General features: G+C 39.4%; 7 protein-coding genes and 1 long non-coding RNA gene across 19 annotated transcripts; 3 read left to right on the top strand and 5 right to left on the bottom strand.

Moving 5' to 3' along the window:
* Window positions 1-122896: 122896 nt before the first annotated feature.
* On the bottom strand, window positions 122897-129450 carry LOC137587834 (suppressor of cytokine signaling 6). The gene is made up of 3 exons (XM_068304489.1): window positions 129285-129450; window positions 128643-128702; window positions 122897-127857 (listed from the first exon to the last, which is right to left on the bottom strand). Exon 3 carries the CDS (start codon window positions 127729-127731, stop codon window positions 126121-126123), a length of 1611 nt encoding a protein of 536 aa, XP_068160590.1. The 5' UTR covers window positions 127732-127857; window positions 128643-128702; window positions 129285-129450; the 3' UTR covers window positions 122897-126120.
* Window positions 129451-132400: 2950 nt separating this feature from the next.
* Window positions 132401-169235, top strand: rttn (rotatin). Of its 4 annotated transcripts, none has more exons than XM_068304321.1 (49): window positions 132401-132537; window positions 132795-132982; window positions 133208-133397; window positions 133601-133702; window positions 133789-133879; window positions 134046-134160; window positions 135598-135748; window positions 136256-136421; window positions 136705-136895; window positions 137056-137171; window positions 138032-138199; window positions 138301-138513; window positions 138724-138836; window positions 138929-139055; window positions 139329-139454; window positions 139771-139887; window positions 140335-140474; window positions 141155-141326; window positions 141413-141512; window positions 142063-142148; window positions 142708-142825; window positions 143425-143521; window positions 143623-143688; window positions 146713-146901; window positions 149660-149902; window positions 151916-152072; window positions 154182-154345; window positions 155066-155285; window positions 155886-156014; window positions 156128-156238; window positions 156689-156847; window positions 157073-157150; window positions 157771-157969; window positions 158074-158171; window positions 158280-158367; window positions 158694-158895; window positions 159284-159374; window positions 159686-159830; window positions 160139-160276; window positions 162438-162640; window positions 162812-162917; window positions 163339-163436; window positions 163690-163767; window positions 164174-164300; window positions 166769-166962; window positions 167206-167479; window positions 168513-168616; window positions 168889-168958; window positions 169072-169235. In XM_068304321.1, the coding sequence occupies exons 1-49, from the start codon at window positions 132507-132509 to the stop codon at window positions 169149-169151; spliced, it is 6729 nt and encodes a 2242-aa protein (XP_068160422.1). In that variant the 5' UTR covers window positions 132401-132506; the 3' UTR covers window positions 169152-169235. The 4 variants fall into 4 exon arrangements, 3 of the variants coding, with proteins under 3 accessions (XP_068160422.1, XP_068160421.1, XP_068160423.1); XM_068304320.1 differs by having other exon boundaries at window positions 168492-168616; XR_011033963.1 differs by lacking the exons at window positions 168889-168958; window positions 169072-169235 and having other exon boundaries at window positions 167339-167479.
* A 1172-nt stretch (window positions 169236-170407) lies between these two features.
* cd226 (CD226 molecule) lies at window positions 170408-176963 on the top strand. Of its 7 annotated transcripts, none has more exons than XR_011033981.1 (7): window positions 170408-170556; window positions 171260-171583; window positions 171758-172138; window positions 172358-172460; window positions 172758-172794; window positions 173106-173467; window positions 174020-174301. XR_011033981.1 is itself a non-coding variant. In XM_068304498.1 (6 exons), the coding sequence occupies exons 1-6, from the start codon at window positions 170493-170495 to the stop codon at window positions 175464-175466; spliced, it is 921 nt and encodes a 306-aa protein (XP_068160599.1). In that variant the 5' UTR covers window positions 170408-170492; the 3' UTR covers window positions 175467-176963. The 7 variants fall into 7 exon arrangements, 5 of the variants coding, with proteins under 5 accessions (XP_068160599.1, XP_068160596.1, XP_068160597.1 ...); XR_011033982.1 differs by having other exon boundaries at window positions 173386-173467; window positions 174020-174297; XM_068304498.1 differs by lacking the exons at window positions 173106-173467; window positions 174020-174301 and adding an exon at window positions 175455-176963.
* A 9-nt stretch (window positions 176964-176972) lies between these two features.
* On the bottom strand, window positions 176973-214285 carry dok6 (docking protein 6). 2 transcript variants are annotated; one of them, XM_068304500.1, is made up of 9 exons: window positions 214043-214285; window positions 194498-194605; window positions 190764-190878; window positions 187575-187694; window positions 184924-185113; window positions 184365-184503; window positions 183183-183288; window positions 178317-178349; window positions 176973-177127 (listed from the first exon to the last, which is right to left on the bottom strand). In XM_068304500.1, exons 1-9 carry the CDS (start codon window positions 214106-214108, stop codon window positions 176973-176975), a joined length of 1032 nt encoding a protein of 343 aa, XP_068160601.1. In that variant the 5' UTR covers window positions 214109-214285. The 2 variants fall into 2 exon arrangements, with proteins under 2 accessions (XP_068160601.1, XP_068160602.1); XM_068304501.1 differs by lacking the exon at window positions 178317-178349.
* On the top strand, window positions 206562-209205 carry LOC137587837 (uncharacterized). The gene is made up of 3 exons (XR_011033980.1): window positions 206562-206654; window positions 207321-207528; window positions 207840-209205. It is a non-coding gene; the product is annotated as an uncharacterized lncRNA (long non-coding RNA).
* Window positions 214286-225651: 11366 nt separating the features above from the next.
* Window positions 225652-240858, bottom strand: LOC137587819 (cysteine-rich secretory protein LCCL domain-containing 1-like). The gene is made up of 15 exons (XM_068304469.1): window positions 240489-240858; window positions 239643-240006; window positions 233950-234068; window positions 232328-232460; window positions 232106-232221; window positions 231823-231923; window positions 231540-231731; window positions 230778-230838; window positions 230628-230694; window positions 230334-230464; window positions 230163-230206; window positions 229990-230062; window positions 229838-229913; window positions 229606-229739; window positions 225652-226594 (listed from the first exon to the last, which is right to left on the bottom strand). Exons 2-15 carry the CDS (start codon window positions 239901-239903, stop codon window positions 226543-226545), a joined length of 1560 nt encoding a protein of 519 aa, XP_068160570.1. The 5' UTR covers window positions 239904-240006; window positions 240489-240858; the 3' UTR covers window positions 225652-226542.
* Window positions 240859-248191: 7333 nt separating this feature from the next.
* On the bottom strand, window positions 248192-253899 carry pi15a (peptidase inhibitor 15a). 2 transcript variants are annotated; one of them, XM_068304117.1, is made up of 6 exons: window positions 253588-253899; window positions 253182-253493; window positions 252079-252197; window positions 250734-250866; window positions 250535-250650; window positions 248192-250001 (listed from the first exon to the last, which is right to left on the bottom strand). In XM_068304117.1, the coding sequence occupies exons 2-6, from the start codon at window positions 253443-253445 to the stop codon at window positions 249866-249868; spliced, it is 768 nt and encodes a 255-aa protein (XP_068160218.1). In that variant the 5' UTR covers window positions 253446-253493; window positions 253588-253899; the 3' UTR covers window positions 248192-249865. The 2 variants fall into 2 exon arrangements, with proteins under 2 accessions (XP_068160218.1, XP_068160216.1); XM_068304115.1 differs by having other exon boundaries at window positions 253638-253897.
* Window positions 253900-283769: 29870 nt separating this feature from the next.
* gdap1 (ganglioside induced differentiation associated protein 1) lies at window positions 283770-287083 on the bottom strand. The gene is made up of 6 exons (XM_068343715.1): window positions 286919-287083; window positions 286184-286376; window positions 285557-285730; window positions 285321-285415; window positions 284999-285113; window positions 283770-284849 (listed from the first exon to the last, which is right to left on the bottom strand). Exons 1-6 carry the CDS (start codon window positions 287081-287083, stop codon window positions 284497-284499), a joined length of 1095 nt encoding a protein of 364 aa, XP_068199816.1. The 3' UTR covers window positions 283770-284496.
* Window positions 287084-287295: the final 212 nt, after the last annotated feature.

Below are 287295 nucleotides of genomic sequence, written 5' to 3'. Positions count from 1 at the left end.
TTCCTTAATTGGGTTGTTTAAAGTGTGTGAACAGGATCACAGGATCAAACATTTTGACACTTTTTAACCATTATTTACTTGCAAAAAAATCACAGAGTGTAATGTGGTTTATTTAGCTGCATCTGTCACAGAAAAAAAAACATTGATAAGACATTGAAACCATTGTAGCAGTTAGAATTGAAGTTGTCTGGTGTCAAGTTGAAAGCTGTCGTCTGAAGATGGCATCAATTCAAGCTCCTCTTGTAAGCATTTAAACATTTAATTATATTTCATGTGTGCGTCTTTAGAGGGCAATTTGTTCAGTTTCAAGAAGGATAATAGTTGGCAGGTAACTTTATTTCTTCAACTTTCCTCCTGCTTGATGTTGAAGTCATTAGTAACATTTATTAAAAAATGTACGTGTGAAAAAATCCCCCACACACATTAGGTACCATAATCACTTACATCAAATTTGTCTTCACACATATAATGTTTTTTTTTCACACGTCAAAAATGCTATTTTGCCACAGACGCAACACTCGAACATACCTAAAAACAAGAGAGAAAGTCAACAATATTTGTTAGATATACTTTCACATTGAAACACCATAGCATGTTTGAAGAATTTTCTTTCCACTGATTGTGTTACACACTGAGGATACCCAGAGAAAAGACTACCCTGCTAAACAAGAGACCACATGCTTACTTTTCCATTGTGAAACCACATGCCAAGAAAACATATCGATACTGTTTGACACACTGTGAGATCATTAAGAAAAAGCGTGTATTTTTTTTGCCATCCTGTACTTGAAGAACAAAGGAACTAGATGCTTTGATAACTTGACTCCACTATGAGCAACAGCAGACATACTGTACATACAGGTATATAAAATAATATGCAGCACGGAGGCATCGAACCTTAAAAATCATCAGGAAATTACCTCTAAATGTGCATTTCACTCACTGCTCAGTCTGACTAATGAAACAGACTTTGATGAAACATACACCTCTTTCGTCTTTTCTCTCCCATTGGAAGTTAGAGTGAGGCAGTTCATTGTATCTTTCTCAAAGACATGCCAAAGAAGAGAGCCCCTAACAAGATTTTCGACCTTTCCTTTTGATTTTTGATGAGCTAAATGCATTGGTATGCATGGAGGGAAACCCCTCAGAAAAGGTGTCTTTTGTCATGGACTCATTTCTTCCAATTCCTAGTCCCTGTTATGGCTGAAATTGCCTTATTTGTGATTGTGAGTGAATAAGCTTTTCACAAAATTATTTTTATTCAAGCTGTTCCCAGGCAAACCTACAGGCGGGTTCTTTTTGGGTCTGAAATGACGCGTAAGAGCCAAATCAATTTAATATCAAATGTGGCTGTGTGTAAAGAAGGAGAATCCATCTTCAATGTCAGGATTTATCCTGTCTTTTAATGGTCTAGATGTTTTTATATCATTTTAAGAACCTCTCTCCATCGGTTTCATTTCAAATGAGCTGTGCTCATTTCACAGGTCAAGTAACGACAGAATTTGGTCAGCACATCGTTGACAGATCGCCGCAAAAGACATAAAACCACCTTTACCCGACTGTCACTTTTGCATATTTGAATTTTTTTCTTCAATTTTTTTTATTCTTAAATACCTGACTGTACCTGATCACATATGTAAGGCATATATCCTTTGAGTCAAACTGCACCTTAGGGACTTCGGTATTACAGTTACGACTCTATGGTGACCTAGCTAATTTGCACTTGAATAGAAAGACACTGATGTAAACGGAGAATACACTGACAGGAAAACATTTGGCAGTGGCTCGTTAATAATGCATTTGTTTGCCAAACAAATAAATAACACAGACAAACATCAGTCACAGAGCCGCCTCTGTGAACAGGCCCATCCCTGAAGAAAAGGAGAGAGAGGAGGAACACACAGAAAGTCTGTTTATTCCTTCTGCCACACACAGCCTGCAATATCTATACTGCTGAAACACGCAATTCTCCACAGAAAAGACTTCGTCCAAGCCCACCGCTCAGCAACCCCCCCCCCTCAAACCCCAACATCCTCAGCACCATCACCACATACATGGTTCCCAGCACATCATCTGTCTACATATTAGATTCAGGCACAGCAAGCCAGAGAGAAGGCATCCTGGATCCCAGCATCCAACCAGTTTAACTACATAAATTAGAATCAGGGAAAACTGTGTCTCAGCACAACTAGTGAGGCGGATGAGAAAACAACCTCAGAGTGTTGTAGATCCTTTGAGACATGCACAGGCTTTATGTCATTCAAAATGACAGGTGTATTCACCGCAGCAGCAATTCATTGTTTTTACAGGTGTGGGAGTCAAGTCTAGTAATGCTAATTTTGCTGATTCTTTCTAAGGGGTGTAACAAGAGGTTTAATTAGGTTACATAGATAGATAGATAGATACTTCATTAATCCGGGAGGAAATTGTATATATCCACTGCTCAGGCATTACATACCGAATAAATACTGGATGAACACCAGGAGAAAAAGAAAGAAACACTGACATCACATAAACACCAGGAGAAAAAGAAACACTGACATCACATGACCTTGTAATTGGAAACATATACCAATCACATCCAAGTATATGTTTTAAGGTTGTGTTTATTTCCTGAACAGGTGCGACCAGTCAGACTGCTGAACCCGTGTCACACGTAGGTAAATGTTTTTTTCATCCCATGCAATGCCTCTTAGTAATAATTAAATTGGCTGATTGTGTTTTCGCAAGCTATTCAGTGAAAAGAATGTAATAACGTAGTACATCAAAATACGATCATCCATGGATGCAAAAAATTAATCCATCCAAAACAAACATCACTATGAATGTGATAACAATAATAAAGTCATTTAGGATATTAAAGGTAAAGATTAATATGTGGACAGTATTTATTCATCCTCATTTGTCTAATGTAGGACAAGTGCTGCATGACAAATGGCTTGGTTGAATTTTTCACAGTATTGTTAAGCAACGATAATACCAGAGGATCAGTCATTATGAGTTATAATTCCTATGAGAAACAATGTGTTCATTAGGAGCTGAATTTAACCTCATTGATTGGAGACTCCTCATCCTACAGAGAAGGATTATTTTTTTTCCAGAATTTGTTTTTTAGGCAACAACATACTCAGCTTTTGTGTTGCCATCAAGAACCTATGAAACTTTTTTGTAGAATTATAGTATTTTTATGCATTTCTAATTAACCTGTAAAAATGGTCTGATATTTCTGATATTTTCTGGTGCATGTTTTATTTATTAATTTATTAATTAATTTATCAAATTAAGTTAGCCTAAAAGATATGGGAATTCTTCAGAGAGGCAGTACTACACACTGACTAGCCAAGCATGCACAAGAAGAAAAAATATTATACTGTTCATTGCAGGAACACGGGAAGTTTAACAAGAGCTACAGATTCTGCTACAACGCTGAGCTTAACTATGTTTCAGCTATAAGACTCCACTGACTTTATGTTTTGATGATGTTGGCATGTCTGCCTGCAAGCAAGATTATTCAAAAAGTTATGAATAGACTTTGCTTACGTCTTTGAAGCGGTAAAGAATGGCCCAAAGAATAATTCATTAAAAGTTGATTGTGATCTGAATCATTGCAGGTGCACAATGAACCATTCACAATTTGCTGTCTGCTCGAGGTGTTCATTGGGGAGATGAATGAAGAGGAACTGCAAATGCAGTTCTCCTGCCGGGGAAAGGCACCAGTCTCCTGTAAAGGTGAGCTTCATCACAGATCTGCTCAGAAAAGGAAGGTGTGATTGAAGTGTGACCGTAAATTGAATTAAGAAGTGATCGCCACAGGAGAAACTGTTATGTGCTTGTGGGTTTGCACTCTCTGTGTTGTTTGACTTAACAATGAGTTAATCATCTGAAAAACTGTGTTCTTCACCCACATACTGTTTATATTAATATTAATAACCACATCAATAATAAGGAAATGAGATTAAGGTAACATTTTACACATGAGCTTAAACCTGTGATTTCATGTATGTATTAAACATTTGAAAGAAAGTAAAGCACAATAATATAATCATTATCAGACAACCCAATGCTGCATAAATATTTAAATATCCGACAATAAATTGTAAAGAGAAACAAGCTTGAAATGACAAAATAGAAGACACATATAAACTAGGTCCAGAATGAAGACTTATAAGGAAACAATTAAGTGATTATTAAGTGAGAATCAATGAAACATTGAAGTTCTAACACTGTTATATATGGACACCCAAGCAACAGAAGATGAAAAGCTGCACAATAAGACAGGATCACAGTTCTGTAACCTACAAGATGGCCAGTGACAAATTGCACATAGTGCTCTGAGACTTCCCATAGTCTCATCACATTTTGTTTTACTGACATGTTCTCATGCTAAGCAAGACTGCAGTATAGTGACCTCTTCACATGTGGACAACCTCATACATTATTATCTGCTTCTTTAGCAAGCTGTTATTTGGACTCCTGTATCATGAGACCAAAATAATATGGCATGATGCTTTCTGTACACGCTAACCATTTACCTGGTCTTGCAAAATTGTTTTTAGACATCCAGACGTTACTGACTCATTATTGATACAAAATTGATGAAATATTACAGCCAGACCTGGAAATTCACTAATTTCCCAGAGCTCTTTAAAGTATTAAAGTGCTTTTGTCTTTTTATTCATATATTTTAAACCTTATTCTATAGCAACACCCTTACATTACAGTAGACGATACTCAGTGGGGTTGTAAGTGGTAGAAGAGATGGAGAAAAGTTAAGGGACCCTTGTATTTCTATATAAAATATTTTATAGGGAAACTTCAGTGTCATATCTTTTCATTGGACTTGGAATTCATGTCATTATACTTCTTTGACACCTTTTACAGAATTCAAATATTGACAAATTGAACGGTGCTGCAGGTCAGACAAATGTCTCCATGGAAAAGGAAATAAAAGCCTGACCATGTCAAGCTCATCATAAATATATGGGCCTTGGTGGAGGGATTGAATTGAGCCTGTCTTCATCTGAGTTTCTCCACAGCCTCAGGCATCACGGGGAACCTGGAGGAATGCTACAGGCACGTTGAAGGCCGAAAAGAGAGAGATATCTTTCAGTCTGCTGGAGGAGTGAGGTTGGTTGAAAATTCTCAATATTCATTGTCACCCCTACCCCTTTCAAAAAACTTCATCTTAATTATTAGGGATATATGCTTTCTAAATCATATTGTTATTATTTCTAATAATATAGCTATCATGTAAGAAAAGAAAATGAATTTAGATACTTTTAAATGATTTCTGTGACAGTAATAAGAGAAAATCAATGTCACTTTAATGTTCACAAAAAGAACAATGTCAAAACGCAGTTTTATTTAATGTTGGCTGCCAGACAAACAACGGAAATTTCAGAATATTGCCGGGACATAGTCTTCAGTGAGATGGTGAATAGATTAAAACCATCTTAACAGAGAGAGTAGGGGAACCAGAGACCCAAAGGCGAAGGCTGATTGAATGAATAGAAGGTGAACCAGCCACCAAGAATCCTCAGTGCAGGACAGAGATGGAACTGGTGAATATAGGTGGGTGGATTTGGGCCGAGTAGGATAATTGGTGCTGGTTTGTGGTCTTGGCAGTTGACCCATAGAATAAGTTGACTGGTGGAATTGAGTTTGATGCTGATCAACTGGAATCCAGGTCCAGGGATGAGGGGCTGAAGATTTAGGTAGCTCCAGAGCAGATGAATAGCATAGGTTCAGGGATATCTGGATGAACACTGGAAGGGATGACGAGCTGCGACCAGAAGGATTGCAGCAGAGAAGGTAATGGTGAGTAGGAACAAATGTTGACAGAGCAATCGGTTTTTCACTAGGAGAATGCGGAGGCCAGGTTACCAAAGGCAAACCGGCTATGTGTAGGCAGGGAAAATTAGGAAACATGTCGGGATTGATGCAGCCCTATGTGCCATCCTCACAGCAGTGTCCTAGTACTCACCATCAAAACACCTTTTATCACTCGCTGTATATGCACATGAGGCTACAGCAAAAATAAATAGGCAGATTTATCCTCAAATACAAGCTACAGTAGCTTGTACTGTCTCTGTGCAAGCAGAGGATGAGAAAAGATGTGCAGACAATAAAGCACAAAACTGGTGTAGTTAAAATTAATTTAATGTACAAGAGGTTGCTTTAAAATAGAGTGAAGCCACAAAGACTAAGAAGGAGGCAAAAACTGCAACAAATGCAAGGAACATGGGGCTAAGCTGGAACACTTCACACAAGGACCTAATGCAAAAGAAATGTTAAAAAATAGTAAAGACTAAAAACTGGAGGAAAAACTATCAATGAACAGGTGAAACTGATAAAGGTGATCACAAAGCTGGGGATGAACTATACAGTCACATATGACAATCAATCAATCTATCAATCAATCAATCATTCATTCAATCAATCAATCAATCAATCAATCAATCAATCAATCAATCAATCAATCAATCAATGTCAGTTTCAGCTATCTTCACACTGGAACGATCTCCTGTGTGTCTGCCGCCTCAGTTCGGGCGGCAGACACACTTAGCTTATTCAAGAGTAGACTAAAAACCCTCCTCTTTGATAGAGCCTACAATTAGAAATAACATACAGATAAGCTACTACAGGCCTTGGGTGCTGAGGGTATTTTTTTCGATCTCTCCCGTTAAAGGGAGTTACACCTGACACGATGTGTCGGGTGTTTTGTCTTGATCTCCGTCTCCACCGAACCCCTGAGACAGACTCACCGAACCCCTAGGGTTCGATCGAACCCAGGTTAAGAACCACTGACTTAATCACATCGTCAGACATTTCAAAGCGCTTTAACAGACAGAAAACCAACAGAACCCTCCAGAGCAAGCATAAGTGACGGTGGTGGAGAAAAACTTCCTCATTGAGGAAGAAACTCCGGGCAGGACACAGTCTCTGGAGGGTGGTCATCCGCCTTAACCGATTGGGTGAAAAAGAAATAAAGGGGGATAGAGACAGGGCAAAGAAAAGAGAGACAGAGAGAGAGAGAGTGTCAGATAGGCCAGATTAAATTTCCAGTCCATATTGTGCTGTTGTTGCTGAAGTGGGGCGGGATTTCTAGTCCTTTGGATTTCCTGACTTCCATGCTTATTCACCACCTGTCGAGCAGAAGCACAAAGACAGCAGCAGTATCTTGCGAACGAAAGGTATGATTTAATGTTAGTAGCAAATTGGAAAAGCAAAGAAAGAGAAATGACAGAAGCTCCAAAGTAACTCCCTTTAACGGGAGAGACCGAGAAAAATATCCTCAGCAGCCAAGGCCTGTAGCAGCTTATCTGTATGTTATTTCTAACTGTAGGCTCTATCAAAGAGGAGGGTTTTTAGTCTACTCTTGAATAAGCTAATGGTGTCTGCCGCCCGAACCGACGCTGGGAGATCGTTCCAGAGTGAAGATAGCTGAAACTTCTGCCTTCTGTTCTACTCTTAAAGACCTGACGAGTTACCAGAAATCCCACATCCTCAGATCGAAGAGACCTGGGAGGGTGATACACTTCAATGAGATCTTAAATGTAAGACAGAGCCTTACAGTCAAGAGTTTTATATGTGATCATGAGGATTTTGAACGTTATTCTAGAATTAATCGGGAGCCAAGAAAAGAAAAGTACAAAATAAAACAGAGAGCAACTGAAAAAATAATATGTGTGTTCTTCATGTCTGCATGTCTCTCTATCAAACTAACCAGTTACCCACAACATCTAATGAGCTCCTCCTTTAGCCTGCAGAAGCGCCTGTGTGTTTTCTCTGTGTGTTCTACGTCTGATGTGAAGAGTCTCATTTGAGGGCCAGAGCGTATGTTGGCTAGGCTATCATGTTTAAAGGATACGTTAGAGCCTGTCCACTTTGGGAAGAGTCTTGTGAAGGATCAATAGCAGCATACTGATGAGCATGCTCAGGTGTTGCCAGGGGCGCTATGATAATGGTCAAAGCATGCAGAATCGTTTCAGGACTGCAGATGGTTTAGGAGAAATTAATGGCATACAAACCCAACCGCAGGCTCTCATGCTTTACACAGAAAGCGAAAGGTCAGAAAAACTTTCGCTATCCAGGAAATTAAACACAACCATCACAAGTGACCCTTAGACCGCAGCATCAGAAGACTGAATTATCCACTCCAAGCATTGCACTACAATCTACAATTCCATATTGAATTTCACCATTTTGAATGTTGAAATATTCAATAAAATTTTAATTCAGAATTATTTAAGACCATTTAGAATTACATGACAGCAGAGCAGCAGAGTGCTTAGGAAACCCATTTTATTCTGATGCCAGTGTCTGGTCTGTGTTTAGATTTGCCCAATCAAAGTGTGTCCCTATCCACTCTGCCCCAGTTCTTGAATAGTCCCCATCTGGTTTGACAATCTGTCTTGATGGAAATCAGTTGTTTTTTCACTCCTCTCTCATCCCCACTCTCTGCTCCTGCAGTTTTTACTTGAAGTTTCCCCACGATCACTGCTCAGATGCTTCAGATGAAACTTGGGCATGATCACAGCCTCTCCTGCGTTGCCTCACAGTGCTTGTCTGCTCCACTAGGAAAAAAGCCTGAAACAATTGAGACCTTTAAATTTCACCTAAAATAGGGGCTGGGAGATTGTGTGATAGGTCTCTAAGCCACTACTAAACATTCCCCCCCCCCCATCTGTTAATTTCTACATACTTGATGGTAGTTTTTACAAGCTGTTTAAATGTATTCATCTTACTGCATCATTAGTCAGGCAAATGCTGCTGCAGATCTTTAAAGGAGTTGAATTTTGCTTTATTTCCTACTATCTCAATTTCTCTGATCTGCAGATGGTTTTTATTGTTCTCTTGAAAAATTAAGTGAAAGACAATTTAGCAGTGAAAAATGGATAATTCAAGTATTCTATCATTCAGAAAGTGAAGTATAAAACTGGAATTACGCGGCTAAAAATAAATGCTAACTTTAACAATTACTTATTGTTACACTAAAGGTTTTAAAACCTGTTCATGGTTTACTGGATTTAAAGCTAAAGAAATTCTAAAGCAATAATAAAAGGGCTTAAAAATACTAGCCCATGTACCACAAACAATATTATAGCTCAGCGAGCAGGAAATTTTGTAACAGCCCTACATACCTTTGTGTTGAAAGAGTAAACACTGTTAAGAGAGTCAGCAAGAAAACAAGAGAGGGGAGTCGACTCCCCCTCATTGCCCCTCCCTTATCTATCTCTATGGAATAACTGAGAGTACCATGACAAACTCTGTCTCTGTCAACAACTGCCAATGCATCTTCAGACAGTAAATCGTGATCAACGTAGAGAGACTCTACCCAGGTAGAGAGCAAGGAAGCAAAAAAAAAAAAAAAGTCTTCTTTATGCCAAGGCATTGTGAATATTCTTTTGTGTCCTGCTTTCCCACTCCTGTCTTTTATTTTGCAAAGTTTTGAGTTTTTTTTAAATGTAAAGGTGGTGTGCTTTTTTCTACTCCCCAAGTGAATTCCCATCCCAAAACACTTTCAGTGTCTTTCTGTTCCTCCCCCTGTGTCTCCCTCTCCTTTTCACCCTACGCTTCTTGATTCTCCATCTCCCACAGGTTCACCAGATGATACCACTGCCTCATCCTTCTTTTCTCCCCTCTTTCCCATCTCTGCAAGTATAATTTTTTTAGATTCTGACTGTACTCCAAGAAGTTTTAAGGCAAGTGGTTCTACCTTTCCAGTCTTTCATCAATACACTCCTGAGCAGGATACAGCCTGCTGCGCAGGATGAGCTTCTGTACATTGAGACACCAAAGGAGTCTCACAATTTACAGCTGTCAAACCCACGCGTATACACAACATTTACACAGTTCTGTAATGACAATCAAAACCTCACTGTCAGAATATGTCTAGCACTTTTGCCATTGTTTTTATATCAAGACAGAGGAGACCAAGCTTTTTTTCAGTCACCTATGCCTTTGTATGCTCAGGAGCAGAGAGACGAGGCTGATAACACACCACATATGAACCTTGAAATATGTCTTACATAAAATAAATAAATAAAATGCATATTCCCTTCCACATTGAATTCCTTAGTTTCTTAGAACACAGTAAAACTGTTTAAGTTAGTAGTGGGCAGGAAGGAATAAAGAGAGTGCTTGATCCATGTTCAGCAGTGTGGGTTGTATTTAATCCTTGCCACAAAATATATACTGTAAAAAACCCATTCTTCAAAATAGCAGAATTTTTAGGGTGATGCTTCAACCCACCCTTATTTCTCCTGTGCTGCATATCCTCCTCATACTTTTCCCAGGTGTGTTTACAATTACGTGATTTAATAATTAAAAAACAGCACTGGGTAAGAAAGGGAGTCCTGGTGGCTACTCCTCGCACCCTCTGGCTCCTCTTCTTTTATCTTGGAATGTACTTCCTTTGCTCCACAATGTGTGTGATGCTTTTCTTTACTTCTCTGCTGTATAGGCTGTTTCTGCTCAACTAACAAAGGTCCCATGTTGAATCAAATTAGGAGATTATAAGAACGTTCAAACAGACCAAATTGGCTTCCAGGAGAGCTTAAATCAATCTAAACTTAAAATTGAAGAGGAAGAAGCCTTTGGGATATTTGTGGAAAGTTTTCTGATCTAGACATGGAGAGATGGTGGTGGAGAGAAGGAGGAGAAGGAGCGGGTTGTAGTGGAGGATGTGGGGGGGGGGGGTCTGTTTTGGGTAATATGAGCGTGAAATGGCATAGCATCAATTACTGAATGATTGAGGACAATCTGACTGCATGTGCTGCCATTCAGCAGGAGAGAGCAGGAAATAATGGAAAAACAGTGATTATGCCAAGTCCAGAATGAGGATGTTCATATTTACAGTGTGACACTTGAACAACAACAGCTGTATTACTGCCTGTCATTTGGGTAATATGTATTTCATAACAGCATGTCTCCAATTACCCCATTCTTACACACAGTACAATGCAGTGAATCCTGAATGCTGGGGCAAATATATTGTGGACTTATTCAGAATGGCCATTGCCATTCACCTCATTGTATTCAGTTGAACAAGTTCCTTTGATTCCACTGAATGAATAAGTAATTGACCTGTATGCATCATTGCTACAGCAAGTCATGGCGTAATATTGTATCTGTGACAGGAATAAGCCTCTATAAGCGTTGCTTTTCTGGCTGGGAACCTGAAAGGACAGCTTTAATCTGCCAAAAGCCAAACCTACACCACCCCACCTCTTGTCTCCCTCTGTTTCTGTCTTCTGTCTAACCCACCACTCCCTGGTTAGTTAAGCATGCTAAGTGATAGGCAATGGCAGGGCTTCTTCGTTCAAAAGATAGGCACATCATTAGGAAGCTGAAGAGTGCAGTTCCTGCCCCCGGGGGAGGGATGACAGTCCATCACCGCCCTAGGGCTTACCTTACTTTGGACTGTGGAAATCAAAGATGATGCTGTGAAATGTGAATAAAACAGGATGAAATAGTCACACACTTTTTTCCAGTCCAATATTAATTCCAATGTGGGTGGAGAGGAGTGAAAACCCCAAAAAGAGCATTTTGAAGTGATAATGATTAATCACTGAGTGAGGGCCAGCCCGCTTCACAGTGAAAGCATGTTTTGATGTGACAAATAAATTGCGTCTGAGTAAATGATGAAGTGCTCATGCCATCGTTGGCCAAATGTGCCCACAGAGGTGTAAAGATGTATCTAATTCACTGTTTTATTACTTGTGTCACAGAGGAAGACTTCTTTTGGAAATAGCATCCTGTCTTCTGATGATCGCCTTGAGTTTGCATCATTCAGCACCTTTCATCATCTCTGTGGCAACCTTATTCTGCCACTGCCATAGTTTTGCTCGAGCATCTGTGAGGAACCTGGCTGATCTGCCACTATTCATGCAAAACAAAGACTCTCAACTGCACCACCACAGAAAGCATATGTTTGGATGACAGAGCTTGAATCACTTTCCTATTATATAGCTTCTTTCTCTCCAATTACTCAAAGCACTTAGTTGAGTGGCCCATTCATATGCAAATATATGTGAATGTAAATGCATTTATTTGTAACACGTTACAACAAAGGTATATACATTTATGAGTAGTAATCTTTGCAAATAATACAACGTATGGGTCTTAATAATAGTATAGATGTAATTAGAATTTGACATTTTTTTCTTAATTTACTTAGTCAAAGAAGCGTTCACAGCTGAAGCAGTTAGTTAGAGCTGATGCTGCTTAACTGTTTGATAAGATCATATAATTTTCAACATACATACACACATATGGCTAATGGTAAGTAATGGTGGGGAAATCTCAATTTAATTTCTCCAGTCTCTGGCTTGTGCTATTTATAATTTAATGGCGCATTCACAGCTACAATTGATGCTGCTCGACAATTTGATGAAATGATGCACTTTAACTTGACTCAACACTTAATGGATAATGTTAACTGATGATAAGGAAATCATGATACAATCACATATTAAAATAAATGTTCATTCTTGTTGATGCTATTCAACAAGAAAACAACAACAACATCCGCAACAACAATAATCATAATAATCACAATAATCTTAATAATCATAATGATATATCATTTTTATATTTTTTTATTATTAAAGAAGACATACTAATATATTTATATAAAATAAGTTGTTGATTGAGTTCAGATTTCCAGAGGCTTTTTCAAAATTTCCATTGGTCTGACTGGCTCTAATGCTGCTCACAGGTCTGTAGCATCTGCACAAACAGCATTACTGCTGTGACACTACTGTGTGAACTGCTGTCACCTGTTAAGGTGGTGCTAGAACTACATGCAACACATACCCATTGCTCATGCAAGTAGTATGTCCCAGATATTATACAGTGGTTCATTAACATAATATATTATACCTAGACCAGCAGATCATATGGTCCCTTCTGGCATTTGGAGTTCACTGTCGATGCATGCATAAAATGCACAAGCCTGCGTTCATCTCCCCGCCCTCAGGAGCATTTCCTTTAAGTTTCTTTTTTATATGGAGAATCTTTATCTTGGACCTTCCAAGGTTCTTCAATCATATGTTCCACAATACTCCTATGTTCTGTAGCTTACTGTGCTGCTGCACTTGTTCTCCATTTCAGCCCTAACAAACCAGGCTTTGCTTGTTGACATAAAAAGCATCAGTTCCAGTGCAGTGACTCTGGAATGTTGCCACAGACATGAGACTTGCAACCTCTGTGAAATACAGGACGGTCATTGACTGGTTGATTGAACAGTGATAGGCTTAATCAGCATTATTTGAACTCATTTGGCAACAACTTTAATATAACGGATGCACATGTAGCTAAAAGTCCCACACTGAATGATTGATTTGGAGTTATTCAGAACTGTCTTCCTGGTTTTTCATATTAGCATAACATAATTAATCATATATTATCAAATGACATCAGGCTCACAGGCATACCCATGCTTAAATACATGCATACTGTTAGTCCACATAATTTTGCAAGATGTGCAATACAGTACCACACAGAGAGAATGCAGGTTTATGAACGTGGCGGTCCTGCAGCACCGCTCCTTGATTTAAAATATTGTTCTGTGGGAACATGGTGGAATTAAAGGACCCCCAACAGTGCTATCCATTTTGGCTCCTGAACAGAAATGTGATATCTGGGCGGTGTTTTGCCTGCCTACACACACGGGACTCTTTGTCAATGCTAATTGGCCAGCCTACTGAGCTGTGAGGTGGAATTCAGCTTTCCAAACACTTCATGTCTTGCACAGTATTGGGCAAATCTAAATAGTAGCGTACCTGAGAAACTGTAGAAGCCACCAACAGCCCTGGGATCTAATGAGGTGCTTTAACCTGTAATTTCATATCTGCATGCGGCCCACTGTGTAGGGGGGAACCAGGTCATTGATTGCAGGCTGTAGAGACCAACCAACACATCCTCTCCGGCACTAATAGCAAAATCTCAATTCCTTGACACTTAATTCATCTCAATTTATTGTATGTTGTTTCCATGGAGAATCTATTAGCACATTAGCTGAGTGCTGCGAAGCACGGTGAGAAATAGATTCCATTCAACCACCTTGTGGTACCAAGTGTAACTGTCAGAAGCTGCTAGATGGTGTTAAGATAGCAAATACCCCCATTAAATGTGTGGTGATTCTTTCTGTGGCATTTTGCTTCCTCCTGTTGTCTCAGCTCTCTTATTAACATGCACTTAAATTCTCTTTGTTCTCTCAAGTGCTCATTAAAGAATTCAGTGCCTTCTGATGTCTATAGTTTTACATAATTAGAACCCAAGAGAGTTCCACATGTGCACTAAAGTTCTCCATTTGTTTTACTCTGCATTAGAGGAGCAATTTGTTTAATTTCTCTGGAGTTTAACCTTGCTGACTGTGATGGAAAAGCACCTGCAAATCTTGCATTCGGTCAGATCACTGGTGAGAAAACATTGCTTGTGAGCGTTGTCTTCCTGTCTTGTCTGCAAGACAGAGGTTTTCTATGGTACAGTTTATGACATTAAAATGTTTTGTCATCGAAAGCAATTAATAATGATTTAAACTGCTGGGATTCCCCATAAATATTTAATAATGATAAAGAACTATTATATTATGTATTACACACCAGCACACACACACACACACACACACACACACACACACACACACACACACACACACACACACACACACACACACACACACACACACACACACACACACACACACACACACACACACACACACACACACACACGTACACACTTATGAAATGTGCTGACCTGTATTATCTTTTGCTACTTGATTGTTTTACATTTTGAAATTAACATTGTATAAAACGATGGAGGACTACAAGACATTTCAATAACATGCAGTAATATTTATGTTGAGGCACTGCGACCAGGTAGCTTTGTGAAACAGATAAAAAGAAACAGAGGCCACTGCTAACTTAGCTTCATACAAAGATAACAAAGACCGCTCTGAACTTGTAAGCCGACACCTTATACTTTATTTAATTTCAAGCAAAAAAATTACTATAAAAACAACAATTTATTGTTTTTAGAAGGTCGTGTACAACACATTTTTGACTAGGAGCTTCCCTGAGTAACCCGCCGCTCCAATAAATAGTCCAGCAAAGCAGAAGAACAGCTGTTTTCATCCTGTTACCAGAGCTACCTCCTACATAGTTTACTTTGCAGAGGTGCATGTCTTCCATCATGTCCAGTACATAGATTATAGAATGGCTTCAGTCATGTGCCCACTCTTTGATTCACCCCTGTGCAGTACCACCACAGGATGTCACCACAGACCCTGAGTCATACCATGTCCAGCTGCCAGGCCTTTTGTACTATGAAGGGAACTACAAACTGCTGATATGTCCCCAAGGAGCCTCTCATTTCATAAGCCAATATTGCAGACTTTCTCCTTGATAAACCAGAGGTCGAAAAGGTAGCATTGTTTCTCTTCTCTTCTCTTCTCTTCTCTTCTCTTCTCTTCTCTTCTCTTCTCTTCTCTTCTCTTCTCTTCTCTTCTCTTCTCTTCTCTTCTCTTCTCTTCTCTTCTCCTCTCCTCTCCTCTCCTCTCCTCTCCTCTCCTCTCCTCTCCTCTCCTCTCCTCTTCGCAAGTCTGCAACAAAAATAGAGGGAGAAAATTGGCAGTGTTTGCTACACGACCATCAGCACCAACATGAAAGACAAGGACAAAGAATTTATTCAAAGCCATGCATCATCACCATCTTGTCTTTTCTCACCATAAATTTTCTACAAAACATTAGACAGGCTTTTTGAGCCATGTCTTGTCTTGAAGCTGTACAAGGCTAAGTGTGAGAGCAAAACACGTGTGCCTGTGTGTGTTTATGTGCAACGGAGCTTATGTACACACAGTTTCTTCATGTTGGGGGCCACAGAAAATGTGAGGTGGGTAGGGTTTGATGTGGTGTTCTAAAGTGAGTGGCCCGCTGAGGAAAACAATAAAGCATAAATGACAGGAACAGATGGCCTTCTTTATTGTCTCCTGAAATGCAAACAGTGAATATCGTTGCTTAGTGAGTGGCATTATTATATATTTATTTTCTCCCTCCTGTCCCTATCCTTGCTAATAGCACTGGTTGGCTGGCATTCACCCATGTGTAAGACGAAAAGGCCTGATTCACATGGTGGCAGATGCTTATCATTGGTTTCCTAAGATCTAATGGGCAGATACTAGGAACAAAGAGGACAAGAGGAGTCCAAACAGTCAACAAAAATTACAGCAAGAGCAAGCAATGTGGTAAAAGTAATATTAATTCATCATATACAGTTATTTTTTCCCATCTTCCGCACTATAATTACTCTCTGAAAAAGGATGGTCATGCTGTCCAAAATTGTACAATTGATTGTAGAGAATCCTGTTTACAAATTTTAAATGAAATAAATATTTTGTACACAACATTCCAGCAAAATAACTGGTTCTATTTTACATCTAGCTCAGAAATACCGTGCATGAAAATATCCTCTACCTTCACTTAATTTTACCTCCTGGTGTGCTGTTCAGGAAGTTACTGTATAATGTAATCAATAGGTATCTCATATACCATACACTAAAATATTCTATGTAGAGACTTCCACCCATGGATAAATGAATGAATGAAAAGACTAGACTAGAAGTTTCTTTAACCTTAACTACTTACTGCCACAATATTACTATTAAAAAGTTCGGTAAAGTGTGAGGATATTGTTTTTGTAAGAAAATAATATTGTCTTACCAAACTACACAAGTGATACATTTGTCTTTAAACTCTGGATTAGATGTCACTACAATTAAGTATTTTTGTGACTATTGAGGTAAGCGTTTGTTTGGAGTGCTTTATTCATTACCTTTGGTTGGGTGATTGATCTTTTAGCCATCTGTGCCATGGGTTCCAAGGTTTCACCATTTGGTTGCTCACCATCAGAAGTGCCAACATTGGCACATTTTTAGCAAAATGATTAGAGCAAAGAAGACAAGAATGAGTTAATCTCTTTCTATAATGGGTACTGGGTATGGTGTAGCCACCTCTAAATTATGTTGTAATGAAGCCAATTACTGACAGCTTTAATTTGGATTAAGGAGCTACAAGTCTAAGCTCTTCATTACTCAGTCTCTTGCAAATATACCCCCCATTTTACATTGGTAGTATGGATGATTCTCAAAATGATATTTAGTAAAGCAGAGTTCAAAATACCACAAAGACTTTGTGAAACTTTGCCCTCATGCCACCCTTAGTTAAACCATTACCTCATTTGTCACTCTCACTCTTCCTTACCTCTTAATCATTTTATATATTGCTCGTTTGTTTTGTACAAAAACCTGGCTCCCTCTCATGTGGAATTTTCTCTCCCCTGCTTTCTCCCATTTTCTGCCAACTCTTCCTGTTTCATCTAACACGGTCTCTCATCCCCGGTCCCTATTTCCTACTTCTTTTTTGTCCCTACCTACCTACCCCTCTTTTTACACTATTCCCTGCTCCCTTACTCCATTCCACAACTATAATACAGTGGTATCCACCCCAGTTGGTGCTGGGTTCATTGCTCCTCTCCCTGATAATTCCCCTGTATTAACTGGCTGGAGTTATTACCCGTTATATGAGATGTCTATGTTGAGAGGGCTTTATGAGATCCTGGTCCCTGTGGATAAGATGATGGAGTTGGTGAGTGCTGTTATCCCCCAGCCATATAATGGCATCAGTTGGGAAATACACAATGCCATGGATTATTGATAGAGCCATATCTGCACTTCTGCTGACAAATTCTTGGCCTGGGTTGAAGGGGCACATAATCCTGAAGAATATCTCTGTTAATATGGCCGCCTCCATGCAGTAACACCTCTGCTCTCTTTGGGGTACTTTGGTTTCTTTCCTCCCCTGTGACAAACCATGAAACATTCCCAGTGATTCAAATGAGAGGGTGAAGATTTATTCCAACAATAGACTCTCCCACACTGTCTCACAATGAAATAAGCATCGCCCCATTGAGGAGACTGTCTTGCTGCTGCAACTCCCAAACATCAAAAATATGAGTGTATTTTATGAGAGGAAGCAAGCAAGAGTGCAACTGAATGGGGAGGACATGCAGAGACCAAATGTATATGATAGAAAATTGGGCATGTGGTTTCAAATTCTAACAAGTACCATAAGACAATACAATATGGCAATAGAAAAATATTTCCTCTCATTATCAGTTCACCAGTCAAAACAAGTAGCTAAGAAAGAATGTAAACAATCCTGCACCCCTATAAATAGAGTGCAGTAATTCCCCTGGCACTCATTACGTGCCTCCTCCTCTTCCTATTCCTCAGTCTGTCTGATGCGCCGTGGTGGGATTCAGGCTCCAACAGCATTTAGCCAGCGTGAAGACCACAGGCTGTAATTCTCTCTTATAGCCTTGATTTTTGATTTTTTTCCCCCCAGATGCAAGACTTGTGCAGAATGCGAGAGACAATGACTGATCAAATGCAAGCAGTTAACAAGGGTACCAATAGACACTACAGGTCTCTGAGATGGTCTGAAGTTGTATCAGAGGCTGCCATGGCAAAGTCTTCCAATAGCTCCAGACCAAACTAGTCAATTAATATTTGCTTGTTTGTTTGAAACTCTATGTAAATGGCCAAACAAGACTGTTATTGTGGACTGCTCATCATTGCTCAACTTGAGACTCAAACCCGGGTAGCCATGTTGTTTTTCAGAGAAATATGAAATTACTATCACATTGAGGGAAATCAAAGTCTTGTTCTGCTGCAGTCCTCTGGGCAGCATTGTGCAGTATTGCTTTGGAAGCAGGCCTAATTGGTATGTGTGGGCCAAACTCACCCCACTGCCTGAAACTAGCTGGCTTCATGTTCACTACAATTGGATTTGGAATAGCTGCACTAGATTGTTTGTGTTTTGCAGTTAGGGTGTGTATGCGCAACATCAAGAGTGCAATGCTAATCCCAGTCCCGCCTCTGTCTGTCACATTAGAATGCCTGGCTCTTGTAATTACTTGAAGTCTACTGTAGCCAGTGGAGTCAAACATGTATATGAATTTCTTTAAGCAGTGGGTGGCTGTGGTCCCCTACAGAAAATGGAAGGATTTAAGCCGAACAATTAGTGGCAGCTTCCATCTGACAGACCATATTTCTGCCATTCAGCTCAGTTTATGGACTGGCAGTGCACCAGTGTGCAGAAAAAAAACAAGAAAATTAAGTCACCTATAATTTTCTTTCCATATTCAGAATGTGCAACAGACACATGACGGCTTAGTGATTCATCTAGTGCATGCACCATGTCTTCATTCTGAATGATGATTGGCTCTGGCAAAGGGATCCTCTCCACCATGCAAGCCAAGTGTGGTATTTCCTATGTCAAAATCTGTAATGTTGTCCTCTTTACTATGCACTGAAGCATCTATTGACCTAATATCTCATGTTGAAATATAGAGGCTGGGAGTTTCTTCTTTGCATGTGTCTACATTTGGTACTCTCAACACAGCCGTACCATGAGGGGGACATGTCGAGTGAAAGCTCCCTCGCTTGCCTCACAGCTCTCATTGGAGGCTATAAATGCACAATGTGTTAATAATTCCAGCAGCATATTAAGTCTCATTCTGTTGTTCAGCAAAACCCTAAGCACCGCTGGTAATGTGCACAGTGCTCACCTCCAACATGGAGGTTTACCGAATTAGCTTGCGCTAGTAAGTTTTTTCCTCCCAAACGCACCGTGGTGCAATATAGTGAGGGAGAGAATGTGATTACAAACAGTAAGTTATTGCCTTGGGCACAATTAAAACTTTGCAGACGCGCATTCCTAATTCCAAACTGAATCAGGTATGGTGTTGGTGGGGCATGGTGCTTGTTAATTGGTTAATTACAGAGCAGGAAGGCTTGCTATACAAGTATTAACTGGGAAATCTGCTCTAAATTTTCTGTCAGTCCCACATGTACAGCAGACAGTGGGGCAGCCCCTCGACTAAAAATAAGCTCATCAGCAAGTTGGTGCTGTGTGGGCTGTCTCTCATCATGATGGAAGAGCTTTCACCAATGGGCGCTCCATGTGCTTAAACCACAATGCTCTCCTTCAAAACCTGCTATCTCAGTTGATGCATTTGTTGCCATAGAAGCAGTGATGCAGTTATATTTTTGGAGTTGGAGAAAAAATATCTACGTAATTAGGCAGGAATGTTGGTGCTTGCAGACAAGTCTCATTGGGCCATTACTGCAGTAATTTTGAATAAAGTAAGACATTTGAAAAAACATTTGGAGATGTTTTTGCTGTGAAACTGTTCTCTGCAAATAACAACTGAATCTGGTAAACCATGAATTGACCTAGGAACTGTAAAATGCACAGTACCAGTGACTTAACGCTATGACTTGCAGGTGTCTTGCTTCATGCCACATGTTTCTGACAAAGTCATGAAAAAACAGCCCAGGGCATGGACTGGCCACAGGGACAGCCTGTACACACACGCATGCACGCACGCACACACGCACGCACGCACGCACGCACGCACACACACACACACACACACACACACACACACACACACCTTTGGAGGAAATGTTACAATTTCTTAGTCAATGCCCTCAACGTTGCAAATCCTACAGGTCTTACTCAGAGGCAGTGTTCACTGTTGCTTGAATAAATCCGAAGTGTTTTCTGACTGCAACTGCATTTGGCCTTGATTAAAGCAAAGCCACAGGCTAAAAGCTGTCCACATCCCTTTATGAGCATGCTTTTCTGACCTTTCTGTTCAGCGAGTCTTCTTAGGACTGAGGACTTGACACAACATGACAGGTTGCCAGGTCAGTAAACATGGTGTTGCTGGAGATAAAACAGCAGCAAAGAAAAGCAAATTGAAGAGTTGATGTATGCTTTTATTTCTTCTCATCATTTACTGTATATACAGCCCATGTTATTGGTCTTGTGATTAGTGGAGTATATTTAATACAGGCTATTACTGTGATCTACCTGGGAAGTTAAGCCAACACCTGTGTTGTCATTCCTAGAAGAATTGAAGCTTGGCTGTCTTCTTCAAAAAATAAAAAAAACAAAAAAAATTTTTTTTTTGTGGGCCCTGAACAAATTAATGTCTGACCCTGCAAATACAAATGTAGTTTTCTTTTTACATTTCCAATTTAGATGCATATGGATATATTATTATGAATAGTTACCAATTGATGACAGTTATCTGAAAAAGAATGGTAATTACATTGTAGTGTATTGGACATTGGTGACAGTTATTTCTAATTTTACGTTAAATGTAAAACTGGTCTAGTATAAATTATATGGGAATACTTGGTGATACTTAGATGACTTCAAGTCTGATTTAAATACAATAATTCCTGTGTTGCCTCCTATAAATGTCATGCCCTGTGTTGGTGACTGCTCCAGCCTCTCCTCCTAGTCCTGTGTTCACAGGTGTGGGTGTGTGGGCGGAGTCGTCCTGGGAGCAGCTTCACCTGGTTCCCATCTGCAATCAGCCGGCTTCTTAGACCCAGCTCTCCACGCAGACAGTGCCAGATTGTTGCTCCATTTTGATGTTGGTGATTCTGGTCTCCCTGCTGCTGCTCCCTTTTACCACACACGTGCTGTGGTCGTCCGCCTGCTTTTGTTTGAATAAACGCAGCTTTTTGGATTTTTGGACTCTGGTGTCACTAATTGGGTTCCCCTCCATAGTGTGCCGTAACAGAACAATCTGGCCATGACTAACCCAAGTGACCTAGACGCTTTTAAACAAGCTTTGTCCTCACAAGGGATTCTTGTGGGCCAACATGAACAGACGTTACGGGGAGTAGTGGAGAAGCTTCACGACCTGTCTTCAACTATCTCCGAGCTCACTAACCAGATGAACCAGCTCCCTGCTCTTCTCGCCTCCTCTGCTGCTGCTGCTGCTGCTTCTCCTGGACCAAGTAATTCTTCTGACCCTGCTGTACCACCATCGGGCCCACCGCTTCAGCCTTCCTCCTCCCGGGAACCCCTCATGCCCATTCCTGAGAGATACTCTGGTGATTTGGGCGCTTGTGGTCGCTTCCTCCTCCAGTGCTCTCTGGTGTTCCAGCAACAACCCTCCACATACAACTCAGATAAGTCCCGCATTGCATTCATTTTAAGTTTACTTACTGGCAAGGCTGCTCAATGGGCTACGGCCTTGTGGGACAGTAATTCACCTACATGTCAATCATATGTGGTATTTTCCCGAGAAATGAGGAGAGTGTTTGATCATCCTGTCAAAGGAAAGGAGGCTTCTAAGCGTTTGCTAGCTCTTAGCCAAGGTTCCTCCTCAGTAGCCCAATATGCCATAGACTTCCGTATTTTGGCTGCTGAGAGTGGATGGGACAATGAGGCTCTCCAAGGTGTATTTTTACGGGGATTAGCTGAGAATATTAAAGATGAATTGGCAGCCCGGGATGAAACCAATAATCTTGAAGAGCTCATAACTCTGACTATCCGTCTTGATAACCGGCTTAGGGAGAGGCGCAGAGAGAAGGCCAATCGTCCACCTACTCCTCGGGGCCACATCTTTTCTCAAATGCCTGTGTTTAATGTTCCAACCAGTTCTCCTGTGCCGTCTAACCCTTTGGAAGTACTGCCTACGGAGGAACCTATGCAATTGGGTCGAGCCCACCTTTCTCCTGATGAACGACTACGACGCCGGAGATCGGGCCTGTGCATTTACTGCGGTGAGGCCAGCCACTACATTAGCACCTGCCCGAAACGGCCAAAAGAGAGGGCTCACCAGTGAGGGGAGAGGTCATGGTGAGCCAAATCTCCTCTCCCCAGTCCAACTGCCCTGATCGCCTCCAAATCCCGTCATCTCTCTTCTGGCTGAGTGAGTCTGTTCCCGTCTTCTCGTTCATTGACTCTGGTGCAGACGATAATTTCATTGACGCAGCCCTAGTTCAGCAAGCCAATATTCCCACTGTGTTAATTGAGGCACCTCGCAATGTTAATGCATTAAATGGAGACACCCTAGCCAAAATTACTCACCGCACTGTGCCCTTAACCCTCCTACTGTCTGGGAATCATAGTGAAACTATACAACTTTTGGTTATCAGCTCCCCCCATGCCCCAGTTGTCCTTGGTCTTCCCTGGCTTAAGATCCATAACCCTCACATTGATTGGGCAGTTAACAAGATAACCAGTTGGAGTATTTTTTGCCATTCCCACTGCCTCAACTCGGCTGTAACTTCTAATGTCCGACCCCCTACTCCACCACTCAGTCCTCCAGATTTGTCTTTAGTTCCTGAGGATTATCACGATTTAGGAGAGGTTTTTAGTAAGCAAGGGGCTCTGTCTTTACCCCCACACAGACCATATGACTGTGCTATTGACTTGTTGCCTGGCGCCCCCTTGCCTTCAAGCCGTCTGTACAAGTTATCACGCCCCGAAAGGGAAGCAATGGAGATGTATATCAAAGACTCATTAACAGCTGGGTTAATTCGTCCATCATCGTCTCCATTGGCTGCAGGATTCTTTTTTGTTGACAAGAAAGACAAGTCATTGCGCCCATGTATTGATTATCGTGGATTAAATGAAATTACAGTGAAAAACAAGTATCCCCTGCCTCTCATAGACTCGGCTTTCCAGCCACTCAACCAGGCTACCGTTTTCACCAAATTAGACCTCAGGAATGCATACCATCTTGTTCGCATCAGAACTGGAGATGAATGGAAAACTGCCTTTAACACACCTATTGGACATTTTGAATATCAGGTTATGCCATTTGGGTTAACCAATGCCCCTGCGGTTTTTCAGACATTAGTCAATGACGTTCTCAGGGACATGATCAACAAGTTTGTTTTTGTCTATTTAGATGACATCCTGATTTTTTCCAAAGACCTTCCGCAACATAGACAACATGTCCGCACTGTTCTTCAGCGTCTGCTCGAAAACAAACTCTTTGTTAAGGCCGAGAAATGTCAGTTTCATGCAACTTCAGTTAATTTTCTTGGTTTTGTTATTGAGCAGGGTCAAGTCAAAGCAGACCCCGAAAAAGTAAAAGCAGTGGCCGAGTGGCCGAGACCTGAGACCCGCAAACAACTCCAACGTTTTCTTGGTTTCGCGAACTTTTATCGCAGATTCATTAAAGACTACAGCAGGAAAGCAGCCCCTCTTACCCAACTCACCTCCACATCTATCCCATATAAGTGGTCCTCTGAAGCAGATGCTGCATTCAATATGCTTAAGACTCTTTTTGTTTCAGCTCCAGTTCTCTCTCACCCAGATCCCACCAGGCAATTTATTGTGGAGGTTGATGCTTCTGACTCTGGAGTAGGTGCCGTCCTTTCTCAACGCTCTGCTATGGACCAAAAACTTCACCCGTGTGCTTTCTTTTCCCGCCGACTATCTCCAGCAGAAAGGAATTACGATATTGGTAACAGAGAACTGTTGGCTGTGGTTTTGGCTCTCCAAGAATGGCGTCATTGGTTAGAGGGAGCTGAGCATCCCTTCATTATCTGGACGGACCATAAAAATCTTTCCTACCTGCGGGCAGCTAAAAGGTTAAACTCTCGGCAAGCTAGATGGGCTCTTTTCATGGGGAGATTTAACTTTACCCTTACCTACCGGCCTGGCTCTCGGAATATTAAACCAGACGCTCTATCCCGTCAGTCAGTTGTTGATGAATCCGATTCTCGGCCTGAGACCATTCTCCTTCCAGCACAATTTGCGGATTACCCGGTGACCATGCCTGCCTGCATGATTGGGTCCTTGCACTGGGAGATTGAGAAGGCAGTTCAGGAAGCTCAGCGCTCTCAGCCAGACCCAGGTAATGGCCCACCAAATTGTTTATTTGTCCCAGACTCTGTCCGGTCCAAAGTTCTTCAATGGGGCCATTCATCTAAACTTACCTGTCACCCTGGTTATAACCGCACACTTTCATTTCTGCAACAAAGGTTTTGGTGGCCCACCATGAAGCAGGATACTCGATCCTTTGTTTCATCGTGTACTGTTTGTGCTCGCAGCAAGTCCTCTCATCAGCAGCCAGCTGGTCTCCTTCACCCACTCCCAATTCCCAGCAGGCCATGGTCTCACATCGCCATAGACTTTGTCACGGGTCTTCCTCCTTCAGAGAGTAATACCTGTATACTTACAATAGTAGATCGATTCTCCAAGTCCGTGCATTTTGTCCCCCTCACTAAATTACCTTCTGCTACAGAAACTGCTAACCTTCTCGTCAATAATGTATATAGGTTGCATGGAATTCCCCTTGACATAGTCTCTGATAGAGGACCTCAATTTACATCTCAAGTGTGGAAAGCTTTTTGCCTTGCTCTGGGGACATCTGTTAGTCTCTCTTCAGGTTACCATCCACAATCGAATGGACAAGCGGAGCGGGTGAATCAGGACTTGGGGTCTGCCTTGCGTTGCGTGACCTCACGCCATCCATCCTCCTGGAGTATATACCTGCCATGGATTGAATACGCACACAACTCCCTTGTCTCTTCTGCTACTGGGATGTCTCCCTTTATGTCCTGTCTGGGCTACCAACCGCCTCTGTTCCCTGACCAGGAGAGGGATGTCTCTGTACCCTCTGTCCAAGCTCACCTCAGACGTTGCCGCCTCGTGTGGAAGACCACTCAAGCTGCTCTACGCCGCACGGCAACTCGGAATCAGGAGCTTGCGGATAAGCGTCGTAAGCCAGCCCCTGCTTATAAACCTGGTCAGAAGGTGTGGCTTTCCTCTCGGGATCTCCCTCTCCAGGTGGAGTCACGTAAGCTGGCACCCAAATTCGTTGGCCCGTATGTCATTGAAAAAGTGATTAACCCTTCTGTGGTCCGCCTTAAGTTGCCGTCCTCTCTAAATGTCCACCCTTCGTTCCATGTATCCCTCCTCAAGCCTGTCTCTTGCAGCCCTCTGTGCCCTCCGTCCGTTCCCCCTCCTCCCCCCCGGTTGGTGGATGGGCATCCGGCCTTTACTGTCCGTCGCGTCCTGGACGTCCGGCGGAGGGGTAGGGGGTTCCAGTATCTGGTGGACTGGGAGGGGTATGGTCCGGAGGAGCGTTCCTGGATTCCACGGGGCCACATCCTTGATGTTTCACTCCTCCGTGACTTCTACAGGGCTTTTCCTGATAAGCCTGGTAGGGCGCCTGGAGTCGCCCTCTGGAGGGGGAGGTACTGTCATGCCCTGTGTTGGTGACTGCTCCAGCCTCTCCTCCTAGTCCTGTGTTCACAGGTGTGGGTGTGTGGGCGGAGTCGTCCTGGGAGCAGCTTCACCTGGTTCCCATCTGCAATCAGCCGGCTTCTTAGACCCAGCTCTCCACGCAGACAGTGCCAGATTGTTGCTCCATTTTGATGTTGGTGATTCTGGTCTCCCTGCTGCTGCTCCCTTTTACCACACACGTGCTGTGGTCGTCCGCCTGCTTTTGTTTGAATAAACGCAGCTTTTTGGATTTTTGGACTCTGGTGTCACTAATTGGGTTCCCCTCCATAGTGTGCCGTAACAATAAATTTACTTAAGTAGCTTTAGTGTTTAATCACCTTTGATTAATATCCAATTTTGTTTACTTTAAAGAAAAAAACATTGAAATTAAATTAAAGTTTATTATGATACATTTTATTTTATCTTATTTAGAATTAGTCAGCATGGCTGGCTGGACAGAGTCATATGTCTGGATGCAGCACATTTACCTGAGCGTATTTAATTTAAATTATCTACTGATTTGACCTGCGAATATTTTTTGGTCAGTCATTCTAATAAAATAATGCCAGATGATTGACAATTAATTTTCCAGCATGGATTCAGTGAAATATCCAAGAAATGGCATAAATACCACATATCTGCATATTTGTCCTTGTATCATTTAGGTTACGTTACAGAATAGTAATTGCAAGTAAATTATCAAATGTTGTTGAGTTCATGCTTGCAATGTTTGTTTTCACAATAATATCCCTATAATGCGAGACTTGTGAAGAACTTAAAATTAATGAGGCTTAAAAACATAAACTTAGATGCCCATAAGTACACAGGTGAGCAGTATTGTTGGACGTTCGGTGAGGGCTGCTTTGCAGATTCACGTGGGCAAAGATGGATGCACTGCTTCATATTCACGTGTTTCTGTATGTTGGCAGTTAAACAGTCATGAGCAAGCAGATTAATACTGTAAGCCATCCAATGCTCCAACCACTCACTGTCCTTTTTCTGCCCCTGTAGTTGGATACTGATTTGTATTTCTTCATAAATCAAATAAAATCTTCCAACATTTCAGTTTGTTTTCTTGCATAATTTAAAAATATTCTTTCTCCACCTCAGAGAACAATGCTCAGCTGACCCTGAACATGATGATGTCTTTGTCAGCCACTTTTAAGTCTGCTAATGTCACTCACTGACCCACTGTGGCCAAGGTTGTTAAAGAATTCAAAGGTGGCCACCACCCACAGAATCCTCTTATCTATCGCCAACTTGGCTTAGACATATCTGAACTGTTGGTATTGTATTTCACCGAAACAAGCTTGGAAGTTATCAATTAGAATGCAAAAAAAAAAAAGGATAACAATAATTTGGTGTTTTCTTTCTTAGCAGTGTCCACACTGCATGAATTCATAGTGGAAATGTGAGGTAAAGACAACAACAGATCCCATAATGTTGATTAAATATACTGAAGTTTTGTGAGTGCTAATGATTACACACATTTGAATATTTTTTTTCTTTTGCAAAAAAAAGGGCCATCCTCACCTTGTTTTACATTAACAAACTGCTAATAAATAACACATGATTTCCCACAAGGCTAAACACAGCCAATTGGGTCTAAAAGGGTGTGAGATGAATAAATGCACTGTTTTAACAATAATGTGTGACTGCAGCTGGGGGTGTATTGGCTGGGGTCTCCATGTTTTTGGATTCAAACATTATCCTTAATTATAAACCCTGCACAGTCACAGACTTGTACACACTTTTGTTTTTTGTTCTCTCAACTGCTCACACACTCTTAATCACCACACAACCACCACCACAACGGCAAAGTCTTAAGTTTGAAATCACACAACCCACACGGAGTGCTACCATCAGATAAAAGCATCGGATGATGGGAAGTCATTTATTATGGCATTTGTTCATACTGGCACAGGCAGTTACTTCATTGGCAGTATGAAACGCTTCCTTGCAGCTAATATCCTGTAGATTGATATTTTCTCCATGTCTGTCTCTGCCTTAGCTGCCTTCCTTAAACAATGCCAAAAGGGTATAGACTGTTGAGATTTGTGCACAGAACAAATCATGCTGTTGTTCTATTGTGGTTTGACATACATCCAAGAAATCGGGGTGGAGTGACTCAGATTTGCATATCACTTTGTGATTTTGGGGAAAAAATGGAAAGAGCCACGGGTGAAGTTGAGGCAGAGGGAGCCATGAATGGGCAAACTGATTTAACAAGCTCAAGACAGACAGACAGATGGTGTAGTTGAACACAAACAGGAAAAAAACAAAACAACAAAAAGGTAATAAAGGCAAGAAGGCCTACATGAGAGATAGAGAGAGTATAGCAAAGAATCTCCCTAGTGAAAAGCTGTTGTGCTCTGCAGTTCTCAGATCTCTCATCAAGAAAACATCTTCAAATGCAGCAGGAATAGTAATACACTATGGCCGCCAAATGTTGGAGATCATCATTATCCTGATCTGTCACTGTATTAGTTGGTTTGAATCAAAGTCAGCACCCTTGACTAAGGTTTAAAAGTTGTGATTCAAAACAGAAAAGGAGGAGAAATACTCATCGTGATAAACAGCTTATTTGAGAAATCCTGGAAAGCAAGATCTTGTGGCAACCCGGGAGATTTCCAATGCTTCATAGTAAGTAAGAGTTATGAAATAAAGCATTTGGGGAAACGCAAAGTGGTTTTCAAAAAAGAATGAGGAAATAAACTATAACTACTATAGGCGCTCTTAAGTGGGAGTCATGGAGTATATACTGGCTCCAGGACAACTTGGCAGGCTAGAGGAATGCAAGCTATCTGAATCAACACCTCAAGGATGCTACTTTAACTTGATAAAAACAGAATACAGTGTGTGACACATTATATCATGTGGCTTGCAAAATAGCAACCTTTTAAGATTGACTTGTCTTTAGTCCCATTTTTGAGCAAGAAAATGATTTAAATGCAAGTTTGTGCAGCAAATTTGTATTAATGGTCAACGTTATGGTGGAAAACACTATTGAAAGAAAATTGATAAATGCCTTGTCTGAAAACCAGGATATTTTATGCATAAATATAAATATCAGAATGGTTTAGGCCCAGTATCAACCGTGGGTGCATGTGTTTTAGCATCATGGTTGATATTTATGTAGCATTTCAAATGAGTCACACTGTGGTGTATGCTTCTCCTCTTGCTTTGCTGGCAATGAAGTAATTTATTTCAGACACCTTTTTGTTCACAGTCACTTGTGAAACGCCCACCTCCATGTGCTAAACAGGTATGGGCAGGTTTTGGAAGGCATTTGGGGGTTGATCATCAGAAGCTCATGTACAATGCATCCCAGTACATGGAGGTACCGCAGAGACAGCTGTGCAACCAGAAAACTCAGCTTTACATATCAAAACAGAACATGCTGATGAATTTAGTTCTTTGATTGGCTGCATTTTCCACCAACACAACCTTTAAAAATATTTGTTCAAATATGTGAAACAACTAAATGGAAACATAGATAATGACAGTAAATAACTGAGGTTAGCTTCGTGGCACTCGATAATTGCACCATTGTATTTTTAACAAAACAGATGCTTTCAGGATTTATTTGGATATGAACACATTTGTAGGTGACAGGTACTTCGTGGCTTCATTGTTGGCAACATCACAGTCTTATTCCTCCTTCCAGCCTGATTGAAGTGGTTCATCCCTTTTGCTGTCTGCTCAGCCCTCTTTGGGAAAAAATGTCAGAAGATTTCTTATTTATTCATGCAGATCAGACATGATTAAAATGTTGTGAAGGAGTGAATAGGCACCAACACATGTACAAGGTTCTATCTATAGATCAGTGTACTGCAAATACTAATGGCTGTGTTTGTATACTGCTCTGATACATGCCCCAAAAGATACTCCACCAGAGGCATGTGTGTTTGGTGTTGGGTCTACTGAGAACCATTAGGCTAATTTAGATGCCTGTTTGCGCATGTGAGAGCATGCATGCGCATGCGCTCATATGCACATGCAAGCTAATTTTGATTTTAAACAATGCACTACCAAGACACTTCAAAAGGATTGCCGTGGCGCAGCCTACATGTTTTCTGAATGTGGAATGTTCATAGCCACACGGTATCAATATTTGCATACTTGAAATATGAAATAGCTCTCAACATAATTACGTCTGTGGAGAAGTAGTATGTATGAGAGTGAGTGAAGAGGAAAGCAAATACCATTGGGCAAACTCAATTGATTCTAATATTTTGACACCTAAAATTGATTATTTTTACATATTCATCATTTGCCTACATGACTAATTCTGGTATTACAGGTCTCAGCACTTCATAGAGGAACTTGTGACCTTAGGCTTTTTCTTCTATAAGTAAAATCTGAGCAGTGACAGACCTTGACACACACACACACACACACACACACACACACACACACACACACACACACACACACACACACACACACACACACACACACACACACACACACACACACACACACACACACAAACACACAGCTCATTGCTGACTGTTGTGATAAATAAATGAACATCCGTGGTCCCTCTCCACCCATAAAATATAACCCACACCCCTTCTCCAGGTTGTTGTGATTTGGAAGCAGCTGTTGTTGTGGCTGATTCGCCCCTCTCTTCCAGATCACGTTTCCTCTCTGCTGCTCCCCAGGGATGCTCTGGTAATATTTTTGCATTTGGGAGGGGCATTGAAGAGAGGGGGAGTGTGTAGGGAGAAACCTTGTCTAGTTCTCTGTCAGAGCTTTAAAGCCCGAGGAGATACTTTGAATAATGGAGCACCTGTACCCACTCTAGCGCATATACAGCACATGCACAAATCCACTCATATATGTACCTGTGTGCAGTGACTGCAGTTTTAGCGAACTGATATAAACCTGGGAGAAAACAAAATGATGCAAAGAAGTGTAACGGTTGTGACTATTCGAGCTTCATATTATATTAAGAGCCAAAATGTTCATTGCCAATCCTTTACACTTACATCTACCACAGTTTACAGATGTATGCACCCATTGTTTCCGGAGATGTCAGCATAAGCATTCTATTTTGCAAAACATAATCTGATCACATGCTCTGTCTCCAAAAAATATTTCTTTTAGAGGTTTTATTAATTTTTCCATAACCCTATTTTCATTTCAATCTTGCAAGGTGCATGTCAAAAAGACAGAAAAATTATATTCGTGGGAAAGAGATCAACATGTTGAGAATTGCATGGGATAATATAATTGATTATTGATGAGAGTTAGATAAAAGTATGAAGCTACAGCTAACATCTGGACTGGATGTGTACATAGCTAATGTAATCCACCTCTACCAGTGTGTCTCAACTCACTAATTAACCATTTATATAACATTATAAATATGACAGAGGAGTTCAAGGTAGAGGTGGGACTGCATCAGGGATCAGCTCTGAGCCCCTTCTTGTTCGCTATGGTGATGGACAGGCTGACAGACGAGGTTAGACAGGAATCTCCATGGTCTATGATGTTTGCAGATGATATTGTGATCTGCAGTGAGAGCAGGGAACAGGTGGAGGAGAAGCTAGAGAGATGGAGGTTTGTCCTGGAAAGGAGAGGAATGAAGGTTAGCCGCAGTAAGACAGAGTACATGTGTGTGAATGAGAGGGACCAAGTGGAAGAGTGAGGTTACAGGGAGAAGAGATCAAGAAGGTGGAGGAGCAATGGAGAGTGTGGAAAAGAGGTGAAGAAGTGTGAACAGGCAGGATGGAACGGGTGGAGAAAAGTGTCAGGTGTGATGTGTGATAGAAGAGTTTCAGCTAAAATGAAAGGAAAGGTGTACAAAACTGGAGTGAGACCAGCGATGTTGTTTGGTCTAGAGACAGTGTCACTGAGGAAAAGACAGGAGACAGAGCTGGAGGTAGCAGAGATGAAGATGCTGAGGTTCTCTTTGGGAGTGACCAGGATGGATAGGATCAGGAATGAGTACATCAGAGGGACAGCACATGTTAGAGGTTTTGGAGATAAAGTCAGAGAGGCCAGACTGAGATGGGTTGGACATGTCCAGAGGAGAGATAGTGAATATATCGGTAGAAGGATGCTGAGTTTTGAACTACCAGGCAGGAGGTCTAGACGAAGACCAAAGAGGAGGTTTATGGATGTAATGAAAGAGGACATGAAGGTAGTTGTTGTGAGGGAAGAGGATGCAGAAGACGGTTAGATGGAGGGAACAGATTCGCTGTGGCGACCCCTGAAGGGAAAAGCCAAAAGGAGAAGATGAAGGTATAACATTATAAATATGTCAGTACTTTATTACATTTCATAATATCACAGCAATTTTCCCTAGTAATTTGAATATGCTGTAATAACAGTTTCTGGATATTATAAATTCCGACAATACATGAAAATATGTTGAACAAGTGAATATGTAATCACAATATTGTATACACTGAGTATGCAATACTGTTAAAAATACATTCCCTGTCCTCATTCTACAAAGTTCTTACACTTAACTGAGGTGAAGGCTAGTTCAATGATAGTGGAAGAGAGACAATGATGGGGATGTGAAGAGTCAGGGCCCACTGCAGGAACGGTACCTATTTGGGATCCATAGTGAAATCAATGCAAAAACAAGAATACAGTGAAACTGGCCTTCTGTGTTCTCAGAAACTACATTCAGTTCAAGCTTTTAGTCTGGGCAAATTGAGGTTATAGGGCTGTTAACTGACTGTTAACTAACAAGAAAATAGATAGATTGATGGATTCATGGTATTAGTTTTAATATGCTATATTGCTGTCATGATCTTGAAAATATTTATTCAATGGTAACTCACACTGTTTCATGTCATTCATGTTTGTACATTACCACATGATACTTGAGTGTTCCTTTAGTAGTATACAGTACATTACTGCAGAATTCACTACGTAAGTCTGGTTGTTTTTACTACTTTTCTTTTGGGTTTGTTGAAAAAGATGTAACGTAGCAGTTAATTAGCTTTGGTAATTTTGTTGCCTTTGGACAGAGGCTTTGTGCAAAGCTAAGCTAAGCTAATTATCTTGCTAATTACAAAGAAGAGCCATAGTTTGAATTTACAAGGTAGAAAGAGCAAGTGTGTATTCACTCACTGTGGTGTATGTGTGTCAAAGGGTTTTGTTTGTGTAGCAGCATATTCAAATGTGCATGCAGAATTCCCCATTAATCCTAGGTTTATGGTTATGGTCGTTGCAAAAAAAGGCATTTTCTTTTCCTAAATAAGTCATTTTGAATTCAGCACCCTGAATATGTTTATTGCTGTTGTCTGTGGAATACGCTGCAGCTTTTTTAATAGCCTGCCCAGTGTGCGCTCATCAATCACAGAGCAAGAGCAGCCCTCTCGCTCTCTCCACAGTCACACCCTAACTGAGTTACAGGGCTCCAAAACTAACTCCAAGTTTTGAAATGTGATAAAAGTAATCACATTCCTCCCAGTCTGTATCCTTACAGATGTGAATCGATGACATTAATTACTGGATCTTATTATACAGAAAAAATGTGTTTTCGTTCATTTTATTTATGAAAGAGGCTCTGGTAATTTACCAGGATTGTTGGGAAGTTGGGGAATTGGTAGTGGGGTTGACAGCATATCCGAGACCCCTCATTCAGCCCACATCAATATGCAACATGAAGCACAGGGAAAGAAAAGCAATATATAACTTTGTGGAGTACTAATTAATTTCTATTTTAGATAATGTGATAGTTTATTTTGTCGCTCAATGGAGGCTTCAGCTTTATGTGCTTTGACAAGGCATTTTTTTCTAAAGACTTAACACATATTTCAAGAGTCAATGACTATAGAAGAATAAAGTAATGTATGCCTCTAAGAATATACCACCACACTTAGCAGTGCAGGACTCCAAAAACCCAGGGTAACGGAGCTTTTAACTAAGACGGAACACTTCCCCTCACAGACAATCCATATTAGTGAGTCCAGCGATGCACGGCTAAAGCCTCATAATTGTTTGATTTCCTTTATTATTCAGTGTTTGTCCCCCTTAAACGCCAGTATAGAAAATTAATCACACTCAATCTGAGAGTTTGGAATCATGAAAAAAACAGAGAATAACTGAAAGTACAGCACCGTTTAGTTACGCATTGTGACAGAAGACATCCTTGTAAAAGTAGTCTTGTGCAGGAGGACAATTCCTCAGAGGGTACCACAGTGTCTGTGACATTTATCCTCGTTAAAATTTCAATAACACAAGCCTCTTGCACATGACACTTTTTCAGAAGACCCATCAATACAAATGGGATTCATGTGTTTAACAGCCGATCTTTTGTTTCATCAGGGAATGTAAGTGCATCCTATTATTCATTTTATAGACTTATTTGTGTTTCAACCTTTATTAGCACACTATCACAACAGTGTTTTTACAAAAATCATCTGTATACATTTGCTGAGCAAGATAAAGGCATTATTAGATCACATGATGACAGTGTCATCAGAGGTTAATTGGACAGGTCCATACTATATTCTCAAAATTGAAATTATAAAACAAACATGTTTTTGCAATAATTCATCTTGATGCTTCAAATAGTATCGTTACAGTAATGACACTGTCTCCCTTGTCATTTCTTTGATCCTAATATATTCATAAAAAGATTAATACCATGTAACTTAATGTTAAGTTTGCATAACTGGTTATTCTTTACTGAATGCAGCCCTCATTTTCATATCAGTTGTAAAAAAAAAATTGCAGTAATGAGTTTCTTTCCAAAGGGATACATTTTAATTGATATTCTTTGCACAAAATAAAAATGGATTTTAAATTGGCATTACTTGGCAGGGTGTGTATGAAAAGAAATGTGCAGGCTCTGAATTCATATCCAGCAGAGTCACGAGCGTGAGCAGCCTGGTGAGGTGAGGAGTGGACAGGTTAAGAGGTTCCAAACCACTGAAGGAGAGATATGCAGGCTGATGCATACTGTGTTAGAGTCAAGCTGGCACTTGCCACAACTGGTGGTATTAATAAGACTGCGCTAAGATGAGCTCTGGGACACGAGTGACTCAACATGTGCGGGTGCCGCTGATGGGCAAGTGCAAATGAAATTAATGGGTAAGGGAAATCAAGTGAGTGAGCCGAAAATCAAATTACCAATCCAGCCCTCGAACAAATTAGTTGTGTGCCAAAGTTGTAATTGATAGCAACACATGAGCATGCTATTGGATTGGACAATATGATCCAGTGTGCATTGCCTCTGATGTGATTTACTGCTATATTAGCATGATTAAATATTAAAGATGTGTGGATGACCGTGTCCCACCCCCTTGGTTAGCATGGCCTCACAGGACATGATCATGTTAGGGAGCATTGCAGCATTCTGATTGGCCCCTCAGTAAGCAACATCTTTTTTATCTATATTTTTTTAAAAACTTTCTTACCTGGTAAAAGAACATAATTCAAATTGAAGACAATTAATTCAGTGTGAAAGGAAGAGCCATCTATGTGGGAGCAGAAAACAGTGTGCAATATCATTTAGTCTGACAGCTACAGCAGCTTGTGCACTAGCGTTTATTTGTTTGGTTCATAAATGTGTAAATTCAGATTCCTATTAAAGGTTTGCTCTTCTTGGTTCTCTATGTGGCTTTTGATGCAAAGCTTTCTCTTTTCCTCCACAGCATTTTTGAGAAGACTTTTATATAATGAGCCAGCCGAGATGCTTTTAATAAAATATAATGATCAGCTAAAAATTGGTTTGAAATCAAACGCCCCACCATGGCTCAGCAAAACGCATATCTCAAGGCACATCCAGTCTGCCTGCATAAGAAATGAGAAATTTTTTTTTTTGTAAGATTTGCAAACCTTCCAAACCCCTAAAACATCAAACCTTTACTGCTCTACCAAATTTCCTTGGCTTTGTCTTCAGAGCTGCTGTGAATATGTGAGCAGATTTGTTATGATGAGGAAAATATTTCACTAGTAGCTATCGGCCTCATAATTCATAAAACATTACATACAATTGGAATGCCAAGTGGCCTATAGCACACAAAGGCAAAGCAGAATTGTAAGTCATTTGAGTTTATTAATAATTTAAATACTGTTGAAATGCCTTGTAATCTTGTCTTATTTGCCTTCTTACCTATTTAGGAGAGGAGCTTCACAGTGTAAGCAATAATGAAGAAGAATCTAAATTTAAAAGACGAAACATACTCAGGAAGGAGGAAAGTAATAAAACTTATTCTTGTCTTTGTTTTCCCTTTATGATCCACTCTCGCTAATAATGGATTATTTGAAAAGTTCATCCTAATTAAATAGTGCATGGAGCACAGTATACAATCCCTACCATCCATTTGGGGAAACCTCACAAACAAATACTTTATTCCGTGGGTACAATCACGCATATTGTTTGCCTTGTTTAAATGCACAAATCCAATACAGTTTTGAAGGAGAAAACACACAAATCAATTCATCTAACCTGTTCTGCTGCAGTCCATTTAAGCCCACTGTGATACTTCAAGTGATGATTTCATCAGAAATTAGCAGTTTTTATGTCAGAGTGCCTCATTATAAATATATTCTGATGGTTGTCAACAGTTAATTGTGGAATTTACTGAAATATTTTGCTTTGGGCACATTCAAAGTAATTCTACCTTACTTTTTTGCATTTTCAGCTATTAAACAAAACATTTCAAACAAGTTATGACAGCAACAACACAATACAAGGAAAGTTCCTGATAGGATCATTCCACATTCGACTCACTACATTTTAAATTTGTTCAATGAAAAAAACAGTGTGTGCATCTTACTTTTGGTTGTAGGTTATATTTGTGACTATTCTCTCAATGACTAAATAATAATTAAATAATCATAGATGATAGAAAAAAAAAAGATTTATTTATAGATTCTTTAAAGAGAAATAATTCATTAAAATCAAACACCTACAATAATTATAATAATGTACCACTCATGTATTTTGTGGGTACTTTTACTTCTGATATTCTACGTACTTTATCCTGACTATGTACATTACGCATATTCATTGTATGACTTTAACCTGTAGAGTGTTTTCTACATGCTCCTCAATGTGTTTTTTTGTATATCGATTCATGTGCTTGTGCATGTGGGCATATGACCGGGTATCAGCGCCGATCCGTGTCTTTTGAAGTCTATTTGCCGTGCCGAATCCTTGCTGAGAACACTGGGATGGCAATCTGTGACACTATTGACACCTGGCATGCAAACAATAACATGAAGCCTCCTGCAGGTTTGCCCTTTCTTAGCTTCATGGGCTTTGGCTGCAGACACAGTGCCCCCTCTGTTCACAGCAACCTCCTTTTCTCTGAACTTCGACTGCCTTTATTTTTGCTTTAACTGTAACCTACTTTACCAACTTCTCATTAGTTTAGAGGGGAGCTGCTCAACCAATATCCACTGTTTTATCCATTGTTATTCATCAGTAAACAGTAGATGAGTCAAAGTGCATTCAAAATCCAGTGTGGCCTGCTCATTCTGCTCAAAATCTTTTTTGTGTATACATATATAAATGTAAAAAAAAGCCTTCTACTGTTGTCGCATTAGGCTTAGATCCAAGAAACATGCTACACTAATTTTAAATAATTTTTCAACTTGTGTAATCTTTATTTTTTACCTGTTTTAACCTAAATCATGTATGTTCAGAGGTGAAATCTTTGGTTGTAAAAACCACATTTAAATCTTAGACATTGCCAGGTGTACATTATTTTACTATATGACTGGAATTAGCTCTATTAAATGAGCTCATAATTTTAAGCATGTTAAAGGTGACGAGTCAATGTATAGCAAAATGTACAACAATGCCCTACAAAAATAAAGTTGAACAATGGTAAAAAGTATCTCATAGTTCAGCTCCCCTGGAAACATTCTATACTTCTCACCACATTCTGTAATATATACTGTAAATAACAGCCAGTATTCAGCCTAATATTCCACCTAGACCTGGACATAGAACATACCATAATACTTCATGCTGAAGTCATCTTATAAAAAATTTGAGGGGTTGAAGAGCACAACACCATACATTTTTCAAGATATTTTTTATTTTATGAACGTATTCTTTCTTCTACTGGAACAACTTCTCCAAAAATCAAGGATTTATTGTTACCATTTCAGTGAGAACTTCACTGACCACTTGTGTCATGTCACTTCCTGGACCAATAATCTTATATTCACCGCTGTCCTTGCTCACATTGGGGACTCTCCTGACAAACAATTTACCTTTTGAACATAATTTGTCACCAGAGCAATGCTGCTTCATTATCATATCATCCTGCTAACTCTTGTCTTGTTTTGACAGATAGCTTTCATAAGTCACTGGTAAAAACCTTCAGTGGACGTTTGGGGTTTTACTGTCACATAGGCTCCATCTGCTCAGTTTGGAGGGGTTTTTATGCTGCACCATCATTCACCTCCCACAAGCAATAAACACTATCTCGCTACATTCTCACTTTCCCTCTTGCACTTATTTTTTCTCTCTCTCTCTCTCTCCTGCAGTCTGGAGGTCTTTTTTTTATATAATACTCTTTCATAGAAAGAAAAGACAACAGTGCAAGAAAATAGTAGACAGTGAATTGTTACCATAGGGAGGTTTGATGTATCCTCAGTGTTAGAGCTTGTGCCCTTTTTCTCTTCTTTTTTTTCTATAACGCATGCAGTGAGTGACACTTCGTTTGCCTCCTTAAAGAAAAAAGGGAAACTTCAAAGATCTTCTGTGATTAGAAAGTGTTTTTTCTGTAAAAGAAAGATCAGCTTTTGATTCCTTCTACAGAAGAGATATCAAAAAGGGGGTTGGCAAGTGACTATCAGCATGTGCGACGGCTTGCTTTTCAATATTTGTCTAATGAATACATGACATAATCTATGGTAATTTATCTCTTTAAATATTATGGGATTTACGGCACCTAACATATACTATCACGCAGTTGAGAGAGTGATGTATGAACCTTAGCTGTGACAAACACTACGAATGAGATAGAATTGTTTGCCCAAATCAAAATAAATGGTTCACACAAAGTTCTCATATTGTCAAATATTTTGCAGTAGAAAGCTGGGCCTGCAATATTGACTGTATAATTGAATCATGTGAAAGTTCAGTTGATTTAAAACAATAGATGTGAAGGATGAGGGAACTGTCAAGTCACAATGTAATATTTATCATAGAAATTCCAACAAAAACTGAAGTACTGATGGCAATAAGAAAATGTTTTAACAATCAAAGAATAAAACATAACTCCCAGGGTAAAGATATTCACTCCTGATATGGTATTGGATTAAAGGCTTCAATTGAATATAGTTATTTTAGTGTTTGTGTCAAACTAACTCAACCGTGAGGCTCACCAATTAAAAGATCTTTTTCATTTCTTTTCCCTGCCATCAATCTCACCCTTTTCTAATTTCAGCTTTGTCACGTTCACTTTCCTCGATTAGAACCCACATTTTGTGTGACTGCATCAATTTCCTCCTCCTGAATCAATGAAATTACTTTCTCCAACAATTTTGGCATTCCGTGATTTTACTTGAGAACCATAACGCTTTCTGGAATGAACAGAGAAAAATACAGCTGTATTGCCAATTCACCTGTTATCAATCACAGAACTTGGGTGCCTTCCTGCCGTAAATGTGCTTGGTTGTTTTGATAAGAGTTTTCTTCTGTGATAAGAGCACAGCTGTTTGGAACAGTTCTTTTTGGGCAGCATAGGGTAAATTTAAGTGTTTTTCTCCAGTTTATGAGCTGTATGTGAACACACCTCAGACAGATTTAATTTGTAAACATGGTTGGTGAGCCTCATTTTAAATGCCAACACACAAGGTTATGTATGCCACACTGGCTGAGGAAACACTGACTAAATATCACTGTCATAAAGATAAAAGAATACACCATGCTGTCCTGTCCTTTGAGCCCTCCAAAGTTTAAGCTTCACTTTAAGACCCAAAATTTAATATTTCCTTGTAGATATTAATAAAAACAAACTATTAAAAATTATATGGTTTGGCTTTTATTCTTCAAACATTGTTAAACCCTTACTCTTTGATGCGTATATGTAGGAATATTTACTCCCAGAATAAAACAAGTATTTTAATTTGAGGCATAAAATTTTACATGTCTAGACAAAGCAGTTTACTCCTCCAACACACTGAGTGCTCCTCAAGGGCTCATTACATCCTAAAATGCAAAAACAAAAAATTGGGAATTTATTGAAAACTTTTCATTTAAATCAAGGATGTTGTGTTTCTTTGGGGTTTACCTTTAGCGTCATCAGCCACCATATAGATGGATTTCCTAGTCTCACCACAACGCTATTGATTCCTTTATGATGAAAGACAGCACTGAACAATGGAATCCCAATTGCAGTCTCAACACCTGCACACAGCACAGCCGTTTGTTTTTGATTATTGTGCTAAGAGCATTATAAGTTATTTGTCATTTATGAGCCATCATCAGACCTTCATGATTGTGATATCATATTTAGCTGCACAGGGATCAGTTGTTTTGTCAGATAAAGCATCATAAAAGGACTGCTTTAAAGCAAAGCTAGTACTATTATAATGCAGCGAGTGAGCAAAAGCCGCTTTATATTTTCATGTGAAAACACAAAGCCATGATCAATTAGTACATTGTTTGTGTTCATTAACAGAATTGCCAGATGGCAATAAATGCAAATTTACCAATTTAAGTAGATTAATTAGCTGGTAGTTGATGGTATCCCGGGGTTAATGTCTTGCAAATAGATAGATGGCTGGGGGCGGATAGTGTGTCCAAGCTTTAAGATAACTGAGACACTTGTTAAGGAGACAAGAGACACGCATCCCTGATAAAGAACTTTGTATTGCCTCTGGTTATCTGCCAGACAGTGACACTAACAGCCACATTTGACAACGGAACAACATTGTTCATTCCGTGCATGGCTGCAATGATTTTCCTTTACAGCAAACGTGTAATGTTGTAAAGGAACCAGCCTTACATACAGAGTCAACATTTGGGAGGAAGCGAGTGAGAAACTGGTGAATAATTAAAGAAAATCAGGTGAAAAGTGAGACATGTATTTCGTCTTTTTTGTGGCCATTTTCAATGGCAGATTTTAGATTTATCAAGTTTTGTGACGGCATGAAACAGTGGCTTATAAAAGATCAAAGCACATAAATATAAGATAAAATATATTGAATAAATGCACAAACTCATGTTTCTATCCTCAGTGTTCTATCCTCAAAAGTTGCTTGATGGCACTAGCGAAGAGTGGATCCTGATCCGCTGTTAGTCTACACCTGCATTGGTGTGTTATGACGCTTAAAACATCTGGAGTGCCAGTTATGTTTTGAAGCATCCGTTTTTCCATGGCAGGAAATTACAATTCAAAATAGAGGGCAACTGTGGCTCGAAGGCTTTTTGAGGAGAGTTTCTGATTGCAAGTTTTCCTGTTTGACTCCCCAAACCATCTGGAAACGTGCGAGAGGGGGGAGGCGAATGACCTCCTTCAATAACTGCTGCTGGAGCACCCACAGTAAGGTAGTGACCTTCCAGTTGATCCAGTGGCAACTATCTGGTGATACTTGACAGCTTCCACTGAATGAGACTGAAACATGCTCTTTCCATAAGGGTCTATATTATTTAATAAAAAATAAATGAATGAAGCTATCATGTTGTTGACATAGTAACCCTTATTCAGATGAACATTAAAATCAACTATCTGAGCCATTATCCTATTCTCTTTCTTCTCCACCAGTAGTGAAAACATCTGAGTTAAAAAATATATCAAATTTAGTTTTCCAAAAAGCATTTTTATTGCTGAACAGGAGAAACTCTTCTTTCTCATAAATTATCAATATTTTCGTATAAACTGAGCTAAACTCTACTTATAGGTCAGTCTGCAGAACCTGCAGATTGTGGGTCTGTGGTGGTCACGCTGACTCCAAACCTTGCTTGATTTCCACATGAAAATGTATACATTTACCCTATTTTATAAATAGACCATTTTTGAGGTTAAGCAATGAATCAGAAGCAGATGTAAAGACAGTCCAAAGTAAAGAACATGTTTAGAGAATGTAGAAATAATAGGTCTAATGTGAGAATGTGTTTTTCAGTTAATTCAGCAAACAAAACCTTTTAGTTTGAGCAATGACTACATTTTCTATTTTTCGCAGTCACGCAGAACAAAATGTTGACACTTTCTTGCACATAAGGTTGTTTTGTAATTAAATCAAGTGTAGTGTGAAAGTATTGTTTTCAACAGTTTTGTTAGTGTAATGTGTGAGCAAAAGACACCATGCACCTGGTGTATTGGTGTAATATGAATCATTTTTCTATTTATTGATTTAATTGCAGCAATGGACTTGACAGTCCCTGATATGAAGTGAAAGGAGTTTATTTTTTATATCACCCATTGTGATAAATTTAATTAGTTGTTGGAATTGCTATTAGTTGGAAGCAGAACTACGTTATGGAGCATGAAATGTTACTAAGAATATGCTCATGTGTTAACACTTCATGGATATAAAGAAAAAGTTGTTCTAAGTGTCATCTGACACTTAAACCTCCAATTCCTATAAAATTAGATCATTTGTGTTACAGTGTGAGTGTGTAGATCTATGTGTAACTATCACTGCTTGGAGACAAGCATGTGTACATGTACTTGCTCTCTGATGTGTGAAGTAATTTATAATATTTGCTCCAAAGTTGACTTTAACACTAAAGTAGTTGTCAAATTCTGTATCTAAATAACTAATGACTAAATCACTATTTGGTTTTGGAGGGTTGCAGTAATGATGACAAACACAACACACGTTTATATCTCAGGATGCAAATAACGTAATTCAAATATCTTTGTTCATGATGTTCATGATTGTTGTTTACGATTCACTTTTTTAATTTAAATATTGAGAGAAGAGCCATGAAGTACAGAAATGTAGGTGAAGTGGTCACTTTTAATGTTTCCTCTCTTCCCAGGGCACCACCCTGATGTGGTACCAAACAGAATATGTGAAAAGTATTTGAGTTGAAAATACAGATTATTTTTCCTATGTAAGTCTAATCAACCTGGTCATTCAGTTTTTGATTAATCGGTTAACAAGAGAAGAGAAGAGAAGAGAAGAGAAGAGAAGAGAAGAGAAGAGAAGAGAAGAGAAGAGAAGAGAAGAGAAGAGAAGAGAAGAGAAGAGAAGAGAAGAGAAGCGGAAAACATATAAAACCTTGTAGTAATAGCAATATTGACATATATAAACAACAATTCAATCGGTGACCATAATGTTAAAAATAGCTGCATTAGCTGACCTAAATGCATTTATTCTCTGACACATGAACTTTTTAACTTAATTACCGGTAGCTGCAGCCAGAGACCGAAAAAGGATAGCACCACTTGTTGTCAGACCTAAAATGCAAAATTGACTTTTAACAATTCACAAGTGCTAGTATATTTCACTAATGAGTTGTAAGTGATAAAGTTGCTACTAATAATATTCAACAACATATGCACAACAAGCCTGCCAATACAATGACGGAGGGCCAAATATAATTAATTTGAGAATTTTATTCTGTTGTTTTTGGGTGGTACAGTCAATAGGGCTATTGCCTCACAAGAAGAACGTCCCGGGTTCAGTTCCCCCTGGGGTTTTTCCTGTGTTGTTTGTTCACATCTGTGTGGATTCCCTTCCTTTTCCTGATTTCCTCACACCTGCAAAAACATGCAGCTCAGGTGAAATGTTCAAACCAAATAATCTGTAGGTGTGAGCTTGAGTGGGAGTCAATTTTTCTGTGTGGCTCTGCGATGAACTGATGACTTGTCCAGGGTGTGCCCTGCCTCTTGCTTATAGTCAGTTGGAATAGACTCCAGTATAAGCAGTGAACTGGATTCGGATAAGCAGCTGAAGATGAAAAAATTACAATTATCTCATTTTCAAGATAAATGAATGAATGTTGCTTAATGTTCCCCTATGCATTTATAACTATCTACTGTCCTTTATAATGTCTCCCCTGAATGTAAAAGACTCACACACACATGAAAACACACACAAACAACTTTAAAGCACGGGCCATGTTTTCCCTGCAGCAGCTTGTGGACTAGCAAGCGCTCCCTGTCATGCAAATCGCCACCCCAGCTGTCACTTCCCAGGGACAATCCCTGTTGAGTACATAACTGGTTGTGTCCTGTGACTTCAGCCTGCGTCTCCCTTCATTTCCCATTAAAGCAGGCTAGAAAATATTGGTGGAGGCAAAATAATGGGTCTGCTTAGATATGACGAGGAGTAATCTAGGACAGGAATTAAACTTTCATCTCCTTCAAACAGCATTTCAGCGACTCGACTGATTCGTCTCTGTGCAACAGTGCCATTTGTAAACTCAGGCATGAATTATTAACATGGGAGCTTTGCATTTTGTTAAGACTCATTGGACAGCTTTTACATCTTGGCACTCAACGGGCCACGGTCTCTCAGATTACGATTGAGATACAGTAACAATGGGGCTTTTGAAGACCCACAAAAGAGTCACATCACTTTAAAATTAGAGACCTAAGAGCATGATGCAGCATGCTAAATACAGATTATAGTTATCTACAAAGCCTGCACTCATTGTGAAATATTTTTCTTTCTGTTTTTCTAGTCAGAAACACATGAGGAAAAAAAATCCCAAACTCAAACTTCATTTTGCCATTACAGGGGGACAGCATAAGGCTTCAGTTAACGTTCTGCTGCCTCTGCAGTTCCACCTATATATATTGCCTTTGTGTATAGGAATTGCCAACAAAGAGTCGACTGGAACCATATGCCACTCATTTATTGCAGTGTTGTTGCTTTTTTCACAATCAGACACTTAGATGCAGCCTCGTCATTTACATATTTGCATGCAAGACAAATTGTTGAGTACATCCTTTTTCTGGAATGAGCATCTTTTATAGGCAGGCAGACAACAGTGTGTTTATGTATTTATTTTTATATATACTGTATGTACACACTTGCAGACACAAACAGACACATACATACACATACATATACACATACATATATGAATTGTCTACAGCTATTAGGGTCACTTTGAAGAGGTGGTATATCTCACACAATTAATTTCGTTTACACAGAGAGGGTTCAACCTCATTCAGGCTCTGCTCTATTAAGCACCCAAACTTTCTGTGCTTGTGAACTTCAGAATAAAGAGACACACAAAAAAAAACTGTTACTACAAATAGGGATAAATTGTATTTCATAAAACACTCCCCAATCTATTAAGCTCTTGTGAAAAAGCTCCAAATAGGTCTTTTAATTTCACTTTATTGCCGCAGCATATATCAAATGGTAATTCACAAATGCATGCTCCAAATTGCTCCTCGGTGTGAGTATTTGTGTGCATGTTTCCCGGTCTACATGTGGCTCCGCTGTGCACTGTTGTTGCACCTGAGTGTCCCCTGCCTCATACTCCCAGCCAGCTTGGATAGGCTCCAGCACCCCATGACCCGCAACAGCAGAACAAGAGGGTCATGAAGATGAATGGATGAATGAATGTTTAAATAGTTCACATGAGGTGGTCATTAAATGTGTCACCCCACCCCCCCACCCCCTGACATGTGTCGATGCCAGGAAGTAAAATAGCAGACTGGAGATAAGCTTTCTGGGATATGCAGATAAGCATTTGCCAAATTCAGTTAAAGCAATGCATCAGATCTTAAATTTATTTTCCATTTTTCAATATATGTTATCATTTATTCAACTATAAGTTGCCAGCCTCTGATTAAAAATTGATTGTCAACTACTTTAGGTGCCAGGGCGAGAAACTCCCTGTGCATCACGACTGTTTTGTACCTTGGAGCATTAAGTGCAATAAAAGTAGATGACTCTGGAGACATACATGCGATGAGTAGGGCAAAAGGTCTAGTTCACAGAGGAAGGAGAAGAAAAAATAAGCAATTTATCTGAGAGAAAAGAAGCTCACCTCTAACACCTCCCTTGGCAGCAACTCAGAAAGAGCTGGATACTGCAGCAATATAGATACGTTGCTGTCAAATGGACTATGTCCAGTGGTATACTTGACGATATTGAAGTGATAGTTCACACTAAATGCAGCCTGATCTGACTGTGCTACCACATCATGTCCTGGAATTTGTCATCCTGTATTTTGGCACAGCTTAAATTCCTAGATACACATACCCATCTATATATTTACTAATGTCCACAAATATTATGTACATACAGTGTGAGTGTTTGTATGTGTTTATTAGTGTGTGTGTCACTATGTCTTTGCCTCCATCTGTTTCTGCAGTATGGTCGTCGCTTGAGGCAAAGGGTCAAACTGTGTGTCACATGGAGGTGTCAGGTTATGACGAAGCATCGTAGCTTGGGGAGGTCAGATGAGCTTGCAGAGATGGAATTGGTTGCAGTTGTCGTTGTGATGGCGCATCACTGAAGGTCAACTTGGCAATGGATGTTCGTGATACAAATAACTTAACTATTAATGAAGTTGACTCATTCAAGGTCACCCACAAAATTACGAACAATATGATCTCATATAGTGACTATTACAGTTTAGCCCCTCGTACATATTGTATTATTCTTTGTATTTTGATGTAAATTCTGCCTCTCTTACATTTTAAACCATAACAAAATTAAATCCTCAAAAGAAAAAAAAAGGTAGGATTTCTTTGCCATTTGCAACCTGTCTTCTATGTTAAAATTTACAAATACAACATTTACAGTAAAAGAAAATTTGTAAATTTATAAAACTAGGTGTTTATTTTACTTCATATCATAAGAATAAGTAAAAGCTCATGCAGTTTTGTCTTTCTGTGATGCTATACTTAAAACACATGTTAATTAATAAATGCTTTACTGTTGTTCCATGAATCAGTGAGTATATGCCTTATGCCTAAATGGAGCCAGAGGTGTGGATGAGCATGAACAGAATCGTGTGCCCAGCAGCTCCCTGTCGCAATTTCAGACAGACATAGCACCGCTCTAATTAGCTGACCTGTCACAATCGACACCCACAGCTGTGCAGGCTGAAGCCGGCTGAGTGCAGGCAGAGGCTGCAAGGTGGGGTGAAAAGACAGACACTGATGAACATGTGCAAGACTTCTGTCATCACCTTGAGGACAAAGAACGCCACCTCATACTTTTGCCCAGAAGGTCATGCTGCCGCTTTGCGCATTCGTTGTGATTACGATGCAGCTTCCTGCTCTGTCCCATCGGGAATTTTTAAATAGAATGTGGCAGTACATCTTCATTACTGCAAAAAAGTGCTTGTAGGTTAAATACACTTAATAGCTACTCCGGCAAGTGCAGGATTTCCAGAAGGTTTGACCATCTATGCATTGATGTATTTATACTAAAATCAATTATTATGCTGCACCAGTGAAATGAACATGATGCACAAAGTATTTTGAATTTTATATTTAATTTTTACACCTTTGACAATAAAGGGCATCCTTCCAGTTGGTCAGTGTCATTAAATCACTTGTAACTTTAACAATCTGATAAAACAAGACATAGAACTTGGGGCAATGATAGCTTTTTACAGGGTCTGTTTCCCATATTTAGGGGAATAGAAGTCTCATCACATAATAGTTTAATGGCAAAAGACCTATAACAGAAATTCAAACAGAGATTTCTTTTTAGACTATCAGCAAGATTAATGCTAAATTTTCTTGTTGGAGACTTTGTTAACACATTTAATATTAGGTTCATAACTGATATCTGAAGCATTTGGACAATCTATTAAATAAAATTGTTACTCTGGTCTAATTTCAACTGTTGCACAGTCAGGAACCAGATAAGATAAAAAGATGAGGGAAAAGGCCAGTGTGAGTAAGACCATAGATCACAGCTAGTGCTTTGATCTATGAAAGTAGGTCAGAGCACAAATTTAATTTACTTTTTTTTTTTACCTATGCAAGCAGGTCAAGGTAAAATTTTGAATTCAGGGGTGTTGCAGGATGTTGCAGTCTGTGACTGCCTTGTTACATCCCGCTTCAAAACGGTGATGTATTGTAATTGTCAGTGTTCATGTGTTCCTCCGTTCGTCCGTTCGTTAGTCCACACAGAACATTAGAAATTAGAAAGTTGTGTTGAGTATGACAATTCTTGTTCATGCATACTTTGTAGTTTATTATTTCCTATTTTATGTGTTGTATTCATTAATGCACTTAATGTAGCCGCAAGAGGACACAAGCCAGTGTCTTATTGTGCCGGTCCCAAGCCCGGATAAATACAGAGGGTTGCGTCAGGAAGGGCATCCGACGTAAAACTTTTGCCAAATCAAAGATGCGAATCAAACCTATGAAGATTCATTAATGCACTTCATGTCTTGAGTTCATAAAAAACTTGTTCTGTAAATAGTTCCTTTACTATTGTGATAAAAAGTATTGAATCTCAATTCTGAGGCTGTTCTGTAAATATTCATTCATAGACTTAAGAATATTCATGTTCTGAGTTCTGAGTGTGTGTCTCTGTAGGAAAGGGTGGGCGCTGTGCTGAGTGGCTGTGAAGACGTCAGTTCTGGGGATTTTCCCTCAGTGATGCCAGCTGGGATAGGTTCCAGCTCCCCCTGACCCACGCAAGTGGTTGAAGTGGTCAGGAAAATGAATGAATGAATGAATGAATGAATGAATGAATGAATGAATGAATGAATGAATGAATGAATGAATGAATGAATGAATGAATGAATGAACGAGCACAAGTTTTGACGGGTTTTATTCATAACCTGCTCGTAATCATCAAAAATGAGTTATCCGTACCGGATATTCATCTGAAACGAGTACCCGGCTCAACCCTAATTTTCATAGTGGTATAATCTGTGATTTGTGCTGCTGGACAAAAATCCTAAACACCAAACATCACAGTTAAGTGACTTTCCTGCCAATAGTGCAGAACATAGTTTGTTGCAGAAATAGCTAAAACTTTGGCAAATATGAAATAAAAATCAGGAACAGTGTTGCCAATGAAGCATAACAAACATGTTTCCATCCACATTGTTCTGTACCTACCAGCTGCTTTCAGCCATCTATTGCTTCAGCCAGGCTGAATGTGTGAACACGAGGAGAGATGACACGAGGGTGGAGATTTAAGACACGGTGCAATGGCTATCTCCGCTCTCCTGGTGGTTCCCAGAAATAGCACTCTGTGCTTGCCTTTCTCAGCTCAGACCCACCCTGGCTGTTCCTCACACACTTACACAGGGCAGAGAAATCCCTCATCTTGTAGATGGTTCAAGGTCTGCTGGTGTTGATGACAGCTGATGACAATCCAGCTGGGAACGAGGGAATTTCACCTGTGACTTGAAATGGAAATCCGTGAGAGAAGAAAAATGTGAGATTAATGCACTTCAACTACATAAAATAAAACCAAGCATTTCAATCTTTAATGCGACAATGACAAAGTTGTCTTGCTAGTTGATAAAATCATTGCTTTTTTATTAAAATAATCATTAGCATTCTATTCAACACAGAATGATACAGAATACCATTAATTTCATTGCATTTTTTCCTCACTATCGTACGCTGATTAGAGATGGATCATCACTTGATTCTAATTGGAGAAACGGCCTACTCATCATTCAAACATGTAGTGATAATAAATTTTCTCATTTTCAAACATCAGGCATCCGTTCCCAATCAATTCCAGATATTTTATCATGGCAGAAACTAAATCACAGACAAACAAAACTATTGATCTTTATCTGAAATATGCATTATAAATCCACATCTGCTGAAAGCCGTATACTCCTGAATTAGGCTTGATTGATGTAATTTATATAATTTATAACGGAGAAGAAATATTTACAATATTTTATAGGCCACATGGTATGATAAAGAATGCTCAAGGTTTTGGAGAAATATTTTATAATTAACGAAGAAGAATGCAAGCGCTACAGCATGAGGTTTCACTTTGAGCTCACTAGCCAACCTGTGAACACCACAGCAATAATTGAACCCCAGAAAATCAATAAAGATTTCTTATAGGAATGATTTCTCTCCATACTCTCTATGCCTTATGTCAGTTTCCCTTATAAACTTGGGAGAAGACAAGAGATTTTTCGAACACTGAGTTTTGGTTTTGTTGCACATGTATAAACATACCTATACGGGCTGGAACATAATCTTCTAGATACACTATGGTTTCTGTTTGTGATTAAAAGAATGACATAAAACACTTGGATGGTTTCTAGCCCCTCTAACTGGCGTATTCAGAAGAACTGCTATTAGTGAACACTGATTAAATTATGCCATATTTTTGGCCTCCCAGCAAAGTAAACAGTTAAAATGAAAGAGAAAAAACAACTACTGATGTTTTCAGAAATATTTTTCTTGGATAAATATTAAAAGTCACTTGAAACTTTAATCTATGTGCTTTTGAGCCTTCTCGACATCAAGGAAACTACCCACTTTTCATTCCACCTGTCAACTGCCACAATCTGTTTTTATCTCTATCTGGGCTGGAAATCTGCTTCGCAGACTTGGTTATCATCTACTCAGCTATTGTCAAGTATGTTTGGGAAATGAAAAGCGCTGTGAAGTAACTTTTGGTTGTGAGTCTTTTTAGTGCTGTATTATTCACTTAATGCAAATAAAAATAACATCAAGAGGTGGTGAAGTATCTCTGTTGCAATAAAATGACTGCAAAGGAGTTTCAAACCTTCATTCTTGTGTATGACACCTTGTGCTGATTGGCATTAAACTGAGGTGCATGCATTGTGTCTTGCAAGCTCAATAATGATCACTACGTCCTTCATCAAAAAATAACCAGCCAAGGACCAGATGCTGCCGTGGATTGATGGAAATATGTACCAGAATATCCCAGAAGACAATTTCATGGCCCATTTTTGTACAGCCTTTGTGTATATTTGTGTTAATGTATGAGCTGTGGGTGGTGAAAGTGTGAGGGTCAGGGCTGAATGATGGGGGGGGGGGTATATATGCACCAGGGATCTCAAGTCTACAGATGGTAGAAAGGGATGGAGGGGGATGATAGTGAGGATGGGGGTGGGGGGTAGGCATGTGGAGGTTGCATGGTTGCATCTTCCTCTGCATGATGCAGAGGAAGAGGTGAAGGAGTGGGTAGCAGGATGAACCCCTACTTAATCTGATAAGAATTCATCCAGGCGAAGGAGCTGAGGAGCAACGTAGAGAGGCAGCAGTGATGTATGAGAGGTGAAAACAGCCGGGATGCAGTTAAATGGATGAGAACGGCAGTGTTTATGCCTCTGATATTAAAAGAGAATTTTGGCTCCAGATTCACTCACACTGTATATCATCAGCTTGTGTGCATGTTTATGATGAAGTGCCATCATTTAGTTTACTATTGTACACACTTGCATCAATTTGCCTGCAACTTTCCCAGATTACTTTTCTTTAAATAAAAAAAGAGAGAAAGAAAAAGTTGCCGGATCCACTTGCATCCAGCTCAGGTCTATATATGAGGTAATAACCGACTGAGAAAGAGGAAGATGCTCTTTGCCTGCAATGAATTCGCATCTGTTGAGTCAGAGAGGTGCATCTTTGCTTTTTAAACCTCAGACCGGAGCTGTTGAACTAAAATTGTAAAAGGTCCAGTAAGTCACGCCTCCTCCACTGCCTCAGTTCGAACAGTTAGATACATACAAATACAAGCTTGTGCTTTTTGCCTTAAAGAAATAAGTGTATTACTTTTTCTTCTGCCTGCCTGGTTGTTTTGGAAAAAAATTAAAATATTAATAAATTCAAAATATAAAATACATTTCCTAAAAATATAGAGTAAATGTATTACTTCTACTCATAAACATGCAACACCTCCAAAGGATGATGGACTACTGCATGCTGAGCAGACCTAATTAAGGATGAAGAAACAAAGCTCAATGTAAAAATTTAGAATCAAAAGTCACAAAAATACACATGTATGCTAAAATCCAAGTAAAATATTTGTTTCAAATTGCTTTATGGCCTAAATGGTAGCTTTGTTTGGTCAGCCTTGCCAGTTGATGACCCTTGTTTTAAACTACTGTCAAATCTGTTATCTCAAAATTATTTGGAATAGTTTGGAAAGCTATCCACATTCTTACATTTCATAGAACTTACTCTCTAAACCATTGCAGATTCACAGAGGTTACTAGATCAAATTCCAGTGATATTTGGACGCAACCTGAACAGATCACCATCATATTTCTGGGTCCACATTAAAAGGGAGAAAAAGCACCATTAATACTTACAATCACACCTACGGATCATTTTTAATTACTAGTGTATGTTGCTTGAAATTATACAGTGGGAGAAAGCAGTAGTAGCCCCAATTCTGTGTTTGAACCCAAAGCCTTCCTACTGTTAGGGAACAGGGATAACCATTGCTGCATACTGTCATCCCCGTAATCTACAGATAAATAGCAATATTTGAAATCATGAAACGGGCTGTAATAAATGTTACACTGTACAAGCTGTTCCTTTATTAACATCCCACTGTGAGCTGGCATCTTTGAGGTTTCCAGTGAAGGTTCCAAAACAAACTTATTGAATATCTGTGATCTTCTCCTCATTTAAACATTGTTTTAATTCATTCCTGTCCAATTGTTTTTAAGTGTCCCTAAACTCTCTACTAACATATCTCCATGGAGGTCTGTAAAAACACCAAAGGGAAGGCATGATGAAGAGAGAAATTATTTCATGAAAAAAGAAATGCTGTTGCAGATAGGAAGCAGCAATTAAATGTCGTGATGTATGCGGGTTACCGGTGCTTGATTAATTGTCACATTTTTAATATATTTGCATAAAGGTGGTTAATGGCCCAGTGTCTTCTTAAAATGTGTAATATTTCAGTGGGAACAAAACTAGTAATTTATCGCCTCTACAAAACAGCATACAGATGGTTATGGACTGCAGATTATTTTACTTGAAAACTATAAACATGTCTTTACAGTAAAAGCAATAAAATTGATGTCTGTGTCTGAAAGGCGACAGTCACAAACCCACAGAGGTCTATCTCTTGATTATGATGCCTGTTAATGTTGTTTTAGCCACACAAGAGTAGCTTGCTGTTAAAGAGCCAAAAGTCCCTCGGGAACTGAAGAATACCAAAACAAAGATAAAAAAAGATTATTGGCTTCACATTCAACAAATAAACAGAATCACAACTCTGAATTAATACAAATGCTGCCATATAACTGCTGGATAACAACACTGTCATACAGCTGACACTGTGTCTTTTCACACATATAGCCAAAGACGAGTGTAGGTATATAGTGTTAACTTGATGAAAGGATGATGCCTTTCCAAGCTACCTTTAATCTATGAAAGAACTATAGAGATGAAATAATAAGATGACAATCATGAACGTGAATTCAATTTCTTGTAATAGATCTATATGCACACACAGGAAATTTGATCGGACAAAAGCTTATGAGAATCCTGATTGTTCATAGTTTTATGACTCATTCAGTATCAGGAGGATTCTCACCTCCACTGATTCAGTTGTCCAAACCCTTCCAACAAATGTATATTGATGCTTTGGCTACAATAATAGCGCACTCTATCAATATGCTATTAAAAAACTCTGAGGACCATGTTGGCTTGCTTGCAGCACACATCTCTTGTGTGAACTGTTGCATACACAGGATGTGGAATGTTTTCATCTTCTTGATGATGAGACTCAAGCAACACACGGAAAAGGCAGCAGGCAGGGAAGGAAATGTTGCTTTGGGCCTTACAAATGACCTAGATACCGCAGTATGAATTTCATTTACCTCTATCGCAGCATCTAAGTGTACCTCACTTTTCTTACACATCCATATGGTAACCATGGAGCTGGAGCGGATACACAAACAACCCACAGGTAAGCTCTTTTTGATCAGCATGTACTCTCTCAGTCCTTCACTCACTCAGTTGTTCACTCACTCATTCAAAATAAATGAGAGAGATGAAAAATATAGAGAGAGGATTCCATGTCTGTAATTCGAGTAAATGTATCCATGCGGTATGGTAAAATGTTTTGCAAGAAGCAGGATTTGGTTGAAGCCTGAATAAGTTAGATACATTTGCTATTCTGCACCAAGACTGAAAATTGCCCTCCATGTAATGCAGAGGTTACAGGTGTTAACCGCAGCCAATGGAGCTATTGATTCATCGGAAAGGCAGTTTGGCAAGCCTTCTTAGAACACAAAGTGGCTAATCAGAATTCTAGAGCTGCTAGTTTCAACAGTTTCTCACTAGGAAAAGATGGGGAGGTGCACGGTGGAGGGGGGGGGGGGAGTAGAATAGCTAGAGATGAGGCAGTGGGTAGGGGTGCAAAGAGATATGACACATGGGGTAAAGAACAGATGGGTGATGATAGAGTGAGAGTGAAAGTGTGTAGAAAGGGGAGAGGGATGAATTATGAGGCAAAAAGAGATGTGAATTGAAGGCCAAGTAGCACGGGTTATCATACCTGAATTGTGGGACATGAATCTCGATCCATCAATAAGTGCTGCATTTTAATAAAATACCCCTGCTATGCCTGCTCCTAATGGATGGTGTGCAACTGAACACTCCACTTTTACTCTTTCTCTGAAATATCAGAGAGAGAATGGGTACCACTCCTCAAAGAGATCTGGATCAAGGTCAGCATTCATATCAAAACTAATAGTCCCCTTCTCTTTCCATATGTGCTCTGTCTGAGTGCTCAGTGAATCAAAAAAGGTTCCCTTTTCTAAGTAATTTTCACAGATTTCCCACAGGTATAGTGCATCCTCCATAATTTAAAAATCCTTAGGTGAAACAGCAGCTTCACTGAAACATTGCAAATTGATTTTAACATGAGTTTTTGGAAAGGAACAACTAATTGCATCAATATTCAGTAAAAACTGGCCACTCTCACTTCACTATACAGCTATACATTAACACTAACTTCATGAATTGTTCACTAATTGTTGTTCTCTATCATATTGACGTGTTTTTCACGCAACTACATAGACCTCATGTGAATGTAAAAAATGCCCAGGCAAACAATTGTGCATCGCTCTGAATCACAGCTCATCACTTGCAGTCACAACATGTTGACTAGAAGAGACACAGACAGAAAGCAGTCTGCTTATGAGGCAGCAGTCATATGTTCACTGCCATGTGGAGAGGAGAGCTGGTATCTGGGTCCTCTCAGGGACATAACCTGCAGTATTAACCGCATGTAAAAGTAAACACACGACTTCACCCTTCACAGAGTTGTGTTTCCATTATTCTCCCACTCTGATCTCTTCCTTCCTTCTAAGGGCAGAGGATGTTGCTCTGCAGAGAAAAATTGCCATTTTTGAACTAAAATAAAAATTGATTTGATTAAATTTGATTCCCTCTCACCTTGGGCCAAGTATAGAAAGTTCTGGAGTATAACATGCATTAATAAGGCATGCCCACAGAAGACAGACAAGAAAGATGAAAGCACTGATTGGTACAACGAAGGTGAGCCTAAATCCAAATGCAGTTACCTCGGATGCCCAAGTCAAGTTAGTCATTGGGCTTTTTGCTGTTTCTCCCTGAGGGACAGTCCCCACTTTGTCCTGTCAGTGCACTCATGTTGTACAATGCAGGAAGCACAGAAACTGATTGGCTCCTTGTGTGAGTGCAAAAGATGTCTGTGTAGACCACCGTCTGTGACTAATTTGCCTAATTATGGTTGCTTAACTATAATGACAAGTGTTGATGTCTGAAAGAATTACTTTAAATTGACTATGCTGCTGTTACCACTCTCTTTTATTATGCTTTATTAAAGTTACTAATCTGCATCACAAGCTATTTCTGCTCCAAGTCCTTTCACTCACTGGGGCTGCAAATGTTCAACTGGCTATAAAGTGCATCAGCGCTATCCTCTTTTTCACTTTAAATCCCCTCTATTAGGCCTCTTTCTGTAACAGATGCTCAGGACACATTCAGTTAACTCTCTTTCACACACACACACACACACACACACACACACACACACACACACACACACACACACACACACACACACACACACACACACACACACACACACACACACACGCACACACAATCAGCTGGTGCTTTGTTGCTCAAAATCTCCCGGTACATAAAACTAACATGCAAATACAAATTGTGTTGTAGCAACTAAAACATTGTGTCACATCAATGAAAGAGAAGAGGCAAACCAGCCACCTAGGAGCAGAGATGGGATTTCATGCGAGCTTAGATTTAGGCATGCTGTTTGGGGTCTTTATTGTTCCTTAGAGACTAAACTTAAAGCGAATTTCTCCACCAGGGGGGCTGTTCCACGAATGGAGCTTACAACGCACATACTGGAGCGAACGGAGGAAGACATCTGCAATCTGCCAAGGCCCCAGGTAAAACTCTGTCCTTTCCTGCGCTGATCTGAAAATGAGCTTTCCCATCCTGTGCCGTAACACTTTTGCTGTCAGTGAAAATAATTCAAAACCGCTCTGTCATCCTGTATTGAGAGACAGCTGCATAATGCTTTGTTTAAAGGCTCTATTAAAGTAGCGGCAAGAGTGAAGGCTCAGAGATATGATTTTGTCTTCTTCATAACTTTTCATCTCAGATATCGATTTGAATGATATTTTTCCATTTGCTTAGAAAAACTCTTTGAACAACAGCTTACCATGCATTCTTACCTCGCCCGCCCATAAATATTAAATTTTGCAGTCGCTGAAAAAAGCAGAAAAACACAATCAAAGCTCTATGATGTGCTGTGATTCGGACACTGTTTTCTTATGACTTCTGCCTTGTTTCAAGGAGTAATGAGCATGTCTGTTTTAGTGAAGCATGCACTGAGGCAAAAGTAATCAGCACTGCAGGAGTCTTTGGAGAATACTTCCAAACAGGCTTGCAGGCAGAGATTTTAGGAGGATATGATATCGAGATAAGATGTATAGATGATGGCAAGAGATCCCTGTAGGAATAGCAGGTAGCTGACCTGGTCGCTTACAAGCCCAAGCTCACATTCCCATTTCACGCTTTGTTTTCCAGAAAGTATCACAAGACAGTGAATATTATTCCCTCTACTCCAGACCCCACTGAGCACAGATCATAGATCAGAGCCTTTGATAGTTTAACCCATACTTGTTGGAGAGGGGGAAAAAAATGCCCCTCCTTGAACCAGATGGTGCCTGTTGCATGCTGGGAGCATCCAGGCAGTGTTGTTGGTCCCACCTGGGGTTTTAATTACAGCGCATGACGAAGGGATGCAGTGGAGTGGAAGGAGAGAGGAAAGTAGCAGTGACCCTTGCTGTTCAGTAAGGGTGGAGAACATAGGGTGGAGGAACTGCATGATTACCTGCATTGATGACAAATGATGCACTGCTTTGTCAAAATACTTCATCTCCCTCCTCTGTTTCCATCCAGTAACAAGCAATTCATTTTATGAGTAGATTTTTAAACAACTTAGATATAGGTAAACATTTATCTGCGCATAACTGCGGCTGTCCTGTTTTTATAGCATGATGCCTCCTTTCTCTGTCTACTGTTTTCTGTCATCTATATTCCACTCACACTTCTGAATATTCCCCGCCTCTCTGTCTCCTCCTCTCACCGGTGTATAATTTGTGCATATCAGTGGTGCTTCTCTGCGTGATTCTCCAGCTACTCTGCATGGATGAACTCCTATCAGATTAAACCGGCACTCACTGATTTTGACCTCCTCGCCCCTCCTCTTGATATAGCACCCCACACTGGGATCCCAAGGGTCTTTCCACCCCCTCCCATCTCTTCCCCCAGCACCACTCCCTCTATCCTTTTGACATTTCAGTTCCTTCTATCATCTGAAAGGTCCTGCTGAGCACTGAGGTGCTTCAGTGGAGAGGAGAGAACCCAAAAATCTCCGCAGGGCCTCATGTATACATTCACAAAGGTCCTGAATACTTTCTGATAAAGACAGATGCATTCTTGTGTTGTCACGTAGAAGTAGATTCCACCGCAGCATAGGAGTTTGCAGATGCTAAATTATAGGTTCACTTTGCTTATGAACTGGTTGTTAAATACTGTACATTTAAAATATAGAAGTTTTCAATGTGCGCTGATAAAAACATTGACCATTTGGCATGTAATTGATTATATTGCATGTTTCTTTATTACATGACCCAAGGTTTTTTTGTTGTTGTTTTTTTTTAAACTTGTTGAAGTTACTTTTTTTATTTTCTGTAATATATTCAGCCAGGATTCTTTGTTATTTTCTTTTTTCCCTTCCTCTCTCCTCCTCAGCTAGCATGCCGAGCTGTGTGTCAGATCTGTGGAATGCCTGTAGGCTGCTCCCCAGAGAGCCACGGTGCACTCATCCAACACAAACAGGGTCACAAAACAACGACTCAGCCACTTGTATGGAGTTTACTTCAAATTAGCCTAATGCTTGTGTAAGTACACCGCAGCTAGTGAAGCTGATCTCATTTCAGACAATGAGCTGACGACAAGAGACAGAAATGGAGTTGATGTCAAAAGGAGAAACAGAAACAGATTGCTTCAAAGAGATGTGACAAAGACGTTTGTTCTGTTATTTTAAGATAATTTCCATCCACAGACGAGCCAACTGAGATTTAAACTGTTAAACACTTCTGTAAATAACACGCTGATCTTTTTTGTTGGTGCTCGTCACAGTGTCTGGTCCAATAAAATGCTCTGATTCTGAAGATAAAGTTTTAATTTTCAGATATAATATAATCTAGGGGCGTGTGACACAGTCGTCATGACTAACAAAAAAATGTATCGGGGATCGTTGGACCTTACAAGTGTCATGAAAAGCTGTTACAAGCAAAATAAGCTGTGCAATTAATATTCTTGCCATATTTTCCAGGGAGGAATTAGGAGGCACAGCAGCTGCTCCCATATGCAGACCTTGCTGTTATGACCGTGGGGGCGATGTCAGACACCCTACCCCCACCACACACCACACCTCACCCTCTTCTTCATCTTACCCCAGCAGCCAAACCCTCTTCTCCCTCCTAACCTGACCAGTTTCACCTCAACTCCTGCGATCTCTGCCCCCTAATTTCCATTTTAGCCTTGTCTTATTGTTTTTCTTTTCTCACACTCTCACTATTTCTGTATGTCTCTCATATTTTATGATTTGGGGCATCCTTACAGTGTAGTGAGTGAGAGCGACCACCCATTACTTCTGCTTGTGTCAACAAGTATCCACCCTGCCGAGGAGCTCTTTAGCAAGTCAGTGAACGCCCACCTGCTCCTGCTGAAGGGAGAAATTCCAGTCTAGCTGATGAAGATACTGAACATCATCCACAAAGAGGTCTTTCTGTCATCCAATCCAGCGATGAACAAATACATTCTCTACCTCAATGAAGTCTAACATTTCCTACACTGTCCTTCTCTTAAGGGTCAAAAATGACCCACCCTTTCTAGATAAGAATCATTTTGAAACCCAATACAGAAAAACTGTATTTAATCCAGGGACTGTCACAATTTTTTTTTCAACACACCTGTCAGACTAAATTAAAGGCTCATTACTTCTGGCGCCTTTGTCAATAAGGTAATGATTTTAACTGTTCAGTGATTTCCAATTTTTTTTTATACTGTGGATCCCAACAGACTAATCACATCATAAATTTGCCACATTGATGAGAACCCATCCCCACCCCCCACCCTACATCTCATAAGAATCCTGCTTTTAAATGTTTTGTGACAGGAAATGACCAAAATACCCCAGAAATTCTATTTCTGACCCACATTTGAATGATTTAAAAAGCAGCCAGTCGCAGTTAACAGCTAAGTGGAAAAATTAGAAAATTAACAGAAAACTTCTGGAGGGGCTTCAGTTTGAGATACATTGCAATATCCAGTAGCTAAAAATAGCTGCTGTTGACATGTTATTCCCATGTTTATGAACCACTGCTTGACACACATGTAACTGTCACACCAGACTTAAATGCTCCCTTGCTATCCATTGTATCTTGTGTGCTTTTGGAGTGCTGGTGTGTGCTAGAGTGGCCTTAGACTGCTGTTGTTTTCCACTGAGTCAAAGAAAATGGATATAGATTTGTTTAAGTACAGAAAAATATATTTTTGTTCAAGTGAAAAAAACAAGTTATCTCCATCACAATCTCTATAAAGCCAAAGTTGTTGTTTTTTTTCCTGTATGCTTCTGTTGTAACTTAAAGGAGTGTTTTCATGTCATTGCTTCCATTACATCACACTCTGCTTATCGTTGATCAACTGATGCTCCCTTGAAGAATGACGATGTTAATGTCAGCAAGGAATTTTATAATGGATCTGACACTGCAGTTCTGTATTAAAATTATTCAAGGAAGAGCAATGCTGAAACAATATAATTACATATTGCAAATACTGAACCATGTAGGCTTAAAGGGGCTATAACTGAAAATTACACCGATGTTCAGATTGGAAGTTGTTCTTTTCTGTCTATTAAATCTGTCCTCACCTTCACACCCACACCTAATCATATTGGGTGTCACTACAGCTGAAATTATCTGACTCCTGCTCTTCATACAACCCTACCTCTTCTGTCTTCACAGCCAGAAATGGCAAACGATGAGTGCATGCATATATATGCCACTGCACCTGTTAGTGCAAGCCCATGCATGCTTAATGTATGACAGCAAATGTATAACCGTGTAAAACAGCAGCTTCATTAGGTCATTAGTTAATAAGGGGGGCTAGCATAGTAAAGTAAGGCAGAGGGTGTAATTGTTGTCATTGTGAGACTGTTCCCTGGCATGTAGTCACACCTGGGTGGCTGGCAGCACAGTGAGGAGAGGATCCCCCACAGTCCCAGTTATTGGTATGCTGAAATACCGCAGTGTTACTTTGAGAGGAAAGAACAAGGAGGTTGTGGAGTGCATAGAAAGAGAGCATGTTCCTCTCCCGTACGGTGAGATAAAGTGAGAGGGGGAGACAGAGAGGAGCTTTGTCACCCCAACAAGACATATGTCACAGCCTGAGGAATAGTGACATGCATCCCCTCAATCTCTAGCACAGGCAAGGTTTCATCAGAATGCATTCAGGTTGTGACTGTCAATATTAAGCTGCATATACTGTTTGTTTTACAATACAGAGATATACGCACTGCATGCAATCTGCAGCAAAGAACTTTCTACAGTGTCAGACACTGCAAAAACAAACCTGTAATGTGTGGCGCGGATGTTAAAAAGTTTAAGGTATTTGCTTTTATGAAACTTTTGTTAGTCTACATTGCAGTGCCAGTACAAGGAAGAGAGGAATCCAGATGAAGTACTTTTCTATTCTAATCCAGAGGGGAAGGAATGGAGTATAAAGCAGGTCCTGCACCAGTATTGAGTGCGCTGTAAAATTAAATTCAGAGTTCCAGGAAAGATAGAAACAGACCTGCTTCAGGGAGTGGGACATATATTTGCACTTGAGATCATCAGGTATTGGCACTATCCATATTTACACAAAGGTGTTGATGCAACATGACTATTAAATTCTTTATTGTGGATTTTCAGTTATGAGAGAGACACATTTTTATTCCATAAGCATACAGCAGATTTAATAACTGAGGTTAAATTGGAGTGAACAAACTTTCAGCTCATCCACATTTTATCAATTTTTGATGGTAGAGAGGAGGGGGTTTTGCATATTATATATTTCTCAACATCATGACACATCAAACAATTAGTCATGACAGACTTGAGCCACTCATTTTACATTATGTAAAGCGTCAGTGAGTGTTTGATTGAGGATCGAAGCCTGTTCTGAATCTAAAATCATAAAGAATACATTAGTGTTTTGAGTAAAACAGAAATTACACATTTGATTTAAATGAGTAGAATCTTGTGGTGGGCTGTGTATATGGATATTATGAAGTTTTTCATGTGAGACAATGTAAATGAAATATTTAGACATGTCTATTATCTGTATTTTATCTACTACCAGAGAAGAAAAGAGAATAAATATTGTTTGGCTGTAATATTTCTCCTCTGTTTGTGGCAGACAAACACTTTATCTTGCTGTGATTAATGTAAAATCAACAGAGTGAACACGATGCAAAATGATAAGCTGCATTCAAATAGCACATAAATAACATGCACATGCACGCACATGCATTATTTATTTCTCGATTCTTTTACTGCACATACATTCCACTCGGAAATACTTGATTCACAATTCTATTTTTCAGTTTAATTAACAAACAGCACATATTATTTCTCACCTTAGTAGTTCACTTTGGTTTGAATGTTTTTCTGGTTTCTCATTTCTCAGAGGTTTAACCAGGGAGCTACGTCAAACCGTCTGTCAGAAGATCACACCATCTGACTCTAGGCCCAAATCTGGAGCATGAAGTGAGGGTTTGCAGCGTGAAGCTGAGCGACGGCAGAGAGCGAGCTCTTTGACAGTGGATCAAAGATGAGTGGGAGGTCAAAGTGTACAGCTGCTGGGGATGAGAGGAGCACAAAACACAGTGGAGAGACGGGATCACATGCCAGTCACCAGCATATTGTGGTCATACATGAGATCAGACTCACACAGACATCTATGATTTTGAGTCTAGGTGTCTCCAATCACAGTCAGAAATTAAATGCTGTTGAAATATACTTTACAAATCATTCAGATCAACTTTGACTGCTATGCAAAGGATTTAATTTCACACTCAGGAAGGGAGATGAACATTGAGCTCTTTCATCATTGTAGCTCCAGTGTGTTCAGTCCGGCTCCCATTGCAAGCCATCAAATTAGACCTCCAAGATGAGATGAGGGATCTTTCATATTACAGCTAATAGTGACAAATGAGACTGGGTGATGGCTACAGCACATCTATAAATGTCTGGCAGTTTCTTGTTGGCGGACGCCATTAAAATCTGTCAATTTGCCATGCTAATGAAAATTATGGACTGTTTCCCTTTTATTCCCTGAGGACATTAGCCTTGTGATTTCAGAATCAAAAGGCCAAGAGAAAAAAACCCCAGACTTTTATACCACTTGGTCACTAATTGCTCTTGGTTTTCAGCCACTGAGTCTTTCCTCTTGTCAGGGATGTTAGTGCAATATTTGGAGTGAAATGTTGATGCCATCAACACAGAGAGAGCTAAATATAAAATGGCTGGTGTTATGCTAATGGATGCCACTGAATAATTCAAGAGTGGATGATAATAAACATGGGAAAAGAGGGGACCTGTCGAGCCACACCACCACATGTGTCATGGCAGGGCACTAATTTGCTGTCAAGTCTTATCCTATTTTTAACCTTGCAGTCAGCCCAGTTCTGCAGCGCAGATTAGTAAATATTTTGTCTGTCTCTCTGCAGATTGCTAATTGTCTGCAGCAGACAGTGAAAAGAGTAGAGAATAGGGAGCTGGTTTGGTGGCTCTGTCAGGTAGGGGAATTTGGCTGGTTCTCAGGAAGGCTGCTTGCTCTGCTTCTCTTCTCCTTCTGCCATGTGGTCTCAGGAGATTCTAAAGCAGAAGCTAGGTGGGGGAGAACAAGCTCACGTCCTCCCAGCAGACCTCTGGGTATCGGGGCCAACGCATTCCGGTGAAGGCCATGTCAACAGGACGAAAAAGAAGAAGAGAGGAGCTGGCCAACAAAATTTGGTCATAATTCTGAACATTCGCCCTCCCAATGTTTTATATTCCCACTGCGTCACCCTTATAAAAGTACTTTTTGGACAGACACACACACTGGCGTACATACGTACAGAGACACACAAATGCAAGTTTGACAACTTTGGTATTGACTGTAATTAGCATCACATGAGAGGTAAGAGGTATTATAATCCAGTTGACACACTTCAACATTTATAACTTGACCAATGTGTGTGTGTGTGTTTGTGTGTGTGTGTGTGTGTGTGTGTGTGTGTGTGTGTGTGTGTGTGCACTTGCGTGCGTGCGTGTGTGTGTGACTCTGAAACAGCATTGCTCTCATTAGCCACAGTCATCTCTTCCCCTGGTTTCTGTGCAGCATCCCCATCCTGGGACGATCCCACAGTATTTATCACTGTCCCCAGGTATTGCTTCCATATTTCCTTCTGCTTATTCCGGATGCTCCCGTAAATAAAGTCCCCTCTTCCTGGCATTATGCAGCTTAATTCCCAGCTTTCCACGAGGCATGCCGTGGCCCATACAGTGGTTCTGTGCTTAGCCATATTCTACTTCCTGTGCCGGATGCTAAAAATGCAATCGTTTCACCCTTTCTCTTATTTTCAGTTGAACATTAATGATGTTCCACGTATAGAGGCATTAGAATGAAAGATGTGTGAAAAGCACTCATAAATGGCCTCTGTGTGTCCATTTTAAATATTGGAGCAAAGGTTAAAAGAGCACAGTCACTTTATTAATTTATAATCACAGTTTTATGATTTGTAATAAACATTGTAATGTTTATAGATGTTACCACTGTTTATAGTGCCATTAGTGAACATAAGTGGTTCCAGCTCAAAATGAAAAAAAAAAAAAAAGTCATTTGCATACAGGCAACCTCAAAAGAGACAGAGGATGTCAACATCCTACTGCTTTTATTTGCTCTAAAGAAATAAACACTTTTAAGTCCCACAAGTCAGTGGAATCTTCTCTTTTAATGACTTTCACAAAGAACAGGATTGAATAGAATTTGAACAGGATTGACCATCAGCAGAACACGTAGTGGTAATGGCGAAAAATGTACACATTTGTGCATCAACTCATTAAGACCATCTGCTGCTCTACAACGGGAATGAAAGTTACCCTTGACTTAAATTGGGATAAGTGAAATAATTCATGATGATGATTCAGAAGTTGTTCCTCCCACCCTCCTCAGGCAAAGCTTTGTCTTTATTTTACATTATGCTGGGTCCTGGGGGCATTTCAGGGAGATTAAAAAGAAATATGCAATGCAAGTTGAATCTTGGTTCATTATTTAGTGCCATTGATTCCTGAATAAAAATGTGTATTATTGTAAATTCTGCAGGGATAATGTTATAAATACAAAAAAAAACAAAAAAAACAACACGATGTGATTTGCATGTGACTGCTTTTCAGATACAAGTACCATCGGAAATTAATTACGAGCCGCAAAGAGTCACCATAAAGACAGCCATTCATTCCTGATTTTGTCTTTTATTATCTGAAAATAAATGGTAGCTCTGAATCACACGTCGGCGAGCATTTTATTCTATGCCACATGCATTAAATATTGCCATGGACAGACAGCTTACATTGTGTCATCACTGAATATCTTTTAAGCAAAATGTGTAAGACTGAGCAGAATGTGAATGTTGAAATAATTTCCTTCGAGGGAAAGTGTGGTGCAGAGCTATCTATTAGATGTTCTGTATGCAGAAGAAGAAAAGTCTCTTGTAAAAAAAATTCTATGTCAGTTACATCTGTTTGTGGGCGTGAAAATAGTATGAGGTGTAAAATTTAAGTGTGAGAAAACACTTTGGGAATCTGAAAGAGAAATGCAGACAAGACACTGCAGATGATGGTGATGCCATTGAAATAGCTGGCAAACCCTGTCAGCTATGGAGGAGAGAATGCCCTTGAAAACTAGTTTTGTCTGATGCAACAGCAAACTCATCATCCCTGTCAAGAGCCATTTTGAATCCACAACTCTGCAAATATGTTTAATAATTGCAGTTCTCTTCTGTCCTCTGTTTTTTGAAGTTTGACTCTTTTTCAGATTTCCAAGCAAACTGCATCACTCCTTTGTTGTTTCCTTGTCGTTTAGGTTTCAAAAATCATACCAGTCTCAGCTTTTTTTTTTTTTTTTTTGTCAGGGGTATTGTTCCTCCATTGCAGATTTTTCTGGTACTACCCTAATGAGACCCTCTCCCCGTTTCCATGGAGACAGTCACAAAACTGTCAAGTTTCCAGTCTTAAAAATAAAATCTTGTGGGGGGTGTTCTGCAACTGTCAGAGACAGAACGCATTGTTTCCTTCAGAGGTGATCCTTTCATTTTTGGTGAATTCAGCCAGGTTGGGAATCCTTTCATCAAAACAAACAGCATTGCTGAGCTGAAGATGGGTAATGGACCAATTGTTGAATAAATAATACAGACTACCAGCTGAGACGGACTTAACTTGTTGGCAGACTTGCTGCAATATTATCTATTACTTCCACTGCGAATGTGACACAAAACACATTAACATGCCTGTATAGTAATGTGAGCAAACTGGAGCTTTTACAACCAAATAAAATGCCTTTTCCTTCTTGGTTTACATCACAAGAAATGTCAATTTCTGTTTCATTTTTGATCCAACAAAGCATCTCCCTCTCCCAAAGGGGCTGAATTTATATATATATATATATATATATATATATATATATATATATATATATATATATATATATATATATATATATCCATGCTCTGGTTTAAGAGCCACTGCCCTGCAAGAAGTTAAATATGACCAAAAAGGACACTGAAGGACTGAAGAACATCAAACGGATGTAAGTCCTCTGTAGAGAGGAGACGGGTGCTCCTCAGTCTGACCTCGGGGTGTAAATGCAGCCCAAATCCTGTACAGCATGTATGGCCTGCAGCTGATCCCTGTCAAACCACACCTGTGTACCTGTCACTTCATGCCAGGTTGATTGGCTTGGCTGGGAAACATTAAAACGATGCACAGAAGAGAAAGATCACACGTTCTCGCAATCACGCGCAAATATGCATATAGGAATACACACATAGACAAATTCAAGCAACAACTCACACTTTGCACACACAAACACACCCATTTGGAGGATCTCCTGCATTTTAGGTTTATACCAGGTGGACACACTGCAACAAACAGGACCAGAATTCACCTAACTGGCAATCACAACATTTGGATCATCATTTTATTTTCCTCATTTTGCCATAAATGTCCCCATTCCTGTTTACACATATTCTGGTGCACTGAACTGTGTGAGAGACAGTCCCCTCTCCTCAAGAAGATCCAGACGTCAATCAGACATGCCAGACATGGCATGTCTTTGTCTGAGTGACAGGTGATGCAGATGCACATTTCAGAGAGCTGAGCCAGAGAGATACGGCACTGCTGGCAAAACAAAGCGGACAGGAGGAAAACGGGGCCGCATGCTGCATTTATTTAACAAGACAGGGATACAATAAGCACAGATCAGTTTAACATGGCAACACAGGATGCACAATACTGAAACACAACATACAGCATGTAACCTCATTTAAACCTTGTCAGCGCTGTGTGAAATCAGACAGGAGCAGTTCACAAAAGAATGAATGTACTCATCATGTGTTCTGCTTCTTAACTAATAAAGATGAGCTAAAATTTATATTTTAAGTTATTTCTACTGTGACGTTATCCCCTTGCAGGAGTTCAGGGTTGTTTAATCCCATCAAATAAAAAATGTAAAAACAGTTACGGTGTTCACTTCTGATTTTCCATGACATAAATGATGCCTTCAGAGTGTAAGGGTATTGGTTAGATTGTCAGACCTTGTTCTGTTGGCATGAGGCGACTGATGGAGAAAGTGAGCGAGAAAGAGAAAAAAGAGGAGATGGGTGGGATTAGCCAGTGTCTGTCTGCAGGCTGTAGGCCACGGGGCGGGTGAGAGGTGAGAGGTAGTGGAGCGAGAGGACAGCAGGGGGTAACGTCTGATTCACACAGCCCACAGCATAACCCCCAAAGGTATGGGAAGGTGGGTCCAGACTAGTACTGTATATATTAACAGTATGTATTAAATAATAAACCAATTTCTATGTTTATCCATCAGTTCTTAAAATATTCTTTTTACTAAGCAAGTGAATCACATACTGCAGCTTCTCCAAGCAGTGGGAACAACATCTTGATGCATCTAAAGACACACTATATTTCACATATTGAATAAAATTCAAATGTATGTTTGGCCTTATAATAATTCTATTTTTGTTTTTCCTTCTGTCTGTTTGTTATTATGCAGTTGACTGAATAATTCACTGGCATTTTGGCAAAGTGAAATGTCAAGGTCATTTGCCTTTTTCTCCTGAGTATTACTGATCTGCGTGTCGTCTCCCCTCTTTCTGTGTGTGACAAACAGTGCCCATATTTTCTTTCTTTATTATAAAAAGGAAAGATTAATGAGATAATCCAGAAGAATTGTTTTCAGAGAGATGGAGTCAGCAAAGTCATGTCTGGGAGCAGAGCTAGATGAAAGCTGGCTTTGTTTAGGATTTGTAAATGCTGGTGGGATGCCAGTAATGGGACCTGGGAGAACGTGATCCTGTATCATTCCTCATAATATGCATACATCATAGAGAATGGGTCTCTCATCATCTACCCCCAGGTTTAATATGTGATGGATATGTGTGAGCAGCCTCATGCAGTCCATTTCTTAGATATTAGCGAAGATATAAACATTGAGAAAAATGTCAGCGCAGTCTTTCTAACAGCGCTTATATTTCATTTAGCTATACAGGTAGTCCTCAACTTAAGAACATTCGACTTACGAATATTCGGAGGTACGAACAAATGCGTGACGTAATATCCGACTATTATCCTGCAGTTACCCTTTTCTGCCACAACCCCTTCTGAGCAGCACCTCTGTGTTTGGGGATCTCCAACACTCTTGGTTTAGGTTTCGGTCCAGAAGTGTTAAGTGATGCTAACTATGAACTTTGAATGTTTTGCTATTTGGTGTTGACTATAGGTTGAGTAAACTGAAATAAAACAGAATAATCAAGATTAAGTGTTGTGTCGGACTTTAGATTAAATGTGGTGGAATACTAGTGTGGATTAAAGCTTGGCTTAGCCTCTACAACCCTGAGGATAAAATTCATTCAGCAGATGTAGAGATGTAAAAGTACAGTACTACAGTGTTTTAATTTGTTTATGTGTTGTTTTAACTGTCCTGTACTTGCTTCTCGTAAGTCTTTGGGAATATACTTTTGTATTTAGAGTAATGGTGTTAAAGTGACCTCAAAGGGTGATTATCGATTGAACTTTAATAAATAACACTTTACAAACAATTCAACATATGAGCAACCTCTCTGAACCAATTGTGTTCATATGTTGAGGACTACTTGGAGTTTATCTTCAGGGTGAAAAGGCTAAAATTTACTGTAGTCTGTGTTAAATACACAATTCCAAACTTAGAAGTTCCATGAAGATGCCAAGTCATGCTCCTCCAGCTGTCATCAGGGACGCTAAAGACATACTTACCTGAACCAGAGCCCTTTAAGTGCCCCGATCATTCGCCGTGTCACAAGCAATCCACCAAGGCCACCTCGTGTTTAATTAAAAAGACAAGGTTTACTCAAGAATATATCCCTCCAGTATTCCACATACATTTCAATGAGATGCATGTTGTTTCTGTAGCAAAAGGAGAGTAATGGAATTTCAAATGGCAGCATAATTATGGTGTGTCTTTCCTTCTGACAGAAAATCAGTAGCCAGTCCTCCAGGAGGAGTAAGCTTGCCTTAGTGGAGCTGATTAGAGGCAATCAGAAGAGAGACTACACCTATGACTAGATGATGCCACAGCTCAGAGGTGAGTTTTATTAGCATGTACCTAAGCTACGGGCAATGTAGAATGCTGTTTGTGTTTGAGGAAAGAGTTAAACAGTCAATTATACAGCAGCCATTAGGAAAATATTGTTACTCCTTTGCTCTTTTGATATCACAAATTATTCTTACTTTTGACAAATAACAACTCACCTTGACAGCCACACTTATGAATTACAAGCAGATATGCAAAGTTGACTCCAGTGGCACTTGCAGGGGAGTAATAGTATCTGGACTGGAAGAAAAAAAAGTTTTTGTTAAGTAGACCAGGTAATATATAATTTCACATATTCATTACTTACTCTGATGTAAAAGTTTGACATTTCACAGAAACTGAGGAAGCCTTTATATTATACAGCCATGTCCTAGTTTGAAACAGATTTCTAATTATCTTGATTTTTTTCAGTAGTTAAGCAGTTGATCAGTGTATGGGAATTTCATTACAACAATCAAGTACCCATTACATATTACATATTGAAACGGTGTCATACATTAGCTTCATTTAATTATCCTAGCTCAGCCAATGTTGCCATCTAAAGAATTCCAAACCTTCTGAATAAACACAAGGGATACATTTTACTTCATCAAAGAATAACAGGTTTTAAAAGATTTTGACTGAGGATAGAAATCCAACTTGAATAGCAAATCAGTACTTAACCAACTAAGACATAAAGGATTCATTAGGAAACTAATCTGAGATGATGATGATGATGGCTTTTTAGTCAACATCCAGAGTCATTTATGAGATATGGCAAGATATCAGTGGTTCTACTTAAACTTCAAACAACCAATTTCAATGAGTAACATCATGAAAACAGAAATCATCCACTTTTTGGGGCTCAGGTCTAGTATCACAATTTCATGTCAGAAGAACGAAGTGTTTCTAAGGAAAATGCCTCATTTACTACTACATGAAAACACAACTTTAGAACTTAATTTTTTTATTTACTGAATCAGATTTTATGGAGAAAATATTGCCTGTTTTTTCTCTTCTGATGTCCTCCGGCTGCTCACCCCTCAGTGATTTCCCCCAAAAAACATACAACGATAGAAGTGGATACAGTGGCTGCACTTCAAAGCAGCAGTCTTGAGGCAGACGTTATGTGCAGACCAACCAGGTGTTTATTTCCACACACACAACAGAAACAAAATCACATTAAAAAAATACTGCTCCCAACAGGTAGCATTTGGTCATAACAGTAGCTGAAAGCTTTCAGTGTTTTAAAGGTTGCCACTCAACAGACCTCTAAGCAGCATAGATAAATCTATACAACCCCTGACATTACAATAACACACAATGCAACAAACACAATAACAATACAATATCTTCCAACTATTTTAATTCAAACTTCCTGGATAGAATGAGACAGAGGAGTAACCTAATACAAATAGACGTATGATCTTGTTACACAGTTCAAAACATCACCTGTATTTGAGTTGTTTTGCCTTAATGAGAATAATATGCTAATGTAGACAAACAAGTAGCACCTTGTGTTCGTCATCACAGGTCAAGTTTTCAGTTAATCCCCACTGACATGGACAGAAAAAAATCTTTCATATACTACCTTTTTTAATTTATACAGTAAGTACCACATATTATATAAAATGGATGAATACCCACACCACAGTTCTTTAGCTAAGAAAAATGTTGCCCAAATGCGATGCCTGGACAGCAGGTTGATAATCCACAAGTATAACAATAAAATGAGTTGTAAAAGACAAGTCTATGTAATTGAAATAAATATGAGGTTATCCAGTGTGAGGAAAGAAAATTGATTACTGTCTTTTCTAATTGAATTCAAATGTTTATGATAAGGTTCACCCATAGAGCCTGGAGTAGTCAGTGTAATGTAATAAAGTGAAAACACTATTTTTCCATGCACTGTGACTTTGTGACTTAACTATTCCTCCTAGTAAGGTGTATTTTCTGGGAACTATATCATCACACAAGACACAAACAACCTTGAACACTCCCATACATACACGTGACTCCGTGGTATTCTTTACTGTCTTTGTTGTTGTTTTTTAAGAGCACAAGGACAAACAATGTCTTCTATCTCCATCACTGACACAAAGCAGACAATCACTCCATGCACTTGACTTTGATGGGCTCCTTGTAGCCCACACATCAAACAGAAATGAAATGATTACCAGTAACCCAAGAACCCAAGAACAGGCTGCAGAGTTATATTGCTAAAGAAAAAGAATTATACAATTTAGGCAACATGATGCTGATGCATAAATCAGTTTCCTTGATGACATGGGATAATATACATAATTGACAACAGGTTGTATTCACATGCGTGCACACACATTCAACTATTAATGTGATTAATTGGCATTACAATAAGCTGAACCCAAAGGACCTGCTAATCTTCAGTGTTTGTTACCAAACAAATCATTTCACATGTGCACAAATTGGTAAGTAGTCCTGAATAAACGTGGTGTACACGAGTTGCAATGCTGTTGCCATAGGAGCCTTGAACGGAAACGTCAGTCAACTCATCAAGTGATGAGATTTGGCATATGGTGTCAAAGCATCATTATGCCGGCACCTGCAGATGGGGTCCACTCTTTCACAAGGGGTTTAGCACCGGTGGGAGGAGTGTGGAACTCACTGAGATGACCAGATGACCAGCACAGATCTGTTGTTGCTGGATTACTTTAGAATTCAAAGTATTAGAGAATTAAATAGGGAAACTTCAATGTGATTGTAGTTAGTTCAATACTGTCAAGATCAACACGATGGTCTGAGGAATCTTAGAATTTCCCAAAATAATCATTATTTAGTTTTTATTTTTGTAACGTGTAATTATTTAAGAGCAGCCCACTATCCCAATCTGCCTGCCTCAAAGTGTTTTGACCTCTTGCCTGATTACTATCGCTGTAGTAATTCAACAAAAACCTAAAATGTTTACTTGGATTTTCTAATCCTACAAGAAAAAAGTGTATTATTTATTTTCTGGTTTTCATGTTTAAATTGTTATAAAAATGATCACTTTCTTCTGTATCTAATATCTCATTTCCTGCAGGGAACATTTCACATTGAAACTATAATGTTCCCTGATTGCTGTGATTCTGCCTTCACAAAAAAGTCGAAAAGGACATTTTTTTCAAAGTGCCATTATCATAGCAGATATCTTGTTGTGATTAAAGGCTTTAAATCACAATATTTTTTTAAAAAAAGGTCATCAAATTTAATCATCACCTGTCACCCAATAAACACCTAAATTATGGGTTGGGATCTAAACAAAGGGGGTATTTATGGTGAATTTGTGTATTTCATATAAAGATTAGTATAATTTAAAGAGCAGAAAATTTACGCAGTCATTGTACTGTGACATATAAGATGGAGGCAATTGATTCGCTGTGGCGACCCCTGAAGGGAAAAGCCGAAAGGAAAGGAAGAAGATTGTACTGTGACATATTCATATTTGTATTTAGTCCGTATTTCCTACAACCTGGCCTGCTTACTTTGGGACAATTAAAAGACAACCACATACCAGTCCTCCAGGGATTTTTAAAGCAGGGGTGCTGTTTACCTCATTTTAGTGAGGCAAGGTCATGTCACAAAATATCTAAAACATACGAAGGCATTGACAGGATAAGGTGCAACTATGGTGCAAATGCAGCACATGTTGATTATTAGTGGATGCACCTATGGAGATGTATGTTTCTTAAATTGTAATCCCATTTCTGGCAAAGTATTGAAAGCCTGAATAAAACAAGAAAAAAGAAGAAAAAAATATCAAACTTCAAACACAAACTCTGAGATCAGATAACGGTGTAAGTAAGTAAGTCTGAATGTAGATTTTACAACTTCATTGGAATCTTCCCTGAACCATTAAATAATAGTTAGTTATGTAGATTTCCATTGACTGGGAGTTACACTGATTATACCATTTATTTTTTGTAGTCACTTGCATCTTTAAGACTAAAGACTGACGCTCTCACACAGCGTGAGATAATACAAGGTCACATGATAGTGAGACAGCATTTCTCTTTGTCACACTTCTAAAAGTCTTCTATCATGTTATTTTTAAAACCCTTGGCCATTCAGTTGCTTTAACACTTTAATTTGGGTTGCAGACACAATAGCAAAAATAAAATCAATTATCACGATTTTTTTTCCAGGAAGGCAGCTCAGCCAAAGAAGACAAATGGACAGTTGCTCAAGCAACTTCAGTCTGCTGTGCAGGTCATTCAGTATCAAAGCGCATCAGGTCATATTTTAATTGCTCAGCATTGGCTAAAATAATCTTGATCAAAATGTAATCCTTTCTTCACTGAACCTTGCTGGGTTTTTCCACCTGCTGGAGCTGCAGCGCTGCTATCCATAATGACAGCGGTTCTGCCAACATTTCACTGCAAATAAGAAAATAACCAGCTCAGTTTTAGCTGGTTGGACTATTGCTGTATGACTGGATGCATTAGGGTCATTATTTTGCTTTAAAAGTTATTTACACTTTCATGAAACCTACTTATTTTCAACTGAATCATATTTAATTTTGAGGTTCCTTGACAAGAAAAATAAATAATTTCTACTATTAGGCAGCTTTCTCCTCAAATTCACAGTTCAGTTCTTAGTATATTTAGCTACTCTTTGTTGCAGTGTAATAGGCCGTGGTAGCAACAGGTCATATGAAATGACACCAATTAATGTTAATTCTGTAACTCTATGACTGACCAAAACGTAATCATGCAGAGAGCACTAGTGTGCTCTGTAGAAGCAGGAGCCTGTGCAGAGTCAAAGATTGTATGTAATGTAAAACCATCACTCTGTAAAACCTCTTTCCAAGAAACAGCTCCAGCTGAGGAGATTTCTTCATGTTACTTTCAGGAGTCACATTCTTTAGCAGTCACAGTTAAACTTAAATTCCTATCATATCACAAATGTAAGCCTATCAACGTAATTTATCGAAATCTGTACAAGAAATGCATGAAAAAATAAAGTATCATCATCATACATTGAGTCTTGTTATTATACTGTGTTTCTGCAATGCAGTAATTATTCTATATTCTACCATGCAATTTTCTTCCTGAGCCTGAACAGAACCAAGTATGAAACCAAACCTGGTATGAACGGCTGAATTATGAACAAAGGATAACAGCTTAGCTGATACAGTATGTTATGTACAAAGCAGGGACTCAAAACACATATTTTGGCCATCTGCTCAAAATATATTTTCGTAGCTTGAAGTCCCTTTTACACTTCAGGTACGTTGCTTTCATTTTTCTAGGTGATTTTTTTTTTTTTTTTCCAGAAATGGTCCTTAATTTCCTTAACATTTCTTTCTCAGGCAAGAATGTCCTTATGGAGAGAAAATTGTGAAAAAAATTGAAAACCACAATTCTGGACTTGTTTCACGCTGGGATTCGGGGCAGCACGGTGGCATAGAGGGTAGCACCTCACAGGAAGAAGGTTCCAGGTTCTATTCTTTTCTGTGTGGAAAATGCATGTTCTCCCTGCGTCTGCATGGGTTCTCCCCCTCCCCCGCACCGCCAAAAACCTGCAGCTTAGGTAAAGTGATTCCTCACGCATTCGCGCATCAACACACACAACTTCACCTCATCGCAGATTTTTTGTTGGTAGTCACGTGATACGATACATGCATTCTATTGGTTGAAGGCATCTGGACGTACGGTACGTTCCATTAGTCTTGGAACGCAGCGCACTTCCGTGAGATGCAAAAGCGCTTTAAACAGTCGGTAAGAGTGTGGAAAAAAGTAATACAGACATAAGGTGGTTTAAGATAAGTATGGGGAGGGTTCATAAATGTTTAAATTACTGTAAATAATAAGATAAATAGTTTGTCGCTATATTGCGGAATTTGTTATTCGTGTGCGGTTCCTGGACCGCATTAACCGCAAGTAATGAGGTCGCACTGTGCTCCAAATTATCCGTAGGTGTGATTGTGAGTGGTTGTTTGTCTATGTATTTTTGGCCCATGGTGCTCTGGCGATGCATCCAAGGTGTACCATGAGTCTCACCTGTAGCCAGCTGAGATAGGTTCCAACAACACCCGTGACCCACGATGCAAATACGTGGCTGAAGACGCGACGATGGCAATTACCTTGTCTTCAATAAAATTAATGAATGAGGAACCTGTAATGAAAGAGAGAAAAAATATTGCATTAACAGAGGGATCAAAATGTGTGGATTTTTAAATTGTAGTCTCTACGGAAAAGGGAAAGGAGATTCTTTTCTTTTCTTTCCAATTATTTTATATACAAGCACAAATTATTTTAACTACTTGAATGTACTTACTTTATTTTTAGCTCCACTTGACAGAATTGAGTAAAAATGACTCAATAAAATTCAAGTACAGTATATCATTGTTTTTAACTTGAGATGGAGCAACAGGAGAAAAAAAGAGTTGGACAACTTAAATACAAAACTGTAAACTGAGTTTATTAAATGAGTTATTTTTTGAGTGCATGCATCTACTCTCCATGTTTAATATACTGTATATGTACAGACATGCTTTATACACCTCTGAGCAAAAGCAGCTGTGGTTGACAGATAGTTCATACATAAGAGAAAGGCTGGCTGTAGTGAATCAGCAACAAAACAATAAGGGAGCACAACCAGGACAGTGAAAAACTGAACAATCATAGATTTTCTACTGCAGAATAGTTGCATTTGGTGCCTGATAAATGTTTGCAGTGCACCTCTCAGGTGCCACATGGTAAATGCTTTTTGCCGCTCATCAAGACAAATGTCAAGTTTTACCAAGGAGAATGCTAACATTCAAAATGTACTTATTCTTTGTCAGAGAACATTTTCTTCATATTTCTGCTTCAATTAAAATGTATTGATTTAGACTGGAGACTCTCCATCTAAATCCCAGCTTTTCTTTAGCTGCCAGATGGCACAAGAACTTTCTAAATTAATCTGGAAATAAAAGTTTAAAAAAAAGAAGAAGATATAAATCTTTCAATTAACACCTTTACAAAAAAGAAATCCTGGCTTGCTAACTAAACAGAGGTATGAAAATCAAAGTGACAGCTCTCTATCCTGAGTGAAATCTTTAGTTGTTGACAGGAATAGCTACACAGCTCAGAGTTTCTATTGCTGGATATGGAGCGAGTGATTTAGCCTAACCATGAGCATTTTATCACCAGGCCAATTATGTGTTGATGAGGAGCTACATCATAGATAACACACCAGTGACTGAACTAGCATAAATACATGTGAACATGCCTATGTGCACACACACAGACACAACCAGTCACACAGGCAATAACTGTGAATTGGTGGATACCGAAGCATGGACATTACCATGGGATGATGAATGACAATTTTCCCATCTCTCAGCATTGCAATATGTTTTAATACAGTGTTGCACTGCACCTTTTCCCGCCTCTGCTGCATTATGAGGAGGCTCGTCGTCTTTATTAAAAACCATTAATTATACCTGACACTTCTAATGGGTATGAATGATTTGTGAGGAAAATAATAAAATTGCAGCCTTTTTAATAATTATTTTAAAATGAAATAAGGAGTCAGCTGATTGTGGTAATTGTGGTAGAATTACTTTCAAAATAATGTGCAGATGCTTAAATTCCTCTCAGAAAAATCGGTCCTTGCCACAAAGAATGCTTATATCGTGCTCATATTACAGATATTATTGCTCCACTTCATTCACAATGCAACTCTGAGTGCTTGCATGAAGAATTTTAAATAGGAAAGAGTGAAATTGAAATGCATAATCTCAAGCAAAAATATTCCCTTGAAAATAAATGTCTTAAATATTATGCTCACCACAAGTAAAGCATCTTTCAAAGGGTTAATTTATAAAATTGCAAGGTCACGGTAGAGCTCTTATTTAAAGGACTTTGTTTCCCTTTCGTTGCACAACACTGGAATTATGCACAAAAACAAATGAAAAGTAAAGAAAACTAAATCTAAAAGTCATACACCACAGAGAATACAAATTAAACTAGAGTTGAATAATGATCCCTGAAGATATTGTGATATACAATAGGCTTTAAGTCTATCAATATGGTGGTAAAACTTTATTCAAATATGCACAGTCCAAGTGATTAATTGTGTCTCAGTTTTATTCGATTTAAAATATAATTCTTGTCTGATTACTGTAGACTCAAACTGATCGTCATTATTTTGAAATATGGGTGAGAGCCTCATTGCAAAGTGTGATGCAAAGTTTTCTGCCAGCAAAAAGATGAAAATTGTTTTTGGTGTTGATATTGTGTCTGAGAGGCGAGACAAGTTGTGTTTCTGAAGAATATGAATCTGAACCAAAGCATATTTTTCCTGTGGGAATATTGCATATAGTCCTCATCAAGTCAATGCAGATGGCAAATGCAATTAAGGTTTTGTGCAGGTTTCTTGTGATTTGCCATCCGTCGATGGCAAGGTGCTTTTATTGCACAGTGCCATTCCTGCAGCACAGAGAAGCAAAGCAAATGAAAGAGATAGACAAAAGGAAAACAAGAGTTACAGTTGGCACTCATTCCAGTGTCAACCTACTAACAATCTCACAATCCTCATGCGTGGATGTGAAACAGTTGGTTGACATGTTTGCAATGAACTCAGAGCCAACCTGAGAATCAGTTCTGCAGCTGTAAAATCCTTCATCAATTTCTTTGACCCATTGATGACTCAAGAGAAAAAAGTTTAATATTTATTTCAAATTATTCATTAAGTCTTTAATTGTATTTTATTATATTATATTAGTTTAACACATAGCAAAGCATCCATCCACCCTTCCATTTTGGAAGGGGCGGCAGTGGCTCAGCGGTAGAGCAGGCAGTACAGAGGGTCATTCCAGTATGGGTGGTTCGATTCCCACCCAAAAAAAAAAACACCCAGAGTGTGAGCTGACAGTGGGAGGTGTCAGCTCACCCTCAGAGCACTGCCGAGGCACCCTTTCTTGAAGATGAGACATTGGAATCGTCTCATCTTCAGCCATTTTTTCACTTAAACAGTAGAGCATTGTATTCTTAATTTCTATGACTATACCCAGATGAAAAAAAGTAAGACAGTAACTCTTCATTGGCATTTTGTGTTTTTTTATTTTTGCCTTTTACTTTCATCTATAGTTCTTGTTTTTTTGTTCATCGACTAAATTTGTGTGGCTTTATTTTGTTTGCAACTTAACTGCGTGTTGTTTTTACGAGAAAAAATGAAAAAAAATTAAAGAATCGGTGAAATTAAATGAACTGATCATTTGAGGACCATTACATCTTCTAAATTTAGCATCTGAGTTAATAACCACTGTTATGTTTGAGTCTTAACTGGATTTATACACCAAAGCAAAAAAATGGTAGTGATGGTCCTATTATTGTTATTATTGGATTATTTGATTTGGCCCAGTCAGCCCAACCATCCCAGACATGAATCTGAGTTAATGAGCTGACCAAATCCTCGGTGCACACACACCTGTGCTTCCACAGGCAGTCAGCTCCTTATCAATGCACTCCAGAGGATTTGATGGCTACAGATCCCGCCCCTCCTATTATGGTCACACTCAGAGCACATTCACAGAGGGACGATTGAGGCAAGTGAATCTGCTTCCAGCATCATTCAGAAAATTCATAGAGGGCTTCAACAGGGAAATGAGATGGATGATTTTTCCATCCTCTTTATGTATCCATGGAACACTTCAAAGTAATATGCTCCCACTCTATCTCACCTTGCTTTGGCATTTGGCTTCATCTCAGAGGCTGGGGCCTGTTTTCTATTTGGAAGGCTGGCTTGTGCTGATAAAAACACTGAAACAAACAAAAGAAAAAGTAAGATAGGATAGTGATAATGATTTTTTCTGACTTCATTGTCTCTAGATCTTCTGTGTGACCTTTGTTCTGTATGGTTGAGTCTTATTTTCTTGGGATTACAAGCTCTCTTAAACCCAGCATGTGCATCCCCTATGCCCCATAACAATCTTGTTCTTCATTTCACTTGATTCTGAAGTTCAATCCTTTATTGCCCTTTGCCCCATTTATTTCACTGACAGGAAAAAATGTGATTACTGGGTACTTTGTACATTTACTATTCTTCATCTTTTCCCTGTGGCTTGTCCCATTAGGAGTCGCCACAGCATATCATCTATGTCAGCCTATCTTTTACATCCTCCTCTCTAACAACAACTGCCCTCATGTCTTCCTCATTACACCCATCCACCTTCTCTTTGGTCTTCCTCTTGCCCACTTGCCTGGCAGCTCCATCCTCAACAATCTTTTACCAATATACTCACCATGTCGCCTCTGAATGTGTCCAAACCATCAAAGTCTGCTCTCTCTGACTTTGTCTCCAAATCATCTCACCCCGGCTGTTCCTCTAATGAAATCATTCTATTCCCACCCAACCTGGTCACTCCTAGAGAGAACCTCAACATTTTCATGTCCGCCACCTCCAGCTTGGGTTCCTGTCGTCTTTTCGGCGGAACTATCTCTAATCCGTATGTCATCGCTGGCCTCACCACTGTCTTGTAAACTTTGCCATTACCATTACTCCATATAATTAAGTTTCAGCACACAATGTGAGAAGCTTTGAAAAAAATCATGGAAAAATAATTTTGCCCTCCAAATGAGATATAATGGTTGAAATAACCATTTGATTACACCATGTTAAAGCACGGCTTCCTGGGTTTTTTTCCTCTCTATAAACCTCATTTCATTGTTATATAAATGACATATTTTAAGTGGCAGCTTCATTCACTCCAGTCCTTCAGTGAGGAACAGATCAAGTTACTATGGTTCAGCCTATCAAAGGTGTACCCACTGAACTAACCAATGAGACTGGTTGCTGTTCATGCTTTCTTTCATTTAATTTTGAAGCATACACCATCCTTTAAGGCATGTGCTAGCTTTTGTTAAACGTCATGTGAAATTAATTCTTGATCCTAAAGAACTGTTAAGAGTCACAGACGCCTCAGTTTCCAGTTGACCTTCTATCAAAAATTGATGTCCCTAACGTTTTTTTAGTACAGTATTTGTTATTCAATTATCTGAGTGGGCTAGAAGCTCAGCACCCAATGATGGCCATGGCTCTTTGAAACATGAGACCCTACGATACACAGCATTATATACTGTATGTGAATAGATATGACTAACAAACTGACATGAATGTCTATATGATCACACAAGGTCGAGCCCATAAGTGCAGCACAACACCCTTTGATGTAGACTGTGGTGAAGATGAAGGTGAGGGAAAGAACAGGAAGTCAAGTCCTCCCCAGGGGCACAAGAATTCACCAGTAAGCTGCTACAATAACAATAGGTCTAAGTCCCCGTCCACACGATAACAGATATTTTAAAAACGCAACTTTTTTGTTGCGTTTACGCCTTCCGTCCACACGACAACGCTGATATCCGGAACGAAAACGCAACTTTTTAAAACACTGGCCGAGGTGGCCAGTGTCTTGCCTGCGACGAAAACCGCTGTGACATCATATTTATCGGCCCGTGTGTTGTGACAACAACAGGATTCTTATTGGATAAAATTTGACTCAATACTGCCACCACATGGTTTGGCATGCTTATAGCCGTCTTTGAAAATGCACTGATGCGTTTACGTGTGGACGGAGATTATTTTAAAAACGCTGTTGTGTGGATGCGAATCGTTTTCAATGTTTTTAAAATTTTCCGTTTTTGAAAAAATCCGTCATCGTGTGGACGGGGCCTAAATCATATCTTGCATTTTTTCCCCTGTCAACATTTTCCCCACTGCTGTGATTACCATGACGTAAGAACTCTGAAAACCAATTACAGCTTTCAGATGCTGTATTTCCTTTCACACTAACTGTGTGGAAATGAGAATGAGAAAAGTTGTAACTACTGTAGAGAAAAAAAGTGTCAATGTGAAGGACAGGGTCAAAAAGAAAATAAATGAAGCAGTAACCTACTCACTATACTTAAAAAAAAGAAAAAAAAATCAATTGCAGTAGTTCAAATTATTCATCCAAGAGCAAATATGAGAACTTGTATTTTGCGTCTCTCCAATTGTCAATCAAAGTCATGCCTTTTGTGTTTTATGTGGATTGCTACATGTAGCCGAGAGTGAGCCATGGGTGAAATCGACAGAGCAGTAATATAATGTCAGCTTGAACAAAAATAGAGTCTAATGAATGCAAATAGGATCTAATGAATGCAATTGTTTTCATAAAGAATTGTGATTTCAAAAATATCCTTGAACACAATATTCCAAAAAGACATAGAACAACATGTCAAAAGGTTGGGCTTGATGGCTTTGAGCATTTATGTACAGTATTTGTAAATTTATATTTCTGTGGTTGATTTTTGAAAACTCTGAAATGCCAGTGTATAACTTTTTTTTTCAAGCTGTAAGGCAATTAATCCATGCACAACTGTGTCTTTACACACAAACCATTGGTTTGTTTATTTTAAATAATCTTTTAATGGGGGGAAAACTGTCTAATTATCCTTGTCAAAAAGAGGTAGAGGTTGTTTCTAATGAGAGTGGGACTAAGTTATGACTAAGTTTTTGAAAATGGAATGGATTTAAAAAGAAAAGTTAAAAAATGCACTCTTCAACAGGCAGGCATTAATTATCATATAGTGAATGTTCAGCAAATATCACCAACTTAAGTATATAACATATATTTCATAGCAGAAAGTGCACATCTTGTCTGTCAATTTCATTATGCAGCATCTCTCATGCAGCCAATCAGTAGTAAGCTTTGTAAGTTTTGGTTTCATTCCAACAGAATTTATTGAACTAAGCATTAAGAATTTCTTGGAACTTTTTTATTAACATCATATTCAGCAAGAAACACACAAAAAAGCTAAGTCAGGATTCTATAAATCTATTTATCTTTCCTGCTGCGTGATATGAGGTATCATTGGAAGCTGAGTTACTACCAATAAAACTGTAATCTTGTGTCTCATCCTTTCCTCGATTGTTTTTTTTTTAAAGTAATTGCTGTGTAAACTTTGCGTTATGTTTCTTGTAGGAATAAATGATAAAGTCATTTGATTATGACAATAATGCTCAGACTGAGTCAGCTGGAACTAAAAGAATAAATTCAATTGCACAAGATTGTCTTGAAATATTGGGATATGTTCTTCTCAATCCTAATGAGTGTACTGTAAACAACACAACAATTGAGTGAAATTTTACTGGTGGGAGGCTGGCAACCACACTGCTAGTTATGCGAACAGATGGACCACAGTGCCCCTGCAACTTGGACCAAATGTGACTCATGACTGCTTCTCTTTAACTTGTGGCAACTCCTTCAAAGTCTGGACTGTTCAAAGTTTGATGGGCTGCTAACACAAATGTCACACCACAGTGTCCGAGTCAGGGAGTTAAGCATTTGTTTTTCAAGATGGAACTTTCATAAAAGTCTGGTTATGAGAACACATTATGTCACCCCACATGGCTAGTAATCCAGACAGAAGGGTTTTTTTTTTGTTTTGTTTGTTTTTCAAATCAGTCAGTAGGGTTGGGTTTCCATCCGAGTTTGTTTAGCACGCTTCTAGAAAAGTGACTTGTTGGATTTTCATGAAACTTTGTTAATGGGTGTATTATGGACATTAATAGAACCAGTCACACCCAAAAATCTGGTAGAATATTCAAATTATTTTGTCATTTACGAAGTGTAGATTTTACTGACAGTTTGACCATCAGCACAAAAACAATGACAAATTGTGATAATTTGTCCAAGGTTCAGTTTTGTTCTATATTTTGTGCTACACATGATTATTCAAAATTATTTTTTTTCTTTCACACAGAAACCATTGCATGTTTTATAAGTTGGATGGAAAGCAGTAGAAAATTCCATAAACTATGTTAGCCTGATTTTAACTATGCTAGGAGTACGTCTCTTCTCAGAAACCCAAATTTCCAATTGGTTGCATCAACCCACAAGAGCTTTCTGCAAAGTCAAACAATGAGGTGTAAAACCCAGAAGGGTCATTGGCAAACTGCTGAACCAGCTGTGATTGTAGCTCAAGATTTCTGTGTCTGGAAAGCCCACGATACCTCTTGTAATAATGGCTTCACCTGCAGATGGAATATTCTTTTTGTTAGTTCTGCTTAAAGTATTTTCCACTCATATTCAAGTATAAGACAAGGCACCACAGCCATGCAAACTCAAATGCTCTCCCAAGGGAAATCCAATAGTTGAACCTTGTCTACTTTCATCAAGGGGGATTTTGTCCAACCAAACTGCTTTAATTGATATAGTGCAAACTTCTGTGAGATGCATATTTTAAAGCACTTAGTATTTCAAAAAACACAAACTGAAACATGTTCTGGTTGTAGTTGGTTGAAATATTGGATTAAATGTTCATGGAAAATCACACCGATTGAAGAAAATGACTATTCAGATACCTGTGAGTACATTGTTTGACAAGTGTCTGGCTTTGTGTCAGTCTTGGCCGGTGGTCCTCTGCTCTCAGGTTCTGTGTGCACCAGAAGAAGTCTGTACAGTAATGAGATCATTATCTTCTGTTATCCATTCTGAGCTGCTCCCTGGTTCTCTGCCAAGAGAAATTACAAGGGAAAATGCCGGGTATATCTAGCACATTTAATCTAATTGGTGTCACTTTTCTCCCTCCATTATGCTACTTTAATAGCCCTATCTGTCTCCATGCGGCGTGGCAGTGTTTAGGGTCAGTGGTCAGGGCCTAATCTTTCTGCTCAGATCATATTAACACACAACAGATCCTCAACCTCAGAACATTGAGATAAACAAAGGTTCTTTCAAACAGCCACACTGTACAACTTTAATTTTTACATCATTATATAGTAACACTAAGCCTTTTCTTTTAGTTTACATATAAGCTCAAAGCTACAGAGAAACACTTGATATTCTCTTACAGCTTTCCTAAAAAATGCTCAGAGATGAAGAAAAATCTAGAAGCTGGAAAGGCTATGATGATTGAGGAGTGTCCTTTCAATGTTTCAGCGAAGCTTCGCCACCAAAACGAAGCTGGGTTTTCTGACACTAGGCTGGGATTTTCTTAAGAGGCCATTAGTGGCTCCTCACCCGTAAAAAAGAAATTACCATTATTTCTCCTGAAATCTTTGGTGCGAAAAGCTTACAGGCCCCAGGCAGTGTTTGAATTGGGGCTGCATCAGTGCGCCCTTGCTCTGAAATCTATTATGCACTCTAATCCTTCCAACAGCCAGCCTCAACACATGTCTCTGAGTCATGAGTAGACTAGGCATCTGTCCCAAGCCAGCATTTAGAATTTCCTCTATCTTTCTCTTTCTCTTTCTCATTCTCTCTCTCTGTCCCTCTCTCTCTCATTCAGGATGGAGGATTTTCACCATTCTCTGTGTCAGTTCAATGTGTAATACAGGATTGTCAGTCAGCTGTGAGAGGGCCAGAAGGCTTCACTGTAAAAGGATTACGATACTCTGAGGTGCCAAAGAAAGTGCCCCTGTAGGATCAATACGACGAGGTAGACAATCCTGATTGGCTGAAAGACATGGGCAGACAGGAGATGTGCTGTGATGTCACATAGGAAGTCATCTGTGGGTCATGTTCATCAAAGTAGTCAGACCCACTTACAAGTAAGGAGGAGAGACCATTTTAAATTTCTTTGTAAATCAATTGGAAGAGAAAAAGAAGTCAGTGCTCCAATCGAATAAACAAAGGCACAGATATACATATTTAATGACATGCATAATTGATCATTTTTGCTTGCAGGAGTCCTCTGCAGTAGGCGCTGAGCTCTGAAGACATAAAAATAAAACATGAAGTGGAAAAGTCATTAAAACAGTTTTAGAGAAGTACTGAACAGAGTGGTACTGACTCTCACTTGAGTTGGCTCCACCGCCGGCCTCATCGAGTGTTGGCACAGGTGCCAGTATCTAATTGGCCGACGATTAATCACAAACACTATGAACCGCACGACCAATTAAGGGAGCCATGGCCACTCTGCTCTCTACGTGTGAATGTGTTTCACTTCCTGGGTCCATCAACGAAATATCTTAGACCACAAGAAACATCAGGGGGAGTAATGTCAAACTGCGGCTCATTATGTTGTTGTAAATTGCTCTCGCGACCCAAGAGAGAGCAGAAAGAGTAGACAAAGTTAGACTAGTTCAGGTTTAAAGTGTTTAAACACTTCTTTGACTGAAAATAAAATATATACTCAAACAATTGCTGGCACTTAAAACTTAATTAGTTATAAGGGTCAAAACACACCAAGAAACTGGATATTAACTTTTCATTCTGTGGTCATTAATAGAAAAGCTGTTTGGCCTATATCACAAGTCTGATTAGTTTTTAACCAAAACTTCAGTCACCCATAATAACACTGTACAAATCAATCTAAATTTTTCTTTGTGTGTGGTACGACATGAAGTTAAAGCATGAAACTGTACCTAATCAAAAACTTTGATGGTAAACTTGTTTAAAGATTATTTACAAATCCAGCAAATGCTAAAACAATGTTCTTGTATTTCTGGCCATCTGATAATATAATTTTGATTAAAGGTTGTCTAAAATGAGGCATTACTTGTCACAACCTGTGTCAATAATATGAAATGGGAAAATATTTGCCTCTACCTCAATTATTATGTTTTATTTAACCATAATAGTATGCGTAATTGCTTCTCTATAAAGAATAAAACAATGAAAATTAAAACAACAAACAAAAAAAACAACGACAAAAAACAGCGACATTTACACCCTCTTTCGCAGTTTGTTATTATCCAGCATAATATGCTTGGTACATATCTCCAGATCTTAAGATCTCAAGAGAACACATTTGAGGCAAAGGAAGATTTTACACTCAGTTTATTCCCTCCTGAATTCTGTCTTTGTTTAAAGAAATTGTAATGTCAAAATGTATATGATATGTAAATTGTGAAAAACAGGTTTCAACATAGGCGGCACGGTGGCGCAGTAGTTAGCGCTGTCGCCTCACAGCAAGGCAGTTCTGGGTTTGCGTCCAGCTCTGTGCAGAGTTTGCATGTTCTCCCCGTGTCTGCGTGGGTTCTCTTCAGCTTCTCCGGCTTCTTTCCACCTCCAAAAACATGAGTTTCAGGTTATTTGGCCAGTAGTGTGTGAGTATGTGCATGCGTGTTGGTCTGTCTCTGTGTGGCTCTGCAGTGCACTGGCGTCGTGCCCCAAGTTTCCCCCGCCTCACGGCCTATGCCAGTTGGGATAGGCTTCAGCTCCCCGAGACCTGACACAGCAGAACAAGCAGTTAGAAAATGAATGAGTGAAAGGTTTCAACATTACTTTTGCTGATTAAAAGGTGAAAGAATTGTTGTTCTAATCTGTGGTCTTTACAGCCTTTGCTTTTGGAGCAAACTGATTCATGTACTGTAGAAGAAGACTGTCATTGGTCTCCTAAATCGGTTGGTGAAGTGGCCAAATATTTGTGACAGAAAACTGCACAATATGACTCCTCTGCACAATAGACCTTCACACCACATGGAAGTCTATGAAACTTACTTAACACATTGCAGATAGAAAACCTCCGTCAAAAACATTTACCAAAACAATGCCTCTAAAGCTGACATGTGGAAGTCATTAGTTTGACCTCACAAAATCAAAGGGAGAAGACAATGAAGATTTTTTTATACTGCCTCAATTTCAAATAACCAAGAGTGAAGTCAATGCCACTTGCTGCTGCGCTACAGTGAAAAGCTTCACCATGTTCCTCTCAAAAAACATCTTTTGTTGTTTATGCTTTTCTGTTTGTGTGCTTAATAAACAAACAATCTTGAACATTTTCATTGCTGAGTTGAGATATTGATTTTGCATTTATTTTGACTGAAAACATTAACATTTTTCTTTCTTAGACCATGTTTCCTTTGTTAATGCCTCAGTTATCACATTTTGGGTCTTATTGTCATATTGGACTGATAAGAGATTTGACTCCCTCGAGTAATTTTTAAAAGAGAACAGAATAAGCAAAGCATATGCAAAATTTCTCCTTTAAGATACAAGCAAAGACAGACTGCATTGAGGAATAAGTGCCTTGGTTATTTTTCCATCCCTGTAGTAGGTCTGGCTCATGCAGTGTGGACTGAGCAGCTGTGGTGCTGTTGCCTCTTCCACCAGTTAGTGCAAGGTGGAGGTGATTCATCAAAGGCTCTATGGGGCCATCTGTGGAACAGACTGACAAATGTCTCCCTATTTTGTCATAAGGACACATGTCTCACAAAGCTGGCGATTAATGTCCCTTTTACAACACATTTATTTGCCACCCTGGTATTTATCCGTGCCGTGTCTTGCACTGTATTAACATGGTTGACAAGATCAGTAGCCATTTACAGGCTGTCCTCCAAGGAGGCAGTCCATAAGGGACTGTCCAGGACGATTCTCGCAGAATTTTGATGGGCTCTCCTCGCTGCTGCCACGACTTTTCCCCTTGTTAAAGAAGGAGGGAGAAAAATCAAGGATGGAGATGAAAAAGAGTCCCAAAGACTATATTCACATTCAGTCATTCATGCATTCAACAAATGCATGGAAGGGGTGGGAGAGGAAAGAGGAAAGGTAGAGAGGGTGCAACCTGTTGTTTAAACATTCGCTCTCTGGTTTGATGACGGGTGGAGTAATCAGACTGTAGAACAAAGCACTGTTGGTGCCCTTGCCCTGACAAGGAAGAGGAGGAACTCAGTGTGCAGGTGATGGAATCCTTTGTGCTTTTCCTGCATTATGAAAAGGTTATTGTTGGCATAACTGTGGTGAGCATACATTCTTGTTTTTCAATCTACCCATCTAATCACAACAGTAGAGATTGCCCCAAATACCAATGGGTCAAAATGATGGAGGTTCCATCAGGCAAGGTCATGGCCACTAAGCTTGTTACCCCATCTCACGAGCATAGTGTTTTAAGTGTTGAAAGCACCTGTCCCTGGCCCCTTCACCTGCAAAAGGAATTAAATTATTCACATAGAAGATGGACCATTCATGCAGATGTTATGTCTTCATCATTATAACTTCAAAGTAAGAAAGGTCTACAGGAATCATTGTTTATTATCATTGTTCCTTTTTCTTTAGTCATTGTATGTTTTTGTAAAAGAGTGCAAATACTTTGCCTCTGTAAATGTCACCATGGCAGTTTTGATCATTACCGTTTTGCCTCCATCTGCAAAACAGACCATCCTGCTGCTTCTGTTTTGTGTGAGGTGCAGAAAAAAGATGCACACAACGCGCATAAGACAGGTGTGTGTGTGTGTGTGTGTGTGTGTGTGTGTGTGTGTGTGTGTGTGTGTGTGTGTGTGTGTGTGTGTGTGTGTGTTTGCAACAAAGAAAATGAGACAGACTGGAGAATAGAAAGAAACTGAAATAAACACTCCAAAGGATGTCAAACCTTCCTCATAGACTTTCTTTCCTTGTATGTAGAGAGGGAGACAGACAGGCAGATGAGAGTGAAAGTGAAGCTTGTACTCCAAAGGACTTGCCTTCTGGAGCTGAATGTGCACACACCAATACAGACTAAGTAGTTGTTAATGAGAGACTCAAATCAGAATCAATTATGAATGTTCTATCAGGAGGCTTTGGGGCCATATCAGGGGAGCCAGGTATTAAGAGAGTAATGAGAAATGGGACACAGAGAAGAATGACCCTGCAGGCCAGATGTCTCCAGGCTGCATGGGATGCACTGGTTTAAATACATTTGCATTCATTCGATTCACAAGAAGGCCATATTTTATTAAAATGAAACACATTCCTTCATGTGCCGCTAACAATCATGCAGGTAGACAAAGCCTTTGATGCTCAGCTGGATGAAAACACATCTTTCATAACATGCATGGACTGTCACGATTGTGTGTAAAAAAGAAAGTGAGAGGGAGAGAAAAGGATGAGAGTTTATTGTGATTTTACTGATTCTTGTTGACTTGCTCTTTTCTGGCCAGAGCTCTGTTTGCACTAGCCTGATGATTGATTCTTGTTTGGGGCCATGCCTATGGGCCTTATTAAATCAAAATGTAAACTCACTTTTATAACAAATTGCGGGGGGAATGTCAGTGGCCGACTCCCATTGTGGAGTGAATGTAGATCCCTTTGACAAGTTAAGAAGCCAATGACATCAGCAGAGCTCGACTTTTCTGCTCCCCTATCCTTATAATAATAATAATAATAATAATAATAATAATAATAATAATAATAATAATAATAATAATAATAATAATAATAATAATAATAATAAAAATCATAATAATTTCCTTCAGTTCCTTCTGTCTTTCTGTCTATTATTTATTGTATATTTGCAGAGGGAAGCGGATCCAAATTAAACTAATTACATAAATTGGTGCTTGTACTTGTACTGTCAAGTATTGTGTGAAGCCAAAGGTTGATAAACTCCTCTAAAAATTCACTGTTGTCCAAAGAAATGCTAAAAATGCATTAATGAGCCCAACTGGCGTACAAGACACTGCACGTAAGTTAAGCTCATAATTATGTCAGCCTTAATTAATCAGACTAAAAACTGCTAGAAAGAATGACAAGGGGCCTCATCAGTGGTGGGATGTCATACCAGCAAGATACAAAATACAATCTAGCTTAGCTAACAGTGGATAAGAAAGATTAGATTGAAAGTTAAAACTTTGCACACACTTGGCATGAATTTTTAGCATTTTTGACTCCCAGTTAGAATGTTATGAAAAAGAAAAAAACCCCACAAACAAACAAGGATATTTTTGAATGAATGAAGCACCTTGGTTTCTTTATGATGTTGTTTGCCTCCATAAAGCTGTGAAAAAACAATTGCATTTCTTGTGAATGAAGAATCTAAAATCACTCATACCAGTCCTCTTAATGTGAAGCTGTATCAGCAAGTATTTAGCTTACTGTAGCGTAAAGAGTGGAAACAATGAAGTTCAGCTGGCAAGGCCATGTCCTGGTAAAATAATCTGCCATCCACTTCCTCTGAGCTCATCATTTAAAGCATTTTATCTATTTAACGTCTGCAAAACCTGAAATCCATTGATAACTCAGCCAGGATTACTAGATTTTTTGTCAAGAAATATTTGCTTTAAAAATAAAAAAAACCTATGCCATTTTTTATCTATGGACAAGAAGAATCTCAGGGGAAAAAAGTATTAAAACTTGTTTATTGACATTTACTAAAATGTGCCCTTTAAAAAATGAAACTAAAAATTTAATAAATTTATGACCAATCTGTAAAGTCTTAGACCTTGAGTGTGAATAAATTTGCCACCATTAGGGTTGGGAGAATGGTAATGCTAATTTGTGCTTATCTGTTCTTATTGAAATGTAGAATAATGCCAGATTATGTGTTATAGCTTCATATATACAATAAATATGAATCCTATATATATGAGTCATCTTGTTACATTTTTACACACACACACACACACACACACACACACACACACACACACACACACACACACACACACACACACACACACACACACACACACACACAGTAGCTGTCACCATCTCTCACTGAACATAGCAGGGTTCTAAAAAGGGCAATGTGTTTGGCCATCTGGCCTGCATATCAGCAGAGGTTATTATGTCGACATCATCATTACTGAACACAATATTGTTTAGCAAAGGTCATCCAGAATCTGCACAATTATCTGTTGCAACATGCGTAAACAACACGGATAAGGAGTTGAGATATCACTGACCGAAAGTACCAATCAGTTTGATATTTTGTTAGCAAAATATTCCTATCTAAATCGTTACTGTTATGTAAAAACTTCACGCTGAGTACACATTATTCATTCTGCTCTGTATTTGTAAGGAGCTTCTATATTTTTGCTTGACCAAATTTGAAAGATTTCAAAAATTATATTTACGTAAAACAAAGTTCACAGTAGCTTTGATTTTACACTTTCCTTTAGTTTATATTTAGCTTTTCCTAAAATTTTACATATCTTTCAAAATTGAGTTTTATTGGCATTATCACAACAAACTGGATTGCTTGTTCCTTTCATATATTTCAAGAAGGTTCCCAGTGCAGTTTAATGTGGGCACTGACAGCAACACAAACTTTTATATCAGAAGTGGTTATTGATGATAAATTAAAGGTGATAGATATGTTGTATTTGTTCAGGGAGGAGATTCCTTTTACCACTAATTAATTCTAATAATTAATTTATTCCTCCAACACCAGCTCAGAATAATAGTTTGGTTGCCTGACTCATTTCCAAACTGTCAAAACAGATGCATGCTGCTAGTCAGAACATTCACACAATGAGCAAAGATGTGTGTGAAGCTGTTATACACACACTTTTAACTGTGCGCACACAAGTCTTTATCAGGCTCCATTGCAGTATGTCCTTACACAGTACCATAATCATAAATGAACACCTTGAAGCTTAAAAGAGCTAAGGGTGATAACATGAAGAAGAAAAACTCTTTGAGTTGTGTTTGATATTCAAATGTACAGGCATAGCTAAATGTGAGTCCTCATTAGAAGCCAAGGCTCTACAGATGTAGACATGCCCTGTTGACCTGTATCCACTTAGCACCTGATTTAAATAAAGGAAACACATAAGTGTTACAAGTATCTGCAATAAAGCTAATAGCTAATAGCAGTAACCATTTTGATGTACAAAGTAAAATGTCTATTGTCTCTTGGTATGTTTTTTTTATTTTTTATGTGCAACAGAGGGTCCGCCTTTGCGATTCCTTGGCGCTCCTCTGTGCCCCTGGGATAACCATGTGCAGCATTACGACCTCCATCAGATCAGTGGTGAAAGACTCACATACAGTTAAAAATGCCACATTGGGTTCCAGCAATTATCTTTTTATTTTGATGTATTTGGTTGAGTGAATATGTTTATAAGTAAACAAATATTGCATTTTTAAATCTTTAATGTTGAGTGATTTTTTTTTTAGTCTCTTGCCCATGCTTGTCTGTCTTCTCAAAACATTCTGGCCCTTCAACAAATGCTGCTGATGACCCCAACAGCATGTCTTTTCTTCTGGCTCATTTTCTCTCCCACTGGACCAGGAAATTAAGACATTGGCTACTAAATAATTTGACCAGGAAGTACATATGGTACTACACTGAAGTTAAAACAACACCAAATTCCAATCACATCAAATCACTGTTAAATAAAAAAGATCCTACATAACATGGAATTACTATGATTGTTTGTAATTTGATTGCCATCAGTACAATGCATTATGCTGGTTTTTGATCCCTTCTATGACAATTTTGTCACCTAGTGAAGTTGAGAAAAACTTCTCTTCTCGTGCTGCCTTTATCCTCTAATGAGAGTATGGTGTGGTGATAGAAATTTGATTTTAATTCAACTTCCTGTCTTTTATTAGGAACACAAAGAAACTTGGAACATGAGGCAGATGGAAGTGGCTTATGTCTCCTTGGTAGCACACTGAGATGAAACCAGGATGGGAGCCAAAATTCAACACACAGTGACACACAGAGAGACGCTTACACAGGAAACACATTTGCACAAACATCCGCACAAAAAACAGTCAATATTCACCCCTTGCATCTGCCAATTATGAACTAGATTCGTTTGTGGAGAAAACATAAGCAAGTCCAAACTTAGCAGTGTTCCATACACACACTGTGAGTCAGTAGTGCAAAACACAACGGCGGAGGAACCCCAAGGTGAGATCCCAGAATATCGACTGGATGATTCAACTCTTTAAAGTCGTTAGGCTTTTTCTTTTTCTACATCTTTTGTACACACCCGGTGAAAAACTTCACTCAGATATCCTGTCTTTGTCAGTTGAAATAATCCTCTCTATGACAGCTCGTAGTCATTGTGCATGGATGATAACAGTGCAGACTCCAATGAGAAAACTGCAGTGTCTGATTTCCATCTAGCAAACAGCTTGAGGGTGGCATGGCCTCGAGGCTTCCCTCTGTCCTTCTGTCCAGGTTTGGAGACAGTCTTTTGATCTGTGGAGGAAGGATGCCACATGCTAAGAATAACTCACGCTACGCTAGATGTACAATTCTTTCATGCCGAACCAGAGGGAAACTTGATAAGCATTGAATTGCAAGTCTCTATGCGACCCTGATGCGCTCACTGTCCATGTCAGACACTTCACTGAGCCTGTTTTCTACACCTTTAACAAAAAAAATGCACTGGACAAAAACTTTGAGCAGGAAAGACAATGTTTGAGCTACCATGGCCTCTCCACTACCTCAAAGGTGTTTATTGTCTTTGTTCTTTTCCATCTGCAGTGAAAAACCAAGGAGTTCAGACTTCCTGAGTTCTTGTTCACATTAGAGGTTGAAATATCTTACCCAACCCCAGAATATATTTGTATAAAAGTAATACAGTCATGTTTGATATATGTGATATGTTTTATTGTCATCTTTTGTTTCAATGTGTACTGAACTCTCTTCATTTCATTTTTCCCTTCCAACACAATGTTTAGATTTATTAAAATGATCTTCTGAGACTAAACTGGGAAAGAAGAATGGAGATGCTGCTGAAGCAGCTTATAAATGAAGTAATGTGCATGCTGTGATCTTAGTTGAGAATCCAGCGACAGGGAATGCAGCATGCCACAAAACTTGGGAGGGAGAGGAATAATGAGACCGAAAAAGAGTGCAACACATATTACGTTGACATAGTTTGGGGATCCAGACAAACTGCTTTCATTAATTCCATTTGTTTCTGTAAAAGGCTGTGATTGTGACCTTTTGCAAGATCCAACCCAGCTCCATCATTTTTACTCAATGTTTACTCATTATGCAAGAGCCAATAAGACCCAGGTTGACAGCTGCCTCCCCAGGGACTGATTGAACAATAAATGGATCCTCAGAAACTTTGTAACTGTACTAGCTGACTTGTTTGGTCAAGAGTAAAAATAAACTAAAAGATAGGGGAAAGACTGAAAGGCAAATAAGACTTGAGGGCATTTCAAGAACCCATAAGAGCCACCATTAACCTCAAAAATGTACTTCAATTAAGGCAAACATTGACTTGTTTGGCATAAAAATTGCTTTGTTTAGCATCAGCCTGGGCTGTAATCACAATGCTTTTTAGTGAGGAAGAGTAGTGGTTACAAGAGGAAATGAGCAAAGAATAGCACTCATTATGCCACTGAGATGTTTTCCTTCTGATTGACGGATGTCGGAACAAACAGATCCTGGTAAATGGGGGCATGTTAAGGTAAGCCTGAAAAAAGTTTACCATACGTGTTACATGTCTTTCACATTTGAATGGTAAGATGCCTCTTTGAAGATCATTTCAATTGAAACAGATTAATATATTAGAGGGTTTTGTGCTGCTGTGACATGAGTCACAATTTTTCTATCACTGATACGAGACTGATGGCTATTTAGTATATGGTATGCAATGTTGACAGAATTCTTACAACATATCTTATCACCCTTCTAGTGAGATGAAAGACTACACTGACTAGCTCAGCAATGCAAAAGTCCATTTTATGCCAGTTGTTTCATTTCATCATTTCTGTGCAGAAGGATATTTTGGTGTTAATAAGATTTCTGGCTGTCTGATCGACGCCTCTTGTATGAACCTTGTAGATGGTTCACTTAGATAAAACTTAAGACCAGAACATAGAAAGTAGTAGCTACCATCGTTCTGCTGAAACAAAATGGCAAAAAAAAAAGTTTTGATGATAATCTACTGTCCCTGATTTAATCAAGTTAATGTGGCATAATTGTAAATAATAAAAAAAAACCTTACATTCTTATTTCCATATAGTGTACTTGTTCATCCCACCACTACACTGTTTATTCATTCTGGGTTTATTATTAGTAGTAGTACCACAATTCTTACTGTTTTTGTTGTTTTTCATTTTGTGATTAACACTTTCCTCAAAACAAGAAAGTTCTGGGTTTGAATCCAAACTATATCTGTTTTGACTTGGTATGTTGTTATCTTTGTGTTATCATGGGTTCCCTCCAGGTGTTGCTTCCCAAATATGCTATATGGCTGCATTGATTACAATACATACTATAAATTAAAATTCATAGATTCAAAGCAGCACAGCCATGTTTAGTTTATAGTATATATGTGTGTGTGTGTGTGTGTGTGTGTGTGTGTGTGTGTGTGTGTGTGTGTGTGTGTGTGTGTGTGTGTGTGTGTGTGTGTGTGTGTGTGTGTGTGTGTGTGTGTGTGTGTGTGTGTGTGTATAGTGCTTTTTTGTTTTTGAAACATGAGAGAAAGGATTTTATCTCTATAAACCAGTGAGCGTATTTCCTTAGATTTCCTGACTCTTCGTTGCAGAGTACTCCATCTCCTTTTAACTGGGCGTTTGTCTCTGTGAGCTGTACGTCTTGGGGGTCTGCAACCTAGTGAAGGGCATCGAGGGCCATTCCATAGCTGTCCTTCAGGTGTCTGCAATCCAGCTTAAAACACACTGACTTTCACATTCAGCCTAATAAAGGAGAGCCGCCCTAGCTCCTGTGCCCTCCTAGTATCTTTCATGTGCCCAATTACTGACAAACCCCCAAATCATATCCACCTTTTACCACCTTTAATTATTTCTCTATCAGTACTGCTTTTCCTGAATGTCTACTTTGGGCCCAATATACTCCTGTCACCATGCTGTGAAATGACTGCATTAATCAGGAGCTGATATCCCCGAAAGATGTTTTTACAATCTGCCTCATGGACTGGATTCCCTGGTTTTTGTTTCTGTGGGTAATGTATACTCAGCATTATCGTCACAGGCAAAAGTGCTGTTAAATAAAATGAGGAAACAGAACAACAATGTGAGCAAGCAAATAGCAGAAGAACTCAAAAAACTAACAAAACTCAGTGTATTTGTTGCCACAGAAAAATAAATACTTAATTTTTTATATTTGGGCTTTTTTTTTTCTTTTTTGTTTATTTGGCTTTACACATGTAATCACAAGAAAGAATATATATAAAACTCCCCCTTGAATCGTTTACTGCACACCTAACAACATGGTGCAAATGTTTATTAGCAAGAATCCTGACTGTCAATATGGATTTGAAAGCAGAAGGAGACTGAATATGTGATGGGTCTGACATGTTTTTAATTCCACATTAACGTCTTCCTGACGGAGCCAAACAGTCTTGCCATTAGACATTCATTATATTGATCGTGCAGAAGCGTCAAGTCTCATAGGAAAATGAGGTTTCTCTCCTCTTTTTCTGTCAGCTAATTATTGAAAACAAGATTTTCTTCTGATTAAGGGAGCAGATCGTTGTCGCTGCAGACACATTGACATGCACAAAACACCTGAGGTTAGCAGAGGCAGGTGGGTGGTTATGGTTGGGGCAAGGCCTTTCCTCTTTAAGCCTATTAAAAAAACAGACGCCAGATTTTACAAGGTTTGATATAACAAGATAGATTTAAATAGCACCATATGTCTGTCTGCTAATTTAGATACTAAATTTGCACACACATTTATGTGACATTATGGCTGTTAGCACTCCCACTTCTAACTGAAAAAGACATTATCTTTGCTGTCATGGACAAAGAGCAGGAAGTGAGTGAGAACTGCCGAGACATCATCCAACAGCTTTTTAAAACAGTGTATGTAATTTTTTGTGCTGTCTTTATTATTGTATACCTTCCAGGAAAATGATCAGGAAAAAATGCTTTTTGCTAATTATCAGGTTTTGGGTACTGAAATGTATGTATTATATGTAGCCCCAATCAACTTAATGTATAAATACTACCACTGTGTGACTGTTACTACTATGAAGGAGGAGAAGAAGAAAAAGAAGAATGAATGCTCTTCATTGATCTCATCCTGCAGCTCACTATATGTAAATATCGATGACAGAACAACAAAATGTAATATCAATATCTTAATCCTTCAGTGTTCAATGACAAACAAAATATACAGAATTATCAACAGATTTTCTGAGAGTCTCTTGATGATGGAAACTCAGCCAACAATTTGTTTTTCTGACCTGTCCAAATGTAAATGTCATTACTCTCCATCAGCTCCACTCCCAGAGACAAACGGTTGACCTTTTCTAGCTCCTACCTGTAATCATTTCTGTTGAGGGTCAAAATAAAACAGGAGGATAAAAGACAATCAGAGAAAAGAATGATATTCATACAGTGTTAACCAGCCCTTTTTTAAAAGAAGAACTGCTTTCAAAACTGAATCTTTAACGTTTACACAACATTAAAGGTCGATGATGTTTCAGTACCATAACTAGAAAACAATTATTGGACATGTCATAGAGAAATTAGCTCTCTGTGGACTTGTCCACATAGTCTGTTGATGGATGCCTATGGCTACATGTAATAACATTGCTATGTCCATAGGTTTTCTCATCTCATATCAGCCCTACATGATAAATCAGTAATGGAGAGATCTGATTCTAGTTTGCCCCGTGGAGCTCGTCTTCCCCTTTGACCTAACACCATAAATGGAACCCCATCCCAGGAGGAAGAAAGTAATTGCTCATTTTGTAGATACAGCACCTTGCAACCAACTCCCTACTTAAATATTTATATGTCTTCCTGGTGGGCCTTTCCCATGAATCGCAGAGCAATATTGAAATGTGACGGACAGATTGAACCCCACCCATCTTTCCCCTTCAGACTAGTTTCTACAAATGCATTGGAATTTAATAGATTTCCTTATTTTTAAAGGCAATACAAAGGAGTAACGTGTATTTGACTACAATACATACTTTTGTTTCATGTTGTGGAGACTGACAGGGTGATTTTACTGTGATATAATGAGTGTAAAGCCTGTAGCCAGAGGTAGAATGTCAGAATTCACAGTGTGCAGCTGTGGAGTAATTGATCTGCATTGCTGTCTATTCTCGGTTTCACTGCAATATTTCTAGATCACGTAGTGTTGCACAAACCCTTGATCAACATGCTGAATCATTACATGTAATTCTCCATCTGAGTCATTAATCATATTGGGATGGAGGGAGGGTTTTTTTCTTGTCTCTTTTTGTCACATCTTTAGATTTGACTCCTTGCAGTCGTCATTTCTTCCTTATTGTTATTCAAGTGCATCCTTTTAAAAGACAAGGAGGAATATACACTGGCTGGCTGCCTAATTCAAGCTTTTGACTTGCCACACATAACATATTTTGTAAGCAGAAAAAATAGATTCCGTGTACAATATAGAGGCAGATATTCTAACCCAACCCGAAATCAATAAAACTGATGATAAATTGTGTAAACGTGTTTTGTCTTTCTTTGCCTTTCTGTGCATGGATGAAGTATTGTAGCTGGCATGGAAACCACAATCCTAGATGCTGTGTGGGAATATGAATAATGTATTTTTCATTAACATTCACCCTCATACTACAGTATGGTAGGGACATTAAGAAAGGGCTGGATGTACAAAAACAGGGTTTATATATTAGATAACTCCAGAAGGACTGTGAAAATGTAGTGCATCTGTTGTTTGTATCATGTTATTTTCTTATTCTGGCACTAATTCAATCTGTGTGAAGATGGGAATGGTATCAAATGCACGTAAATGTACTCATGCAGTGCCATTCAGACAGCTTACTGGTGAGAGAGGTAGAGAGAGGTGGAAAGTATGGGACATGTTCAGTGTTTATCAAAGTGGTCTAATCAGGTCAGTTACTCATCTCTGACGTCACCTAATCTTACACTTGTGCACCCCTACCATAGAGTGATGACACTTTATGAGGCATACCTCACTGATAATATTTACCCGGGTGCATTGTTAAATGCATTATGTCATCCGATATTATTAAATCTCATATGGTTCCATCATAAACAAGTTTGCACCCAAATGTCAGGGGAGATTGGATTCAAAAACAAAGTCTAAATTGCAACTTGAATGTTTGTGTGCATGAATACAATGGGACAGATTAGAAAACTGAGACTAAGCCAGATGTTATATTCCTGGGTGTGTCTTTGAAGTCTCTGCTTGGTTTCTCCTGGTTGCTGAGCTAAGCTGTTTGAGCAAAGCATCGTGGGAACTGTCATCTGTACGGAGCTGCAGATCAAATTAGTTTGTCATCATGTAGAGGGAGGACAAAACAGAACCAGGATGTGCCTTAAACACCAAAAACTTTTGTTCTCATGAACAGACACCTTGAATAATCTTGTGCAGTAAATGCTCCATTTTCCTCCACAATTAAGACAGTGTCTCCCCCCACCCACTTTTTTTTGTGCAGCCTTGGCAGAATCTTTCTAAACTGAATTATGTAGTAATTTGCTATGTCTTTGATGTGATAAATTTGAAACCCTACTGAAATGTACACAGACTAGAGGGTCTGTGAGCAACCTTCAATCCTGTTGTGCAATACAAGTGTATCCCACCCACCGCCTGTCCCAAAAACAGAAAGATGAGACTGTAGCTGCTGGGCGTTTCTGCATAAAAGTGCTTCGTTCTGAGTCCGGGGGCTTCCTGGTTGGGGCTGATTATACCGCTGTGGCTACAAAAATGATGACTATTCACAAGCAGAGAAGGATGCTGACTGGTAGCAACCTCAGGAAAAGGACAGTGAAATGGATTGGAGGCTCTAAAATTGTACGTGCGCGCGTGTGCGTGTGTGTGTGTGTGTGTGTGTGTGTGTGTGCATTCTGAAGTTATTAGAATGAGATACTGAGACCATGTCATCATGTGGCTTATTTCTATACTTTTTGACCTTCTTTACTTGCATGTGCGCGTGCCAAATTCATTTTCTAATGGTTGCTGTGTCTTCAATCCTTTTCTTTTCAACCCTAAGTAAAGATTGCAAGGATAGATTTTTCTCTGTTTCATTCCCTCTAAAATAATGCACAAGATTCTAGACTGTTTGTGGATCAATAGTGTTGCTCCATTGGTGAATTTCTTGGTATGGGTGACACAGCTCCGCAGTTATTTGAAATTGAATTAAGGGGGTTGAGAAGAAGGCAGAGATGATGAAGAGTATCAATCATTCTGCCTCTTGTGTGAAGTTATTTGTGGGTTGACAGAACCGGCAATAATGAAAGTTCATTTGTTCACCACTAAGGGTTTGTGGGTAAATTTAGCTTCCCTGTGACACCAGACCCAGAACAAAGGGAGTGAACCCTCAACAAAGGAAGCAATGTCAGTACAATCTGAGGGACTCCTTAGTGTTTGTCCTCACAATGTTTGTTATGACATGAGCCTTAGGGGTTTGACAATGCCACACTGCTCCGATCAAACTCAGATTGCTCTGTCCGTTCAGTTTTATAGCCCCATTAACAGAGTTATAGCTGCTCTTACGAGTCTTCCTTCAAAACTAACCAATGTCTGGCACTGTATGTCTATTGATGATGTCTGACAATATATATATCTCTGTATGGCCTGCCTTCATGACAGGTCCATGATGCTTTCACTATCCACACACACAGTAAAAACGAACAATTACCTTTGTCTTTTCTTTTCCTCCACACACAAATCATTGTTCCCCTCCTCTTCCCCTTTATTCTGCAGGAGAGTGATCACCCCGTCTCTGCAGATAAGATTTGATAACATTATTGTGAAACTGCCCTCTCTGCTGTCTCAGTATTAGAGCGCGTGGCTGCAATGGAAAATACTTTAAGTGAGATTGATGGAATCCAGTTGGTTTGGATTCCTAGTGTGTCAGAGTCATTTATGCAGGGTTGGCTCATAACCTGTCAATCAGACGGATGGATGTACAAGCTGGTCTAAAAAAGGCTGTTGCTGATAATACAACAGAAGTCAGCTGAGGGTGTTGAGGTGGAACTGCAGAACCATCTTGATCTTTTGTTAGTGAAGGTTCTTTGGGATTCCTGTCTTTGTCTGCACAGACGAGAAACTTGATGTCAATCAGTACAATTAGGGGGGATTATGTTGGATGACACGAAGCAAATCTGAATAAAGTGCCATCCTCATCGTGACGTCATGCCATGAGTGCGATGATACAAAAATTGATTTGTGGCAATGGTGTTGGTGGAGATATGTGTTCTACTGTGGTCTTTTCATGGAACCTTTTTTGATATATTTACACACATTATTTATATTTGGTTTCTCTGTTGGACGCAGAATCTTTCATTGTTGAAATCCCAAGGAAAAAATTACAGGTATATAAAAATAGCCAAATGGGTAACATAAATATTACATAAATATTACAAGTCTAGAAATTTGATGGAGATGTATGAAATCATTCTCAAAGAAAAATATGCATACATTTAATGGAAGAAGTTCAGCTCAATGATTTGCATGTGACTAATGAATATATGTTGTTGTTTGCACTCAAAAATACACCAGATGCATCTTATTGATTAACAATTTGTGTTAACAATTGCTTTGTTTTTTTGCAGTACAACATTCGTTCAGCATATTTACATGCCAAAACTATGTGTAAACTTAGCAGGAGTAACTGACCATCTGTTTCCCATGGAGCTCCAATGATGTAGTCTTCCTGCCATAAGGATTCAGATATTAATAAAATAAAAAAAACATAACAGAATCAAATAATATCAAATGTTAGCAATTATTTTAGATCATCTAAATCTAGTTGATTATAAAGTGCTTTGTTTCAGTAATGTTTGTGAACTGTGAATCAAAATAGATGTAACAATGGAAACAAAGTCGTGTTGAACCACACAATTATTCAGAATTTATAGCATTCCTGAATGTACCATAACTATCCAATATGATATTAGAAACACAATTAACTGTAAATAATGTGGTATTACATAAGCTGTGTATGTATCTTACATATAATCCTACGATTTTTAGAGCTATATTAGGCTATTTAGAATGTTAGATTGACCAGATATCAAGTTTTAATTATAGGCCCAAACTATGAACATTTGTTCTGAACTTTTAGATTTCAGTGCATTGGAGGCAATGGACAAACTTGATAAAAAATCACTTCCACACCATTTTTTTTTCTTTGACAGTTTTCTGTGAATTAATCACAATTTTATTTGGATGTACCTTTGTAACATGTAACTTTTATCTATTATATGTAAGACTAAAATGACTATTGTGGCCAGTAATCAGTGGTGGTAAAAAGAGGAATATATTTATTTGAATGAACTGTCCTTCTAATGTGTACTATACAGGATATTAAATCACATGTCATCCAGTGACATCCAGGAAGTTAAACATCATAAATCAAGACAGTGTGTAAATGCCTGTGGTCCACAGAGAGTTGAATAAAAACAAAGCAGATCATGTAGGATAAAGTGTCTGTAGTAAATTTAGTGAAATTTGATATATGAGGTATGATTATCAAATAATATTTTAATGCTTTTCACATACAACTGACACAGAGACAGGCTCATCAAATGACACACAGATATAATCTGGCATCCACTCCTGAGAGTGTTTCTTGAGAGCAAAGGCAGCAGTTGGATGTCATATGAATTTGTACCTGTCACAATTTAGCCACAAATAAGAGAGGTTGATTTGCACAGCATACATTATTCCTTCAGACATATCTCTCGGTAATCACACAGCCACCCAATTTCATTATTCTACAAAAAGAAACATCAGAAACAACCAGTTGTTCTTCAAACACAAAACACTCTTTACATGAGAGGTTACAGCAATGACAGCATCGGTTCTCTGAAGTGAATGATTAGCATACTGATAGGATGCAGCATTAACACCTTTTGTGAAGACTTTGTGCTAATAACTGTCTTTTTTGAATATCAACTGAATATTGGGAGGGAGGGGGGTCTGAAAGAAAAGATTTTCCAACGTCTATTGTTTTCCACAGGTTTTCCATCATTCACATCTCTCTGAGGAGATGCATTAACATTTCTTAGAACATTTCAAACATTTCATAGAAGTATTGGTGTAATGATCTTGTAAATCACTTTGAATGTGAATATATGTTTGTGGAGGACTTCAAACAATATTAAATCATATTTTAATATTTTAATGCATACAATTGAATGTTACGTGAATTTCTTTAAAAGATGACACATTTTTTTTCTCCTAAAGCGTGATGGATTTGAAGCGGATTCCATATCCCATTTTGAGCAAACTGATCAAGTGCCCTGTCCTCAACAGCCTGATGCAGGATTGCTTTGACTCTACGGAGAATAGCAGGAGAATGAGCTGGTAAATGAGGTGTCTGACTGTCCTGGCCAAGTGTTATCTTGGTGCTGCTATGTACAGACGACTGCTGTGTAGGCGGTGACGGCAGGTGACAAGAAAAGAGGGAGGAAGAGGAAGAAGGGGTTTTGGGGTGGAGAAAAGAAAGTGACATACACAGAGACACACAGAGTGGAGAATGCGTGAAAAAGGGGGGGAATGGGTGGAAGTCTATGGGTGCATGATCTGTCATATGAGTGACGTGGTTCATTTCAACGCCACTTTCTAATACAGTTATAATCTATTACAATATTTCACCCCCATCAGGAGGGGAGTTCAGTATTTTAAGGCTAATTACACATACTCCACACTATGTTCACATCAGGTTATTAATGTCCTTACAGCACAGATGGGCTAAAAAAAACACAGAAATCACTCAAATAAATATGCCATAGTCTGTTGGATAAATAATACATAAACAAAGCACTTGCAAAATGCATGATCTGTAATACACACACACACACACACACACACACACACACACACACACACACACACACACACACACACACACACACACACATATATATATATATATATATATATATATATATATATATATATATATATATATATATATATAAATATATTTGAAACAGCATTTTTGTATGATTTTAATAAAGCATGAGCCACTAACTGTCATCTAATGCTGCAGAAATACATTTTCACTTGGTATATAAATATGCTGAGGACCTGGCAGGTTCTCCCTACGTTTTGAGCTAGTGTGTAACTGTTGAACCAATTATAATTTATAAGAAAGATGCACGTTGCTTACTCCTTAAATATTATAGAATAGAATGAAGTTCAAAGAAACCTTGTGAATGTGTTTTGTAGTTCCATTTTAAATTATATATTTACACCTTACTAAGGTTGCCTTTCATTCATTATTTTAAATGTATTTAATATGCTAATACAAGTGTTGTTTTTCAGTTCATTTCTTTTTAACAATTAAATGTTGTATAATTTACATGTTTAGTTGTCTAAAATTAATTGAGAGGTAGCTTTGAACTATTGTATAATTAAAAAAGACATGTCTCCTTGAAATGTCACCTCTAAACTGATTTTTTTTTTTTAAAAAAGCAGCCCATTGTGTAATTGGAATTTTATTTAAGTCACAAAATCGGGCAAGGATTTACTGACTATTCATTGCTGCCAGCTGGTGCAGCATTAAGGGCTTTAACAATGAATAATACCATAGTCTTTTACAATTAAAATTTCTCATCCAAATGTTCTATGCCCTTTTTGCCATTCATTCGTAGATGGACGACCACAAAACAGTCGACCTCCTGGGTTAATACCTGAAACCAGCTGTGACGTCAGTATGTGACAGTGACAGTGACAGGTAATGACAATGCTCAGCTCACTCAAGAAATGCTATGTAGCTTTTTGATTAACACACTTACAGTATACTAAAAGCTTTTTCAGTGCATTCAGTGCTCTTCCACCTCAGCGATAACTAAGGTAGAAGAATTACTTTCTAAACCTTCTATACAGTGTACTACACTGCATCACCTTGCTATTCACTGACAAAGAAATTTATACGGTTCAGTCCAGGAAATCTTTCAGAGGCCACTTACCGTATGTCTCTGATGTATTTTCTTCATGTTTAGAACTAGCTTCTTGGGTGCATTCCAGATTATGTGCCAGATATTAGAGGTGGCGAGGGAGGGAAAAAATAGAAAGATGCCGAAAGAAGCAGATGAAAAGAAGTCAACCTCAAGAGGGGGAAAATGGATGGTGCTTACATGCTAATAATGATGCACAAATACATGGAAGAAGGGGGGGAAATGAAAAACCCAGCCTATGGAATAATATTCACAGTAGGAAGGGTAACAGAAGTGAAATGTGAATGGACGAGTTACAGAAGACCATGGTATCTTAACACACTGCAACAACACTTCTGTAAACCAGTTGTCAGAGAAGCCAATAATCAAATACAAGTAATTGAGTGCAGTGTAAACTAGGCAGTGCTCCTCAAGCGGATCTTTGTGTTTGCGGAGACCCACTGACCTCTTTCCTCTCTCTTGTCTTCTGCCTGCTTGTGGATATAGCAGCCCTGATGTGAGTGGTTAAAGTGCAAAGCAGAGCATTGGTTGGCAGAGCTCTCAGAAACACTCAATGAGAAAGTGAGGGGTTGATTTAGAGCCGTGTCTGATGAAGGGCCGATGAGTTCGGGAGGGGTGTCAGCTTGCAGATGGGCTCAACAGGGGAGCGCGTGCAAGCAGAAGGAAAGCTGAGCACTCCAAAACATGGCTCCAGTGTATATCACAGGAAGGAGGTTCACTAACAAGACGAAATATTAGTACTCAATATGCAAATGAGTTTTACTGAGAAAGCAACATGGGGTATCAGGCCACCATGATGCAAAAGGGGGTGATTATTTTCGCCAGTGATTTAAAGCAATAGTGCACCATTTTAGGTACTGAGCTTATTAGCTGTCTTGCAGAGAGCTGGATGTGAAGACTGAAACCACTTTCACGTCTGCCTGTTGAATGTGAAGCTGTAGACCACAGCCAATGAGATTACCTTATTTTGACATTCAGACTGGAAGCAAATGAAAAAGGCCTATAATTAACTTACAAAGTGTTACAATGCCAGATATGCAATATTTTCACTGTAATTTTAGTTCATGCAGATGTTACTGCTTAAACTAAGTCATAACAACAAAAATATGACTTTTTTCAAGACAACCATTTTGTTACAGTATATGATGAATGATCAAGCTTGTGTGTGCTAATGCCTTACGTTATTTACTTCATGATGCCCCTTTAATCTGGTATAGAGACATAAAACAAAGTTCCAATCAGAGGAGACAAGTGAAAACAATAAATCAACAGAAGTTCCAGCAGTTAGATTCTTAGCGATGGATGATGTTTTGTATGTGTGAGCAAGATATTGTGTTGATGGTGGTGGTGGTGGTGGTGGCTTATGAATCAACTGAAAGTGAAACTAGTGAATTGATAAACTTGGTGACAATTTTATCAATTCCCCCTCCACATAATGCATGTGGAGGAGCATGAATTACAGCAGCATGAAGGTTAATATTTAATAAATTTGATGAACCCATTAAAGGTGCTGATATGTCAGCCACAGAAGGGAAGAAAAAACAGGAAGTAAGATATTGCATGCATAAAATTGTATGTAAAATTAAAAATAAATAAATAAATAAAATAGGACAAAATGTAAAGTAAGAATCTTCGTGACGGAAGTTAACAGACATTCAATAAAATCCAATATAATTTAAAAAAAACAAAAAAATATCAGATTTAATAATGTTTGCACTGATTCATTAGTTTTTCTCTAAAGATTTATTGCCCTCTTTGTGTATCCGACTTGTTTGTGTGTACCATGACTAGCGTACACACAGAACACATGGGAGCAAGTGTGGAGTAGTAAATGAATGCTCTGACAATGAAAACAGCTATGATGTCCTAAACCAGACCAGGTTTGCTGTAATGTACATGACATCTGTCTGTTTCTTTTTATTGGAGATAAAATGCTCTGGGCCAGGTCCCCATCTTTTCTACTAGTAGTAATAAGAGACAGCAAAGGTAGCCTTGGTATGATGCCTCATTTTGTCATTGACCACTAGTGTTAATACAGTGTACCCGCTTGCTTTGCTTTACCAATTGATTTCCTGCATCCCACTCAAACAGATCTGATCGTGAACTGCATGTCTGAATGTAGACTAACTGTCGATCCAGTTTGCCTCTCTCCAAACATTATCATAGCTGAGCTGGCCAAGGCTTCTTCACCACGATCGCCACAATCAGAGTCAAATGGTAGAGCCAGAAGAGGGAGGGCAGAGTTAATTGAAAGCCAGACACTCCTCCGCCCTCAGGGATCGTCTTTTTGGTGCAGGGAACGTGCTGAGTGCTCTGTATTTAAAAGGAAATATCAGATCCTACAAATGACATGGATTCACCTCCAATGGCGCTGGAGTCTCCTCATGCTGCACAGTGCGTGGTGCTGAATGCCGGAGGAACAGCTTGGCGTGTCCCTCAGGAACAGACCTGCCGACTATCTGCAGCTGTGCTGAGAATTTCCATTTTTAAATATTCACATATTTAATCAGCTGAAACGGCTCTGACTACTCTCAGACGCTGCAAAAAAAAAAACACACACTCTCCCAAAGACATAGATTACGCTGGTAAGTCATGGCAGGGTTTCCTTGACGGAAAATATTTGTATGGCGATTACCACTTTATGATTGTTTGATTTATGAGAATTTGCTTACCAGTTTTGTTAATTTTAATGTGAGCAGCTTTTCTTTATGTAACCATATTTTTCTGCAATATACACTATTGACAGAATCTGTATTTCCATGTTATTCTACTAAAAGATTGTCTCTACTGTGATGGAGCATCTGTAAATTATGTCTTTCTCAGTGTTCCTCAGCAGACAACACTGAATGATCTGGCCATTTTCATGAATCATTAGAGAGATCATTTGAACCTCAGCCAATGAATTTTTCTTTCTGGTTATTAATCTGTCTCCGTAATGGCCGTGTGTCTGTTAGTTTGTAAATGGCCCTGTTTTTTTATTCAGAATAAAGACAACAAATATAAATATCTCATCAAATCAGACACACAGCTTTGCAAATAGTAATGACATAACAGAAAAATACTGTAGGTTTTAGACAAAACAGATGAATAACTTCTGTACTGAGAAGTGATCAGGCATGACAAAATTACTTGGAAACGAACACATTAGATCTATCTTTTTTGTTGTTTTAAGGCAGGTGCAAAAAAGCAGTGATTGCTTTACTAAAAGTAACAGAAACCAGGTCCCATGTTAGACCCAGGAGAATAAATATGCAAAATCACAGTGTGAACATTTCAAATGTTACTGATACTGCTATGAGATTGTGAAGCAGTACCAATTAGCTGTTTGCAATGCTTTGACCTGTCACTGGGATGTCTGAGCACCTTTTATCATTGTGCACAGTGTGAAGTGTGAGACACATAACCTTTTATCATTTGTTGTTGTTTTTATTTCATCTTTATTTTTATTTATTTATTTTTTTTGCTGTAGCAAAAATATGTCCCCACGGCATGCAGACTCCCCAGACAGCTGTGTTATTTACTGCCGATTAACAAAGGGAAGGGAACTCAAGATTGTGACACCAGGTAATGTGAACGAGGTGCCACAATACCACAGCAGGAACACTGGAAGAATTCAAACAAGATTGATAGAAAAGGAGGAGGGCACGGAGGAGGAAAGAAATACAAAGACAAAAAATATTGATAGGAAGGAAGAGACAGAGGAGGAAAACACACAGATAGACGCTGACACACATCATTATCAATCTTCGTTACTAAATCCTTCCTTGCAGAATACACAAAGGGCACCTGGTGTAATGCATCCTTAAGTACTTAACAATATTTGCAGATAGAAAAAGACCGGATGATTAGATGTGTTTGGTGACATGTTTTAGTCTGGATAAGACCATTTTTATTCAGTAATAATAACTTGACAAATGTCAACTGGCTCATGTTTTAAAGCATCTAACTAGAAATGGAAATGGATTTGAAAAGGCAAATTCCATTCCATTTCGAGAGCTTCAACTGTATTCAATTCATTTCACCTCTATTTGGTGCATTGCAGGTGCATGTGGTTCATGTTTGCAAAGGTTTGCAGGATTTCTCCTGATGATATACATGTTTTAATATAAGAGGTTTGCATTGCCTGCTTTCTTGGAATATGGTAGTATTTCTCATGACTATTATGTCTCAGGAATCAAGAAATTCCAGCCTGGATCTCAATATGGAAACCCAAAAAATAAACAAAGTTGTACATTTTTTTTAAAAATTAAAGGTTTTATTTCTGCAATGCTGTCAGACACAATCTTAGCCTGTCAGTAACAAAAAAACAAAACAAAAAAAAAAAAAAAGCACTTTCAGTGAGTTTCAAATGAGTGGTCCTGATTTGCTGTCATTACAGATCACATCATAGTATCTGACTGAGACCATCTAATGATTTTGTATCTATTCATTGTTTGGACAACAAAATATCTAAACATGAGGACAATGTTCTAGGATAATAGAATTCAACCCTCACATCAATACAGGCCACTATCTTAAAAATTGAGTTTTACATTTTCATTAGATTACATTTCCAAAGAACAAACTACCTCAGTTTGATATTGTCCACCCATTCACACACAAACAGACAATGCTTGAACAGACCAATCCTTTTTGACCCCAAAGCATGTCCCAAATGTCTGCAGACATTTTGGGAGAACATAATGAGACGTGACAAGATTACTAGCAGAAGCAAGATGACACATCTACACACTTTACTGTGGGCAACATCACTTCTAAATTTTTCTAATATCCTAAAAATACACTTTAAACACGGTGGGGAGTCTGCCAAGGGATCAAACAGGCACAAGCGGTGCACCAGCTGGTGCTGTGGAGAATACCTTGGATTCCTGCGGTGCAGTGACTGACGTAGCTCTGCACAGGTCACAGGATTAGCAGGTTTGTTAGTGGCAAACATGAGTAAGAAGAAGTGGTTGCTTTTCTTTGTTGCAATGTTAGCTGCATTTTGATTTTATGTCACTGCTTCAAGAGCTTAAAGAAAATTGTACCATTTTCTTTGTGGGATATCAACTACATATATTCAAGGAAGTTATTTTAAAATAATATTATACTAGAAATAAGTATACTGTGACAACATGCCAAAATCTATTTCTGTTCAACATGCACCTGTAGTGACATGCACTGTCCTAAATATGCCTTTCTATATAAATGAGCTTCCTCTTGGCTTTAGCATGATTCAATAAGCTGACATATAATGACAACATGACATGTTGCATCTCCCCTATATTTGGATTACTGTTTCCCTTCCCTAAGAGGTCCAGCATCCGCCTGAAGAATGTGGCTTATTATTTCCATAATCTGCTCTCATCTCTGTGGATGTCTATCACCACACCTGAAAAAAAAATAGGAGCTCAGCTCTGTGCATCACTTGAGCCCCAGAAACTTGTACTGGCAAAAAGATGCTCTCTAAAGTCTCGAGTAAAATCAAATGATTTCAGAACTAGAACAGCACTCAGTAGAGTACATTCCTACACATGTCCAGTTCTTGTAACAGAAACATATCACAAACAAGGAAGTGGTTTGATAACAAACATTTTGCATATGATAGTAGCAGTTCCGGATGTCTATAGAAAAGTAGTATATGACTGTTCTGAAATTTACTGCACTACACTATTAATACAAACTCAATACTTCCTGTATCTGATTAAATGTAAGCCCCTCTAGCGTTTCAGTTGGCAGAAACTCCAACTCCACTCTTAACAAGGCTTTTAATGTGAAACATTTGCAGACATACCATATGCAACAACAGCCGGACCAGATTAAACAATGACAAAGCAAAGCCCTCAAGGGGAAGGCCGATCAGTACATAAATATGTGTGCATTTAAATATCATGAACATCAAGGCTGGGTCTCATTTGTAGTGACTGAGACTAATGTGTATGTAAATCTTTCTTGTGAAGGTTTGTGCTAATATTGTGTAACCAGTTTGTAGTAAAGCAGTGTCACATTTTTACGTGGCTTGCATTTATGTTTGACAGATGGATGCAAACCTACAGTGCTTTAACTTCTGAAGTGCCATAAAAGTAATGTGGTGACAGTCATCACTTTGGTGGTTATATTCTGGATCGTTGTGTGACAATGATGAATTGTGAGCCTGTTGTACAAACAAAATTTCTGTTAATAAATTTGTAATAAATCCAGGAAAGAATTTGAAGGTGATTGTATAGTAAATGGTAGGGTTGAGCTGGGTACTCGTTTCATAAAAACCTTGTTCTGTAAATAGTTCTCTTACTTTTGTGATCAAAAATATTGATTTGAATTTCAATTTTGAGGCTGTTCTGTAAATAGTTTTAAAATGAACAATAAATATAGGAACTTATGATCAATCCATATCAATTTCAGACTTGAAATAATGTACCGACTTAAGCCCCACCCATGTCCAATTAAACCACACCCCCTTCCGGTTCATGCCCAGCCCATTCCGAGTGCAGATATGGATACAGATCATTTAGATTGTTGAACAGATACAGATACAGATATTGGTGTACTAACTCATCCCTAGTAAATAGCATGTTATATTGATGAATTTATTTACGTTAATGGAGTCAGAAAGGCCAGACTGAGATAGTTTGGACATGTCCAGAGGAGACACAGTGAATGTATTGGATAGATGCTGAGTTTAGAACTGCCAGGCAGGAGGTCTAGAGGAAGACCAAATAGGAGATTAATGGATGTAGTGAAAGAGGACATGAAGGTAGTTGGTGTGAGAGAAGAGAATGCAGAAGACAGGGTTAGATGGAGGCAACTGATTCGCTGTGACCCCTGAAGGGAAAAGCCAAAAGGAGAAGAAGAATGAAAGTGGTAAACACATTATGCCCAACTGAGGAGAACATAATACTAAAAGCGCCAGGTTTCAACCCGCACTTGTTTGTTGTCTTTATTTTTTTTACGTGCTCTCTATTTGTTAGCTGCCATTCATTTGGTCATATATGCCTTTTTTTGCAGTGTGTAAGTTATCCCTTACACATTTTCTGCCTGCACTGCTAAAACATGGTGACAGTAAATTGAGAAATGTCCTGAGGCTAGTAAACCAAGATGGGTGCCCCACTGTGCCCCAAGTTCTGGTGAAGAGAAGTGAGGTGTTTCTGTAATACTTGAGTTAATCAAAAGTATCTTATGTATTTTATATCAATCAACTACTGCACTTTTTAAATGTGGCTTTGATTTCAGAATGTTTGCCATAATTACGAAGATTTTCTTACAGCAAAAAAAATTACTTATTAAAAGTTCAATTCACGTTTATTGGAGTTAGATGGGTTGATGTGATCGGTGCGCGCGTGCGTGTTTGTGTGTGTGTGTGTGTGTGTGTGTGTGTGTGTGTGTGTGTGTGTGTGTGTGTCAGCAGAATTTTTGAAAGGATTTAAATTAAATTTGGCCCCGGGGAGAGGGATAGGTGATTACATTTTGAGACTTATCTGATTTTTTTTTTTTTTCAAATCCTTTGGTGACGCCATGATGCACGCAGTCTCTGACTGGGTTAGCATGATGATGACATTTATTTTTTTTTGATAGACTCGGTTCTTTCAATAAAGACTGTGCAACAATTGCCATGCCAAGACAATCAGAAGTATGGTAAGTAATGACTTCACCATAGTAGAATTCATAAACTCATTTGACATAGATATGCACTGTCGAGTGGATATGCCAGAAAATACATTCATTTACTGGCCACTAAGAGCATTTCATAAATAGATATAAGCATTTCCTCCTCAGACATCCTCCTGAAAAAGAGAAACATTCATTTGTATTTCCGACCACCTGACAATGTGCAGCAAGTCCAGCATTCACTTCCCTCACTGCTACGCTCCATCTACTCCTAAGGGAATGTAAAGTGAGGTGTCTCGAGTTTTGTAACAGAAAACAGCAGTCTGCTGTCACCAAAAACTAGCCCAAATGCAATGAACGTGAACCATAACCGTTATTTCAGGCGTGAGAGCCAATGACCTGACAGATAATAAAATACACCCATAGTGTTTATGGAAACCAAATGAGAACTGTGCAGTTGAGTTAGTTCTGTTTGCTTTCACACACAGTTATGTGATTCATTCTAAATACACTGATTATTGGTCAAAATTAAGTGGGTCTGCACAAAACGAAGACAGCAAGTACAGTTAAAGTTGCTCCAACATCCTGTTTTCTACCATACATCTCTCCAAAACACCACATTTAGTACAGTAGGACAGACGATTCACTGTTGATTCATCGAAGGGTGTGTATGAAATTGAGAGGCACTATATTGCACTGAGAATATTGGCTGGAACAGGAGTGAGGAGTAGGGGGTGATGGTGGATGAAAGGAGATCTAAGAACCCAGGGCTGGGTTCTTACAACCCAGACTTTGAATGGATTGCAATATCTGTGCAGCTGTCTTCTGCTGCATCTCCCTGTCCATCATGGCTACACAGTGTAGACAGTTGGAGGGGGGTGAAAGAAAATAAAATAGAGATGAGAGGCATTGGAGGAATTATGCCCCTCCCCCTCCTACCCCCCACTTCTTCACATCATTGAAACAAGTTATTAAATGAACCTTATTTTACTTGTATTATGTCAATGTGAAATGTGTTCAAATTAAACCGTGTCTCTCCACTGTGTCTCTTCTCTGCAGCTGAAGCCTTTCAATCCACTTGCATTGTACAGGTGAATAATAGGTTAGATTAGCCACTCCCAAGAAAGAATGTGTTCAATTGCTGCAAAATGAACAATGAAAAGATTCTTTCTTGTCCTTGTAAGACATTACGGTCCTTTTATATTTTTGAGAGTCCTATTTGAGCGGAAACTTAAATGTCTGTGAAGGTGATAACACTTACAACTGCTCCTCTTAGCATTAAGACATATATACAAAGATGAGTTACAGGGGCCATCATGCTCAATGTAAACACGTATTTACTCCACATGTGGAATAACAATCTATCAGCACTGAAGAGATTCAGGGCTAAACCAAGAAAATTAAGGAGCTTGTCCTCAATTTCGCTCTGTTTGGATTCATCTCACATGAGATAGCTATCGGCTCATTGATGTAGGTAGGATTTATTTATTTATTTTCACCTTTTATTTATTTATATGTAGCTTTAAATACCACCCACGTCTGCTCCACATTCCTCTTGTCTCCTCACTCGCTAAGATCTAGGCACTGCAACACCAGACCTGACAGTCCTTCACCTTTTGTGATTCATAGATTATTCAAAAGCCTTGAATGCTACTACATATTGGCCATGTCTAAATGTAGCTACATTTATATACATATATGTTCATGTAAATACATGTACTGACAAACATATGGGACCATTGGTTGAGATCAGCGACGAATGGCAAGATAAAAAAATCATTTTGCCCATCAAAGAGAAGCCAATTTCTATTATTTTTATATGACTTACTGAAAATTTAAGAACACTCAATATTACTTTTAATAGTTAATCTTAAAATTCTCAATGTTTTAAATAGAGCTGAACTGTATTCTGCTAAACTGCAGTGGAAATTAACCAATCATTGAAGTGAACCATACCCTGGAGTTTAGTCTGTCACAAATACTCTAGTTTGAGTCATAGTCCAGGTTTTTTGGTTTTTTTACATGTGAATCAGAATGAGCCACCTCTTTACAGTCTTGGATCATTTTTGGATCTCAGATACTGATCCACAGCAGCCTCTTTATAGTACATAGTGGGTTTTTCAGTACAGCTTGGAAAAACGTTTCCCTCTACTATTCACTCTTATTTACAAGTATGTAAGAAAAGGTACAACAGACCTTCCAAAGAGTCTGACAAAACCCTCATAAATCATATTCAATCAATTTTATCAAAAGACTTCAGTGTTGGAGAAGAAAATAGAAAGATAAATGACAAGCATGCTGATGATGTGTCTCAAGTCTCATGTCTCCTCTTCAGAAATATGTGGCATAATGTCAGGTCCTTAAACTAAAGATAATGTATATATTACTTTACTTCCTGAAGCACTAGTACCTTATCTACAGAAAAGAATCCTGAAAAAAATGACTTGCTGAACAAGGACATCTATGGGACATATAGGGTACTGCAAAAATCTTGACAAGCTGTCTTCATGATAAATAGCAGAAAGTGATGCAAGTGATTTTAGAAAAGAAAACGTTTTAATTCATAACAATAAAGGTTCCTTTTAAATAATGCAAAATATCTATTGCATTTGGAAGGCATTTTTAATTCTATTTATTTATCTATCAATTTATCAATTTAATAATCTGGGTGCAATTTTTTAAAATGCAAATGTATGTTCATGATAGGTTCCACGTCGGAATAAAATCCTAAAGATATAGGTCATGTGCGACTGTTCCTTCCACTCATGTTGTTACGGGCTTATATGAGACAAAATTACTAACATCCTTCAATATAATCTGGCACTGTGTGGAGGTAGCAGGGGTAGTGAACATTAACCTTACTTAAACTGCTGCTTTTCTCCAAGGAATTTGAAAGGGTTTTATTACTTCAAATTGAATGACATACTTCAGTAGGAGAACGGCCATGCTTGGGCTAAGGCTGCTTAGTCAAACTGACACACTAAAACAAATTTGATGTATTTCATGGAGTTCAGTTTCATGAAAGGACTACTAAAACATGTGTTTTTCTCTGTGCTTGAGTTACTTTTTTTTTTCTCTTCAACCAATCCATGTACCTTAAGACTCTCTCTCTCTGAAATGGGAGAAACTGAATGACCTTTTTCAGTAAGCCTTATTTTCCTCATCATACTCAATCAGTACAACGTTTAGTGCTTTTGATTCGAGAGGCTGATTTGACCTTTGCAGCCTGAGTAAAGAAAGATGAAGGGCTTTCTGAAAATAATATTGAACGTCTGAATATGAAAGTGTTTGCTAGAGTTAAATTATTCTTTAATTTTGTCTCTAGTTTTATAATCACAAGATGTGAGTTGTAAGTATTGAGTCATGAATTACAAAGAGCACACCCTTTTTGGCTGATTTTTGGCATATTGTAAATTTTGTGAGGTTGCCCATAGCAAATAATGTTTTCTATTACAGTTCAGTCAAACCGTTGATCTTAATTTGCACACAGACATTAAACAAACTACGAAGTCTTTAGACCACTTGACAGTTTGTGAAATGAATAAATAAAGGAACGCGTTCTTCTATCCAAGTACATCCCTGTAGATCTGTCTAATGACAGCTGTGGATATTTAATTGTCCTCCTCAAACAGAATTATCTCAGTTCTGCTTGAGCCTGCTCCCAGTCTCATTACTATTGCATGGCACATGGCCACTTTTACACATGAAGACTGTCTTACATTATTTACAAACTGGAAACAATTGAAGGTGCATTGTATTACAGGCCTGGGACTCAACCGTTTAAAACCTAATCCTGAATTATGAATGTGTATTTCATTTAATGTGCCATGTTATATTAAGTACCTTTTTGTAGTCGAGGTGAAGTATGAGACTCGGTCCTCTGTCGGGCTGCTGTTTGTTTTTGGAAAATGGGAAAAGGACATATTCAGGATGAGAAATCACCTTTTGACTTATTCTGGGCAGACAAAGAAATACTTCAAAGGCTCATCGGTATTGAAAGATTTCTACCAGGGCCTGCGTTGCTGCAGGGAGCACAAACAAGAAGGAACAGACAGACTCAATAAATGACTGGATGAAGACAACGTCAGTAAGATTGGTTGATATGAGTAGAAAAGACATTGAGTTGGTCCAACTTAAATAACCTCATGGTGAGCATTCACGTAATGCACAAGTCTTCTACAATTTGATAAAGCAAAATCAAATCAGCCTCTGTTCAGCTTTTGTTGCACTCTTCATCACGGTGGCATCTGGCGTTAGTCATAATTAGTGGTGAAACCTGTGATGGAAACACCAAAAAAATCAGCTGGTAGGAAGATGCACTGTTGTGTATCTGTATGTCTGTGGTAGGCACTGGGCACTGCCCCACAATTCCTTCAGTTGGTATCTAATTTTAAAAGACTTCCCTCCAGGTCCACTTTCAAGCTGGCTACCCATGTGTGCTGGTTCAGATTTATATCAATGTAAGAGATAGAGGTTGCTCTTCTGATCTTCTCCATCAGAGGGAAGAAAACTATGTACACAGAGGATTAACTCTACATTCTATGGGTCTGGTGCACCTAAAATCATTATATATGTGTATATGTAATAAAACTTCAAATGGTGCTGATGAGAAATAATAGAATGTTTGCTATTTTCCTCACTTTCATTTTTAGCATTAACCACAAAAATGTCATGCTGAGGCCAATCGGAATATCATTTCAGATATTTTGCCTTAGCTAAAGTATGAGAACAACTTCAACACTGACCGGATCATGGTGCTCGATGAGACTTCAGAAGATTAATGTCATTATAATTCATCATCTGGTAAACATGAATATCTACACAGAATGGGCCAGTATCGTTTAAGTCAAGATATCATCCAATATTTGTCATGTTACAATAATAATAATGTATTTAGTATGTTTAACTGAATATGTGAACTTGTTGGTGGTGATAGAGAAACAGAAACAACACAAGATGATAAATAAAATTTCTGATTAATATTGTAATGTAAATATAAGTGTTAAAATCTTAATCCTAAATTCTGTGGTGTAGAACACTATACAAGTATGCAAAGCCATAATTATGCATAAATCATGTGCATTTCTTGGCGTGTGACTTTTGAATAGGATTTTGTTGTAATTTCATGCCACAATGGCATAATCAATTAGGTAATTTTAACAAAATAGTTTATACTGTTTTACTAAGCAGATTTAGCTAGCCACACTAAATTTCTAATAGGGGAGTTTAGCTGGTAGCTTTAAACATATCTTTCCCATTGCTGTGCCTTTATAAAAGCAATCTTGAGCAACCAGGGGATCCTGTAGAAAACCACAAATCACCAGCGTTAGAATCACAGGCATTGTGGGAATTGTCAAAAACAAATCTGTCTCCTTCAGTAGATTGCGGAACTGAAGATGGAGCACAAGCTGCAGCAACAATCTGTTTCTCACCTAATTCAATCATTTACTATTTCAAGAGATGTTGCTTTTTAATGTGCAGCGTTCCTGCGTTGCTACACAGGGCACAAGAGACAATGTATAATCAAGGTTTGCAGCAACCAAGCCTGTCCAAATCTGAAATGTTGCCTTTTGGAAAGTTGAGAAGAGACATATTCATGACCTCAGTATGTGTGAATGAGACAAGAGGGTACCCTGTTTCAAAAATATGGAAATGAATACTTTAACATGTTCCGCATAAACATAAACATCATGTACAACATTCACACAGCAGCAAAATATGGAGACTTCAGGACAGCATACATCAAATAGATATTTAAATTAAAATAATTGGGGGGGGGGGGTTTCTCACACATAAACGAAAACAATAAATAATAATTATAATGAAGTTTTTTCTTCTTTTTTTGTTGGATGAATATCACACACTGACATAAAGCTGCACACTTAAATACATCTCAGTCATTAGACTTCGTGCAGCCATCCTGAAGCAGTGACTAAGGAGCCTAAAAATGATGAATGCCCGTTTTACTTTAGAAAATATCACATCTAGGAAGGAAAATTACAACAGAGGCTTAATTGTCTGGTAAATGTTGTCAAATAAAGAACGGATAGCAGCACGCAAAGGGAATTAGGATGCCTTTTTTCCTGCTACAACGGATTGATCCTCAATTTGAAAGCCACAAAGCACATCTCCATGGTTGCTGTGTGGCAGAGAGGTGCCGTGTAAACCAGAGACATTTTGGACTGGATGGCTGAGCTTTTGATTGCAACCGAGGGTCACAAAGCCCAGAGCTTCTTCAGCCAATGCATTACCAGTGCAGGAGGAAGAATATTACCAGGTTATGGCTGCAGAGGAGGTGTTGGAGCCCTGATGAGTTATGCACACTCAGAGGAGGACGGAGCTGTTAATTGGCATGCAACATCTCCGTTAAGGGAGCCCTTATGGGACAGAAGCAGTTCAAAGACTTGGAAATGTGACTGCATTTCAATCAAAGTACTAAATGTTAGCTGTTTGGCCCTCTGCCAAAAACAGATTGGATGCAGGTAGGCCATTAATCAGACATTCTTGCACTGCCAGTGACCCTTTTGTTCTTGTGTTATTCTTAGGTTAATAAGTTAAACCAGCACAGCATATGATGAGCTTCATGCTCTAGGCTCTCTTGTTTTGGATCCAGCGTGAAGCCCACCAAAAGGTGGGAGCAGTAGGATAGAGATCCTTATGCGAAGGTGTGCTTGTTACTGCTCTGTTGGCTGTGCTTTCCCAGATCTACAGGGGAACTCCATTGCTCGTTTTATGACAACTCACCACCTGTTCTCATTTCATCTCCGCTGTCATGGCTGTGCCTCTCGGGCCACCGTTGAAGGGCAGACGCCCAGGTAGTCCATGAGAAATAGAGCCAAGTTTCCCATTCAAAACATTCCCCATCTATTTCCTGTGGCCACCACCTGTTCACCTATCTCTCCTCTCGTTTCACAACCTCCAACGCCATAGTCATGAGCACCGTGCTCCAGCACATGGGGTGGGCAGATTGTTGTGGGATGAGAGTGCATTGTTATTGTCACAGGGGGCAAAGGAGGAAGGAGGGCGGATGCCACTCTTTGTCCCCAAGTTCCAGATGTCACTTTTTAATGACATAGTTATGCACGTCTTACAACTCCCCTTGGCCTTCTACACTGGGGGCGTTGTACCAAACAAGGACACATACATAAATACATATATTTCCTGCATTATTATCATAATGTAAAATAATTCTGTTGCCTCCAATTATTTATAATCATACGTCATTCAGAAAGACTTTATAGTTTGCTCAGGTGGTTAATTTTCTATTTTCAAATCAATAAAGTCTGTCTATCTATCTATCTATCTATGAAACACGGGACTGATTTGTTCAGTGTTTCTCCTCTCACTGATCTTACCAAATTAATCAGCTTGGTGTCTGTAAAAAAAACATTGTCTTCTGCCTCAGACAGACTTTTTTATGTGCTGTGCTGTGGGTGAAAGGTCAGAAGAACACAGGAGTTTCTTTTGAAGTCATCTGATACAACTACAGAACTTTTGAGTGAAACACTTGAAATCTAAGCTGATTGTGTCCGAGGTCTATTTGTCGCTCCTCACTCATGTTTTGAGTATTGTAATTGTGCCCTTTTTCATAAACAGACATCCTTTTCAGTCATTGCTTTACAATTTCTACAGAACAGATATTGTTTTAACAAAGTCTTCCCATTGTGCAGTCCAATTATGTATGGAAATGACAACAAAACCTGCAGTTCAGGAAGAGTACACAGCTCTACTGTTACCTAATTTTATGGAAATCTTGTTTTTATTCAGATTAAATATAAAACATGTACAGCCCTCATAACAGGTCTGATTTTCTAAACAGATCAATCACTCTTTGGTCATTCACAATGTGCTCTTCTTTTGAATCTTGAAGATCTTGCTCCTTCCTGAAAGAGCAGATGAGGCTGGCAACTCTTTTCAGAATCTGAGCCACTTTCTTCACTAATTTGTCTCAGCTTCTTGTGGCAGTGATGCTGCTTTAGGATGAGGGCCATGATGAAAGGTGTTTTGATCTGGAGGCAAATAGCACAACAGTGTGAGATACACAGACTGGTAGCTACCAAGCCGAACTTTAACGAACATAATCTCCATAGATATAAATGAAACTGTGAAGGATGATCACAATAAATACCATGATACACTATTGTTTCAGTAGGGACCTGGTAATGATGAAGGCTGTTCCCACTCTAGCTGGGCTAATTGGGGTTCAGACACATCTAATGCATGATAGATGGAAAATGAGTGTGTCTCAGTGGTATATGGCACTGCTGGCACAAGATCACAAGCATTAATAGATCTTAACCTTTCACTCTGAGTTGAAAGACATCTGTTGCCAGCAGGTAACCCCGGCTTTATCATTACCAGGTAGACCCACCAATGTTTGCTTGGTATGACAATTTAAAGCTATATGGGCTATGTTTCCTGGCTAATTCAAGCTGTCAAAATTATCCCTGTTTGTAGGTGAAAAATTAGTACACCACACTGAGTACCAGATGGCATGAATGCATCATCAATCTGGGATGTGTAGACCTGTGATGGATATAATCGCTAGAGTAAACAGTTTCAAACTAAGAACCACTCAGTAAAGATTTTTGATCGTGAACTCCTACTTTTGTGTGTATAAAAATATGCATATAATATGTACTGAAAGAAATACAAAAATTATTTTATTACTCATGTTGGCGGATAAAAAATGTAGAGGCCCAATGCACGGTGCAGATAAACAGAAGTCCAACCAGCCCTATTAACGACCGTTTTCATAAGGACGGCCAACACTAATTATCAAGCAGGTCATATGTCCCCTGCAACAAGGTTTTTAAGTGGCTATAATCAACTTCCAATAACAGTGTATCAAATGACACTGTGAGAATAATTTAAAAGGGGCACTAATAGTGACAAATCCATAATGATTAATTGTTTTTGGTGCAGCTGGGATCTCTTATCAGAAAAGAAAAGAAAAAGTCCTAGAAACCAACTAAATAAGACTTTCTCAGCACCAACATAAGCAGACAAAGCAGCTGGCTGGGAAAATGTGGAGCATTCATCAGTGCGAGTCAGAAATCTCCAAACCAAAGATGACGCCCATTTAGTTCTGTAAATTCTAGGTTTAAGATTTAAGTGTAAGTAGAAATATGATGCATCATGCAGGCATCAAACTCCCAGCTTCTTTCACTAGTCATTACTTTTCCATGAGTTTTATCATAGATTGATTGAAATATTGGGCAGTGGTAGTGAATTAACATTTCCATGGAAAATAAATTCTACTTTTTTGCAAGTCATAGCTCAATTCCCAACACCTGATAGTTTAATTAATAATGTTTCGTTTTGGCCTCTTTTTTTTCTCGATTCTTTGAAATTTTTTTTTTTCCAATTCCCAACTTGATAAGGCATCAGCATCCTTTATGTGCTTTGTGAATATTCACTTGACCATGTTATGTTACATTATAGCAGTATGTTTAAGTATGTTTTGAAGCCTGCAGCCACTGCAGTCACCTTAAACTGCATTTTCACCCAGCCCTAAAAAGTGCTAACCTTTGGATAGAACTGTTTTCTAATTTTTCTAATATTTGTGCTAACACTGAAACTGTAAAGCTTTGGCATTTTATGACAGCTTCCCTTAAAAGTGAAGATACATTCTGTGGTTGACTGGAAAACATTGTGGGTACGAAATGGCAAAGTGAGCAGAGAATATCATAATTTTTGCAGACAAATTTAAACCCTCTTAGATGGCATGCCACATCATGACAAGCTGCACTTTTCAAGCAAAGTAAAATCTCTCCCGCAAAATTCTGAATATAAAAATCTGCAAATTAAAAAAAAATAACAGCGGAAGGCTGAGAAGAGCCCTTTTATGATGGAGGTGTCTCTATATGACATGTGACGACCAGTGTGTGCAATGAATAAATCATCCGGAATCAGGCAGTGAGAGTAAGCAGTTGTGTATCTTCACCTCAGATGCCTGGAGAGGCCTGTCAGACACAGAAGTTAACAAAGCCTACCTCCTCATTATTATGCGAACCATGTTTCAGCAGATCCAAGTCCAAACCTGACACCATTACCCAGCCCCATCTACTCCCAACTTGGCAATGCAAGAGCACAATGTTTCTCTAGAGTCTATTTAAACTGCAGGTAAAGATAGCTGTGCTGCTAATCTTTCCCAAGAGTCATCGCGTAACTTAGTTGTATTTAAAGACCACCTGGACTGTCTTTGTAAATTAGGCAACCAGGGCTCTTGGATAAGCTGCCAATTTGTAGCCTGTGTGCAAAGAAACTCCCTGACACCAGCAGGATTTTAGATATTTGCACAACTTCAAGCAGAATTACTCAATGACTCAAACTTAGGATTCAAACTCCTTAATCAAAGTCTAATGTGATGGTGTGAAAGCTTTGAGCAGGATTTAATGAGAACAAGAAAAGATTTTTCAGAATATAGTTTTATTTATAATTTATAATTGGCAGATACAAAAAACTCTTAAACTGTATCCAAAGTGTGCAATAAAATCACTGTTGATTTTTTCCAAAAGAAAAATACAAAAAGACCAACTACTTTGGAAAGTTGACAACCAATGTAAACTGGAGTGAACTGGTAATTCTACAGAGGGTTTACTAATCGCTACTAATGCTCTTTTAACTGACTACAGTTTGTTAACAAATTGCAAATCAGCTTTGCTCTCCCAAGATGATAACCAAAGTCATTATAAGTACATACATTTACATTGGTGACATTCTATTTTTCCCATTGTTAAATACAAGAAAGGCAATCCATAAGCAGCACAAATGTGTAGAACACATTAAAATGAAATTAAAGAGTTTTTAAAATTGTACCAAGATGTTCATTTAAGAGGGTAAACAAAACAAAAAAGGAGTGGGGGTGGGGTTACTTCCAAACAAAGTGTTGTAAACAATTACCTTCAATCACCGAGATATGCACGCTCACACACACACACACACACACACACACACACACACACACACACGAGCTTGTTTAGTGCCAAACAGCTGTTATTTATACAAAATGCTTCAGCAGTCTGAACAAGCATCAACCTATGGAATTAAACAGTGAAGGCAAATATGCTTCGTAATAAACTAAAATAAGTATTCAGAAAACTCCTAGCAGCAACACCATCTGAAACTGGTTCCTGCTTGTCAAAGTTGGATGACAAATTGAAAATTAAAATGGACACACAAATAAAGGAACATTAAAACAAAAAATCACTTTCACATTTCAACTGAAACACATACACACACCCAGAAAAGTAAAATCTACTTCCAATCCACATTCTTGCCATGATCCCATTTCTTAACAGCGCATGAGCATTAGCAGACTTTGATATGATGCTGGTGCCTTACCCTCTACATCCCACATCACATCAACAAAACAATCTTGATTTCGTATTAACAGTTGAACACAAAAATACGACATGTGGCTTTACCTTATTTTAAAAACTGTCATCTGTAGGGCAACTCTAGGCAGGAGAGGACCAAAGAAAGTTGTTTGAGATTATTCAAGTGCAAACATGTGTTGATGCCGGGTTTTTTTTTTCTTTACTCTCATGTTTCCTGAAACTGTTCTGCAAGCAGTTAAAATGGATACCTCACACAATCATACATTCCTTTTGTACATCCCCATCCCCCAGATGGCAAATGTCAAAAAATATAAGGATTCCAAAATGAAAAATACATTTCATGTACACAGAATGTCCAGCCAATCTTGATGAAAGAAAAAAACAACAACTCTCTACACAGCCTAGCTCCTCACTTCCTATACAACTCAAGGCTTCAGAATGCAAAGTCTTTAAACATGCAACACCATCCAAATTTCCTACCGAAATTTTGCTGTGCTAGACTCACGGTAACTTCTTCAGACACCACCATTTCAAGCTAACTAAAACTATAACTATGCGCTAACAATCTACAAAAGTTGCCCAGAGGACAACTTTCCAAATACTTTTAAGGACACTGATGTCAAAAAGATGCTCATTCATAATGTGACACAAATCCCTGTCAAAGTATCCAAATAAAGCACTTGTGTAACATATTGTGTGCTCTTCCCTTTGCTCTGGCAAAACAAACAGCAATTTAGAGAATATCTCTGGGGTAGTGCAGCTCTGTGGGGATAATACGAAGAAGCCATAGGGAAAACTTTTTTTTTATGTCCTTAAAACATGAAATTTAGGATACAGCCTTTTGTCACAGGCATCATTCTAAGACGACAAGGACTCCTCTTTTCTTAGCTCACACCATGGTTGGGAATCCTCTGATCCGAGTCCAGCTCCTTGCTGCCATGAGCAGACTCAGAAAAAGCCGTCCATACATACAGAATCAGGGTCAATTGAAAACAAGGTCTGCTTTGCAGTTGCTGGAGAGCAATTTTCTTTTCTTAAAAACTGCCTAAGGTAAATGCAATTGCGCATTAAACAGCCTTTTACTCAAGAGTTGCACTCACTAAAAATCTTTCAGCCTTTTAATGTGACATCTCATTTAGAGTAACTCTACAGTGGTGTTAATTGACAGTCTTAAAGCCTTTACTACATGCAGATACAAGCATTACAGATAAAGACAAAGTTGTTATGCCTGAGCTTCGGTGCAGTTTTTGTGACATTCCTAATACAGAAAGATTTAATTTTTAACACTAACATTTTTAAAAAAGTTTTATACATCAACTGGATGCAGTTTCTATAAACAGCATCTTAAAATCCAGCATCATCAGTACCTTTAGTATCACACATGATATAATGGCTACATGAAGCCATATGACATAAGGCTACTTCTCTGACCAAACTGTTCAAACTCTGGCAGACCGACACATTTTTGACATCCTTTACAACGGAGTGTTGTGAACCTGGCAATCCCTTGTGACGGATAGGGATTTTTCTTGTTTGGATAAAACACAACAAAAGACTGCTGTGGGCTTTATTAAGCCCAAAGCAGTCAGAACACACTTACGCACATATGTATTAGTAAATCAGCTAGTACCACGCTAGGACAAGGCCAAATCATTCTAGACAAAGAAATATCAGCATCCACTGGAGAAGTAAAATTTGTAAATTGATAAAAATGCAGTTCACACGACAAGCACAGGTTGGCCATCACTTGTTACAGAGTGAAGCCTTGTTATTCAAATAATTGCATAGGATTATTGCAAAGTGATGTTCATTTGCGATCTGATCTGGCTGAAAACGATTTAAAGAATGACAAAAAAACTGGTCAGTCTACAGAATGCCCAAATGCAATTTGAAAGTTCAGAGTAGCAATACTTTCCCATTGTTTTAAATGTACAATTAATGGATAGAAATCATATAAACTTTCAAATTTAGGGCGGATTTTTTTTTTAGTTCTGCTCTTATGCAGCTTGCTGTTACACTGAACCATACAACATTATGCATATATAATGTATACACTTCATTTGGCTTTACACCACTGTTAACATTTTGCAGTAAATTGTGTGCTGGCAGGTTTGTGAAAGTGAAGCCTCTTAAGACCAGCGGAAAAATTCAGTGGAATGGAGGGCTTTACAGTGACACAGCCACTTGGACACAAATCAAGAGTCATCTTAAACTACGATCATCTGTAAACCTTATTAAATTTCTTAACTGAACACAAAAGTGCAAATTGCTACCACTGTCCTATTTCTGTATACTCAGTAGTGCTTCTCCTGCAGATAATCTTTCATCTTGTTAGGTAAGGGCAGTTTCTGGATCAGGTCTATTCTTGTGTATTGTCTGATTACAAAGCGACAAAGGTACTGCAGGGATCGCACTTGCATAAACCGAGACACTGGGTTGGTTAGTCTGACAGGGTAGGTTGCAGACCCTGGTAAGCGAGACCTGGAATAGCAAAAAGCTCCATTCTCTGAGTCTTTAATAGAGTGTTCAATCAAGTCAACAATGGACGTGTGTCCCTCCACATCTGGCTGTTCATAAAAGCTGAAGCGTCCATTTGAGTGTTCAATGCGGGTGTGGAGAGTTTTGCCCTGTGACCTGAAACTCAGGCTGAGTAGGTACCTGTCATCAGAGCTGTCTCTGACCAGGAATGATCCATCAGCCAAGTTGATGAGCTTTTCCTCTGCCTCCCAGCGAGTGATGGGGCCCCAGTACCAGCCCTGCCTTGCAAGCTTCTTCAGTTCTTCAGTCAGACTGGTTACGACCATAGGCCCGCTACTCTGGACTGAGTCATACACTCTGCTGACCCCAGGAGCTGAATTTGGGTCAAAGTTAAGGTGGTGTCTAACTCTCTCAGCTACCTGGCTTTCTGAGGCGCTAAACCCTGAAAACGTTCTTGGAATAAGTCCATTACTAATTATGGGTGGATGCAGTGGGGAGAGGGGAGGTGGGACCTCTACTCGAGAGCTTTGGAGCATCACACCAGCAGAACCAATAAGAAGACTGTTAACTGAGGTTTCCATGAAAAGATCCGGCAGCATCCCATTAACCAGTTCATGTTCCTCTTGTCCTTGGTCTGCGTGGAGAGAACCATTGTCAGCTTCAGTCCCCACCTCCATAGGAGAGGAACCATCCAGGCAGAAGGAATGGGACCCTTCTGGGTACATTCCCTCATCTAAAGGCATTGTGTACTGGATATAGTCCTGGGGAGTTAACCCCAGTACAACAGGCACATCATTTTCATCAATATTCAGATGAAGGTCACCATTTTGTGGCTGCTGGAGATTCTTTAAAGATTCTGATTGGTCCTGAAATAGGCCCTCCATTTGAAAATCATGAAATTCTTTACGGACACCATTTAAATTGGGACTTGGGTTGGGAGAGTGAACCATGGCTTTTACTTTTACCTCCATCTTTATACAAGCCTCATCAGAGTTGACTGACCGCAGAGGCCATGGTGAGGGGCTATAATGATGACTACGTAAGGATGCAGACCTAAGGGGTCTCTGGGCTTTCACTTCATTGAAGCTGATGGGCACAGATGAGGACGAGAAGGTGTCATCATCGTCAGGTGAGCCTATACCAGAGGAGCTGCCTTTTACTTTTGTCTTCTGTTTGGCAGACAACCTCCTCTTGAGTGATCCCATCAGGCTTTCTGTTTTTGCACGGCTCTTATTCTGGCCCCCTTTGTCTTCATCCCCACCAAAGTCACACCCAGATAACTCTTTGGTGTAGCAGCCCCCAAAAAGTGATTCTTCCTTAGTAAACTCTGTAGTCACTGAGGGCTGCTGGAGCATGACAAAGTCACCCTCTTCTTTGCCCTTTATGCTGAGGGACTTGCGAATGGTCTTAAGGCTTATCTTCTTCATTCTGACAGGCCCTCCACAGTGGGGGCATGGGATGGCTCGCCTGGTACCCTGATGAAAGTGCTATCCACAATTTCCTCTCATCAGGCCACACAGAACAAGTCATGCATACAGTGGAGCCATCAAACCCTGCAAAAGAAAAACATACACAAGATTATAAATATTCCATACTTAGACTTGCATGATATAGTAAATGGTTCTGAACAGGGCTCCAAATAACTACAGTACTTGAAACCAGTTCCAAAACTTGAATTCCTCCAGAACCTTTGAAATTTTATATACTTTTGATTCTACTTAGGATCTGGTGCACAAAAAAAAAAAAAAACTGTCACCTGCATCATGTAAAAATCATACTATGTCGTGTTTAACAAGATGTAGCAGTCGCTTGGGACTGTTCAGACTATAAATGAGATATCCAGTATCAATCTGGATGGGCTAAAAATCAGATATAGGCGATCAGTCTGAACAAAATCTTAAACCTGAACCAACAATAAGTAGAACCCAATCACACTCAAGTGAGTTAAAATCAAACAACATTTGTCTCATTTATTCTCAAAAGCAATACAGAAATTATATTCAAACAAATTGCTATACACCATCACACTGCTATACACTGTCACATCTTCATAACAGCCTTGTCAGCCACCGTTTTTATCTGTCATTGTCATTCCTCTACACTTTCCACAGTAATATGTGTCACTTATCAACTACTCACTGACCGTGCTGTAATCAAGACTCATAAATAACTATCAGTCTTCCCATCCGTCTAAGAAATCTATGATCAATTCGACAAACCATGACAAAAATGCATTAAGTAAGAGACATATAAGCCACTTAACACATAAATAGAACATTAAGTGTGCACATAAATAACACTTCTTGTAAACTAACACAAATGCATTCTGATTACTCACCATTATGTGCAGGAAAATGGTGACTCAGTTGGACGGGTAGAGTTCCGCTTCCACCACCACCTTTCATTTAATGCAAAGAAAAGAAGAAGAAAAACTTTTAAATTATTTTAGAACGGAAAAATGCATAACGCAGACAACATGCTACTAACGATGTGTGTTAATATACCACTGTTAGCATGGTGTGTCTTGTTAAGGCCTACGGAAAACACAGCATGTCTTTAGCTTAGCTATGCTTCTGATTTGAGACTTTAACGCCGCTATTTAGAAAGTGGTTGCTCAAAGTAAGATTAGATTGTTGAAGTATGAAAAACATATCACACAAAATAAAATTCGATTATTTGACATCATAGTTTTGATTCAACCAACGTTGTTTTTCTCGTATGCTAACATCAAGTGCCTTCCACCCAGTTAGCAAATTACTTGACGAGCAAATATGCAAGCTATCAAATAAAACGCTTGTTATATCTTACATAGTGACTTCTGCTAGTTTTACTAGGTGAAATAGCACAAAAGTCTCGATATGTTTTATAAAACACGTTCATAAAAGGTTCGCTCCTTAACGCTAGTCTTAGCTTCGCTAATGTTAGCTTACAACCACAGCAGTCAGCTATCTTTGCATTCGTTTGTAATCGAAAACATTACCATTAGCTTCCTTTTAGTCCGCTTCTACGCCAAAAGGCATGTATAAAGCTTCTCTGTGGCCGGAATAGACGCTTCTCTAACATGTGTGGGCTAATATTCCCCACAACTGTGACACAATAAGATGACAGCTTTCTGCCTGGGTTAGCTAACACTGTGGCTCTCGGCCTCTTCCTTTCTTTCTTTGTTGCCTGTTGAATTGTGGGAACAGATAGAGATACAGCGAATCAGACACACACACACACACACACACACACACACACACACACACACACACACACACACACACACACACACACACACATTACAAAAAATAAAATATGAATGAAGAAATACATTTCCATAAAAAAAATTAACAGAAATAAGAGTTTTGATAATTAAAATAACAAAACTTTAACTCCCTATGCATCACCTCTCTCAGTCTCATGAAATTATTAAATGCAGTCCCTGAAATGATGCATTGAAAGATTACTTGTGTTTATTACATTTTTATAACATGTGGTTAAACTCATCCAATGCGTAATCCAATTTAGATGGACTTGTCTAATGGACACAATACAATATTGGGATATTTGTAATTAAAAATGATTTGGTTCTTGATTGCTCTACAACCTCATTTTTTTCAGTGACTTGACTTTTTTAATTATTTAAAAATGTGATTGATATTACAAATATCAAGGTTAATGACTGAGAATTCTTTATTTGAGGCTTTAGCTGATGATAAAGATTTTCTTTAAACTCGGGATTCTTGTTTGTAAATAATTTCCACCAGTGCAATGATAAGGATATAATTTTCCACCACAGACTGCATGTAGAAATATCAACCACTACATGTTTCCCCTTACATTGCCTGTGGTTAGCATTTATGCAGAAGGATCTCAGTAACAAATAGACCCTCCAAATATTTTTATACGCTTAAAACAGCAACTAAAACTTTAACTCTGAAATGATACATTGGCTGCCTAATTAATGTCAGTATTGTTTCAAAGTAGAGTGTGTTTACTACTGCCATGGTAATTTAGTCCATATACTGAACATTACATTGTTTTTCCACACTGTCAAATAAATGGCAGTCCTTTTCCAGTGTGCATTGGGCAGCTGTGTGCAGACAGGTTCTATGCAAACACTCTAATTACCAGGCCCTATTAGGGTTGATCAGTGTCTTCACTTGATGAGGTAGCACAAGAAAAGAGGGCTGATAGAGGGGGTGAGGGGAGGAGGTGTGGCATTTCTAAGATATAGAAGCAAGGACTCTCAGAAGCAACAGTGCAATGTTTACAAGCTAAATTACCTGACAAACTAAGTCTCGTTTCTTTGTTGTCATATATGGAAAAAAAGTAAATATTCAGCTGTGGTCAGTCTTTTTTTTTTTTTTATCATGCCAAAATAAAAAGCTCAGATACTTACTAAAGGTAGACAATTAATATTTTATGTAGCTTGAATTTGGCTTTTTTCCACAATGTTGCAAAGAACTCCATAGGCCAATAAATGAGGAAGACTAAGAATCTCTCAAGATCAAGCATTATATAACACTGAATCGCAGGCCAGGATTGAATACTGTACACAAGCTGTAGGTCAAACTGTTTTATGAGACATCTCTTCATGTGGGAAAATTCCTCATGTATCATGTCAGTTTCAAACGAGTGGAAGCCATAAATAATTTAGCAAAATATGTCTTGTACTTCTTTCAGTTTAACTCGGTCATTTGACTTGAGTCCTTTACCTATGGGGGTTTGTCCAGTGACCCCTCCTTGTGTACTCTCATATTCTCAACACTTTCATTGGAGCGGAAGACAGGTACAGCAGATGCATCAAATGGCGACAGAGCCATTTATGATTTGTTTCAGGAATCACTACAGAATAAAATCAAAACACAGACTATTTATGGCAAGGAGGATATTCACACATCTCTCTGTCTCTATGTCTGTCCATCCGTTCGTCTGTACATCCATCCATCTGTCTGTCTGTCTAAATATGTGTGAGATAATGCTGACCTACAAAGTAAACCTACATGTAGGTCAGCATTACCTCACACAAAATGAATCCATATGTGTTGAAGTAAAAGAGTAAAGAATCACACAAATTATCAATTTTCTTCTGCCTCCTCAAACATTTCAAAGGCGACAGTAGAATATATGGACTGAAATTAATTATGGACTTATTTCCCCCTGGAACACTCAAAAACTTGGTGACTATATTATTAGCACGTCGAAATAAATTTGCCAAGTTTGTAATTATCACCCTGTCCGCTGCTCATAGCAACATAATATCTGAAGTGTTAAATCCCGTGCATCTAAGTCTGAACAAGAATTTATGTCTGCGCCTGTGTTAAGAGGTGATATACCGGTACATCAGCTAAGATTTTTTAATGTTTGAATAGATTAATTTAATGACAGGATAGTATGGTCACTGTCAAAAATATTCCATATTTAAGTAATGCAAAAAGGTTAGATTATTTGGAAACATGTCTTGAAACACTGATGATACAATTGCTTCAGCATGTTGACACAGCATTTCAAAAGATCCACCGTGAGATATGGCACACATCGACACATCACTCTGTACCAGGAAGGGCTGCCCTCTTGGGACATAATCTGACAATTTGTTATCTAGTTTAAAATTTTTGCCACACAACGATTTAATATCTGACAGTGTCTTTTTCTTTGCTCGGCACAACAATGATAAACATACTAATAACCTATTAATACCAATAGTTAAGTAACATAATAATAACGTATTAAAAACGCGATTTATGTTTGACACATTACATTACTTAGCTTCAAAGGTGGATTTAGGACGCGCCATGGATCGTGTAGCTGTGACGTTTATAATTTACGTATCTCTGAGCAAATTTTTGTAATTGCTTCGTAAGTGCATTTTGTTAGTGTTTGCCACTTTGTTTCTTTTTTTTCATTTTCCTCGTGTTGATTTTTAAAATACTGACGTGCAGATCTCGCACTGTTGATCAATATAATTAGATTATATATGAAATAATGCTTTTGCATTGTGTAATGCACCCGTCTCAATTTGTCCTACACATTTATAAGCCCTGAACACACCATCCTCCTCCACAGGAAGAGGAATAACCCTGGCGCCGTTGTTGAAAACGGAGGCGGGCATATGTTGTTGACATGACACTGACAACACTGACTTTACTGACAAGGCTAGACCGCTCATATAACTTTTTATCAACCTTATTCTTACTAGATTCCCAATAAGCTGAATATGGAGTTATCGTCGCTCATAAAGAAGATAGGTAAGTTATGCTAACTTGCTAGCAAAGCAAATGAATCAACCTGTACATAACTCTCCCACTTTCCCAACGGCCACCAGCATGCTAACGTGAGCTAATAATATAACCCGTACATAGGTGGACTTCAGTCTATAACTATATTGAAATTTTACTTTAACAAAAGTCACGAAAACCTTTACAGACTTTCACTAAGGTTCGCTTGTAGACAATATTAACTCTACTGTATTTTCTTTTTGTTTTGCTTTTTACTCACATTGCAGGCCACTCTTTGATGGAGATTAGAGTCCGAGCACTAAAGAGCATCATATGCAAGCTGGACCATTCTATAATTTCCGTCCCTGACATTGTCCAAGAAAAAATGCTGTTTGTATATCTTCTTGAATGGTTCAACTTTCCAGAAGTGCCAATGCAGGAAGAAGTCCTTGAGTTGCTTTCCACCTTATCAAAGGTAAAGATACTATTGAGTGTATTTAGTCCAGTGAGTCCTACAGGATAGTGGATAAAAAGGAGCAGTAACCTTTAAATGTAAGGCATTGTATCAGAGCATTACCTCTTGCCAGTTAATAATACGTGGGCATTCTGTATGAAGGTGTTTTTACCACATTGTGTCAAATTGTTAACCAAACTGCATCATTAGAATTCATATTTCATGACTTTGTTCTTGTCTTCCAAGCATCCTAGTGCAGCCCAGATGTTAAGAGACGTTGAGGCAGTGGACTTTCTCACCCAACTGTCTCCCAATGTGGAACCCAGATTGCGAGCTGTCATTGATGGAACCCTGGACCAGCTGTTCCGGCTACCTGAGCTACTCCCTAGTCATGCAATGCTTTCCTCACATGAAGAGCGCTCTTCAACTCCAACAGGTGTTGCACATTTTGGCAAAAATAATTGTTTGATTTTATTATTATTGTGTTTGTTTTCCACAAACTGCTAAATGTTCATAAATATATGCAGGAGAGAAATGGATGAGAAGTCTGTGTGTTGACCTTATGCACTGACCCTGTGACAGTTTGATCAAGTATTTGCAGAACATGGCAATGTTTAAATAAATCTGGTGTCTTTGTAGTGGCACCTACAGTTGTCCCACTTGAAGAGCATTCTCATAAAATGGGTTATTTCCACATGAGCAAATCAAGCCTTACAGATGTACCGCTTCAGAAGATAGCAGGTACCAGTGTTATAAATACTTAATGTGCAACATTCTTTAATGTAAATGTCTTCTTTTACAAGTTTTGTCCCTAATGTGTTGTGCAGTGCATGAGTCTGTGAGATGCCTGAAGTTTTCTGTGTTTCCATGGTTGACTTTGACAAACACTGACAGACACATACTTTCATCCAATGAAAGGTAAGAGACATAGAAAAAATAATATATACCAAAATGAAATGTAATTTAAATTAAGCCAAAACAATTTAATTGCCCTAATCATATAATCAGTCTAGCTACACACCCAAAGAATATTACTCAGTGGTGACTGTAAGCATTGAATTACATCTGCTTTATTTCTGAGTAGTTCGCTAAGGAGCAGCAACCCTAACTTAGTGCGAACCACATGTGAGCTTCTATGCGATGTCATTATGCAAGACTTTCCTGCTGAGATCTTCCTGCAAAGGCCCAGTATTGTAAAGGTATCGTTACAACCAAATACAAGTATTTTCAGAATGTTTACTATGACTCGTAGACCTTTGATATAATGGATCTCTTCTCAGTGTTTCACTGTCAACTGTAAAATTATGGTGATACTTGAAAGTATAACCCAATAAAAACAGGAATTGATTAATTGTCCCTCGATAGTAGCAGAATAATTCCATTTAAAGAAATAATGCATTTGTCAGAAAAACAAAACGTTGTATTAGATTATATTTTCACTGTCTCTAGAATCCTTTATTCAACAAGGCATTTTAAAGGAGACAAAATTAAAGTTTTTCATAAATAATGGTAATAAGTATTTGTTATCTTGTTTATTAATGTCAGATGTGTGTATTGTTTTGAGTGACTAGTGTTGCCAACACATATTGGAATCTATGGGACAGTTACTTTAGCTGCTGTCAAATTAATATCCTGTCAAATGATGTCCTTGAACAAAAGAGCGATTTATAATTCAGTGTCCCTGATCTTGAAGGAGGCTGTGGAGGCCTCTGGAGGCTTACTTTACTTGAGCAGGCACTAGATTGCTGTGAGGATGTTGTCTGGTCATGCTGTACCTCTGCAGGTGTTGAAAATTTTGCGTCTTTCATCATAAAACCTTCTAGAATATCAGAGATTGTGTAGAACTAAACCTACCCTTTGGAAGAATCTCAACTCTACTATATTGCAAATTGGAGTGTGTTTCTGTAAAGTTAATGTGCACTGTAACTGAATTCATATGAGGACCCCCTTATGTGCAGGACCAGTCACTGAAATCTACAGTCAATCCCCATTTTTTTACATTCAAGATTTCACCTCTGTAAAGAATAAAGGTGGACTATACTTTTGTGATGAATGCAAAAGTATCAAAGTGCATCTGTAATATGAGCTGTTTATTTCTCTTGCTTAGACAGAGTGTTGAGAGGACATAATTTTGCTGTGAAGGGCCACTGTGAGTGAACATTTATCTTTAGTTAATAAAGTGTTGCAGTACAGCACATCAGTCTCAAGGCTGTATTAGCATGCTGTCACCCTGCAGTCTCATCATCAAAAAGCAATCGTTATTGGGAAGAACTTTTCTTCTTGTGGCTTTGCTTTACCCGCCTTTGAGCTATTAAGCTAAATGGAATTAGTTGGATTTAGATACATGACATCATTAGCCACAGAGGGCAGGGAATTTGAACTTGGAACAAATTGCTGCCTCAATAATTCAATTTCACTTGCCCTTTTTATTAGGCAAAGTTTATTACATCTTCTCTGTCACTGTCTAGCTTAGATCATGTTTTGTGGAGTATTTGGGGTGTTTTCTCTGCCTGTTAATAGATCCATAAACTAATATATTCGTCTTATTCCAAATTGGCAATATTACTTATTTTTAATTGTTTTATTATAACTCAACCCTGCAGTGATAACACTGCTCTGATCCTGTCTGTTTTCAGAACCTTCTGTCCCTTCTGAGGCTGGGATCGAGTAAAGGTGAAGCAAGCTATCTCCGCTTGCAGGCTCTCTCCTGCCTGCGGCAACTTTGTGTGGGGCTGAGAAGGAGACTGCGCTTTCATCAAGATCCAAGCTTCTATTCTACTAAGCAAGGTAAAATGCCTTAATAGTTAGCCTCATTTGAAGATCATGCTATGACATGCTTGGCCATCTTATGTATTATATAAATGCAGCAACAATATTGCAAAAAAGCAAAAACTTGGAGGGGAGTGATTGTGACTCAGATTTAGGTAAATTTGGACAGAAATAGGTCTCTTATCTTCTCAGCTACAACACAGAGCTCATACCTTTAAGAAGAGCTATTTCTGTTGCAGAGATGATGTTTGGCTCCAGAAAACCAACATCTGTCTACACAGCAATCTCAACAGCAAACAGCAAAGTTACTTTACCATTATTTAGTTCACCACTATACAATTATATCAAAAATTAACATTCAGTAATTTGTAATTATTGTTTCAGATCAATTCTGTGGCATTTTATATTGCCCTCAAATGTTGACCCCTAATGGTATTTTGTTTTACCTCCCAGTGGATTTGTGAAAGAGAATCTTTGCAGCTAATGTGCACATGTATTCTTTTTCATTCCAATATGGTTGTATAGATCCAGTGTCCCAGAACTCATCCTTCTCCTACTCCCAGGAGTTACGTAACCAACGTTCCCAGGCATCATCTCCTGGAGCAGAGTGTTCTCCTCGCCCCTCTGTGGTGGGACGCACAGGCCAGAGGGCCAGAGGAGATGGGGAAGATGGAGATGCAGCATCCACCAGGTGTGTACATTTAGTTCACATTCATATCTGAGGTTGATAAGAACATGAAACAAAGCTAAAGGCAGATCAAGAATAAAAACAAATCTCTGACACGTTTAGAACATTAGTTCTTTTATTATCTAAAGTGTTGTTTTTAGCCATCAACTCAGTAGTAACAGTACAGATTATATATAGTTGAAGTATAAACAATATCATGTTAGCATCTATACCCCACAAGCTCATATTTTATGCCTTGTACTTGAGTGATCCAGTTTTATTCCTTTTTTCTTTGCATTTTATTCAGTGGTAGCTCACAGAGAGCTGGAGCAATGGTTCAGGCCACCAGACTGACGCCTCCATCGCCTGCAGATGTGACCCATGTGGCACTTTCAGACATGGGTGTAGAGAATGTTATCGAGTTGCAGTTACAGCAGCTCACATTAGCCCAGTTCACTGTTGCCACCATGGAGCATGCCATACCACTGCTTAAGACAGGTTGGAGTCATTGTCGTCACTTAATTAAATCAAGATAGGAAAAGATAGTTTTAAATTCTCTCAATCACCTTCAATTGTCTTTTTGTTTTTTTCTCCTGCCTATTTCACTCTTCTATCGTTTGAATTCCCCTTGTTGTTCTGTTTTTGTCTTCTGTGACAGAGAGTTCGCACATGTTCCATTGTGTTCTGGAGCTGCTTTGTGACACTGTCCCCCTGCTGCGGGACAGTGTTAGTGAGCTGGTCTGGGATGATAGGAGCCTGGTGGGAATGGAACTGGCAAGTCAAAAAACAATTCCTGATAGTCTCTCATATAGATGAATGGATACACTTCATTAATAAGGGGACCTGGGTTGGCCACCAGACAATTTGCCACAGATACACAGGCATAAGGTACTCGATTGTCAAGGAGAGCTGAAAGCATGTCGTTGAGCTGAATTAATTATAAAAGGTAATGAAGGCTTTCTGCTGGTTGCAAGGACCCTCTCAAACATACATGCACACCTCGTCTGTACCCCTGGGTTTACACAAGTACAGGATTGTTTGGTTAGTAAATGTCTTCATTTATTATGTGCATTAAGTCCACACAATGTCCTGTGTTAAACCAATGTGTTATTATCCTGACACGTCTCTCGGCAGGGGGACATACCCACTTGTCAAGCCCAGGCCCCTCTGGCCCGGTGCTGTTTAATACATGCCCAAAGCCGTGTAGCCTGAGAACTGTTTTGTCATCTTTATGTGGAGAGCAGCTATGTGTGCCAGACCTCTAGGTTTTTCCTATGGGAATGGGTAGATCTGTACATGCCTGCTACGCCAATGTACAGGGCATCTATTGCCCCCTGCTGGTGGATATCTTCTATTGTTCAATTTCTACTTCCAGAACAAAGTGACTGAGAATAGATTGTTCCAATTTATTCATACAGAGATAGGGTGGATCTGTATCTCATCCCAAAATAACCCTGAAATCAGATTACATTCAATTTCTCACCCCTGAAACGAACAATTTTTCTCTTGGCTTCCAGCCAGAAGCTGTGCCTCATTTTGTGTGTCTGCGCATGTGTATGTCAACATGTGCACTTGTTACAGTGTTTGTGTGGTGTGTGTGCTGTTGGCTACAATTCTGTCTGTCTGTATTTTAGAGGGAGAACCTGCGAGCCTGCATGGAACTACTGGGAGATATCCTATGCTACCATGCCAGCCATTTAGCAGACATTCCTCACAGCTCTCTCGTTCATTACAGAATGGCTTACACAGGCACTGCAGTGTTTACTATTAAATTTCTACAGACTGTCCTCCCTCCTGAGAAGGTGTGTTTGTGCTTGTGTGATCAAATCATATTGATTTCTTGATCAGTGTTAATTATTTGTAATTATAAAATAGAAAATTAAGACTTTCTAACCACACACAGGCCAATAAAAATATCCCAGAAAACACAGCTGCAGCCATTTTCCACCTTTGCTTGGACACATCATTTGGAGGTTTATTACCTAGCATTCAAGAGACAGCAGTGGCCTACTTGGAGCAGGTGAACTCAGACAACCATGGTCTCTACAGGAGGGTGACTCGTGCTGCCCTCTGGATGGAATCTACTTGCAACTTCCTCAAGGAAGTACATGCTGAGGTAGAAGATTTGTTGACTTATAATTATAAACGCATAGGATCTCTGCAGCCTACAGATAAAGTAGTAATCCCTTACAGATAGGCAGCATACAATTTACACTATAAAATAATTTAATGCTGACTAGCTGTAGCTCTCATGTAGCAGTAAAGCCCTTTGACCCATTAGTCATTGCTTTTTTGTGCTCATTTTCTTGTTGATTTATTCATTAAGGGAGAAAAGAACTGGTTGGAGTTGCTGGAGCTTGCGGATCAAGCCATAGATGGACTCGTATTTCACCAGCACTTACCCATCATCAAGGAATATGTTCTTACCTGCTCCTACCTGTACAGTAACAATTATATGAGTTTCAGGTCCTTACATGAACATATTTAAATTTTTTAATTGTAGACATAAATCTTGTTGGTGTCCTTCACAGGTGGAAGTTTGATCAACCCAGTCCTTTCCTCCAAAAGGAGAGCCAAAAACTTCTCCTCAAGCTGCTGTCCTATCCCTTACTGCCTGTCAAGATGGAAACATATGAATGCACTTTACACGTGGTCAAGGTCAGAGGAAACCATCTATTGATACTCAGTTTTTATATGAAAATCTACAGGTTCACAGCTGGAAGTATGGCTACAAAAGTCATAATATGAATCTGTTTGTTGTTGCACACATGTAAATAAGAAGATGGGTGAATCATGGAAAAACCCACCTGAAATTTGAAACCAGTTTCATTAAAATATCATCTCCAATATACGGCTACATTAAACTCCATGACACTTGTGAGAGGATGGCAATAATGTCTGTTGTACTTCTGTGATTATATTCACCCCTAGGACTCCCTTGGCATCCAGAATGTCTCGCGACAGAATCCAGCAGCATGCAGTGGAGTCAACTTCCTTCTCCACCACAGGGTGCTCTATGAAATAAGTGCTTTTGGACTACAGGATTCTGTAGAGAAGGTTAGCCAATGTGTGCAGTTCCTGTTTTGAAATTGCAGCTCATGTAGACTTTTTAAGTGAGGTGATTCTCATTTCTTGTTCAGTATGTTAGCTTAGTGCCAGGTTGGAAAGAATTAATGGAATTAAGACAGGTAGCTGTAAAAGCAAAATATAGGGATATATGTAATTTTTATGTTTTTAATTTTTGTAAATTATTGTTCAGTAGTGTCATGTACAGTAATTTACACATTTTAAAGTCTCTCACTTACAGTGCATGCTTGTAGATGTTTTGTCAACCATGTCAACATAAACTCAGCAATTTACCGGTGATCTATAGGTGAATGTAGCTGCCAAGGATATTCTGCTCTTCCTGCTTAAGGGTAGATTGATGATGACAGCATCAACCTGGGACAGATTCAATGAGGCACTTTACCCGGTCATGCCCGTATTACAGGTAGTGTACTCCCAATAGAGACTGTGTTGTAATTTATGCTGCAGAGCTCATAAAGAAGGCTCGTGTTTGGGGCTTATTACATTATACTTAAGAGCAGGGTCCACAAACAAAATGGTTGTCAAAAGTACAATTTTAGTACTACTGGACTACAAAAGAAGTGAGGAAAAATGAGTTATTCTCTCATTTGCATACTCTGTGCTATATCATTTTCCCTTTTGAGGAAAAAAAGCTTTTATTAATTGTTCAGCTTCAGAAAACACAGCTAGATAATAGTTCATGAATATACATGAGAATTTGAGTAAGCTGTCAAGTGTGATTTCATTCAAAGAAGCCATTCAGAGATTGGCCCACCATGTCAACAAGAGATGAAATGAAACCACGCGTAAATCAAAGTGATGCATATTTTATTTACTTTTGTGGCTTAGCTATAATTCTCCATTGTGGCAGGGTTATGCCAGCACTGAGGAGTCTTTGGGAAAATGTGTCCTGCTGATAAGTGACATGTCAGATGTGACAAGAGACATTGTGTTTCCAAGCACAGTCAAGTTTAAAGCAGCACTCCGCCTCCTTTTCACCAAACAACCCAAGTGAGTCTGGCTTCTGGATGTCTTTTTTTTGTTTGTGTTTATGGTTCATTCAGATGGTAAGGGCTGCCCTGATGTGTGCAAATCTATGTGCATCTGTGGTGCAATGTTTTCTTTTGGTCTCTGATTGGTTGATGGTAGGTGTCAGATTGAAGCTATAAAATATTCTGCTTTACAACATGTGATCTGACTGGTGCGTTGCAACTGTCTGTTGCTATCGGTCGATGTCCTGCTCAACAGTGCTTCTAAATGCTCTGTGAGGTCTGTATGAATGCTATCCAGTCCCAGTCTATGAATATTGATAGAGCTGAAAACTAATACTAGACAGTAGCTGGGAGACAACCCTGGAAGATTAGAAACAGTCAATTGATTTGTGTGCCATGCAAGCCAGTCACCATTTGGATGTTATTTAAAAATAGAAAAGGTTCTGGGTTTATTTCCTTTTTGTGCAGTTTGTGTGTCCTCAAGGCAGAAAAGCTGCTGAAGACGAAACAATTACAGTCGTCTTTTAAAGAAAATAGATGAATGGACTAAAAGTAAATAAAGGAATAGTAATGTATTCAACATTCCTATTCTGATCCAGACATACTGTAGATCTTGACAAATCATCTGAATAGAGATGATTCATATAGTTTTCAATTAAATAGTTCTTTCAATCAGTTATAATTTGTTTTAATTAACAGCGTGAGAAAAGCAGCAGCAGAACAAATCCTGCCGCACTTAAGAAGTGATGAAGATGCTAACACGGCCAGACCACACCTGGATCAACAGGTGGTCGCCTCACTTTCCAGTCTCTTTTGCCACAGAAACCCTATAGACATCACACTGGACACCAGCAAAAAGTCTGTCTTTAAGGTATAAATTTGCATATACAGTACAGAACGAGCAACATAGGTTGTTGCACTTATACAGGTAAGTGATTTGTGTTTACTTGTGACTAGGTGGAGTCAGTGGAGAAGCTTTTTGACATACTGTCTTCTGATGCTGTTGACATCTCCCTGAAGAGATCGGCAGCAGAGCAGCTGTCTGTATTGCTGCAAGGTATGTTGTCCATAAAAGATTGCTGGTGGTAAAACTGTAAAAGTATGAAGCTATTATAAAACTACTGATTTTAACACATTTCCACACTGAATCTTGGTACAGCAGTCTGATAATTCCAACCATTTGATCTGCATCAGTAATTTTCTGTTTATGGGCTTAGTACTGGCATTTTAGAATACTCATGTAAAAGCACATAGTAATAGCTAACATTGACTACTTGCTCTTACTTTCTTTTCTAATTTTACTGATTGCTTTCTAAGTTTGCAAAACACCTGTTATCAGTGTTCCCCACAAGCACATGCAAACCTGTTAAGTAGCACTGCAAAGTGATGAAAATACAGTACATTTGATAGTGATTCCTCTGGTCGTTGATTTGTGAATGAAATTAAGGATTAAATTATGGTATAAGGACTTAAACATCGTTTTCATTTAATTTTATTCATATGTTTCTGATGAGTTCAGATGTTTCAGATGAGTTCACAAAGGAAATAGTTGAGAATTAGGTAAATGTTAATTGTCATTATATTGACTTGTTCTTGCTTTCACATAGACACAACAATGCACCCAGTGCTGAAGAGTCTTGGAATAACTGACAAAGTAATTTCTTCCATTATGGAGAGTGTAAACGGCAACAAGGTAAAAACTAAATGACTTTTACAATTAGATTATTTACATGTACACCTCTAGCTTACATATACTAATTAATGTGCTCTAATTTGTGTACATGTCCTTTTTTATACTGTTTTTGGCCATATTAGCACATGTTGACAAAAACTGTGGAAGAAGCCTACCAATGGATGCATGATAGAAAGATGAAATGGCCTGTGTTAATAGTGTCAGACAGGAGCTGGTCAACAATTTCTGCCTCCAGCTATTACAATCTGACAATAATTCAACATGTCTGCATACATGGATGCAGAAGAACACATCCATGAAGAATTACCCATGACACTTCACAATTGTGGAGAAGAAAGATATATGCAGGATGTGTTTTTCCCAATCCTGTATTGCCTGTGACCTGGATAATCACAGCATTGGCTTATGTGAAGAGACAATAAAGTATCCAATTTGAAAAAAAAAAAGTTTTCTTACATGACAGACACAGACGCAGGAGGAGTAATAAAGAGATTATGTGTCTTTGTTTGTGTATTCCCTGCAATTAAACACCAAGTGTGTATGTTGCTGTTCTCCCTAGAGCCTTGATTGCCTTCTGGAGTCCTGTATGTGTATCCTGAGGAAGCTGGTGTATGCAGATCCATCTCTGAGGCACAGCCTGGCACAACACAGCCTCCTGCTCCTCGCACTGCTCAGAGGTACGTTCACAAGGAAACTCATTAAGTAACAGCTATATGCATTGTGCTGTGTAGCTGGAGGGCATGTTGGATAAAAAAAAAAAATCACAAGCCATCCATTCATGCATAGCTGTTAACCATGTTGTCCCAATGCTGAAACTAGCTTATTAGCATTATGCAACGTGTTGCTATGGAGCTCAGCTCAATACCAGCACATTTTTAGTACCTTGCTTGAAATTATTTTTCAATTTCTGTGGCATAATTTCCTGGCAAATCTCTTATAAGTGAGGGCATTCTTAGTTGAATTATAGCATTTTGATTTTGATTACCTAACTTTCTCCTTATATATTGTTATAGTTGTCTAATTTACCACATAAAAATATGTTTTATTATTTATAGTACCTTGGATGTAAGATTTCAGATTCTGAATCACATTTTCGTAAAAGATTATAACAATCTTATTAGGGGTTTCCAAGACTTAGTTTGGTGTTTGCCTCTAATGAAATTTAGATTTTAAAAATTATGTAGTTATGTATTCAAACAGATACATAGAGATGACTGATACAGATACATGGAATGTGGTTTTCACTTAAATTGTGTAATTTATGTCTTTATTGTAGCATCGTTAATATTGAACGAAAGCAACAGCAATTGTAGTGAAGATGCTGTCCTGATGAGTTTACTGCTGTTTGATGAGATTTCCAGTGTTGAAATATGGTGAGTTTATTATTCTTGCGTTCGAGCATCCAATGTCTCTAAACTAAATGTGCATCCAATTCAAAATTTTCCCTACCCGTTTCTTTTCACTGTCATTCCAGGTCAGACAAATCCAATACAGGTGTGGGTCTTTCACCGTTTTCCCTACTTCTGTCAGTAACACGCAGGTAAACTGATTTTTTGACTTAAAGCATGCCATTTTAAAGGTCTTCAATTCCCATCAACAACATTGCGACAACAAGAATGCAACAAGAAGGGATCGGGTTCGCTGCCATATGGGTGGCAGTGACAACAGGGGGTCACGATGGACCAGATCTGGGCGGCAGAAGCTGGCTTTGGGGACGTGGAATGTCACCTCACTGGCGGGGAAGGAGCCGGAGCTTGTGTTAAAGGTGGAGCGTTACCAGTTGGATCTGGTGGGGCTTACCTCCATGAATAGCCTCGGTTCTGGATCCAAACTCCTGGATAGGGGTTGGACCCTGTCCTACTCCGGAGTTTAGTCAGGCGTGAGGCACAGGGCGGGTGTGGGGATACTCACAAGCCCCCGGCTGAGCGCCGCTGTGTTGGAGTTTACCCTGTGGATGAGAGGGTCGCCTCCCTACGCCTTAAGGCTGTGGGAGGGAAAACTCTGACTTTTATTTGTGCATACACACCAAATATCAGTTCAGAGTATTCAGCCTTCTTGGGGTCCCTAAATGGGCCCTTGATGGGATCCCTGCAGCGGACTCCATTGTTCTCCTGGGGGACTTCAATGCACACTTCGGCAATGATGGAGAAACTTGGAGGAGTGTGATTGGGAGGAATGGCCTCCCTGATCTAAACCCAAGCGGTGTTATGTTGTTGGACTTCTGTGCTAGTCACGGATTGTTCATAACTAACACCATGTTCGAACGTAAGGATGCTCATAAGTTTACCTGGTGCCAGAGCACCCTGGGTCGGAGGTCAGTGATTGATCTTGTGATCGTATCATCTGACCTTTGACCGTGTGTTTTGGACACTCGGGTGAAGAGAGGGGCAGAGCTGTCAACTGATCACCACCTGGTGGTGAGTTGAGTCCATTGCCGGAGGAAACCTTTGGATAGACCTAGCAAGCCCAAAAGAGTAGTGCGGGTGAACTGGGAATGTCTGGAGGAGGACTCGGTCCACGAGGCCTTCAACTCCCACATCTGAAGGAGCTTCTCGTGAATCCCTGTAGAGGCTGCGGGCATTAAACGTGAATGGTCGATGTTCAAAACTTCCATTGCTGAAGCTGCAGCTGAGAGCTCTGGTCTCAAGGTCTTGGGTGCCTCAAGGGGCGGTAACCCTCGAACACCGTGGTGGACCCCGGTGGTCAGGGAAGCCGTCCGACTGAAGAAGGAGGCCTTCAGGGGCATGTTGACCCTGGGGACTCCTGAAGCAGTTGCAGGGTACCGACAGGCCAAAAGGACTGCAGCCTCGGCTGTGATGGAGGCAAAACAGAGGGTGTGGGGGGAATTCGGAGAGGCCATGGAGAAGGACTATCGGACGGCACCAAAGTTGTTCTGGAGGACTGTCCGACACCTCAGGAGGGGAAAACGAGGGACCATCCAAGCTGTATATGGCAAGGATGGGACACTGTTGACCTCGACTGAGGAGGTTGTCAGTCGGTGGAAGGAACACTTTGAGGAACTCCTGAATCCAACTACCCCAACTGACCCGTCCTCTGTTGCAGAGGCAGAGCTGGAGGATGATGGGGGATTCAAGTCAATCTCTCTGGGCTAAGTCGCCGAGGTAGTTAAACAATTTCACGGTGGCAAAACCCCAGGTGTTGATGAGATTCGCCCGGAAATCCTGAAGGCTCTGGGTGTTGAGAGGCTGTCATGGATGACACGCCTCTTTAACATTGCATGGAAGTCTAGAACAGTGCTGAAAGAGTGGCAGACTGGGGTGGTGGTTCCTGTTTTTAAAAAGGGGGACAAGAGGGTGTGTGCCAACTACAGATCGTGGAACAACGGACCAGCTTTTTACTCTCGCAGGGATCCTAGAGGGGGCTTGGGAGTATGCCCATCCAGTCTACATGTGTTTTGGGGACTTGGAGAAGGCCTACGATTGGGTCCCCAGGGATATACTGTGGGAGGTACTGCGGGAGTATGGGGTGAGGGGGCCTCTCGTCAGGGCCATCTGATCCCTGTACGCCAAAAGTGAGAGCTGCGTTCGGGTTCTCGGCAGTAAGTCGGACTTGTTCCGAGTAGCTGTTGGCCTTCGCCAGGGCTGCGCTTTATCACCAATTCTGTTCGTAATTTTCATGGACAGGATATTGAGGTGTAGTCATGGTGAGGAGGGGTTACAGTTTGGTCGCCTGAGGATTGCATCGCTGCTTTTTGCAGATGATGTGGTCCTGTTTGCGTCATCGGCCTGTGACCTGCAGCACTCACTGGTCCAGTGTGCAGCTGAGTGTGAAGCGGCTGGGATGAGGATTAGCACCTCCAAATCTGAGGCTGCGGTCCTCAGCAGGAAACCGGTGGACTGCCTTCTCCGAGTGGGGGATGAGGTCCTTCCACAAGTGAAGAAGTTTAAGTATCTTGGGGTCCTGTTCACGAGTGAGGGAACAATGGAGCATGAGATTGGACGGAGAATTGGGGCAGCTGGAGCGGTATTGCAGTCGCTTTACTGCACTGTTGTCACAAAGAGGGAGCTAAGCCGAGAGGCAAAGCTCTCCATCAACCGTTCAGTCTTCGTTGTTACCCTCACCTATGGTCATGAGTGATGGGTCATGACCGAAAGAACGAGATTGCGGAAACAAGCGGCTGAAATGGGCTTTCCCAGGCGGATAGCTGGTGTCTCCCTTAGAGATAAGGTGAGAAGCACTGCTGTTCGCAAGGGGCTCAAAGTAGAGCTGTTGCCCCTTCGCATGGAGAGGAGTCAGGTGAGGTGGTTTGGACATCTGGTGTGGATGCCTCCGGGGCGCCTCCCTAGGGAGGTGTTTCTGGCATGTCCAGCTGGGAGGACACCTCGGGGCAGACCCAGGACCGGGTGGAGGGATTATATCTCAACACTGGCCTGGGAACGCCTTGGGATCCCCCAGTCAGAGCTGGTGGATGTGGCTGGGGAAAGGGAAGTTTGGGGCCTCCTGTTGAAGCTGCTGCCCCCGCGACCCGATTCCAGATAAGCAGTGGAAGATGGATGGATGGATGGAACACTGCTCAAGAAATATTCCCTAATTTTCCCTTCAGGTACAACATCCCATTCCAGGCAGTGACTCATCATGCTGTCAGCCCATACTATAGTGTCTTGCCCTCTTCCTCGGAACTCATGACTCTGGCACCAGCCCGCCAAGCCCTGCAGGTCGCCTGGAACACTGCATGGCATTCTGGGATGGACAATCTCTTTGAGTCATCTGCAAACTCCGCAAAAGCTGCTGAGTATGAACCTCAATGTTTCTTATTGTTATGCAAGTAGTGCTTTTTTTGTCATTTTCATGTGTTATTGCTTGAGTCTATTTAAAATTGTGTCTGTGTAAAGAATTGAATAGAAAATTATTTGGGACCAAGGTTTCTTTAATTAGAAAGTAAGTTGGTCTTCAATGCAAGAGGAAATAGAGTAAGCATTGCAGTAATTGTTTGCATAATTTTTTATTGATAGTTGTGCAATTTATTTTGTTTAGTTTAAAGTGATGAGATTTTAAAACTGATTGGGATTAAATTACAGAAGTTTCGTTCTTATATTTAGATGAATAAGAATCTAAGATGGGATTTTTATCCAGTAATACAGAAAAAGATCTTTTCTAGCTGCAGGAATCTATACTATATTTTTTATTTTTTTTTATTTTGCAAAAAAGCTGCACATTTGGAAGATAGGCCACAAGAATAGCTTCATGTTGCCAATTTGACCTCTCAGACGCAAATTACAGTTTCTCAACCAATAATCTATAAAACCTTTATTGTTGTCAATCCACATCACATCACATTCTGTGGCCTGTCATGACCCTCTCATTCAGTAAATTATACAGGTCCTTCTTAAAAAATTTGCATGTGATAAAATTCATTATTTTCTGTAATGTACTGATAAACATTAGACTTTCATATATTTTAGATTCATTACACACAACTGAAGTAGTTCAAGACTTTTATTGTTTTAATATTCATGATTTCGGCAAAAAAATAAAGAAAAACCAAAAATCCCTATCTCAAAAAATTAGCATATTTCATCCGACCAAATAAAAAAGTCTTTTTGATACAAAAAAAAGTCAACCTTCTTATAATTATGTTCAATTATACACTCAATACTTGGTCGGGAATCCTTTTGCAGAAATGACTGCTTCAATAAGGTGTGGCATGGAGGCAATCAGCCCGTGGCACTGCTGGGTTATGGAGGCCCAGGATGCTTCGATAGCGGCCTTAAGCTCATCCACAGTGTTGGGTCTGGTGTCTCTCAACTTCCTCTTCACAATATCCCACAGATTCCCGATGGGGTTCAGGTCAGGAGACTTGGCAAGCCAATTGAGCACAGTAATACCATGGTCAGCAAACTATTTACCGGTGGTTTTGGCACTGTGAGCAGGTGCCAGGTCGTGCTGAAAAATGAAATCTTCATCTCCATAAAGCTTTTCAGCAGATGGAAGCATGAAGTGCTCGAAAATTTCCTGATAGCTAGCTGCATTGACCCTGCCCGTGATAAAACACACTGGACCAACACCAGCAGCTGACATGGCACTTTGGCATTTCCTTCTCCCCAGTCTTCCTACAGACTCTGGCACCTTGATTGCCGAATGACATCCAAAATTTGCTTTCATCCGAAAAAGTACTTTGGACCACTGAGCAACAGTCCAGTGCTGCTTCTCTGTAGCCCAGGTCAGGCGCTTCTGCAGATGTTTCCTGTTCAAAATTAGCTTGACCTGGAGAATGTGGCACCTGTAGCCCATTTCCTGCACACGCCTGTGCACGGTGACTGTGGATGTTTCTACTCCAGACTCAGTCCATTGCTTCCGCAGGTCCCGCAAGGTCTGGAATTGGCCCTTCTCCACAATCTTTCTCAAGGTCTGGTCACCTCTTCTGGTTGTGCAGCATTTTGTGCCACACTTTTTCCTTCCCACAGACTTACCACTGAGTTGCCTCGATACAGCACTCTGGGAACAGACTATTTGCTCAGAAATTTCTTTCTGTGTCTTACCCTCGTGCTTGAGGGTGTCAATGATGGCCTTCTGGACATAAGAATAAGGTCGGCAGTCTTACCCATGATTGCGGTTTTGAGTAATGAACCAGGCTGGGAGTTTTTACAAGCCTCAGGAATCTTTTGCAGCTGTTTAGAGTTAATCCGTTGATTCAGATGACTAGGTTAATAACTTGTTTAGAGTACCTTTTCATGATACGCTAATTTTTTGAGATAGGTATTTTTGGTCTTTCTTTATTTTTTTGCCGAAATCAATATTAAGACTATAAAAGGCTTGAACTACTTCAGTTGTGTGTAATGAATCTAAAATATATGAAAGTCTAATGTTTATCAGTACATTACAGAAAATAATGAACTTTATCACAATATGCAAATTTTTTGAGAAGGACCTGTACCTGATAATATTTAGCTTGTTTTACAAATGCTGCACATCGCCTTTTTAAAGGTTTTTTCTGGTTTAGAATTTCAGTGAAAAACTAATTTCAGGGTCTAAGCATCTTGTGTTTCATTTGTCTTCATTTCTTTTTAATTTGACTTAATTCAAACAGATGATAATGTCTCTCTCACAGTTTTAAAACAGCTTGATTACAGGAAAGACATTAAGAGTGTACCAAAGGTTGATCAATTCACCAGCATTTCACACAGTACTGGGATTTTCCGAAGAATGCTAGTTTAGATAGATGAGTCAATGAAAATTGACTCGTCAGACTTATCAGAATCTTATCAGATTTTCTTGTGTCTTACTAAAAGTTTCCATTTTATATTGTTATGATGTCATTCTGACAGGTTTCTTTGGCCCTGCTATTCTTTTATGATGTCTGTGTCTGATTTTTCATTTGCGAATGATTCTCAGAAGATATCTCTATGCATGAATATCTCAGCCATCCAGACTTGTGATCATATATATTTATTACTACTATAAATGCATAAGATGCTACATATACAACATGCTTTTCATCTCACCAGTAGTCATGTTTCATTTTATTGTAAACATATGCATTTTTTCCTCAGGTTTCATCCTGACCTGAAACTGTCAGAAGCACAGGTTGTGTTGCTGCAAACAGTGCACCTTCCTTTCGCATTGCAAGACTGCATCCAGGCTATTGCTATGGCAGCAGGACACCATTCTGTGACCTCTGGCCTGTCCAGGCTCAGCCTCTATTTATTGATTGAAAGACTGGCTTTCCCTCACATCCCCACCTACGGCTGCAAAGTCATCCTTCACTCCATCAGTTGGCAGGCAGCAGTGACGAGGTAAGGGACATGCAAATTCAGTTACACAATTATATACAGTAGCTTCACATGCTTCTAACTGAGTCGGTAAATATGTCTTGTTAAAGGTTCTGAATGAACCAAAATCAAGTTGAGTATCATGATTTCTCTCTGCAGTATGCTATTATTTTCACTGCTACTGCCAAGATCAAGACATTATTTGTTGTACAATAATTTTTTCCTTGCTTAGTGAGAACAGAATGGCTTTGTCTTTTTATGTTATTTTGAATGTCTAACATGAATTAATAGGATTGAATGTCATTACTGCCTAACAAAAAATTATTCAATTGAAGGGATCCTAATATTAAAGAACACGTTTTTTGAGGTCCCTAAATAATGCGTACATAGTGGACCTACCTAACCCTAACAACTCCTGGAATCTGGAAAACAGATGGGTCCTATATCAACTGTAATGTCTAGAAAAACTTCCAGGAGTCTAAAGATGTCCCGATTGAAATGACATCTGTCGTTATGTCACCACGGGAGTGAATGACAGGAGTGCTAGACATAGCCCACCCCTTCTGCAGGAGAACACCCCTCTTTCCCCAGCTTAGCCGTGGTCATTCCTATGGTGCCAAGTTTTTATATGATGTACAGTTGCTTATGAGCCTGGGTACAGTCAGCTGCATTTGGCTAACTAGTTAGCTCCACTTCCGTCCATGTTTGTTTGTCATCTAGGTTAAAACACACTCACACACGCACATTTTTATCTTATTTACAGTTGCATATTAGTATGGTGAAGCTGAGATGAGGACAATGAGTGTTGGAGATGCGGGTATGGAGCGGTGCTGAATGGTGTGGGTTGTTGCAGAACGGGAAACTAGTTGGATGTGGTGCTGCATTGATACATACTTTATTGATCGCCAAGAGGAAAATTGCTTTTTTCTATAGTTGTACCATAGAGAATGTCAGAATAAGGTCATTTTAAGATTTAAGTGTTGAAAAAATTATAGTAAATAGAGAATAGATAAGAGAATAAAAATGTGTACACAGTTATGTACAACTTTTTGTTTCCTAGCTTCTATCCGTCATCCTCTTCACTGTGACGTAGAGTTAGCGGTTGGAGGTAATATAGGGGCTGATACCAATAGCTAACAGTTCAGTGTAGTTCATGAGAACAAGACGCAACCTTCACTCCCGGTACCTTCCATGTCGGCATGAACGGGAAGCTCTCAATGGAAACATAGTTATCTGGGATCGTAACCATGTTTCACTGAAGCAGACTGTGTCCCATTTACACCATCTTGTTAGCTAGTGATCTCTCTTTGTCTGTGACGATTGCCGCAGTGTCTAGCAGCTATGTGAAATTAATTAAAGAGTATAACATGGGACCTTTAGATATTTGTTTTATGGATAGGACGATATATTCACTTTGTTTTTTATAACTGTTACTGTTTTAACATGCTATATACAGTATGTTGGTGAGGAATATCGTAGGTCACTGAATATAATGTCAATAGTTGGCTGTCTGTTAAGGCTCAGTGCAGTCTGATGCTAGAAAAAACTAAGTTCAGCTCATGTCATCTAGAATAGTTGTGTCCAATAATATCTCACCCAATCAGGTAATTAAGAACATCACAAAATTAATGAAGTTGTTAACCTGTTGCTCCTTTTCATTGTACCTTGAGGGTTCAGCTTTCCATTAGCATTAGGTTTGTTGCTCCTGTGGCCTTTCTTGCATTTTGAAATGGATATTGGAAAAAGCTGCTTGCACAGAGTTTTGGAAAAGTGCAGCCACACTTGCATGAGTGACCGTCTCTTTTCTCTGTACTTTTCGCTCTCACTCTGATGCTCAGTCTGGTCCTGAAATTTGTGCACCTATTGATTATTTAATGTGAGTCTCTCCTTGATTGCACCAGTGGGATGTGGTTTATATAGTATTAATTGTACAGAGTAGTGTACCAAACCAGAGTATTTTTCAGTATCAAACTGCCTGTGAGTGTTTCAACAACCTTCTCTTACTCTTGATCAGTCTCTTCCACCTCCTTCCTGCAGGTTTCTACAGGTGCGTCCAGCCTCTGTGGAGGATGAAAGGTTGCTTGTGGGCATTGTTGCATTTGTGAATTCCTACTTTAAGCAAATGCACACTGATTCTACATGTGAATCAGAGGATGGAGACCTGCGATGGATACTAGACTTGCTGCTAAACCAGGTACAAGTCATTAACATTTTCTGGATAAGCAGACAAGAAAAGGGGTAGTTTTTGAGAATAAATGAGGTTAAATTGCAGCGTGTTTGTGGTGTCATGCATGAGCTGCTATACTACAGTACTTTAGCTTGCCTTTGTTGTGTGCATGTGTGCTTTTAAAATATGAGTGTCAGTTTACAATCTGGTTAGACTCTCTCCTCCCAAGCACAGATTATTTGCCTATAATGAAAGCATAAATAAATCACACACCGTTAGACAACCCAAACATATAACTGTCACGACGGAAACAACACCACTTCAGACTGCAGTCAGGAATATTCATTTCCCAACACAAATGTTGTCATATTTTTGCCAGAGCAATATATCCACACTGTTTTAGTGAAGAGAGTTGCTTTTAGGATTTAATTAGTCTCACCTTGGTTTTCTCATTAATGTTTGTTAACAATAAGCCCTCCCCTGGCAGCTGAAGTAGGCTCAGATTGAATGCCCTGTAGGGGTGGAAAGCTCTGCTTTGCTCTTGACTTTTTTGTAATTACTGCGCTGTTTCAGGAACATCTGTCGCTCTCTACACTTGAATGAGGTATCTGCTGCGAAAGCACTGATCAGTAAGGAATTCTACATGCTGGATCGGGAGTTTTGCAGGAAAACATGACTGAGGTCAATAAAGATGTGGTTGTTAAAATACACCCATCAACTTTTATGATGGGTCAAATTGTATGAATGTAGAAATGTTGGCAGAGAGATTTAGTTGAATTACTACATCATATAACTAAATTATGTAGTAATTTAGTTGAATTACTACATAGGGTTGTGCTCTTAAGGGTACCGACTGAATAATGTTGTTCCTATGGAGAAGTAAAGAATCAATTTGTGACATTTTTGTACCCAGGACAGACACACTTGTCAAAACCCAGAGCAAACAGCGCTTGCTGTAATGAAACAAGCAAAGCTTGACAGGGCAACACAGCTATCTTGAGCAAATACATATAAAAGCTGAAGAGTTTTCTGTGCTTGAAAACCTGAAGATCCAATGCTGCTGGTACAGCAAGCAAATCTGAAGTCAGCGTGGCTTCATGTTTTATTGTTCATAAAACAGTGGGACAAACATCATAAAGTAATTTATTAGCTAAATGGATGAGTTGTGGAAGAAGATTAAGCTTGTTTGGTAATATTTTGATTGAAGTCACCTAATTAGTGAACCAGTCCTAGTTAAAATACCTCAATGTGCAGCCACATTGAATCATTCTAAAATTCCTCACTGAAATATCCAGTACAATAACAATGTTTTATATGTCCATATCCTGAATATGAATAGCATGAGAATTGCATATTGCATGCAAGGAAATATCTGAAAAATATGCAGATACTATACTAATGAAAACAAGATTACATTTGAGCAAATGTGGTAGTTTTTTATTCAAGGAAAGCAGACTAGATGTTTCAGTGGCATATTACTACCCTCTGATTGCAGTTAATAATGATTTTGACAGTGATATTTTTGCTTAAATCAATGCCCTATAGATATTCCATCAGTGTCTGAAATTTGAGTCCAGTTATCTAGGTTGGGTAAAGTGTGCAAAGTAAACACATTTTCTAAAGTTTTTCCTGAGTCATAATACAGCCTCCTGGTTTTAAGCAGGAACCTGCTGGTGTTATTGAATATTTTATATATATTTTTTCTTCGAAAGACAGTGACTTTTTCATTATTACAGAGGAACTAAAATATTTTTTTAAATTATATATTATATAATTTTATATTTTATTTTAAGTATTATTATATATAATTATATATAGGAGTGCAAAATTCCAGGTACCGGTATCAGTTCAAAGTGAGCAGTGACCAACTCTGTAAATGAATAATAATGCTATATAAATTCAGTAAGTTTAATCATGCCTCTAAGAAAGACAATGTATTATTTGCTTTGTATGCATTTAACCAGGAACAAAAGTCAAAGAATGGAAGATATGCAGTATATAATGTTTGAAAGGAAATTTTAAAGGAAAGAAAAATAAAGAGAAAAGTTGAAAGTGTTTTCACCTCAGAATGTGACAAATCCAAAGCAATTATATAAAAAGAGAAATTTAAAAAAAATCATCTCCATCCCATTGTAGACTGAGTCCCTATTGAACTTGCTTCTTGGTGTGGAAAACCAGACCCCACCTCAGAGTTTAGCAGAACCAGAAGAACTGAAGAACCACATCAACCAGAGACTTCAAAGAGAACTCACAATTTTCTTCAATGTGTTACTCCTCAGACTGACAACCAACACTGACAGGTTGGAGGATTTCATTCTTACAATACATGCATCAGACAGTCCTTTATTTTCTTGTCTTTTTTAAAAAAAAAATTAATTATTTATTTTTTTAAATCCCAGATTTCTTTTGTGATTTGTTTATAATTGGCAGGACTGGATTTCTTCTTTTGATATGTCACAATGTTTAAGTCCATGATTGGTGTGATTGGTGCTGCTGAAAAATTTCGGAATGGTTTTGTGAATGGAATTTTGTGCAAAATTGTGTGCACGAGTTGGTATTGGAGAAGAAAAAGGGGTATTATATTTTGAGTACTGTCCAGAAGATGGTATGGACCCAGAATAGCTTTTTAAATGAATCCTACAGTGGCGTCACCGTGACCTTCCCTACTCCACCTTTGATTCTGATTAGTCTGATCCATTAGCTTAAGGTGGATGTGTTAGCTCTCCAAGTCCCCTATTGTTTGTAATGAATTCTTAATGAAAAATTAAATGTATGAGCTCTCAAGTGTCACTCTTTTAGTTTATGACAAAGGTGAGTGCGCTCTCATGTAATGGTAAAATATAAATCCAAAGCTGTTCAAATCAATCCGCTGAACTTTAAGAAAGTTTCTTGAAAACGTTCCGCCTCTCATCCAAGAGGCATTGTCAGTTCTTTTTTAGTTATTCTTTTCTATAATCTGCCTTCCCTCCTGTCTGCATATTTGTCACTCTTCCTCACTCTGTCCTTTCCTGTCTGTCCAGGCTATGTCTGGCATTAGCAGGCCCCTTCAAGAGCCAGCTGGCAGTCTCTTTGCTTCAGAGCCTGCGGGTGTCTGATGCTCCACGTTTCTATGGCCTTCCCAGCCTGGAGAGGACACTTCAGGGCATGGTCAGCGTAACTGCCCACCCTGGATGGAGCTCCCACTGCTTGAACCTGGAACCCAATCTGCTCTGCTCCAAGTACCTCAGTGGGCTACTAGAGGTGTGTGTGTGTGTGTGTGTGTGTGTGTGTGTGTGTGTGTGTGCCCATTTGCTTCCATGCTTTATGATCACGCACAACCCTTTTGCAAGTCTCATCAGTATGACACTGCCTGCAGTAATAGAAAGTAAAACACACAACTTTCTTAGGAAATAATTAAAATGAATCAGAATATGGTTACAGGACATGAACTGCAAGAGGTAGAAATCTCATTGATTAAATATGCCACACAGTGAAGATGTTGATGAGATTAATCAAGTGTGAGTATTCCATCTGTTCTGTTGTTCAACGGTCCATAAAAAATAGCATAACACAGTGTGTAAGAGCTTATGCAGCAGACCCCAGCACAGAGGTGTCGAGACTTATATTTGTGATTCAGATGAGGAACCCTGTGGGATAGACTATTGTATTTAAACTATGACTATCCTTGTTCATTTGATTTGTTAAAATTCAGCTTTCACTATCATGAATTAAGATTAGCTGTAGACTGAAGGTTAATGTTACTTTTCTTTCTGGTGGCTTCTTTTGTCCCACTATTACCTGTTGGAAATGATTGTGCTTTTTATTTTCATTTACTCAGTATAGATTTTGTCTCATACACAGGTGATCTCCTCCTTCTATGTTGAATGGGGAGGTAACTCTCTGTCTTTCATGGGGAAAGGTGTGACCAAGAATGCTGTCATATCTTTGCTACACCTCTCTCACGAGATGTTGGTCAAGAACAAGGACAAGGCAAGGCTCACCACTGTTTATAATGCTCTGAGGACACTGGCTATGCTGCACAGCGGTAAAATATTTTAGAATGCAACCGAAAAATAGTTTTCTTTGTATGTTGTCTGCACCAGGACTTCATATCTCAGTGGTCTTTGGGGAATGAAGTGGCTACTGAGGAGGCCAGTGCATCTCAACTTGCTTTGGCCTGGCTCATCCCACTGTGGGTTGACAGAGATCAAGAAGTAAGACACTCGCCTCTCTGAATTGATCATTTAAACATGCATTTCAGCATATGTAATCCAGATAACGTATGACACTTTTCACACCAATATTTGGCTATTCACTTTTCATTCTTCATCTTGCACTTCATAGAGTCCCTCTGTCATAAAAATTTCATGTCTAGATGCTTGAATTTTGGGACAAAGTAAAGCCTGAAGGAGTTGTACAGGAACTCATAGATAAAAAGAAGCACATGACAGTTAGTCACGTCATATTCTGTCTGTCTCCAAGAAAATTTCCACAAGTCAGACTAAGAGGCTCCCTCGACAAGGTAGAGTCTGTCTTTGACATTAACAGATACGTGCTACCCAGCAACCCATATTCCTTTATAACCCTCTATTCTAAAATTGTTCTTTACATAGTTATTCCTCTCCTCAGACATAGACATAAAACTGTGTTTCCTCTCATAACAGGTGAGGATTGCCAGTTTGGGTTTAGGTGCAGCTCTGTCTTCAGTGCCCAGTGGTTGCCAGGCTCTCTGTGCCAGCTGCCAGAACATCAGCGGAGGTCTGTGGGGAACAGTGCTCAACATCCTCCTGGATCAGCAGGAGAGCAGCATGGTCCGCAGAGAGGTGTGATATTCAAACTGTAAAGCTGTGTTACTACCCAGACATGTTGGAACATTTGTTTTACTCTATGGAAACTAAATAACTATTTTTGTGATGAAAATGTCTTGTTTGTGTGGTCAAAAATATGACTGGACTTCTGCATTACCAACCCAATTCAGGCAGATGGCACTGTTGCTGATGCAGTCTAATTTGACCCAGTGTAAATGTCTTTTTTGGTTTTGCATCCAGGCTGCATTTATCCTGCAGAACTTGATGGTGATGCCCATGCCTGCCAATGCAGAGGAAGCCAAGGACTCCCACTGGCAGGTCAGCAGCTCTGCCAGCCAGTTAAAATGGTTTTATAGACCATGGGCTATTTTCTCTATTCACATTCTCTTGGTTTCTATCTCATCCTCTTTTTTCCCCTCCCAGTCCTAATTCTATCCTAATGCTACCCATTTTCTGAGCCCTGCAGGGTTTATTGGAGTCCAAAGTAATTATGTTGAAATCTCTGTCTAAACACCAAAAGAATCTTAATTTGGCATGTTATGACTCACAAAGGGTGATGTCTGTCAGAGGTGAAAAATAATAAATGTTATTTGAAAGCAAGGGTTGTTGTTCACAAAATGTGCTCTATCAGAACAAATGAACAAGGATCAAAATTAAAAAAATAAAATCGGAAAGCTTTTTTAATAAAACAATGCGATGGCAACAGAAAGCTCAACTATAATATCACTATGTAGAGCTGAAAGTTTGAACTTAAAAGTTTGAAATAAAACATAGAATTCAGTTTAATATTGGATGTATAAGAACATCTTGTAATGTTCAGACACTTTTAAACACAGTAGGACTTTAAACTCCAATCCTTCATTGTTTAGTTCAGTAAATATTCAGTCATACAGTATGTGCACTGAATGTTTTCTGTCATTAATCCTCTGCTCTTCCAGCATCCATGTGTCCATGATGAGGTGTCTGGTATTTCTTTGGTCGGACTTCCTGCACTCCAGGCACTGCTTTACCACTGCGAGTACTTTCAGCATATAGCTTTTTCAGGCTCCATTTGTTACCAAGGCAGGTACACATTCCACCTGCAACCTCCTGATGACACTACTAGTCGACCAAGTTCTCTGGAGAATGATTCACTGAGTAGGTCTTGTCCTCACTTGACCGTGTAGATTTAAAGTGGTCACATTTTAGTTTTATTTTTCCAATGTACAAAAATGTGTCATTACATATATCTGCTGGATTAGATTCCGAGAGTTCCCTGCAGTTCTGGAGAAGCGTCCAATCGGCACCCACTGTCGTTTCCAGCAGACCCTCTAGCTCCCTGTCCACGTCCAGCACTGTGGTTAGCAAACCTTCCTCACCCTTAGATATGTGTGAACACTTAAATGCTGAAAATTAACTTCTGTATTAAGTCCAGTAAATTATCAGATCTTCATGTTGTCCATTACAGATAAGAGGTTCAGGATTACACACCCCGAAGGATCCCTCACCACTGAGCGCCACAGAAGATACTCCTGCCAGTAGATTGATGGCTCAAGGTACTCCAGAGATACTTACTGTGTTTGTCTAATAACCATTTAGAAATACAACATTGTTGTATTTTAGCTTACTTTGTTGAGTTCATGCTTTTGCAATGGCAATAGCTGTGGCCGAAGGCACTAGGATTTGGGGTTGTCCATCCATCCCATTTTTGTGAATAAACCCCCTGACTTGTGTGTGGACTGTGGAGGCATACAAACACAAGGCACTAATTCAAGTAGTTTATGTGGTCACAGCATCTCTAGTCCCAGACAAACGTGATTCACACTGTGCGTGAACCATTGGCGATGTGTCTCTATTAGCTGTCTATTGATGTGTCTCACAGGCCAGAGTGACACAGACACTAGTGAGTCGGTCACTTCCCAAGACTCCAGACAGGGCGAGCCGTTAACAGTGGAATCAGTTGTTATGGTAACTCCTGACCTCATGGCAGCCCACTGCGGCCTGCTTACCAACCTGCTGGCCATCCTGCCAGAGTTCACCCTCACTGCCCTCCAACACAACCATCTCCTCAATGTCCTGGCTGGGTAAGAGGTCATGCTACATCTATTATAATAAATAATACCAAAAATAAGAGGGAGGCTTGTTTTGTATTTGCTATTATATTAATTCAATTAACTTAATGCGATTGAAAATAAAAAAAGTGATTTTTTTTTGTATTATTTTCCAGTTTCAAAGTGGTCTCACACTGTCATCAGTTCCGAAAATTAAAGATGACCATACATTTAGACATATTTTAATTAATAGAGAATTCATGTTAATCATATCCCTGACCTCTGCAATCTAGTTAGTTTCAGAAGACAATTTCTGTATGCCTCTTTACTAGGCTGTCATTGTAAATGAAAACTAGTTCTCAACTGACTCACCTGGTTAAATAAAGGTTAATTAGTCTGTCATCTTTCTTTTCTTCCTCAGTCTGGTTCGTATTGGTCCCATTGAGAAATGTCTGACTGAGCTGAAGACACCAAACATCCTACCAGGAGAGAGAGAAGACATCAAGGGACAGGTGAAGAATGCTATGATCGACAGTTCTGAACAGTTTTTCAACTTTGTTGTTATTATATCTTGCCAACAACAGATGTCTATTGTTACAATACAGTTCCAGCTTCAGTGTAGCACAAGGTTGTCTGAGGGCATCTTTCTAGTGTGGGTGGAATATTCAGAAAATTTTAGCTCAAAACTGCTTAAAAATGTTGCTTTTAAAAAAGCATGACTTCTTAACTTTCATCCATTTCCATCATTTGTTAGACCCTTACTTGAAAACTGTTGTCGTGTCTGTGTACATTAACATAACGTGTCGTTCCTTGTTATTTGTAGTTTGTCAGCCTCCTTCGTTTCCTGTCTGACTTCTCTAAACTGCTCCAGTCATGTGTCATGGTGAGGCAAGAGCTGATTGGACAGATGGACTTCCTGAAGCAGCTCTTGACAACCCTGGTTGCAGTAGTCACGATGGATACCAAAGGTTTAGATCAGAACCTCACATTTAATTCAATAGAAGACATATTTTTGCTAATGAAAAAAATAATGAATGTGAGTAAACATGAATACATTTGTTACTCAAAAACCTCAAGACGTGTTTTCCATTTTCCATTCATGCTGTGACTTATGTCACAATTATACATGTGTTCTAAAAAACCATCAATGGGATCCAAATACAAGTCCTATTCATCCATTTCGCCAGCTCGGCCTGCTGCACACCCCTGTGATTTGTATGTGACTTTGTTGCTGTCACGTGTCATGAAATCTGTGACTCACTGTTTCCCTCTTCAGATGCAGGTACCTGGGACGCAGTGTGTGTGTGCTGGGCCGACGTGTTTATGCTCCTGGCTACTTTGGTGAGGAGGGACAGCTCTGCAGCATACCCGTCTGTCTCTGCTTCTCTGGGGAGACGCTGGCGAGCGTTTGCAGGTACACAGATACACTGCTCTGTTTGTTTGTAGATGTGTGTGTCTGCATGCGCGTGCATGTGTTAAAGTGAGTAAAAGTGACATAATTAATTATTCTGATTTAAGCTGCAGAATTAGTTTTACAATCATCTATTAGCATCAATCTGGAAACATTATGGTGTTTAATTAAATAACCTTCTGTAATTTAAGCGCAAGGCTCCTGATACATAATAAAATCAGGCTACATGATATATTTTCTTTTATAATTGTATTAGGTTTATAATCATGATTAAGATAATAATACTGATTGGAGTAAGTTAACTAAATAAGGAAGATTAGCTTAGGCCCCATCATCAGGGCCTGAGCATGACTCACTGGCTCTTTCTCTAGGGACCAACAGTTTTTTTGTAGCTAGCTGTTATTGTATTTCTGCCAAACACATTTTTGAGTGCTTGAAATTTGGCACACCTGTCAGAACTGGTAAAATGTTTTCTGTAATTGGATTGGGCATTGCCAGTGGTCTCCATTGTGCAGCAAAATGTATACCAGCATTAAAAGTCTCTTTATCAACTTGTGCCATCATTTCTCTCTTGATTTTCCATGTCTTTCAAACTATTTTCCTAATCCCCCTGGCACAACACAATAGTGCCTTCTTCAAAATTCCAACAAAGTAGCCCTTACAGCATGTTTCCTTAAGATGTAAAAAATATGCAGTCTATATGTCAGAAAAAAACAACAAAAACATATCCAGTATCTTGTTGATATTGTGTTTTTTTTGTAAAATGAAGGCAATCTTCATATCCGAACCTCATGTTCTAGAACAACGGTGTCAAACACATTTTCAGCAAGGGTCACATCAGCATAACTGCTGTCCTCAAAGGGCCAGATATAACTTATAAATGTAACTAAATGTAACTAACTCAATGCAATGTAAAATAAATGTAACTGATCCTTAATATGAAATAACTCTGAATTTTTACTTAATCAAGTGACAAACATTAGAGTTACACAGAAAAAAATATGTTTGTTTCTCTAATGTAACATTAGTTCTTTTTTATTCGTCAGGTTATGAAACCCAGATATGTCCATCAATCAAGGATCAAACAATCCAAGTGAATAAAGAAAAATAAATACAAGTTAGGACATTAACTTTGTTCAATACATTTTTGTGAATATTAAAATGGGCTTAATTACTGCATTGCGGGAAATATAGTTTTGCTCAAACCACACTGTTGACCTATTTATTTATTGACCTTTTTATGTGGCTCTCGTGGGCCACATAAAATGATGTGGTTGGCCACATTTGGCCTCTGCGCCTTGAGTTTGACACATGCGTTCTAGAATTTCAAAAGTTCTAACTCAGTTGAGGGCCACAAACATTTCACAATATTTCTTTGGTAAGTTTTAGACAGCAGTGTCTTATGTCACCCTGAAAAAGGAATATTTTGTAACTTGACATTGTACAATATTAAAGAGATTCTACATGTTTGTAGGATTCCAGCCCTGCAGATTTTACAGATTGCCATTGATCATAATCACTGAACATCCTACTAGTAGTAGAAAGGAAGTCACATGTTACTAAGTTTATGATTTATGTAAAAATGTAATTTTTTGGTCTGTTCTAATGCAGCATAATGAATAAATAATCTTATATCTAGCACCACATTCTGATCACAGGAAGTGATGATTTACTCCTTCATGCAGTGTGTAAGAGTTTACTTTCCCACAGTGTGGAGACCTCAGTTGTGTTTCCCTTAAGCTGCATGTGTGCGAGGTACCATTCAAAGCTGCTTGAAGCTTTAATTACAGAATGTATTAACTTCCCTGAACAGATGCTTGGATAAGATAATTACATCCTGTCCTAAAACTACCTCTGCTCCTCCTACTCATCTTCCTGTCTGATTAATGGCACAGCAGGGAAATTTGATGAGTCCAGTAAAAGATGAATACTGAACCTTTGTGTTTGTGTTGACGTCTATGTATATGTTTATGGTAACTGGTTGTCTGCATGCACATTCAGGTGATTACAGTGTCCTCCACTGGTGCAGACACTTAGTCATGGAAAAATGAATTTCTTGTTGTCAAGGGATTTCAACTATTGATTTGTCTTTGTTGTGATTTGGTGCGTATTGTTGTGTCATTCATTCACAAAAGGATATCATTTTTATCTTCTGTTTATGCAGGTACTTTAACAATGTGTATGAATGAGAAGCTTGGGGGCTCTGCTCTTCAAACGATGGCTCTGCAATTCCTTAGTACAGTTTTCACAGAGGAGATGAACAGTCAGAGGGTGGAGGTCAACACCTCAAACTCTAAACATACAACCACTGTGTCTGACATTGTGAACAGCCCCTTGGCCAGCGAGCTGTGTGAGCTCTTACTGCAGGTATGTGGAGGTGGTGGGCCTCCAGTTACGCCTTGCTACTCAGAAACAAACTGAAAATTGACTTACTTGATTGTGTTTTTATAGACAATGTGCTTGTGTTTCAAGAATCTATTTTCATGCCATCTTCTGAGAGTGCTTAAATAAGTTTTCCTCTTTGACCTTTGATGGTAGAGTTTTGAGAAGAGGACGATTCAGGACCCTTTAAAGAAGAAGACAGCCAGAACCCTCATGACACTGCTGGCCTGCAGTCCCACAGCTCAAAGCCATGCAGCCAAAGGTAACGTCCAACTACCTCAATAACTTAATAATATGTATTTTATGGAAACAATAAAAACACAAGACAATTAGTGACACTGTTGAAGTGATTAAGATGTTTGACTTCTACACAAGCAATCCAGTTTTGAATGTTGGTGTTATATTTTGCTTTAAATAAATGAGACGTTTGAAAAATGTGTCATTTGCCTGCCAGGTGCTCATGAGACACATGTAATAAGTTTCTTCAGTCATGTCATGTCAAATTTTAAATGTCATTCTTGACTGGAAATATTGAGCCATGAAGTTTTTGCTGAGTTTGCAGCATTAGCTACAGCAGTCTTTTTTCTTTGGCAGGGGGTGGGGGGTGTTATGGTGGAAATGTGTATTGTATGTGAACCTAGTACTGTGATGTCCCATTCTGAACTCTAGTTGTTTTTTTGTAGCTGGTCTAATTGACAGCTGTGTAGAGCAAATGAAACAAACACACTCTCAGCTCCACCTGGAGTCAGTCCGAACAGGCAAGGCTTCTCACCGCAAAAAGGTGAGCTTCGACTGGCTGAAAATTTCCAGTCTCTCTGTTTATGTCCTGTTTGTGGTTATTTTTTTTATTTAAATAATTTGAATACAGCATGAACAGGGTGGGGTTTTTTTTAAAGTCTTGGTTAAATATTATGAACATCCTTTGTTATCCTCAGCAGTTGATCCAATTTGCTGTTATGACCTGTGAATATGCAATAAATTATCAGTTTGAGCATTTTAAAACATTGGTCTTTTTTTTGTCTGTGTATTATCAGGAAGAAGGTTATCTAAAGGAAGTCAAGCTTACTATGGACATCCTACGGAGTGCTTTTTACCGTAACAGTGAATCCAAAGTGAGCCTGTGTTTCTAGTTTTTAATTCTTCCTTGCAAATTGGTTTTTGATGGAACATCAGACTATTTGGGCTGCATGTAAATGATATTCACCTGAATGGACATGGGCCTGCTAACATCTCAGCTTCATCTTCTTCTTACCGTGCAACAACATTATGGGGCGTACAGTGTGGGCTTCATAGTGGCCTTTCTGTCACTTGTGGCTACTTTGGATTAATAGCCAGGGAGTGAATACCCTGTGATTAACACTCTGCTCTTTTGTTTGTCCTGTGCACTCAGAAAAATACAGAATGGTCTCATGTTGGTTGCTGCTGTGTGTGTGCATGCACATGCCTATATGTAGACCTTTTGCTACGCAAGTGCATGTGTTATGTTGGTGTATAACTCATTTGTATTTGCCCGTATAGGCGGTGGCCACAGATGCTCGCCTAACACTGGCACTCTATGCTCTTTGGCCTTGGCTTCTGTTGGACGACCCTGCCATGGAGGCAGCACTGGAGCTTCTGTGCGTCTACACTGCCAACTGCACCACAGGTCTGTGAATGTGTGTGCATGTCTGTCTGTGTCTTACGTGTTTGGCCAGGCACTGTGCCTGGCCCATGCCTACCCAATGCCTCTGTCTGCCGTTAGAAATCTGACTGAGTCACACACATCCAACACTGAGAACCCCATTGTCCTCTCCAGCTACTACTGAATAACATTGTATCTCACTGTATAAGCGCCTGCTCGTGTTGCTAATCACAATACAGACAGTGCCAGGACCCAGGGAGCAGCCTGTGTGGCTGTGTGGCTGTCTCTGTGGTATCTAGTTTCAGATCAGAAGGAGGTTATGTTGGGATGCAGAGACATTTGCTGTGTTGTCAATAATACTGGTATTCCATAGTGCAAATGTTAAGCATGCATGCATGTGGAAATTATAATAAATGCTGTTTGAATAGAAGAAGTTATGGAGAGCAAACATTGGGGAGATTTTATTTTGATAAACAGGCTTATGTTTTATTTGATGTGTTGCTTGTGTGTTTGTGTGTGGCTGGTGAAGCAGTGCAATGGAAATAATTTTATTCCATAGTTAAAGGAAAGGAAGTTTGATGTGCAACTCTTTCCGTGTGTGTCTTTATGTGCGTATGTTTGATTGACACCTATGCCTCAGTGGTTGTGTATGCTCTGATCTAAGCTCACTTACTTTTAACACCTCATATGCTCAAGCTGTGCAGCCCCAGAAATCGGTAAAGTCAGGCACAGCGTTTCCCTAAAGGTTAACTGAATAGCGGATTTGTGTTCAGGCTGCATGCAGCCAGGCTTAGTATTACACCATCCACCCTCAGGCACCATTTTGTCCCAAGAGACGACTACATTTCTACTGAATGTTTCATCTCCAGTCTTCCTCTCTCATTCAAGGCTTTGTTCGCACTGCTAAGTCAGTCAAGTCAGATTGTTGTGTGTCTGAGCCACACACATCTCTGCTGATATTTTTGTAACAGCTCTAAAACTTGCTTCTGCAGAGAGTCTGAAAAGAAAAAAAGTGCATGGTTTTTGACACTTCTATTTAATGATCAATCCAAGATCATTGCCAAAAAAAATCCTAGACTTTTAGCAACCTTGAGAACATGTTTGAATCAGTGAAGTAGATCCATTTACAGCTGAACTCCCTTGTCAAATCTGTGTTAGACCGTTTCTTTGACAGGTATTGAGATGACCTGAGGCTAACATCAGCATATGCCTGTTGCTCTATGTTACTATTCCAGGATTAATATAACTAACAAGCTGTCATGCTCTCCAATAAAGAACATCAGTCAGTGTCAGTATCTCTGTTGTCAATGCTGTCTGTCTCCAGCTTATTGATTTCTGAATTTTTATATGATCTACCGCTGTAGTAATTAGACATGTCAGTTATACTGGTGCAAATATGGTGCCGAAAGATAGATATTTATATTTATAAATCTGAATGGCCTTGTAGTTGAATAAATTGCAGTCAAAGCCTAAGGCTAAATAATATCCCTCCTTCCTGGAAAAACAAGATGTTTTTTTCCCATCATTGGTGAGAAGGATTCCGTGCAGAGTAAACATTAAAGGGTTAAAAGACAAATAACTTCATGTTTAAACGTCGATGGTATGACATAACAGACATTGCTGTTTTGAAACACTACATTGATAAAACTGTAATGACCAAGTTTCTCATTTTTAAAGTTCTGTCTTCTATCTGTAAGATGAAGTGAATGAAGAAACCAGTTCTAACAAAAAGGGATAGACATTTTCCTGAGCCTCTAATATCACACAGCTCAACACAGGAATTATAGCAATGTTCTGTTTGCACATTTAAACTAAGTAGACTGAAGCCCCTACTTGGTTTCTGATATTTGCATTCATGTAAAATCATCTTTCCACAGAAAAATATTTCCCCAATACAAACATTGGAATGGCATATTAGCTGCTCTCACAAATATATTAAAATATGAATACTATGCCAAAGCATGCCAATCAGCATTACCTTTTGAGTGGCCGCCTCAGGGGGAGAGAGCTTATAGACTCTGCATCCCCTATTGATTATTGCTGCAGCCATTAATGACACAGGACTCACGGAAAATAAATGTTCCTATAAATTGACTTTCTACCTTCATCTGCTGTGCTTTTAATTACTATGTGTGATGTGTTCCTGTCTGAGCGCATGAGAGCTGCTCTGTCTCTCTTTCTCCTTTTACGAAATTTCAAACCAAACACATTAAACTGCAACAAGTCAGCCCTGATCAACTATGAACCAAGTTTCTGTTACTGCACAGGTTCTGATCTAGTAGATTGTTTGTTTGCTTTTCTATATTCTGAACAAATGGGAATACTGCAACTCTTTGTTTTTGTTTTGAGTTGTCATGTACCACCAGTTTCAGAAATAAGGGTCTACTGGTGAAATTCTTCTTTTAAGATGTTTGAAACTTGTGTTCACTTGGGTTTTGATAAAACCAATAACGGAATCCAATCATATTCTTGTTTTTGTTTGTTTCTGTCAGCATGCAGCTCTGTCTGTGGCAGTGGCCCTGGTGTTGGACCAGGATCCAAATTGTCCCCTTGCAACTCTCTGATGCATTCTGTCATGAAGCTGGCCTCAGGGGTCGCCCCAGATAACAGCCCTATTCAGAAGCTTGCCTTCTCGCTCTTGGCTAACCTTGCCATGTCCCGTGACTGCAGAGGCATCCTGCAGAAGGTATAAGTCTGGTATACAACATTGTGAAGACATGAATATTTTCCTGGCTGTAAAAACTAATTTACACATTAAATAAATTAAGATAACGTAAAAATAAATCAGAACACTAAGCTTTTCTCACTTTTAACGCACTTATACCATGCCTCTGGGGCATTTTCTACAGTGGATCACAGTTATTAATGATCTCTCACATCACTCTAAAACTTTGTGAAATATCTTATCCATATCCTTTGTCTTTCTCAGAATAATTTCCTTCAAGCTTTCCCATCAGTGCCAATACCCAAGATGGGTATTACTAAGGACACATCTGCAGGTTGTGGCAGCGGGAGCCTACTGGGTCTGTGGTTGAGGCTATTGGTCAATCTTTCTTTCGCAGAGGACGGCCAGCAGACTCTCCTTCGGGTGACTGGAGTCCTGGAACTGCTGGCAGACCTGGCACAGCACTGGCTTCATGCACTGCTCACCCTTCACAACCTCTGCTTTAGCCCTGCCAATAAGCCACATGTCGTTGCTAATGGTAAGCAAGGGATTGGTGCTGAAACATCTAAAACAGCAAAGTATAGAAAAGAAGCTATATAGCAGCTGTTTTGCTTTTTGCAAACACAATAGAGTTCCATGTGCCTTCATTATTAGCTGCCACTGTGTCATATATAAAAGAGCTTTGTGTTATTTGATTGTTTCAGCTGTTCTGCAGTCACTCAGGTAGACAGAGGCTAAAATAGTCACTTCCACTTGCTAGATTCTTATATAAAATAGCCGGAATCAGAAAGAAAGGCCTAATATATAATAAACGGAATAAATCCACCAACAAGGTTCTCACAAATATGAGTAGTACGAATCTTATTGTTAATAATATAAGCTACCAAATTCTACAAACAGTGATGTTATTCCACTACATTAAAGGTTTGGCAGCCTTTCTAGATCCACAGGAAACCAGCAGTTAAATCTGCTTTTTGATTCCATCAGTCCAATATCTGGTTTCTTTACAATGGATCTCGCATACTCTAATAAATAAACTGCAGGCCAGGGGAAGAATGTGAAATGTAATGCAATGGTGATGTGTCTGCTGGACAAGTACAGGAAACGTGTGTTCACTTTCACAGTAAAAAATATTAATGACAAATTCAGATTTGGAGTTAAGTATCCACGCCAAGCAATGTACTTTGTAGAGCAAGTTGCATTTACTTTCATGAAGGTGGAAAGAACTCAGCAGGTGCATGAAAATGAAAGATTTTAAGCCAGATAAAGAACAGAGGAAGTCAAGGGGACGTGAAACATACCTCCATCCGCTCACATGCTGCACAAGCTGTAGGTAGTAGTTGTTGGATCAGATACTTTTATTTCCTGTGGAAAGATAACATTTCCTGTGTGCTTTGTTTTCAGTATGATCTCAGACAGCAAAGATGGCTAGTACAACCTTATATGTAATATTGCTAAAAGTACACATGTTCTATTTATATGTAATTCAAGACTAAAATATTCTTTTCAGTTTTTCTTTTTTCCCCCAATTTTGATTAATGGTTCTGAAGATCAGCTTATCTCTGTTCCAGACAAAGCCATGAAAATATTTGTTCGCTGTCTGGACAGCAAGGAGATGGAGACGCGCTGCATGGGAGCTTCTGCACTTTGGGCATTGCTGCATAACAACCAAAGGGTACACACACACACACACACACACACACACACACACACACACACACACACACACACACACACACCTGCATTGTCAAACTTTATTTTAGTATCGGGTCAATTGCTTAGTAGAGTTGGACTTCAGGGGTAGTATATGTCAAATTAATTCCCCTTCATACATAAAAGATGATCTACCGTTCTGTCTCTTGATTAAAAACTGGAAATAGAGCTTTGCTGGTTTGAGATTCATTAACATAATTCTTTCTAATATGTCTTACTAATTTCCCCTCACAGGCCAAGAATACTTTGAAGTGTCCCTCCATTCGATTGAGAATCAAGGAAGCACGTGCCAATTCTCAGAAGGGTATGCATTTATTCACTTTGATGACAAACACCTATCAGCACTTGTTGTATTGTGAAACAGCTTTTCAGGTTTTACATATCCCTTTAATCATGATTTTTCTTTTTAAACCTCAGATGCAGAGAACAAACAAGGGCCTATGAGTGCGTACCTGTTGAAGAGCCTTGAAAATCTTTCACAGTTGCTAAATAATTGACTGTATTTTTTTTTTTTTCTATTGTGTTTTGTACTATCACATTTTCAGTAATTTTGTTATTAAAGCATCATCTGAAAGATCCAACTCCTGTCTTGTATGGTCTGATTTAACTTATGCAGATTCTACAAATGGCAGTCCTGCTTTGTGGTTTTGGTTTTGGTTTTGTTTTCTAATAATTGTCACTTTTCAGGAAGTGCTTAGCTAAAAAAACATTCTGTTTCTTGATGATGCAGAACTTGTACATGTACTCCGGAACAAGCAGCAATGTGATGCTATACAAAAAAACAGGGTGCTCCAAACTAAACAGGTAAAGAGAAACTTTGTGAAATCTAGATTTAAAATAGATTTCACAGACATAAAATGAAGGACAAATCATTGGGGTAGCACTGTGGCGCAGTGGGTGGCGCTGTCGCCGCACAACAAGGCAGTTCTGGGTTCGCGTCCCGCTCTGTGTGGAGTTTGCATGTTCTCTCCGTGTCTGCATGGATTCTCTCCGGATTCTCCGGCTTTCTCCCATCTCCAAAAACATGTGCTTCAGGTTAATTGGCCAGTCCGAAATTGATAGTAGTGTGTGTGTTTATTTGTTTATGTCTTTGTGTGGTTCCTCAATGCACTGGCATTGAACCCAGAGTTTTCCCCGCCTCATGCCCTAAGCCAGCCGGGATAGGCTCCAGCTCCCCACAACCCGCTATGGCTCAAAAAGCGGAAGAAGATGAATGAGTGAATTAAATAGTTTTAAGATCTTACTATACATTTGATAAACTTTTTTTTTTTTTTTAAATCTGTTAATTCATATTTGTAATGTTCATATTTGAAAATCACTTTCCATCGATGATAATGAATATGAGTGTGAGCATGTAACGGATGGAAACAATTCAAGTATTCTCCTTTAAACCATCAAAACTTACAGTTTCAACAGGAACCACGTAGGTCATAGAAAATCAGCAGTGATAGTAGAAGGGGAATCTTATGTTCAAAATACATATAAATATAGTTTTAAACATGAAGCTATGTTTTGAAATGCTTGAAAAAATGCTATAAACAGTCCTAAAAAGTAAAAATTATAAACCAGAAACTATTTGTAGTTAGAATTTAGCTCATAGCAAAGTCAATTGTGCAATGTAGAAATCTTCTACAGTGGGATCCCACCATGCAGTGTTATGACATAAGCTTGCCTCCCATTCGCTGTCCTTATGATAAAGTGTTCCCCTTTGCACAGGCAGCTTAAAGTGGGCCACCATGAAGTGTGCCCCAGTTGTAAAGAGTTAGCAGGAAGTGCAGCTTGGGCGCTTCTCCACTTGTCTCATCAATGAAGCTTTCATTCTCTGTCGTTGGGGCAAGATGGAAGCTGCACAAAAGGACCACTGGTACTTAGTGGTACTCATCTGTCTTCCATTTCTTAAAGGTAGGGAGTTCATATCTATTTCTTAAAAGTCTTTAAAATAGTATATTTTATATGAATGTCTTATGTGGCTAAATGGTTTGGCAGTGTTAAAAGTGACAAGGTCCAAAGTGTATAAATAATTTTATACTGTCGTGAGTTCAGAATCTTTAATCACAATAAGTTACCAGATCTGAAAAGTTGCTTTATTTCATTACATCTATATTTAGCCATATTGGCTGGGAAGATGGCAGGAAACTTGTTTTTGTTAGTTTTGCGAGACATTATTATTCTAAACCTGCCAGAGCTCTCCCACGGGCATCAGTGGACTTGAAATCAGTTGTCATTCAGCTCAGATAAAAGGCTTTCAAAACTTGGAGGCTTGATCACTGACTATTGTCAGTTGTGTATGTGTACTAGCTCCAATAAGCCTAATTACCGTTACCCAAGGGATGACCTCAAAGCTGTGAGTAGCTGTGGTAATGTTCAAGTGGAAGAGATTAAGGGGAAAACATCTCTTGTTTGGCCATGTTGCACTGAGGTGAACAGTTTCTCAGAAATGTGTAAATCAGAATGCTTCATGTGAATGATATTCAGTTATAATCACACAGATATGAAATTTTATTGATTGTATTTACAGAATTATTTTGTTCATTTGAAATGATGATTTTCCAGTTTGGCAAGATTCTGTTTATGAGTTGAGTAAAATAAAATTCACTCCATTCAGTTGCTGTCCAGCAGAACGGTGTGGTTACTGTTCGTCTGGAAGAAGGGATGGTTCTTGAATGTTTGTGTCCCTGGGACGGCAACCTCAGCATGGTGTCCTGGACCAAAGTACCACAAAAGGACCCGGTGGCCGTTTTCCATCCAGAGTACGGCATGGCCTTTTCTCACCATTACCGAGAGCGGATTGAGTTCCTGAGAACAACTCACATGGATGGGAGTATCTCCATGAGGAATGTTACTCACCAGGATATCGGGCTTTACCTCTGCTCTGTTCAGACCTTCCCACAAGGCCCCTGGACGAGAAACATTCAGGTGGAAGATTTAGGTACGGTTATGGAAGAAATTAATGATTGAAATTTTGAGCCTCTTAAATCCCTGCCCTTCCAAAAAATGACTAAAATCAACTACTGTAATTGATCTGAAATTAAACTTACCATGCTTTCATTTCTATATAGCATTGCGATTTCTTCCTTTTACTAAAATTTTCCTTGTTTTGTAGATGAGCCCCCGGAAGAAGAGGATAGTGCAGAGTCTCCCACCTCAGAGGTGATTCAGACAGACACAGAGCTGGTATCGGAACAGAACAACAACCTGACCATCACCTGTAAGCACGAGCACCGTGGTACTGTTTACCAGGTCATTTTGGAGAGGATGCTTCATGGCCAGCCCTGGGTCATTATTGGAGTCTGTAAGAAGGTGGAAGGCGGCCTGGTGGGTGAAGACTATAGCGACAGGGGAAGGGTGGACTGTACAGACAACCTGGATGTCAGTCTGCACCTTACAGGTGTGATGCAAGAAGATGGTGGTTTCTACCGATGTACATTCAGCACAGACTCAGGGGTGCAGACCACCACAGTGATGCTCACAGTTCCACCTCCAGGTGCAAAGACATGCAAATGTTCACATACACACTAATGTACATATAGCCTTATGGTCTGATGATAAATTACTTCACATAGTGATTCTTGCAGCAAAATGTTTCAGAAACACACCTGGGTTAGTTCATTGTCAGACCCAAATACTGCTGTTTAAATGAAAAACATTGCTTTCAGGATGTATGGTTTCTTTATGTTGAAAAATTTCTCTGATTTATCTCCAGGTGGATTTAGCCTATCTGTGTACACTATGTGTATTTACATTGGGACTGGAGCTGCTGGGCTAATTCTACTCATTGTATTTGTCATACTAGCAGTGAGACACAGGTAAGACCCCCACAGTGTTTTTTTTTTCTTATATGTGAATATATTGTGAAAAATAGGTCCTCTATCTATCAACACATTAATTTATACACCAAGACTTAGATTTTTGATGGTTTAAACAAAATGAAAGTGGACATAAAATAATGGGGTGATTTCTTTGCTTTCACACAAAAATCATATCAGAGTTTGTTTTCTACGACCTTTGAATGTTTAGACCACATTTTGTGCCCAATCTGCAAAATAAATGTTGAGACATTTGAATGAAAACTTTTAAATCCACTTTTTATTTTTCTCCAACAGTCATCACAGGAAGAGACTGCATTCTTCTCACAGACAGGTGAGCATCATATACCTCATCACACCTGCTTTTGTCCTTACACAAGACTCTTACCTTCTCTTCAAACATGCGCTTAATGATGAAGCCCTCCTTGTTTGTTTGAACACATCCTCTCATCATGTGTGCACCTGTATTGTACATACGCTGGCTGACTTAACCTACACTGCTTTTGATTCATCAATACTGGTATAACTTTTGAATGATGGACATTTTTCTTAATTTTAATTTTGTTGTTAGTCATTAAATGGTCATCTCTCACATGTCCTTGTCTAACACCTCATATTCTAATAACATCTTCCACTTATTCACAGCCAAACCTCTATGAGAACGTCTTTGTGAGTCCAAAGATGACTTCCAGGCAGACTAAACATTGCCCAGTTTATGCCAACCTACAGACTGTCCGATCATACAAAACTAGTTGTCGTTTTCATTATCATTGCACAAGGATAGATAAAAAGTGATGTGTGTGTGTGTGTGTGTGTGTGTGTGTGTGTGTGTGTGTGTGTGTGTATTTTGATCTGTCACTGTTATATTTTTCTCAAATTAGTGTACGTGTGAGCAATGAACAATTTTGATGATATTTTTAATTAGATGCAGAGATCAAGCTGACACTGATTAATATTTATACGTGGGTTGGAAATGAGTCGACAACCTGGAGCTCTCAGAAAGCTGTGTGAGTCACACCATTAATTAAAATGTAGCATGTACGTCATAATTACTGTTGAGATAATATTTGTTTTGGGAAAAGCAACATTTGACAGTGACTGTTGTGCACAAAGAGCAGACAAAGGCCAGTATAATCACGCTTTTCACATCCCTAACTGCAGACTAAAAGGACTGACAAAAGCTTGTGTAATTGGTCTCCTTTCACTGTCATCCCTTCTGGATTCCATTCAAAGCCTGACGATGGCATCTAATCATCTTACGGAAAAGAAAAGCAGTCACTCAGCACTGTACCATAGCTTGAGACTGCAGCTTTCCCTTAAACATCTCTCCGTCAAGGATGACTGCGTTCTAGTCACAGCAAGCTGTTATTATGCAAGCTTAACTCTAATTAGCTAATCTGGTGCTGATGATTGTCTCTGTCTCCTATTTATTGATTGTTGTGAGCCAAAGTGTATTCCTGTTAATTCTAATCAATACGTGCTTCTGTGAATCAATATTTAACATTAGTGTTTTAAAGTGTGTTATTTGTGTGTAATATGTAATATATTTATCTCCATAGAAATGGAGGCAATGGCAGAACCAGTAAGGGACATGCAGGCTATCCTGCAAGAAAACAAGACATATGGAAGAGCTAGAAATGTGGAACATGAAGGGACAATTTGTGGTTTGGGATGTCAAGTTTTTGCCTTCTTTTGTCATTGGCAAAACAGTAAAAACTGCAACAATCTGACTGATACTGAATGGGTGAACGGTAGTACTGACAATGACATGTAAGGTTGCAAATCCCTTCATATGGTATAAATAAAGCATTGCAATATTCACCTTGTTGATTCTCTGATGTTGGGGTGTGATAATGGTAAAGGGACTCTTTCACTTGACAACCATCTTTTAGAAACCACATGACTTCAGTTGACAATGGAACATCCTGTACCATTAACATGGTTTTGAATTCATAAATGAGTAATGTGACAGTTTAGAAACTCTGCTCAGTAATTTCAAGTAATAAGGTTTACGTCAAGACAGAGCTACAGTATACTAGACTAACGACTAGATATTGTCCTGAAACTAAGATAGCTAGCTGCTGGCAACATTTCTCCAGAAAACAATCTCTTTTTGAACTCAAAATCCATACAGATATAACAAAACGTGCTAGTACATGATAGAACATTCAATTTATTACCATTTCATCATCAAAAACATTACATATGTACATTTAGTGAAAACTGTAGTCCTACACTCAATGCATTCAAAGTGCTATTAACATATAATCTGACAGTAACAGAACGGAACTCAAACCATGATGGGCACAGACACAACCATATAGAAACATTAACTGTTATGACAACACATTGTACCTTTTAATTAAATAAAAGACAAAGAACTTCAAATGATAAAAACAGTCAATTTGAGCTTTCTGCATTCTCAGTAAAGCTCTAACACATATATTTATCTAACCACACTTGAGCTAAGACTCAAGACAACTAGGGTAGAGATGTGGCTGGATGACTCTTTTTACTCTACTATGGGTAATGTAATGCAAACTCATCGTAGATGGGCATTTTGTTTCAAGCTCAACTAATATGAAGTTGAGCTCTTTAAAATACAACATACGAAATAAAGTGACAACACAAAAAAAGTGCTTCAACTAGTAGCTCCATTCCTGCAAGAATCTAATAAAACAAAAACATTTAACTGACTGCTTCACAAACTGATTGTCATTGGAATCTTCCTTGATTCCAAAACTTTTCCAGGGATTTCTGTCATTGAGTTATTTGTCTTTTCTGTATCAGTCACATGTAACAAAAAAGGAAGACGGCTCTTACCACAAAGTTCTAACGCCATACACAAGTGTGTCTGATAAACGACCACAAACATTTAAGGGCCGTTGTTCTCCACTTTCTAAACGTGTGGTTGGGTTTCAGGTGTGGCGTAGCATCTTACAGCTGTGTTACTGTGTTTAAGAGAAACTTAACACCTTTCTAAATGTTTTGAAGGTACCAAGTTAAATTCCCATCCCACAACGGAAAACTCAAAGCCCAAAGATGACGCTTTGGTTACATGTCACACTCTACGGTCTGTGTCAGAAGGCACTTGAGGAGGACAACGCCATGAACATCGTCTACACAGAGGTGGAATTTCCAAACTCACATGCTACAGAAAATGACCCAATAACATATGTTTTCTGCTGATTTTGGCTAAAATTGTGGTGAGAATAAAAAATAAATAAAATTTCCACAGTAGTTGCTATTGGATGGAAGACAATAAAATGAGATACCAGAGGTATAAGGTATAAATACTGATGCTGTCAGGCTTCTGTGTGGTTTAAGTTGCAGTCTGGGATCAATTACAGAATCAGTTTTTAAATAAATAGTTGAACAATTTTGAAAATGCACATCTTAAGAAATGTAAAATGATGATATTGATACCTTTCTATGATAAATAAGATGTTGCCCACCAGAAGCTCTAAAGCTCTCTTTTTTTTTTTTAAGCTTTAGACAGATCCCAGCTAACTCGTTCCAGGATTTGTGCTAACCCAAACTATCTGCTGGCTTTGCTATCATATTTACGGTAAAGACATGAAAGTGTTATTGATGTTCTCATCCAACTGTTGGCAAGACAGCAAATTTGCTTCTTACATAAATTAATGATTTTTCCTGCTGACTTTCACTTGTTTCTGTATTTTTGTTGTATTTTATTGATTCCTGCAGTTAAATACACTGAAGCTATTTTATTTTTAATTTTCACAACATTTTGCTTGCTTTCCTGCTGCTTTGCATAACATACTCGGTCACCAACACCTCTTCCTTCCTCTTGTAAAAAAAAACAGCCATCATACTGTGTAGGGCTGAAGAAGGAAGCTATTAGAAGCAAATTGCTCGAGTTGGCAGTTTAAAGAGGGTTGCATTCTATCATTTCCAACATTGACAATCCACTCCTACACCCTTAAAGCACATTTTTAAAGGTTTTTTTTTTTTTCTTCATTTGATGGTTATAACCAATTAAGTGTTTCAGCTGATACATCACTATCAGAGTCCGATGGTTTTTGTGTAAGGCATTGATCAATTTCACAGTCTGAGTGGGAGAGAAGAAAAGCAATATGGGAAGATTTTGTGTCCAAAAATGGAGGTGGTTCTCTTGAAATGGGTGCTGATGAGGGACCTCATCAATACCAGAACGTAAGCCTTTTTTAAACATTTTTTCTGTAGTGGAACTTGGTATCTACTGTAAGTGTCTCCAACCTTCAGTGAGGTGTAGTGCAGTGGTTTAAGAAAAAGTGTCCATCCAGCTTCAACAGCATAATGAATAAAATCTCACAAGTCAGATTTTTGGTGCAATTTTTGAAGATAATGCTGTCACACATTACACAAAAGAATCAGGATCCTTTTTTACGTACCTTTCGCTCTACAGTTGACACTACTGTTCACCATGAAATTATATGTTCACTATACACAGTTCTACATTCTTTTTACAGTAGTGGGTAATTTGTCCAGGTTCACTGGAACAGTTCTCCGTCATTGAAGTGTTCTCAAGCTGCAACTGGATTCACAGCCAGTAGAGGGCGATGGCACCTCTTCTTGGTGCTGGCTCCCCTCCTGTTCTGGCTCATCAGACAGAAAGCTGGGGAACGTTTGTGCTCGAGGGATGAAAGTCATTGTCAGGCTACTTTCTGTGAAAAAAAAAAAGATGTAGGTGGGGTCAGTGGAGCACTTTTATAGCTAACTGAAATAATCTTGTGTTACATTTAACTGGCCTTTAAATTAAAAGCAACATATCCTGTTTCCTGAGGCAAAATGTGCAACATGCAACTGTTGCTTGGCTACAAGTCTGTATCCTGTGCTAATATGTGCACATATGTCTTTGTACATATTGTGCACACACACAAAGGAATAATACAGGAGGACTTCAGGAATAATCAAGGCATTGTTGAAGCTCTTTCGAAGGTGTTCTCGTGTAAAATAAAAACATAAAACATAAATTGTTTAATTGTGATAAAAATAAGGGCAAATAAACCTTTCAATTGTAATAATCAACTTCGTTTCGTAATTTTTTCCTCTGTCATCTTTTTGGACTGCCTCCAATCTTTCTCCACTGTCATCTCTCAGCACCTTAATTTTAATTAATAGGGTCAATTTGTCCCTCAGTTCACAACAGTTAACAGCACCAAGGGGGAGTAATGATACTTGTGGGTGGATGGCTGTTCTGTTCAACTGCGAGGCCATTAATAATATATTAGAATTCTGTTTGGAGTTGTGCACAGTGAGGTACGTTGAGGATAAAGTGGCTGGTATCATGCTGATCATGCACCAAACAAGAGGGAAGTGGCCACTGCTGAATATTGCAAAAGGTGCAACACTGCCACCAAACTCTAAAAATATATGGTACCTGCTAATACAGGCAAGAACACCTGCTGCATGTTGATTCATTTTAAATTCATTTACTTCCATGGATTCATAAAAATGTTATTCATAACTTAAAATGTAAAAGTTTTTCGTACATGCTTCAATGGACTCAAGTAGTACATCCAACTCAATATGACATAAAACCTAAAGAATGATGATCAATGTCAAGTAGCAGGTGTAAGTGTGTGTGTGTGTGCGTGCATGCGTGCATGTGTGTGTGTGTGAGAGAAAGAGAGAGAGATGGGCAAGAAAAGAAGGACAATGAGAATGACAGAGAAAGCACTTTCCTGTGTGAGGAGTGGGAACAGCATGGTGGAGGACACAGAGGGGTTGGTGTGGGTGTGACGAGATGAACAAAACAGTAACTCCAGTAATAGGTGAGTCACACACACACACACACACACACACACACACACACACACACACACACACACACACACACACACAACTACGCACCTCTGTCTGCCAGTCTTTCCCTTCCACCACTTCCTGCAATAAACAAAAAAACAACAACAACAATTTTGAATGCAACTCAGTGCTTGTTGGGGACACTCTCTCCTCCACGCCGTCCTTAATAGATTGCTGAAACAACTGCTGTGCAATCAGGCATATCCTTTTCACCAATCCAATCCTTCCCCTCCACCAAGGCCAATTTGGAAAAAAAAAAGAGGCAGGGAGCCCAGCACAGGCAGAGAGGGTGAAGTAGATCTCATCATCTCCTCAGCCATGAACAGCAGTGATTTTGTGTGATGCCAGACCCCTGATGAGAGCCACTCTTTTGGACAGGAAACACAAATGCAGACACACTTAAACATAGAGAGAGGATGTTGTCAGTACACTCCCCACCCCTCCCATCCCATAAGAGAGTGGCAGAGAGGCAGACAGTGATTTGTCAATGCCTTTTCATTACCAGGGAAGGTCATGTCATCCTATCTGGCCTGGGGTGGCAGCTGCTGGGCTGGAGCAGATAGGACAGGCAGGGAGGGCACACACAGATATAATGACTGACCTGGACATAGAAAAAGTGATTCTAGCAAGCGTGTTGAGACAAACACACACATGTCTGTGACTCCCGTTCACCTGGGACCATAACACAGATCACATTCTAGTAACAGCTGTAACCAGAGAAAGTCAGCTCACAAATTCCAGATTATGCGTGGCTGCAGACATCCTGCTTTGTGCCTTTGTGTAGCAAACCAGCCACAGAGGAAAGAACATACAGTATACAGGTATATATCAGACCAATACAGATTAAAGCTTGGGTCACTTAATTTATATTTTCAGGTATTTATGAATCGGAGAAAAAAATCTTCCAGACATCCACCAGAAGAGGACTTAAACAGTTGAACTCAATTTTACCTGTCTGTAATGAATTTTTCATGTGAGCCAGTTTTCCACATCTACTTTTACCGTACTTTATGTCTCATGGTCAATTGCAGATGAGATAGCGTTATCATCCTGCTCTGCTATCATCTTGTCCCTGTCCCTTTGATACTTGCTCCCTCTCTGTAAAATCCCCTCGTATCACTCCCAGCCGATCAAACTAAGAACGGAGCTCCATCCGTTTTAGAATTGCTAATGCAGCTGCGCTAAACTGCACAATGGAATGCAGAGAGAAAGAAGAGTGTGTTTGTGTGTGACATAGCAAAATAAATAAATAAATAAAAGCAAGTCCAAGTTTTTTAAAAAAAAATTACAAGCATTCTTGTCCCTTTTCCATTCCACTATTAGAGCTGGTAATTGAACCATTTCCGACAGGCGTAGTGCGCTGCTTTCTCAACTTGGAAACTTTAAAGTGCACTTATTTGTATGCATCAGAAAACTCAGAATACAGCAGTTTCACTGAAATGCAAAAGAGTGAACAGCATAAAAAGACGAGAGGAGGAATGCAGCGGAAAGCAGTTATACTGTCTTTGTGTATCTGGAAATTAAACCATCTGTTTTAGCTATCCTTAACAAGGTGAATGCTTTAGGGAATGGATTTTACTTCATATTGTTTCAAAACGATCAAAGCTTAGTGTGACTTTGTTCCACGCGACAATCCCTACTTTCAGTTAATAATAATGCAATAGGAAAATAATACTTCTGGGATATACTTTAGAGATGTATCCTGTGAAACAAGAAACAGATGCAAAGTCTATTAAAACAACACATCTGCTGCACTCCAACAGCAAGATCCCCCATCCTCTGACGTAAGGAAATAAACAAACAGGTGAATAAACCTCAGCAGGACAGGAAACTGGTTCTTAATTATTCCCCTGGACCCGTGAGGTATTTGAAAGCAATCAGAGCATGACTCAGCAAATTGACTGCGCAGATTGGATATTTATCTTGCGTGCAGCAATACAGCCAGGGAGCAAACAGAGCCAGCAAATATTGTCCAAACTTCTGAATTATTTCCCCATTTTGCACTTAAGTCAATTTTGATAACATTATCACTACTGCAGAAATCAAGATACCCATATATCTACAAACTGAAAGCCCTATCAAATTTGAGCACATAGTAGTGCTCAGATTTGATAGGGCTTTATCAGTTTACTAAAATTTGTATAGGACTTATCCTATGTGCTAATGTTTGTTTTTAACAAGGTAAAATTAATGACTTCTACAACTTCACATTTAAAAGCAGGATATACACTAATGTTAATGATTTGTATTTGTTCATGTTCCTGTTAAATCCTTAGAAAAAGAGGTTTTGCACAAGAACAAGAAGAAGCCTTTATTATGCATTTGGAGTTAGTCAGAAATATTAACCCTGAAAATTAACCCTGAGCTTTCAGTTTCACCATGGTGGTTCAATTCTTTCTGGATCACATTGCCATGGTAACCTATGGAAGTCGCACATCTATCCTGATCTCATCACCAGCTAATGAATAATTTATTGTTCATAAAGTGCTTTTGTCCATCCATCCTTCTTGTGATTGTTATACCTTTGTATGAGTGCTTGGAGAAATTGTGTTTGTCAGCTTTAGTGAAGACAACAAAAAGATGGCCTGAGTATGCCGGACCTTCTCTGCAGTACCGACCTCAGATAAATTTACAGTGGATCTTAAGTATCTGTAAAAGCAACTACAAAATCTAAAATGCATTCACCAGAAAATTCAATTATACTTTTGAGATGAAAGTCAATTTCCCCTGGTTTCAACATATGGTGAAAACTGATATCAAGTTACCAAGGATGAGCCTTAATGAACACTTAAAACCAACAAACGTCAGTGTTTTTAGACTGCATGATAATCATTTACATTTTGGGCATGTCCCACGACAAGATTAAGTTATTTCTGAGCATTTATCATCCATATCCACAAGAAATGCTGCTATAACTGAATAGCACACAACCCTTTGTGTGCAGGTTTATTTGAGGTCAGGTACTGGATGAAAGGAAACGAATATTACTGAAAAATCATTTGGAAGACAAACTACTGAGAGGTGGAGACCTCCTGTCTGGACTTCTTGTCTGAGATGTCAAATACAGCACCGGAGAAGGGTCGGGCTCTCCTGACCCCTTTCACCAATGGTGAAGTCAGAATCTCTTTGCTGTCCTGCTCATCCAACTAGACCTTTTCACTACATTCTCAAACATGCAGATGCTTTTCATTTATTCATAGAGGCGAGAAAACAGATGATGAATGTGCAGCAAAAACTGGATGCTGCTTGAGACAAAAAGGCCTACAGGTGATGACCCTGAGGTGGAAGCACCTCTATTCAGTGTACGTGAGTAAAAAGAAAAAAACACATGTTGGCTTTTGAAACGGACAACTAACGTGCTTTTAAACTTATCAGGCCACAATTAAATGATAATGAAAAAACCCAGCCTCAGCTTTTTAAAAGAAAATAATGACATCAGACTGACTTTCATCTTTGCCTGCCTTTCTGTTTTGCTCTATCAGTGAAAGCCAAAAGCCCCATAATCCTCCAATAAGTCTACTAATCAACTAATACCATAGACAGAGCATAATCTCATCAGCATGAATCAAGTGCACTCAGGGAACATAGAGAATTGAGCCTGAATGCTACAGTACTTTGGGTGTATGAGACTCCTTCCCAAATTGAACTTGCCTTCTTTCAAGAAAATACAATGTTGTTGTTTTTTTTCATACAGAAAAAAGATTTAAAACCAACTGAATTAAAGCAATTTCATACCAAGTGAGTTAATGATTTAAGCGAAGACTGGAACTAAAAGCCTGGACTGGTCTCTAAGGAGATGAGTCTGTACGTCTGAAATAAAAACACCTCATTTGGAATTAAAATGAAAACGAAACATGTTTGGAGGGTAACACCAATCTGGGTGTGTTACCAGCCCCAGATCTCTGATGATGATACTCTGTTGTAATGAGAGTTTATAATTCAACGCTTTCTGCAGCCCAAACCTAAATGAAAAAAAAATTGATTTCCCACATACTGTCAGCAGAGTTTATTACCAAAACAACATTTCTGTCACGGACCTGTAATGATTTAATTTACAGAATAAAATGACTTTGAACTGGAACCACTGGCTGCAACATCCAATTAAGAGCAATCATATCATCAATGACTGATAAAAACATTGTTGTCCAAAGAAGAATGAAGGAGGAGGAGTTCCAAGTAACGCGATGTAACCTGTGAGATTAGTGTGAATGTAAAAAAGGTCAGGAAGTGTACCTCGTGCTTATCCAATCGCAACCATTCTCCTGTTAGCCAATCATTTGCAAGCTGTTAAACTTTAAATAGAGTCTCTGTCCCTGCTGTCATTTCAATAGGAGAAGATCCTCAGTCCACCTTCACCCCTGGCCACCTTAACCAAGAAAACATCGACAACCCCCTAACCCCTGTTTTTTAGGGGGGTTTTTTTTTTGTTTGTTTGTTTGTTTGTTTGTTGTTGTTGTTGTTTTTTTGGGGGGGGTCTTTCATAACATAAGCACCTAATTCATCAGATGGTTTCCCTTGGTGATGCACTTCCTGCCAAGGATTATGCTTCTGTTTGCAATAAATTTAATTTGATTTTAATTGACTCATTAGATTCTTCCTCTTTGTGGTCTTTCTTGATTGAAATGACTGGATAATTAATAACTTGTGGACAACATTTATTTGTTTATATAATATAAGGTAATTGAAAATGAAAAATTTAGAAGTCGTATGCTAAGAAACGTATCTGAAATCACATCCCATAGCACTGTTGTGGCAGGCACGCATTTAAATTTGTGACAGTGCTCTCTCTCTATCTTCTTGCCTCACCTTGTGTATTTCCATCACCTCATCCAAAGCGCTCCACACATTCCCACTGACACAAACATGTAGAGACACAGCAACAACCTGTGTTTGATAATTAGTAACTTGGTGTACCTTGGTAACTGTAGAGATCTCCCACGCTGTTTTGATGCGTGATGTGCTGCCAGTACGCACTGCGTGGCAGCGAGATGGACTTTGTTAGTGTTTCTCTGGAGTGGATCTGGAACAGACAGAGAGAGCTTACAGTCACTTTCTGTCACTCACTAGAAGTGTTGGGGGGGGGGGGTTGCTTTGGGAATGTCAGGTGTGTGCAGAACAGTATAATACTGATGGAATGACGTATTTCAACTCTGAATAACTATTTCTGCAGACAGGATGAAGATTCATTTGGGATTGTTGTGTCGGCATATTGCCAACAGATGACATGTTTTACATTTTTATTTGCAGCATTAAACTAAAGGCTTTATCTTAAAGGCAGAATACAATGTGAAACTCAATAAATACTTTATATCAATATCTTAATAAAAACTGTTTTTGCATGTTAATTCATCTGTTGTACATCTGCCAGTGGTCAGCTTTGCATTGCCGTTCGGGTGAATAATAGAGGTGAGGATAAAAAGAAGAATTTGGAAATGTTCCCAAATGGTGGGGTCCAAGAGCATGGCCATATGGTCAAGGCTCATCAAACACTAGCCAGGCCTGCATAAATAAGGAATGCGGATAACAGACAATAACAGGGAGGAGGAAATGAAGGAAGGATGGAGGAAGGAAGGAAGGGATAGATGTGTGTCGTGATGGAAGGTGGGAGCGGAGGCTAAAACTGTGGGGAGTCAGAGAGCTACCGGTCCAAGGCAGAACTTTGGGTCATGACCAGTCAGTATTACCTAGAGGGAGATGTGTGTGTGTTGGGGGGGGGGGGTGTGAAAATCATGATTTATTGCTTTTGCTTTCACCTGTTTCTAAAAATAATTCTGTGACCAGCCTACATTGATCAGCTTACAATAACAGACAGTGAACAAATTACTGAAACAATAGAGAAATAGCATGTTTTCTAAATTCACGACCATGTCTGTGCGCGCACATACATTGTCTTTGCACAAGTGTGTTTCTTTTGGCATTAGATACAAAGAAGTTACAGTACCGACAGGATGAAAGCGCTGCACACTATGTATGCAGTAGCTAAGTATCCCTGACACTACAACTCATTATTAGCTATTTTTTATGTTGGCAGGCTGGGATAAAATGATTGGCCTCATTGTGAGCTGCTGTGGGTATCATATAAATGTACCAATGTACCTGGGAGCTCTTCTCCATCTCCTCCATCATCCTCTCATGCTGCTGGGCAATGGCCAGAGTGGCCGAGTGGACCCTCTGGTAGATCATCTCCCCCTCCCTCGTCTGGAATGTGAACAAACCCTCTCCTGTATCACACATCCTTCGCCATAAACACCCCCCCACACACAGACACACACACACACACACACACACACACAGAATGAAAGAAGTGTGCACACTTTAATCGCGCTAACTCATGGATTGCTCATTTACAAATATGCAAGTTTGAATATGCACAACAGGTACGCTGATGCAATACCCCACTGAAGTCAAACACAAATGTTCAAGTACAGACAGTCCACAAACAAAGACACACTCTCACAAAGGCACCTGTCACATCAATGCCTGAAGGGCTCAGCAGCAAACGATGTCCTGGGATGTTTTCAATATCCAAAGTTGCTTGGTGAAAGTTTTTATGACACTTCCAGAACTTTTATTCCTTCCAAACAACCAACAGTTCAAACACAGACAAACGCACACACAAAAATCAACACACATAGTTATATTTATGCACACACACCTTCCAGACTCAAAAGTAAACCAGGTGGAGTCGCGTCCGTATCTGCGCAGAGAGCTGAGAGGCCACATGACTAGCTTAAGGCGAGCGTTGTGAATATCCCACAGGTAGATGTTTTCATGAGTGATCTGCATGGTGCACTCCCCATAGATATCCAGGTTAGGGGTGGGCATCAGGTACACATTGAAACGTTCTGAAAAATTGGACAAAAACTTTGATAAAAGAAGTAGAAACAATAATAAGAGATGGAATACATTTAGTCTGACTAGCATCAGGTGCTGGTAGGCAGATGTTATCTTTGGACAATGACAGGATAGCTGTTTCCCCCACTTGCAGATCTGTATTGAGAAAACGCAGATAAGGGTCTGGCAGTCTCATATTAATCATACAGAGATGATAGCCAGAGAAATCTAACCCTTTAACCTTAGCAGGAAGCAAATGCTTTTGTCAATTTTTTTTTTTTTTGAGCAGAGTTTAAGGTGGCATGTTAAAGAAGAGGGACGAAATAAAATTTTCAATTTTACAGAGGATCAGACAGATTCTGGAATAATCTGGTGAATTTTGGGAGAAGGGTGGGGTATGAAGCAAGGAAGAATTCATTAGAATTTGTTTTTCCAGATAAAGGCAAACAGTTTGGAAGTTAATTTAGTTAAAAGGATTGCTGGTGCTTGGGGCAGGTGCTGGGTTTGCTCTATTGTATGCTCTTGCAGTTGTAGCTGTAATTTACTAGTCATGTAATAAAAGCAGTGGAATAACCAGACATATTCATGACAGTTTGCAGGTGGAGTGCTGCAACAGTCGTGTATATACAAAAACCCCAAACAAACACATTATACAACTGATTGTGGTTCAATTTAGATCAAATTTTAGCCTGATTCCCTCTGAACCTGATAGGTTCTGATCAAAAGGGGTAATTACCCTCTGCTTTTGTATATCCAAACATAAAGGTTTTACTTTAGATTATTGGGATAACAACAGGAAAAAATTTTCTACTAAAACAATATGATTTGCTTTTTCTCTATATAGGACGATTCAATTATCAAATCAACATAGAACATTAATGCACAGTAACTACAAAATACTTTTGTGTGTGTTTTTCTTTAAATCTGATGACACAAAGCAACTTTTTAAATAGTATCTAAACTCACCAAGATGGTGAGCTGGATGGAAGGAAGAGGACAAGAAATGAAGTTTTCCCATTCATCTCTGAGACAGGCAGAGGGAGGATAGAGAGAGACAAAGAGCGTTCTCCATAATCTAAAGTAGTTTTCACTAATTATGCTTAGTGATTCAAAATAACCTGTGTGTCTGCAGTGGATATAAAATGGCAACGTCATAGTGTTTCATATTTTTAAAATAAGATAAGATAAGATAAGATATACTTTATTACCCCACACAAGGAAATTTGTCTTGGGCAAGGATGCACTTAATCAGCATCAACGTTTTAAAACATACAAGACAATACAAAGATAGCAGCATTGTATATACATAAAAGAGACAAAACTGCCCAACCAAGAGGATATCACTGTCCTCAATCAATGCCAAAAATACAAGAACCAAGCAAATTCGTAAAACAAAATAAAGTGCATAAACACAATAATATAAAACAGGGCCACAGGTCTAATAGAAATATAAGTAAATATAAATAAAATAAAATGCTAAGCACTGTAGACAGTGTAAACCAACTCTGATCTAATTATCAGCCCCCGGTGTTTGGGGAGGGTTACTAATTGAAACATGGCTGCAGGCTGAAGCCTCTTGAGTTCACTCATACAGTCATCAGAGAGGCGCTGGCTCAGCTTGTCTTCATAACACACAGCAGCAAACCTTTGTATGAGCACCAAACAGCAAGACCTCTGCCACAAGAGGAGAGGAGGGATCGTGTCGTCACCCTTCAGTCAGTTCATCGCAGCGCAGACGAGAATTTGAGCACTGATATCTTTAATAAACGGCGACCGAGTTATATCGTAGAATAAAACTTCACTTCATGGCTGCGGTGAAATGAATTGGGCTGAATTAATGGATGATGCTTTTCAATTACTCGCCTTTTTATGACTTCAAACTGCTCTTCTTTGCCCGTTGCCTTTTCAATTCCCTCCACAAGTTTACAAATTTCACTGTGATTGAGCTCCACTGTGATATCAGTGTCCTGTTGTCTCCTCTCTTTTCAATTTCCATTTCCCGTCAGTGGAATATGTGGGGAAGTACATTTTATTTCACATGGCTTTCGGAGCCATAATCTCATCCATCTCTGTGACAAGCTTCATTATGAGGGAAGCCAGTGATGCACAGCACTTCTCATTAGGCCTGGAACAGAGCCCCGACCACAGCCTGTGACCTGTGCTCTAACGAACACACACAGGTTTCTTTCAACATACACACACCCAAACATACTTCTGAAGTTTAACCAACATCCGGTAAAGTAACAAAAGACTGTTGCAGGGGACTTTGGATCAGGTATGGACAATAAATGACCCCTATTAGCTCGGCCTAATTGGACAGCCACTGTTCCACTCTCTTAACCCTCTGAAGACTCGGTTGCATTAACACATATGGGTCCAGATTGTGGATGGTAACTGCTCGGCGGCAAGCAAAGTGAGAGAGATTGACCCTGAATGGCTGTCTGTGTTAGCAGGGACTAATTGGGCACTCACCGTTCTGCTCGCGCTGCACCCCCGCTGCTAACAGGTCTGGCTCTCCCAGGCTGATGTCGTTGAGACGGCTGCCCAGGCACTCCACCGACAGCAGCTTACACCATTCCTCTGCATCAAGCTCTGCACATCGACAACGGCATTAAGACGCATTTACATTCAAAGACGCACACACACTTGCACCTCCTCCATAGCCAACACAGCGGATGTAATAAAACTGTCCAGATTATGGGACCACAACTGTGCTGCCTTTAGTGTGTTTGCACATGTACACACACATACAGTAAATCAACCAAGGAATTTCTCAACAGAATGCTTCGTGTACACGACACAAGTACAGCTAACTGTAACGGGGAGAGAAAAATCTATGTAATTGATTGAAGGGAGATTAAAACAGAGGCCACTAGCAGCCCAAGAGCTCGTCTCTCTCCTTTGCCAATACTTTGTTCCAAATCTGTACAATGCAAATAGCTCTGCTAGAACAATATGGCCACAGTCACAACTGAAACTGGTGATCATCTATTCAGGCAATCAATAAGCTATTTTCCAAATTGAAGGAGGGTTTTAAGATCAAGCTGTTGATTGGACAAGGAACAGAAGCATGGGAAAAAAATAAAGAAAGCTTCAACAGAATGTGATGCTTAAAGGAATAAGCACCTTTATTTGATTGCTTGTACGTGAGAGGAAAATGCAATATCAGACTGCTAGCTTAGCACAAATAATAACAATAATAATAATAACAAGGTGTAAGGGCAAGCTTTTCTACCAGCAAGGATCGCTAACAAACATGTTGGACACTGGTACCTTCATCAATTCTGAAACTGAACCACAAAAGGCAAGGATTTGACTAAAGGGTGAAATAACAGTGTTCAGACATGAGAGCAGTAACAGTTCAAATTCCTGAAAAGAAAGGAAAGTTGAACAATTCCTCTGAGGGCTAATTGTAAGTGTGCTTTAGTGGAATAAATGATTTCATGAATCAAACATGGATGAATGTTTTTAAAGAATACGCATTTCCTTTTCAGTTAGGTCCAAAGGAAATAGTTTTTATAGTGCATTCCAATTGTCTTACAGTGAATATCTGGAGCAAAATTTCCTGAGGTACAAAATGAGGCAAACGCTGGAATTAGTTTTCTTTCTGAGGCTCCATGCCCTTCACAATTCTGGGATATGCAACAATGACCAGTGAAGTGTGGGAGCGCCATATTTTTTCTACGTCAGTTAATCAAGAGTCAATGCATGCCTGTGTAATATGTGTGTGGAGGTAATTTCACTTCATTCACTTGCGTAATAGCTGACAGCCTATTTGTCAGATCGGCTCTGGTGTCCAACAGCACACATCTACGCAACTTTGTGGGGTGAAGGAAAGGTCTCCTGCTGCCTGAAGCACTTCATTCAAGCACAGCAGAAGGCAGAAATACAAATGCGCACACACACACACACGCACGCATGCACACACACACACACACACACACACACACACACACAAACACAAGCAACAACTCTACACTTTAGCTCATATGTCCACAGATTCAGAATTTCTCATTCAGAGTTGCCATGGCCTTTAAGTGCCTCTAAACTCCCACACTTTTAAGGCCACTGGATGGAAAATTGGCAAAACAAATCCTTTATCTGCATAGAAGCAGTGTTGCTGGTGCATGTACCACACATGGAGAAATATAGCAGGAGGCTGTATGTGTGTGGAGGTGTAAGCGATTAGGATAGGATTGAAAGGAAAAGCATTGCGTGTGGATGCAGCAAAATGAGGAGATATAGGCAAATACAACAGATATGATCATGTGCATGTGCCTGTCCTTGAAACAGATTTCGCTACAGAATAGCAGGAGTTAATGCATTATCCAATTTGTGGGGCACACCGTCTTCGTCTCGTTATATATGCATAATATATGCATTTGACAGAACACAAGCGCACGACTGTCAAAATGCAAAATCTGTTACCATCTTTTTTTCGTCTCCTCGTTTCACTGGCGGGAACAGAAAATAACGTGCCTCTGCTCGACTTGAGGCATCAAAAGCATTTTTCAAAAATAAAATACAAGCCAATCATCATGAGGTCTCGGCTTTTCAAATTGATCTGGCATCTGCGGATGGCAGGACTCAAATAAGTTTGATGTTTGCTTTCTAACTGCCAGGTTCAGTTTTCAGATTCCATTTTCCATTGATGTTGGCACCGCAGTGCAGAGGCTATACGCCAGATTTGCGTGCAATATGGGTAAAGCTCTCATCATGTAATCTGACTCAGCCTTTCCTAAATTACCCTGGAAAGCAGAGAAAAAAAAATATTTTTGTTCTACAAACGTTTTTGTAATTATGGATGTTCACATTAGTGGGGTGGTCAGCGTTGTCACCTCACAAGGCCAAGGGTTTTTATCTCCCCTGTGTTACATTTCATGTTCTCCCTGAAGGACCATATGAGGTTAGTCAACATGAGATGATGGAGATAAGCATACGGTGGGACGGTGAGAGGACAGCTCTGAATATCACGATGAGGCAGGAGAGAGGTGGAAGAGGAAGGGAGCAATCAAGGAAAATGAAGTAAAAGCAATAGGAAAGATAAAGGCATTAGGATCGTTGATATTTTCCCTGGTACTGCTCTCTACCAACAGATGTTTTCACGCACATCTAACATGGCAGCTCAGATTGACTTCATCTTGGTCTGTCCAGTGGTAGCACATTGAGGTGGATTCTCCTTCATCCAGCTCCATTTATTTGCAAACTAAAAAAGCAGACCAACCATCACTCTCGTTGGCATCTTGTCATGTTTTAGAGGCTGTCTTTATTGTTACAGTCCATAATAAGTTTGAAACATTCTGCAAACGATGCCCAATATTGTTTTTCATACCTGCAGTAGGAAAATCAATATTTTGGAACAGATCCACCCGGTTCTTAATACAGCAGCAAATGAGCATCGGCTGGCTCCACTCCAATTTTCCACCGCGACTTTCACCTCTTTTCTGCTTCTCACTTCTGATTCTCCTTCCATTTATTATCAAACCTGTCAGAAAGCAACCCTCAAACGTCTCATCTCACATCTGACTGACACACATTTGCTTCTTTTGCATGCAGGAAACAAAACACCCAAGAAATGAGGGCTTTCCGCATTCTCATGCTCCACTGCAGGTGAAAAAAACTCTCATTTGAAGTTTTTGGATGTGGGAGAGTGGCACGCACCTGATTCACAGGAAAATGTCTTGGAGGTGTCATCAAAGAATATGATCGCCACAGCATGCTTTTTTGTCTCCCGTGGCATCCGGGTGATGTTCTTGATGCTATGGAGCTCAGTGGTCTAGGGAGGAGGAGGAGAATGGCAGGAGCATATTACCTTGAGTGAACAAAGCCAGCAGTTGCAGCAGCAGCAACATTGAGGCTTAATTGCAATCCTGTACTTCTTTGCTGAAAGTGCAATAGAGGCTTTGCATATAAATGAAGACAAAGCAAAACAGAAATGTGGCAGATTTTAATGGATAAACAAATAATAGTTGTTTTCCTGGTAATTACAAGAAGCTCTTTTCAAAAAGTAAGAAATCATCTGCAATGTCAGCTCTCCGCTTCACAGTGGCTGCTGCTCTGTAGTGTGTAGCATGTAATGTATTGGTATTAGTTTAAAAGCACTTCCTTAGTGAATTCCTCCTGACGTTCATTCAGTACTTTACCAAGAGATTGATCATGAATGAAAAATGAGATGATTGCACATAATTGAATATCACCTGCAATTACAGGCCATTCTGTTTGACAGTCTCGTCTGTGTTCACTCTGCCTTGGAGATAAGGTCCATTACATTACTCAGAGTTCATTTTAGCTCGAGAAAGTAGTGCATCCCTGGGATGTGCTTCACAAAAATTTGTGCATCCCAACATGACATTTATGTATCCCAAAAGTAATAAGAGAATATACGGTAGAAACCTGAAAAATTAACCTTAAATAATTGAGTTTTACAAACAGTACAATATAAAAAGTAAATAAACCGTTAATTTTAATGATTTTATCAATAATTACTGATGATCGTTTTTTCCCTGTCAAAAAAATGTGCGTTAAAGACACAAGTAGTCCATTGTGGGCTAACTGTGGACAAACTCTGGACTGAATTCGCTGGGCTCACTGCCCATGTAGTAAAGCTTGACTGATTGATTGATTGAGTGTAATTTTCATAATAGGGCCCCTTTAAGGGTAAAAAACCAGACCTAATGACAAATACAACATATGAGAACTGCAAGCGATAACATTGCATATCATCAAATCTCCATTTAATGTCAATGTCTGTTTAGTATTGAAGATATACGGACAGACTGAAAGTGTATTCTAGGAATGAAGCCAGGAAATGCATATAGAGATAGAACTGAAAAAGGAGACCAAGGATAATAAAAAATATCAGATGTTCTGTTTTTATGTCTTATCCCTCAAACAACATCTAAATATTTTATAAGAGATAATGTGATTTGTCCTGGGGCGTTCTATGTAGACGCATTAGTACCACAGTGCGATTATTGGCATTGGCAATTTTTGAGATGATGTGTGTGTGTGTGTGTGTGTGTGTGTGTGTGTGTGTGTGTGTGTGTGTGTGTGTGTGTGTGTGTGTGTGTGTGTGTGTGTGTGTGTGTGTGCGTGTAGCTGCATGAGGTTTGTGGCATTCCCAGCTAAAGACAGTACAATCAGAGCAAAGGTGATCACTTGTAATGAGACCCATTCCTCTACTTGTCTTTCTTCTTTTAAAGTTGTATCTCAGTATTTACAGACACACCGACAGTTCTCTGGGTTTGTACCTCACGGTTTTATGTTAAAAATACCTTGATATCATAACCACAAACGCAAAGCTATCATGTTTAAGTTCTTTTTCTTATTTTAGTACCTGATTGCTATGAAAATTTAAGGAATCACAAAAAATTCCTTCAGAGGGGAAAATATACACAAAACATCACAACAGTTCTTCTAAAAGCTAAACATGTCTTGGTGGCAGTGATACGGAAAGACCATGACCACTAACGTTATGATGTTTCATCCACAGGGGAGTATAGAACTCTAGAAATTATAATGCTAATCTATTTAAGATTTCAAGCTGGAGCTACAAACTAGCAGCTTTGATGTGGCCAAAATGATCACCCTTTCACCTTTAGCAGCTCATTTCCATTTCCAAATGCACATCCAGTAATTTGCAATTTCACAACAGTTCAGTTGTTTCACTTTAGCTGTATCTAGGAGCTCAGGAGAATATTGTGCACTTAAAAAAAAAAAAAAAAATTTTCACAGGGCTAAAAATATTGTGGATAGTTTCATTGTGTAAAACCAGTGCTTCTTGGATACAGAAAAAGTCACAATGAAAGCAAGGAAGATAAAGTAGGGAGGCATGAAGGGAGGGAAAGAAAACAGTGGGAAAGGAAGTCAATCTCTTTGTTGATTCTGTAAATCAGCCACTAGTGCAGCCTATTTCCTCTCAAAAGCACTGTGGCGTTGAATGAAGCCCTCAAACGGGACCTTTCTCGATCTTTGTGGCGATGCATTACCAGGTGCACTGGTGCATGCATGCACTCATCACTCACTCCAGCGCCAGGCGTTTGAGATGCCTCTGGGGGGTGGTGGTGGGGCACAGCCACGCAGGACGCCCCATGTGACAGCATGATGCAGTGGGCAGAGGGATACACAATATGCGACTGATGCAGCAGGAGCGAAGGATCTTAACAGACGATCATCATCGTCTAGGAACACCTTCCCACCTAGCTCATCCTCACAAGCTTACTGGTACATCAAAATTTAAAAAAACTGAAAATGAAATTTCCACTTTGTTTGAGACATCCCCTCTTTAATTCATAATTAATTGGTAGGAGACAGCCTGTTAAAGCTACTAAATCAGCCCTTCAACTGCAGCCACACAGAAAATGTGGTGTCAAAGTCCCCTATCATCTGATGTTATCTCCTCTTATTACTATGAAACACTTTTCACAGTGGTGCTCCTTTAACATCTTCTCCCCACATCATGATAATGAGCTATAATGGGAGTGTTTCTAAGAGCTTAAGAGGAAGGAAGAAATGTATTATACTCTACATTATTACTGTGAATGGGAGGAGAAAAGCCCCATAGGAAAAGATAAAAGTGTCAAAATCTGTCTACGTGTATCCGTGACTCGAGTGTCTGTGGTCAGTGGACCAAAGGTTTTATATGAAGGTTCGGGCTCTATGTGTAATCCATACAGTGGGACGCTGCAGTATTTCGTTGGTTGAACCACCCGCCTTAAGTACAGTAAGTTGTTTTACAATAGGTATAATAGAAAATATAAATTCAAAAATATTAAAAACATTTTAACAGATCAAATCTCGTCTATATTACAGTCCTGGCTCCTCATGTTTGACGGCTGGCTGCTCTTTGGCTCTTGTCTAATGAATGTGCTCTGCATGCTGAGGTAGTCGTAGCATTTAGACTTTGCCAGAGACTTTTCACTGGAGAGTGACGCGCCAGGTTGACTCTCCCTTTGCAACTTAAAAAGTCAAACACATGCTTTGGATTTCTAACTATTTTCTATGCTATTTTGTTTGACAAACAGATAAATAGAGAAAATAACTATTATATTTATCATTTTCAAATTAGGATAATTACTTATCTGTTGATCGACTAATTGAATGCACTAAAAATCCTTCACGCTACAAGTTTTTGAAATTCTTATATACTACTGCAGTCACAAAAAAGTTAATGTTGTGATAAAAAGACAAGTTGTATGCACAGATTGGTGTAGGTGATTTCACAATCATTGGTACAGTAATCTGTTGTTTTGTTACAAAATTTCATTAGACACAAAGCCTGTTTACTTGGGAAATAAGATGCATTGAAATAGAATTATTAATTTAGAAATGAAGCTTCTAGTTTAAAAGTTTGGGCCTAGTTCATGGTATGTCTCAGTCCTACTGTATGCATTTACCTTGTGGAAGCTCCTGAAGTATGCAGCCTTCTCATCCGGGTACTTCTCCAACCGTCGGGGTCCTTTACTGGATGCCTTCTTGAACACCAGCCAACACCTCCGGAAGATCTGTCAAGAGAGAACAATGGCAGCTCCGTTACTCACACGGCAAAACTGTCCGACAGTAAACTGGCCGTCCAATGAGGTTGACTCCCGTATTGAAGGGTAAACCTGGATATGTCAACCTGAGATCATGTGAACTGGACAGAAAATCAGGGGAAGAAAGGAGCTCAAGGATTAATGACAGCCACCATTAAGATTTAAATTTTATTACTGATACAAAAAACAGCCTTGGTAAAACTGCAAATATCAGCATAACCGAATTCTTCAAATTAACTTTAACTGAAGAGAAAATAGAACTTCACGTGTTGTTTTCCATTTGGAAACGTGAGGGACATAAAACAAATTGTTAACTGGATGATGTCAGCATGAGAATAAAGACACCAGAAGGACATTAAAACCATTTTGTCTCAAGAATCAAACATTGGACATGTTCATTCTCATGTAAACAAATCACTCCAATGAGATAAAAGACATGAAAGTGATCAGATGTGAGGGTTGTCGGTCCTTGGTCTTGTCTCAAAAAGATTTTGTTTGTCAAGCCAATGCAAGAAGCGGGCTCTGATCGGCCATAGTAGCACTATGACGCCATACAGCTTCAGCACAATTATGTTAAAGGCAGAATTTCTTGTGTTTTTCCATATATTACCTCCATGACCATTAGGGTTAAAAAAAAAATCTGACTTCACATCTAGAAGCAGTTAACGCTGCAAAATAATGCCTAAATCTGACTTAATAGTCCAAATATCGAAATTATTATTATAGAAATACTGAATAATCATAATTTATGGCGTCATTTCCAGTTCATTCTTTGCTCATTTATTAAAGAACTCACCTGTAATTACTCATTAAATAATAGTTAACTAAAAGATATCTTTTCACTAATTCCTCATTTGTTTCCTGGTAACTACTCAAAATTAAGTTACAGTAGTGCTATCCTAAAAGTGAAAGGCCTCAGTCTAAAAACTTAAAGCCACAGTCACAAACTGCAATGATTTAAATTTTTATAGATGTTTTCTAAAAGAATGAATACTGGAGGTCAGTAAAAATTTAATTAGATTTAATATATGGCTATCATTTGGTTAAAAAATTAATATCCTAAATACTGGATATTTTATCAATTTTTCCAATTTGCAGTGTTTTATTTATTAATGTGAGAACAGATTTGGGGTGTAATTGCAGACATTAAACTGCATTTCAGAATATGTGCACACACAAATATTTTCCTCCAGAATTTTAAGTATAGCAAGAACTAAACATTTCACCACATAACTTTGGTTCCTACGAGTTGTCACCAAACTGCTCTGCGCTGAACAAAGATCTTCATAATTCAGTTTTAACAAAGATTAATGGGCTTCAACATATTAACAGATTCAAAACACAGTTTGCTTTTCTTTTTTTGCCATAAGATGAGAAAACACAGTCCCACAAACACACAAAAATCCCTGTCACTCTGGAGCAACAGATTACCGTCCATCGTAGCATATTGTAATCTACAACAATAATCCAATCTCAGGGATACCTCACACAAACACCTCCATATGTGCACACACTTGAAAAAGCACATCTGTCATTGTAATCCCATATATAGGTGGCAGTCCCATTATCTCGTAGCGATGTTGAGGTGTAAAATGCTGATCAGTGCAGTTGAAAGGCAGAATAAGTGTGACGGCCGATACGTAAAGAGTCCTCTGTGGTTGCCTATCTTTAAAAGTAGAGCCCTTTCATTTCCTTGTGAAGACAGTCTCTATCACTCTGCCTGATGTATGATTGCCCTGGGCTGCATGGTTGTGTTGGGGAACCATGAATGCTCGATTAATTTGTTTACTCAGCTGGTGTACTTCATAAAAAGCCCACTGAGTTGAACTTGGCACTTTGCAGTAATTGACTAGAGTGGATCCCTAGGTCCTTATCGGTCTGCTGTGATGGGCCTTCATTCTAGTTAAGTGTTGCCCTAGCCCATTATAAACAGCAAACAACACAAAATTGTGCACTACACACTCTCTAATGCACTGTGAATTGTTTTCTACCACATCCATAAATGTTTCAAAGAAGGAAAGAAACAAAAGGGTGATGAAACATTACTCAAAACTGAATTTACAGTATTTATTTCAATCATAATGCCTGCAAAAATAAAACAAAACTGCAGCTTTGACAGAAGCACAAGGATAGATGTAGATACCTTTTCACAATGGCCATTATCATATTTGCAATTTTAAAACAGTAAAATTAAAGTACCCTCAATTTCCCTTTGGGAGCTTGAATCAAAAGAAAGCTGTCTACTCGCTGCACACTAACTTATTTACACAAGGAGTGTTCAGATTAAGTAATTATGTCAGCACAAAAGCAAGCTCAGTTAGACGACTTGTGCATAATAAGAAATAGGGGGGTATGAATGAATGGGGAGAGCTTAATTTTGCCTGTTCCACAGTTGTCGGTGCTTTGTCAAGACGATCTTATTCTCCAGCTGCTGGAGGCTCTCATTCAGAGACACTCGCAAAGATTCTAATTACTGTATATGAACAAGGGTCTGCTTGGTTGGTGTAAAATATTTCATTTAGAGTGCCAAATACACTGTTTATCACCAAAAAATTTACTTACTGGTGAAAAAGATGGGTGAAGACCAGGACTCCAGGGAGACTTACAGAAGGTCAAGCCAAGCACCAACTGTTTTTCTATAAAGTTATCTGTAAATATATTGTGGCTCACGTGTCCAACATGTTCGGCATATCCTCCAATAAAAACATATTTAATGTGAATGTGAGAATTTGTGAGACATCACAATCCTACAATATAATACTATGCATTCATTTCAATTTTGATTTTTCAACTAAACTTAATCTGATAAACCAGAGATATAAACACTATGAGTTTTTGTATCACTCCCATACCTCTGTCCAACTCGGCATGTTTCCTCTCCCTCACTGACATCAGTGTTGCCTTTCCCTTTTTTTTGCCCGAGGGGAATGCCATAGGCATTTTTAAAAAAACTTGATTAACTAAATGCTCTAACAATCTCCCAATATTTTAGAGGGTGAGTGCATTTGTGAAAATGCTATTGGAGATCATTAATGCAGTTAAAGCCAAAATTGGATTGAGGGATGAAAGCAAAGCCAATTTTAAAAAGTACAGCTCCAAAAATAAAAACCTGAGGAAGCCCAGAAGTATTTTTTGAGTATTTTCAGAAATACTGTAGTTATCTTTGGGAGAAAAAAAAAAAGAATGCCACGGCAGATTGGTTAACAACATCAACTGTTCCAGAAGTAGAACTCACTCCAGTGTTGCCCAAACCAAGTTTGGTTCAATCTCCTCCATTGAGGACAGATGGCATTAACCACTTCCCAATGACTATACTGATATTTGTCCAAGCGACTAAATTAATCCATTTAAATTTACTGCCAGCTCCACATCCATTCACAACTGATGTTTTATAAGACGCTGTGATTGGTCCTGTCGAATTAAGCTGCTCCAAAAGGCCTGATTGACAGGTTATGGTCTCAAAGAGCGATTAATAAGGAAGAGAGTTTCAATTAAAATTGTCATTTGATGAGGCGTTTTGTGAGCTGGTCATGAGGTCCACAAGAGAAAAAGAATGAGAAGACTTACCTCCAAATTTAAAATAATATTAAAGGGTTCTCATTTAAAGTCTGGGAGGTGGGTTGAACCCAGAGGGCAGACTGGAATCCAAAAGAGATTGGCTCATTAAAATTTAGAACTTCATTAAGACAAGCTTAGAATAATCTATTAAAGTAAATTTTTTTTTTTTACATAAATTGCCAAACATAATTGTGTGTGTGTGTGTGTGTCCTCAATTAATAAATAAACAGGCATGAGAAAACAAATGAAGGTGAGGAAACTAATAAAAAATATTTTCCTTTTCTCTTTCAGCACAATATGAAGCTTATTGTCACACATGCACATTTTCCACCTTCCACACTTTCACTGGCAAATTTAACACACCACTAAAATTTATAATCCTTGAATATATCCAAGTACTTGACAGCTTAGCAGGGACTCATTCAAGCAGCAACTTGCTGTTCCTCTGAATTTATATAAATTTGTGACACCTGAGTGGATGTACTTCAGAAGTTATTCATATGATGAGTTGTTTAAACATTCTAGTTTTGGAAAGTGCCGACAAATTCCATTGTTCTTATGAACATGTTCAATATGAGATTATGGCGCGCATCTCCATGACAATGTGTGTAGGTTTCTATGTTTTACAAGCATGCTGGTGGTCTAATGTATCATAATTATTACACTTGGCCTTTCATGATTTCATATTTCTATATCATAAATTTTACAGATGTATACAATCAGACACATGCCTCTACATTTTCCATGTGAACAATTCCAGATTTAGCCATAATTTTGCAAATTAAAGCTCATACATGTACAATAAATTTGTCAGCAGGTTCCATTAGACCACATGAGTCAAACTCAAGGGCTGGAGCCAAATGTGGCCCGACACATCATTTTATGTGGCCTGCGAGCGCATAAAAGGTCAGGGTTTTGAGTAAAACTAGATTTCCCACAAGGCAGAATTTAAGCACATTGACACTTGGATATCAATCAAGGATTTATTTATTTATTTATTCAGTTCATTTTTCTTCTTTCCAGACATGTTATTACAACATATTTCACTTTCATCAGTGTTGAAACATCATCAGCAACATCCGAAAAGAAAAAAAAAAGGGTTAACGGGTAGAAGCCATTGGCTTGTAAGATTCCTGTCCCCTAATTTGATCCTTGCATGATGGAGTTCTGTGGGTTTCATAACCTGACAAATAAAAAGGATTTATACTATAACAGAGCAACAAGCAAACACATTTTTTTCTGTGCAACTGTAATGAATAAGTAATAAATTTAGAGTTATTAAGGAGTAGTTACATTTATCTTACATTACATTGAATTACATTTACTTACATTCATAAGTTGCATCTGGCCCTTTGAGGACAGCCATTATGCTGATGTGGCCCTCAGTGAAAATGAGTTTGACACCCCTCCATTAGACCTTCTAAAAATCAGATTTTTCTGGCAATTATTTCATGGTTTCAAGCTTTAAAGGGCTAAACATATAAAACATCCTCTCTCAACCATGGTGGTCCTTCAGGTAGCTTGAGATTACTGAAGAAATAAAAAACACTCATAATAAAACATCATCAAAACTTGGTCTCATCGGTCCCTGTGTCAGTAGCTCAATGCCAATATATGAATCAGAGAAGGAGTACTTGCAATTGTTTTTGAAAAGAAAGGTTCCACCATCAGATAAGTCAGAATTAAACCCATCAACTTTGTCATCCAATGGTAGTTTAGCAGTTCATTGACAGGTACTTGGTGGTTGGTTCCATCTCTATGCCAAACATTTCTGAGCAAACCTAGCAGACAACAGACGTCAACTCTTTGTTCATATTAATTGAATCAATCTATCCACAGCATTGGATAAAATTGGTAGTAGCACAACAAGTGGCCACATCGAAGACCGTCTAATAAAAAGTCCCAGCACTCAGGAGAAAAGAAGGAAGAGAAAAAAGAAAGATAAACTAAAATTATAGTCTATACTGTTGATTAGAATTTGCCTCAGAGTTTTTATTCCCAGTATCAACCAATATCAGCACTGAAATTAGGGATATTTTACAGTTCATATTTATTTGAATGATAATCTGTTTTGACAGGCATGTAAAAATTAGCAAGTTTGGATCTCACAAAAACTACCCACTGCATTTTGCTGACATTGAGAAATGCATAAATCTGGAGGGAAAGTCATATTTTGAACATTACCTTAAATATTAAGTTAAATATAAATAGGATCTTCTGTTCTGAAATATTTCTGTATGATTCTGCTTCAGATCCGAGTGTCACACATGGTAAATGCATTTGTGAAATAGGAACCAGCAAAAGCAAAAAGGTGCAGAGATCTTTTCAAGGGTACTGCTTTTACTTTCAGGGAGGTAAGAAAAACACTTGAGCAGGCACTTGGCAAGGTGTAGTGAGTTCACCAACACCAGCTCTACAGCGACAATTATACTGAGAACAGTGTTTGAGGGGACTGGAAGAAGGATTAGAGGCAAAGTACGATCCTAGATTGAGAAGTGACAACAGTGTCTGATGAGTTTCTACAAAAGGCTCCAAGGAGAACTAAGAACTTTCTTTTAATGGTAGAGTAAAGTTTAATGCACAGTAAATGCTTTCAAGTTTATCTTGGGGCTTTAACAGGTACTATTGTCAAATGAATGAGTGCAAAACCATGGCTGAGAGGTCTAGTAGAGAATTTAGAAAGTCAAACACTTCATGGGCATCAGTAATGACCCATCAGTGAGTCAGTCATTTTCTCTACGTGGCCTTAAGTCCATTCAATTCACTGAGTATTGTCATACGTCTGGCATTATTCAAGAACTGTCTCCCCTCTCAATAAAATATGAACCCTATTTCCCCACAGGCAAAATCACTTGTCATTTGGATGAACTGAGGAACTATCTAAAGACATTAAAGTGGTTTCCAATGATAGTCTACTTCCAGTAAATGACGAATCACACGGCAGAGTAAAAATAGTCACCTTTTAAACTCTGGAGCACTAGAGAATATTGTAACAATCAGAATACCCTAGAGGAACAAATGCATTTATTATTCTTCAGATATTTCATAAAAAAAGATACAAATGTGGGATGGATTTGCACCCTCTCGATGATTCCTGCATCCTGCAAACTATGATTTAAAGATGATTACTGCTGCTCTCACTGGCACTACATGACACAGGAGCACTTCAATCAAGGTAGCTCTGCAACACTCAGACGAGATCATAACAGATCAGATTTAGGTGGTACTTAGCATGGAGAACACTCAGCTATTTTTTAACAGCTTCTGTTCTATAGAAATGATTATTTTAAATCTTTTTTTTTTTCCACAAAATTCCCTTTGATACATTTGTGTTTGTTTGTTGTTTTTTCCATGTCAAACTTCTAGCAATAATAAGGCTTAAGTCTTCCTCCTCATTCAGCTCTGAATAAAGTTTAGTGTTCCCCTGGTGATAATGATGCCTGATGGACTATGACAGACCAGTCCAGGCAATATCAGCTGCTGGTGCTGGCAATCAATTTCAGACGGCGGAGGGGTCTGTGCCACGGTGTCCATCTTTATAATTTGATTTGTTATCAGGTCGGACAGTTGTTACAGCAATCATTGCAGCGATCACTCTGCCAGCCACGACCCCAGCCTCCCCTTCCTAAATCCTTCAAGGACAATTCCAGCTTTTCAGCAATTGCCTGACAAATGAGACGACTACAAATATTTGTCTAAATTGCACCACTGTGGCATCCGACCTCCCTCTCTCGCCACAGGTTGTCACCTTTGTCTTGATGCATATAACTCTCCTTCAAGCCACACTACACGCCCTCCGTGCTGACAGATATTTCCAGCCACATCTAAAATGTTTGGACATCCCATAATTTCCTGATTTGCCCCTGACTACAGCTGTTTGCAGGGTGGCGAGCAAGCCGTGCCCCAGTTAATCATAGATTACTTTATCTAGGCCATTCCAAATCCTCATGTGTAATGCAGTGCTACCTCAGCAGCAAGTAATAACTGCTCATGACTCCATCCCAAACACACACACACACACACACACACACACAGACACACACCTGTCTCGTCCACCGCCCGCCTGATTTTACTTCTCTTCGAAGTTTTTTCTGTCCCATTCTGCATCTTCTTTCAAGACAATCTGATAAAATGTTCATAAAACTGGTCCTGAGATGAAATTCCATTTTAACCATTAATAATCCTTATTTTCACAAGTTAATTCCAGTGGCATGAAATACAAAGGACAACAGATTCCAGCTGATTCTTTGCTCCCAAAAGAATAGAGCCGTCTCCTCGATAAAGTAAAGACTACAAGGGCAGGCGGTATTGAAATGACTGTGTAATGGGGCCACTGGGAAAAAGACAGAATGAAAATAAAAGTGAGCATGAAAGTAAGAAATTCAAATAAGAAGCAAAAAAAAAAAAAATTAAATCTGTAGGGAGAAGTGAAACTGCTAATGAGGTGGTGAGAGCAGCTGTTGAAAAAGTGCAGCTTCAGAAGAGGCCAGAGCTGCAGCCTCTGTTCGGATTCAAGATATATTGTGCGTTTAAATAGGACTCACGGTCAGAACATTGGGGCCAAAGCAGGATCCCGTTTATTTATGTATCATTCATTAAAATCCATCAACCTGACTTCCAGGTCAAATTATCCTAATGCCATTGTTTTCCAGATCTTGGAAAGGTAAAAACAGATTTTTCTGTGACACACATGCCTCAAACTCTCATGCAAAATAGCATTTTTCAATGCAGTTTCTGCTGGGGTTTTTTTTTTTGTATTACTGTGGGGCAGATGTTTGAAAGATATTTGACCCATGTTCAGCAGAACATCCTTGATCAGCTGAACATTTGTTAAAATGTCACACGGCACACAGATCCAGACTTCACGGCTACTGTAGATGATAATTTTTTTCCGAAATGACACAAAAATAGCAACTGAGCGCTATTCTGAAGCTGATGTAGGTGAAAACTCAAGTTCTTTCTCAGGTGTGAAGCAGTGAAGAAAAGTGTGTGGCTCAGACAGTGACGTCAGTAGCATCCCCCCAGGGGTATTTAGCATGAATAAAAATGACAAGGGGTAGGGGAGGAAGGATTTTTTTTTTTAACAGAAAGGACACAAAGTTGCACTGCAATTTTAATTCCGTGATCTTCCAATGCTGTTCGCTTCAGTATAATAATCACACACTATTAATTGTAGTGATGCTGAGACCGGCGAGCACTGCAAGATGCAGAACACGAGGCAGCAAATGCACGTGTAAAATTGTTTACAGTGGGGCATTTTGCTTGAAGTCATCATTATGACAATTGCCTGCTGTTTAAACCATCCCTCATCCAAACCTCTTTATGTACTACAGCTTTAGTCAGCAATCCTCTGCACACACAAACACACACGCACAGCAATTTACATTTAATCCACGAACAAGGCTGAAGCCTTCTCAGACAATAACGCACAGACAAAGAAGGATTTGACTATTGCACAACACCCCCCCCCCTCCCACCACCACCACCACCACCCTCACTCACAAGCATATTTAGACCACCATAAACTGAAAGCAGCAATACAGAACGGTATTATGTTCTGAACAAGACTGGAATGAGACGCCCTCAACTATCCAGGCTGAACCTTAAACTGAACCGAATCCTTAAAAGGTCTGCCTGCAATGTGGGGAAAGCTTTCTTTTGCATTTGAGTATGGTGGGTGCTGCTTTTGCCACCATCAGCTTTTACAAAAATTAGTAACTAGGCCAACAGGTGAGGTGTTGTTATATGGACACCAAATACGGTACCAAACAATTCACCCACTAGCCTCTGTGAGAAGAGACTACAAAGTAAGAGGATGAAAGCGTCTGGCCAACAACTATCATGCAACGCCAGCAATGGGCTGGCTTAATTATCATTAGCTGACCGCTTGATTATCATATCAATTAGGTCTCTGAAATTGAATGAGGCACAGACCACCGTTTGGTGTTCCAGCAAACACTTGCATGTTGAGAAGGATATGATGGAAAAAAAAGACTGTTTTCCAGCACACTTTGTTGTTGGTTATTTGAATTTCATCAGAAGCCCTAAAAGCGGTAATCCTCATGCATCAGTGGAGTGAAAGCCGCCCCCCAGCCCAAGGATTAATTCTAAAGAGGTGCTCGCTCACTGATGTTTGGGCTGCTTCTCTGATACAGTTAGCTGGAGTAGCAGCAGGCTCTGTGTTGGCAACTCCTCCCTCACAACCAGGAAGCAGAGCTTTGTGCTGCCTTGAGCTGACTTGACTCAGCCGCATCTCTTATAACTGCAAATCTAAGAGGACACTGGCAAACACTGGACACTGGAAGGGAGGGGGGATGTATGACCTCTGATGGGGTTGATCACATTGTTTTTTTTCACGTTTTCTCTCAAAGAAGACAGACCCTCAGTATAAGAGGGCTGTGATTCTGTGTCACTGCGTGTCTTGGTATAAGGAATGCATTTATCACTTCGTGCAACACATTTGTTTGAGACGTGAGTGAATAACAGTTAACATGGCAATGAAGTGAGATGGAAGGAGGTGTATTTATGAGCAAGGGGATACCAGTTAATGTTGATCATAATGTGTTATCTACTTCAAACTTCCTCTTATTAATGAAGCTAAATCCTCATTCACAATTCATGATGGCTCTAAAGTTAGCAATTAAATACTCACATTTTCTCATGTATTCAATTGTCTTATAACTCTTTAGAGCCATTTTTTATCCATTATGACTATTAGATGATCCAGTAAGTGTTATTCCTAAACCTACTATTCTGTGCTCCATTACTCAAAAAAGAAAAATCTATTTCCTGAACAATAATTCTTTAGGAAACATTAAATATGTGAGACAGAAAGAGGATCAGAAGTCAGCTGGAGCGTCTCATGCTGGGCAGGTACCAAACTGTCATCCCAGCTCTCACTGTGAGCTAAACTGTCACCTCCTTACTATTAAAAGAACTCCCCTGAGAGGGGATGGGGGAGGTAAGGAGAGAAGTGTACAAACTCATCTCCAAGCAAAAAAGAAACAAACAGAGCTCCTGTAAAGGCGGTGACATGAACAGTCTGATTTTTCTTCTGCTTATATAAATCTCCGAGGTCAAAATTTTTTAAACAATATAATTACAGGGTTTAAAAATTAACATCACTTTAAAAAGCCTTGTTTGGTCGACAGCCTTGGCCAAGTTTACATTATTCAACAGGGATAATTGTTTGCTTTTCAAGCAGATGATTTGTAATATTTTCATATATTTTCAGCATGAGCGTAATGATGTTTACCCATGCACATTGAGTAAATTAAGAACACAAAGACAAGTCCCACAACACACACACACACACACACACACACACACACACACACACACACACACACACACACACACACACACACACACACACACACACATACACACACATAGACGCATAGCTGAGGCTATCTTTGGTGGGGCACTGAACTGAATGTGCTTGGCAAGCAGGCTGATGAAAGGTAACAGCAGCAGAGAGCTCATTATAGATCATGATTCAAACATAAAAGCTAGGTGGGACTTTTTCTGTGGGATAACTTCATCCGGTCCGCTCTTGAAACAGTAAATCTGACCAATCAGATTGTGACCCACTTTGAAAGAACTGGTTCCTATGACCGTGAGGTATAATTTATACACTGAAAAAGAGGGAATCTCTGAAGGATCTTTTGTATCAGATTTGTGAGTTTATGTGGAACATGCATTCTCAGATTCATATAGGAATTTAATGTTCCTAGACCTGGATGTTTTTACTACACAAACAGATACATGCAAACTGCCATGCATGTGCACACATGCAAATTCCCACAAAGACAATACAATGAAAGTGTGCTTAGCTGCAGAGCAGAGCCCCAAGGGCTGGTCTGATGATTAATGAGGGGAGGGAGGCAAGGAGAAGAGGATGAAGCAGAAGTGTTAATGGAGCAATGATAGATTCCTCTAGGCCTGGTGTTTTATAGGTGGGTCTCCAGTGTATCTGCACAATGTAGCTATAGTACCACAGAGATCCAGTGGGCATTGAGCTCTGTGTAGGTGGTGAAATATGTGAATCAGATGGAGAGAAATGCATTCACAGTTCAAAATCACAACGCTCATAATGTTAAACACATGAACAGAACTGCGAGTGATCGTGATGAGAATGATGTCATTTTGAAGATTTGTTCACCTTGTTGAAAATAAAATTCAAAAAACATAATTCTCTTGTAAAACTCTAAGTTAGATATCCTGAGCTATCTCAACTTTGTGACAGGGTTCTATGCAATTACATAGAAACATCCAATTTGTTCATGACTGTCACATTGCAGAAAATTAATATTTAACAGCTTGAATAAATAATCTGAGTCAACAGCCTGTCCTCACTTCATTTTCAGGAAAGCAGGTGGTGAAAAACATCACAGAGCATACAGAAACAGTATATTTAAAGAAACGATTCATTTTTGTGAAAGAATCTGGCAACATTAAGGTAAAATAAATGTATTTCAAATTACTTTTGGTTAAAATATATAATCTATAGAGAAAAACTGTCCTTGATCTTGAACCTCACGATTTTTCATTTAAGAAACTATTTACACATTTTGCAGACATACAGCAACATTAGCATTTTTTGGAGTCATGTTTATTATTATTATGCAGAGAATGTATAGCTAATATCTACTGGTTTCTAACAGCTCCTGAAGGAAATATCTAGTTCTTCGGCTGTTAAATATGTCGCCATAGATCAGATTTTTATCTTCACTAACTGATACGAGCAGAAAGGTGATCAAAAACCATATACTTATGGACCATAAACCCAAAACAATGAGGCTAGCATGGCTATAAAGCTCATTCAAGCAGATACATCTACAGTACTGGATATCATTTCTGGATATAATTAGTTATGAGCAACCCAAAATGATCATGTGATTCAAGACCAAAATAGCTGCTTAAATTAAATGCTTTGCTATATTTCAATACATATGCAAGATGAATAATGTGAATAATATGACTGTTTTCTTTCTATTTTCATTTAAATGTTGTTGACTTGAGTGTGCAGTCTATTGTCAGGGTGTTGGGTCTGCAGGGGATTGGACAGATTAAATAACCATGAAGAGACCTCTCTTTTACTGAGCTGTGACTTCTACCTCAACAGGATTAGAGAACTTTGGACTTCACAAAGAAGCTCACCAGAAACATTTGGAACACAAAGCTGCTGCGGATAGTGCCAGCTCAGTGTAAAATGTTTGTGACTGTATTTCAGGCAAATGGGACCGAAGTAAGAAAAAGAAAAAAGTGACTGGAAGACTTCTGGCATGTAAAGAGCATGACATCAAGACGGAAAAGAGTGTTTATACAGCAGGGTAACATTAACCGCTAATCTTTTTTATCATGCATTAGTTCATCCAATGAGTTAATGCGTTACTGACTGCTAATAATGTCTGTCCCTGTTCACAGGAAAAAGCTTTTTTAATAATTAAAAACAATGGAAATCAATGTTGTGAAATACTCAAGTGAGGTTCAGCCAGGTTTTTTTTATTTTTTTATTTATGGAGGAGACTATATAATAGAGGCACATTTTTCACCGTGAATAACTGCTGTTGGGTTGTTGTTCCGATATCCTGCCAGAGATGCAATTCATCAGGGCCAATAAGAGGTTGTAATTTGTCTTCAGGTCTTTGTCTGACGGAGGAACGTGATGAAAACCACAGGAAATGACCATACAATTCATATGCCTGCATAACTGTGAATTAATGCACCAAGCCTGACCACATCCATCACAAGAGCAGGAAGCAGGCAACATGCACTACAAGGAGCAAAAAGACCATAAACAAAGCCAGGCATGCTGGAAATACTCCCGGATGCAGCTTCAACCAGAAGGACAAGATGGAAAACACCACTAATTTTGGTTACTCGATGTAAAAATATCACTTTTTACTGAATGATATAATCTAATGCACAAGTCCAGTCACAGTCATTTGTCTTGTTTGGAAGACTGAGGTGCTTCAAGTCTACAAGACTTACTGTGTCATTTCTACACTCCACTGACAAGTACAGTTCCTGAGGTAAAAAATGTAGACAGCCACCATTCTGGATGGCCTGTCATTGTTAATAGCGCATGCACTGAAGTGGCAAGTCCTATTCTGGACAATAGAAGCTTTGTTCACAACTTCTTTGCCCCCATTTTGGTTGGTGCCTGTGCACCAACAAGAGGGACTATACCCACACACCATAACAATACACATTTTTCAAGTGAAGGTCACTGGTCACCAATCACAAATACCCCCTTGTAGGTCAAAAAAAGCTGAGCATGAAAAAATAGATGAAAGAATTAATAACTTTATTCTGTGGGAAAAGATGGGAAATGAGCACCCAAGGGTTAAGAAAAGAAATTTCAAAGTAATAACTTGATTTTTTCCCCTCATATGTAATGGAAATAAGTTTTTTTGTAGCACTTGTGTCTTTACTGTCATCTCCAATAAATTTCAAGTTTAGCATCAGATTAAAGGTCTTGAAACCTTTAAGGCATTTTTATTATCTTTTTCCCATAGATAATACATTTTGAATAATTGGAATCTAGGATGAGGTGTCTTCATTGAAAGATCATTTGTGAAATATTGTTTACTGGTGCAACAAATCTAAATTTTCAAAAACAGAAAAGCAATCATCGTCACTTGTGAAAGGTTGAAAACAGACTATTGAGTTCTTTTATTAAAAAGAAAACACAGAATAAATTAATCATCTACAGAATTAGTATTTTCTTACCAACAGAACGCAGATGGAGGGTTATAAGAATATTCCATTCATCTCATGTGTAGATAGTCATAATTAGAGCCTAACCACCGAGCCAGGACAGCTGGAAGGAGTAGTAACCATGTGTTAAGATGTGTTAAGTCATAATTCCAGTATACCTTAGTCAGGTTCTGCTTATTGTGGTGTGTAGATATGAATTATACTACAGACTGAAACTTCTGTCCAAAATTAAATTCCCCTCAAACCCCCCAATAGGAACGATGGAAATAACCCAATAAAAACCACTAAAGAAGTTTACACTTGTTATTCCAGTTCTTGTATTACAAGAGATCCTTGCCCCATAACAAATTGTATGCACACTCTAAATGAAGACATAAGTGATTTTAAAACCCCAGATCTGTTCTACAAGTCTATAAAAAGCAGAGAAACCCATTCTTTGAAAATCATATCCATTTGTTCTCTTTCTGCAGCCACAATTATTGGTTTACTGATTGTTTGTTTACATGAATACTTTCAAGAGATTTTATTTTTACTTGTCTCCAGACATAATGCATTTTTAATGTACTGTATTTCTGCTTTGATATTTCCATGTTTGATTGAGGCGGCATCCTATGATTACTGGGTTTAAATGGCAGGGGAGCACAATTTTGTCCATTTCAATTTTAAGAATCGCATTAGAAGCTCAATACATGGTATACCATACATTTGTGTACTAAATATAGTGACAATGACCATAACTGATATCTTCATAGCAACAATATCAAATGACATGTGCTATGTGAAAGAGGTCACATTACACCCAAAGAGAATAATCTCCCAACGTTGCGGTGTTCCACAGCTTTACAGTGTCATTCAAATAATTTCTGGCTCACAACTTCTGGCTTCAGCGGGCAGCTGTTTTCAGCTCAATAAACTCCCTGTAAATAAACTGCAACCCCACCACCAAACAGCAGAGATACAAAGTTAGGGATAAGCTGGAGCTCATAGGGAACCACGGAATTTTGAACACGCATATATTTCTCTGCCATATGTGTCCAGAGGACTGTTGGTTGTCTTAGCAACATTAGCATTGAGCTGCATGGGCAGGTGTTGTATCCACCAGATGAGTTTAGGTCCAGTATTTCCTTTCCTTTTTACTCTGAATTTAGTCCCTACATGTAGCTGAGAAAAGACCTTGATCAAAAGAGGTTGGTTCTTTATGCACCAATCACCATTTATGGTCATGTAAACAGGTTAGTGTTGAAGACATTATTTGTTTCTGTGGAAATACTATGGTGTCAGTTTGATGGGAAATATAATCTTTAGAGAGTATAAAATTCTCTTAGAATTTTTCACAAATATCCCCAGGCCCCAGATAGATATCCCCAGAATGTAGTTTAAAGCTGCTTTGATCTGTCAGACTATGCATGTTGTAAATGGAAAGACTTCAATGGAACATTTTTGTTAAGGCTTGAAAAAACGTTGGATAGATGTAGAGAAAGAAGCCGACCTTTGCATTCACCACAGCAATCCCTAACCTTGGAAACATGCAACCTGAACTGAGAGTGACACAGACATAATTCAAAGGTTGATCTATTCAGCTTGTCAAGAGAATTCCATCCATCTGATAACATCAGCTGTTTTTCACCAAAAGCAAGAGAGATACAACTGCATGTATGATTAGAATATCACTGGCATTTCTTACACCGTGCATGATTTTATGCTTTTATCTGCATCACACTTGCTTTATTTTTTTTCTTATTTTTGTTAATTTATTCTTTGTGTTGTAAAAAAGAATACTCCATGATACAAAGCCACTGAGTTGAAAGCAAGTGAGCATCCACAAGGAGTTTTCTGGCAGCAGACTGCTGGCTTGTTTCTACGGTGTGTGAGTGCACCAACACAACAATGCTGAGCAACGCAAATTTGTGCACACATGTTTATTTGTGTGCCTTTGCTCCGTGTCATGGGGGGATAGACTTTTGGGGTTATGGAGGGTGCAGTCAGGGTGATGAATACGGCGCTTTTGTGTTCAGTCTTTCAGCTGTCTGCAAACCAGTGAAGAAGAGAAAGGTGACAGAGGAACGGGTATGAGGTGAGGGAGATAAAGTCAGATAAAGGGTAAGAAGATAGGAAAGACGAGATGAGAAAAACGCACTGTAAAGTGAGGAGTAGAGGTGGGATACAGGGGGAGGGCCTGTGAGGTGTCTGAAAAGGTGGAAATGAGAGGAAAAGGACGACGGTGTAAAAGAAGAAAGGACTATTTCAAGAGCGCTGCATCGTTGTCTCTGCAGCCAACAAAGAGAAAATGACGTTGGCTAATGCAGGGAATTACTGAGTTACTTCATATTCAAAAGAGAAAAAAATACCCAAAATGTATTGAGGGAAAACAAACAAACCCCAAGAAAAGAAAAGAAAAAACTGAGGAGAAAATGCCCTGATAATTTTGATCATTCAGCAGAATACAGACATGACCTCATGGTCTCAACCTTCACACATGATGGGGTTTGGAAATGAGCCAATCATGCTGACGGATGCTGATGACTTCGGCTAAAGCCGTTGGTGTTGGTGTGGCCAATTTAATACATATTGCATAAAGCGAACCATTCAACTGTACCTCCTTCTAATGGAAAATAATGTATAATACATTCTAAAAAGGCACAGCACTACAACAGAAACCAAAGTGGGAGCATGTGAAGGTCAACTGTGATGCAAAGTCTTGATATGTGATATTTGAGAGACCTTTAAATCACAAAAAAAAAAAATTAAAAAGCCATCGAATGAGGAGGAAAGCACTCGGGACCTTTCTGGCCTAAATCTGCAGTTGAGTGGGGACATCCAGTCGCTCCGACGGGGGGGTGTCAAGCTCAGACATTCATAGATTTTGGTACCAACTGAAATGAATCAGCAGCACTTACTGTGGAGAAATGAAATGAAATTTGGAATAAAAAGGTGTAATAACTGGATAGGCAAATAGACACTAGTTTTAGTTAATTGTGAATTTTTATTTTGCACAAAAGCAGGACTGGATCCAGTTTCTCCAATGGGGGAATGACTTGGTCTTTCTTTATCTCCCGTGTCAGGAAAATGATTATCTCTGGGTTTCATTCTGTTGCGACACAGATCAATTCATTTGGAGATGTTGTATTGCACTATTATAAGACATTTTTCTGAAGCAAACTGCAATTCAATTGTTCATGAAAAAAAGCAACAGATTAATCTGCAATGAAAATCATTATCTGCAGCTCTTCTGACAACAATAGACAGATTTATTATCCCATTTATTTACCCTTTGAGCAGATGACTGTTTCCTTGAATCAAAATGATTTGACCAATTTTGGGCTGTTTTTGATTGAAGGAATTTTATTATACTGCTGTGTTTCCAGAGAGTATTGATTTTAGAGCTGATCAGATTAGTGGATGAAAGTACAAATGCCAATTCCAAAATAGTCAATCCTTAGGTGGGATATTTTATTAATTTTGGTTATTTGTGTTATTTTGGGGTGTTTGAATCTTTTTGACCACAACAAACCACTTAAAGACATGATGCTTATTTCTATCTTTTGTCCTACATACATATTGACAAAACATTTAATCATCATCATTTCAGCCAAACATGCATACCAACCACTTCCACTCAAATTTTTCAAAAAAACTTTATAATACCAGCCCACACATGCGTGTGTCACGAATCTAGTTATCATCCATCTTTAAATTCAAAACAAAACAGTACATATGATTTGCTTTAGCTCTAATGATGTCTTCTTTCCCACAAAAAAGCATCATGGCATGTGGTGCATCAACGCCTCTTGATTCCGGCACGCAGTTACCAACTATTTCTGTTGTATTTACTTGTTTTCTCTCTAACTGGTTCAAACTGATAATTACATTCAAATACCTAACCCCAAAATGGACTGATAAATTCTTTCTACCCACGCTGGGGTCCTGTGAAGCCATTGCAGCACGGTTTTCTATGATGAAACAGCAGCGAACGGTGGAGGGAGTGGGCGATCAGGACACAAACAGCAGGATGAGATGTGGAGCTGGCAGAGATATGACATCCATACCTCGAGCACAACCAGCACAGCATGGGTCTTAACTTCCTTTGGAAAGGGCTCACCACAGAACACAATCTCTGTATGTGAGCAAGTTCATTTGCATGTTGACAACAACAAACAGTTTGAGCTCATTGCCGAACAAGACTTTCAGAGGCAGCAAAAGCTTTCTCCTGCTCAACAGTTACCGGTACAGTAGAGTAGTCAAAGATGGTTGGAATCTAAGCAGACAACAATATGGGAATAGTGTTGATGAAGTCAGGTGATAATGTGAGGAGGCAGACATCATTAGCCTCCATCATCACACTTCATCAGAGAAGAGGGAGTGTTCCCGCTCTGTAAGCCTAATGAGGTGGAAGTATGAACAAAAGCAGATGGCTTTATGAGACAGACAATAAGGCGCTCATAACTGAACATATATCATTCATTTCCATTTAAGCAGTCACTCTATTTTTCTCCCTTGCTTTACCATCAATCGAACTCCATTATCGAGACAATAAAGAGGTGCAATGGCTCCAAATCAGCTTTTTTTCCCCCTTAAGTACTAACTGAGTCACCCCACTAATGACAGGCTGACAAAAATGCAGCGATAACCAGTATTCCCACTATTCCCATTATGCCGGCCATCCATAAAGCATGGCGCAGTGTGGTCGCGCAGCTTCTGGCTCTCTGTGATGCATTAACTTAATTTCTCATGACGTGAGTCAAAGGTGATATTATTTGCATTTTTATGTCTTTCAGGGCAATTAAGTGGTGTTCGCAGAAGTTTTGGAAAATTAAGTCAGAAACCCAAACTTTATACATGAAGCCCCACAGCAACATCCCACCTGACACCAGCCGTGGAGTCTTTACCTTCATCTCAGTGGGCGCTGAAGCACTTTGCACAGCGCACTGAGGGGAAACTTGTCCGCTGTTGGTGCTGACCCTCTAATCTGTTTTTCCCCATGAGGAGCTCACAGCAGGACGGATGGAGCAATTAAAGCCTCTTTCTTAACCCAGCCGCCCCTGAAACAAGTGGTACTCCTCTTCCTCCTCCTCCTCATTCCATCTCCTCCACCGCGCCAGGGATAGCAAGTGCAACAGTACTCACCCCCAGTTTCTTACTCCGTATCCTCACGTATCCTTGTTTGACTATGTCGTTGAAGTTGGACGCCATGGTGACGGGAAGCGAGCAGCTTCCTATCCGAGATGGAGAATTCTATAAAGTGAGCTGATCTTTGGCTGGCGCAATGTTTTCCTGGAGGATCGGTCGCTGTGACATCGAGCGGCTGGAGAGGAGAAGCGAGCGGCAGACGAGCTGCTCCTGTGTCAGCGCTCAGGCTGCCCGGCTTCAGCGGCGCGATCCATACGGGAGGGGGGGCGAGGAAGAGGAGGAGGTAGAGGAGGGATGGGGGGAGGAGGAGGAAGAGGAGGAGGAGGAGGAGGAGGAGGAGGAGGAGGAGGAGGAGGAAGAGGAGGAGGAGGAGGGAGATACCATTCGTCAGCTGATTCACTGGAACCGACGAGCGCAAAGAGAAGAGGCGCGCTTCCTGGACCGCTCCATCCCCGCAACCGTGAAGGGGTCGGAGACACACGCAGAGAGTGGGAATACAATTCAACGGGCAGGTGTTCTTCAGCATCAAACCACCTCTTCACATAAAATGCTCTCTTTGCTTGTTTTTTTTATTTTTTATTTTTATGGCCTTGTTGTTTGTTCTTTAAATTTCAGGAGGCTTCAGATGCTCCGGTGATTAATTTCCCCAGAGAATCAGCAGGAAACTCTAATTAGGCTTCTTTTTCTTTGGTTGAAGCAACACTATTAAATTCGTTCGTGAAGAAACCTCAAAATCTTTCTTTTACTGCAGAGAAGTTGATGTAAACAGAAACATGCCTTTGTTAAATTCAATACCTAATGGTATTTTATTTATTTATTCATTTATTTATTTTCTTAAGGAGACAATAAATTAAGTAAGGATAGCTGTTTATTGCAACAAATATGTGTGATTATTACCCCGCCAGAAAATCTTTGGCACTTCAATGAGTCCTCAAGGTGATTAAGATTGAAGAGCAGCAGCAATGTGACTCCCCCATGTTGGAGTCTAGACACTGGTGGTGGTGGCTGATGACCCTGCTGAGACTGATGAAGATGAAGGGGTGATGAATTGAAGAAGTTAGGGAATCTGCAAGGCTTGGCTAATGATGGTGAGATAGAGGGCACGCATTATGACGGATGGAAGAAACAAGGAGTACAGAGAGAATCCAGTTGAAATACACAGCAGCAGGATGAAGGAGCATCACTGTGCTATTGGACCGATGTGATCAGCTGCGGAGAACAGCTGGTATCCCAATCGACAGCCTCAAGCAGTGATAGCAGGAAATTAAGACTGAGTGGGAGAGGTGTGTAAGACAGGATTGTATGAAACTATCGACAGCATGTGCAGAGGGATATTGTTCCTCTGTTAATGTTCACCAGAGCTTTATGTAAGTCCAAACATTTGTGGACTTCACAAGGGGTGAAAGAAAATTTAAATAATTTATTCATAGTTTAATTCTTTCTTTAGCTGCTGAAGTATTTTCATCTGGAGTACAAGGATGCCGATGTTGAATTAATACTCAAGCACAGTATAGTGTTTCACCCCAGCACTGGAAGTCTTCCTTCATCAAACATTGAATGAGAAACTTTGGTGACTTGAATCTTTACCCTGTACTTCTATGAAACTATTGTATACATTTTCCAATAATGACCACATTTGATTTTTAAAGCATCATTATGATTTTTTAAAAATTAGATTCAACATGGGAATTTTATAGATGGGGGGGGGTGTTCAAGCAAATGGCTGGAGAAAGTTCAGTAATTGAGCTGGGACTTGGTTAGCCTATTTTGCTGACAGTGACAGTGCTTTTTATGACTTTGACAATTAGTCGACTCATAGATTAATTGAGCAAGCAATTCATTTGGCACTTGTTGTCATTCATTTTTTTGATCTCATATAATGTACAAATAAATTATGTCAAGAACACTGTTGTCATTTTTAAATGACTTTTTTGTTAGTTGTTTATGTAAGTTTTTAAACCATTCATGTTCTGCCATTCCTTTTAACTTCAGCATTATGTTTAAATAAAGTATGCAATGTGTCAGTGTCTAATTTGCAAAACATGTTGTATCTAGTCTTTTGCTTATTAACTATCTGAGTGTGCATGTCATTTCCAGATTTTTCACAAGGCAGACCACTAATAAGGAAATACAATTTGAGGTGGCTAGTGTGTGAGCAACATGATTTGTGATTATTAGCTGGCCTAGAACTGATGTTGTTTGATTTTATGAATAATAAAACCAGACCGTCTGCTGAAGGATCAGATAAGGATAAAACCAGTGGCCTGCTAAAGGACCAAATAAATTGTAAGTGAACCAAGCCCCACAAAGCAAACAACCACTTCCTGCAGCTTGGATAGTACACAATGCTGCAGATTGGCAATCAAAAAGCTCTGAAAATCAAAGCATAGAAACACATTTTGATCCCTGTTGAAGCCATAATCATTATCAGGATGTAGTGAGTGGTGTTCTGCAATCACAGAGAGTGAAATCTGTGGTATTAGGGAGCAGATGGCTCAGGTACATTAATATGAGGGGTTGTCATTACTTACCTTGATTAAAATTTGATACGAGACTTAGCGTATGTAAAAGCTTACATCACGTAATCATAAAATCCATGAAAATCCGTAGTGAAAACTTTCACTACCAGCTTCCTCTTCACTTTGTCTAGCACGCATTGATGACTGCCTCTTTGAAAAGTGCTTTTCTGGGGTCAGCTTTTGATTTGAGAGGTAAAACTCAATATCTGTATTTTACCTTTGCTTTTCTTCTTCTTCTTCACCTCTCAAACAACAACTCGACTTTGATCGTTTTAACGCCTCCCCGGTTGTGTCCTCAAAGTTCAGACTTGTCAAAGTTGTTTTGTCTTTATAATCCTCTCTGTACAACATGGCCTCATTCCATTTTCCCTGCTTCGTCATCCCTCTCGAAGAAAACAATGTTGGCAGTGACAATGTTTTTTCAGGGCACTAAATATTGTCGTAATTTTTGAATAAGTAATTACCTGCCGTGACACAAGACTGGCTACCGATTTAGTTGTAGTTGGTTGGAGGTAAGAGAGGCTCAATGTGTTCAGCTTGCAGGGTATCCCAAAAACCAACATATGGCCCTGACATACGTGGATGACTGCCAGCAGGGTCAGATGTGTTGAGAGGCACTCAAGAGCAAAGAGACCTTCACCCAGGTCAGGAAGAAAGCATCTGATATCTGCTGAGCTGTAGAAAACATCTCTTGTCAACTACAGCAATTTATCAGGTATTGACCTCATATTCATCGCAATTTTTCATAGAAGTTCCACATCACTTATGTGAGTCCCTTCATGTCTATGATGATTAATTCTTGGAAGGCATACAGAGAAGCAATGTCATCCATTAAAGCACTCAAATGTCTAAAAAAAAAAAAAAGTACCCTTGACTTGTTTTTTTAGCTGAGGCAAAAGAAAATTATAGGCTTTTGGTTCGGATGGTCTGGTGAAATATTTAAGCTGCTTTTGCTTTAGATGCTTAGTTTGAATCAGTGTTGTTTGCCAAACAGTCAGAAGCACAACAAGCTAAATAATTAACACATTCTAAAAAGATAAGTAGGGGTGAATGAGTGGAAAACGGGGTGAGAGAGAGAAGGAGAGAAATGCCTCTAGTCTATGCTTGCCAGGTAAGCATTTTCACATGTGGGTGGAGGAGAGAAAATAGAGATCACACAAGCAGAGTTATGGTAATGTTCTGCTCCAAGTTCCTCTACTTAAGCTTTTTACAGCAACCCATATCAGTCTGATATGTTAATGTGCACAATGGGATTTTGGTTTGATTAAATGTCAGTGCCTGGAGGGGGGAAAAGGCAAACGTGGACAGAGAAGAAAAATGCAGATTTCTTAGAATAAGAGATGTGAGCTGTTCTGAGCTCAACTGGTCCAAGGAGGACAGCAAAGGTTGTAATATAATATAGGACAGCAAAGGTTGTGTGCAGTCCCAGAGGATCACTCCATGACATTTTTGATTTACTCGGCAACACTTAGAAGTAGAAGTGGTTGGAGGGCCTCTCCGTCCTTCTCAAGAAGGTGAGTTGGGAGAGTGGGCAAGCAAATGAGATGAGTGTGTCAACCTATTTCAACGGTTTCTTGCAATTAACGGAAAGTGTTATCAGAAGAGCTGAGGATAACAAAAATTTGTGTGTCTGCTTACGCAAATTTGTTTTTGCAGGGCAATCTAGCGGGAAAACCTTTCACAATGTTCTGCTTTCATTTCCAGCCATCTAAAATGAGATCATGTTTATATTTGCATTTGTAGAGAATCTTTGATAGTAATTGTTAATGAGTGCACAGTACCAAAAAATAACTTGGAATAGAATAGAATAGAATAGAATAGAATAGAATAGAATAGAATAGAATAGAATAGAATAGAATAGAATAGAATAGAATAGAATAGAATAGAATAGAATCTTTACGATCATTGCACATCCCTACACAACAAATGTCTGGTTTCACAGGAACATATGTCATTAAAACATTGTAATTTTCCATTGCCTCACAGTAGATATTACACTATAGAAGTTAGTATTGATGGTATACTAATGATAAAGGTGAGGGATGAGGAAACTGAATGAGTGGAAGAAATGGGAGGGAAGTTGAGTTTGGGGAAAATATAAAAATAGGAAGCAGAGTGAAAAGAGCATAAAGGATAGAAAAGAATGGACAATTCCTAGGATAAGGCTGTTCCTGCTGCTGCACTGACACAGTCTCCTTGTCCTAAATTGTCGTCCATCTTCTGTCACACCAATGCACAAGAACCCTGGAATGGATGTTTGAGTTCTGTTCTGCTGTTGTAGCATTTCTAATACGAGCCGAGGACGGCTGAATCCACAGTTCATCACTTTCAGTGCCTCATAGAATATGAAAGGGTTGCACATGTAGGTGTCTGCTCCACCAGTGTGTTATACCTGTTTATTCCTCATTTTATAAATGCCATGCAGATGGCTTGGAGACAATAACCTGTGTTGCTCAATTTTTTTTAATGCGATCATTTCACACTCTTAGATTTTAGATGAGGTAGAGCCCATGGTCTTATGATGTTTTTCACCCCAGGTCTTTCAATCAGTCTTTTTTTTTTTATATACTTCTGTTTCATATCAATAAATAATAATAATGATAATATTTTTTTTCTAAAATGTATTCATTTAAAGTTGAAACCTTCCATCCAACTTATTTGGATGTGAACTGTTCACTGTTTTGTTTTGTTTTGTTTTTTGCCTTTTGTTTGCACCCTCCATGGTGAAGTCAGCGTTCAGGGTCGGCTGCAAAATACCGGCTCATTTGGCTCCATGCTAAAGGGCACCACAGATGTTCTAAGTAATTGAGCATGGATGTGTTAAATGTCAAAATGGTGCGAGCCAAGGTCTTAAAAACCATGGTCTCACTGTGCCACTCTGTGATCTCCAGGCTCACCAAACATTGTGCAATTTGTCATTCTTCAAAACAAGTGGTGCTTTCTTTTTTAAATTCATCACAGCCAAACAAAAAAAAATTAAATCAATGAGAGACAGGCTTGACTAATATGCATGTCCTGTAGAGGGCAATATTGTCTGCAGCGCCTGGAGTATTTGGAAGGGGCTGTTTAAATATACAGTGCAGTAGTCATGTTTTTACCCTGTGATAATAAGATCTCTTTACTTGTTCAAGGTGAGAATTGAGCAAAATATAAGTTGTGTGACTGCAGGTTAACCTTGCTGCACAAAAACAAAAATCACTCATTTGCATTGGAAGTGATTTATCATGTTCATTTTAAATCCACACAAGCTGCATCACCCCAATAGAGATGAAGATGCTTTGTAGTTTGTTGTTGCTTGAAATGCAGAGAGAGATCTTGATCGCCTTGCATTTCATTTATTATGACGGTGCAGAAAATGGAGTGCCATGAATATCTTTGAAAAAGGTGTCTGTCCTGTCTCTCAACTCTGTCTGAAAACAGCTTTGACAAAAATGATCAAAGAAGTAGGGGGTCAAACAAGGCTAAAACTACAGATGGAGAGCTGTCGATTATTGGCTGTCCTTATTCGATGTGACAGAGTTAAAGTAAAACAGGTTACGCTGGTTTCTTTTTTTCAATGGCCTCTGCTTGTGGCCCTTCCTCAGGATTGGCAGGAGCACATGACTCCAGTGCTCACCATCCAGGTTGGGACAAAGCTACTCTTTTACCTCCAAGAACTGCTTCACAACGCCTCATGTGTGAGCATGGAAAAAGAGTGGAAATCAAACCTCCTCTGTAAATACACGAAAGGTCAGTGATGACGTCAGAGTCCGAGGACAACCTCCTCCATGCTTTTGTGTCCCATCGCCGATGCCTGATTTGGTGCAGTTCTGTATGTCTTGCACCCTCTGCTCCCTCACCATGATCCCAAAATAAATATACCAGTACACTTCTGTCATAGAATTGTATTTGGTATGCTGCCCTCACCTAACAAGTCTATCTACTGTACCATGTGTTTTGCAACAGGAATAATTTTTGCTGGCTCGTAAAAAAAAGTCTTAAAACAGGCTAAATTTGGGATTCCTTTTGATGTTGTTAAATGAAGTCAGGTTTTCATTAGATTTTTCCTTATCCATGCTACTACTACCTCTGCACCCTCTAGGCTTCTGCCAGAACCTTCCCACTTCCTCTTTCTTGTGTTATGACTGACTGCAGAGGAGTGTGTGTGCCCATCTGTCATGCATGCCCTTATTTGTTGGCTGTGACCCTCAACTCTATTGTATGCAGCTTTTCAAAATGTTCCCTGTGTGTCTGTGCATCCTCTATTCTGGTTCAGTTCTTTCTCCACATGTATTTCTCTTGCTGTTTATTTCAAACACAGGTCATCTGATTGCACCTCAGATAAGTAGAGTTCTTTGAAATCCCATCCATTTCCTCTATTATCCATGGGTTTGTGTGTGAAGATCGGTGCCACTTTGCTTTGTTACCATTCTTATCATTATTGCAGTCTCAATTGTCCTACATCTGTAAGATGAACAGAAAGCCTCTGTTCATTTGGACAGCTCACTATTAGAAATGGAAACTGTGTAAGTAAGACTGCTATGAATCATTTATAAGGTATCTGGAGATAACTGGCTTAATATTTGGACCAGAAATAAGACTCAGATAAGAATTGATTTCTATAATATGATGTTGACTTATTTCATTCTATCCAGTAGGTCTAAAACCAGTGCAGTCTGGGAGGCAGCCAGCCCATCTTACTGTGAGCACAATTTTCCCTATTCCACAGTTGTTGTTTTAGGGATGTTTTGTTTTGTTTTGTTTTTTTCTTTTACATGTGGCCAGCATCTGTTTCCATAGTACGAGACGACTTGTTTGGCACCCTTTTCGACTGGAAAAGAATGTGTTAGTGTCTTGTTATAGAAGGTAAGTCATCTAATGTGTAGTCATTCTCCTTGGTAACAAAAGCATTTAACATAAGACTGCAGTCTTACCTGTCACAAAAAATGTAAGATGAATGTACTCTTATTACTGTTTTGCACACTGTGTAGAAGAGAGAGGAAGACAATGAGGCTGCACAATGGCCAATATGTATATATGCAGATGCACATTATTGTGTTTAGCATAATATGTGAAGAGTGACTTTACATAATTGATTTTCTACTCAACTGAGCATAAAAGAACAAAACAGTCTTAGACTGAAAACTCACCTTACTTTTTGCTTTAAAAAAGTACTGTTTTGTTTTTTTTTTAAAGAAAAAGACTCGTTTGTTTGTGTTGGACAGAAAAAAGAGGGAGAACTTGATCTGTTAATGTCTTCCGTTATTACCCTGGTACTAAGTTGTTGACATTGTGTCTCTCCAAAGGATCTTCGTTGTTCCAGGATTCAATGAGCACCACTTAGGTTCACAATACAGCTTATACCAGCATGTTTCATTGACATTAAGGTAGCAATTGGTGTGACAGTATTAGGTCACACAGCTCACACCTCACTAAATCAATCCAGTCAAGGTACCATGTGACATATTTCTTTGCATTTTAGTAGTCTGGATAGAAATAGTTCAACTGAGTTTGACGTTTTAATGGAGGAATAATTTCATGTTCCACAACGAACCATGCAGGGAGCCATTGCAGGCCTCTGATTGGCACATGTCAAGAACTAATTTTAATATATGGTACTTCCAGTAGCATTCATCAACTTAATGGGCCAATTTCAAACCATGCTCCAAATTTTCAATTTTAGTCGAACCATGGCATGTTGGTGACAGGAGAAAGAGTTGTAGCAAATGCTTATTATAAATCAAATGTCTCACATTGGTCAGAGGGTTGCTTTAAAAGCCTAAAATAACTCAATAATTATAGTATGAGTCACATTGCCACTCAGGAAAAACTTAATTTTTCTCCAACAAAGTACCTACTCCATCTTTGCAAAAACACTTTCACACTGTGGCTATACAGTATACTGGTACATGTAATATTTTGGGATCATGAGGGGAAAATACCCACTCCCTGTCAAATTTTATGTGTTTTGTTTCACCTGCCAAAGTAAAGGTTTGACAAGAAGGAATACAGTCATTACCACTGGCAACCATGACTTTTCACCTCGATGTTGACAGCTTCTCTGACTGCATCACTGTTATCTTATTCCCATCTAACCAGAGTAGGATAGGCAGCACAGACATACAGGTGAGTAAGTGAAAAAAATGCAATTAAACTCTAATATGCAGGCCATGCATATACATGCAGAGCACAGGAAATGCAGTAACTCATACAGCGCTGTCTGCCTGCCCCTCTCGGTCGCTCTCCTCAGGTGTGTATCGTCTCTTTGACACAGTCTGCCAGTCTGCTGCCATGCAGCGCCACATTTAGCTCTGCAAGAAGCGCCAGACTGCAGCTGAGCAAAGCACTGTGAGGAGGTTATTAATGGCCTTCCTAATTTTAAACGACAGTCTGAAAACACTGGTGGCACCATGCAGACCAAACTAGCTGCAAGCTTGTCTTTCATCCCATCTGTCTTTACGGTACTCGGTCTCTTTGGCCCTAATGGGCCTAAGGCTGTTTCTCTGTCAGTTTTACTTCTAATGTAGCCACTACTGTGTGGTGCATCATATATGAAAATACACAGCAACACTTTCATTAATCTGTTGTATCTTTTCTTTAATTATCTGCAGTTGTTTTTAGCAGTACAGAGCCATGTAATAACAGTTATCCTGTTTTATTTGACGACAAAGGAATTTTATGTTGCTGAAAAAGTGTGGAAAAGATAAAAAACTCTGCACATGATGTCCCACAAAGGCGTATGAAACCTTTTACTACAAAGATGACCTCATCGGTAATGAGATGCAGAAGTGAGACGAAAACAATGTAAACACAATGCACAGGTACCGGTAATTGAAACTGCAGATTTTATTGCTTGAATTGGCAGCAGAAGTCTATAGAAGACTACTGCATAATGTCAATCCCTTCAACTCAGCTCAGAGCTAATATTTCCCATCTGATACTGAAAAGACAACAGACATAGCTTTCAGGGATCAATGGTAAAGACTGAATGCTAACATCAATCAAGGATATAGTGAAAGTATCTTCATTGATTGTCACTAATCAATAAAGGCATTTTAACTACATCTTACACCCATTGTTGGTTCTCCTGATGTGAGCCAAAATGCCTGTACAGTGAGCATATTAAACAAGCTCTTGCTCTGTGAAGGTACATTTAAGGTTTGTGGTGCATTTTTCTCATGGGATCACTTTTTTTTTTTTTTGTCAAAAATGGTGGCTCATCATCAATCTTGCAGTTGTGTCGACTTGCATCATATTCATTGGCCTTGAAAGATATAATTGCTGGCATTGAATCGTGAGTAAACTTAGCAGGTTGTCAGTCAAACATTAAGGTATTCAGATTTTTATTTATGGCCTCAGTTTATTTCAATTGTTATCTTCTTATCACAAATTCAAGCGATAAAGTTGGTTGTGATGTCATTTTGTTAACATATGGTAATTCCTGTAGCCTTCAGGTTATCAGTCTACCCTTTCCTTTGTCCCTCTCTTTCTCTACATTCTGCTTGTCTTTCCTCTTGTCTTTTGTTCTTCAGAGCTCCTGAATGCCACCCATCACCACATCCCACCGTGGATTTTGACACCTGTCTGATGCATCCTCCTCTCCTCTCTCGCAGGATGTGAGTGCATGGATGGTCTATCAATCACCTCGCAGCCCGTTCTCCTGTAGAGCTCAGCGATCACAAATGATTGGGCATAATAAAAACGTGATGGATTATGTGAGTGTGTACATGAGTGTTAGCATATTGGGAAGCACATGAATTTAAGTTATGTTATAGGATCTAAATTATATAAGACCCACACCGACTAACACACACACACACATACATCTACTGTATGTCACATCAGTGTTTTTACGACAAATACATTGTTTTCCATATGTTGTGGGTTTGCAGCATGTACTCTCCCACATGTGTAACTTAAAAGCTTAATAACTATTCTCACACATGCACACATGTGAAACCCATACAAAATTCATTTACTGACTGTGTGTATGTCGAGTCACACTAGTGTCACCAGGCCAGTAGTTGCATGTTCAACCCATCATGTAAATTTTAGCAGCACTTGTCTGGGGAATAGCAAATACTGGCAGCTTGAGTCACAGCCTATTGCAGCCCTACCGACATCATAACAAGGTGAGACATGGATATGGTGAAGTCCATTACTGACTGGTCAATTCGCCCCATTACTGCTCAAAAGAAAATGAGAAGTGACGATTCCCTGGTGATGAACTCCAGGTGGAAACCTGGAACACACTTCCGCTTTTTTAAAAAAAAATTCAGGTAAATAACTACTTTGTATGTGTAGTGGTGTTGGGAGTTCTACATCCCAAGACTCTCACATCAGTGACGCAGTCTTCTTCCTCAAGTGAAGCTATGGATCTAGAAGTTTGTGGGATTGGGTTCAGACTTCATCCTGCCCACAAAACCTACCTCCTTACTGGTTCCCTGAGGTGCTTTGATCTTTGTTGTTTTGGCTCTGCCTGCTTATCCACTGGGTTTGACCAAATATGAAATGACTTTCTGCCAATGAGGTTTCAAGGCAGATATGTCAACTTTAATATGAGACCAGAATGACCCATATCAGGTGACTTGTTCAAGGACCACCAACAACATTCTGCATACATGGTTTCCCAGTTTCAGCTTCAGTTAGAGTTTTGAGAAAGATTCCAGTCAAAGTCTACAACTTCAAAATAGTCGAGCCAGGTTTTCAACTGTGCCTGAGGTGAAACGAATTTGAGGCTGCCTGCTATTTGAGGTTTAAGCACAAGTAAACATGTATTCAAGCAATGATCGTGTTACTTAGGAGAACTTTTTAGGAATAGAAAGATGTAGGAGCGCCAACCTGGCACCACAGCCACCACAGATTTTCAACAGGAAGTACAACTTCAATTTGAAGGAGACACTCTGCTAAACTTGAACTTTTCTTTGAATTTAAATGTTTTGAAATATCTTTGGAATATGACACCAGTTAAGTTAAAGTGTTACATTAAATTGTGAAACATACTGAATGTAATTGAAACCAACAGAACCAATGATGTTTATCTGATCATTTATAAAATATAAACAGAATAATGCAATAAATAAATGAAATAACAAACATGACAAGAACAAATATATATATATTTTATTTAAAATCACCATTCCCTGACATACTTTATGAAATAAAATGGTTACATAGAAAGATGTGTGTTTATGTATATGGGAGAGACAACTGATATGACTTTTAAAGTGTCATGATAAAAATAGCAAATTAGGTTAAAGCTAAAAAAAAGAAAAAATCCTTGTGACATGCTGTTAAATGTGAGGCATGATGAAGTCAGTCATATTGGTTGGGTTGGAGAATGACAACTCTGAGAGATGAGTACTTCCTGACCTGCAGGGAGTTTCAACTGAGCTACCATCAGCTAAATAACCAGACAATAAATCCATCAAACTGGTAGTTTACATCAACAATACAAAAACATATAGCAGCATCCATAATATAAAGCATAATCGTACAAAAATAAATGCACAACAATTTATTCCTCAATCATTCAAAAGTAAAGTATGAGACATAAACTCTCCAGAGCACCAGTAAAAATGTGCCATTAAAAATGATATTCTTTCTTTAAGTGCCTTTATTATGATATATCATGGAATTTCTATCAGTACTCAAACACAGCTATGAGTGAAAATAACATGTCAACGGCACAAAGACAAAACAGATGTAATACTGTCAACAAATATGTACAAAACAAAATATTCAAACATATTTACAGATCATAACACTTCCAGCCCAAGATGACAAAAAGAAAACTACTAGCAAGTGAGTACTGGCAGTTCCTCATTGTGTATCAAGTTGTGTTGCTGGGTTTACGCTGTCATGGAGACGACCTCTAACCCCTCAAGTGTAGGAAAGCCAGAAACATTTCAGTCATTGAGTTTGACAACAGAGCTTGATTACCACCTATTCAGCAGCCCAAGTGTACTTTCTGTTTGGTGAAGCCGCACTCTGGAGCACTCAAATCACAGCAAACACCCGGAATGCCTTCCCTCCAGGAGGGTTATGAAGGCTGAAAGCAAGAGAGGAACAAGGGGAAGTCAGTTTGGGTGTCAGATACAGAACATGTTGTGGCCTTTGCAGAGAGACAAAAAATGACAAACACACAGACTTCAGGTTTACGAGAAACTGTCCACATCAGTGAGCCATCTGACACTCTGATGACAGATAGAGGTCGAAGCTCTCTGATAAAACAGCCATTTTGACACAAACAGAGGGTCTTTCACGTGTTAATCCTGCAAAGACTGACTTGTTGTTGTGTTAAAAGAGACAGATAAATGATGGGCAGATACTGACAGACATGAGGTATCTCAGCAGAGGCGCAAGGATAAACATGGTGGGAAGAGTCAAGGGAGAAGAGGGAATAGAGACCATTAAATAAATGAGGCTTTATGAATATGTGTATGCCCTCCATATACAGGTCATGTTAATAATGGCAATACTGCACATGACAGAGCAAATTCAAAGTAAGTACAATTTAATGTCTCTAAAAACTAAGCTTGACTTCACCAGGTCATTCACACTTTCAAACCGAGAATGGTCCGGAACTTCAGCCTTAATGCTGTTCAGGAAAAATGTTGTCACATTTGAGCATCAGCAAATCTTTGTCCTATATAATGACAAGCAATGGTCTCTGTTAACAGCTGAATGGTTATATAAAAAGTGATCAATTTAATATTGGCACATTGATTTAATTCTACTCCACAAGGAACAACTCACACAGACCAAGGGATTATGTTATTATAGGTGTTGAACGTCACCGAAATGCCTCTTAAATCAAAAATAATATTTTTTTAATGTAGAAGAGCTAAGTTGGATATGACATGGTAGACGGCAATTTCTGTATAGATTTGAATTAGTGAGATATTTTATTCCCTGTCCTAAGCTTGTCAACATTCCAATATCCTCAACACAAACAAATTATGTGTATTGTTTCCTACTCTGTGCCAAAAATCCTCTATTCTTGAGTAGAAATTGAAGAAGACAATGTGAGTAAAACTATACCTCTATGCTGACGATGCAGTATTGTGTTTACAAACCTTCAATTTCCTAATTAGGCCATTTGTAAATTTGTCTGCGAAGGTTATGTTCCTGCATAAAGTATATTTGACCCTTTTCAACCCTCCAAGAACTTAGCGCTCCCTTAATTTTTTTTATTAGAGCTAGCATCAAACCTTAAATACAGTATAACCAACTAACAAAAATCATATTAACAGTTTTAATCTGCATGTCATTACTTCTTGGAAAAATCTGATCATATGTGACCGGTAGAAAATGTCCCTCCTGGGCCACCAGAGTGGGGTAGCAGTGCGCTCCTCCTACCAATCAGCCAGAGATTGGTATAAGGTGTCACTATGCTTCCTTTCTGGCTAGGAGTTGCTGCCATAAGTTGTCTTCTGGTTTTTTTTGGTTCATGTGTTTTTAGATGTATTTTAGTCATATGTTAGGTTTTGTTCAGGGACTTCCCTCATGCCCACACAGGTGGATTCCTGGAGAGGATTGTTCCACGGGAGGTAAAGGGACAATTCCTTCAGTGTACAGATTGGTTTATTTGGCAGAGGTATTTAACCTGTCTCCTTTTTATTTTAGACAGACTGCCACTGCTGTTTTTTTTGGGTTTTTTTTATATAGTTTGGTTTCATTGTGGGTTTTGTTTTATTCAATTTTATTGGTTAGGCTTTTGTGCCCTTTTATACTCCTTGATTTTATTCTAGGCTTGTATTTTCCCCCAAGACAACAAACAGTACTGTTGCAGCAGTCCTGCTAGCTTTTAACATGTTTTTAATGGTTCTTTCTATTGTATGAGTGTTGCGGGGCCGGTGCCAGGGAGCTGCTTTGGACGGTGGGGCCATCGGTGGTCGGGGTCCCTCACTTCAGCTCCACACTCCCCTTAATTTGTGTGTGAAGTGGTTTTTTTTACACAGCCTTCACGTTTTACACTTTACCCCTTGTCTTTTTGGTTGTTTGCTGTGTGAGTGTGAGTGTCGGGCACGGAGCTGGGTGAGTGCTCCGGCCTTGATTGGCTCCCTAATTGCAGTCATCCCGGCCGTTCTGCAGTGCTCATGCAGACCTGATAGGTCTCTTGGTATTGTTCTTTTTACTCTCTTTTAATAAAGTTTTTAGTCTTGGGGGAAGAACTTTGTCTCTGCCCATTATTGGACCGTCACTTGTCCAATGGTTGTTTTTTTTATATCTGTGGCCTGTTCACCAACTTAAATCTTACAATTTGGTTATTTATAGGTTCCTGAACCATTTGAGTTCTCAGTGGCAGCCAGCGGCTACACATAGAATAACTCATTTAACCCAAAATAAAACACTGCTCAAAATGTACATGCAAAAATGTTTCTATTTCAAAGGATCTAATTTCTTGTGACATTGAGACAGAACTTGTACTTTGAAAAGCTTTATCAAGTTTAGGATTACACATCATATTGATCCTCTTTGTTTCAGGTGTTGACAGAGCCTCCTTTTCTCAGTGCACAGGCTCTGTGTTGTTTTTTGCTTTGTCTGAGCCATATTAATCTTTAGATTCTTTTCCACCAGTGGCCTTCTGAACTTACTACTGAAAAACAAACCGCTCCCAACATTATATTAGGATGTGCTCATTCTCTGCACTAATTGCAGGGAAACAAATGATTTCAAACCAGATCCATGCACATAATTTTTCCATTGACAGTCATGAGAGACTGCCAACATCTTGAAAAACTTAGTCCATCTGGGAGAGCGGAATGGATAAATATCTCTACCTGAAAGTCATTGATTTGTCATCCATCCTCACTGAGCCGAGCAATTTAACCTCCTCACTTTCCATATGTTATAGAACATGCTGCATTAACAATCTACGACATTATGTTGGACTTTTCATTTGTGTATGATGCTTTATTTGAAATAATTGACTGTGTATGTGACGTTTTTGTTACCTCTGAAAGATTAAAAAAATGTCTTAAATGTTTTCATTGTCCCCTAAAAATTACACGCACACACACACACACACACACACTAGTCAGTTTGGTCATCCCATACCTCTCTGAGGAAATGCCATTCTGGTATGAGGCGGTGTAGTGTTTCCGCTTCTCCACTGACATCACATCGATGTAACCTCCCACATCATCCCTGATGACTCCAGAGTGGACCGCTGCTCGGCATATACTCGACTTCTGCAGATGTACGCAAGGGGAAAGGTAACTTCATTGTGCCACAAATTTAGTGATGACCTTGGCGGTAAATACCTTTAACCTTTAACTGAGGGACTTACATCTGAGTATATTCCAGTACCGATAACTCTTGATATGTGAGGATTCTCTGCTAAACAGTTCCTCGGGCAGTACAACCTAAAAAGAGAACATGTGAACGCATTGCCTCAAACTATCATGGCACTGGAAAACTAAACATAAACCAGGTTCATACCTTGGACAATGTTTTACAGGCTTCTGGTACGGACACAGTTGTGCAACTGTGGTTTCACAAGTAATGGCTTTGACTGCAAGAAATAATTATAATTACCTTTTAAAGTGCAATTTGATATAAAAATGTAATTATTGCAAGTAGTGTTACACATAGTTGTTGATTGTTAGACAAACCTGCAACTCTGGAAACAGTGAAGGAATTAGCACTTTGATACTTTCTGTAAAGAGAATCCCAAAAAATTGAGATTAGACCATAATCACTTACCACGATTGTACCTTAGTATTGTTGCCATCAGATTTCATCTGTATACTTTCAGGGTGGCATTTCTAATGCTTTTGTCTCACCCTAAGGACTGGACTCCATTCTTGTTGGATTTAATGAAAAAGTCTTTTCTTCCTTGTCTTGTCACATCCATCCATCCTCCATCATTATCTATGACACCGGAATGGAGACCAGCTCTGCACACGCTGGATTGCTGAGAATAGAGCCGTTTATTTTCAGCATTATTTACTGTATACTAAAAAACTTTTGTCGATGCCATTGTAAGCAAGTAGTACTTTATTATCTTGATGAGGAAACTTTTACAATTCCTTGTTCATTTGTGTAATTAATTTGCAATACTCAACTTGTGTACTTACCATTTCATAGTATACTGTCCCAACTACTTTTCCTGTAGCATCTAGGCACCCGGCTGGGCATTCATATCTGTGAATTGGCAGAAAAATTAAGTTAAATGTACTGAACAAATCATTCAATATTGTTTTTACCACATTACATCCAAACTGTACCTATTACATGGTGTTCCTTTACACTGATCTCGAAGTTTAGTGTCACAGGTCACAATTTGAGCTGAAAAACATGTTAAAGACCTTTCAGTTTTTGAACAAGAACTGAAATGCATGACCTGGCTTCTCTGATGCGATCGTCCTGTTTCTGAAATCCCGAGTTGATTGAAAGGCAGTGAAGAATATTGTTGTGATGCTACTACTAGTACCAAAGAGAAGAATTCCTAAAACAAGGCTCATGGTGGTCAGCAATACTAGAGGAAGTGTCTCAGCTTACAAGGACAGGCCCCTTGGACTGCAGAGGGGAAGCCATTTAAAAACCACAGCAAGCCCCTCTCAACCCTCAACCCCTCACAGCCGGTCAAAGAAAAACACACATTCTTGGGCTCATGCTAAGAGACCTACCCACCCCACCCCACCCTCCTCCAAAGACTGACTTATGATATTAACTACACTTAAGAAACTGTCAAGGTTTATCAGGGAGATGACAGATAAAGTTTACAGGACAGAAAAGATGAATTGCAAGAAAAATATATCTGGTCAAGGTCTATTTCTTTCGATGTATACGTTATAGTTTGTCCAACATATTGCAGGCAGATACACACAAATTCACTAGCCCAATTTTTGAAACCGTTTCCTTCAGCTCATGTCACATACGTCTTGCCATATATACATCTCTTCTGTACCTCAACACTAAAACAGATCCTATGCCCCCCATTTGGAAATGAAATTAGATCCAGAATAAACACTTAAATGGCAGCCTACACATCTGCTGTGTGTTGACCACTTCATATTTCTGCACGTCCTCCGTGGGGGGCTTGGTGGGGGCTGGAGCAGGGAGACTGGGAGACTCAGGCTTGGAGGGCCTGGACCAGGGCTTCTGTGGAGTACGGGGGGCCTCTGGCTCGATGAAGTTGTTTTCTTCTGTTTCCTCTCGTGGAGGGTTGGAGCTGTCATCTTTGAGTACAATCACAAATGTGTGTTTTAATGAGCAGAATTTTCCTCTGGGTTTCTTACTCCAACTCAATCTATTTTTTCCTAAACATACCTTTGTAGCAGAGATTGTCCTTGCAGCGTCCACCATAGCTGGGAGGACAAGCAGAGCAGGGTGTCCCATGTTTGTAAGGAGAATATCCCAACCAGTTTCCTCTGTTCAGGTCATATAATAAGAAAGGCTTACTGAGCAGAATGTGTATAACTCTAGCAGTTTGTGTGTGACAAGACTTTCAAAATCAGGGACAAAGGACTCTGTCCCATCAAAATGATTGATGACAGATTATTGTTGTCATTAGTCATGCAGCAGCGAATGAAATGACAAGTAGTATGCTTACTTTGGTGAATAGTTACAGACTAGATAGACAGCTTTAGACCAAATCTGTCCCCACACATTCATGTTGTAACACAAGTTGATGGCACAGCCAATCCGACTGCTGGTGGCCCAAACCAGCTGCAAAAGAATGACACATTAAACCTTGACAAAATGATTACATATTCTAAAACAGTCATAAAAACTACATAATGCAAAATAAATAATACCTTCCAGGAGTAACTACCTGTGTGTAATGAGTACAAACTGGGCCGGAGCATCTGAAGGGGCAGTAGGGGTTACACTCCTGAGGATAAGGGAAGGAGTAGTCCTTCACTTCATCATACCAGGCCTGCACATGGAAGGTGGGTGGACGATACCTGACAGATGAGAAAGAATGTTTATGATGATAGCAACATTAAAGTTATTTTAGTTCTCCATAAGCGTAGGAGTTAGAAAGCTGCTCTGTTCATGGTAAAGAACCCACTGAATGAATACAGAAGATTTTTAAGAACTGTCATGTGAGGATGTACACAACCAAGACATCACATGTTTATTTGACAAAATATATGTATAAATGATAAAGTAACACCTGACAACAACAGACTACACGAGACTCGGCAGTACCACAACACGTGTAGTTAGCGCTCTTTGGTAACGAATAACAACAGCAACATAAACACATCTGTTTGGGAGTCCATTAAGATTCCTGCTGGCAACGAGTCTTTTGTCTCTGAGCAAACTGCAGTAACCGAGACTGACACCGATTTAGCACCATGTGTTCCTAGTTCCTCTGATTAGAGTCAAACGGACATCTTGACTGTGGAAGGATATGATTAACTGGAATGAGAGTCTGTTAAGTAAATCAGAGCTGTTTTCAGACATTTTGTGGAGGATTATGTGAACAAATGAACAAACAAACACACATAAGAGTTATGTACCGTGAATGAATCCAGTTGCATGTTTTGGCACATAAATACTGATGAAGAGAGGCGCAATGAGACTGGCAGCTACGGAACTACTTAACAAAAGATTTACCTGAGGTACATAATTTAGTGCACAGTACAATTTCAATTTAATATGTCTTCTGTATGAACATTTTGGTGCTTAGACATATTAAGGCCATTACAAAAGTGAATGAAAAGTTTTTTCATCAGCATTGGGTCTTCAAGCTTGTGTGTCGACTCTTTGCAGACGATGTCGAAACAACTGGTTGTGTTAGGATGAGTGTGAAGCGGCTAACATGACAGTCAGAACCTCCAAGGTACAGGATTATTTCCCTCAGTTTGTAGCGACTGCTTCAAGTAAAGTATCTCAGTCTTTCAAACAAGTGTTGAGGAATGTAGGATGAGACTGACGGAGTTTGATGAACAATCAGCAGAAATCAAGAATTGTACCCTATCCTCAAGGCGAAGACATAGCTTCTCCAGAAGCCAAAGCTCTTGATTTATCGTACAATCTAACTTCTAAACCCATCCAATGATGTCATGAACTCTGGCTAGGGAAAGACTGAGACTGCAGATATAAGCAATCAAAACAAGATTCCTCCATAAAGTGGCTAGACTCAGCTTCAGAGAGAGGAAGAGAAACTCAGACATCCACAGGAAACTTAGAATAAAGCCTCTGCTTCCTAGCATCAAAAAAGAATGAGTCGGATTAGTTTGGGAATCTGGTTACGATGCCTCTTAGGCACCTCTGTTTGGAGACTGAATATCAATGAATGAGGAATAACAAACCAACAACACACTTCATTTCTGGAATATTGAACAACTCTCAGTCTTTGTATTCAAAGACTGTATCAATATTTATCATAGTCATTTGCCTGTCAAGTTCTTTGAATACAGAATTGCCATAGGCTGTATTCTTCACCTTCCCCAGTGTGCTCCTAGGTTCTGTCCGATCTGCGGGAGTAAACCGGCGGGCCCGTGCTCCCACAGACAGGTCTCAGCCCACTCCTCTGCAGTACGCTCCAACTCCGTATCCCACACCTGTACAGGAGATGAGAGCAGTGTGAAGTACTTTTCTGGATTACATTTCAGAGGTAGAAGAAGTTGGTATAAACTGATCCACTGCAACACACAGGATTGCCACTAATCGACCATAAAATGGCAATATTGCGTCATACAGCAGCACTGCCTCAGAGTGACTTTGAGCTCTCATAGTTGTGACATGAGACGTGGTGGAGACAAATTAATCATCAAATCTCCACACTAACTATGCTGATGTGCTGTCGCTGATGAATAAAGAGCTCTTGGACTTTCTGATTGCTGCTCAGCTGACTTTCCCCAGATTTGTTTTCCCTTACAATAGGGTGCTAGTCGAAAAAGCTGTTTTTCCTTAAGTAATGCCTTCCATATGTCTCTGGTGATGTCTGGGTGCACGCTTTTGTTTCACCATACCGCTCTCTGAGATGCCCTCTCAGTTAAGTTTGGCTTTGGTTGGATACTAAGGGATCATATTCCCATTCTTGGTTTTTTGGGGAATGCAAAGAGCGTCCTTCCTCTCGGCTGACCTACTTCTACTATAAAAAATGTTAGGATAACACCAGTTGAACTTCCTCTGAAGGACACTGTATGTCCCTCCAATTGAACACCTTTACTTTCACCTTCAGTGTGAGACATCTAATGTAACAGGCCAATTAGTTTACATGTGTATGTAGAAATGATTAGCATACCAGTGGAGGTGTCATAAATTTTCACATTTCACACTCTGGGGCCTGGAAGGCATTGCTTACACTCACTGAAATCCCATCTAATAACAGACACTCAAATAACTCCCACTTCCACCACCTTCCCACTACATCACCTGTCACCCACTTTCAGGCCTACCAGAAACAACTGCTGTTCTCTGCATTATTCCCGAAACACACACCTCCCTAACAACAGGATGTCTGGCAGTGCCGCAAATTAAGTCTTAACTCTGAGCAGTTTCTGCAGCTCTTTCTGGGAATTCTTTGGCTGCTGAGGGGATGTATTTTTTTAAATCAGTGCCACCCAGGTAATACTGGCAGAACCTGCTGTGATTGCACAGTATGCTTTCAGGAAGATTATGACACAAAACCTTGTACAAATGTTACATATGGAACAAATAAACGGATGGTGATGTGGAGCTTGTATTCACTTATCTCTAGACCGGCTAAATGAGTGTAACAGTATTACAGCAACATCATCTGTTGCAGCCTGTGGACTATCTTACACTAAAGACAAATAATGACAGACAGAGTCAGGACTACAACAGGACTCAATTGAAAGCCTCTTATGGCTGCAAAATGTAAATAAAGCAAGTATTTTCATATCGGTTTTTTAATTCCTGGTTTTCCCTTTTGCCGGTGTGATAACTCACAAAGCTGCAACACAAACACTGAATATTTAAGCCTGGTCATCATCTGTAGTGAAAGAATGACGACGGAAGCCATTTACTTATAACCTTGATCTTTATCTAAGTCATTTCCGCTTTCAACTTCCTCAGAAAAAAATAATCAATGTCTGCTCTGATAAGCACTAAAGCATGCTGCATTGAGGTGACGTACTTGCAAAAAGATCAGTAAACCACAAAAAATAGGACATTCTGTACTTCAGCTGGGTGAGTTTGATATTTTTGGCCAATAATAGCTTGTTAAGAGTCACAAAACGATAAAGTTTGAAACTACAAATGGGTTCAAGACCAAAACTCACCAGAACTCTGGCTAAAATGCCTTGTAGGGAAATGTGGTTGCTTATGTTTTCTTTCATTGAGACATGATTTGTGATGATCTTGATGCAAGTCTTAAATGATAATAATAAGTAAATGCACCACCCTGAACCCACTGTCCTCAAATTTGCTGAGACAACAGAATTAGAATATGGTGACAACACAGATATGTTTCAGTTGCTGAACTGAGTGCAGAGTGCAGCCAGCCTGTCAAGCTGCGGTTGTTTGCAGTCAGCCCAGCAGGGAAGATCTTGTAACCAAGACCCCCATCACACTCCACCATCCATGCTGGCCAAACTCTTGCTGGGGCCCATAAAGGAAAACACCTCCCTTGCTAAAATCTTTCAGCACTGTGCATACAGCATTGTGTATTTCGTTTAACACTTCATTTGAGGCTGGGTTTTGTTTTTTTTCTCTCTCTTCCTTGGTCATCTGGTTACATTCCAGAGGGTTTGCAAGTTTGGATTTCCTGTGCATAATCAATAGCGCATGGAGAGAAATACTGCAAAAAGGTAAGGAAAAATATGGGAATGACAGAAAGTGAAGTTGAGGAAAAAGTAGATGAGGTAATTAAGAAACCTCACAGAGTGGACAGAGGAGGTGATGGAGCTCACATCAGAGGTCCTGGTGCTGATCATAGTTGTCAATCAATAAATGTCCTATCGTCTTGCAGCAGGCCAGACAGATAAATTCAGGTTAATCTTGATATTTTGATTTAGTCTGGCTTCCCTTTACGTTATAATGCTACAAAAATGTTAATAAAATTCACATGAACAATAAGCAGCCATAAAACAGCAGCGTATTAACTATAAAAACAATATAACTTCTTCCAGAGAACTGTTGTACAGTCTGGATAAGTCCTCCCATTTAAATTAGGTAGGAGAGTCAGCCACAGAAAGCAAGATTCTGAGGAATTCTTAAACAAAAGGCTTTCTAGAAAAGGCGCTGAACGATACATTTGGAAGTTGATCTACGGAAAACATGTCCATATTGAAGCACCTTTATTGTGTAACCAGTAAATGTTTCCAGGAATGACGATGAGACAACAAGTGAAGAAAATAAGAACTGCCTCGCCTCAGGGTGTGAGTCGCCATCCTTATTAACATAACATATAATTGTGAGATCTGAAATTATTAATTTGATCTACAACTTCTATGCAAAGTTGGTTACTCTGTCCCCTGAGGCATTTCAAGGAAGGTGCTTTTGTGAGCCATTCACTGTCAGTGCATTTGGAACAAGAAGTATATTTTTGGCACAACACCATGCAGGTTCAATGTGGGCACTGAATTCCCACAAGGGTACGCCCTGTTTGTCTTTCCTGCGTGTGACATTCTTAGAATGGATTGAGTCGGCACAGGTGAAGTTTGTGGACTCTCCAGCTTTGTAAAATTAGGATGGCATCTCTGCTAGTTTGAAATATTGTTTTGTTTTGTTTTTTTGTTTTATTTGAGTGTTTTGGGTTTTGTTTTGTTTCTTGCTTCACCGGATTGTAATTTTGATTTTGGAGCCAGAGTAGGTAATTTGAAAGGGCCAACATTTTTTCATATGCTATTCAGCTACTGCTCTTACATCTGGACAAACCAGAGAGCCTCCCCTCCCTTTGGAGGTTTTCTGGGTGTAGCCAGCTGGCCAAACCAGGGGAAAAGCCAAAGACACACTGGAAAGATTCAACCTCCCAGTTGGCCAGTTAGATCTGAGGTAATCTGCAGGTGAAACTGCTGGAATAAAGGATGTTTCAATACTAATATTTTGCCACTGGAGTCCAACAATCACTCTGCAAATGAAGTCATTCAATTTTATGAATGTGAGTCAATTTTTCCTCATAGGGAAGCTGTGTAAATACTGCTGCACATTCCTGCTCACATTCATATAATCAAAGCACATTTTCAAAGCAAAACAATGAATTAAAGTGACTGAAACTCCCAGCAAAATATCAATACAGCGTTAATATCATCGCCATCTCAGACACAAGTGCAGTCCGGCATGGCCCTGTTTAACATCAAGGCAGGTGGGCCTTCCCACCATGATGTCACCTGTGTGTTTTTTAGCTTTTCAAACACTAACACTTGTCTGTTTATACCTGTGGGTCAACATTTGAGTGAGAGGCAGAACCGCTGCCAGCCTACTGAATGTACATTGAAGCTTTCTGGATCGCTGAAGAGTGTGAATGCTTACCCAGGAATTTTTTGGGCCTCTGTGTCGGATAATGACAGAATGGGAACGGAGCCACAGGGATAAGGGAAAAGGAGCAGAGAAAGAGGGCAAGAAAAGGAAACAGATGAAGGGAAAAGAGAGAAGGGGATTTGAATTGATGCTATCTCTGTGTCTCTGTGATGACTGCCACAGAGGGTCAGGCAGGTTACAGCTTCAAACAATAGCAGACAGTAACAGAGTTGATGGGCGAATGGCTACGAATACACACATGGATATTTGAGCGTGTGCATGGATCTGCATGCATGAAAGTGTCGGTAGAGCATGGGAGCATGTCTTCCAGTACATTGAAGCTGTGAGGTTTCTGAAAGGTGACAGCAGTTCAACACAGACAGAAGAAAAAACCTGAGGAATAGGGATCCTCTTTCAAAATAAAGCACAAAAATAAATCACCAAAAATTCCACCTAAAATGTGACCTGAAGACTTTATGCCTCAAAAACACTGACAGATACAGATTTCAGTGTGGAGCTATTGTACTCCTTACACATGCATCCTTCTTTCTTTTCTAATTTCACCTTACCTCACCCGTATTCACATGCCTCATGTTCGTTTCAATTATTTTGACTTTGACACATTTGCTATTTTCTGTCCCCTCCAACCATTACTGCTTCTCCTTTCCAAGTGCAAATCTCTTTATCATCCACGCATCTCTATTTTTATTTACCTGTTATATTCTTTGCCTGCTTTCACCCTCTTTCCCTTTAACCTCACGTCCTTTAGTTGCATTTCTCTCCATATTTCACCCCTGGGTGACCCTGGAGCTAAAATAAAACAGCCAACTGTAACAGGAGACAGTAGAAAGGAGCTGAGCACTGCTGGCTCAGCATTTAGAGTACCTCAACCAGAACCTTACCGGGAAGACCAGGGCTTTTTTTTCTTTATTTTCTACATACATGTATGCACTCACTCAAGCGGTCCTCAGTTCTAACCTCTCAATTATACAATTACACAGTCCACCAACTGCCCCCAGCAGGAATTGTATATTTGCTTTTACCAGAGTACAATGCTGCCTGTTGTTCTGCAGCCTTTTAGGTGGATAAAAATGATGATAACACACCATTAGTTTCTGCAAACGATATCGATTGTTACATCATAAATGCTGTTTGTGGCAATGTTCTGTGGCAGTCAAGCAGTACCTGCCCATTTAGTTAATCTGGAAAAAGTTCTTGATTCGTAAAGTCCAGACTTTCATGTACGTGTGTGTTTAGTGGGGCTGGACAGCTGGTAAAACAAGCCCTGGTGCTGCGCTCTGGCTTCTAATTGCATGGTGAAAATTAATCTGGCACAGCATGCTCACTAAATTCCTAAAGAATAGTCAAACAAATCTTTAAGGACAAGAGAAAAAAAACACAATAGTAATATGATCATTGGCAAGTCAGTGGAATTCTTTTCTATTGGCAAAACAATCGTCACATGGGCGCATACTTGTGTGTTCGTGTGTATCAGGGAGCTCATGTGTGAAGGTATTTAGATGGTGCGTGCCGCCCATGCGTGAGCCAAGTGGGACAAGTGCCAGCCGGTCTGGTGACTGGGTCACTTTGCTAAGCCCTGTGGACCACAAGTGTGATCAACTCTTAGGGAGTTCAGCGTAGGGTAAAAGTCTTTTAACAAACAAAAATTGTGTGTTTTCACTTCTTTTTGGAAAGTTCCATCCACCTACCATGTACTCCATGTTGGAAGCAGGAGGATAAACCTGGCCTCTCAACTTGTTATGAAGGTCCAGGATGAGCTGAGCATCGCTGTCGGTTATAGCCCTCTTCCCCCTATGTTTGGCCTCCCACCAGTCCCCCTCCTCATCCAGATACTTGTCCAAAATCTGCTCCCATCCAGTGGAGTTTGGAAGCATCACCATGGAGGTGGCCTTCTGGATCAGCAGGAGCAGGGACACGCCCCTCAGCCAATGCAGAGATTGGTGTTTCATCCTGGTACTTGCAGGATATTGTGCTGGTGCTGATCCTTTCAAACTCAGGTAGGACCACTGGGGTGAGACTAGGAGTGCACCAGCACAGAAAGACACTCCGTTTCTGCAATGTAAGCAAAACAGGATTACCGGAAGGATCAAACTTGCCTGATAACTTAGATCAATGCAGAACTTTGTGAGGATAGTACACTGGCTTGCAGACACTGAAGTAGTGCTGTGGGTAACATTGTGAGATTCACCATGGGCTAGATGTTAGACTGATGGATTAACAAAATAGCACTGAACTGCTTTTATTTCCTAAATAACAAAATGTGGTGACAGATTACCAACTGTTTAAAATGCACACTACATTTTAAATCACATTAAGAAATACAGCAGGCGTACATGTACACTACTTCAATTGCACAGAATGATGTTTAATGCTGCCAATCCATCTACAACACTACATGCATGCATACACTTTCATTTTGTTTCCATAGTGCCATGCTGACAGCAGCTGATTAAACAAATCGAAAACGCACTGTTGTGAATACAGAAACATAAATGGGGTGTTGTGATTTAATACAGACTTTAGAAATAATTTACCTTTAGTGACTTGGAATGCAGCCCACTTCCTGACCTCCTGGTACAGATGTGACTGAGAGCAAACTCCAGCCACAGAAAAAAGAAAAGAAAAAAAAGAGGAAATAAAGCGCCTTGAACGTGAGTTGCAGAGCTCAGGTGGATCAGCTTTGACAAAAATCAGAAGCGCGACGCGTGGCGGCTGAACTCCGCTGTCATCATTCCCGGCTGAACGCCTCCTTCTTCTTATGGGATTCTTACACTACAGCCGGTTAAGTATCACCTATGCATGTTTTATCCTCAAGTTGAACGCGCTTCGAGTGTGCCGCCCCTGAACACGCCTCTCCAAGAAGGGTGGACCGACAGTCCACGCTGAGACCTCTCCGTGCGCGCGTAATGGAGCGTGCGTTCAGTATAATTAAAAAAAAAAAAAAGTCTTCATTGATATTCAGAGATTCTGAAGAAGACATTAATTTACAACACGTAAAAATAGGTTAAATGAATTACACTTAAAACAGTAAATAAGCATAAGTCCTGTAGTTAACCTCAGAACAGTGAAACGCACATAAAGGACTTTGACTGGCGTTACTGGTGTTCCCTGGCGTTGGAGGAAAAAACACATTGATTTAAGTCAAATCTATCTCCTCTGTGGTTCCTAGAAGCAAAAGTGGCCCCATTCTCTTTAGTCTAACTGTTCACAGATGACTCCTTAGGGGGATTTAAACACAAACCAACTCTCTGTTAATTCCAATTCCTGAACTTGTCACTGTTTCCCCTCCCGCTGCAACACAGTGCAAATTCCATGATGGAAACAAGCAGGTTTTGTCTTTTGTCATCTGGTCATTTTCACTGGTAACTGCGGCACATGTGGAAACAGTAGCTATTCATTGGGCATCTGTGTGTTTACCCCCTGTGCAGACTTAGTTTCCATTGAGGGAGAGAGAATCATTCCTATTTTACATGACAAACATAATAAACTGAACGATAGCCAAACCAACCTTATGCCACCAGTGATTTTTTTTTTCGTCTTTATTGGTTAATCATCTTGTTGCCATGACTCCCTGATGTTTTCATGTTTTTTTTTCCCCCCTTGCTCATCAGGTTTTTCATGAATTGACTGGATTGGTTCTGACTGCAGCAATACTTCAGCTTTGTAATATTAATCCAAGTCAGATTTCTGACTCATGTGTAACTAACAGAAGAAGACATGCAATGAAACTATACCTCTAGATGACAAACAGACAGACAGACACATAGATTTCTACTGTATAACCTCAATACATGTATAAAATATGACACCAGTCCTCTCACACCGAGGACCCACCACGTTCTGAGCATCCATAAACCCAGGGTTTACTGACTGCTCTCTGGGTCAGTAGCATAGGCCTTGGCTACACTTCCAGCAGCGGCCCTCTCTCTGTGGTCCAGCTCGACCCCCACCCCCTTTACACCACAGCTGAAATAGCAACACTCTCGTTTTGCCCACAGCTCCCAGAAGGGAAGCCCCACACTCATTCTTCTGCTGCAGAATTAATATTGCACCACATTTAGACGTGTGTGTGAAGGAGAGGAAAAGAATGTGCATGTGTCTCTGCTTGACACTTAGGAGAGTGAGAGGGTGAGGCAGCCAAGGAGTGACACAGTGCACGTGTGCATGTGCACATGTCTTCATAATAAAAACACAAATATGAAACATGTAATTATTTTAAACACACTTTAAACATAATTTTATAGGTTTAGACTACGACTGACTTCAGTTAAGGTTGAAGTATTCTCAGATTGGCTCTAAGTGGACATCTCTGACCTCAACTATAAAAATGAAATTGTTTGGATAAGGAAATATTTGCAAACAGCTCACGGATTTCTATGATTTACAGTGTGGTATTTGGGTCAAGCCATCTATAACAGACGAAATATTCTCTGATTAATGTTTATTACAGTTTGTGCCAGTAAATATATACTATTTCTGCCTGTGGTAAAGCAATATAAATTATTTCATGTTTGACTTTCTTGTGTTAGCAGTTGTATCATCTCCTTTTTGTGTTTTCTGCCGGCTCCCTTAATATTTTACATTTTTCCTTTCTCTCACATCAGACCTTGTCTCTGAGTTTCTGTCTGGCATGTGCACACAAAGTCTCCCTCTATCCTCTCACACATATTCGTCTTCTATTCCTGCGCTTGGTGTTTATCTTTCTCTCTCTCATCCTGCTGTTTTTCCCTCCTTTGCCTTTTTCTGTCTCATCCACACATCCACTGTTAGGCAACGGGTCCAGATGCTCCATTCCTCCTCCTCTATTCAGCATGTGAGAATCCCCCCAACCCAGCACCATGCATCAGCCCCAGCAGACCCCTCAACCTCTACACACAACTACAGCCTGTGGGCCCGACAGAAAACCACACAAACACTCTTAAAGAACACTTGTTATCTGGTGCATTGCTCCCTAATGGTTGTGGTTGAGCTGAATTGAGGTCAGAGCATTGGAACCGTGTCGGTGTGAAAATGGGAGTAAAAAGCATCAAGGTCATTTGGCAGACCTTCTACATCATTGCTTGTGTGGCATTATCAGCAGTGTTCTGCAGACAGCTGCCTCAGATATCTACCTCAAGCCAATTTAACTTGATCTGTCTGCCTCCACCCCCCTGTGGTGAAGGAATGCCACTGCATCTGTGATCACTCAATACAAAGTTTTAAGTTTGGATGGCGTTTGTTCACAGGCAGAGTGAGGCACATTCAAGGGGATGAATGCACCCAACAAATAATATAACACAAATTGCTGGTTGGAATCACACCTGTTATCCATTTCTAAAGAGTCAAAGGACCACTATAAAAATCAATATTAGGAACAAATTTAAAAAAAGCAAATACACACATGGAGATTGGATATATACAGTAAATAGAAATAAATAATAGAGTTATAATAAAAATGGAGAATACAATGACAAATTGAAAATAAGAGTGACGTGAGTTTACTGTGCATGGGGCAAAAAAAATTTCAGATCTATTAGTTACCTAAAATTTCACAATTTTAAACATTCCATTATTCCCATGTGAATGTCCTTTATTTAATCTGTTAATGTTCTTTGCATGTGTTCATACATTTTCTGAGGTTGTGTAACCATGACATCCGCCAAATGTCTCCTCATATGCTTAATGTGTACACAAACATTAGACATAATGAATTTACCTGAAGATTCAAAGTGTTGCGTAAGCTCAAAATGTATAGACAATATACGTTACTATTCAATTTGTGAATGTCAGTCATTTTCAATGCACAGGCGGAAAAAAATTCACGTTACATGAGTCAACTGACCACCAGGTGTCAGTGTTTAGCTTTTAGTTATTGTGCCTCTCTGGCGATCAGGCTGGAGACGATGACCAAAAAAAAGTAGTTAACAACAATGTCACCTCTTGGTGATATTTTGCAAGAGTTTTGGAAGACTCAAATATTTATTCTTAATTTTTTTTAAAGACACCAGGTGCTGGCATATTGGTCTTCTCTGTCTTTGATGTCTCCTATTTGTGTTTGTTGTGCAATCCAATTAAAGCCAAGAAATTTCAGATTCATGCCAAATGCAGTTTAATGTAATGTCAATTAACATTTTTTCCCAGAAAATCTTAAGCTCATACTTCTTTTTTTTATTTGATTTGTGGGATTTACTTTGGTTTTTTGTAAAAAAAAAAAAAAAAAAATTATATCTGAATAATTTCACAAGGCTACAATACATCAGAACTAGTAGGTCAGTGTGCTCTGTACTGGTATGAACACCATTGTCTCTGTTGACTTCCTGACTACAAGTATGAAGGGGAGTTTAGATAAAGGAGGACAGCCCATCTGATTACGCGGTGTTTTCCCTGCATTGTGCTTCTGAGAGGACATTGATTTTGGCCCACATCTCTCATAGCTGCAGAATGTCGCTCATCTGAAGTCCCTGCTAGGTCCTGCAAGGACATAAATGTGGCCACATCCAAAACAAGACTGCAGTAGGAGTCACCGAAATAGAACAATCTTCACCTCACTTTGTGTCCTCAGACTTCACCAGGAGGGTCACATCCAGTCTGTCTCAGGATTAGACACACTGAGCTTTACTTCTAGCAGCCGTTGTGGTGGAGGAAGACAGAGCTAGTGTCTGACGTGTTGGATCAAGAACATGTCATTACTTTTAAAGCCACATATGAAGCGACTGTAGACTATACACCTTTATGACTGAAAACCAGTCTCTGTCCTTTGTCATCAAATGGGATACCCAAGGAATGCCAGATATGGTTTATGTATTTTTTACTAGACCATGTGAGAAGCTTATTTCGCAAAGGAAAAGTCACTAGACGAGAAAAGTGACCATAACATAAACCAACGAATTAAAACTGAAGTGATGTGTCATTTCATGAAACATTAACAGAGTCTACTTGTATTGCTGTCATAGGGGGTATGTATTAATTTAACCATGAACCGCTGTGAGACATGGAACATCTCCCTGCGGGTTCAGGTGGCAATATCCCAAATAAATGTGCATAAATAGACAACTGGGGCACCACAAACGATTTGTGTACCTGAAATAATTTACTTTTTTCTCCTTGTTTGAAGTCTGAGCATCCATTGCCAACAGAATTGAGTAAAATCATGGCCTGCAGTTAACTCTGTTGCCCTGAGAGATTTATGGTAGCAACAAGGTCTTAACATGTACATGCCAACATTTGAAGTGATCCCAAAACGTGCTTCTAGCAGCTGACATTTGTCTCTGAGAAGCATATGTGTCAAAATGCTCCTGTCTGACCAACCCTCATGTGAGATACATGAATACAGTAACATGTGTCCAAGAAAAGTTATACGATGATTCCAATGCAGATGTACATCTGAGGCAATTTCTATCAAATGTAGTTCAAATGTATGGATTAGACATGACGTGGCAATGGTCATCGGTCATACAGGTAAAATGCCATTATCTGACAAAGAAATTCTCAACACATAGTCCACTTATTGACATGTTGTGGGGGTTTTAATCTTCACCCACATCATGTAAATGTCAGTCAGTCATCTTCAGATTACCACCGCTATATCCGCCGCAGCGGGTCACGGGGAGCCGGAGCCTATCTCGGAGGCATAGGGCGTGAGGCGGGGAACACTCCAGGCATGACGCCAGTGCACCGTGGAGCCACATACAAAGACATAAAACCATGCACACACACACTCATTCCTACAATTTGGAACGGCCAATCAACCTGAAGCGCATGATTTTGGAGGTGGGAGGAAGCCGGAGAACCCAGAGAGAACCCACGCAGACACGGGGAGAACATGCAAACTCCGCACAGAGCGGGACTCAAACCCGGGTCCGCCGCGTTGTGAGGCAGCAGCGCTAACCACTGCGCCACCGTGCCGCCCTTCATGTAAATGTAAAGTTTGGAATTTCCAAATATTTGCACATTTTTAACAAATGAAGTATGTTTTGGACTAATGGTCAGAAGCTCTGATAGAAAGCAGGTTCACCTTAAGACGGGATTGTGCCATCAATGGCCGTTTCCAAGGTCAAGATCAGTTTGACCACTGAGCAAAGTGTTTCTCCTGATGAAGGGTGTGTCCTATGGTCAAAGACTCAAGTAAACCAGTGGGTGGGGAGGTAGAATTAAGATTATTTTGCTAAGGCAATTTGTCATTTTTGTGCAGATACGGTAATGACAATGATCTTTAAGCCTTTAGCAGCTGAAAACACAAGCACTGGTGAAAGAGGGAATTTTGCTTGGCAAAGACTGAACTCTGTTGAGGGTCTCATTTAATCTTTCCTGCCAAGACAAGCACATGCATGTAGTAAAACACGACACATGCTGGAACTCTCCACCTCTGGAAACCCATCTATAGTCATTTTCAGCTAAGCTGTTTATGCTTGGATAATTAGGTGCATAATTATTCTATACGGAACAGGAACATTTTTCTGTACTGGGATTTAACAATCATGGTGTCCTCACTGCCCTGGCGGCGGTGGATTTTGGGGATCCTTGAGGACACAGTAGGGCTTGGAGTGAGCACATGCTGCATTTCCGATGGTGGAATTGAAAGCAGACCAAAACAAATACAGTTGCTATACTTCCAACAAGCAATGAGACAAAAAGGAAAATACAATAGATTAGAATGAATCCTTTCCTTCCAGGCACACAGAAGCTGTTTTCAACCATTTCAAGGTGGAAATAGGCAGTTCAGAGACAAAGAAAGAAGAATAGAGCTTTTCTACAGCTGCTCAACATTCATCAGTAAACCAATGAGCTCCCACACATTCAACATTTATCCCATTCTTTCAGAATTGTATTAACTCAATCTCTTTCTCATGCCTCACTCCACTACTGAACAGCTGCTTGCACATTTTGAAAAGTGACTCCCTGAATCTCATACTCACAATCTATCACCCTGCAGTGGTCCGTATGAAGTCTCCATCTTCTCTGTTAATAAACATTTGCCCACCCCTTCACACTTGAGAGGGATGAAATTGTTTTAGCAATAAGAGTTTGACAGGTCAGTAGTTTATGTGTGTTATTATGAAAAGTGGTGCACCGTCAGATGAGCTTACACATGCGTCACCGTGCCCTCAGTAAGAATTGGCACTGGTTGATAATATAAGTAGGATATGTTTGAACATTCCTGTTTTCTTGCTCCCGTTTTGCTGATTGTTCCTCAGTGGGGGAATATAATGTTATTAATTTAGATGAAAAGAATTGATTCAATAGAAGGATAATAGTATACTATAAAGGAAGGAAAGTTGAGACAAAAATTTCTGTAGTTTCTGTAGCACTTCCACTAATCAAAAATATTTTTGAACAAATTTGAAATGAGGAATTTCATCTCCAAGAACATGTACATTGCTGTGTGAGAATACAAATGATGGAAATATGGTCCAAATATGGAGTTGTTCCTTTCCAAAAATACTTTTTCCAAAATACAATCTACTTTTAAAAGCCACTGATGTGACTTTCAAATGTCTGCCAATCATCTGTTTGGCTCTAGGTCTGGCATTCACCCAGAGAGAATCATTTTCCCCATGTACACTGTTGAAAACTCTTCCTTTTGGTTCCAGGGAGTGTGGTGGTTTGTTAGGGCTCGCTGTGTTGATTAAGCATCTATGAAGTTCAGGAAATGGTTTGACAACGTACTGCTGTGCAGCGTTTAACATGAAAATGGGAGGCATTGGATTTCTACCTGGCAAAGTGCATTAGAGAAAAATACTGTTCACACATTCTATTCTTGCTTGTTCATTCATTTCTTTGATTATGAACTGTTAATAAACTCTTAATAAAGTGTTACATCCCATACATAAGGCTTTGATGCATGCTCACCCAGAACCATATTCTGCAATCTCAGCTGGTGAAAAATGTTTGTTTTTTTTAAATTGCCACACAACATGTTTGATTTTGTTTGTCTCAACTGCTTACCAAATCCGTTTTTCTTCATCAACATCTAAACAAAATATCTGAGTTGCACAGCCAGAAATTAATGACTTTTTCAGATTGTTGTTCCTTGCTCAGTTTTTACTTAATCTGTGTGCTTGGTGATGACAAATCTCTCTTTTTCTCTTTGTGGCATTCCGCTGAGTTCCTTGAGTCTCCCTCTGAGGTCAATGGTTTCATTGGATAAAATATAAACCAGGGTCCCCTGAAAGCAGCAGTTGTCTGCTCATTTGTGTAGACATGAACAGATGGGGCCAAAGTCAACCTTCCTTTTATTAGGAATCAGATGTGACCCCAGGATATTTTCTGTTCTCCCTCTCAGCCTTTGATATACAGGATGTGGAGTTTTGCAAAAGGCACTGTTTTACTGAAAGCAAAACCTGAGAATCAAACAAATGGATTGACACTTTGCGATCAATATCTGACATGAGGAGTTCAGACATCAGCACAGACACTGGACATTGGACAATCAGACTATTTTGGTCTGAAGGAACAGACGAGTTGAGCAGCAAATATAACAAAATCACAATTAAAATATATATCTTATTTGTTTACATATAAAAAACAAGAACTTCAGTGAATAAATATCTTGTTAATACTTTAAATACAATCATTGCAGAAAACCCATTGTTTTATTTTCTTTTGCTTTTGTTATGTCAATGTCACCAATATGTTGATGATGTGCCCTTCTCAATGTTAGAATTTTATTGACAATCTGCCCTGATTTAATAAGGAATTTTAATTCCAAGTGTTGAGGAATCCATTTTCCAATAGTGTGTTAGTGCTTTGTTCAATAATACTCATTTACATTCAGGTAAATCTCTTTTAACATTATATAAGTTGACATGCAAATGAAACATATTCAGTACCTTTTAATTGTGTACATATATTTACAAATCTTTTACAAAACAATAAAAAACTATCATCAATTAAATATTTTTCCCATATAAAAATGAATAACTTACAGTATACTTGTTTTAACATAGACGAGATATGATGATTATGTACATGTACAAAAAATATCTTGTTATTTTAGAAATTTACAGAAAAATTAAGGTGCACTTGAGTGCCTAATTCTATAAATCAAATTACATCAGTGATCACACAAAATATTAACAATAAATTTGTGTAACATGTAAATATACTGGTAAATAATTCCAACGCACTGTGTCCTAATCCGATTATAAATGTGATATGTGGGTCATATCATTGCATGTGCTCTCTTTAGCATATATTTGACGTGAAATATGAATGAAAACTGTGAGATGCTTTGAGGTATGAAACTCCTGTGGTGAAACACCACCTAATCAGTGCAGATTAACACTGAAAACGCCCCATGTAATGGCTGAAACAAAACTTTATGAGTATTGACAGTGATTGTACCAGCTGCAACAACTTTGATAGGTTGTTGCAGGACGCAAATGAAAATCATAACACTTGAGTGAGTGGAAGTTTGTTGTGAACCTACGGCAGCTACAAAGCTGATGCCACTGCTGTAGGTTTTACCCTGTGAAGTGAAAAGCCTTGATCTTTACATCGCAGCATTCCTGTGAAGGCAGAGCACACAACATGAAGGTGTGATGCCAAGAGCACCAAAGTGAGCAGGTCAGAGCAGCTATGATGATGATGATCCTTAATTACCACACTGTCAACAGTAAATTAATATAGTGAAGACAGAAGTGTGTGCAGCACCACGTACAGTGTAAACTGTGTTGAAGGACCCACTCTACACATAAATTATACTGCATCAGTTAAGATAGTAATAGCAATTTTGATACAAACATAATTCATTTACAGTTTATGTACAAGTCATCAATGCTAACTTGTCTGCTAAGTTCAAATGTACGTCTTTAAATAAGCCCATATATACAAAATAGTGTGATCCACGACTGCTGTGCAAATCCTTAGGAGATTAAAATAATGTCTCTGTGGTACTGCAGGTTGTCATCATGCATCGGGTGTAAACCTGTGTTTATTTGAACCAGTGCAGGTAGTTTGTCTTGAGAGCAGGGAAGCACATGTTGTTGCTGCAAGAGCCTCCGTAGCTGGGAGGGCATGCGGAACAGGGCACGCCTACTTTGTAAGGAGCCTCTCCAATCCAGTTACCCCTGGAAATCAGCATTAAAAGGATTTCAGTTATAAGTTTACCTGTTTCCTGTATGCATTCGTATCATAGTACTATGAAATTCAAGAAGTTCTTCCACATATCAGATGTCTGAGGAACTGAGTGCCCATTTCTAAAGCTAAAATTGGTCATCAATGTCTTGAGAATTGTTATGCTTTACATATTTCTTAAACGTGTGGGATTAAAGAACTGAGGTCACAAGTCGGTCACAAGTCAAAATAAACTTTGTTTCTTGACGATTGTGTTTCATTGCTGTCAGGAGCTTTGTAGCAGTATTGGTTCACAGTCTTGTATTGAGACTATCTGAATCTGCCAGCAGCATGGGTGGCATCTCATAATGCAGAATAGAAAGGGGTGGTCAATGTGGGGATTAATCCTGTTGTCACTCCATCATTAAAAGATTAAGGAGTTCATTAGAATTTACCAGCCACTTTGCAGCATTTAAATAAAACTATTTAAGAAGGGTCAAAGCAAACTGTACAGTGCCGTTAACTCTCAGCTGTCAAGTGTACTTACTTAGGTGAGTAGTTGCAAACTAAGTATGTTGCCCTCTTCCACACTGAACCCCAAACGTTCATGTTGTAGCATGTGTGAACAGCACAGCCTACTTTGTTGGTTGTTGCCCACACCATCTGCAAAAAATACAGAGCAAACAGCAATTGATATCACTGTTAGGACATTTCAATGTTAATATAATTGACTTTAGCTTGTGTACCTGTGTATAATGGGTACACATGGGTCCATAGCATCTTAGAGGACATCGAGGGTTGCAGTCACGGGGGTATGGAAAAGCATAATCTTTGACCTCATCATACCATGGCTTCACCAGTTGGAGAATGGATCGATAGCTGTGAATAGATGACAGACGTGTTCAGCAGACATACTAGTTTGACCCCAGGTGCATTCTGGGTGATGTAGAACATAGCACCATGTGTAGCATTTGCAAAATCTAGTGGTTTCCATGTTTGGATGCATAATGTGCTCAGTCTTTAAAATTGATTACTTGCGCCTGACTTTTTATATTGCTTGTGAATTTGATTAGTTGCTGACTTTTTCTAAGTTGTTTCTAGTGAGAAAGGGCTGTTCACTCAGACCAAATTATCAGAGAAATGATGTGATGCTCTGAAATAAAACTGTCTCTAAACCACATTTTACCGCTGGCAATCATCCTGGATGTAAACAAGGTCATTGTGAAGATGCGCCAGAGCTTCAGAGTCTGCAGCCAAATGGCATCTATTTTAATAATCACCAGTGACAGAATTCTCAGGATTGTGTTCACTTTGGCCATGTTTGTGCGCAAGATGTCCAAACAGGCTCTGCAAAGCAAAATGCTGACTTGCCATGGAAAAGGAACAAAGTGCAGGGGGACATTGGTGTAATAGAATCAAGGAGTTTTAGTCCCCATGACTTATGACATGAATTAGTGACAAAAAAAATATGAACATAATATTTCCAACACTGGTCTTATTCAGGATTTAAATGTGGTTTTGATTGTTAGGTTGCATCAGAGAAAAGGGTTGTTTGAAAAACTACAATCTTCTGTACACACGATTCATTTTTGGAATGTCTCAGTGTTAAACATGTCAACTATCTGAATTCTGGCAAAACAATTACAATTAAACAATTAAGTTTGACAAAACAGAAAAGTGGATAAACCTTTTACTAATTCTGAGTGTTAGAAAATAGCATATTTTAATGTGAATTGTCTCTGGGAGTCGCAGAGAGTATTTGGAATAATTCTGACTGACTCGAGTCTCGTGTTGCTCCTCAATAAAATCTAAAAGTGTAAAACTCATAAAGATGCTCTGTGTTTCCAAATGGAAAGTCAAGACCCGCTAAAGGGATGCGCCTTTGTCCTCATGGGTCATGACTGAAAACACAACTTTTGTTTATTTGAAGGTCGTAGGAGCATTCCTCAACCAGTCACTGGGTCACAGTGCAAAAACTTTTAGGAGAAAGAAGAAGGGGGCTGCAAGGCAACGACCATGACTGCATAGAGAGTCGTCCCTGAGAGGAGCAGCAGATGTTGGGGGAGGGTGAGGGAGTCAAAGGTCGCTCACCGTCCTGTCCTGACAGAGAGGTTTTGACCCAGGAACCTGAGGAGGCTAGGTGGGCCGTGCTCCCACAGGCAGGCATGAGCCCAATCCTCAGCCGTCTTGGCGAGAGTGTCATCCCACACCTTCACACCACAGAGACAGAGTGGAAACATGGAAACTCATTACATACCTGATGCAAGAGATCAAAGCCAAATCTTTAGTCGGCATCAAGATGCGAGATAAGATTCCGCGCTTTCTGGGCTCAAAGTGCTGCTCACCATGGCAAGACACAAAAGTTATCCAGCAAATCAGTTACATCATACTTCATTGTTTAGTGTCCCATTTCCCTGAAAACACAGGTGCTTGGATGGCCGTAAGATTTCTCTTTTCTTATGATTATGTCATTCAACTGTAGTTCTATAAAGGAGACCCCCCCCCCTCACTACATGTTAATACCAGTGGCAAAAAGGTGCTGATGGTTTTGAATGGGATTATCTCATTCAAAACTACATAATAATAATGATAATAATGATAATATAGACAGACAGACAGACAGACAGACAGACAGACAGACAGACAGACAGACAGACAGACAGACAGACAGACAGACAGACAGACAGACAGACAGACAGACAGACAGACAGACAGACAGACAGACAGACAGACAGACAGACAGATATAGATGTAGATATAGATGTAGATATCACAGTTGAAACTATAACCTAGAGCTAGAATGTCTGACTCAGACAAGCTTGGAGTACAGATCCTGACAATAATATGTCATCAGCTCTAACAGGTCAGGTGACCACTTTGCTCTGAGGTGTTACACTACCAGCAGGCTACTGGTACCATTCATGACCCCTCTTCCGTTAGAAGTGACTACTTTGGTGGTCTACTGTTGTGCAGTGTGCTCAACATCTGACGGTGCCATGAAACTTAAAGGTAGTTTTTACTGTAATTCCTTCTCAAACAAAATGTTCTCATCTATATCTATGAGCATTTATTTGAGGCATGATAATAAAAACTAAAACTACTGGGAAACAGATGAGGTTTATGCATAACGAATATCCACTCTATGAAAAAGTGGGAATAAAAATGAATTAAGTTTGAATGAAAGTTTGGCTTACCATGTATTCCATATTGGATGATGGGGGAAACACCTTCCCTCTCACTTTGTTATGGTAATCAAGGATGGCAAGCATGTCGTTCTGGCTAATATAACGCTTCCTCCTGATTTTTGAAGTTGTCGCGGTTTCCGTCCCATGGTAACGCGCTGCGCCAACGTTGGTGAAATTGGCCGTGGATACAGCGGGAATGCTCGTTGCCAATGCACTTGCTCCGCAAGATATGCACAGAAGCAATAAGTCTATAGCAAATAACTGAGGTTTCATTTTTGCTTGAGGAAACAGCAGACAGACGACCCCGTGTGTTGGACTGATCTGTAAAAAAAAAACCCCCCAAAAAACCCCATAAACTCTCTTACATTGTTGCCACGCGACGCACAAGCGGATAAATTTAAACCAAGCGTCAAACCTCCGAATTGAATCGGCACCGACAGTCCTTCAAGCGATCTTTGGTCCTACCTTTCCTTTTTTAGTGTAGTGGTCCCTGCTGCCAAGGCTTAATCACCTCTGAAGCCTCTGTGATGGATTTGAGAGACGGAGGGCTGCAATACTTTATGCGCTTTGCAAAACTTTGTGGGTGCTTAGGGAGAAGTCTGACTTTGCGCGTTTTATATATTGCAGTGGACGATGCAGGAAGTGCGCCTGCCTCCACGCCTCCATGTCACCTGAAACACAGTACAGTATAACTTGGAGACAGTTTGCTCTCTCTGAACCCTCATCCTATCCAGCCTTTCTCATCATGACATCTGCTTTAAGTTAGTGCAACAACATTTGATGAAAGCATAACAATAGAAGCATATTAAATTACTTTTTCTTAGGTCTTATCAAAAAAAAAAAAAACATAATTAAAAGCATTTATTATGAATGCTTGCAGTGTTATATATAATGTTACTATGGATAATGTTTACACTAATATTTGTCGTTTTATCTTTAAATTTGCAGGTTAAGTCTGATCCAACACAATTGAAAGAATTAAGTGTTTATTAGCTTGACAATCAAGCTGCCACATTAGCTTTATATCCAGTTAGTGATTGGTCAGTGGTCAGTTGAACATCCACATAAACTCATGAGTGGGAGGAATCCAGAAGTTTTATGAGTCAAATGATTGTGAGAAAGTCCATGTGTTCTATCAGTATTCATTACACTATAAAGATTACACTTGTTCGGTGTGTGGCTCCAGCTGTGAGGTTTGTTAGAGCGCACGCAGAGCCAAGACAAAAAACCCTCTACAGGTCATCATTTTCACTGGCAGCTGCTGAACAAATTCAAGAAACGTGACGCAGGAGCAATTTTCCTCCCTCCTTTCCCTCACTCTCCCCCTTTTTCTCCTCCTCTCTTGTTGCTGACAACTGGTGCTTTCCCCGAACTCTTCTTGGAAGTGATGGACTTTTCAGGGATTGGAATCGTTGGAAGAGATTGCTCTGGAGGAGTGCAGTGCAAAGATATTTTCCTCTGTTTCACTCTGTCCACAATTCAGCTCCTACTTTCCACTGAAGCTCTTCCTCAACATACAGAAATTTACTGATGGAATGCAGTCAGAGCCAGACAATAAATTACGAGGGATTATTCCTAGACTTTCTCCAGTGCTCTGTTAAATGCCAGGATGCTTAAGCACAGCTGACACAGCAGAGGAAAAGCTGAAACACAATGAGAAAGCATACGTCTCGAGCATCAGCCATCTCAGAGGAACCTTACATACATTTAAAAAGGCTTTTTACTTCCACACAGTAATTGCTCAAAACCTGTTTTAATTTAATCCATTAAATGTATTTCAAGATATGATGTGATTTTGTGATTTCTGCTGTTTTCTGTTATGAGTACACACAATCACATCTGCTCTGTATTTTCACTCATCCTCTCATCTGCTTTCAATAATGAAATTACTCTGCAGCCAACACAGGCCACCAGCCACAGTTTGTGATCATATCTGTGCTGAATCCTATCTGTAGGTTTAAAACCACATTAAAACCCATATTACAGCATTATCTTAACATACACCTGTTTCAGTTATTTCACACCCACTTGTGCTATTACTCATTGGTGTCAATGAATAAGAAAGACTGTAACAGTTAAACAATTGGTGCGATTGCAGACAAGCTGGACTGAATAAAATGTATGTATGCCTATTTCACTGTATTATTCTGTCCCCTTCCCTCCCCTAATCTCATGCACACACAGACACACTCCTTCTTGTGCAGCCTCCTCAAGGACCAGATGATATTTTCTCAGTCTGAGAGTACTGGGCCTTGTTTGTGTATTGAACCCAGTGACTTCGAAAGAGGTCGAGGCATTATTAGCATTTTATCACAGAAGTAATTAGGGCATTATTTGAGGCACATGTTGCTCTGAGAGCCCTTGGGTCTGTTTTGGAAAAGTGTTCTTTGTCAGACAGAGCTTTTATTTACCTACAATACATTGTTCCAAGTTTCCCCCATGCTTTGCCCCTCTGCAAGGCCCCTCAAAGCCCAGTGTTGATGCCAGTGTGGCAGGGAGAATGAGGTGCAGTGGTGAGTAAAAGGGAGTGCAAAAAGAGAAATGGCAAGTCATAGACAGACTCTACAAATGTTAAAATTGTCATAGTTCTAGGTGCTTCCAAATAAGGCAGAAAGATTTAAAAACTAGAACTCAAATGCAGAAAGAAATAAACTGGAGTTGGCATGATTTTGATAGGTAAAAGTACTGTGTAAATTTGTGTTATAAATGTTGAAAAATATTTTTAGTTTCATGTAAATTAAGACCAGTGTAGCGGGTAGCGCTGTTGCCTTACAGCAAGAAGAACCCGGGACATTTTTGTGCAGTTCTCCTCGTGTCTGTGTCATCTCTCTAGGTTCTCCGGCTTCCTCCCACCTCCAAAAACATGCAACTCAAGTATGAATGTGAGCGTGAATGTGTGTTTGTCTATGTACGTCCCTGTGATGAGCTGGCGACTCGTCCAGGATATACACTGCTGCCTGTAACCAATTTGAATAAGCTCCAAAAACAAACACAACATGTATTCTGGCTAAGTGGCGAAAGACAAAAACCATTACGCTCATCAGGTCTTCAAGAACATCAATGACTGAATGCAAATTTAAGTAAATAAGCGATAATTCGGTTTTAAGGACTTAGTCATGGCGACTTTATTTACATAACTGATAAATTGGAAGTTGGTAAGACACTTTTTTTACCCTCAGACATAGTCTTTATGCTAAGCTAAGCTGCCTGATTTCTGGCTAGAGTAACATGGCTACCCTACACCCTGGTGTGAGCTGGTATTTAGTTGTCCTGAGGCAGTCCTAGGGTGATGTCATGAGCTGGACTGCTATTTGCTGGGAGGTAAAAAGAAATGGTGACATTTTCAGGTCGGTTTACATTGGTGAGAAGCCGAGTCTCCAAATTCAAGCTGTCCAGGTGGCTTTCTTCCTCACATAGCTGTTGCACATTATATCAATGGAATATGATATTACATAGCAAATAGTGTCTTTCACACTGTCTGCTAACTTACAACAGAGTGAGGACTTGATGAAAGAAAAAGCAGGGTGAGAAAGCTTCGACCCTGTGTCCTCACCAGAGGTTCAACAGTGGATTATTACTCCCTCCTTCTCCAAAGAGTAACAAGCCAAGTAATTTAGTCAATAAATATCTGAGTGGTCTGATCAAACAAGGCCCTTGTCCTTTGATTTAAAATTAAATTCCTGCTGTGTTTACATTGTATATACACTGATAAATCAATGAGTTGTTTTTTTAGGATCTGGCCAGTAACATACAATGTTTTAATACCAGCTGGTACTGTAACTACGTTTGCTGTTGCTGAAAGATCACCCAATATAACCCAGAGCTGGCTGCATATTTATAGAATACTGACCTCCACAAACACAGCCATAGAGAATCTATTCCAAGTTGGATGTTTCCCCCTGTTGTTGTCTGGATACGAGTCTGGCGTTTGTTTGGCTGTTCCCTGAAAGCTAAGGTGACTTTGTCCCCTACCTCAGTCACAGGAAGGAAAAGACCATTCAGACACCATAAAGAGTACAAACCAAATGACAGCAAGAGTTATTCCAGGGCAGCTTCAGCAGACATGAATTTTACCTCTTACTGAAATGATCACTATGATAAAAGAATGATAAGAGAGAAGAGACATATGGGAAAGTAGAAGAAGTAATCATTTATTGCCCCATTAGGTTTATTTAAGAGATTTTTAAAAGTGTCTCAAAAAATATTACGTCAGCAGAACATACACAATCAAATTCCCATTTTCCTGAAACACTGTTTAAAGTGTGGGAAAGACCTGAGGGACTATAGAGGAGGGACCTTTTCTTCAGAAATAAGTTGCTCAGTTTGGGCATCTATTTTTGACATGTTACATTCCTTTACCCCCAGATATTCTCACCCATCTATAAGACATTTACAACCATCTTTGATGCTTCAACCTTGTAATACTGGACAGAGACTAGGCTGTGGTTACACACAGATATTTCTCAAGAGGTTCAGATGTCAGCTGAGAGAGAGACAGGCAAACATGAAAAATCCAGCAGGACCTAAAGTTAGAGCAGAGATGTTTTATGATGTATCTTCATGACAACCAGTGACAAAAATATCACCTGGGACTCAGGAGCAAGTTGCTAACATGAAAACAACCTATGTGAAGGTTTCTCAAAAGCTGTCTTATATTTTTAGACTATCTTGTGACAGTACATATTACCTACACACTGCAAGATTAAGTCTCTTCTTAATAAGTAATTTTGGGAAAAATTCACTGGTAATAATAATGACATGACACATATAACAACATGATAAAAATCCACTCAAAATAAAGTTGTGGAATAAATTTTCCTCTCTTGCAAAGTAGTCAAAGCTGTCTCCTGTTCAGATGGAACCAAGTGGTTTTTCTGATAAATATGGATTTCTTTTGACCTGTACAGTGGCTGGCTGAAAGAGGCTGTGGCTGAGTAGGTCTGGAGGCAGTCTAAACAGCAGATGAGCAATAAGCTAGGCTTTGGCAAACAGGCCCTGTGGCAGAGATTCTCTTGGGCAGGGCAGGTCCTCTGGGAGTCCTGTCATTCACAGAAATAATGTTTGCAATAGACTATTCAGAGGTTAAGAGATTTTAGCCTTTGCAATTGTAATCATAAATGTAGTTGGTGAATTGAAAATAGCTGTGTAACCGCGATCTGGAGCTAACAGCTGTTAGCATCAGACCCTACTACCTGGCGCGTGAATTTTCACACGTCATTGTCCTCGCTGTCTACATCCCTCCATGGGCGGACCCTGAGACTGCATGAGAGACCATCTGTTCGACCACCTCTGCTCTTCGGACCCGGCACCCGGAGGCGCTCGTCATTATCACCAGTGACTTTAATCACGTCACCCTGGACTCATCTCTCCCCACAATGGTCCAGTGTGTAGACTGCCCCACACGGAAGAACAGAACCATCGATCTGTTTTACACTAATGCTAAGGAGGCATACACCGTCACCCCCCTCCCTCCACTAGGTAAATCAGACCATAACCTAGTGTACCTACAGCCCACCTACATCCCGCTGGTGAAACGGCTGCCAGCAACAACACGACAGGTCAGGAGGTGGTCCCCGGAAGCAGAGGAGATGCTGAGGGACTGCTTCCAGACCACCTACTGGGATGTCATCATGGGCTCACATGGAGAGGACATTGAGGGGGCAGCTCAGTGTTTTACAGACTACATGAACTTCTGTGTGGACACCGTGGCCCCTGTCAGGACAATCAGGTGTTACCCCAACAACAAACCATGGGTAACCAAAGAAGTCAAGGCTGTCCTGAACAGGAAGAAGTGGGCGTTCAGGAGCAAGAACGAGGATGAGATGAGGAAGGCCCAGCAGGAAGTGAGACTCTGCCTGAGGAGAAGCCAAGGAGGCGTACAGGAGAAAGCTGGAGAAGCAGCTGGGGCGCAACCAGGTGCGGGAGGTCTGGAATGGGATGAGAACTATCAACGGACACGGGATATATATAGTGTTATAGTGTTTATATTTTAGTTATATTTTAGTATATAAGTCCTGTTAGTGCTGCATGTGTCTGTTATTGTAGTGTATGTCTTGCAGTATCTATGTATCTATCTATCGATCTATCTATGTATCTATCTATCTATCTATCTATCTATCTATCTATCTATCTATCTATCTATCTATCTATCTATCTATCTATCTATCTATCTATCTATCTATCTATCTATCTATCTATCTATCTATCTATCTATCTATCTATCTATCTATCTATCTATCTATCTATCTATCGATCTATCGATCTATATATCTATATATCTATATATCTATATATCTTTCTATCTAGATCATGAAGTGTTAGTTATCTTAGCTACTAAGGTGAACTCGTATGTCTTTACCTTCTGGTCACTGTTCAGAAACTATGAACTGCCATCAATATCTTGCTCAGGATTTATGATTAGACTGGACATTTTCAGAGTGTGTGGTCAGAGTTACAAAGTGAAAGCAATCTCCATCCCTTTGTGTTCACTGCAAGACTTGATCCTTGCTTACTTTTAAGAGCTTTTGTGCTGCTGGAAGGCACCGGCTAAGGCTGCAACTTGTAGACTTTGCGCCCAGAGTGCAGCGGTGACATCTGGTGAACTGTACCATTCATCGTTAAAGAATATGCAAATTGTTATGTTGGATTATTTTTTATGTCAGCTTTTCTCCTTGATCCTATTAGAGCTCTTTCGTGCAGCTACCTGAATACCAGAATACCACGAAACAAAGTACAATAACACAAATGACACCATTGTTGCATTCATGTTCGCTCCTTTCACAATGAAGTAGACACTGCTGGTACAGAAACCTTCAACTTATGTTTGATAGGTTTCATTTTGCATATCTGATTCAATAAGGTGTTACTTGCATTTATAATTTTATTTTTAAATATATTATTTATGTGTTTGCTCCGTTTCAGTAGGTCTCTGCGCTCTTGATTCTTTCCTTGAGGATGACATAAATATGGGCATCAAGCCTCAAACGAAAGTTCAAAAACCCTCATAATAAAATAACGGTGGTCAGTGATGCAATTTCAAGTCAACTCACTGATTTGTGAGTAACATTTTATCATAAAAGCAACTTACGCTGTTCAGAAAAACAGGCTTCTTTAGCATTTATCTCACTTGAGTTTTGCTCAATGACGTCAAATGAATAATCAGAGGCCTGTCAGTGGCAGGTTCCTGCCAGGGCCGTATTTATGATGACATCAGTGTTTTAGTTGGAAGTACTTTATCAGAAAAGCCAGAGGTTTAATGTGTCCCATGATCCATGTAAGTGATGGATTTAAAACTGAGATAAAGCAAAGTTTCCATGGGTTTCTGGGAATCCCCTTTGGGCCTCTTGTTTTTTGTAATCCTTGTTGTGGGCACCATGCCCTATCAAGGTTTCCCAAGTTTTCTGAACTGCAGTAGATGGGACTGTTCAAGAACTCATATGTTTTTGTGGAATACCCAAATATTTGCTGTTTTTGAAGAGGAGTCTATTTGATAGGTCAGATTTATTGACAATTAAAGTTCAGAGTTTTCGTGCTGGCTTAAGAATACATACTCCCATGAATCTTCCATGAGTCTCTCTGACTGTTTGGGTCTGAACAAGGTGACCTCAGAAGATTTGCTCTGCATCCCCCTTTGTGAGGCTGCAGCAGGTGGCATCCCTCATAAGAATTTACAGCTTGGTTCCTCTGGTTCAGGGCATACAAACCAAGTTTTATGGAGCAAATAGAGAGAGGTCATGGTCCCTCCGGTTTGATCGTACCATGACCAAAGCAACGTGGCTTCTGTTTTCCTGTGGTACCTGTGAGATGGTTGCCATGTACAGTATTCTAACACCATGAAATCATGAAAAACAATTACGTCAACTCAAATATTTGGCCTCATGTACTGAATTTTATGTAAAAACTCTGAAGACACTGGAGAAGTCAGTGTTCTCTACAAAGGTCGCTTAAGGTCATACTTCCATACTGAAATCCACCATGAGGATAAGCTGTGTTATGACTTCATTTTACGTATGTACAACCACTGGTTGTTGTCACAATCTGAATGGACACAGCTCAGATGTGTCTGACTCAGGGATAATTCTGTCACTGCAGAGAAATATAATCATATATAGTAATTAGTGGTGCTAGTTAAGCTATAATCTACTACTCAATGCTGCTAAATCATATTTACACAAACTGGTGCTTGTCTGACTATCATGTCAGTCATGGCATGATATAGCATTCATTATTGTCGTTGTGGCTGTACCAACTGGAGTAACACACCAACTGAATGAAATACTCCTTTTATGTGATTTCAAACATTATTTTGACAGAATTCTGAAGTTATTGCAAGAAGATACAACAATAGTATTGGGGAAAAGAAGCTCCAGAGGTTAGCGCCTTAAATAAAAGTTTGTTGGTTCCCTGAATTCTGTAAGTTTGACAGGTAAAAGTACTGTGTGTAAATATGTGTTGAGTGACAAAACATAAAGAAACAAACAAACCATTGTACATTTTATTTTTGTAGTGATTTTCTATTTTTCCCTTTTCAACTCAGAAATTGAAAATACATTTAAATTTTCAATTATTATTTCACATCACAATTTTGGAAAAAAATTGAAAGCCTCTATACCCTGTATTTTTTTATTTTCTGTTTTTGTGTATGTATGTATATATATATATATATATATATATATATATATATATAAACAAGAAAATCAAACAACTACTGATTTTTTTGTCATTTGATGTGCATTTCTGAAACAGAAAATTACCAAAAGACACCAGAAAATTTTCTAAAACTTTTCTTTTGAAATTTTCCATTAATAAATGCATTCTTATTGTTTCTACCTCTAATCTAGATGTTATTAATTTTCAGGTACGTGTCTGACAATTGTGCAATGTTTTGGTGCTTTTAACATGACTCTCATCACCAGGTAACTTAACTTATTTCTGTAGCTTAATGGTGTTCCTGTTTGTTTCTTTTTGCTGGTGTTGGCTCTAATAACGATCCCATCTGCCAAATAGCTTCACACACTACAGATAGAGATTTAATAAGATGAAATTGCTGGGTTGAGCTCAAATCATCCTATACATTAGCACGTCCACATGATCGACCCTTCCACTGACCCATCTGAGGTGTATGCTAATGAACTCTCAGTTTCTAGAAAACAGCACACTATTACCTCACTTCCTAATGAGTCACTCCAAGTCCTTGACCTATTTAATACATGGGCAGCAAATATCCATGTTTCTCTGTTGCTGTACCAAGCATCAAAATCAGATGAGGATGGAGAGGAAAACTATGCCAGATAATCATGAGGATGATCCAAAAGTCATTATTTTTCACATCATTGTTGTCTAACTGAAAACCGCTTTACAATTTAGCCCAACAACTGAGCTCAGCGCTTGTCCAGATAGGCTTAATATATCAATTTTGCTTTTTGGGTTCTTGGCTTTGTTTTATCGCCGTTAAAGGAAAGTCCCAGACTTTACTCAGTACTTAATGTTTGATATAATCCTACTTGTTGATGAAACTTAGTATTTATTTATCCACCTTCTTAATCTGCCTTTGTTTTAATACTTGGCGAAGTACTGTTAAAAAGATGCTTTGTTATTGTCCACATTTGGATCAGCATTTGTGTACTTTTCATTTGCAGATATGTTTTTGAACATGTACCGTATGTTGTCTGAATAGTTGACAAGAAAATCACCTTGAAGAACATCAACATTAACTCTCCATCCACAAATAGAGTTTTGTCTCTTGGTTATCGGATACCCGGCGCGCTCACTAACTAAAAAGCACTCAGACCTCTGCCAATACCACTGGCATGAAAACCTAAACATCAGGAAACACATGAGAGCCCTCTCAGCAATTTTTGTCAACATTGGTCCTCTGATAGAAGAAATTTGCGAACTCAGCATGCACGATAAGTTCACTCCATTTTGTCTCTTTGTGAGGAGATCATCAACTGTTACCATTCTATGCAGGGCGTAGCATGATGACGACATTGCTTCGTTCGGCTATGCCTCATGCCAAATTAGTAATCCCACCTAATTTCGTGATCCATGAAAGCCCCTCCTAACTTTTGGAATCATGTGTTTATCATCAACATTTCCTGAGTTATCAACAATAATATGATTTTCCATAAGAGTGGATCTGGATCAATACTTGATTGTCCTATTTTATCATCCTTTATCATCATGCTATTGGCCAATCGGCAAAAAAGAGACCCTACGTCATCTGATATAACCTCCTCCAACTCTTATTGGCAGAATAACAATGCTGATGAGAGAAGTAAGACTGAATCAAAACAGTTAAGCCATAATATTAAAACATTGAAAGAAGAAGCTAAATCATTCCATTGAGCTGATGGTCGTTTTCAGGGGGTTCATCACTAAAATCAACTCCTTTCATGTTCCATCAGTATTTGTTGAATTTTACTGTCAAGAAATACTGGTTAAGCTTTAAGGTAAATTCCACTTTAAACTTGACACATGTCACATCATAGCTTAATATGAACAGTCCCATCCATGTCTTTTCTGTGGTTGTTTGTAACATTGTGAGACTGTTGATGGGTGGACTTTTCTTCACCCTTCTGAAATGTTTAAATAGCATTCATAATCTACCGAAAGCTGCGCAGCTTGTTGTGACAGAAATTGCTTGTTATCAACCAGGAAATTTGTCTGGGTCTAGCAAGGCCTTGGATTGGTCAGCCCTGGGCCAAAACAAATCCAACCAGCTGCTGGATTTTTGCTCTGGTTTGTTCAGTAGTGAGTGCATGAGATGTATCCCAGCATCCCCAAGCCAATGCATATTTCCTGTCCCTGTTTCCTGCTGAATATCAAAGTGCTATAGAGACTCATCAAGAGACAGTGCTGCAACACAAATGGTTAGTGTTCCCACGAGCTGCATATGGATGCAATTAGTGCAAGGTCTTTCCTTGTCTCATTGTCTGTTTTTATTGCTTTTAACCTGATGTGCATCATCTGCGAATATAAGACCTAAATTGTGACCACAAGAGGAATAAAAATAGAGAAAACCTACACTGTAGATACTCTGCTTGTTGGCATTGCTGGCAAGGAAAACAAAATAATTTGTAGTCCTTGGAACAGTGGTGTGAATGCATTGAAAAACGTACAGCTGTCAGTTCCATGGGAGAAAATTCACAGAAGTATGATTCAATGAAATGTGAAAATTCAGAGAACTAAAAGCCGTGCTCGTTTTTCACTGCACTAAATCAAGCCATTTCTGTCATTTTACAAGCTGATATTTGTCCAGAAACGACTTAAAAGAAGAAAAAAAACATGGTGATTTCGCAGACAGATGTGAACCGGTGATTGTCTTTCCTTCCAGCCAAAATATCCACAACTGTCTACACAGATCACTGAGGAGACACAGCAGCAGCCCCATGCTGTGACTTTCATATTACAGGTCATTTACATTATGCAAAAATACCTTTATTTTATAAATCTGCCATTTGTCACAAAATGCAGATCAATTCAAGCAAAGTTGAGCTGTGGCCTACTGTTGATTCCCATGTGCTTTGTTGGACCTTGTGTTGCTCCTCTCTCTCTGAAAGAGCTGTGCTTCCACCATTTTTCCTTGCCCCAAGGTCTGACAGCACATCCTCTACATTTGTTGTGTTGGTAGCAAAAGAGACAGAGAGAACAGAGTTGGTTTGGAGAGAGCTAATTATTCCAGTGTTTTTTGTTGAGCTGATTGCTCCCTCTCAATCACATTGTGGCATGCTGGACCTGGAAAAGTCCCTAGAGGTGGTCTGGAAAGGAATCCACATGTAGCAATATTAACCTCTACCATACCTACCTGGTATCCTGGGATTAGAACCATGTGAAGAATATTAATATTGGAGATCTTCCTGGAGATTTTATTGCTTCACAGAACAGAAGAGAAATCAAAATAACAGAATATAGGAGAAAAGGTGTGATGAGTAAACAGAGTTGTTTAAATCAATCCACTCGACCTTAGAAAGTTCCTTCAAGGGACTTTCGTAAAGTCTAGTGGGTTGATCTGAACAACTTTAGATAACCATGACCTGGATGAATAACCTGCACAGACATCTATCTAACGAGACTATTGTTATGACTGGATGGACTGTGGGGCAGGAGAGTAGCAGTGACCCTCTGAGGTATTTCTCAGTACTGCTGTAATGACAAACCTTTCTCTGCCCTCTGACCCACAGAGTCCACTCCCCAGACACACAGTAGCAGAGTGATTCCAGATGGAGGGAGTCTGTGGTCGGAAAGACATCGCTGTCGGAGCGTCATCGCCACAATGTCAGGTTTCAGTCACGTTTTAGTGTTGGTCAAAATAAAACCTGTTAGATGATTGTGTAAAGCTAGTGAGATGTTGTATGAATGGCTTCACATTGTTTAAGAAATGGTTTCCATTTTTCAATGTGACGTGTTTGATTGATGCAAACCTGCAGAGAAATTAATTACCTAAAACAGTACCAGGTGTTATATGTAAGAGAGACTATTTTTCTTTTCCTCTCTCAAAGCTTTATAGCTTCTGTGAAAGTCATTTCAATCAATGTGTTGTGCAGTTTGGGCTTTAGGAAGGGTAGTGAGTCCATGCTATCGAATGGCTTCTTACCCAGTTACATGTCTCATGTGCCAATAAAACAGTCTGTGAACTCGCCTCAAAATTCTGTCCAGCAAGTGTGGATACACTAATGGAAACCAGCCCATCAATAAGAAAAACAGGTGCACTCCACTCAGGATATACTTCATCTGCCATGATTACAGCCATCAGGAAAAGTATGTGATCCAAACCCTGGTAACCAGTGGAAGCAACATATACGGTATATATAAAACACATTTAGTAACTGTACGACAACAAAATAACAGATTTGGGGAAGGACATACACATCCAGAATTGCTTTAGGTACTGTAAAAAACACGAAACAGTCTCGGCGGTCATCGTTCAGTCTGGCCGATAGGCTTCCTGTTTCCCATTCTGTAATGTTTGGCTGGAAATGCTGTACGGAAAAGGTGGTCTTTTTTGGACGCAGATGCAGGCGGTGTCAACTGCAGTGAGGATGCATATGCTCGACAAATTATGTAACATTACCTATTCTTAAAGTTCATCTGTGAGGTCAGTTGTCAAAATATCTTTTTTTTAAATTTTCAATGGCTTTACTTGATACACGGTGAGACTCTGAGTCACCAAAAGTAGCCCAGCTGGTGTCTGATTCATGGAAATCTGTAAATCAGACACCAGCTGGGTTACCTTTCACTTCAGAGCAGGATGAACCGGCAAGATTGAGACATATATTTGAGATGAAATTTGAATAGTGTTAGATGAGAAGATTAGTATGACTCACCGGTCTGTGCACAACACTACAGCCAGCAATCAGTTGATATACCTGACAGAGACTTTGGACATCTTTGGACTCAGTAAGCCCAGATATTTCATACCATTTTCATTCCATTTCCAGTTTTTATGCTAGATTAAGCTAATGTGCTAAACTGTATTACTGCATCATCTTTATCCTTTTCCCAATTATACCTGTGTCCTCTAAATATTGTAGATAAAAACAAGTCAATATTGGAACTAATTTTTAGAAATTAGACTCTGCCCCTTTTATAAACGCAAATATTTTTAAATTAAGAAGCAAATATCTGGTTGTCAGCTATACCCTATCAACTTATTTTTTTCTTTATATTCTCTGTCAGCTCTTCAGAACTCTTTAATTGAATTGGAAAGACTTGTGTTGTTATGCTGTGGTACACTAATCTGCCTGTTAGTTTTTGTTGTGCCACAGGGGATTGCAGCTTGATTGAATTTAAAATCAGTGTGAGGCGAGGTCAAGCAGTGTGACAGTGGATGAGAATGAAAGTGAAGCATATTCTATGAAATGGGACCTCATGTCCTGTGACTTTGCATATTTCATCAAGTTCAATCAAGTACATAGAAGAAGAGGTACAAGTACAAACCTTTGTGGTTTAATCCCAAAATTTCTACATTCATAATAATCTGTATGTTTGTTTGCGTGCTTGCTTGTTGGTTTGTTTAGCTTTACGTGTGTTCTTTCTTTGTTTTTGTTTTCTTTCTTTATTTCTTTGTTTGTTTGTTGGGGGATTGATGTATTTATATTATATTACTTCATAATAACCCAATATAATTTACATTTTTTACTAATATTGACACCATGCTAAAGGGCTAAATCCAATTTCATCTTTTGAGTAAGTCATCCAATGTCTTCAAGATATAGACAAATTACCAGTCTGCTGGTGTTGGAGGTCAGAAATTGTGCCAGTCCATTTAGACATTGAAATATGTCATAAAATGTGTGAAAAGTTTATCATAATTTGTCTTCAACCTGCCAGAATTTTCAAAAGTTTGTATTTGCTGTCTCTGTAAAATTATTTTTGAACATATATATTAGATAACTTTAATATGAGGGTTTAAGTGCAAAATCTGCAAGGTGCAGACACCAGAGTATGTAAACGTAGGCTGACTGTAGCTAAATGTCCTCATCTAGCATTCATCTGCATCCAAGTAGCATCTAAGTGGGAATCCACAGTCTGCCAGTCTGTTTTAACTGGAAGACTCTGCTCTAGATTTGTTTGAAATCCCCCGCAGCTGGTTCCAGATTCAGAGTTTACACTAAGCAATAAATTTACACCAATAAAATGGATTATTTATTTTATAAAGCTTACTTTACTTTATATATGCTCTTTAGTTTAGATCCCTCCAGGCTCAGAGATAATACTGCAGCAGGAGTTAGATGGTCTCTAATGACATGTTTGGATTTGTGCACTAAATCAGATATTTCCATGCTTCAGGAGTTTGTGAGTTTAATTGTGTTACTGCCTCTCATTGTGATACATTCATCATATGGGATAATAAGTGAGGTGTCCTGCCAACAAAAACCTCCATCACTCTCAATCAGGGAGCTGTCACTGAAAAACACTGTAAAGTAGAACCTGTTTCACGCTAGGAGCTACCATACTGCTACTGTTACACCACTGCCCTGAGATACCTAATTGTCTGTTGTTCATATCATCTTAGATATCCATTTCAAAATGACTGCTTTCTTACATAGATTTTGATAAACTGATGCTACTGTCAATTTAATCGGTAATTATGAATCTGGCACCAGCAGACAGTTAACAAAGCTTAGCACAGGCGCTGCAAAAACCCAGAAAAATATCTTTTAATGTTAATTTTTCAAGATACTTATCTCATTTGTTTAAGCTTGAACATAAGCAGTCTATGAATATGACTAGTGATATTTTCACACTATTCTGTCACACTTTCAGTCCTATGTAAAGCTATGTAAGTTGGGTCTCAGGTTCTTCTTCTTGTCCTGTTAGGGGTCACCACAGAGTGTCATCCTTTTCTATGTCAGCCTGTCTTCTGCATCCTCCTCTCTAACGCCAACTGCCCTCATGTCTTCCTCACTAGATCCCTCCACCTTCTCTTTGGTCTTCCTCTTGCCCTCTTGCCAGGTAGCTCCATCCTCAACACTCTTTTAGCAATGCATTCACCATCTCTCCTATGTATACGTCCAAACCATCTAAATCTGCACTCTATGAAGAAGTGATCTGTGTGATTAGGTCACTGAATATTTCATCATTAGCCGCATTAACTAAACTAAGTTAGAATTCATTAATGATTTACTCTTTTTCCTGATATCATAGTTGTGCGTACCTTGCTACAAGGTGTTATAGAAAAGTGATCATCAGAATACAAGGACACACTGGGAATGGCATCCATTCTTCCAGTGATCTGAGTGTCAGGTTGTTGGTCCATTTCTCCTCAGCACGTGCAGCACCGGTGAGGTGACCCATGTCATCAAGAACAGCCTGAGGAAACACATTCCTGGAACCCAACCATATGTGGAGGAAAGCAGTGGGTGGTAGTGACGTAAAACAAGCTCAATGAACATACTATTAAGACCTCTCAAACAACATTCCCTTCTTGTCTGGTTTCTCTCTCATCCCTGGTCGGACGTATCTAGGAGACATTTTGAGCAGAAACTATTCACAAATGACAAAAAAAGATGGTTTACGCATGTTTTAGCTGGCATATGAAGAATGTTAAGAAGAATGCTGAATACATATAAAGATGTGAATCCCTTCTGTTGGATTTGCTCAGTGATAGATGTTTTGGCTGCTTTTATGTTTCTGCGTCTGCTTCAGGGAGGCTAAACAGGATGGACGTCACATGTGGGAAATTGAGTTCCTCTCAGATTGCTGTCACATTTCTCTCAGGATTCTACTGGAGGGTTCACATAGTCAGCAAAACTACCTCTGACGACAATCTGGATGTGAATTATCATTCAGTTTCTGTCATTTCCCCTGAATAACAATATTTTGGAAACTGATACAGAAAGTGCTTCTTCATATTCACATCTGCTTCACAATTTCTGCTTGGTTGAGTTGAGTTATGTCAGTTGCAAACCTGTCAATGGCTGGTTCTTTTCCCGAATCTCTCTGTGGATAACTGACGTACCTCTGCCAGTGTTAATGTAAACAGCCATTAGAGGGATGACGCAGCCAGGCACAAAGGCTGGCATCATAAAATCAGCCGGTTCACAGAGGGCTACACTCCAACACACACTTAACAGTTAATGAAATATCAGAAGGATAGCTGCATGCATGCAGTCACATGCTTATTATGGGGTTGGATTTAATTTTAGCTCCCACACTAAAGAAATAAGAATGTCACAATTAGAACAGATACAATATTTTCTTGCATGATGCATGAATTAAATTTTTGGAAAATATGGTTTTCATTTTTTGTGTGCTTTTACAGAGTTTTTAATCACAATTTTTTGTTTTAACAGTAGTGTACAAATATTCAAATATGAAGCAAACCTCCTCCCTCTCCTGCCACAGAGTATGAATATTTGTTATGTCACTGTTGCGGTAAAGATTATTTTATACTTGGGTGGCTTGCTGGTGCTGTGTTCTTGGTCGATGCTGCAACCTGTAAAACTACACACGACTTATGTCATTCATTGTTAGCGAATAAAAACATTTGGATTTGGTCAATTATACAATCTTCACTGCAACAATTTAGTCATAGGTGGAGGAGAAGCTAGAGAGGTGGAGGTTTGTTCTGGAAAGGAGACGAATGGTTACCTGCAGTACGACAGAGTACATGTGTGTGAATAAGAGGGACCTAAGTGGAAGACTGAGGTTACAGGGAGAAGAGATCAAGAAGGCGGAGGATTTTAAGTACTTAGGGCCAACAGTCCAGAGCAATGGAGAGTGTAGAAAAGAGGTGAAGAAGCGTGTACAGGCAGGATGGAACTGGTGGAAGAAAGTGTCAGGTGTGATGTGTGATAAAAGAGTTTCAGCTAAAGTGAAGGGAAAGGTGTACAAAACTGTGGTGAGACCAGTGATGTTGTTTGGTCTAGAGACAGTGTCACTGAAGAAAAGACAGGAGACAGAGCTGGAGGTAGCAGAGATGAAGATGCTGAGGTTCTCTTTGGGAGTGACCAGGATGGATAGGATCAGGAATGAGTACATCAGAGGGACAGCACATGTTAGAGGTTTTGGAGATAAAGTCAGAGAGGCCAGACTGAGATGGTTTGGACATGTCCAGAGGAGAGATAGTGAATATATTGGTAGAAGGATTCTGAGTTTTGAACTACCAGGCAGGAGGCCTAGAGGAAGACCAAAGAGGAGGTTTATGGATGTAGTGAAAGAGGACATGAAGCTAGTTGGTGTGAGAGAAGAGGATGCAGAAGACAGGGGTAGATGGACACTGATTCGCTGTGGCGACCCCTGAAGGGAAAAGCCGAAAGGAAAAGAAGAAGACTGCAGCAATTTAGTTATTAGGTACAAACGTTTCATTGAAATAATAATACTTCAATAATGTTTTTGCACAATGTGACCTCTGTAAACTCAGGAAGAAGACTGTTGCTTAAAACATAGTTATATTTACACAGAAATACTGTAATCTGTTCAATAAGCCAGCATTCTTGAGACAAGTGGAAATAAAATTAGACAGCACAATCCAGCTTGAAATCCAAATAATGGCTAGCCACATATAACGCCAAATAAAACAAACTCAAACTTAATTGAGTAGTGAAATCCCTCTTTTACCTCATTTTACCCCTCTGATATCCTGTTTCACTTCCCTCAATAAGATGGGGATTCCCCTTCGAAAGACAAGGATGATGTCCAACTGTGTAGGTGTTTTCTTTTATGTTTGGAGCACGAGTTTCATCTCATTCGCTTAATGATGGTGTTTATTTTGCTTGTGCCCTGGCCCGGTGCTATGGGCACGACTCCTGCTGCTGCTTGTCCCCACAGTCGAGGTGAGCTGCAGCATAACACAGCTGGTAGGGAGATAGCAGCTGGAGGGCATGTTAGGCTAATTCTAGTCTGGACTGTCCTGGGATGGACCGAGCAAATCTGAATATGTCTTCACATCCCTCTCTCTTTGTTTCTCCTGTCTGCCTGCCTGTGGGCTCATTTTTATTCACTGAAATATTTATGTCTTTGTTTCAACACAATAGGAACTATTTACAAGCATTTCTAAGTATCAATTGCAATAGCGGTAGGAGAAGAAGAGGATGGGGGTTTATATTACTTGGATATATTTTTCACTCTAATGTCCATGACACCAATTCTTTGCTTTTTCTTCCTCTTTCCTATCCAAGAGTGAGGGTGAAGAGAGGACTGATAAATTAGAGGAAGAACAGAATGTTTATGTTTGGTCCCGTCTGACTATTAAATACTAAGAAATGCACAGAATAATACTACAGTGTAGATTCATGAATTAGTCGCAGTGAATAATTCTCTCCAAGTCTCCATGGGCAGAAATACTGCATTTACAGTTTATTGTTTGAGTGCGATTCCATATCAGTGCAAATGTTTTTTAGTACAGTGCTGCCATCCAGAAACGGAGCCCTCACACCAAACCTCGAAAAGCATTAATCCCCCGACGCATACTCTGAATCCTCACCTTGAACGACATGGCAGTATAGCAGTGGAACACATGGCAAATCAATTTAATGCAATGGTGACTCTGTTGAGACTTTTAACTGTCATTTCAACTTTTCTGTCATGTGATACAAGCCAATTTGTGCTTCTTGCACAGCCTTCCCTTCATCCAATCCATCAGGATTCACAGCTTGAGGTATCCGGTGCTTCCTTCTGGCAGATCAGAATGGAAAGGAGACACAAATCCCCTCATTTTCTCTGGAGGAATAAAAAGTGGTGCTATAAAAAGTGGAACATCAATAAAAAGTTGAATATTTTAAGTGTTCCACAATGTCTCATGTGATCTACTTTTAGACATGCTATATGTCACATGCCATTCTCTTTTCTTCCCTCCAACTACTTCCGTCATTCTCTTTTTTATTTGTTGCAGTAATTGCAGGAAATGGTTCTTTAAGGAGTCATTTAAAATGTTCTCTTTAAAGCCTGCATCGTTCACTGTCGCTGGGTTGAATATGGTTTTATCTGAGGAGAAGTGAGCTATGTAACCCCTGTAACTATGCCCAGTGGTGATGTCATAGTATACTGACATGCCCTGGATTACACTTCAACATCACTATGTCACAAATCTTCCTCAGGTATCCTCTTCTCCATCAGTCCTGCTCACCTGTGGCTGATATAAACGTATGTGAGGCTGCAGTGCAATGATTAGTGTATTGATCTGTGAATAGACCATCACTGAACTCAGACAACAGCTCACCTGTATTTAGGGCATTGGTCGCCAGACACCCATCATCAGCTGTGACACTTGGGCCAAAAGCTGTTGGACTGAGAGTAGATTACTTTTGAATTTAGAATTACTCACGCTTAATTTGATAAGTTCTATGTCACAATAATGGGAGTGTAGCTTCTCACCTTTAGACAGTTGTCAAAGAAAAATGGTTTGCTTTGTCATTGTGGTCTACTGAGGGTGTTAGGTGCAAAAAGTAGAGGTCATATGCTGAGGAAAAACTCCAATATCTGAGACTGAAATTACAAATGAACCTGGGAAATTAAAAAACACAACCTGTGTGTTTTCATACTCTGTCTTGATTGACCGGTCCCAAATTTGCCCGTAGGAGTAAGTGTGTGTGTGTGTGTGTGTTTGTATGTATTTGTATCTGGCTCCGCGGTGCACTGGCGTCGTGCACAGAGTGTCCCCCGCCTCACGCCCTATGCCAGCTGGGATAGGCTCCAGCTCCCCGTGACCCGCTACGGCTGATACAGCGGCGGTACATGAAAATGAATGAATGAGTCCAGTTTCCCCCCATCATCAGAAAAAAGAACCTTTAGGTCATGTTGGCCTGTAGTGGCAATGACTCAGGACCAGCTTTCCACACTAACCTTACAATTTCATTGTGCAGTTGTATAATGACAAATAAAAGCCTGTTTTTCTGTTCAGCAACATAATATACAGTTCAAGTGCCCAATTACATTCTTAGTTCTACTTAAACTTGAATAACTACAATAATATATTTTCTCTTGTCTTTGTATACTAATAAGAATCGCTAACATTTATTTTGTGGTAAATTTAGTTACAAAGTATGGCTGTAATTACAAAGTATGACTATAATTACAACGTAGGCTATAATATGAATGGCATCATCATCTGCTGCAGTCATAACTATAACCAAGGTAGTCACAGACTGTAGAAGTGGGGGTTAATGATTTTTAGCTTTACTCTTGATGAAAGAAAGCTGATTAGTTAACCAAAAATCTGAGGTGGTACTTGCTCTGCTTTATGTTGACCACTTAATTTACACTTAATCCAGAACCTTACAACAAAATAAACAAGAACCAACCAACTGCAACATCCCACGACACCCCTGAATTCAAAATTTTACCCTGACCTACTTGCATAGGTCAAAGATCAAAGCTAGTGCTCTGACCTACTTTGATAGATCAATGCAGTAGCTTTGATCTATGGTCGTACTCACATTGGCCTTCTGCCTCGTCTTTCTATCTTATCCAGTTCCTGAGTGTACAAACGTTAAAATTTAACCTTGACCTAGTTTTCCCAAGGTCAAGGTCATCATCTCCTTTTCATCCCTTTTGCCGCCCGAGTAATTTGCTTTTTCTTTCATTTTTCTATCTGCAACGGTTGCGGAGATATTTGGTGGACATTATAACAGTCGGACCGATGAACGAACTAACAGATGAACACACAAACACTGACAATTACAATACATGTTGATCAATGTGCAGCGTATAAATAAACAAAGAATTATTGATTTGAGCCAGAGGTGAATTAGAGGTGATTGGTTTGCACGTCATCAGTTTTCTCTGGTGTTTCTTTCTTTGCTTGTCGGTCAGCTTCATCATTAGTCAAGAGAAAAGAAATATTTGAAGTGTAGATCTGTGTAAATTCTATGCGATAAACTGTTTGGGGCTCTGCAGGATCCTCCTGCAGTTTTAAAAGGGAACGTGAGGCACTCTAAATCTCAGAGTTGCTCTAAGTACCTTTGCACCATGGTTGCTGCCAGATTCAGTTCAGATGAAACCACACTGTAGTTCAAAGCTAACTAATGCTTCCTGCACAGGCATCGTTTTCTTTCAAATTAATAGAAGATGCTTGTATTTAAAAAACTGTATTCATGTTTTGTCTGATATGCGAAAGCATCTTATAGGAAGAATTTCACTGCAAATTCATTGCTATCACTTTCCTTGCCCTCTTAAAATCACAGTTAGCGTTTTCCCTGGCTCTAGCCCCAGGAGTGAGAACTCCAAGCAGTGGAAAAATGGCTCTCTCCACTTGGCTGGTGTTAATGGGTTCAGGCTACTCAGAGAAAACAGACGTCTCTAATCCTCCATGGATACGGCAGCTTCTATAAAACCTTCTCCCATTTAATGCCTTCCTTTGTAAGAATAAAATACTGCTGGGATCCACTGCCAAATGAGAAACTTTAAAAGGCCATTCCATTTTCAGGTGAGGCAGCATTTCTGCCTTTTATTTACAAGTCAACAGAATTGAAATTGGTTTCATCCATAAACAAAGGCTGAAGGTATAGTAGCATGTAATTTTCCCCATTACTTTTCCCATAAAGACATAAACTTTGAAAGGCCAGTGTTGCGATAAGAGAAGTGTTTCAAAGATTCAATCCTCCATACTTTGTCTTTTTGACATTTTGTACCACAGAAGAAGAGTCCAGAAAAGGAGTTGACAACAGTAAAGGAGAATAGCAATTTTTGTCATGTGACCAGTTTTACAGTCTTTTGCTAACTTTGCTTTTCACCCTGAAAATGCTGCACTGCACGCTTCTTTTCTTCCCCTGATCTCTACCTTTCAAGCATCTATAAAGCAGACAGACCTTTTAATCATTATGGGAAATGTATGTGAATATTTGCATGGTTCTGAACCAACATCACCAAGTATAATCAGTGTTAATGATATACTGTACAGTCAAAGTTGGACTCTAGTTGCTTTTCAGTGCTGTGAGGCTTAGTGGATGGCTCATTTTGAAACAAGTGTTTCTCATTATGTCGAGTATTGAGCTTGGCAGGAAGCCCATGGAAATCCTGCCAATGCAAAATCTGCTTTCCAACGCCTGCTTAGAATACCATATATAGTTTCACCTGTTACGCTGCTCAATTCTCAGAGCTAATCCACACAGTCAACATGTTTTCAAGTGTTTTTCAAGTGTTCAAGTGTTTCAAGTTTTCGGAACTTTGTTATTTTTGAAACCCATGTTTCGTGCATGTGTAGTTAACTTAATTAGAACAGGTCTTTTTGTTATTTTTTTGAAGATCAGATCTTCGCAGTTTGTCCCCAGTGACCTCTAAAACGTGTGAGCAGTACTACTGTTTTATTTTTCTTTGCAGTTTGGAGCAAAGAGAACTAGATGTGGAACATCAAATATTTGTGTTGTGTTTCTGATATGTCTCTGATGATAACACTTAATACTAATTAAATTATGGTGCCATCAGGATTTGTCTAGTCGTTTAAAAGTGGTTTGACTACACTAGACTGCAACAGCAGATTGTGCGTTCCAAAACAAATATAGAGCTATGAGCCTGCAGCTTCACTATTATATGCTCTACTCCCAATGAATCTTCTTGTCTGGTTGCCATCTTGAAAATAGCATGTTGGTTTCTAGAGGACATGTGGAATTTGTGACACACTGATGAGACTATTCCAGCTTTGAAAGGTTGCAGACTGAAAAATTACCACAACTGTCGAAGGTATACTGGTCACACAGGTAAAAATATCAGCAAAAATCAGATGTTATCACACACACACACACACACACACACACACACACACACACACACACGCACACACACACACACACACGCACACACACACACACACATACACGCAATGCACTAAAACTTTCAAAAGGGGTTTTATTTTCAAATCTTGACGTTTTCACAGGAAAACATCTTCACGTCTTCCAGTCTTGAGCTGCTCTTCTCTCAGGCCGTCATCTTTGAGGAAAAGTAATCCAAAGTTCAGCCTAACTTCTTTATTTAACTCTCTTTCAGAATCCACAAGGTCTTCTACCATAAATGGTGCACTCGCGTCTGTTAGAGAGAAAGAAATCTCTATTTTCTGTTTGTTCATGAGAAGATTCAGAGATGCTGTGGGACCATGTCTGGAGCTTACCCCACCTAATGCCCGGAAGTCCGCTGTGATATGCTCCAAATACCCCCGTGACCTGCAAAAGCAGAAAAAGCAGTTCAGAAAATGAATGAATGTTCTTGAGAAGAGGTGCAGACATTAGCTGCCCTTTGGAAATGTGTTAGGACCAAGGGGAAGGTTCTTACCAATGCCAGAGGGAAGAGTTTCATGGATGGACTGAATGGGGATGCAATATGATAAAAAAGAATAACTTTTTCCTAAGAGTTGCAAATCACATTAATCTTCAGAATTTTCTTTGTCACCAATAAAATCGTCATTATGTACAGCTACCGTGTCCACATAACTTGAAATTCATTTTATATTTATCCACTTTAAAGAATACTTCATCCATATTCAGTAAAGGCACATTATCATTTTCTTCCTGGGCCATTCTACTGATGGTGTCTTCTTACGGACTGCAAAGCAGTTAAAAGTTGGCCACACCTCAATACTTGGCGCTAGTTTGTCATTTAAAGCTGCGTCCAGATGTTCACTGGGGTGATATTACTAGTAATCTCATGTTATGATTTTCTTCTAAAGTTAACAGATGAACCCAGGCACTGAGCTGAGACAGCATTTTGGTGACCAACAGAGTTCAGCAGCTCCTCATCTCACTACAGATTGTGACACGAGAGCCAGTATCGATTACAAACTGTACATCTGCATAATCTGCTCTTACAGTGACCTCAGGGCAGGTTCTGACTGGTTTGCTGTCCTAATGTGAAATAATCAGAAGTGGCATAGAGTGTGTGTTTCAATTCAAACAGCCAGGAAATGATGACTAGCTTTTCTGTTAGATTAGTGGAGATGTCACACTGCACAAATGCAGATTTTTCCAAGAAGTTTTTGTATATAAGTGTGAATTTAGAATATCTATTTTTATATTTGCTCTTTTGTTATTTTCCATAGAAAGATAATTATTAGTATGTGTGATCTGCATCTATTTTGCTGTACCCAGTGTGACATACATGGCTCTACAACCAAAACCATACACACAGAACTAGGACAACTGAGAACGGAGATTCAGCCATTGAAAAATGTGCTTAAAATCCAGAGACTAGTCAAAGTCAAAAGTCAAAGTCAGCTTTATTGTCAAGTGTACCATATATGCACGACATACAGCACAGATGAAATTGCAGTCCTCTCTGACCCATGGTAAACAGGCAGTACAACACAGGCAGGAACAGAGAGGCAGAGAGGATGACAAAGATAAAGATAGTCGCATGCTGAAGAGGAGGAGATGTAGGATGCAAGCAAGAGTTCAGAACAAGTGATACAGACAAGAAAAAACAGCTTCTACTGGGTGAAAGGGGAAAGGCAACACAGATCCCTTTAGGAATGACTGAAGGTGGCATACAGGCTAAATCAGGACATGGAGGAAAAACTCTGGTCCTCCCATTCATTTTGCACAGGACAATATGCTAAGGCTGCAGCAGGTGCCGTACACGAATGTTTTGGAAACGCATCCAAACACCCCCTGTGCTAACTGTCACAATGTCTGATTTGGTCTTTATTAAGTATGAAGGCTGTCAGCTGCACGTTTTGTTCTGTCCTCAAGTGTTCCAATTATTTGTCTCTGAATTTGACTGGGTGGCAGGAAGGAGATTGAGAGGTTGTGAAGTTAGATTACAATGCAGCAGCAAACAGAGAGTTAATAGACCATTTTTGCCCATTTTAAGCTGTGCAAAATCTACTAGCATATTTTCTACAGAACTTAGTGCTATGGTGGTCAGAATAAACCATTAAATTTGACCTAAAAATGTGAAAAATTCTGTGAATAATTTCAGGGGTGTTGTCTCCTCACCCAGTGTGGAGAGAATGTAAACACCTGCATCCTCCTTAAAATATGAAGTGCGAAATATTCATCAGTGTTAACACTCTAGAGGATATGGAAAGATTTTTCAGACCAGCCATGGTCAGCATGGTGTGATACTGAAGCTCAGTAATTACCAGTTACTGTTCCTATAAAATTTTGTTATTATTATCATGGAGATGGGAGGAGACAATTACCGTAACCTTCACCATGAGAAGCAGAAGGAGAAGCGCTGCTCTCAGAGGTTGAGATGGTTATGATGAAATGAAAAACTTGAAAGCAAATTTCCTTTCTCTTTCTTGTACAGCCAGGTAAAGACTTCTGACCAGCTGTTAAAAAGCATCAGAACACAGGAAACAACTGTCAAGATCCTTGTGAGAAATGACCCCCAGACTCCCCTCAGGTTGTCCCACACACATTTTCTGTGCTTCCTCTTCCAATGGTTGTTTTAGATCTGTGATGTCTCCACTTAGTTGACTGCTAACACCGTTTGTGTAGCTAAAATTAATAGCAACATTTTTGTGCTTTGGAACATGTTCAGATCCTGAAACTGCATCATTGTAGCATATGGATCATCACAGATACATTTATTTAGATTTATTTATCACCAACATGTAGGAGAAATTTTTAGATTTTTTTATTTTTTTAGATATTTTAAATTGTACATATATTGATATTTTCCTGGATAGATTTGGAGTAAATATCCAAAATTACACTTATTGCCTGCTAAAGCACATTCACTATTAAATATCAGACTTTTTTCCAGCTCCTGCTTTAGTTATTATATGATCAGCATTATATAACACGTCTGAAGCTCGGGCTCTGAGGGGATCACGAGAGAGGAAGTGTTTTCAAAGCAGGAGGTGAGCTCAGTATTTACATTAGGATGTCCGTTTGGCCTCTGTGTCCAGCTTCCTCACAGACTTTGTTAATTGTGACAGCAGGTGGAGCCTCATGCTGCAGGTTATACAGTCTACATCTCCTTTCTCTTATCCCAATCTTGACTGACTCCGTCTTAACCATGATCTACTTTTACTCTTAAAATCAAATGGTAAATATGAACGCCTGTCATATCTGTAGATTTTTTTGTGTGGACACAGAGGAGAAACACCTCCAGTCACCTCCGATCTCCCCTTGGCTGCAGTGGTGTATTTGCACGGCACTGGCAAAGCTACCATCACAGACAATTCATTAAGACAGTAAAGAGCTGGTGGTGTGTTTGACTGAGCCACATCTGGCCAATTGAACTTGGATTTATAAAGCAGGAGGTTCCTTCCAAAAGGCGTTGGGTATCATCTCTCTTCTCCAGTCGTGTTTTTATAGGCCCAGCTTAAATATTTGAGGAGCACATGTGGGGATGAAGGGTGGCACAGGATTTCATCATAAAGCTGTGAAGGGCGAGTCGGTGGGGGGTCATTTTAAGAGTAGTGTCAACATCGTGAGATCCCACCTCTGTCAACTCAGCAAACAGACTCTCTAAAAGGCGGGGACGGACGTTTTCTGGAAAGGCCTGGTGGTTTTCTCAGAATGCCTTTGATGGTACCAACAGACTTTGGACACGTTCCCTCTAAGATTATGGGTTGTGTATAAAAAGTCAAAATGAGATGGAAAACGACGATAGGAACAAAAAAAGGAATTGGACAATAGAGACGAACCGTCCTAACAGTAAACAAGGATTAAAACCATTTATGGAGTGGTTCATGTTGCCGTGACATTTCCATGTCTATTGTGTCATTATTACGTAATGTCACTGCTGCTGGCTTCGCAGATGTGCTGGAGAATATTAGATAATGTGTTTTTTTCTTTCCTCTTTCCCGGTTGTCACAGATTCCCTTTGTGACAACCCAGCTGCATCCCATCTTCCCCTGAAATCATCGTCTTCTTGCAGATCACAGCTTCTGATTCCAAGGAGCATCGATGTTTCAACTCTCCCACTCGCTCAGTCGGCAAAGTATTAGGCTTTGCTGTCAGGTCCTGCTGCGTAGGTTGTTGTTTACACAGCCTGCCCATGTGTGTGTGTGTGTGTGTGTGTGTGTGTGTGTGTGTGTGTGTGTGTGTGTGTGTGTGTGTGTGTGTGTGTGTGTGTGTGTGTGTGTGTGTGTGTGTGTGTGTGTGTGTGTGTGTGTGTGTGTGTGTGTGTGTGTGGACATTTATCGCGGTTCATCTCCTTAAAGCAAAGAATTTCAATCCAGCCAGAGATCCCTACCAGGAAAAAGTCAGATTGACTTTATTGATAATTTGAGATTTTAGTACCTATCTATGTGTTTAGGAAGCATTTTGTACTTTTCCAATTGTAAGCTTTGATTATGTTTTAATATGAGACGTCATTTAAAATTTCAGTTTGGCCCTTGACTCCTATCTTTTCCCTGCATCACTGTGCAGGGAAACATGAGCTTCCAACAAGAGCTTCTACATTTTTTTTGTCCTTCTTCCCTTTCTGTTTGTGTCTGTGTGTTTGCATGTCTACTGGGGGTTTCCATGCAACTCTCCCCTTCCCAGAACAGACACCTGCCATACCGCACCCAACCCCTATAGACAAACCCTGTCTCAGACTGAATGGGAAAAGTGGAGGGAGAGAGAGAGACAGAGAGAGAGAGAGAGAAACTCAGATGAGTTTCTTTATTTAAATACCTTTAAAGAAACTGCATATAATTCTGTCTGTGGTCTAACCTGACTTCAGTCATCATCATTAATGTACACTGATGGGGTTTAATAACACTAAAATGGAGTGCAAATAACCCATCGGTTTCCATATGTGTCACACTACAACAGAAACTTTTGTCTGGACTCAACTACACTCTCATGACACATCATCAAGGGAGCCTTGTGGTTTTTCATCATTCATCGCAGCAGCATTCAGCACAGGGCCTCTGGGAGTGCTTTGACCTAGCTGGCCAAGCAGTATGTAACTGTACGTACAGATGAGCAGCTTTCAGAAAGATACCAAAGACTGCTCCACTTGAAAACTTCAGATCATCCTTCACCTAACGCAACCCAAGTCATAAGTGATTTTGAGACTATCAAAAGAATCAGTAAGGTACCCATGGTACTGAAGGGGTTTTGTTGCCTTTAACATTCAGCCAGTTTCCAAACAGATTAAGTATTATCACCTAAAGTAAAAACAAATCTGTTTAATTCAACATTTTAATAACCTGGCTCCAAAAATACTTGACAGAGGAGTTTTCCAAATCTTGGATCAGAACATTGCAATGTGGGAATGTTACATTTTAAAGTTTTTAATTTTTGCATAAATTAAAATGACTGATGGTTCACAAAGAAGCTGGAATGTTTGTTCAAGATATCTTGCAGTTACAGATATAGTCAAACTTATAAGCTCTATAATTCACATATTTGTTGAAGCCAAGAAGTGAGCATTTGTACTTAAGATCGTAAAGATGTCCTTCTATTGTTTTTGCTAATTCATCAAACTTGTCAAGAACTTTTATAAGCAGCTTAGCCAGTTAAGAACAATTAAAATATTTTGGTGTATGCATTTTGGCCAAAGTGCTCAGGACTTCTAATGACCTGGTCGATACAAAGAAAAAAATCACCATTATGTTACAGTCTAAGTGATGGGAACTTCGTTCAATTACAATGAACCACCTGTTGGATTTTAAACAACAGAACAGTGAAATGTCAGAACTAATCATTTAAACAATATGCGACCATGTCCAGCCTCAGTAAATGGTTTACTTAGTCAGCTGGCTGCATCGCTCTTGGCTACAGCTGCATCTCTGATAGATACCAGTCCATGCAAAAATCAATTTATCCAACAATGTCCAGACATGTTTGAATGGCATGGGGTTCACCCTGCGTGTTGTAAAGAAAAGTAATTTTTAAATATTGTCAAACATAGAGAGGAGGCCTGCTCTGTGATTTATGGCTTAGTGGAATTCTCCCTTATTACTCGTCGTCGTTGGTTTGGTTTTTTTGACAAATACTGCCCCCTGGTGGGTAAAATTGAAAGTTTTGGGGGTTTTTTGCAGAGAAAAGGAATGGGGACTTGTTATGGTCATATTCCTTTGCTAATGGTATGGTCTTGGTCAAATAACATAGACAGTCTTCAGTGAATAGTATGTAAATAACAGGTAAAATATTGCCATTTTGATTAGTCATTTTTTAAAAATAATGTGGCAGTAAAGCATTTGCCAGTCTCTGCCACTTGAATCAAAGTACTGTAATAAAACCATATAAATAAATTCACATTTTAGCACATTGTTGCCATGATAATTTTCATAATTTTCATTTAATTTTAGCTATGCTAAAGTGCTTATGCAAAACAAAATCTATTTTGCATTTTATTGCTGCAAATTCTCGCCATTGCTATGCTGATTGTATCTAATTTAAAAACCATAGAATAGTTCAGTCTACAGCCAAAAATTGCATTCTATTAGATCATCATATGTATATGACTGCAGAATCACTGTTTCACCATCCTCTAGCTCTAAATCTCATTCATTCACTCTTTCATTCATTCATTCATAGTCTACCGCGAACCCGCAACCACCTTGCTGCGCGGCTACAACGCTACCCAACGCACCAACGTGCAGCCCAGCTCTAAATGATTTAAATCCATGGATTTAATTAAAGTTGCACTCTGGAGTTAGACAAGTACAGTGGAGTGAATAGCACAATATTTAACTGGAAGATGTGATGGAATAAAACCATGAAGGGTCATAAAATAAAAATATTCAGGACATCTTGGGCAAAAATACTCCGCATGCCACTAATGACTTCACCAAACAGACAAACATGACTTTGACTGTCATCCCTTGAAATGACACCTGTGTGATAAAAGCAGAAATTATGTCATTTTGGTTTTGCAGAGCTATGATTTTCCACCACTAACACACCAATATGAGCTCTGACTGCTTGGCTCACATGCCATGTGTTAACACATGTCATGCATTTCTCTGACAGCCTCGCTGCCCAACACCTCTGGATGCTGCAAACAAAGGCCAGACTTTGTTGAAAGGTCTAAAGTGTTTCTGTTATATTTGACGCTGAGCTCACACAAGGAGGAGTTTGAATCAAAGCAGAGCATGTGGCAGCACTGGCCCGGAGGTTCTGACTGGACAAATACATTACTGCAGATGTTGAGCTGAATACAGACCAGAAAAAGTGGTAATGACAAAAACATTTAAGACCTTTAAGACATATTACAATAGTCTAATAAATGATGCTGAGACATCGGTTTTTAATTCCACTGTCAATTATATATGATTGACAGGAAACAATGAAGATTGTTTGGGAGCCGTTCCATTTCAGACAGATGTTGCACTGGAAAGCATTCAATCAAGTAATGTCAGAGAACATTTGAAACATTTATCCAGCAGCCAAACAGTGAATTATCAACACAGATGTGATAATGGGGAGTTTTAAAGGCTGATTTTAACATACAGCATGTTGACAGATCAGCTCCTTAAATGCTGACAGACATGGTCACGGAAAATAAGCTGCAGGCCTCTGACATGCAACGATGGGCTACAAAGTAATAGTATTTGATTAGAAGCATATTAGACTCTTAAGAGAGATTACTATACAGAAAATATATCATCATACTGGTATTTTTGTACATTTCATCAGTATAGATCTATGTCCATACAGTAATCTTTATAGTTGTACCGACAATTTAAGAACATGTGTCTAATAGTATGTGATGTTAAAAATACCAGTACGGTCCTTTAAGTCAATCTTTGGATGTTTAATGCAACAATAACTTACACAGGATGAATAAAAGTGGAACTTGTGCAACCAGAACAAAATTAAATAAGACAAAGCTTTGTTTCTCTGAAATATTTCTGATGCCTGCTGTACGGTAGAACTTTTCCATGTACTCCAACTTAAAAAAATTAAAACAATAACATGACATTTCTCCATATTTATTTTTCACTGTTTCTACTCTCAGTTCTGAGTCAGTCTAAAAGCAGCTCATACAAGTCTTGTCTCCCTCAGCTGAAGAGAGTCAGCCTCTTCTTCATGTAGAGAAAAGCGAGGTATGTAGCTCCCCCTAAAATGCTGATCAGCAGAGTGGTGCCGACAACAACCGGTGCATTCTTTCTCGCCACGCGAAACGCAACAGGAAGCACAGCGGAGATCAGGATGTTATTGACGTGGCCCAGCACTCTCCTGAAGGCCGGGCGCTCCAACACACGCTCATAGTATGTTTCCAGATTAACGCGGTTACCGTTGCCCCAGTAGCGGCGGGAGAGGCCGAGGAACTTGAGGCGGTGTAAGGTGACCGCCAAGGAGACGTCAGCTATGCTGAAGAAGTCCCCGCATAACCAGGACTGACTTCCTTCTTCTACAAGAGGAAAACAATGGAAGGTAAACGTGGAAACTGAATAATGCATCATTGAAAATTTAAGTTTGATTTTGGTGTAGAAACAACAGAAAGTTAAACTGTTCCTTTTATTGAGTTTTGATTGTAAAGTTGTTTTTTTTAATAAATACCTGGGGTTTCCTCCACCCTCCTCTGCAGCTCTGTCTCCACCTGGTCCATCACACTCTCCAATTCATCCAGGAGCTTCTTCAGGTACTTCATGTCATCATGGTCAAACAACTTGGACTGCAGAATCATTTCCACACATAAACACATTAGTGGACATGACTGTAGAAACTAAAAAAGAACACACCTTAGACTGCTTTGAATTCATGGAAACTGTTGACAAAATTAATTTAATGAAAGCCAGTATTTATTCTATGTGTTCACTCCTCCAAATAGATTATTTTTTATTATGAATAACATGAATAATTCTCTGTCAACATCACTTACTTTCAAGCGCCTCTGTTTTGCTAAGTAAGCATCTTTGAGCTCTGGATTCTGCTCTGCCAGTTTCTTCAGCTCAGTTTGTGTGTTTCCAATCTGTGCTGTCACAAGAAAAGCACAGCATCGTGTTTGACTTTGTACATTGATTGGCATTATAAACAACTTTCCAAATTCCAAATGTATAATTTCTTTTAGAAAACATCTTTTAGTGTGTGGATCTCTGTGTGATCTATGTGTCTTACTTCGTATACATGTGGCAGCATATGCAGGTATGTGGGAGTCCACAGTGATCTCAGGATGGAGGATGCAGCCGTGGGTGTAGGCATCCATCTGCAGTGAGTCCAGCAGTTCTCTGTAGTGCTGCACTCTGTGATAGTATGTGCTGCCCTCCTCGGGGATCAGCCTGGGGGTTCCATCTGAAGGAAAGCAAGTAACAAAAAGGAAGACGCAGTGATGGAAGGTGCTGCTGAAGACAGACTATAAGCTCCTCCACATGAAACAAACCCTTCAAGGTTTCCTAGGGATGACACAAGAGAGCTAGAATGGGAAATTCTGAGTGGAGTCATCTAATGGTGGAAATTTAGACACACTATTATCTCTAACTTAACTTTTAGCATGCTTACCATATTTCCTCTTCTTTTAAAGGCAACTTCATGGGACCCTTAGAATAAAGCTACCATGGATGAACACAAACCAATAGAAAATGGAAAAATTAAACAAAATTATTAAATGAAAGATTCGATAATGTGCAATGAATTCAAACACACACACACACACACACACAAAAACACTTCAAGACAAAAACAAATTATGAAAATAAACATGAACGTCTGCAGCCAATTGGAATATTTTTTGTTTCTCGATCTCACCGTCAATAAAATTCTGCTCCAGGTAGTCAATGATCTGTGTGGGGTCACAGATGACATCATCGTCATGGACTAGGACAGGCACCTCACCAGTGGGGTTCAGATGCATGAACCAGGGCTCGTTGTGCTCACTGAGGGGGAGGCTCACGTCGTACTCCTCACAACGGAAGCCTTTCTCTGCTATGGCAAGACGCACCTGCAACACGGCGTGAAAGACATGCAGCATCGTAGTTGCACAATTATGACCATATGCAATGGAATTAGAAACGTATTTTTAAAAAAGACATGATAGAATTTTGTCTGTATAAGATCATAACCAGTTCCCAACACAATGCAATTTCTAGATATAATACCAATACTGTCCAATATAGAAAATAAATTACATATATTTTAGTTTTTCCACAAACGTTAGAATCTTAAATAATTTTAATTCACTGATTTGAATAATTTTCAAACACTAACAATGATAGTCACTCAAATACAATGAATGTCTTTTCCTGAGCTAATTAAAAACAGTGTGTTGGGACAGTCCCCCTCTCATAAATCCTAGTAATCACAGCCAGAACCCGGGGAAACAACAGCCTCCTTAAAACGATCTGAGAGTTTCCCTCCATTTGTGGCCACAACCGAATCCACAGCATATTTCTGCGTTGCAGGATTGCGCCAGTGACGTCAGACCGGGAGCCTCCGTCCGGAGCTGTCCACCCCCCGGCGGTGCTGAAACGTAACGACGCTCACCTTCTGTGAATTGAAGGACTGCGTCCAGTGATAAAGCGTTAGTTTCGGCTTGTTGTGTTTTACAACTGTTCCGCATTGTTGAGGCAGTCCGACATCTTGCTCAGAGTCCGTTTCGAAAAGAGCTTCTTTCCCATCTTCAACATCAGAGTTTTTTTCGGACGCCATTTTATCTGTTAGTATTTCGGGGGGAGGGGGGGGGCAAACGAGGACAGCCGGGCTATAGCAGTCAACGAGGTCGCCCCCTGTCGGCTCGGAGTACAACATCAAGACACTACTTTTGATTTTATATAAACAACTTATTAAATTATTTTCAGTGCTGTAAATTAAAACAACAATTTGCGTCATCCTTCTTCTGTTGTTAATATTATTATTCTCGT

The sequence above is a fragment of the Antennarius striatus genome, chromosome 20 (genome assembly GCF_040054535.1).
Source record: "Antennarius striatus isolate MH-2024 chromosome 20, ASM4005453v1, whole genome shotgun sequence".
In the NCBI taxonomy this organism is placed as follows: Eukaryota; Metazoa; Chordata; class Actinopteri; order Lophiiformes; family Antennariidae; genus Antennarius; species Antennarius striatus.
The sequence above is the reverse complement of the archived record's forward strand: the minus strand, read 5'-3'. Positions and strand labels throughout refer to the sequence as shown.

What these genes read in the sequence shown, in the direction of transcription:
- dok6 (XM_068304500.1), bottom strand. Translation starts at nt 214,108, where the DNA reads ATGGCGTCCAACTTCAACGACATAGTCAAACAAGGATACGTGAGGATA. An exon ending in GACATTTTCCTGTGAATCAG is followed by an intron (nt 187,695 to 190,763) that starts GTGCGTGCCACT and finishes GTCGATGTGCAG; the next exon opens with AGCTTGATGCAGAGGAATGG. An exon ending in AGATGGAGAAGAGCTCCCAG is followed by an intron (nt 183,289 to 184,364) that starts GTACATTGGTAC and finishes TGTCTGTTCCAG; the next exon opens with ATCCACTCCAGAGAAACACT.
- pi15a (XM_068304117.1), bottom strand. Translation starts at nt 253,445, where the DNA reads ATGAAACCTCAGTTATTTGCTATAGACTTATTGCTTCTGTGCATATCT. An exon ending in CATCCAATATGGAATACATG is followed by an intron (nt 252,198 to 253,181) that starts GTAAGCCAAACT and finishes TGTGGTGTGAAG; the next exon opens with GTGTGGGATGACACTCTCGC. An exon ending in CTCTCTGTCAGGACAGGACG is followed by an intron (nt 250,867 to 252,078) that starts GTGAGCGACCTT and finishes ATCTATTCACAG; the next exon opens with CTATCGATCCATTCTCCAAC.
- LOC137587834 (XM_068304489.1), bottom strand. Translation starts at nt 127,731, where the DNA reads ATGAAGAAGATAAGCCTTAAGACCATTCGCAAGTCCCTCAGCATAAAG.
- gdap1 (XM_068343715.1), bottom strand. Translation starts at nt 287,083, where the DNA reads ATGGCGTCCGAAAAAAACTCTGATGTTGAAGATGGGAAAGAAGCTCTT. An exon ending in GGAGCAGAATTTTATTGACG is followed by an intron (nt 285,731 to 286,183) that starts GTGAGATCGAGA and finishes GCTTTCCTTCAG; the next exon opens with ATGGAACCCCCAGGCTGATC. An exon ending in CAAAACAGAGGCGCTTGAAA is followed by an intron (nt 285,114 to 285,320) that starts GTAAGTGATGTT and finishes ATGATTCTGCAG; the next exon opens with TCCAAGTTGTTTGACCATGA.
- cd226 (XM_068304494.1), top strand. Translation starts at nt 170,493, where the DNA reads ATGGAAGCTGCACAAAAGGACCACTGGTACTTAGTGGTACTCATCTGT. An exon ending in CTGTCTTCCATTTCTTAAAG is followed by an intron (nt 170,557 to 171,259) that starts GTAGGGAGTTCA and finishes CACTCCATTCAG; the next exon opens with TTGCTGTCCAGCAGAACGGT. An exon ending in GCTCACAGTTCCACCTCCAG is followed by an intron (nt 172,139 to 172,357) that starts GTGCAAAGACAT and finishes ATTTATCTCCAG; the next exon opens with GTGGATTTAGCCTATCTGTG.
- LOC137587819 (XM_068304469.1), bottom strand. Translation starts at nt 239,903, where the DNA reads ATGAAACACCAATCTCTGCATTGGCTGAGGGGCGTGTCCCTGCTCCTG. An exon ending in GTACTGGAATATACTCAGAT is followed by an intron (nt 229,740 to 229,837) that starts GTAAGTCCCTCA and finishes GTACATCTGCAG; the next exon opens with AAGTCGAGTATATGCCGAGC. An exon ending in AATGGCATTTCCTCAGAGAG is followed by an intron (nt 226,595 to 229,605) that starts GTATGGGATGAC and finishes TCTTGCTTTCAG; the next exon opens with CCTTCATAACCCTCCTGGAG.
- rttn (XM_068304320.1), top strand. Translation starts at nt 132,507, where the DNA reads ATGGAGTTATCGTCGCTCATAAAGAAGATAG. An exon ending in AACTCCGCAAAAGCTGCTGA is followed by an intron (nt 146,902 to 149,659) that starts GTATGAACCTCA and finishes TTTTTTCCTCAG; the next exon opens with GTTTCATCCTGACCTGAAAC. An exon ending in TGGTCAAGAACAAGGACAAG is followed by an intron (nt 156,015 to 156,127) that starts GCAAGGCTCACC and finishes TGTCTGCACCAG; the next exon opens with GACTTCATATCTCAGTGGTC.